This window comes from Talpa occidentalis, unplaced genomic scaffold, assembly GCF_014898055.3.
Source record: "Talpa occidentalis isolate TD23 unplaced genomic scaffold, MPIMG_talOcc4v2.1, whole genome shotgun sequence".
NCBI lineage: Eukaryota > Metazoa > Chordata > Mammalia > Eulipotyphla > Talpidae > Talpa > Talpa occidentalis.
This window is the reverse complement of record NW_026555331.1, coordinates 130,422,952-130,708,584: the sequence shown is the minus strand read 5'-3', so window position 1 is coordinate 130,708,584 and position 285,633 is coordinate 130,422,952. Positions and strand designations below refer to the sequence as shown.

Genomic DNA, 285,633 nt, shown 5'->3' with positions numbered 1-285,633 from the left:
ACCAATTGCTGCAGATGGACTTTTCATTTACCAGTTGGTATATTCATTACCTTGGCAGAAATGATTAGTTTCATTGTGGCTTATTCTGGTCGTTTTATGTATAGAGTCCTCATGTTACTATAGATACTTTGGGCCTTCAGTCAGAAAACATCATTAATATAAAATTGTATTACTCTTGACATTTGCATCATCAGAAGACCCCAGTTCAGGATTAAACAGTATGTGCTGGCAGAGCTGAGAGGCTGTGGATAGGGAATTTTCCAGTGCATTGAGGTTCTATGACACGTGCTATAATAATACCTACTTATGTTAGAATTAGCCTCTTTCCATACACAAGAAGGACCACAAATGACCTAAAGTTATTCTCAGGTTGCTGGAGTGCTTTAAGACGAGCCAGTCTAAAAGCATGAAAAATGCACATTAGGGGAATGTATAGACAATATAAATGAATTCTTTACAATATACAAATGTGTCATTTAATATTCTTTAAGTATGTAACATGTAGCTGCATTTAAAAATTGCCTAATTTACCAAATATTTTTTGTATGTATTGGGTATTGGGTTGTATGAGAACATTGAATAATGGACATTGATAATCATACTTATTACTATGTTAAATTCCAATTTAAAAAAAAACCTGCAAAGCTCATCCTATTAAAAATGGAAAGCAAACAAATAAGATACCATGTTTCAGAGGAGCAGACAAAGCCAGATGCATAGTTCAACACAGAGGTGGGTAGATGGTGGGCCCAAGAGTGGAGGGGGTGGGTGGGCAAACTGGTGGGCTACTGTATCTATGTTGTGGGGAAAGTTTATAGACAGAGTCCAAAGAATGGTAAGTCACTTTGGCAACCAGAGAAGCAACAGAAAATATGGCTGGAGGACTTCAATCTGAAGGCAGAGGCTGTTTGCTTTGAGCTTTCTTTGTGTGGGCAAATCACCTGCTATTGTGTGGTGGTCCTATCCCACAGGGTTACAAAAAGCCAGAAAAAATCAGCAGCTTTAGTGAATACTACCCATGATTAGCAATGTTCCTCTTTTTTGTAATTGACCCAATAGTCATTCAGTCATTTGTTGTTTAGCCTCCACATATTTGGGTTTTTTTCCTACTTTGTTTTTATGGTTGATTTCTAGTTTGCTACTATTGTGATCAGATAAGATATTTGATAAGATTCAATCTTCATTAATTTTTTGATATTTGTTTTGTAATCCTGGAGAATTGCCTGTGTGCACTTGAGCAGAATGTGTTTTCAACTTTTTGGGGATACAGTAGCCTTATAAATGTCTCTTAATCCCCTGTCATGTAATTCTTTGTTTAAGGCATTGTTTCTTTGTTTATTTTCTGTTTGATTGATCTGTCCATTGGTGAAATTGGGGGAATCCTGTCACTGTTGTCACTATTGTGTTGTTGCCAGTATTTGTTTCCAGATTTGATATTTATTGCTTTATATGTTTTAATGCTTCTTTGTTTGCTGAATATGTGCTGGTGAGTGTTTTCTTCCTCTGCATTGTTCCCTTAATCGTTATGTCTTGTCCATCTCTGACTCTTTTTACTATTTACCTGGAAATCCACTTTATCTGGTATAAGTTTGGCTGTCCATGCCTTTCTTTTGGTCCTGTTTTCTTGGAAGATTGTTCTCCAACCCCCTACTCTGACCCTGTGTTTATCTTGGGTGTGTTTCTTTGAAATAGAAAATTGGGTTTTGTTTTCTGATCCAGCCAACCGCTCTGTGCCTTTTGATTGGTGAGTTCAGTCCATTTACATTTAAGGTGGTTATTGACATATATGGGCTTGCTGCTGCAATTTTGTTCTTAGTTCTTAGTTTTGTTAGTTCTTAGTTTCTTGTTCTTAGTTTTGTTCTGGTTCAACTTATTTTCTTGTTCAGTTTTTTTGTGGCTGTTCACTTCAACTTAGATATGAGAGCTCCCTTCAACATTACTTATAGGGGGAGATTTAGTGTTGTAAACTCCTTCAGCTTCAGTTTGTCTGGAAAGGTCTTTATTTCTTCCTCATATCTGAAGGAGAGAATTTCAGGTTAAAGTGCTCTTGGCTGGCAGTTTTTAAGTATTTTGAATACATCACCCCATGCATCATATTTCTCTTTCTTCTCCACCTAGATTCTTTATGTATTACACTCTTCAAGGTTACTTCCATTTGGTCTATTCTATATTCATCACTTTCTCCAAAATTGTTCCTCTCCTCTATGGCCTTTTTACATCCTACTATTTCCTTGTTTAAGACTTTAATTTCTATCTTCTGTTCATTAATTTTATTTCTCAGGACATTCACTTGTTTTTGTTGTTTTTTAGTTCTCATGTATATCTCCGATCAACTTTTCTGTGTTTTCTTCCATTTCCTTTTTTTTTTTTAACATCTCAAAAGGAGAGGTTTATGAGGAAAAGGAGAAAGGAGAGCAGAGAGCTGTTGCTGCTTTTGAAAGGAAAAGAAATGCCTGCATAGACACAGGCAGGCAGTGTTGGGACAAGCGCTAACTTTCTTCCATTTCTTTGAATTTCTTTATTGTGGCAATTTTGAGTTCCGTATATGATAGGAAGAAAATATCTCCCATATCTTTGTGGTTGGATTCTGGAGATTTAGTCTGTCTCTGTGGTGAAATATTCCCTTGACTCAAGGTGCCATGTGTCTCATTTTTCTGCTTTCCATCCTATAGTTTTCTAGGTTACTACTTATTCAAGTGGCCTAAGAGTACAAATCTACTTTTACAACAGAGGGCACTGTATATTGGGGGATGTGATCTGCAGCTGCTGATTCAGGGCATAGGGGACAGGCTTGGAATTATGTGGGGGCAGTCCTTGTTTATGGCACCCCTGATCACTATCCTTTCTGGGTTTCCAGACCCATGTCTCTGTAATCTGTAGGTGGGCTTTAATCTCTCCTTCATAGGATTAGCCACAGTTCTGTATGGTTAGGGGAAAGGTATCCCTGCTGCACACACTGCCTTCTTCACTTTGGGGATACTGCCTGCCCATCTTACACCAGCACCTCCGCATGTATCTTCCTACAGTCAAAGGTGTATCTCCACACGCAACAGCTCTACTCTTCCCAGAGTCACCAGCCAGACACATGAGCATAGGTTTGTGCTGCAAGGTTCTGCACTGACCTGCAGGGTCTAGGCACCTTTCTCCATCCAGTTTTGTATTGCATAGAATTGAATTTCTTCAGTGTTGCTTCTGTCACCATCAGCAAAGGTGTTCAATATTCAGTGGGCACTTTAGTTTATCCCTAAGTCATAGCTTCCTTCAATTCCAGTGCCCGTCTGGGTCACTTTAGATTTTTCTCCTGGGAGCAAAGCAGGTGACATCCCCTGCCATCTTCTTTAACCTCATTTTTGCAAGCTTTCACAAAACTATCCCTTCACCAGTAACCTTGGTTCTTGGCTTGTACATATCTTTCTTCACTGTATTACCCACACATTCAGAATGCCACATATTTACTGAGACTCCAGAATATACTCTTTCATGCAGATGGCACTGTTCCTCTATAAATTAAAAGTATGGTTCTCTCTGTCTGTGGCCATCTCCATTAGAAAACTAAAACAAAATGAACAAGTGAAAAGTATAATGGATGGGATCTTCTCCACTGTGGAAATATTTGATCAAAACTTTCTCCAGCAAGTCAAAATCTCCATTTTTTTCAATCTACTTACACTCTTTCTTCCTCAGTTATCTTCTCCATTCCTATGACTTCAGATAGAACTCCTATACCTATGACTTCCAATTATAAAACTAATTCAATGGTTCTTAAAATGTGATCCCATAGCCAGGAACCCCAACATCACCTGAGTATTTATTGGTAATTCAAATCCCTGCCCTTCTTTCCACCCACCAAAACGTCCAGTCACATATATAAAATCAGACTCTAATGTCTAATAACCTATGGTCTAACAAGCTCCATAAGTGATTCTAAACCTATTAGATAGCTGGGTATCTAATAGATATGTCCAAAATAAAAACCATGAACTTCCTTCATTTTTGGTATTCTTTATTTTAGTAAACAGTATCATCACTCATCTTTTTTCAAGTCATGCTTTATACTTGTTTCTCCCTCATCCTCCACATTCAATTAATCACCACATTATGTTTATTTCTACCTTTTGAGTATATATTGTACCTATTTCTCTGTCATAAATACCACTATCCTATCCTAAGTCACTATCATCTTCTGTCTGATCTACTGAAACAATCTCTTAATTGTTATCTCTGTAGACTCTTTTGGTTTGTAACAACCCAGTATTAATATGCTCTTTTTACTGTTTGATCATGTTAGCCCTTAATTAGATTCTTTTAATAGCCATCCTTTGAACTTAGAACTAGTACTCAAATATTGATTATAGATTCTACAAAGCCAATGCTTTTCAAAGTATAGGGGGTGAAATAGAATCTCTTGGGGGGCATTTGTATATTTAATATTGGGAATTGGTATATTTAATATTATATAAAGTATTCCAATTATAGTCAGTCCTCATAAAATTTCACTTTATGAAATGTTGAATGTTATAATTTATAATTTGCTTTTAGTAATATAGTTCCCTTTCACTGAAAGCCTAAGGAAAGTTGAATCATGCATTTCATTTAAAAGATTTCCAATTAAAAACTAAACTTTTGCTTTAATTCCCTCAAATTTTTAATACATTTTTCTTGCTTTGATCAAGTATGATTTACTTAAAATTTTGATAACTCAATCCAGAAAAAAAAAATCATAGCACTTAAAATCTCATAGTTAAAGAAAATTGAAATTTAAACTGATTTGCACATTTTGTTACAGATAAACATGATATGTTAATCAACAAAATATTTTTGAGCACAAAATTTATTACATGAGGAAAATATCTGCGGGGGCATAGTAGAATAGAAATATGAATTTATAAAGCAAAAGGGCTGGTGGAAAATTTCTAAATGTTAAGGAGCAGTTTATTAATATTTTTAATGGAATGCAGTACTTATCAAACAAAAGCATTTGATTTTTCATGAAATATTTAAAATAATATTGTAGTAGTTTCATTTTTAAATGTCAATTCTTACAATGTGCCAGAACTTAAATGTTTTGCAACTATTTAATATTATGATAATATTCCCCCTACTGCCCTGGAAACAGAAATCTTTGAGGTGATAAGCAATTTTTCAGAATTATTGGAAAAAGGATACACACACAAAACTAATGACCAATGTTCTAATCCATATTAGTAGTGTTTGGGGCATATTTTTCCATTTCAGCTAGCTTGAGCTTTAAAGTCTCTTTAAAAAATTAATTTTATGTGTAAGTAGAGTTGAGACAACATGTATCTATTGATTGTTGGGCATAAAGTTACTCTCCAAATTGGAAAGAATCTAATAAGGACAATGCTTGTTCATTCATTTCTCAAAAAAATAGTGGTAACCCCCAGACACAGTAAAACATGGTTAATTACATAACCAGTCCAGTAAGGCTCCATTTAATCTCTGAGCGTCGAAGGTAAAATTAAAGCCAATCCTTCCTCTGTTGCCTGATAATAACTCTCACCCAGACATCTGTCTGGATAGTTAAGAATGCAAGAGTATGTGGAAAAGCAGACCCAACCAGACAGGAAGTCTGAAATTTTCCTAGAATTATGCCACTTTTGAGAATTTGATCAAAATTGGGAGGAGCTGGTCTATTTTCCTTGCTTTTACAGCAAAATTCTGGAATTAATCTGTTCTGGGTAGAATGTTTTTCCCATCTCTTTTTTGCATTAAATAATATTTTTACCTTCTGTTAATATGCATTTCTTTACCTATTAAACAAAAATGCCTGTTGAAAACTGTTCTCCCTTTATTTTTTTTTTAAGATTTTATTTTTGTGTAGAATTGGGGTGTAGGCCAGAGGTGCAGGGGTGAGAGGATTCACAGGAGACAGAGAGGTATTCTCCCTTTATTTTAGAATATCCAACCCTCCACTATAGTAAAAAGTATTTTTGTTTGAGTTATTGAAATTGGACTTAGGAGGAGACAGGATCAATCCAAAGTGATAGCTTTGAGTGGAGAGATGTTTGCCCAGAAGAATTCAAACTTTCATTTATAATTGCATTCTAGGGATTGAATGGTAATTAAAATTAACAATACTGTATTATGTACTTTCAAGTTGCTAACAGAGTATCTTAGGTGTTCTCATGACACCAAAAATAATGGTAACTGTGTGAGGTGATAGCGTGTTAGTTAATGTTATGGTGGTAATCATTTTGCAATATGTAGGTGTATCAAATCAAAACATTGTACACCTTAAACTTTCACAATATTATTTATACAGTGTCAATATGTCAATTATATCTTAATAAAGCTAGAGAAATTAAAGTACTATCTTTGATGCCAAGATCTCAAGCTGAATGCTTCAAGGAATGCCAAACATAATAAGAGGAAAATTCATAGGGCAAACATATGGAAATTAGGGAAAAATACAGTTGTCATTATAGCAGGAAAAACAATAAACAATATAAATAGGAAATATATATATATATATATATATATATATATATATATATAGTAATGAATGCCAAGGAGAATAAAAGCAAGGAAGAAAAATTTTGCAGGGCAGGAAGAGAGGAAATGAGCCTTGTGACTCTCCAGGCAGAGTAATTCATGCTGAAGAAAGAGCCAAAGACTCTGCAGTGGGAACATCCTCAGTAAACATCAATGATAACAGCATGATGAGCTGAGTGACCAAAAAGAAAAAAATAGAGAGAGAGCTGAGACTAGATAGAAGGTGGTAGAACCATCATATAGACCATAGAGACTTCAGTTCTTAATCTAAGTGTGCTGGGAAACCATTCTGCCTTTAGCAGAAATATGATGTGATAAGACAGGTTCACCCTGGATGCTGAGTTGTGGTAAGACTGAAATGAAACAAAGATTGGAAACTATAAAGAGATTTTATTAAGTAAAATGAGTTTATAGGGTTGCTAAAAAATAGCATGCCATCAATTATATTGGGAGATCATAGTATCTAGGGAGCTATACCAGTTTCTTATGGTCACCCCTAATATCATAAAGACAAAAGCCAAACACTGAGAAACCCACTGATACCTCTTCATGTGGGGAAGGTTGACTTCTTGCCATTAAGTGGGGGCAGAAGATGGCCCATGGCCTAGCTGGGTCTGGCCTTGTTGGAAACAGGGAGAGAGGAGTGCAGTACAGTCACGAAGAAGGCCCAGGTGGAAAGCACCTGATGCTGTCTGATGTAATTAGTCCAATGATAATGATGCACAGGCATGTGGCAAGGGTGAAATTTTGAACTTTTACCCATATGTGTCCCCTTTAGAGTGATATTTTCTCAGCAGGCTGGAGGCATGGAGTTAGAGATGAGGTGAGGGAAATGGTGCAGAAAAGTCAGAACACATGGAGTTGAGCATTTGTTTCTGAGCCAAAACAGTTTCCCCTTCCAACTGACAACACACCCATCGCTCTCAACTTTATTCCAGAAGGTTCTTTGTTCTCCTATTTGAACATACATCTGTTAGTTAACAGCTTGGGAATTTAATGCTCCTGCCTGCCAAATATCAGCCCTTCCTGCTAGACTCAGGACTAAGTGATTGCCAAAGTAGCCAATTAGTCTTATCTCCTTTCCAAAGAGACACCAACTACATTTTCACATGAAAAGAAATATTCCAGCTATAAAATCCGCAGGAATACAATGGCAGTATGGAAGTTAGAGGGTGGAGAGAGAGGTGATTGTTTGGGAGAAGTAGGAAAGATAATAGAAATCTAGCATATATGTTGAATGGAACATGCCAAAAACCAATCTGGGCCCTTGTTTTTATGTATTACTTTAGGAGATAAAAGCTCACCTGAAAACCAAGGAAAAATGCTGCATAAGATTATTTTTTGCCTAATAGTGAAATATTCATATGTCTAGTAACAGAGTTGTAAAGTAAGCTTATGTAACATGTTACTGTAACTACATTTTTTTTTTTTTGTCTGGTCTTACTATCTTCTGTTCTAGGTCAAATTGACCACAAATCTCTCTCTCAAAATTATTTGCACTTTTTTTCACCTTTCCTTTCTTCATTGTCTATTTTCCCCTCTCTTCAGTTTATCTAATGGCCTCACAGATAATTACATAGAGCTGTGACTTTCTAATAAGCTAAATCACTGTCTCAAAATTTCTTCTCATGAAATCAAAACAAAGGACCATTAAACTTTCCCAGCATATTAGGCGATTTGAGGCAGAGACAAAATTGTAAGGACCCCTCAAACGAGTCTCCTGTGCTGTGAGAACTCTAGGGTAGTAAGTAGCATGTTTAGCCAATCTACTGATGTTAGTAGACAGCTATCTCAGATTCCTAGGCAAGCTCTCTGGAAGGGGACTTTCCAATATCCTACATAATCCTTCTAAAAGGGTATCTAAGATATTTAAAAATTTAAGGGTTAAGCATGACTACATAATCAAGAGACTTTATTTTTCATATTACAATCCCAGTTTTTGAGATAAGTACAGGGGGTTGTATAGGCACCCACAGTTCTGAAAGGGGCATAATTTTTGAACTCATTCATTTATTTCAAAATGTCAACTAATGCCTAATGGATTCATAATATTCTTTTGTACTGGTGAGTGTCTACAGGTCTTTTTCATTTCTACTGTGAATGACGGAACTATAGATTGCTCTAAATAATTTCTTGATTTTAAACAGCTTAGAAAACATTTGGTAATTTAAAACTTCCAGTTCTTAAAATGTCACTCTATAGCTGAATGAACTGAATACTGTGAAAGTAATATTTTTAAATTAAGTATAAGAAATAATGAGAGCATGTTGGAGACTGAAAATATTGTGGGGTGAAGTTGGTCACACGTTCAAATTCAATAATGGTTTGGGAAGTAGATTGTAAAATCTGAGGGGAAGCAAATTTAAATGGAAAATAAAATCAGAGATGACAAAATACTGATCTCAATGTAATAAAGTTAGTGTCTATAAGAGACAGTGAATATAAGCCAGAAAGAAAAAGAAAAATACCAGATGGTCTCACTCATAGCAGGAATCTAGAAAACTTAAATAAGGGACCAGGAAAAAGAATAACTATAAGAAAGAAAATATAAAAAAAAAGAAAGAAAGAAAGAAAGAAAATACCAAAATCGACAAACAACTATGAACCAGAGACACTCTATGAGGGGTGGGGGGCAGGGAAAGGAGGGCTTGGGGGTCAAAATAAGGGGCTTGTAATTGTATGGGGAATATGAAAAATAAAATTTAAATTAAAAAAAAAAATACAGTGAATAGTAAGGATCTGATTCTTTGCATAATTTGGGTTAGAGAAGCTTACTATGATCTGTACACATTTGGAATACAGCTAGCTAGCAAGGGAATTATCTCAAAGAACTGGAATCAAATGGATTATTTGAATCAAATATGATTATTGAGAATAACAAACTACTCTTTGACACAATGTCACATTTACAGAGGGAAGTGCACATAGAATCCTCATTTCCACATTGAAATAGGGACTACCTCACTGGAAACCTGAATGGAACAAAAATAAAAATAGCTACAGGTTTTATATAAATATGTAAATTCTGAGATGAAGAGAAGACTATGCTTGCAGGAAAGTTGATTGCCTTTCTTTACCAAGAATCTTCTAAATGATTTCATTTCTCAGTGGGGATTGCCTGTTTCCATTGCCTGTGACAGAGGTATCCTTGTTGGCTGTTAAAAATAGATCTGTAAATTCTTTAATACACAACAATAATTCTGGCACTGTCCTTGTCACTCCCCAATGTTCAGGAGAAAGTGAGAGATGAAAGGGGGGTATTTATCTAATGAAATAAAATATTAAAATTCTAAAATCTCTTATATGTAGAATATATAGGAACTGAACGACAGGTCAATAAAAAGATAAAACTTGCAAGCTGACCATAGATCTGAGACACACAGCAGGGGAGGGGAGGGAGAGGGTTCAAAACAGGGCAAAGGACGAGAGACTATGGTGGTAGATCACGGGTGCTATGGTGGTGGTCCCCAACTGAGGGGAGAAATTAAAAACTGTCCACAAGTTAACAGTGGTTTAAGAAAATAATTTTTTAAAAAATTCTAAAATCTTTCATTCATGAAAATAATGGCCATAAGAAACAGGAGAATCAGTGGAAAACCCTGTTGGATATATGCTAGATTTAATAATGTCAGATATTGCTGGAACTTCCCACACCATTTGGTGTTTAATATACAAAGTCTGTACACCCATCCCAAACAAGAAATTTCTTGCATTAGTACACAACACTTCAAGTCTTCATTGGACATAGTAACTCTTACAATGAAGGTCTGAGTATATCTAATGCTCTACCCATTAGCACTGTTGGTTTGAACCTAGGCAAAGAAAAGCAACTTAAGACAAGGACCCCATCTCTTCTTGGAAGCCAGGATTGGAAAGAGATACTGTGTACCCTATGAGATGTTGATAAAGGACATACATATATTCATATGAACTTAATCATTTAAAGCTCTAATTTTGAAACAATGATGAGGAGAAAATACATTTCTGAGGAACTATCAGAAGTTCAGCCCAGATAAATACTATATGATTTTTTTTTAAAGTCTTTTTTTTTTTTAAAGATTGGTTTATTTATACAAGCACTGGGTACAGTCAGAAGAGTGGGAGGGTGAGAGAATTCACCAGAGCCAGAGCAGGGAGCAGAGCAGGCAGAAGGACCGAAGCACACTGCTGAGGGGAGCAGCGGGTGGCAGGAGAGGTCTGCACGCCATGCAGGACCCTCCTCTGGTGGCCGGGGAGCAGCCAGGGATCGAACTGGCACCGCAGAGGCTTCGGGCAGCTTCGCAACCCAGCGCTCAGCCGCTGCGCCACTGGGGAGGCCCTAAATACTGTATGATTAATGGACAGGAATGATATATTCATCTCACTGTTAGAATTTTTACCTTCTTGACTTTACCTTCCTATATTGCCCTATGTTGTTAATATTTCCTCTAATACCAACTCCTCCATAAATTGCTCCCAATCAAGAAGTACTGCTTCAACTGCAACAGCCCAGATTCAGAAATGCCTTCATGGTGGTGGATACTGGTTGACCCATGCCAAGTTTCTTCTTCTTTTTTTTTTTTTTGCAGGAATATTAATGTGACTTTTATTTTTTTTATTTATTTTTTTCTGTTTACACTTTATTAATTTATTTTTTATTATAAATTTTATTTTTATCTTCCCCATACAATTGTGACCCCTTATTTTGACCCGAATCCCTCCCCTCTCTGCACCCCACCCCCCATAGAGTGTCTCTGGTTCATAGTTGTTTGTTGATTTTGATTTTTACTTATAGTTATTCTTTTTCCTGGTCCCTTATTTAGGTTTTCTAGATTCCTGCTATGAGTGAGACCATCCGATATTTTCCTTTTTCTTCCTGGCTTATTTCACTGAGCATGATCCCTTCCAGCGCCATCCATGTTGCTGCAAATTGCATGTGTTTATCTTTTTTGAATGCTGAGTAATATTCCATGGTGTATATGTACCACATCTGCTTGATCCAGTCATCTATGGGCATTTGGGTTGTTTCCAAAGCTTAGCTATTGTAAATAGTGCTGCTATAAACATAGGGGTGCAGGTGCTCTTTGGAATTGATGTCTGTGTCCTTTGGGTAAATACCTAGGAGTGGAATTGCTGGATCATATGGAAGCTCTATGTTTATTCTAGTGCAAGTATTGTACCATACTTTGTATTTTCAAAACAGATTACTGGCTATTGTGTTGTATTACTCAATCTTGCAATTGGAAACCTCCCTTCTACTGCCCACTTGAGTAGGCTGTTCCAGACTTTTAAGCTGGACCTTCAAGAAGTTCTGGAAAAACAGCACTATTGAGTAATTTGGTTTAATTCAGTGTAACAGACCTCTCAATCAGAATAGACTTAGGAATGGATAGAACTAAGAAAAAAATTACATTCCTCACAGAATTATCTTGCTCCTTGCGATCTTCTTACACTTTAAGGAGGAATATAAAAGTCATTGTTTTTCCACATGACTCAGATTAATACTTCCTTATGAAAAAGTTACAGTTGTTGAATTTGTATCCGTGGCTTAGTCCAAATTCATAAGGTATATCTTTCATCAATGTTTTCATCAATGTCACCAGCCAGATGACCCATTTGGGACCAGACTTCTCTGCCTTAACCAAGGATGCTGTTTTCGAATAAGCAAGACTCTTCTATCTAGAAAGTAGACTATGACCAGCAACAGGTTGAAAGTCCTGGAGTTGAAGCACATATGACTCCCCTCAGTGGCACATTTGCATAAAGACAACTGCACTCTTACTTGTTTTTCAGTACAAGTAGCCAAGGTAATAGTCAAGTGGGGAAAAATGATTCTTCCAAATTTTACGAATTGGCTTGTGGAAATGAGACTTACCACGTCTCTGAAAATAGGACTCTCAATGTCGCTGTTACATTATCACTACCACCAACAGTTCAGTTTGTAAATTCTGCATGTTAAGACTATACCTATCCAAAGTTTCTTTCTTTGTGTACTTCCGTATCTGTTCTTTCATTTATCCATGTCAGAGAGATTTTACAGAGTTATATTGGAATATATTCTGCAAGTGTGAACTTCTCAGATGAGGAACTGTTTTTTTTTTCCTATCCCCACCCCCAAATGGCTCAGTTGAGGAATTGTTAGTGTCAGCTCTATTACTAATATATGTCTCTAGAACAATTGTTCCCATGTACTTTGAGTAAAGGGAGGAACACTTCAAAATTTTCCAGTTACTTTGTGTTCTATCCCACATATACATAACAGCAGGTGTGAAATATATCTATTGCCAGAATCTAGGACAAATCAGGCTTGGCACCCTAGCCCCTGTTTGTGAGAGTCTCCTGCCACCACCATCCTGCTCTCACTGATATTTATGGCAACCAGAATGGTGAGATGGCCTGGAGAGGGAGCAAAGTGGCCTAGTCAGCACCAGGTGTAAGAGAGAGTGTAGTATTATTTCACTTATATCTATGTTTTATGCAGCAGTTGATCACACATATTTTTAAAATCGTTATTTCACATAATATAATTACTCTTCTCTATATTCCATTGCTTCAAGAGATTATAAACTTTCTCTTATTTCTATATTTCTTACTGTGGCCAAAGGAGCCACAATCTCCAAATCCTCTATATCAGAAAGCTAGGAGACATCCAAGAGTCCTCCTTTACTCTTACCTTCTCCCCATCGCCAGTGCACACACCTTCAACAACCACCACATTTTGTTCACCCTGATTCCTAAATTACACTCAAGCTCACTCTTCATTTCTAATCGCACTCTCATTCATTTCTTGGTCAATGGTTCTCTATTCTGACATAATAGGATCATCGGGGTAGCCTTAAAAATGCCCATTCTCAGGCCACATCTCAGAATCTCTTCGTATTGGCTATGTTCTAAAGAATTTCAGATGAACAGTCAATTATAAGGATTACTGGCCCCAGCTCTCATTTTTTCTCACTTGAATCATTATTGAAACTTCCTAATTGGTTTCCTGCTTTTGTATAACTTAGTTCATTCTTTACAATGCTGCCTGAGAGAGTCTCCCAAAATGCAAATCCAATCATGTCACTTGCACTTTGAAGTCTTCAGATGGTTTCTCATTGCTTGTAAGGGAATCTTCTTCAAGCACCTATTTGTAGTATTTACAAGAGAAATGTGTGTTTGGAGACAAGTCAGGTCAGAGTTCAAATTCAACCTCTATCCAGGCTATATAATTGAAGTAAATCACTTCATGTATCAAAGCTGCAATTTCTTTAACTGTAAGCTTCCTCATGAAATGATGTATATGAAGTGGCACAGTGCTAGGCACTTTGTATTGAATAAATAAAAAATGGTTGTGATGATAGTAGTATATAAGTTCCTAACTGATACCTAGTTTTCCAATTTCATTTTTCTCTCCTTCCTGTTCCCAGCGCAACTCCAATCCAGCAGTTCTATTACACACTCAGAATACCAAGCCATTTCATCAGTGCTTTCTTGTGCAAATGTAGTTCCCTCAGCTTAAAATGCCATTTTCCTGTCCCCCTGGCCGGTCCTACTCACTAGCTCTACTTCAGAGTATTGTTGTGAAGGCTTCCCTCGCCAGCCCCATCTTTGCAAACACCTCTTTCATTTATACAACTTCTACATATTATACTGAGATTATATATATATATATATATATATATATATCTTTATTATTATACTATGAATTTCTTTACTTCAGACACTGCCTTATGCATTTCTATGTCTATTAATAAGCATAGTGCCTAGCATTTGGGAAGTACATTGAAATGTGTATTACCCAACAATATAGCTGAAAAATACCAGAAATTAAAGAAGTTGGAGAGTAAGTTCAAGGATTGACATGACTGTATACTGAAAATCTTTGAGAGCAATGCAGTGCTGTGCAGAGGAGCAGTCATCTTTCCCACAGAGATTCTAATATCCTTTGAGAAAGAATGCTAGTCTAGAAATTCCACAGTTCACATCTATGATGTATAAATTTTATTTTTATTTTGAAGGACATGATTCTTGCAAGATTTCCTCTTAACTCCACTATTTGTAAGCTATATGATGATAGATAAATTACTTAACCTCTCTAGAACTAAATTTTTTCTATTATAAAATGGGCCAATAATACTGGCATGTGATGCTGCTGTAGAGAATAAATAATATACATAAAGTAATTTATAAAATTGATCTCCAATAAATGGAAGTTGTCATTATTAGTACCATTATCATAAAGAAAAGAATTTTTATTAGCTTCACTCCTATTTTGTTTTACATAACAAAACTCGTTAGATTTTCTTGACTAGGTGATTTAATAAAAATTTTCAAATCATTTATTATGAATACACAAAACCCACAAATGGGTAGTTAATGTGGGCAGCTACTATGCCCAGTGTTTGAAATTGCTTAATTTAGAAGTCTTAGCTAAAAATCACCTGAATTCATATAAATATAGCTGAAAGTATCCCTTATGGGTGGTTAGAACTCCCCCAACTGATGCTTGGTTCTATTCTCTGCCTTTTAGGAGACATCTTGTCCCGTCCCATTGGTTACCATGGTTATTATGTATTTTTGGTCAAGAGATAAGAAAGCAATTCTCTTCAAATGCTACTACTAATGTTTCTGAATTATCTTTATAAGAAAATGGTAGTTTATCTCTCCCTACACAAATAGGTGATATTTAACCTTTCATGTAATTTAATTTCCTTATGTTTTTTACTCACTTGTTCCAAACTTCAGACACTAAAAAAAAGAGAATAGGATGAAGGTTTTGTGGAGCTGCAGCTTGGCACTAATGCTTCAATTAGGCAACTCGTAGGTATAAGACCAAGGAAAAAATGATTATTTTTGTTTTAAGCCACTGGTTTGTTATGCAGCAATCACTGTAACAAATCAAAATGACAACGAAATACCAACACATCTGTGATAATGGCCAATATAAAAAAAGACAAGTAACAAATGTTAATTAGAATGTAGAGAAAAATGAACTCTCATACACTGTTGGTGGGAATGTAGACTGGTCCACCTCCTATGAAAAACAATATAGAGGTTTCTCAAAATATTAAAAATAGATCTATCATGCAATCCAACAATTTCCCTCCAAGGTATCTTCCTGAAGAAAGCAGAAACACTAATTCAAAGGGATATATGCACTCCATTGTTCATTGTAGCACTAGTTACAATATTGAAATTGTGAAAAAACCTAAGTGTCCAAAACAGATGAATGGATTAACAAGATATGGTATATATACACGGTGAAATACTACTCAGCTATTTAAAAAAAGGAAGGATGAAATCTTGCCTTCTGCAACGATATAGATGGAACCATGGGGGAGTATGCTAAGCAAAATAAGTCAGAAAGAGAAAAAAAACCAAGAGAACAGAAAAAAACTAAACCAAAATAAACCCTAGCAATATGACTACAGAATCTAGGCTACCAGGGGGATAAGAAGAGAGTGGGGAGGAAGGAGAGGAAGGGGCATAATGGACTATGGAGCAGGTCAGTGGATGCCTTGATGGGTGTGGAGTGGTGCCATACATCTGGAGTGGTGTGCACTCCTTACATCATATATAGTGCTATAGACCAATGTTACCACAATAAAAAAATAAAGTGTATAGGTATGGTGAATCCAACCTCTTGGCTTTCATGAAAACGAAAGAGTCGTTATATTCACTGTAATTTCCAAGTTCTAAAATTGATAATTCTAACCAAATATACAGGGCTCCCACATGAAAGTGATTCCTGCTTTGGTCACCGAGTATTTTGATAATTAATAGGAGTTTTATAAATCAAACTTGCTGAAATGCAAGGGATCATTCTAGTAATAGCTTTCCCTGAGACATCTGCTACCATTAAATCACAGCTAGTTGTCTCATATTTTGTTATATTTAATTACAAGAATAATTTAAGTGTATCATAAATAATAACAAAATTATTAATGGTTACACAAATCTTTTAAGGAACTGCATTTCCATGTAAATAGTATAATAACTGCCTGTAATACAATAGATATGATAGGAGCTAGGCCAGAGGATTCAGTCACTCTTAAGAAATTATTTCTGGTTGTCTCTGCTCCTTGTCCATATATTCTATTTCTAAACTGACTCTATGGAGATTTCCCCCCCATAAAATATTTCAGATAAAAATTGTGTGCTACAAGGGAACACTAAATTTTAAAGAAGAAAACAGATAATATACCTTTGCATCTAACATCTAAGTTAAAGGAGTTTAAAATTAAATTTGAGCACTGGATATCTGGATATCCCTGATATCTTTCCTATTTCTACTTTATCTGCCTCTTTTTTATCATATTTCAAATTTATCCTTTAGTTCTAAGGAACTATTAGGGATAAAATGTCTGTGTGAAAGATCTTTATAATCCTCAGCTCTTCTTAGGAAAGCCCTGAACAAATATTTCTAGAATAAGGGTGCCTATTTTCACAACAGGAGTGCAGAGATTTCCCAAATAGAGTGCTATGACAATTATGTCCCAAATGCTGTAGAGTCCTGGCTAAGAAATGATGACATTCCTGGCCATTTGCCTCTGCCTCAATGAGGAAGCAGCGGGTGAACAGAGCTGTGACCAAGACCTGGGTGATCTTCATGCCTGGCTTGGGCAACTGGAATCCCTGGGTCTGGATCTGATTTCATTTTGTATGGTTGTTTTAGGAATATATGCAGCAGCAAGACACAGGCCCTGACTCAGAGAACTCATGCTGGGCAGACAAGCTAATGAACTCATTTCAGCATGGCACCGCTCCATGATTCTTAAAGACTTTACCCACATGGACAGTCATAAAGATTCATACAGTGCAGTATTATTTGAGAATTATTTATTTGGATTTGTGCCAAGCTTTTTTTTTATAGATGAGCCTCAAAATTTTTTCATTAGCTCAGTTGTGCAAGCTTGTACCTTAACAGTAAGATATCACTAAAATCTGTGAATTGGTAAATGGGTACCTGGGCTGAAATATTAAAAAATAGATTTTGGCTCTTTTAAATTTATGTAGTAACATAACCTGTTTCGCTAGTTATCTTCGGTTATATTATTAAATAGATGAGAATGGTATGTAATAAACATGTTAATTCCGTAATAATAAATTCTTCTAATGTTCTGAAGACTGGTATTTTCCTCCCACTAACTTTATCATTCTCTCTATATTCTTCACCATGCCATATTTTTATTTTTCTTCCCTCATAATGCAAAGGAATGTTAACCTGTCTGTAATTCAATTTTTATAAAATTTGAATTAATTTCATGTATTTTATGGCCTTTCCATGGAACTGCTCACAATTATTTCTGCTATTTCTCCCTCTCCCCACGCAGCCCAGATATTCTTATACTGAGTAACTATAATAATAGCTAATATTAAACGAACACATCAGTCAAGCACTGGGGTAAATTCTTTTCATGAATTATCTTCTGAGGTACTCAGAACATCCTCAGAAAGTAGATACACTGTACCCGTTTTTAGTGGATTGGGAATCTGAAGTATCCATTATCACAGAGCCAACAGTTGCACGTTTGACTCTTCCCCATCTTATTAGGGCACCATAAGAGGGTGAAAAATTGCCAAGCTGATTTTTCTCCTCATGCCACTACTCTCTGAACTGCATATTGTCTTTGAGATAGTGCAAAGTGTCAGGTAGGGGCCAGAAGAAAGGGAGCAACTGTGTCCTGAGCTTAGGTCATTTGTTGTTGGCTTAATCCTTAAGGCATTTTAAGACTTAGTGTTACAAAGAGAAATGAGACTGCAGAAATAATAGGAAGCATTTCATGTACAAGTGGCAAGTAATGTTTTCTGTTCATTCCATTGAAATATGTGGTAGTTTGTTCTCTTTCATGCAGACACATATGTGGGAGAGAAAAGAACTTCCAAGTCACACCTTTCCCTCTGTTTACCCTCCTCTCTGTTCTCATTGCTCACTCCTTAGTGAGTGGTTCTGGAAGAAAAGGCTTTTTCCTCACTCCTAACCCCCAACCAGCTGCTAATTTCCCTTCATTTTTGTCAGCGAGTTCTCATTCCAGGTTTGACAGGTTACAATTTGCCATAATTAATATAAGCATACCAATCCCTTATACAGTTCAATTTAAGTTGAATTAGCCAGCAGGTACAGACCTTTACAGTTCAAAAAATTCTTTTCACACGCATTGTCTCATTTAACTCTCCCAAAGTTCAATTAGGATGAAATGATTGACAGAGAAGAATTCAACCTTTGTTTAAAGCACAGATGTCCTTGATAAATCAGTAAACAGAAATTATTGCAAAAGAAAAATTATCATATTTCTGTGAACCAAGAACAGATTGTGGATGTTGTTTGTTGTTAACCCCTATCATGTCAAAGTTTTCATTTGACTTTCTCATCAGTATATAAGGACAGCTGATCCAAACTTACCCTCCTCCAATAAAAACACCTCATCTATTGCAATTGCAGAAATAATTGGGCCATCTGTTCATTTTAATCATTGTGCCGTTATAAATAATAATGGATCCTAGAACAAGTTTTTTTTTTTTTTTCCTCAGATGAATGCTGTAGATAGATAGTATCCAGCTATTGCTGTACAGTACTGGTTTCAGAAAATACTAGGCTACATTTCCCTCAATCCTTCTTACCTGGTGCTTTCCCCCCTTCATTTTTGATTCATTTTTTTGTTGGGTCTGATATAATAGCATGGGATATGATTTGTATTTTACATATATATCCAGACCTACTTGCTTGATCATTCCTTGTTTGATCCAGGCCAATATCCGTAACAGTTGACAGCTATTTTATTCCTATTACAAGATATACCATTGTGCTGAGAACTTTAAGTGCATTAATCTCATTCAGTTCCCATAATAATCTCAAAAAATAGAGCATTTTATGGTCCTCATCCAATAGAGGAAACCTTTAAGGTTGACAGGTAAATGTTGATTGGTGTGTCAATGCTAGGATGCCAATCCTGGTGCACTTAATCCAAAACCTGAACTCTTAATCACCACACTGAATAATTTCAATGATCGCATTTACTTAACTATTTAGTATGAAAAAGCTAGAAAATTGAGGAGTGTATCAGTCAACTTTTGTTACAGTAATGGCTGCATAACAAAACAGTGACTGCAAGCAAAAATAATTACTTGTCTTTGGTCTTATACATACAAGTTGTCTGATTGAAGCTAGATTGGCAGTAGTACCAAGCTGCAGCTCCACAAACCTTTCATCCTATTGTCTTTGATCAATGGGCGGGCTACCTGGAGCATGTTCTTCTCATTGCACTAACAGATGTGAAGAAGAGGCAATTAGAAACTGCTAGGATGAGAGGAAATCATTTAGTACCCATCTGGATTCTTCTAGGTTGGCAAATAAACATCAGACAGAATGATAAGCGAAAAATTAAAAGAAGTTTAATAAAAATATGCGTATCTCCTATGCATATGGAAGAGACCCAGAAAAGCTGGGTCTGGACACCATCTTGGACACCAGCTTAAATAAGCTGAGACAAGGAAGGTAGGGGACAGGGAGGGCAGAGAACAGGGAAGGTCAATTAGGGAGTTTACCAAAGAAGCCACAGTAAACAAAGGTAGGTAAAGCTCTGTCTTCTCTATTGAAAAGAGATAAGATTATGTCTTACAGGGGGATACCCTATATGAAAAGAGCTTCTCCTTTATACATGCAAATATCTCTTTGAAAAGGTCAACTTCCACTCAGCCTTTAGAGCCCTCCCTTGAAATAACTCCTCTACCAAAAAAGAAAAGTTTTGAGGGCCCAGATTTTTGTCTTCCTATAAAATATAGCCGGCTTCTTATATATATATATATATATATATATATATATATATATATATATATATATATGAAATTTTGTCCAACTTCCTTGGGCAAAATAAGCCACTTTAATTCAGCCCACCATCAATGAGATGTGGAAAGGACTACAGCATCACCTGCAGAGCATTGATGCAGAGAGACAGGGCATAATGGGGAGTAAGAACAGTTTATAAAAGAACCATGGTACAGGCCAGATGCGTAGGAGAGTGAGAGGATCCACCAGAGACAGAGCGGGGAATAGAACAGGCAGACTGACTAAATACACTGCTGAGGGGAGCAGCGGGTGAGACAGGAGAGGTCTGCCGCACCATGTGGGTTTCTCGCGGGCTGGCTGGGATTTCACCCATGCTGCAGAGGCTGTGGACAGCTTCACAGCACTGTGTTCAACCACCTGCACCGCTAGGGAGGCCCTGAACTGTTATTCTTGATGCCACATTTAAAAAATAATATTTAGTGCTTTTTTTCTGTTGTTAACTAAAGTAACACTTGGTCTTATATGAAACTTAGAAAACAATTTTAAAATCTTATATGAAACTTAGAAAATAATTTTAAAATCACAAAGAAGAAAGTAAATATTTCCTATAATTCCACCTATTAAATTTGCTATAGTCAGCACTATTTACAATAGCTAAGCTTTGGAAATAACCCAAATGCCCAAAAATAGATGACTGGATCAAGAAGATGTGGTACAGATACACAATGGAATATTACTCAGCAATCAAAAAAGATAAACTCATGCAATTTGCAGCAACATGGATGGAGCTGGAAGGGATCATGCTCCGCGAAATAAGCTGGAAAGAAAAAAAAATACCCGATGGTCTCACTCATAGCAGGAATCTAGAAAACCTAAATAAGGGACCAGGAAAAAGAATAACTATAAGAAAGAAAAAAATCAAAATCAACAAAGAACTATGAACCAGAGACACACTATGGGGGGATGGGGCAGGGAGGGGAGGGATTGGGGCCAAAATAAGGGGGTTGCAATTGTATGGGGAATATAAAAATAAAATAATAGCTATAGTAGTTAATTTAATATTTCTATATCATTGTTCTATGAACACATTTACTTTTAACATTTAAAATATAATATGTTGAACCAGAGACACTTTTTGGGGGGTGGGGGGCGGGAGGGGAAGGATTGGGTCAGAATGGGGCGTTTGCAATTGTATGGGGGAATATAAAAATAAAATTTAAATTTAAAAAAAAAAAAAAAAAAAAAAAAAAAAAAAAAAAAAAAAATAAAATATAATATGTTGAGCCTATTACTGATACTACTTGACAACTTACTGTTTTTCTTTCAAATGTTTTTCATAAATGTTTTCCAATTTGACAGGCTAATTTAGAAGCAAATAATAAAGACTAAACTGTACACAACTGTATAAATCTGTCAAAAGAAATCTATTCAAAAGGAAAGAAATTAGAGTGGTATGCTTGGAGTTATGTAAGCTACTACCTACAAATACTAAATTAAATCCAATAACCAAATGATATGCTGGTGATGTGGCCAGAGCCAAGACGGGATTTAAAGTTATACACTGTCTTAATAAACAGCTGTTTTTTGGATTTTTTTTTTTACAGCTTTAAATAGAGATGGGGGCTTTGCTTTTATTTAAAATAAAAGATTCAATTCAGAAGAAAAGATTTTTATCTTGTTAATGGCAAAATAGCATCCCAAGTCTATTAAAATTAAAATTTATGAGTTTGAAGCAGTCAGAAAAACCCAGGAGGATTTTGAATTCTCAAGATTTTTTTTGTTTGTTTCAAGTACCTGGAGTAACATATTTAGTAACAAAATATTTGCCTTTCCTTTTTAAGCTTTTCATCTTCAAAGATTCAGCAATATATGATCATTTATTCCAGCTCTAATTTTTCGTCTGCCACTAAAAATATGTTCAATTAAAAGTATGTTTAAAAAGTACCTGAATGCATTATGTATTTCATGACCATACTTTACTTACATAACTGCAGGTAGTAAATCTATATTCAAAAAAGCATTCCTGGGCCTCCCTGATGGTGCAAGCGGTTAGGCACTGCTATGAAGGAATCTGCAGCCTCTGCAGCATGAGTTTGATCCCCGGCTGGGCTGGGAGAAACCCACATGGTGCAGTAAACCTCTCCTGGCTTGCCCTCTGCTCCTCTCAGCAGGGTACTGTGGTCAGTACCTGTTCTGTTCCCCACTCTGTCTCTGGTGAATCCTCTCACCCCCTGCATCTCTGGCCTGTATCCCAGCTCTTGTATGCATAAATAAATAAATCTTAAAAAAAAAACAAACAAAAAAAAGCATTCCTATAACTGATAAGATAGAAACAAATAAAACAAATCCCATGACTGTATTCTCTCTCTGTCTCTCTGTCTCTGTCTCTCTGTCTCTCTCTCTCACACACACAATGCATTTAAAAGTCATCCCTGAATTATTTTACAAGCTTGTATTCACAAGTACCTTTCAAAGAGTTTATTTCATCTAATGATAGTGAGAAGGAATTTAACATTTACCTAATCTCATCTATATTTTAAAATCTGTTGAGCTTTATTGTTGTTTTTTGTTTTTACTAACCTTTTTGTTAGTCTTCAAATTTCTTTAAAAAACAGGCATGATTGAACAAACCACTGACCATACAAGAGCTCATAAATTCTGGCAGTCCTTAAGATAGTCATCATACAAACAAAAACAATAGTTAAACTCAGTCTCTGCACAGTAACATCTATATATTCATTCTTTATCCTATCAGGTTCTTTGAAAAATAGGGAAAAGTGAAAAATGTGACATTAATTCCCTAATCTTAATGCTGATCATATGTTACTTTGAAAGCTATGTTATTCTTTCCTCTCAATCTTTTCTTGCATTTTTTAAAAAGATTTATTTATTTATTTATATAACCACTGGGTACAGTCAGAAGCGCAGAAGGGGGAGAGAATTCACCAGAGCCAGAGTGGGGAGCAGAACAGGCAGAATGACGAAGTACACTGTTGAGGGGAGCAGCGGGCGGCAGGAAAGATATGTGCACCATGTGGGATCCTCACCCAGTGGCCAGGGATCAAACCTGTGCTGCAGAGACTGTGGGCAGCTTCACAACCCAGCGCTCCACTACTGTGCCACCAGGGAGGCCCTTTTTCTTGCATTCTTAATGTAAATTTCTTTGATAAAATGAGAGGTAACAGACATCAACATCCCTAAAATAATGCATTAACCTTCCATGCTTATTTACTGAGTGTATACTTCCAACATATAGTTATAGGCTGCCCCTTTGACCTCATGCAGCCATGCTTGTATTGATTCTTCATTATGTATTTTGGACTAATTTTTAATCAAGATACCACAGCCAGTATATCCCCACTTGGAAAGTCTGAATTATTCCTGAAAATGCCTTTGTGATATTAGGTATTAATCAGAACATCTCTGGACCCCATTTTGTGGAAGTCAATTTGGTGGTTTAGCACACAGGTCTGGTCCTAGGTACATCTGGCTTTGAATTACAATCTGCCGCTTTATGTAATATTGAGCAAATCTCTTGGCTTCTCTACTCATATTTGTTAAAAGGAAACAGAAATGGTATATAAATTATTTGGTAGATATGAGGATTAAATGAAATAGTGCATGCAAAGCATTTGGTGCTCATTAAGTGTTCAAAATGTGAATTCCTATTACTAATGTCATTTCAGATAATTTTATGAGCAGGAAAGTGACCTCATTACTTCATATCCATATTTTATTCTGATCTTACAGTGCTATTCCCCATAATTATCAGCTATTATATTTGTGATATTTGAATCTAAATGATTGTTTGAATGTCTGAATCTAAATGGCTGTTTGAAAGGGCATTTACTTTCATGACAGCTCTTACCTTATATCAAATAGCATAGAAAACAAAATGTGAAATTTAATGGAAAACTCAATCGAGGTATTTTGATGAATGTCTCGAAAAACTCCATGTGTAAGAATCTTTAAAAAAGATATAATCATGATATTTTAAGTGATAGAAAGTAGATGTCTCCTCGGCTACTTCAATCCTGCAGATATTCATGAGCATCTGATGTGGCCAGGTTCCAACTTCTTAAAGCAGTATGCAAAAATCTTGGAAAGTGGGGTCCAGGCTTTTATTCAGCATTTCATCCCTAGCCTTTAGGGATTGTAGAGGAGAAAACTAAAGAACTTGATTTCAAGGTATTGTTCTACTCAGCCAGAACAAGAAAGCACTGGCAGTGCTTTCCGACTTACTGTCAGCAGAGGCTACCTTCTAGGGCTACATCCAGTAGTGGTGATAGACTTCAAATTTATTGTGGCATTTACTCAGATCTGGGGTGTGCTGGTCACAATAGTTTAGGTTATATGTCACAGACTAGCTTAAAGGAGGGAAGAACTCACTGAGTTGGTAACATTTGATCCATCTATCAAGCTAACCATTTTCTATCAATCCACAAAGATTTATCGACGACCTAGTAATTACCTGATGCAGCACAAGACCCTGTGTGAGAGTTAGTAAGGAAGTATAACTCATGGCCATAACCTCCAGTGATATCACGGTTGTTTGCTTTTACTATCTTACTATCAGACAGTTACACTTTCTCCTTACTAACAGGCTTTGTGTCAAGTGTGATGAGTTTATTTCTAGTCTATTCGCCTACAATTGAAATGACTTTTCTCTGAACATTCCTAACCTCTCTCTTATCCTTAAATTTCCAGCTTCACACCTGCAAAATCCTCCTGAGACTTTAAAGCAAAGTTCAGAGACTTCTACTGGAACTAAGAGAGCTAACTAATAAACAAGATTAAAAATAAGAAAGGGAGAAAACCTACCACCCAAGGCACTCACATATCTGAAAGTGTTAGATCATCCCTCTCTTAACATTCTCTTTGTGCTTTAAAATATTGCTTTGGGCCTCCCCGGTGGCGCAGCGGTTGAGCGCTGGGTTGCAAAGCTGCCCGCGGCCTCTGCGGCGCCGGTTCAATCCCCGGCTGCTCCCCAGCCACCGGAGGAGGGTCCCACATGGGCGCAGACCTCTCCTGCTGCCCGCTGCTCCCCTCAGCAGTGTACTTCGGTCCTTCTGCCTGTTCTGCTACCTGCTCTGGCTCTGGTGAATTCTCTCACCCTCCTGCGCTTCTGACTGTACCCAGTGCTTGTACAAACAAACAAACAAATAAATAAATAAATACATGCCGCTTTAAAAAAAAAAAATAAATAAAATATTGCTTATATTTATTAACATATTTATTTTTTAAAGATTTATTTATGTATACAAGAGCTAGGGTACAGACCAGAGGTGTGGGGGTGATTCACCAGAGACAGAGTGGGGAACAGAACAGGTGGATCTACTGAAATACACTGCTGAGGGGAGCAGCAGGTGAGACTGGAGAGGTCGGCTACGCCATGTGGGTCAACTCCCTGGCCGGGGATTGAACTCATGGTGCAGTGGCTGGCAATAGCTTGATAGTGCTCTCTTCAACCCCTGTGTCACAAGGGAGGCCCTATTAACACATTTATAAACATAAAATCAACAATATAAAGTTTTTGACTTTTAGCAAAAGAATGTTCAGCGTGTGGAGAAATCTGAGTTAGAATTAGCCATATCCCCATTACAGAACACTAACAGCTCATGGAGTGCTTTATCTGTAGTAGCTATAAATGAAATACTGCTTCCAATCTGTGGTATTTTCTCAGTCCCTGAGTGAAAATAAATACGCCACAAGGAAAAATAAGATCAATATCATAGCAAGAGAAATTAGAGTGGTTATTAGTATATTAATTGCATACCAGATGGAAAAGCAAAACAAACAATAGCCTGCCAGTCTCCACAAGAAACATTTTCTAAATATTTTAGAGGAAATTTTGAAACAACATGTGGTGCTGAAGTATATGGGTACTATATATTGCGTTATCCTCAGTTTGCTAGTAACCAAAATAGCCCATGTATTCTACCCCTCAGGAATGTGAATTCAGAAATTGTAGAGAAATCAGCCGTTGATTTTATTTGGAGCAACCTTTATAAGTAACAAAATATATGCTAAACTTTTGGTATAATGGTTAGTTCCTTTATCCTTTGTTCCCATGTCGAATCCTGTTGGCTTTCTTGCCATGTTAAAGGCCATACACTTGGGTGTAGTCGCCCTGGGTGAAGATCAGTATAGTGCCATTGGGCCAGATACCTATGGGGAGGTTTGCTATAGGCTGGCATGGTTTGGGACTTCAGGGTGTTTCCTGTAAACCAAGTCTATACTGACACAGTGTGAGTACCCTGTCTGTATGGACCCCATTTAGAGTTGAAACGTATGAATGGCAAACTGTCCAACTGCCCAGAATTTAACAGCTATTGTAATATTGCTTGAATCAGCTGAGTGCTAGAAAATGTATCAAAACATGAGTTGTTCCCTTGCTCATTTCCTTAGGGGATAATTATCATCTGGTCTTGTGTACTGTTTTCCTAAATGTGAAAGGATTTGAATAAAAGATATTCCTGAATGTGTTATAGACCTACAGCTGTCTTACTTATTTTAAAATGAACTTTCAAATGTCAATGTAGAGTTAGGGTCATCCTTTTCCTTCAATTATTCTTTATCTTATTTTTATAGTACCTTTATTCAGGTAATGTTGGTTTACAACACCATGTTTGAGGGATATAGGAGTTCTGTTGAACACATATTACATGTCAGGTGTGTTTGGGAACAAAGGTGGATAAGGACACCTTCTCTTTCTCAGTGTAGTTCCAAGATGAGAGGCGGGCAACCACCTTCACCAGTCACTGTGGGAAAAATAGGGTAAGGGCAGTAACATGGATGTGGAATAATGGGTTGTGTGCTATGGGGCCATAGGTGAGAGACAGATGAACTGCCTCAGAAAGGTCAGGAAGAGGTTCAAGGAATGACCTTGAAGGATGAGTGAATTCTCTTGGGGAAAAAAAGGTCCTTTGAAGGAGAGAAATTAGGTAGTAAATTCTTAGCATAGCATATGTTCATCCTTAGGTTTTGCCTTTTCCACATGTCTTCTGGAAACTCATCCTACCTGAGGCTCCCAATCTGAGTTAGATGCACTCCTAAACTACCTCTTAACCATTATATATAGCTCTCATCACTGTTTTATTTATCTGTTTCTCCATGCCCTCTCTAGATATTACTTTTCTAGAGTGGCAAAATTACTTATTCTAGAATCCCTAGTGGAATGCTTGGCATGGAACAACCACTCACAGAATAGTGAATAAGATAATGAATGTTTGGGATAATCTAATATGACATGAATGTAGGGAACACAATAATCAGAACCGAGTTGCAATGGGCTTAAATGTGCTGCTAAATGAGGTTATAGATGTCATCATGTGCTAGACAATGAGGATTCAGTGACTGCTTTCAGTGGTAGAATGATATGACACCTCTGGTGGCAAGTGGGCTGTGGATTAGAATGGGGAGTAGCTGGCAAGTGGAGATATTCCCCTAATTTCTCTCCCTTGAGTGGAAGAGATACAGTGGGCAGAGATTAGAGTGCACCAACCTGCAGACCTGGTTATGGACTTCAGGGAGGAAGGACAGAATGAGGGGTTTGCAGGAGGACAGATTCTGAATTGTCACATCTTATGGAATTTTGAAGTTAGTAACTAAACTCATTCGAGGTTACTGAATTCCAAAACACTAACTGACCAGTGGAAAGCCAAGAATAGGAGGTCAGGAAGTGAGGCCCAAAAGAATCCCCTGGGCTGAGCAGCATGTAGCACCACTGAGAGTGGTGAATGATTGATGGATAGAGAGAAATCAAAAAAAGCTTTGGTTTAAGTAACTGGGTGAGTGCTGATGCATTAACAGGATAAGGCAGGAAGGAGGAGCAGCTGCAGAAATTTGCTGGAACTGCTATCAGAAGGTACTCCTGGGGGTGAGAGGAACAAGTGGCATAAGATAAATGGATTTTATTGCATTCTAGTTGGAGGGCTTAGAGGATAATCAAGATTTTGCATTTTGTTTTAAAGTTAATCATTGAAACTCACCTTATTTTACTCATAAAATTTATGGTTTATGTGCAAGAGTGTCTTTAACTGTGTTTCTGATTATTAGAGAGTATTCATACTTTTTCTACCACTTTAGTTAATTAGAACCAGTTCAGGGAAGCCTGAGTCAGCAGGTTAAGCATCTTAAAGTTGGTAAGATTAGCCATCTAGGACAAATGGTTTAAACATTCAACTAAACTTTTTTTCTATAGCCAATACTTTTATGTAGTTCCTATAATAAACATTCAAAGTCTCAAGATTATAATCAAAACTTGGAACCACCTATACAAAATGTTCAATATTGGAAGAGAGAAAATATATTTAGACCAAACTTAATTCGATAAAGTGTAACTTTGTGACACATTTTGGTAAATGGTATATACATTTTCTCCAGTCTTCTCTATTTTCTGTCAAAGGGTTAAGTGTTAAGTCAGTGCTTTGCATTTTTTAAATTACTTGTGTTTTAAAATTACAGTTTGTAAACTTTCTCTTAAATGTTCTGCCAGAGTAATTGTGATCCATGGATTTCAACTGGATTTTATACTGCTTGATTAGCTTACTCAACAATATTTGGGGATTATCATATTCTCTTAGTACTGAATGAAATATTTTGTTAATCTCTTTCTTTTCTTGCAGGTTTTTTTTTTCTCTCTTTCAGTTTAAAATAAGAGTATTCATTCTTGTGCCAAAAAGTATAAAAATTCCCAGGAAGAATTTGTCATTTTTTCCTAGAGTATACATTTTACTTGAGGAAACTGATGGTTGCAAAATGGGGGAGGCTAATTAGTTTAACACATTTCTATATGAAAATAAAATGTCATATGCTAAAATGAATTTACATGAATTTATACATATTGAAAAAGAACAGCACACAAGACATCAAATAGCTATTAAGCTAGTCACAGGCATGTTTAGCTATTCACTCCATCTCTGAGTGAGGTTTCATGCTCTCTAAAGATGATCTTGCAGATGGGGCGTTTATACTCACCACTCACTGTGGTTACTGTTCTAAACAGACTTCAGGAACTTGTCATAACAAAATTGTCAGCGCAGAAATAAACCTAAGCATATATGGTCAGCTAATATTTCACAAGAGAGCCAAAAATACTGTGGAGAAAAGACATTCTCTTCAATAAATAGTGCTGGGGATATTGGATGCACACATGTAAATAACTGAAATGAAAGCTCTAACACCCCCATCTTACATCACTCACAAAATTAACATGAAACAGATTAAACACTTAAATGTTAAACCTAAAATGACACCTAAACTAAAAGCAACAAAATTAAAAATAAACAAGCAGAACTATAGCAAACAAAAGAGCTTCTGCACAGCAAAAGAAACAATCAACAGTATGAAAAGGCAACATATGGCAGAATGGCAGAAAATATTTGCAAACAATACATCAGATAAGGAGTTAATATCCAAAATATAAAAGGAACTCCTATATTTCAAGAGAGAAAAAAAAAATAATGTCTAGTTTAAAATGACCAAAAACCAGGCCTTCCTGGTGGTGCAAGGGGTTAAGGTTCAGCACTATGGGCAATCTGCAACTACTGCTACATAAGGTCGATCGCTGGCCAGGGAGGTGACCCACGTGGTGCAGCAGACCTCGCCTGTCTTGCCCTCTGCTCCCTTTAGCAGTGTATTTCAGTGGATCCACCTGTTCTGCTCCCCACTCTGTCTCTGGTGAATCCTCTTACCCCCCACACCTCAGGCCTATGCCCCAGTTCTTGTATGTATAAATAAATCTTTAAAAGAATAAATAAAATGATCAAAATCCATGAATAGACATTTTTCCCAAAGAAAATATTCAAGTGACCCACACATATATGAAAAGCTGGTCACCATCACTAATCATCAGGGAAATGCAAATCAAAACCTCAATGAGATAGCACCGCAAACATTTAGAATGGCTCTCATGAAAAAGACAAGAGATATTAAGTGATGGTGAGATGTGGAGAAAGGGAACCTTGTACACTATGGTGTATGGTAGGAATATAAATTGATATGGTCACTAAAAAAACAATGTGGAAGTTTCACAAAAATAAAACTATCATATGATCCAAAAATTGTATTTCTGGGTATATCTCTGAAGGAAACAAAATCAATATCCTGAAGAAATCTGTGCCCTAGTGTTTGTTAGAGCATTATTTAGAATAATCTAAATATGGCAACAGCCTGTGTCTATTAATAGATGAATGGATTTAAAAAAAAAAGGTATATATAAAATGGTAAGTAATTCAGCCATAAAAGAGAAGGATACCTTGCCATTTTCAACCAGACCAATAGACCTTGAAAACACTGTTAGATAACATAAGACAGAAAGAGGCAAATATGGAATCTTAAAAAAAATATCAAACTCAGAGGTCAGATTTGTAGTTGCCAGAGATTGGAGGTAGGGGTGGAGGAAAGGCATGAAAGTATACAAATGCTACTAACTTCCAGTTATAAGAGAAATAAATTCTGGGTATGTAGTATGTAACTTGATGAGTCTGATTAAAACACTGCATTGAATTTTTGAAAATTGCTATGAAAGTAAATCTTAAAAGTTCTCATCACAACAAATAAAGTATAGATGTATAGTGATGAATGCTAACTAGATTCATGTGGTAAACATTTTGCAACATATACATTCAGTCAAATTCTTATGTTGTACACCTTAAATTTATACGATGTTATATATCAATTAAATCCAATAAAACTGGAGGGAAGAGGGGCTAGATGTCAAATATCCTCAACTGTTGGGTTGTCGGGGGAAAAGTCCTGAGGCACTTTTTCAGTGTTTTTCAACTTTTCTGACAAATCAATAGTTTTTTTCTTTAACCTCTTCACACCTACCACACCCTCACCATGGGGTGTGAATACCTATAGAATGATGGTGCTCATCTCACCATTTAACAATTATTGGCATGTCTCTCCAAAATGTGAATGTCCTGAGAGCATGGGCTCCCTCTCCCCATCATGTCTCTATTCCCACCTCCTAGCTCCTTTCACCATGTTAAGTATTTAAAAAATGCGAGTTGAAGAAAGAGGTAGAAGGATGAGTCTCAGGAACTCTCCAGAACTGACTACAATTCATGCACTTATTCACACATCCCTCTTATGACTCTGAGGTTATTCCCTCTTTAGTCTGGGATGAGACTGATCATTAGCAGGAAGTGACACTAGACTGCAGAGTTACAAGAGAACAACTATCACTGGGGTAGGGACAAAGTGGAATCTCCTGAGAAATCAAATTTCTTCTCAGTATCTGAGGGAAGTAGATTTGTTACATTAAAAAGTATATGTACTGCAAACACATTGGAATGAGAGACCCTGTCAGAGATCACTCTTTTGACAGCTAAGATAAAAGGCAAGAAAAAATAATGCAATGACAATAATTTGTTTTGAAAGGTCTACTGACCACAAGTAAATTGATTGCCTGCAGGCAGCATGTGTCATTATTCCAGTAGTCCATCATGCCCAAATAGGTTGCATCATTAAGATCATAAAAATATTAGGTCATCTTTGTCACAGCCCATTGACAGGCATCTAAATATGATCTGAGAATTAGTGGATTTTTTAAACTAGTAAAAAATGATAATGACAATAAAGTGAGTTTTTTCACATGAAAGATGAATCTAAACAAGTTTAACAGAGGTTGAGGATTTCATCCATTCAGCACATATGAATGCTCTTTATGTGCCAAGCACCATTCCAAGCAAAATAAGAGTAGAAGATCAAATAAATAACAAAATAATTGCTTTTTGAAATCATGTCCATTTTGAAAGTGAGGCTTGAACCACTTATACTTTGTAATTTGCATCTTTATGACAGACATTATGTGGTAGGTGTTCAATAAATGATGTAGCCACATACCTTCCTGAATAGTGAAGGGGAACATTTTCCCTGTCCATTCTTCACTTTTCTGATGAAGGATCTACAGTATCAGGGTAGTAACAGAGCACTAACTTTCACTTTCCTATCCCAGAGCAGACAGTATGAGGAGGGACATTGCGTTTAATATTACTTGGGTGAGGCTCTCACTTCTGCCAGTTGTATGATCACTGGCTCTCTGTGCCTTTGTTTCCTCATTCATAACCAGAAGGAATGTGTTCATTTTCCCACCTGCCTTCCCACATTTATTATGATGAGGTAAGATGATGTATAGGAAATGCTGAGTAGTTCTTGGCAATGAGGTCAACCTTAGTAAAGGTAAGTTATGATTTACCTGTAAACATAGTAGATACTAGAAACAAGACTAAATAGATTTTTAAAAAAAAATTTGGAAGTAGATTTTAAAAATAGGCCATATTTTGTTGGAAGAACATTGCATTATAACTATATATGTTTGGCAGTAGGCAAATTAGTAATATTTTAAAATGGTAAATTAAGTCGAAATTGGCTGATGAAAGAGCTAATCAATATTAATTGTGTCCTCACGACTGCTACATGCTAAGGAGGATATAAATGATCTAAAGGCTAATTTCTGTTTTGTGGAAATTTATATTTTATTTGAGGCAACAAGGCAGTAACACATGGAAATAGTAAAAGACTGAAATAGCCATTTAACACCACAATAAAAAGTGTCATAATGTAGTATTCTATTAAATAATTAAAATATATTAGTATTTTATAGTATCACTTAAAAACTTGTGTAATTCCAGGGCCAATTTAAGTTATTGATATTGTAATGTACCTCAAATATGTACAAACATAAACCAGGTACACTCTATATGCCTATGGCTCTCACACAGCTATAAAACCAAAACAAATTAAATATGTAAAAATTAAATATGTAAATATGTATAAATTAAATATGTAAAAATAAAGCCTCATACTCCAATTAACAATCATCAATTTATATGAGATGTGATATTGTTTTACTGAAGCTAAATTGCCACTGTCAGGTGACTCTACGGCATGGGTGCTTTTGAGTGTCTATGACTGTGTGCTGAGTGATGACATCATTCTCCAATGACCTTTTCTTTTCTACTGCATGTAGAACACACACATACACAGCTATACACAAATTCTCTTTGAGAACTTGTGTGTACCTGAGACTAGCTGTGAGACTGCGAAAAACTATTTTAACAGTTAATCACCAAATGAATTTTACAAACAGGAAATTAAGTGCTACAGAAACTCAGAGAAGGAAAGATTGTGTTGTGTTCAGATGATGCATGAGGTAGGATTTAGGTCGAGATAATACCTAAGATTCTAATTATCAGAGTACAAAACAGTCTTGATGTTGGGGTCAGATGATGCGGGGGATGGACGAGGCCCAAACTGAATAGAGATCTTAAATCTTAATCTGAGGATTTCTATAAAAGCGTATAGAAGTTATAGGAGAGAATAAAAAGAGAGAATGCAGTCCAATACAATGTTGGCAGAAGAATTAGATTTATAAGAGGGTATCTTAAAGCAGTGTATGAAGAATTGCTTGCTTGCCTCTGCTACTGTTATGCGTGACTCTAGCTGATTCATAAGCAGCTTACTTTAGGGGAGACCCTGTGTTCAAGGGAATATTCTACTTAAGATGCGAAAGAGCTAGTGTTTAGACTCACTAGCCTTGAAATGCCTTTGTTACTGTCATTTTCCCGATGAGAGAAAGTTTGCTTCCACACCATAGGTCCCAGAGTTTCCTCACTGCTGATTTCCCACTTCTCTAGCAAATGCTGAAAGTTTTAAAAGCAATGAGAATACTAGAAATGTATTCACAATCCAGAATTCTTACACTAAAGGGATAAATTTGCTGAGTAATTAGATGGCTGACAAGGTGTTGTCAATGGCCTGAACTGTGCCCACAGTCCCAAATTCACATGTTGAAACCATAACCTTCAATATGATTGGGTCTTTAGGAGGTAATTAAGTTTGAAAGAGGTCTAATTGGTGGGCTCTAATATGAAAGGATTGATGATTTTATGAAAAGAGGAAGATTCTCATTCTCCCTCTCCTTTTTCTCTCTGCTCCCCCCACCCCCAATTCCTTCTGCCTCTGCCCTACCCTATTCCTCTCCCTATCTTTTTCCCCTCTACCACACCTGACCAAGCTGGCACTCTGAATTTGGACTTCCAGTGTCCAAAACTGTGAGGAATTAACCTTTGTTGTTCAAACCTAATCTGTGTTATTTTGATTGTAACAGTCCAAATTGATTAATACAGCAATTACTTCTGGCCTATATTATATCCTCTTACGTTCAGATTTTTTGGCACAAATTTTCCTAGTAGCAAGACTTCTCAGCTGAAATCATGGGCAATAACATGATAATGTCATCTGATTTGGTTTATTTCAAATTATCTTGTAAAGGCAGAAGCTCTGTAAACCACTAGAATTTTATTTGCAATACAATTTCTAGGCCACATAAATCTGTGTTCACTGGTGAAACATTATTTTTGTTTCTAGCACAACTTACAAGATTGCTTCAGGTGCAGGGGGACTTCTTTCGCCCTGGGAGAAGAGAAATTTCACAGGTTTCATTTTGCCTGTGAAACTTAATTCATGCCTCTAAAAACTATAAAATATGGAGACTAAATATAGTCTGTCAAGGGTATGAAATGTGAATGAACAGCAGCGGAAACCAAATTTATAAAAGAAAAGAAAATGGGCTGAACCAGAAGCCTTCAGTTTATTTAAATTCTCCTTATTATATTTCCAGGCAGCTGCCCGAATAGTAGAATGAAATTCTTGATTATGGAAATGGGAGGAATGTAAGTGTGAGCGAGAGGCTCTTCCATGAGCTTTCAGTGAGGAGTTATCAGCGATTTAGTGACCTTTTCTCCTGCTGTGGACTGTCACAGAGTCATCAGAGGAGGTGAGTTTAGATCCAAAGCCACGGGAATCTTTGGGCAGGAGGAGGGTCACGGCTCCATGGGAAGGAAATAACCCCAGAGGGGCATAGACTCAAAGCTACGTCCATTCTCACTGTCACACATTTCCACTCACTTCATGGTCCCCAATTTAATCAACTCTGGGTGACCTTTCAGTGTGGATTAGATTGTCTCTGATATTTCAAACAGATCAATAGTGTGCTATCTCTATCCTCTTTTTAAAATAAAATTTAATTGATTCACACTCATTTACAAAACGATGTAATTTGGGGAGAATGACTTCACACCTAAATATGTGCACATTCTTCACTCATCCGGGCCAGTTCATGGTATATATGCCACAGTTTCTTTCTCTCAACATGTTAGTGAGCATCTGGGTTGGTACCATGACTTTATTATGAGTAATGCTGCTATGAACATAGGGGTAGGTACATAAACCTTTTCATATCAGTGTTTCATATTCTTTGGATAAATACCTGCAAGGGGGTATTACTGGATCATAAGGTATTTTCATTTTTACTTTTTTTGAGCAATCTCTGTAGAGGCTGTACCAATTTACATTCCCATCAACAATGAATGAATGTTCTGACATTTGTTATTTCCTGTTTTGTTTTGTTTTATATGGGCCTTTCTCACAGGGCTAAAGTAGTATCTGATTGGATCTGGACTTGCTTTTCCCTTACAATAAGTGATAGTGAACATTCTTTTATGTGCCTTTGGGCCATCTGTGTGTCTTTGGAGAAATTTCTGTTTAGGCCTTTTGCCAATGTTTTGATTGGGGTGTTTGTTTTTGTTGTTCTGTTAGTTCTTTATATATGTTAGAAATTAACCCCTTTTCAGATGTGTGATATGGAAATATCTTTATCCAGCCCCAAGTCTGCCTTTTTTGTTTTTGTAGCCATATGTTCTTTCATCATGCAAAAACCCTTTAGTTTAATATAGACCCATTTGTTTATTTCTGCTTTTGTTTTCTTTGTTGTTGGAGTTAAGCCCCAAGTACATTTCTGAGGCTGATGTCCAGGAGTCTACTGCATGTTTTCTTCTATGTAATATGTGTTTTCAGATGTTATTTCTAAGTCTAAAAAAATAAAATCTATTCTCTAAAAGCACAACAAAGCAAGAAGACATTGGCTCCAGTGCTAGGGAGGTGTTCCTAATGGTGGGTTTTAAATTACGGTCAATCTTGATTGGCAAAAGGTGGGTGTTTGGGCAGGTATGGCCATCAATGAAGCCAAGGCCATCAATGAAGCTCCCATTGTACCACAAAGTTGAGACAATCCCTTACAATGAGGTTCTGGCTGATTCTGGGGCCTTCTTTAGTGTTCTGGCATGTCAGAGGTGCTTGGATCTGGTACAGAAGGCCCATTATCTTTCTTTGGGTTCAGATTTATCTTTCCCATCTGTTTTGCCGCAGGGTTATATCAGGACTCTATCCCAAGATGCTTGGGATCTGGGTTCTCCTGAGCTCACTATCAAGGCCCTCTCAAGGGCATGGGGCATGCAGCTGTATGTGTTAAGTATGAGGTCATGCAAATCTTGGTAGCTGTTTTAACTCTCATCTGCTATAATCTATGCACACAGGAAGCAGCCTTCTTTCTGGGCTGGGGATAGAGCCTCAGGGGGCTGCTGATTCCTGTGTGCCAAATCATATCATCTATATATTCCTCCTCAGGGGTCTGGCTTCTTCTCTGATTCCACATTGTAAGATGGGCACAGGTCCCCTCTAAATTCAGATCCCCCAAACCAATCTGATATGTCTTCTCTTTATGCCCAATTTCTGGACTTGCAGTTCATAATTCCACTTCAGCTCTCACCCCCATCTACCCAAGATACCTACTCTACCCATGATACCCACTTATTTGTTTCTTTTCTAATTCTGCTCCTTCCCCTCAGCTCTGGGGAAAAAAAAAAAAAAAAAAAAAACAGTCTTTATACTTATGAGTTCTCTATTCCCAGAGCCTTTCAAGGTCTAGTCCTTTGTCAGCCAAAGATCTTTTCTCTGTATTTTGTGAGAACACCCTTCTTTGAAGTGTAGATGTCTCACGATTTATCTGATGAATTATTGGCCCACTTTATTATCCTGCCTTATGTTCATTTTTTCAAATGGATAAAGTTGATGCCACTTTCCAAAGTAATTCAAATCAATCTTCCAAATTTTCTCTAAAATACCACTCATTTTCTGGGAAAAGGGCAGAACAAATGCTGGGCCTCAGCACCCTCGTGCCATCCGTCACTTTTATCTTCATGTTCATAATTTGTCTCCTGTATGCTCTTTCTCCTCCTCCACTAGACTGCTCAGGTGCTCATTAAGAACTCAGTCCCTCTCCTCTTGTGGTTGCTCTTGTCTTCTCACCAGAGGTTAGTAGACAGAGTAATGCCTGCTTTATCCAGAGCCCTCAGGTAATGATCTGCTTCATACTGCCGTTAATTTTCCAGGCTATTGAAGCTTACCTGTTTTAAGTGAAAACTTCTAAAAGGTGTAGTAATTTTGAATAGAAAGTTTCTCAACATCCTCTGCATTGTTTCTTATCTTTGCAAACATGAATTCAAATACCTATCTCTGTCTCTTTTATTGAATCAATAACCATTCATAATATATTGAATCAATAACCATTCAACAAATACTGAGTTTCCTTTATGTGAGAGACTCAGACACAAAGATGAAGACAATAATGTTCTTGCTTAAAGTCAAATGAGGATGAAGATACTAAGGACAAAGGATCACAGTCCAGGGCAAAAGAGGCTGTATGAGGGGTATGAAAGGACACAGGAGAGGATGATTGATGGCCAGGCTTGTTAGAGGACTGGTAATCTGTTTGTAGGCACTCTGCCCTACTCACAATGCAGAATGGTGAGCATTTTAGGTTCTTTTGACTGTTATTATGGTGCATCCCTTTCCCCCACTGCAGCCAGACTCAACTCTCACATCTGGATCCTACTAGACTTCTAATTTGCATTTCTAATCATCTGAGTTGGAAAGTCTTCTAACCAAGCTCCTTAGAATCAGGGCCCTCTTGGAGTAAATAAGCTCTCAGCAAGACTTCTTTGGGTTCTTCTAGGATAATGAGCAAGAGTATTGTTTGATCACTTATTTTGATTAGACTGTTGTGATTGCTTTGTTCTTCTTTCCTGGTTCTTAGTTGGCTTCTTAGTTTTGTAGATAAACAACCTCCAAAGAAAAGGAGAGACCATTATGGAGTCCTCTCAGAAGGGTAGTAGGATTTTTAATCTAAAGGAATTATCCATAATATCTGTATTTAATGAGCACCTATTCTGTGCAATTTCTTTACCTTTATGATTTCTTTAATCCTCACAATAGGCTCACAGTGTAAATGAAATGAAATCCTCACAATAGGCCCGTTTTATAGTAAAAGAAACTTGTATTCAGAAACTCCCCAACTTACTGCCTTTGTGGTGGTAGACAAATTATCCGATCTCTGAGTCCCTCATATTATTCCCCTGTTGAATGGGGAAAGGACTGCTGCATATTTCTCAGAGATGTGAAGATTACATAGGTGAATAAATGATATGTGCTTACAAGTAAAATTCAGTGGTAGCTGCTACTGTTATCATTTTACCAAATTTGTGTAGTTATGAAGCTGTAGAGCCGTAGTCTGAAACGCAAGCCACAGCAGATGCCCTTTCTTGGCATGGCTCAATCACACAAGGAGGCAGCAACCTGCCTTTTGTCTGAGCAACACCAGATTTATTTATTTATTTATACAAGAACTGGGGTACAGACCAGATACATGGGAGGGTGAGAGGATTCACCAGAGACAGAGTGGGGAACAGAACAGGCAGACTGATGAAATGCACTGCTGAGGGGAGCAGTGGGTGAGACAGGAGAGGTCTGCTGCGCCATGTGGGACACTCGCTGGCCGGGCAGGATCAAACCGGCGCTGCAGAGGCTGCAGACAGCTTCACAGAGTGATGCTCAACTGCCTGTGCCACCAGGGAGGCCCCATATTGGCTCATTTTATTAGAAAATAACACCCCCCCCATATACACAGTATGCTAAATGATCACAGCCATGAACAGAGATGGATAGATTAAGAACAAACAGTATGTTTTCAATCAGTCCAAGTTTCTGTCTTTAGAACCAAGTATGGATATGGATTTGGAATTATTGTTTGCATGGGTTTTCTTGGTCATTGTCTTTAATTTCTTGAAACTTTAAAAAAGAATGTCTTAGCATGAAATGTGCCATTCCACAAGTAATGCTTACTTCCACTATTTTCCCAATTTAAATGAAAATACTTGATGGGTATTTAGAAATTCTTTGAAATATAATAGTTTGAAATTTTAATAAAATCCTGATTTGTGATGGGAGAATAGTAATTACTTTCTTCTCTCTTTTCAGAAACTACCGTAACAAAAATTAAAGACCTCCCAGCAAAATATAAAATAAGGTTCTCATCATAAATTACTTATTAGCTATTATTCTTGTATGATTCTATGCAAGGATGTTACCATGCATGGAGACCTTAAATATATTTATGAAATTGAATTAAGTCCGGTTACCCTCCCCTACCCATTTCTGCCTTATGGAGACCCAGTATAAATTAAGGGAACTCTGAGTACAGCTAACATAGCATGAATGATACTCACATTTATGTGATGAAATTTAACATGGAGTGATTGTGTTTCCATAGCTCTTGCTAGCAGAGATTACTGGAATTTGTCTTATTTAAACATTTAATAATAACATTTCTCTTTTTATAGTCTGTAAGTGATTCTAAGATGAAATGGGACTTGAAGCCATACCTGAATGTAGCAAGGAAAACTCCTTGACACAGGATGAAAGGCAGGTGTTAGAGGAGGGTGGCCTCAGAGAGTGGTGTTGCAGGGAGGCCCGTAAGCGACTTCTGAAGAGGTTTCGTGGCTCTCAGAGGTGGATCTGACTGAGAGGTGCTCAATTTTTATAATATTTAGCCCATATTCAACTTAAAGATGGCTGAACTGCCATTATATATCAGAAAATCCCTTTGTCTTTTGTATTTTTCCTACTACAAGTATCAGCAGTATCTGGAGGAAGAGGCCTAAATCTATATGTTATTTAGAAGGCAAGGATCAAGATGATTTCTATAAGAATTCATATACCTGTAGGAAAAACAAACCTTAATATTTCTGAAGGCCTGGGGTTGTTGAGTCTGATCTTGCTGACTGCCAATTGGATATGTGACCACACACAGTTCTCTAGGTTGTAAGGTTGCTTGATGTTAGTACTGGTAAAGTTGGGAGGTAAGAGAAGAAGCACAGGAGTTTTTGATTTATGCAAACTGTTAAGAGAGCATTTCTCTGCAGCATCTGCCACAGAAGGAAGGATGCATCACCTTGGACATAAAATGCAGGGAGCGGGGTGCTCCATGCTGAGCCCTGCCAGAAACTTCCTCAGCATCTTGAGTCAAGATAGGGAACTGGAGGGGTGGGAAGACAACAGACCACAGGAAGCCTCAAAGCCAGCAAAGAGGAAGAAAAGTCAAAGCAGGGTATGCTTTTTCTTTTTTTCCCTTGTAATCAGCTGCTTTGTTGAAGGCAGATCAGGTTGGAGAACCTATTTCTGGGATTTGTGATTTAGTTCGTAGGAAAGTAGCCTGATCACAACCGAGGAATATGCCTCTTAGCCACTATCAGAAACACTCAACAAACACCAAGACCTCAGGAACCAGAGGTTAAGGAACATAAAATGCAATCAAGACACCTTTCACCTTAAACAACACGTAGACTGTCCACCAAAAGATTTTTGCTGGAGATAACAAAATTGAGCAGGTCAAGAAGAGCAGGTGACAGACAGCTAGAATTCTTTTACCCAGGAGGCTGATGTTCTTACTTGCCAGGCCAGAAGGTCTGGAAACACTGCATTGTCCCCAGATCCCCTCAGGACCCTGTCTTTGTAATCAATCATCAAGAACATTACACTTAGCCGTGCTATTTGGAGTGCAAGAAACTACTTTTGTATACTTGAGAAATCCCAAGGTATCAGACTGCAGTCAGCATATTACAGGTTCTTGCTGTGAGATGTGGTGTGGTTTATTTTTACCCTATTGTGCTTTTCTACCCTTGAGCAATCATTTTTAGTTTGAGGGTGTGAGGAATGCAGACTCTCTGCCTATCACGTTCTCCTTAGCATCAGGCTAAAGCCATTCTCCCAGACCTTCCCCAGCAGGCTAAGCAGAATGCTCACCTGGTCCTCATGCCCTCATGTCTCTAAAACAGTATCTTTTCTAGGAAGTAAGTTTCATTCAACTTTTTGCTCCCTTCCAACTCCTACCTTAATTAACTCAATATCCTTCTTTCTGCTCTCACTGGTCACATTTCACAATTCACACTCTTTTCTAATCTGCTCATCTTTGCCCCATGGTTTCATTTCCTTCCCAAAACATTTCTTTGAACCAGTAAGAAAGAGCCCACCCATAGAATGCATGGCCTGGAGGGGGAGATACTCATCATAAAGATGGAAGAGGGTAAGTGGAACAAACAAGTTCCTGGTAGTTCAATGCAAAGCATTTAAGAGACCGAGGCTGATCCAGAATCCAAGAACTGCAAAACTGGAAAAACTTATGTGTTTTTTTTTTTTTTTCAGATCACACACAGATATTTTATTTTTCCCTGCATGTTCCCTCCCAGAAGGCATTTAGTCTCTGCTTGAACATGCAAAGTGACCAGGAACGCTTTATCTATAATTAAATGTATTTGATATTTGGGAAACCTTGGCAATATAGTCTCTCTGAAAAGTCTTTATGAAGAGAACTGAAACCTGTCTCCCTTTTTGGTCTTTGAAAGCTGAGTGTGGGATCCTAAAGAAGAGGAAAGGAAGTGAGGGGTTCCTTGCTAATCTAGCCCAGGTTCTTAATACAGGACAACAAGGCTACCTTTGTAACTGTAGGTATGTCTTATTAAAGTTGCTCATGCAGTGGATATTTGTCTCACCCCAAATTCATATGTCAAGTCTTTAAACAGGCAGACAGAAAATTCCCAAATACCCCCAATGTCGTGGTGTTTGGAAATAGACATTGGGGATGAGTCCTCTCCTGCAACAAGATGCCCAGAGGTAATGTTGGTGTTTGTTGTGGGCTTCCATACTGAGGCTCAAGGGTGTCATGGCAAGATTTCTACTACTCTTTGCTCTTTCTGGGATGGTCCTAAGGTGGATACTGAATCTCCAAGTAAATCATCTATATTTCAGGCAGAAAAGAAGCAGAAAGGAAGTGGTGCTTATAGCTGCAAATCTGACATCCTTTAGGCTAAATTATATCCACAGCCATGCATAATTGTAAGTGAAACTAAGAAATGTCATTTTTAAGCTGGGGATATTGTTACCACCTGCAAAACAGAGATCTGTTAAAAAGAAAAGGGGACATGGCTGTGAGGCAAGTATTTGCCAAAGTGTATCAGTAGGTATAGATCCTCCTTGGTTAAAAACCCATGCAGTGTTAATTAGAAAAATCAGGAATCTTACAGGTTAGTTTGTTAAAGGATGCAGGTAGCTCACAAATGCCTCTGGGAGGGCCAGAAAAACAAGTTTGTATATTGCCAGCCAGAGACACAATAAGGATGAAAATGCCTAATTGTCTCAGGATTCTATTGCTGAACAGTTATTGCTACCCTCATTGTCTACTGCTTGCCACCCAAAATGCTGGAGTCAGACCTTAGGACTATAGCTACCACAAAAGAACCAGGTCCCCCCATACTTGTTTGCTTAAAAAGCAACTCTCTCCTCATGTTGCTTACTTCCACTGCCAAGACTCTTGCATATGAGAGTGCATGGAGATCTGCCTGCTTCCATGATTCCATGATTGCATGATAGGATCCTCAGCATGCTGCTGAACCCTGAGAAATTAGGCCTATTATTTTCAGCCTCTCCAGGACAAGAAGACAAACTAGGAGGGGCTTAGGATAAGCATTGCATGAACCAAGCTCTGGTATCAGTCACCAACTGTTTGAAATAGGGGAGACCAGATATCATGTGGCCACTAACTGACCAATCATTTCCCCTGGATTTGAGGGGAGATTTGAAGGTGCACGCATGTGCACATGCACACTCTCTCTCACACACACAGGTTCTAGAAAAGAAGGGCTTACTGAGAAAGGAAGAGAATGACACAATCTTTTCAATTCTATTTTTTCTTCGACATTACACAGTGCATTTTTATAAAGATAACAGATGGGAATCCTATATTCATTAAGGAGAGAAAAAGAATTCATCTGCTAGTGTTTTAAACAAGGGAAATATGTAGTATTTACTGCTACCCTTTGAAGACCCTTTGAAGATTTTAATTAGGTCTGAATGTGTTATTCTGTCTGCTTAAACAGATATACCACATGGTCACAAGGCCACTCATTTCAGTCCATGGCCCAATCCATTGGGTCTCCTTGGTTGGAATTAAAAATCTAACCAAAAAGACCCCATAAAGGACCCCCAAATTCTCTTCATCTTAAAAAGATTTATAAAGAGCATAAAAATGTATACATATATAGACTCAAAATGTATACATATATAGACTCAAAAATTCAAAGTAACTAATTAAATACTTGTTTGAGTTCAGCCCAATCTCTCACGGTACAATCATTCCTGATAATATATCTGTTCTTTAAGAAACTTTTTTTTAAAGGTTTATTTATTTATTTTTACAAGCACTGGGTACAGTCAGAAGCACAGAAGGGTGAGAACATTCACCAGAGCCAGAGTAGGAAACAGAACAGGCAGATGGACTGAAAACACTGCTGAGGGGAGCAGCGGGCGTGGCAAGAGAGGTGTGCGCACCATGTGGGACCCTCGCCAGCTGGCTGGGGATCGAACTGGCACTGCAGAGGCAACAGGGAGCTTCGCAGCCTAGCACTCAACTGCTGTATGTGTGTGTGTGTGTGTGTGTGTGTGTGTGTGTGTGTTTGAGGCATGGGGGAGTGCCAGGTGATTTATTCCTTGAGCTAAATCTTAAAAGTCTGACTGGAGTTCTGGAGTCATTATCTTATCTAGGGGGGAAAATGAATTGAAACATAAAGCCACTAACTGAAATTATTTGGTTGGCACTTCAAAGATTTTTGGCCGTTGTTTATAGAACATACTTTTGAGAGGGTGTGATCCTATACCTCTAAATCATATACAGTGATGTAAACCAATGTTTACCCCTTATTTTAAGAAACAGGATTTTTGTCTCATTTGTGTCTCAATCACTGCCTCTTTGTATCAAAAAGTGGTTACACAGATTTATTTACAAATATGTATTTTTTGTAAAGATTTATTTATTTTTATGCAAGAGCTGGGGTACAGGCCAGAGGCCCCGGGGGGTGAGAGGATTCACCAGAGACAGAGCGGGGAGCAGAACAGGCAGATTGACTGAAATACACCGCTGAGGGGAGCAGCAGGTGAGAAAGGAGAGGTCTGCCGTGCCACGTGGGAATCTCCCTGGCCAGCTGGGCTCGAACCCGTGCTGTGGAGGCTGCGGACAGCTTAACTCGCTGTGCCACCGGGAGGCCCTATGTATTTTTTCTTGACTTATTTACTCACAATTGTTCTGTGGATAAATATTTGTTTAATGTTGAAAAAAGAGTAATTTCCATCAGGAAGCTTGCATTTATGGAAGTAGACATCAATCAAATAATTCCACAATAGTTTATCTAAAACAGAATTGTAAGGGACTCTACAATGTATAGGGTATTTAAAAGCATGTAACAGGGCTGTAAAACAAAACCTGAGTAGGCAGGAGTCCTTTAGAGCATGCCTGTCTTCACCCTCAGATGATGCAAAGTCACAGAAATAATCAGAGGAATGGAATAGTTGGCATTGGACTTTTACTTTTACTATAGAGAATAAACTAGGAATAGACAGTGACTTTTCTTTCACTCTTTGGACATCACCTTTTCTTTCCCATAATCCACCAAACCTAAGATTATGCATTCAGTATCTTCATATATCATCTAGTTCTCCTACTTGGGATGTGTGTTTCCAGAACTATCTTGATTCTTCAGCATCAGAGCTCATCCAGGTGACGGGATTAAAGTAATAAACAGTTTCTGGTAAGGCTCTAATGACAGAGTAGATTAAGGTGCTACCACTTGCCCCTCCCTCTTTTTCTCTATCCTTTATAGAATAGGAACCTTCTTGTCTCCATACAAAGGTGTGAAAGGAAATTTTTATCATCGGGATTGTCCCAGGTGGAAAGACATCTTGAAAATGGATGGAAAGGGTGTTCATCATTCCATAAATTCTATCAAAATAAGCAGATAACTGATTTGCATACTATGATTCCAGAATATGTTCCTTTATTTATCATTTCAAAAGGGTTCTAGTGACAGGATCAGTTTCCATAGTGGATTCTCATAATAGTAACTGACTACCCACTCTTTCACCACATTGAAGGTACAAAGCATATTTAAGAGCAGGGACAAATTCCATCTGTCATGCAACATGAGGGTATCTGTTTTCCTGATTCCCAGACTGGGTGAGCAGAGCACATAATTTTATTTGTGATCTTGTTTTCTCTGTCTGGATCCTTTTTCCTCAAGATTTTGCAGTGATTTTTCTGTATGAAGTTAATCCTCAAAAAGCTTGGAAAGATGAAAACTAAGAAACCAGAAAAGGAAGTGGTTGGGAAGAAATCTATCCAGAGTATTATACCTCTACCTTTTAAAGGGGTAACGATAACTGAGAATTTTATAGCCACTAAGGCCCATGCTAAAGAAGGGAGGGAACCTTTACGGAGCAAGTCCTTACAGTGCCCTTCAAATCTATTCCTGCTGTTGCTGCCCCTGCAGGAAAGCCATTGGATTGTGCGTCAATTAGGCCCCTATGATCTGGAAGGAAAGCTCTCCAGGGCACTCCTGGCAAAGGAAGATTGCAGGCACAGCCCTCAGGCCAATATAGAATGCAGCATTATTTCTCCCTGGGGCCTGAGAGAGTGATGCATTATAGAGAATAATGCTAGAAAGAAGCCTGAGCTATAGAATTAGCATCCACCTCCAGGATCAGTTTTTGGTTTATTTGTTAGAGACACTTACCAAGGGGAGGCATAATTCACTTCTGAGCAGCTTGAACTAATATCATTGTTTCTTTCTAGCTTATATATCAACTTCACACTGGAATTAGAGTAGAATATCTTTTCTTCTCTAGCAAAGCAATCATGACAGTCCCATGGTGGCTGAGTATTTGCAACATGATAAAATATCTAAGAATGGAGAGGATGCACCTTGCTTTCCGAGAATAGTGAGGTTTCCAGATGGTGCCAGAGAGGAGGTGCTGATAATAGCAATGCTGGGCTTCTAACAGAAGACTGTTCACATGTAATACATGGAGGCTTATACAGGAAAAGGCAAGCATCTCCTAATTTGTTTGGGCAGGCCATTTGTGACCCACTCGCTGGGAAATTCAAGAAAACTGAATGTGTGTGCTAATCTGTTACCGATAAATAGCTTCTCCTCTTTACCACCTTTGAATTAGAGGTGGAAGTCATAGAAATGAAAATAGCACACTTGTCAAAACACCTAGTGCTACAGTGTTTTGAGCAATATAAAGGAGGCTGAAAAAGAAAATTGGTAGGGCAGCAGTTCAGAAAATCACATTACGCGCTACTCTTCTGTGATATAACATACTTTTCTTATTGAGAGCTGGTGGAATTTACCCTTAGGTCTTAGTAGAGGGAAGTGTCTTGATATCAGATCACCCTCATTCAATTCTGCAAGAGAAAACTGTTCATACATTATGATCTTTATTAATTGATACATTTATTGATAGTGATTATCACAGATTTTTCATTTGTCGATTCAAATGCCTATTAAATCTACTCTTACATGACCTATTACATCAAAATCAAATATACATTTTGATATTTGAAACTGGATCAAGAAAGGGAGTTTGGATAGAAAAAAAAAAAGAATTAAGGTGCCTGCAGGTATTTTTAGCCACAGGACTGAGCAATACTACATAGGAAGACAGTAGATAAGAGGGTTGAGGCTAAGCCTTGTGGAACCCATTGTATTACTGGATGAAAAGAGAGTAAGGGTCTAGTTAAGAGGACTGAACAAGAGAAACAGAAGAGTTAAAAGTAAATAGACAAATGTAGAATCAAAAACCAAGGTAACACTTGTATTAAAAGAAGGAAGTGGTCAATCAAAGTATCCATTTGCATTTTACAGTATAGACATCATTGCTACTTTGGTATTTTGCAGTAGTGAAATGAAGGAGAAGGGTGGATTGTAAAGGTTATAGAGTTATTGAAGGTGGAAAAATGGAGACAGGATAAATAAGGCTTTAACAATTGTCTGTAAAGGAGAATAAAGAAGTGTAGTGGTGACTGAAGAGACACATTAGTTAGTTCACAATTTTTGTTTAAGATGGGAAATCCAAGAATATATATACACTGATGGGAAATATCCAGTTTGAGGTAAACAAAATGCTTATTGTAAGGAGAAAAAAATCTCCAAGTTCCTCTTAGATCACTGTATTTGGAATAAAGTGTTTAGGGTAGAGAGGGAGCTCTTCAAAAATTAAATGCTACAGTACTAGACATTAGGCAAAGGAAGAAATTGATGTGGTTCCAGAGAAGTAATTGAGAGAGAAGAGAAATGGAAAGAGAGAAAAAGTCAAAGTCAAGGTGTAGGCTGTTCTGTGTTAATGTCAACTATTCTGCGATTCCTACCCTACCCTTACTTCTAATCTCTAATAGATTTTTGAGCTTACAAAGTCCTTTATGTGTATAGGTTCTTCATAGACAGAGAGGAAACTAAGGCAGCCAATTTCTAGAAAATATGAATCCCCATTGATGAACATAAATTGTGGGAAGAATTGGGACATCTATATGAATAGAATTAGGGCTTTTCTAGATGTTTATCTCTTGATGTCCAGAAGATATTTGCACCTTAGACCAAGATGCAAGAAATATGAATGAAAATCACACTTGGGATGTAATAAAGTGAAGTCATTCCCTCAGGTCTACTTCTGGGAGTATTTTCAATCTTCTCTTCTACTTCTGAGCTCTGGAAAGAACCCTGGATGAGTCTTCTACCTTTAACTTCACCATTGGAGGTGATTTCATTGCCAATAAATTTTCTGCCAAGCTGTGAAGGAAGAATCATTTCATTTTGTAGGAATCTGAACCTCTCATATTAGATGCATCAGAGAATAGAAATGATAGTTATTTCAGATAACAGACTTACAAAGAGAAAAACAAATGAGCTTCATACTGTCAACCACCAAATAGTTATGCCCAAATCAAAGGTATGAATGGGTCCAACCTACATTCCATCTTGTATATCGAAGCAAAGAAAATGCATAAATATACTAAGTGAAACAGGCCAAATAAATTATTCAGTTTTCCACTACCTGCCTATTCAGTTTCAAGACAACAGACCATTCTGAGGGTGCAGAGAGTAGAGAAGGGAAAAAAGAAAATTTCAATAATTACCGCCCTTTGCCGGCATTGTAGTACCGAGATTTCCTACTGCAGTGAACTCTCCTGACTCAGCAAGGAAATTGCCTACCACCAATGGAGGACTGGCCTGAAAATAGAATGCAGGGATCGAGGAAAGTAACATTAGGATCTTCCTTCAACTCTCTGGGTCTGGTGTTAAAGGGGGGAGCTTCACATTATGAATGGTATTGGATGAGTGAGCGCTCCATTCATCAATAAGTGAAATTAATTTGATGTAGAATAAAAAATGTGGAATTTCTTATTCTTTAGCTGTTAATTATTCAGGGAATAAGTTTTACCTGTTATTTATTTTATTTATTTTTAAAGATAGGAGGGACTTTACCAAGGTTGGATTATGAGAGGAAAGAGTTAATAATAAAAGGAGAGATTGAAGAGACAAGAAATCTACTGAAATGTTTAACTAAGTTTCTGGAAACTATTACAATAGCACTAATGGATTTTTCATGAAAATCTGATAAGCAAGACAGAATGCCCATATCTGCCACCATGATATACAATACCCTGCCTTTTGTCCACTCTTGTTATCATCCACTCAAGGATCACCTGTGGGAAAGGTAGCCACTCCCAAACCTTGGTTCTTCTGACTCCTCATAACTTTGTGCTTTTATGCCAGTATTCTTCCTGGTATTCTTGGCATCATCTGGGAACAATTTGATTCACCTACAAGTCCTGAAATTCAGAGTTGTGTGTTACTAGTCTATTTCCCCCCAATATCCATCACAGTGTCTAACATACAAGTGTTATACATGTCTGTTGAATTGAACTACTGATTATAAATTTATAGTATTGAGCATTGCTTGTGTTCTAGTCTCAGGCCAGTCCTCCAATAGTGGCAGACTCTTTCATTGCTAAGCTGAGTCATTGAAAACTCTGAGGTGCTCGATCTCTCAGCTCAGTGTTTATCCCTTCTATAGGCTCCACCATCTTTGAAGACTGCAGTTCTTCCCCATCTTCAGAATCTAACACCATCTGAAAAGTAGGGTCTCTTCTAAAAACTAGCCTTCAGAGTAAACAACCTTCTAATGTGGTTATCACATGACCTAAATGAGAATCACCAATGGGGCTTGGTAAACTGACGATACCATGATCATCGTAGGCCTACTCCTTCAGAATCTGTTTGTGGAATCTAAGCAAACCTCCTTTTAGTGGTTCCTCAGGTGACATTTATGAGCTCAGTGACCTGTATTCTGAACACCAAAATCTGTGAAGTAATTGTTTTCAAAACAGAAACTGCCCCTCTCATTCCGCCCTTCCACCATGTCCAATATCATGACTCATATAAATTCACATACACATCTGTTTCTCTTCAATGGACAAAAAATTTTGAATATGGGCTAGAATCTTTTAGGATATTTGATATGGGCAATGGATAGAAAAGAGAGGCATTATATTTCTTCCATGAGTGTATGGTAGTAAACAAACAACAGCTACAAAAATAACCCAAGAAACTGAAGCACCAGTATATTTTTTAACAAGTCAGTCTATAATAGGTATAGAATTTCAAACATCTCTTTACCTTTCTCTCCCCTCCCCCTCAATCCCACACCATCTCCTTCCTTCTATACCTATGACTTCACAAAGAATATACTCTTTCCACTTGGATTTACTCCTTAACTCATCTCAATCTGTCTTCTGCTCTATTATGGATTCTTGGAATGATCCCTTTAACCTTTTAATGTAGACTTGAAAAATGACCACCATAATGGAAATATTAGACTAGAGGTTCCTTTTACCAATCCGTAGGCACCATGTAATGCCACCAAAATTCTTCTGACACACTGAGGTAGATTCAGCATTCCTAAAATTGACTTTCTTTTTTTTTAACCATTTTGCCATTGGGGGACCATGAAGGAAATTTAATAATTTGAATTTGCTGTGCAAAATAAAGCAACATGATATTCTTGTACTCCAGTATTTATGGAGTGAGTTTTATTTTTAATATTTATTTATTTATGCATACAAGAACTGGGGTACAGGCCAGAAGTGTGAGGGGGAGGGGTGAGAGGATTCATCAGGGACAGAGTGGGGAGCAGAACAGGCAGATCTACTGAAATACACTGCTGAGGGGAGCAGTGGGCGAGTAGGAAGAGGTCTGCTGCGCCATTTGGGTCACCTCCCCGGCCTTGGATCAAACTTGTGCTGCAGTGGCTGCGGATTGCTTCATAGTGCTGACACTTAACCACTTGCGCCACCAGGGAGGCCCCTATGGAGTGAGTTTTATAGTCACAGTGGTAGGTGCTATGATAGAATTATGTAAGGCACACTGGGGAGTCAAAAGAAAGTTATCAACTCTATTTAACAGAGTAAAGGAAAACTTCAAAGTGGAGGAGGTTTGGATCTGACCTTAAAATATGATGAATGGCTCTCTATTGAACTCCTGCTTGACAACTTTACTGTTCTTTTTCATTGCTTACCATTCTTGTCTTTATGACAGCATTGTTATAGTTTATCTATCTTTCCTCTGTTGCTTTTTATGATTGCAGCATCTCTTGTAAGAATTTTGCTTAATTCCATCCTCATATCTCTTCTTTCCTAAATCCATATTATTTCAAATAATTTCATCTAAAATTGCACTTATTTACCTACATAATGATTCTTATATTCATGTACCTAGCCCACCTGACTCCTCCATCCCTGAACTGAGTGTTCACTCTGTCATGCAACAAAATGCCTGGGATTCACTCCCTAAATCTAATCAGCCACCAAACCCTAGCAATTTGATTTCTGTCACTTAAATTCATTATTTCTTCTCTATGCCACTGCCACTGACTTCCTTCATGTTTTTGTCTTTTCTTACCTAGTGAAGTCCCTCCCTAATTCATCTTTTTTTGCTTCTGATTTGTTCTTTTTCTGACATTTCCCATGTCAGTACAATTATTTTTTATTAGTTAAATAAAAATTAAATTGTCTAAGTCCTTTGCTTAAAAGCTTTAATCATTACTGTATTTCTCAAGATCCCTGACTTCACTGACAGAAATGCAACTCAAATTGGCTTATAGAAAAAAATATACATGCTCAAGTATCTGGAAAGGACAGGCACAGAAGCAGTCAGATCCAGCCACTCTTACAATGACACCAGGATTCTCACCCTCGGTACTCTTACCTTTTCTTTCTGTTGACTTTATTGTTAGGCAGGCATCCCAAGTGCTAACAAAATGAATACAAGGAACTCCAGAATTAAAATTTCTGCCATTTTAGTCCTGTAGCAGAAAGAGGGCATCTCACTCCTCATATTTCCAATTAAATTTAGGAGCTAAATCTTACTGACCTATCTTACGTCACAAAGACATCCCTTTGGGGCCAGAATAACAGCCCCCAAAGATGTTTAAATCCCAAGAACCTGTGACTTTTTCCTTGCAAGGTGGAAAGATCTTTGCAGATATGATTAAGCTAAGAACATTCAAATGGGGGCTTATCCTGGATTATTCAAATGAGCCCAATGTAATCACAAGGGTGTTCACAACAGGAAGACAGGGTAGAGGGTCACAGTCATCATAGGGGAAAGGATGGCAGAATAAGTGATAAGAGAAAAAGAACAATCTGTGCTGCTGGCCTTGAAGATGGAGGTAGAAGCCATGAGCAAAAAAATGCAGGTGACCTCTAGAAACTAGAAAAGGCAAAGAAATTCTCTCCTGAAATCCCAGAAGGAATATAACCTTACTCACACCTTGATTTTAAGACTACTGACCTACAGGACTATAAGGTAATAAATCTTCTCTTGTTACTAAGTTTGTAGTAAATTTTTTCAGCAGAATTTCCTTAGGGGAACTATTTCAACCCCTAAAGCAATTATGATAATGGAAGTGTTTTGATTGGCCAGACCTAGGTCGCATGTTCATGAAGGTAGGATTGTTTGATTCACCCACACCTGGTAGTCAATGTGGGGGGGTGTATGTTTCCCCAAGAAAAGTCAGGGTACAGTTACACTCATAAAGAGCAGATCTTGGCTTGTAAAAGTAACAGATATCCTCTATAGACACTTCTTGTTTTCCAGGTAAAGATGCTCAGTGGGCAATGAGAAACAATGTAGAAACCTAAAATCTGGTTCTTACTTCTTTCTCTAATACTTTATTCCTTTATTGTTTTCTTTGCTTGTTCAGCCATTACTTCATTCTTCAATTAACTAGTTCTTCAAGATAGCTCAGGAGCTCTTCTGTGTACTAAGCTAGGCGACCCTCCTCTGTGCTCCTCATGTGCTATGAGTAAGTATATCAATGCATTTATCACATTTGCTTAGAAAAATATTAAACCCAATGATAACTCTCATAGCCAATTTTAGTAATTGTGCTGGAAGAAACATGTAAACTTGATTTCCCAAGCAAAACATAGTATTAGCTATTTTTGTAAGCTGTGTTTCCATGGAAACAACCAACAACATGGCAGGAGGGATTCATTGTGACTATATTAGATATAGTTCAATAAACTGGTATTTCTATTTTTTTCCTTTCTCTAAAGAATTCAGAATTCACTTAGAAATGTACTCCTTACTTGATAATTGATAAAATTATTATTTAAACTTGATGGAACTGGAGCTATTGCTGTCCATAATGCAACAACTTTCATTTTTTTCCCATGAATCCTAGACACAGTTGCCTTTTACTTTATAATATATTTTAAGAAAAATAATTCTAATATTGATAGTGAGGGTGCTAATTAAATATTCAGTCCTCTCTGCTTATAAAAGGAAACTTTCATAGGTTGGAAAACAGATGTTTTAGTTCTTGTTCCCATTTTCTAATATGAATTGATCTGCTTCATATCAATAAATCCTCTTGACATTTCACAGTCATGGCGCTAAAACACTAAAGCATCCATGTCAAATGAAAAAGCTGCTGAAAGTAATGGTATTAAATGATGATTTTTAGGTCCTGTCACCAATTTAAATGTATTCTTGATAAGGCATTGGATTTATATGTTAATGGCTGTATTTCACCAATTCTGCCAAATATATCTGCTACAGTATGTAGCAGAAAGTTGTTAAACCTCCAAGGACCCTTTGACTGAGAGAAGTTTTGAAATAAATCAATGAAAATGAGCACAGCCTATTTTCTGAGCATGGCACATCATGACTGTTTGACAGAATGAGTACAGTGTTTGTTTTCAATCCAATAATATCTTTAATTTTTGCAAGCTGTGGAAAGCAGTTTGATGGACCACAGGAAATACATTCAGTTATTTCATGCACAGAGTCAGGCATGAAGTGCTAAAAGAGAACTAGGAGAATTTTCAAGAGTAGTTGTCCTCCTTTTTCAAAAATGAGGCTTTCCTTTTTTCTTTTAGTTTAACTGCAAATCTAGATTTCTCTAAGGAGTCTTACATAATAGCAGTGCCAATTAGTCTGATGTGGCTGTCCTTATACATATGTATTTGTTCTGTATTATTATTATCAAGCTTATAAACCAAAAAAAGTTTAAAATTCAAGGATGTGAATGAATTAGCAGCTATGTTTCCTCATGTTAACTGTGTTCTGCAGAAGTAATTCTTTACAAAGTTGTTCAATGCTGGAACCAAAAGTTGATTTCAGATAATTCACCTCCTATTATGGTGCCCTGCATTTTCTCCCATGCCCAAGCCTGGCCTACTTGCTTTAATCAGCTACTGTTCACTTTCTCCTCTGCACCTCTATTTAGGAGAGAACAACTTGACCTGGACTGTGACATAACTTCCTCTGCTTCGTAATAATTATTGTGATGTTGAAATGAGTTGTAAAGTTGAAAAGAAGGGCTTTACAATATTTTTCTGTGGCGATTTCAGCACAAAGTGAACAACAAAAAGGTGTTTTTTTTTTTTAAATCACCTCCTAAAGAGCGGTTGAAAAAAATGGTATAAAATTTCAATGTTGTGGGCCTCCTTCATGGCGCAAGGGTTAAGACACAAAGCTATGAAGCTGTCCGCAGCCTCTGCAGCACAAGTTCGATCCCCAGGCCAGCTAGGGAGCAACCCACATGTCACAGCAGACCTCTCCTGACTCGCCCGCTGCTCCCCTCAGCAGTGTACTTCGGTCAATCTGCCTGTTCTGTTTCCCACTCTGTCTCTGGTGAATCCTCTCACCCCCACACCTCTGGCCTATACCCCAGCTCTTGTATGCATAAATAAATAAATCTTTAAAAAAATTTCAATGTTGTGGACATAGTGTTAAGAAAGAATAATATCAGAAACATTAAACCCTAGCTGAAAAAGGGAACTATTTTGAGGTGATATTTAATTGTGGGACTATGTGGCCTGAGGAAAGAAGTTTCTACATACACATGCATGCAGATTTGTTTTCTTTTCTTTCTTTCTTTCTTTTTTTTTTTTTTTCAATTTCCAAGATGCCTAGTAGAATACTGGTTAAAAAACATCAAACTTTTGTAACATTTGCTTATTTATCCAGAGAAATCATGCTGGAAACTCACTTTCTATCAATGTTAGTACGTCATCTCAAAGAATTCCCTTTGATCTCAAGAATGAGCTCTTCTCCCAAAGAGGGGATTATCTTAGATTCAGTATCTTACAAATAGTTACTTGATTAAACTCATTATTCTTATTCCTCATAATACATTAAATATATATATACAAATTATTGGTTTATTATCAACATGTCCAAGTTCAAACGTTTTCAATGCCTTATGTAGATTTTTGTTCAAAAGTAGTTCATCCAAGGGTTAGATTCCTTTAAGTGACAACATGGTCAGGCTTAAGAAGTGAAACTAGTTTAGCAAGAGCTTTAGCATCATTTGAGACATAGTTTATGAAAGCAGCTCTGCTTGAGAGCTCTGGCTGGTGCAGGTAGCAAAGGGACACCTGTAAACACCTGGCTGGAGGTTTACATGGATGATCCATATGCATCAGGCTGGGACCACAGTGGAAATGATCAGTCCACCAAGGGAATTGAGCTCCTTTTTGGGGGAGCCCCAAGTCAAAGTGGAGCCATTAAGCTGTAACGGAGGTTATTTTAGGAGCAAGCAAGACTTTGCTATCTGGAAAGAGTCCAGAGCCTCAGATTGAAAAGACCAGGCCTGAAATATCCATTGCTCTTCCCCAAGACCTTTAGCCACTGGCAGGTGAAGGCTATGCCAGGAGCAAAGGCAGGTCACACTTTATTTTTTCTCCTGCCCCATGGTCCTCAAGGTCTGGGTAAGTGCAGAAACTAGTTGTGGTAGAGAACAAAATATGAGGAAACCCTGGTGTCAGGTAACATCTGGGGGCCCTGGAGTTGGCTGGAATATGGGGCACCAGAGGAGTATGGTGAGTCAGAGCCAAGAAAATAAGGCAGGGATCAGGCCCCTTTTATATAGAGAGTTAAGAGAAAAACACAGGACAGCCAGTTAAATTTGACTTAGAAAAATATGAATTATTAAAATATAAGTATATCGGGCCTCCCCTGGTGGTGCAGCGGTTGAGAGCTGGGCTGCAAAGCTGCCCACAGCCTCTGCAGCACTGGTTCGATACCTGGCTGCCAGGGAGGGTCCCACATGGCACGCAGACCTCTCCTGCCATGCCTGCTGCTCCCCTCAGCAGTGTATTTCGTCAGTCTGCCTGTTCTGTTCCCTACTCTAGCTCTAGTGAATTCTCTCATCCTCTCGCACTTCTGACTGTACCCAGTGCTTGTATAAATAAATAAATAAATTTTAAAAATATATATATATATGTCCCCCATATACTTTCTCTTAAAGTCTATTGTTTAAAATTCAAATTTAACTGAATAGGGCCTCCCATAGCTAAAGCTGCCCGCAGCCTCTGCAGCGCCGGTTCGAAACCAGAGGAGGGTCTGGCGCGCAGAAGCAGTGTACTTCAATTCTCTCACCCTTTAACTTGATAAATCTTTTATTTAACTGAATATCATATACTTTTATTTGCTAAATCTGGCAGCCCTATCCAATGCCTTCCTAAAGGTAAGGAAGCTCTCTTGCAAGTAGAGGAGACGCATTGGTGGATTTTAAACATGAGGATTTTACATTCAAGTTTGTGTCATATAAAGTGTATTCTAGTTCAGGTTAGAAGATGAATAGAAGAGGTATGAGACCAATGTTAACGTGGAGGGTCCTGAGGTAGGAGAAGTGTATAAAAGACTTTATCACAAAGACATAAAGCAAAAAAATATGCCATTTTGGACCAGACCAGTAATCTATTTACTTCAATATTCTGTCAACCCATAGCATCAAGGAATGCTTTGTGAAAAAGAATGACATGATAAGAAAATCATCAGTCTCAAGTCTGAGTCTTAGCATTTGACCTTTATTGAAGCCATTTGAGCTTGTACAAATCACTTAACCCCCCAGTATCTAAGCAACCTCAATATACACAAGCTCCTGCACACAAGTTTCTAATCTGTTCTCAAATATTAGGAGGGCAGATTCTCTAAAGCCCCTAACCCATTAAGCTTTCCTGGTCTAAATGTACAAATGAGATAAGACTAGTGGAAAGTTATTTATCTTCATCCTCAGAATCCTCCCTTTGTCTTTTGAATCAAATCTCATCCTAGCTTTTGTTTAAGACTGAACTAGGCATCTATTTCTCCCCATATTCCTCCTCTGCTTCATAATTAATTTTCTCCTATTTGCTCATGCCTACTGAATCCATTTGCTCTTTATTTCATATAACTTTAAGGCTCTGTGTATGCTTTTTCCAAGCCTGGAAATGCCATTTTACTCTTCTTTCTCCACTGAAACTGCTTGGTCCCTTTCTTTTGTTAAAAGCTCACTTACTACAGAAAGTATTTCTTAACTATTATCACCCAATAATAACATTCATCTGTTCCTATACATATCTCAGGATATAATATCCCCACACAGTATTTAAATGTAAATCCTTCCATGTGGCTGCATTTTCTTCTACAGTTATCACTCATGTCTTTCCATACCTTCAAAGCCCAAATGGTCCTCCTCTTACCAACCAGGTAGGGGAGGCCTGGGTTCCTCCATGTTTGTCTTCCCATAACATGTATTACAGAGCTCTAAATTGTGTTCACCAAAGAAATAAATTCGCCAAGGAAATGATTTGCTCCTCTAACAGCAGTGGTTCATTTATTATGAAAATTGTGCCCTGGCTTGAATGAGCTAAACAAAGGCTAAAATAGTCCAAAGTACTGTTTTTCTTTCGGCACTGACTTAGGAAAAGAGAACCTATTGGAAAAATTAGAAAGGGAAGCTTGGGCCAAAGATGAGATGGTCATGAGTAAAAGCATGAAAATAAGTTAAAATGTTTGAAAATAATGCAATGTCAACTTTTATACCTCCCAAAGAGTGGTTTAAAAAAATGGTATAAAATTTCAATTTTATGGGCATAGTGTTAAGAAAGAATAATATCAGAAACATTAAACCCTATAAACCTTAGCTTTTGAAAAAGGAACTATTTTGAGGTGATTTTTAATTGCAAATTCTTAAGACTAAGCAAACAAATAATGCTGGCATTTTGTAAGTGGTACAGCTAATTTCCTTTTCTCTAACCATAATATATATAATCATATATATATTATATATGACCATTATATATGTGTGTGTGTGTGTGTATCTCTGAAAGAAACAGCCATTGCACATTTGGGTGTTTACAAATATTTAAGGTATGTACATTGTGATCTAGTCAGGAAGACAGAAACCACTTTGAATATTGTCTTCTGTTTTCAACACACTAACACACAGTGATGATAATTTAATGGACATTAAAGACAAGGGAAATATAAAATTCTATGGTCATATGAGCAGTTTAATATAAGCATGCCTTTGTTGATATTAAGATTATTTTTTATTCTGTTTTTAAGACGCATAAATGATACAGGAAGTCCCCAGAAAAAAATCTTCTGGCTAAGTACATTACCAATTTACAATGGAGAGAAGTGAGCCTATCATATGTGAGATTTGAGACCTCTCATGAGACAGGAGGCCTCTGTAATTAGGGCTTACAAAGGTCAGTTCATATTATGTTGTGGTTTACATTGGTGCCTTTAACTGTGCTGTACAGATGAGAAGAAAAAGTCACATTACTAAATGAGGAGGATGGCCTCCCCAAGCGGCACAGAAGTTGAATCTCAGGATATAGGGTGTCACATTGAGATGGGAAAACAGAACAAGGCAAAGCCAAAGCCAGTATTTAATCACTTGCTAGACTGATTTTTGTGGGGAATTCCACATTTAACATAGACATCCTTAAGATGATAAAAATTGACACTGTTGGGGAAAAATAAGTTCATTAATCAATAGCATATAATAGCTACTTAAAAATGGTAGGTATTGGGTCTCCCTGGTGGCACCAGTAGTTAAGCATCGCACTATGAAGCAATCTGCAGCCTCTGCAGCACGAGTTCATTCCCGACCGGGCAGGGAGCAACCCACATGGCCAGGCAGAGCTCTCCTGTCTCACCCGCTCAGCAGTGTATTTTGGTCCACTGCCTGTTCTGTTCCCCACTCTGTCTCTGGTGAATCCTCTCACCCCCCTGCATCTCTGGCCTGTACCCCAGCTCTTGTATGCATACATAAATAAATCTTTTAAAAAATGGTAGGTATTAATATTATTACAGAGAGAGATCGAGAATCATCATAACTAATAAAATTCTACCAAATTTATTGATGAGGATCCCAAACACTTCAAAAATGTTGTTAAGGAAGAGGAACAGGTTGCATTCTGAGAGTAAAAGGGGAGTAGATGGTAAGAAATGATTGGCAGCTTCTGTAGGCCCTTTGTTCTAAAGGTTTATATAGATAAGGAAGAAGAACACAGAACAATGGTTGTATGTTAACAGTAAGATCTAGATACGCTTTTATTTTCTTTTAAGCCTGGGAAACCAGTACTTCTTTAATGGCAAAATTAAAATCCCCTGCTTCCCCCCCACAAAAAAAAATAAGAATAAGAGAAGAAACCATTAAGAGATCAAAACTCTAGATGAGCTAAAAGTAGTAAGATTGTAGAGAATTAAAGACATATGTTTTAAGGATTCTGAGAGTTGGCCTTGGAAAGATGTGAAACCACTTTTTCCTCTAAAACTTGATGAAAAGTTCAAAGAATACATTTTTAGCAAACAGTGTTTCAAAACAGAGCTCATCACTTCGGTGAGACTTGGTTTTATCACAAGATTAGAGATTAGACCAAGGGTCAGGTCCAGAAGCAGGTATAGGTCGAGGGAGGAAACCTACACAGGGCAGTAGAGCAGGTTCCTGAACTTATGGCAACAAGAAAAGGCAATGATCCAGCACATAACCGCTGCCAGAGATGTAGCAAGAGAGAAGATTGGAGTTCAGGAATAGGGAGTCTAGGGCAGGGGATAAGTGTCAGTGTACTTACCAGCATCTAAAAGCAAATGGCAAGAGTTGGGCAACAGGGCAGTTGTTTTGATACAACCTTAATAATCAACGATGATATGGAGAAGTTATTGTGAGTAACACAATGTCTACTATAGATTAGAAGAGCAAAGCAGAAGCCATAAAGTGAGAACAGAATTAACAGCACATTTACCCTGGTATAACCTAGTTTACTGTAGCTTGAGCTACTGCCTCTGACTTGAAGGGGGCTCTATTCCAGACCCTCAGGCTGGGCTGAGCTGATATCTTATGATCCTTTATGAGCATAGAGTGCAAGACAGATGAAGTCAGATGAAGCAGGAATAAAGTTCAGAGCTGATAGCTTTCATCTGGTTGGAAAGCAAGAATAAATCCCGATTTCTAGAACCGGGACAAGTAGATAGGATTCAGTTTTGAGACAGGAGAAAATCTGGAATTGCTCTTCTGACTAAAGAGCATAAGCAATCTCCGGAGAGGTCTGAAAGGAGTGCCAAGTGGCAGAAACAGTCCAGGTAATATAAAATGCTTGAACTCTTACTGGGCCAATTCACCATCTTTCTCAGAATAAAATAAACCATTTAATCTTCATAAATCTTCACTTGGAATCTCTTCAAAGAATTTAGTAGCTTCAGTTTAAATCCTTCATTCAGCTATGTATCTACTTTGTTTCATTTTTTTTAATATTTCAAGCTTTATATTAAAATTCTTGGTGCAGTGCTTCATAATACTTAACAATAAAATCCAGACTGTCCAGTTTTTCCATTTGTTAAGAAGTCAAATGTATCTTTATCCTATTTCCTTTATGTTGTTTATAATACAGCTCCTAAACCTAAATTATGATTATTATTTCCTTGCAAAAACTAGATTCATTTTGGGAGAGGGCAAGAACTTGATGCCTGAAAACAAGGATAAAGAGTATAATGCTGACATGGAGATAGAATGGAAAGAAATGAGTGGAACAGAAATCAGATGTTAAATAAAAAAAGAATGTTGAACACTCAGTCTAATAGTTTGAGGAACACTTGACCTAGATCATGTCTTCTGATTGATTTGAATGTCACAGAAATGGAATTAAATTATTTGCATGCTCAATGGCTCATCACCCAGTCCTAAAAAGAAATAAAATTGGTTGGGTATGAGTCCTACCAATTATGACAATTGAATGATAATTTCCTTTCCTGAAAATGATGGAATTGTGCCCATCTGGTTTGGTACTAATGGAAATCAAGCAATGAAATTTAATCTTATAATTTTAGTCTATCAGTAACAAAAACTAGGCACTGCCATGTCAGTAATTGGCTAATATTTAATAAAAAACAAAACCTAAGCAGACAGGAAAATAGCTAACTCAAGCATGTTGAATGTTAGAGATATATATACCCTACATCTTAATTTCCTTATTAAATAAGTGAAGTGACACTTTGTCAAAACATCAGTGAAGTCCTTTAAAATCTTCTTTAGAAAGCCTATCTAAAAATACCAAAAATGATTATTAGGAGAAAATCACAATCTTGACTGTCTTTCAAAGTTTTCATTAACAACACTATGTATATAAGTCAATTTTTCCCCTAGGAAACTTCTAGGAACTAATGAATAACAATTTGCCTATTTTGCAGAGGAATATGCATATAAAATTACATCTAATTTCTTATATTAAACCAATTAACTACATCTATTGCTTGAGAAATGACCCAAAGAAATATTAAGAATAAAGATGAGTATTAAATTGAATTTAAGTTATTATGATAAATGTCAGATATTCTCTTTTAAGGGACATCAACAGACAGATAATAGAAGCCAGCATTTCACAAAAATCTTTTTATCCATTCACTAAGTCTCTAAAATATTTTTTCCAAATCAACATTTTAGTGATTAATATGTTAAAAACACAACTATTTAATGCAGAAATTATATGCTTTACATATAACAACATGTGAGCATAAAACATTGATTTGAATGTAATTCTAACCATTTCAAATGTTTATTTTCTCTGAAGGTGGTTATATTTTATTTCTTTCATATGATGTGAACATAGTATTCTATTGCTTAAATCCCTCCACTATTTCCTTCTGATAGGTTTACTATCAGAAAAGGCTAAACTATTTAAACTTTATATTCCTTTTTTAATAAAGATTTATTTATTTATTTATACAAGAATGGGGGTACAGGCCAGATACGCAGGAGGGTGAGAGGATTCACCAGAGACAGAGCGGGGAACAGAGCAGGCAAACTGACGAAATACACTGCTGATGGAGCAGCGGGCACAGCAGGAGAGGTCTGTCTCACCATGTGGGACCCTCGTCAACAGGCTTGAATCAAACCGGCACTGCAGAGGCTGCTGACAGCTTCACAGCACTGCGCTCAACCACCTGCACCACCAGGGGAGGCCCTAAACTTTATATTCTTCATGGTCTAGCTACACTCTACATATCTGGCATGAAATCATGTCACTACCCTCTTCAGAGTCTGTAGGTTTTTACCAATAGCCATTCTTCCCATTTCTGTTAGTAATAAGACCTTGGGTTCTAGCTGGTATGTGATTGTCTAACAGTCTCCCAGTTATAGCAACTGAACCTGTATCCAACTAAAACAGATGTCACATTTTTAAGATAAAAAAGAGAAAATCCCTGGTTTTTTAACCCAAAATTTAACTACAGTTCCCTGTTATGTTTCCCCAGGTTCAGTTCATGACCTTATTTATTTCCCATCAAAAACCCAAAAAGTCTTTACAATTATTTTCACCTTTAGAATTCTTCTCACTGTAATACATGGAAAGTAATTTACATAAAGTGAATTAGAAATATGAGGCACTTACAAGTTAGTTCACCTCGGGCATATGCCTAATATGTGAAGGAACAAAAGCAACAGAATAGCTAGAGCTTTGGAGACTAAAATTGAATCTGCTATAGCTATCAAGACTGCGAAGTCCACAGCAAGTCAAATAACCATCAGTGGGGTTATTAAAAGGGAAAATCAATGACTACTTTAGAACCATAAAGATAGCTAACAAATCTTTCAGCCACTCCTGGCTAAGAGTTCCCCAATATCATAATTCTGTAGGATTCCTCTCTAGTAATCTCTGCATATTTTTAATTGTTTGTATAAATTTACATTTAATTTAAACATTTAGAAAACTCATTATAGGTCTTAACCAGTCTTAAATTTATCAAGCCTGAAGTTAAAAGGCACCGCACCCCCACTAGGTGTCATTCAGAAAATGTACCTGGACTTTTGTTTTCAACATTAAGATGGACTAGAAATCTTGAAAATATGTCAAGAACTAACATGCTATGTAAAATATTTTGTAAACATCCTTTAAAAGTCACATATGTATTTGTAAGAAAGTAAGAAAATTCCTTTGACAGAAGAATGTGATGCAGCAGGAAAAGTCAAGAGAAGTTTATGGAAACCTTGAGGTCATGCAACCCTGAAGAGGAGCATGGCTTATCCTCTGATGAATGGTTATACATGGGGACTAGAGGCAAGGTCTTGTATGTATTTTGAGGACTCAAGCTTGAGGCTTATGATATAAAACAGAGACCCACCAAGGACTAGATCTCCCAAAAAGAGTGAGATATGAATGAAAAAGCACAAGCAGTACCAGCCCACAGGGCCTTACCAGTCTAGGCTTCAGAACAAGGGCACACATATATCCCTTGAAAATGCAATACCAGGGCCTCCCCGGTGGCGCAGCGGTTGAGCGCTGGGTTGCGAAGCTGCCCGCAGCCTCTGCAGTGCCGGTTCCATCCCGGCTGCTCCCGGCCACTGGAGGAGGGTCCCACATGGCACGCAGACCTCTCCTGCCGCCCGCTGTTCCCCTCAGCAGTGTACTTCGGTCCTTCTGCCTGCTCTGCTCCCCGCTCTGGCTCTGGTGAATTCTCTCACCCTCCCACGCTTCTGACTGTACCCAGTGCGTGTGTAAACAAATAAATAAATAAATAAATAATAAATCTTTAAAAAAAAAAAAAATGCAACACCATTATAGGTGTTGGAACACAATATTGCACTACTTGTCCTCTACAAACTGAATTCAATAATTACAATAATAAAATTACAATAAAGTATACCAAATTTGTAGTACCTACCTATCCTAGTAGAGACAAAGGCAAGTCTTTTCTTTATTCAGATGCTTCCTTGATGCAGACCTCAAAATATTCCCACCTATAATATCCCAGTGACTCTAACACCATAGTAAAAACGAAATTCTAAAACTAATACCAGGTAACAGCACCATCACTAAGAATCAGGAAAAAAAGAATGTCAGAATGAGACATTTTTAGACTTCTGATTTCAAAATTATTTTATAAAGCACATGCAGTAATCATATGTAATGTGCTTCGGACACGTAATAATTGAAACCCTGAAAAAGGAGCAAGAGATTATTATTTTTTAAAGTCAAATAGAATTTTTTAAAATGAAAATAAAATCTTTAACGTTTTAAAACTTGGACAATAGAACAGGAAATCAGAGAGCTGAAAAGGACAATCACAAACTAGGCAATAGATTCTAAAGTTTTCCCAGAACACAACATGTAAGAAAAGACATAAAAATTATGAAGAGATGTTGAAATATGGAAAATATGCCTAAATTATCTTCCATTGAAGCTCCCAAAGGACAGAATAAAAAAGAATAGGGAAGAGAAAATACTTCAAAAGATGATTGAGCACTATTCAGACTTAAAAACATGGTTATCTTTAGATTGTGTTAACCTAACTAATTCAAAGAAGAACAAATAAAAATAAACTCTATATCAAAATATAACAGTGAATCCATAGAGAAAATAAAAGACGTTAAAAACAGCCAGAGAGAAAAAGAAGAAATAATTGGTATAATGGGTTGTCTTCTCAATAGCAAAAGTGAAAACCAGAGACAGGATAATTAGTATTAATAGCATCAGCTTGCTCAAAGAAAATAACTCTCAAGTTAGGATTGTATACTCAAAACAAACATTCAAAAAATAGAGAATAAAAGAAAGATAATTTTAGAAGAGGAAAAACAGTTTACTACCAATATATTCTCAGCAAAGAACAATCTAAAGGGTGAATGTTAGAAATATTTCCGGAAAATTCTCAGATGAGAAAAGAATTAATTGACCAAGAAAATGCTAAAGATGAGAAAAAATCTAAAGAACTGTTCAACTAAGTAGTGGTAGTTTGATGAGTTTTCACTTTATTTTAAGTTGCAAAGAACTATAAAACAATGAACAAAATAGCATGAAACCTAAAAAGTAGAGTATATGGGAAGTAGGGTTAAATATTCATGAGTCTGGAAGATATTTAGGAGAAGGGAAATATGTAACTGAAGTCTTATGTAAGCATGGTAAAATTTCAAGGGTTTGACTAGGAATAAAATACAGAATAGAAATATTGAAACCAGTAGAGGGGGGAAAATTGAGTGATAGTAAAACTTATCACCTTAAAAGGATACAAGAAAGGAGAAAAAGAGAAAGAAAAACAGGACAAAGAAAAAATGTGTACTGTTTGTAGAGATTAATCAACATATAGTTAATGGAGTCATTCCTCTCCTGTTAAAATGTATCAATTGTCAGACTGGATTTCAAAAAAAGAAAAATCCCACTAGTTTTTGCATGTAAGAGTCATATTTAAAACATAAAGTCACAGAAAACTTGGAAGATGGTGGGAAAAGGGTATTCCTGAAAAGTGCTAATTAAAATAAAACTGATGAAATAAATTAATAATATACAAACAAAACTTAAGGCAAAAAACATTATTAGAGATAAAGAAGTGCACTGTATAATGATCAAGTGTTTACCAGAAAGATAACAGTTTTAAACTTTTCAAGCACTAATGATATAACTTGAATTATATTATGTCACTAGCAAAATAATTTTATATGTCACTAATAAAACAAAATTATAAAAATAACTCATTCCAAAAAACCAGGGGATCAATATTCATAAGTAATAGTGGCACCTAAGTGTCTTTTCTCAGGCTATCCTTATCTACTTTGTCATCAAGTTATTTGGCCTCATAAGATGAAATGTAGAATGTTTTCTTTTTCATGCCAGGATTAGAATTATCCTCCTCAAATGTTTGGTAGATTTTCTTAAAAAAAAAAAAAGATTTTATTTATTTATTTTTGCCTAGAAGGACTGAGGTGTAGGCCAGAGGTGTGTGGGGGCCGTTGAGGGTGAAAGGATTCACCAGGGACAGAGTGGGGAGTAGAGCAGGCAGATTTACTGAAATACACTTCAAAGGGGAGCAGCAGGGGAGACAGGAGAGGTCTGCTGTGCCATGTGCAGGTTAGCTCCCTGGCTGGGGATCAAACTCAAGCTGTCACCATAATAGCATTAATACTTAACCCCTAGGCCACCAGGAGGTTCTAGCAGATTTTATTTCTAAAACCACTTGTGCTTGGTATCTTCCCTCTGGGAAGACTTTTGTCAATTTTGAACACACACACACACACACACACACACACACACACACACACTCCTTTGGTAGGCATATCAAATCCTCTCTAGCTTCTTTGTCCTCATTTGGGAAAATACAAAAGTGGAAAGTAGTGGCAATTATATTAAACAGTCTTAAGAATATTTCTGTGTCCTTTGGGTAAATACCTAGGAATGGAGTTCCTGAATCATATGGAAGCTCTATGTTTAGTAGGTCCAGAAATCTCCACACAGCTCTCCATAGTGGTTGGACCAGTTTGCACTCCCACCAACAGTGCAGGAGAGTTCCTTTTTCTCCACATCCTCGCCAAAATTTGTTGTTGCTAGTTTTTTTAATATGTGCCATTCTCACTGGTGCAAGTTAGTATCACATTGTAGTTTTGTTTTTTTTTTTTTTTATAGAGGCATGTTTTTATTTATTTATTTGTTTGTTTGGTCAGTCAGAAGCACGGGAGGGTGAGAGAATTCACCAGAGCCAGAGCGGGGAGCAGAGCAGGCAGAAGGACCGAAGTACACTGCTGAGGGGAGCAGCGGGCGGCAGGAGAAGTCTGCGCGCCTTGTGGGACCCTCCTCGGGTGGCCAGGGAGCAGCGGGGATCGAACCAGCGCCGCAGAGGTCGCAGGCAGCTTCTTCGCAACCCAGCGCTCAACCGCTGCATCACCGGGGAGGCCCTCATTGTAGTTTTGATTTGCATTTCCCTGATTGCAAGTGATACTGAACATTTTTTCATATGCCTGCTGGCCATTTGCATTTCCTCTTTGGAGAAGTTTCTTTTTAACTCTTCTGCCCATTTTTGACTGGATTATTTTCTTTGTTGTTTTTGAGTTTTATGAGCTCTTTGTAGATTTTTGTGATCAGTCTTTTATCATTAGTGTTGTGTGCAAAAATTTTCTCCCATTTGGTGGGGTTTCTCTTTGTTTTGGTTATTTACCCAAAGGACACAGAAACATTAGTTCAAAAGGGCACCTGCACCCCTATGTTTATAGCAGCACTATTTACAATAGCTAAGCTATGGAAACAACCCAAATACCCAAAAATAGATGACTGGATCAAGAAGATGTGGTATATATACACAATGGAATATTACTCAGCAATCAAAAAAGATAAACTCATGCAATGTGCAGCAACATGGATGGAGCTAGAAGGGATCATGCTCAGCGAAATAAGCCAGAAAGAAAAAGAAAAATACCGGATGGTCTCACTCATAGCAGGAATTTAGAAAACCTAAATAAGAGACCAGGAAAAAGACTAATTGTAATTAAGTAAAAATCAAAATCAACAAGCAACTACAGACCAGAGACACACTACAGTGGGGGGTGGAGTTGGAGAAGAGGGATTAGGGTCAGAAAAAGGGGTTGGGAATTGTATGGGGAATATAACCAAAATGAAAATGCATACCTTGTGCAAAAATGAAAAATGATGTAAGAATTATATAAAATAAAATAATTTATTAAAAAACCAGTCTTAAGAATAATAAATGGATATCGCATTGTAAACAAAGTGCCTGGTTAAGTGTTCATTAGTTCATAGCTATTGCTGTCAACACTAGACAACTGCAGGTACAATCATGCAGTTAATCTGCTTATTTAACTACAGACACAGTATGTTTTATTTATCCTTGGATTGAACCACCCAAGAAAACTCCATGTGTATGGATTACACTGTCTTCAATGCAATGAACATGTTAAGAAGAACTTTTTTCCATGAATTGAAGCAGGAGATTATACTCTTGACTTTCCTTAGGACACATTAATAAGCATGGCTTTGTTGTATAGATGATCCTGAGGACCCGCAAACGTTACTAGTATCCCCAGCCAAAACCCATGAGAGAATACTTAAGGAGCTATTAAATAGAAGCTGTGCTCCTGCTGAAGACATCCTGTACCTATTTCTTGACCTTCACATATAAAACAGTTTCATTGTCTCTACTTAAATTTTTCCTTTGTCATGATAAAGCTCACAACTACATTATAGCAACTGAATAGAAAGGTGTAGTTTCCTTAGGCATGATGTATTCTCCCTAGCCCTTTCACATCTCTTATGCGAATTTAGACTTTCCTTGTCATTATTTTTGTTTTAAAACTTTACTGCATGCATTGACTCTTAGCACCAAAAGTCTTCATGAAATAAACCAGGATATAAGCACATATATAGGGATATAAATGTCATACATAAATGATATAATACATATGTGTCCTATATATTATACATAAATATACTATCATTAAAAAATGACTATCAGTCAAAATATTGGAAATGTTGGTGAGTGGCATATAGTGGCATATAGTGGAAAATGTTTACATTGAAATGTGTTGTAGATGCATGATTTTCTACATATTCATTGCTGTGAAAGGAACTTTGTTGCCCCTTTGCAGAGGCAATAAGGGACACAGCAGTCATGGAGCAGGTTTGCAAGTCAAGATTCTGCTGCTTGAGCAGAAGTTCTTGTGCCATTTACTGAAATCAGACAGACTAGTAAAAGCCGATCAAGTGACAATGGTATGCGTCAAGTATGAGCTGGCCACTCATAGGCAACTGTGAGCTATTTGCTATCTACAAATCACAGCAGAACATTCCTTGACTACCTACGGAATATAACTCATATGACTAGGCAGGCCCAGAAACGCCTAGGCTGCTGTTGACCTGATGATGTGACTATCTCCATGGCGGTCTTGGGATCACTCTGCCTGTGATAACATCATACTTTGCTGATGCAAATGTCTCTTGACACGATGTCCCCTTCCCTTTCGCTCATAAAACTTTGTCCCCCATTCCTATCCCACCCTTTGGACCCTGTTCCTCATACCATTGTTACATGATCAGCTTTCACTATCCTGTATGATTTCAATAAATGGCACAAGAGCTTCTGCTCCAGTAGCAGAGCCTTGCGTGGCAAACCTGCTCCACCACTGCTCTGTCCCTCATTGCCTTCCCGCCTCAAAGCAGCAACAAAGTTCTGTCGCAATAATTCATGAAGATCAGATTTAGACTAATGGAGAAATGGCTGAACCTGAGTTCTTCAAGTCAGTATCAAAGACCCTGTACTAGAAAAGGCAAATTAGAGTTATTACATAAAATATCTCTATCATTCAAAGGATAGCAAACAAGTACCTCCTTTAATTCACTGATATAACTATAGTTTTTAGAATAGCATTAAAAATTACTATACACATACATACATACATATGTATGTATGCATGTATATATGTATCTATATATATATGTAATATATATGTATCTTCTGCTTTTGTAAGCTATTGCTTCTAGAGTATTAGGAAAATTATGTCACCCTTGGTTGTCTGGCTCTGTGTTTAGTCAAAATGTCATTTTAAAAGAAATGGTTTATTTTCAGAATGGAGTCGTGTTTGCATAAATTCACCTGATGAGATTAAAAAAGGAAAACTTGTATGCTTTGCTGGAGTCTACATTATTCTGGTAATATCCCTAAAAGCTTTCTTGAGGAACCATGTAGCCTGCCTCTCTTATTCCAATTGTATGATACTTTCCTCTGAAACATCCTCATGGTGATTATGTAGGCCCAGCTGTTGAGGGTGGTTTACTAGAAATGTTTGTAAAACAATTAAAACTTCCTTCATGCTTCCTAACCTCCTGTCCTCTTAACATTAAAATCATTCTTTGTAATTTCCTTGTTTTTCTCACTTTGACTGGATCTGAAGGGAACATTTATTTATGCCATGGCAAACACAGCCTAACTGGTATTTTGGCTGACAGAACAGCTTTGTTTATGTGCTTGTATAACCTCCTCTTCTAACAGCAGAACCTGGGAGTCAGCCTTAGAAACTGCCTGTGTAATGCCACTGGAAGACAGAAATCCTGTATATTATAGGAACACAGGCTTGGTCGAGGATTACTTCATTTTTCATTTATTGACTTAAGGAAAAAATAACCCAATGTTAAACCGAGTATTACTTAAGAAATCAATAGAGACCATGCTTTAGTTCGTTCTCAAAATTAAAAGCAATTATTTCATCTGGTAGTGGCAGCTTGAGGGCACTGTAAATTTTCTTCCAGGATCTTCATATGACCCATGAAGTCTGAGAAGGTAATGATGCATGTCAGTCCTGAGGGAGACTTAATAAGCAAAGTTTGTGATTAAATTGTTTCCTAGCAAAGCAAGAATTATTAGATCACAGTTTGCAGAATCAAACTTTTTTTATAAATATATGTATGGAACAAATAAATTGGTAGGCAATATTTCCCAGCTAGAAAGATTGTGATTTCCAATTTCTGTTGAAAAGGATTTTAATTCTAAAACAAACAAGAAATAAAGATGCTGACAGATGAAAAATATGAAACAAAACAGTGACATAATACTGTTTCAGATACTTCTGGAATATTTATAGAAAGAAATATTTTGTTTTGAAAGTTCATTGTTCAGCTTTTATTCATCTTGTTTGTAATTCCCTTTAACATTGTTCAGATTAGTATCCAAAGAACAAAAGGGAAGATACAACAATGCTTTTAAAATGACGTTATCTCCCTAATTCCTGTTGTGCCCTTGACAATATACATCATATTCTCTTTTCTATATTTTGAGCAGATATTAGAGAGGAGTCAATGGCCTGTGTAGGCCACAATGAATTCAAGTCTTAAGTGGCACTTGAAGCCAGTTAGGATCTCTTTGATAGTAGTTCTCTGTCTAAACTGTATTGTCCTGGCAAAATGTGGGGGGAAGAGGAATAAGAGAGTTTCTGGTTCCTTCTAAAGGGCACAACCAGAGAGCAGAGCTTTGGATCCACTTAGTCCCTCTGTTTCCCATAACTGAACTGCAAGTTTGTTATCACATTTATCATGTGGTTGATGAGTGCCTGTCCTTCTACCAGAGGCACTAAATAGGTTTCTGTAGGAAGACAAATGACCCAGGAGATAGATTCTATTAACTTAGGAGTCTGCAAGTTTGTCCCTGTCTTGACTCTATCCTTGTGCAATCTTGAACCTCAAATTCACCAAAGATAGGGAAACAAATCCCTACCAGCTGCTTACAATAAGGGGAAGATCAAATTTATAAAGTAATTTGAGCTCCTCATTAACCAAAATCATCTATCAGTGTATATTACCCATTGTGAAAAAGAATTAGTCTGTCCACAATTTGCTTTCATTTTGCTTATGATTAATTGTATCGTGTATTGTCAACCAGGATACCACAAGGAAATACAATTAGCATTATCAATGTTAATGATGACCAAGCCTTGACAGGGAGCCAGATGTCTATACACACTTCAGAAAAAAAGCTTCCTGGCTTATGAGCTAATCTAAAGAAAGTAGCAATTGTTCAATTTCCTCAAAATTTTAACTTGAAATAACTAACTTCTAAAGCAATCAAAAATGAGAAAGTGAAAATGAAAAAGGGTAAAAAATGTATGCACAAGGAAAAGCTAAAGACATGAAATACTTGATAACAGAAGTAAAGAATCAAGACTGGCCTGGTAACAAAGGTTTTGCAGGCTTGTAATAACCCTGTGCCTTGGGGCAAAATTAAGCAATACTGGTTTTGTATTTTCTTAGTGACTCTTGTCTCTTATTCAGCCTTTTGAGTGGGTACAAACCACTGCTTTCACTTATGTATCTGCACACTAATATCATAGTTTTTATTAGCTATTGAATATAAAGAAGTATGCTGGATGTGTGGGTGATAGAAAAATAAACATAACATCATCATCTCTTCTCAAAGAATACATGTATCAGGAGGAAAGATAAAGCATAAGCACAAATCACTCCTATTTTAGGAAAGTGATAAAACTAATGCAAGAGATCAGAGAAGAAAAAACAAAGGCCATTTCTAGCTAGTGTGATCAGAGAAGTCTTTTGAAGCTTGTTTCTGTCTGACTCATGTTCTTTCCCATCACACTAAAAACTCATTACCTCTGATACAGATATTAGAATAATACCAAAATTAAGATAAATTAGTATGACAACACCGAGTCAGATTAGTGCTACTACTTCTAAGCCACAGAAGCAGCTGTCCTTTCAGCTGGCCTCTCTTTTGTGCAGTCACTCTTCCTATCCCCTGTGCATGTGCTGGCGAGTAAGTGGCACTCTGCACACTGGCCTACATTGTTACCCTTTAGGCCTAGATGTTTTATTGACTTCTTGCTCTTTACTGTATTTTGTTTGTGAACCAACATAAAAGCTTAATGTCACTTCCCATCTGCATTTATCATTACTCAGTTCTGTTTTGGAAGCCTAAATGACTGAGTCAGATTTTGTTTATGATTGTGTGAAGAACACAGCAAATTATTTAGCCACTAAGGACCTGAATGAAGGTAGGACTTGATAAAATGAAGACACTGCCCCCCGCCCCAGGGTGGTTACTCAAACTGCATAGCAAGTAACTAGTGGTTACATTTTTTTCCTTTAAAAATGTCTTTCTAGGGCTTCCCCGGTGGCGCAGCAGTTGATCGCTGGGTTGCGAAGCTGCCTGCGGCCTCTGCCCTGCCGGTTCGATCCCCGGCTGCTCCCCGGCCACCGGAGGAGGGTCCCACATGGCGCGCAGACCTCTCCTGCCGCCCGCTGCTCCCCTCAGCAGTGTACTCCGGTCCTTCTGCCTGCTCTGCTCCCTGCTCTGGCTCTGGTGAATTCTCTCACCTTCCCGCGCTTCTGACTGTACCCAGTGCATGTATAAACAAACAAACAAACAAACAAACAAATAAATAAATAAAACATGCCTCTATTTAAAAAAAAAAAATGTCTTTCTAACTCCTTTTTGACAGTAAGAAATGGCAGTAGAGAGAATCCAGGCCAATCATCTTTCTGGAAAAAACAATATCATGGTTTCATTGGCTCTTTCAGGTTCTCACTGAACATTCATATCCATAATAGGAAACCAAAGCTTCTTAAAGGGAAAAAATATACAGTGTGTCTAGAAATAAACCCATGCATATATAGTTAACTAATCTTTGATAAGAATGCACAGACTACTCAACAGAGAAAATATAGTCTTAAGTAAGTGACATTGGGGAAAATGGATATTCACATAAAAGTAATGAAATTGGACCCTTACACCAAACTAAACTAACTCAAAATGCATTAAACCTTAAGTGTAAGACCTGAAGCTGTAAAAATTCTACAAGAAAACACAGGGAAAAAAATCACTTTGACATTGGTCTTGGCAATGACTTTTTGGATATGTTAACAAAAGTACAAGCAACAACAATGAAAAAGTAGAACTTCATCAAACAAAAAAGCTTTTGCACAGCAGAAGAAGCAATCAGTGAAATGAAGATACACAAGAAGGAATGGAATATTTTCAAATTAAAGATCTGAAATGGAGTTAAAATGTAAAATATGTAAGAAATTCATACAACTCGGGCCTCCCCGGTGGCACAGTGCTTAAACTCTGGGCTGCAGAGCTGCCCGCAGCCTCTGCAGCGCCAGTTCGACGATCCCCAGCCACCGGCGAGGGCCCCACATGGCACGCAGACCTCTCCTGCCGCACCCTCTGCTCTCGTCAGCAGTGTATTTCGTCAGTCTGCCTGCTCTGCTCCCTGCTCTGACTCTGGTGAATTCTCTCACCCTCCCACACTTCTGACTGTACCCAGTGCTTGTATAAATAAATAAATAAATAAATCTTTTTAAAAAAATTCATACAACTCAATAACTGAAAGAACAAATAAACCAATGAAAAAATGAGCAAAGGACCTGGATAGATTTTTTTTTTCCAAAGCAGGTATACAAATGGCCAACTGATATATGACATATTTAATCATTAGGAGAACTCAAAACCACAATGAGAGTTTAGATATCTAAACTCCTATGTTCACTGTAACATAACTTACAACCACTAAGACATGAAAACAATCTAAGTGTCCATCAATACATGAATGGATAAAGAAATAAATAGACTGTGTCATATATGTGAGGTATACATGTACAGTCATGAAAAGGAAGACTATACTGCCATTTGTGGCAGGATGAGGATGGATAAATCTAGAGAATATTATTATGCTAAGTAAAGTAGGCCAGACACAGAAAGACACATATTGTATGATATCACTTATAAATAGAGTACAAAACAGTCAAGCTCATAGAACCAAAGAGCAGAAAGGTGATGCACAGGCTGGTTGGGGGTGACGGGGGGAGAGGAGTGGGAGAAATGGGGAAGTGTTGGTCAAAGAGTACAAACTTTTGTTATAAAATGAATAATTTCTGCGAATCTAAAGTATAGCATCATGACCATAGTTAATAGTTCTGTACTGTATACTTGAAAGAGACTAAATCATTAGTGTTCTCACCACAAACACATAAAAAATAGATAAATTGATGAATGTGATCGTGGTGTACATTTTACAATGTATATGCTTAATAAATCATCATCACTTTATACACCTTAAAGCATGGTATACAACCCAAATAGATATTTTTTTTTGGCCAATTCTGCATTAAAATGTTGGAAACAAAAAAGAAAAATATATATAAAATTTATTGTAAAGGGAACACAACATAGATAGAGAAAAACAAATAAGGCTGATTACTGTAATTATTCAAATGAGATTTTTTCCATGGAAGTCATTCTTTTCTGAGGTTGATATTCCTTCTCTGAGGAAAATGAGAAACTTTTGAAGTCTTAGAAACAAAGAGCTATTAAGTGGCAAATGCTTAAGCACATTATACACTTCATTTAATCCTTACCGTAAACCATGCGATATATTCACTTACAGTGGAGAAAACAGACGTTCAACAAATGAGTATCTTGATCCAGATTATCTGACTGGTAAGTGATGGAGGCAGGATTTACAGCTACGATTGTATCACATGAAACTTTTTCATGTTTCTGCAGGCCATAAGGATACTAAAATCTTCAGGATAATGGCTATATTACGTAAATACCTGAGAGGGCGATGTGATCACAGAGAAACAAATCAAAGAAAATCATTCAGTCCACCAAAAGTGGAAATAAAATCAAGAGTTTGGCTTGCAAACATATAATTATACTTTCATGCTTATTAGTATATTAGGCAACATTTTTCTAAATGCTATTGAAAACGCAGAAACAGAGTTCATATCCTCCTATGATTTCCATGACCCTTATGTGTTTATTCTGGGGAAACTTAATACAAACAAACTAGAAATATATAATGATATCACTTACTAATTATTTTTAAATCTGTAGCAGAATCATTTTCTTTATATGTGGCATTAATATGTATGTGCTTGAGTGGAAAAACTTGAAAATTCTAAATTCTTTCTTCCCTATTTGAGAGTCTAGTTAAGTAGACTGGGGTGTGTGTGTCTCTCTCTGTGTGTGTGTGGTGTGTGTGTGTGTGATATGTATTCATTACATTATTTTGAAAGAGTAATGATCAGTTATATGGGTATATATTTGGTACATCTAAATTGAATACTTCCATTTGGCAAGGATTTCTTACATAGATAATATATACTTAATAATTAGATGTTCATGTCTACATGTCTGTAAACTATTTGCTATGTAAAGTTCTGGTTTTATTTTTTGCTTATTTTTTTGTTTAAAGATATATTTTTTTATTTATGCATACAAGAACTGGGGCATACGCCAGAGGTGCGGGGAGTGAGAGGATTCACCAGAGACAGAGTGGGGAGCAGAACAGGTAGATACTGAAATACACTGCTGAGGGGAGCAGCCGGCGAGACAGGAGAGGTCTGTTGCACCATGTGGGTTAGCTCCCTAGCCAGAGATTGAACTCACATTTCAGTAGCTCGTGGTAGCTTGATAGTGCTGAGACTGATCCTTGTGCCACCAGGAGGTTCTTTTTTGCTTTGTTCTCTTAAAAGATCAGTATATTTGAGTGAAAAATGAAGGTTGGAAATAAAAAGTTTTTTCAACTTTGGGCCAATCAGAGTACCTATTTCTGAGGAGCTGAGGAAGGCTAGAGTTCAAGCTGTTTCAGCTGCTCTGACTTTGCTGACATGTTCTCATTGGCTTTTGACTTTCCTACTTCAAGTTCCATCTTCTCGATGATAAAAGCTTGGCTTTACACAAATCACTTAACCTTTTACCATTTCCATCTCTAAGTTGTAAAAAGGAAGAAAATCACCTTTAAAATTTCTGCAACTTAAACATCTCATAAATTATAACTTAAAGTTCTCTGTATATTCTACACAACAAATATGTATTAATTTTGGTTGAATAAGCAGTTATTTTATAAATTATTATTACTGAAATTCTAGCCACCATGAAACAACTTTGAAAAAAAATTTGCCTGTCCATCTATTGTAAAAAAAAAAGAAAAGAAAAATATATTCAATGGATTTAAACTCAGCTTGTTACTTAGAAACTATTTGTATAGCTACTAAGTATCTTCCATTCAACTAAAACTACTGTTTTTAAACCCATAGAAACTTAACTGAATACAAATTATTGTTTGAGGATTAAAGACAATACACTCTAAATATAAAAATAGGCAATAGGAAAAATTGCCTAATTCGAGAATATCTTTATGTGAGATTTTTGTTTGTTTTTCTTTTGTTGTTGTCTTTATTTCTGTTGAGATTACTAATAGTGTGTTACACCTGCTTGCTCTCAATAATGTGTAAAATACTACCACATGCAGTGAAATTACATTGTATGGATTGTATTCTGAAGTCATTTCCTATGTAGAAAATCACACTAGATAAAAATTCATAAAAAATTCCTTAGCCAATAAAGAAAAGTATGTATGGTGTTTTACAAACAAACCCTTAGAATCATATGAAATACATATGAAAGTAATGTCTGTAAAATAAACACAATAGTATACAAAATTCATTTCTCAAACTAATAATTGCGTAGAAGAGGGAATATTGTTCTGTATTTTAATTTCATGGGAGAATGCACATTATTTGTATAACACAAATATAAACATTACACTGCTCTACTGTATGGTTTTTACAACATCCCTCGTGACCTACAGATTGTTATAGCCTTGGATAGAGGAATGTAAGGCTTGGAATAATTTTAAAACTCGTCTACAGGCTCAAATCTAGTAAGTAATGAGGCTGCAATTCAAATCTTTAAAACTTCAGGTCTGGATGTTTTTCACTAGCCATAATTGACTCTGTGTCTATTTTACTTTCCTGCTGAATAAAGTTTTTTCAACTTTTTTTCAACCTCACTGAGTTTTTTAGTTTATTTTTTAATGCATTTAATTTTTCCAAACAAAATTCTCTTCTTCAAATCATGCTTTTCATTCATAATTCAGAATGACCGCAGGTGAAAAAAATGCTATTTGGTTGATATGAAACTTCTAGTAATTTGATTTATTCTGCACAGCCCATGAACTCGCATTCTACATTTGCTTAGACTACTTTAAATTTGTGAGCCTTATTGGGAAAATCCTTCTTTGGTGTGGCTCTACTTCTGAAGAGAAAGGGGTTAAGTAGACATTTAATTGCAAATGAGGAGGTCACTAATTTTCCTTCTCTAAGACACAGAAATGAATCTTAACATTTCCAAGAGACTCTGGATTAGCTAATATCGTAATGATGATTAAGATCTGGATTTCTATTTGTCAATAAATAAAGCCTCATTTCAAGGGAAACTTTGTATTTAAGCTCCATACTAAATACCATGAAAAGCCACTTGTTTTCTTGGTCATTTTCTTGCTTCTGTTCCTATTTCTTTTGGAAATACAGTTTTTATTTTTTTTAAAGATTTATTTATTTATTTATACAAGCACTGGATACAGTCAGAAGTACAGGAGGGTGAGAGAATTCACCAGAGCCAGAGCAGGGAACAGAACAGGCAGATTGACGAAATGCACTGCTGAGGGGAGCAGCGGGTGCAGCAGGAGAGGTCTGCATGCCATGTGGGACCCTCTCTGGTGGCCGGGGATCGAACTGTCGCTGCAGAGGCTGCGGGCAGCTTTGCAGCCCAGTGTTCAACTGCTGGCCACCAGGGGAGACCCTGGAAATAGTTTTTTATGCTTGGGGGTACACATTGACTCATGAAGAGAGTCCATTTTATTCTTCCCAAAAACTAAAACACAGGATTACAAACCTTGATCTCATTTCTTACCCAATTTATAGTCTCTCTGTAGAACTAGATAAAGTCACACCTTAATCTCCTTAGCCATATTTTCCACATGGAAGTAACATAGTGGGAATTTAGACTTGTAGAATGAATTAATAACACAGCTGTAATAATAAATGTATTTATATGGAAGTTATATAAATCCCTACACTAATTGACTATGTTGGATATGGAGAAATAGTGTTTATGGAATTTTTTCCTCTTCCGACAGCACATGTATCACTTTTCCACAACAGAGAAAACACTTGTGAGCATCATCCTTCCCACCCTCTCAGCTCTTTCTCTTTAAATGTATCTTTGCACATTTTGAATCACATAGACATTTTTACACTTGGTAATTATCTCATTATTTTTCAGAAAAGAAGCCAAAGCCTCTCAATGTGAAATTATTTCTCCAAGAAAACTCAGAATTGGAAATTTTTATGAAGTCATTGATCCTTGAAGCAGTATTGAGAACCTACTGTATGCTAGGAACCCTTGCTCTTTTCACCACATGGCTCCTATAGCAATCAGGTAAGATTTTGCTTTTATTAGAAATGCAAAATAATGAGTGAATGGCATGTTTTGTGTCCAGTGTATGAAAGATTTTATATCTAGACAATGTGAGAGACTTGCTTAGGTGATTCCCATGAAGAGAATTTGCAGGAGCTGCTTTCCAAGTTGCCTGGTTGAAAGAAGGCAAGAATAGATGTGAAGTAAGGAGATCCAGGTCAAGTAAACTTTAATATCTCATCATATGGTTGAGAGATGTTCCCCCCAAAAGAGAGCATTTAAATGAAAAAGAGAAACAGAGTAAGGCAGAGGATTTGTGGATTGTGTCTTTTTTGTCAGAGCCAGTGTGGTAGCGCAGGAACAGACATTTCAAAGGGCCCTCACGTGACTTAATGCTGCACAGCTGCCAGGTTGCAATTCTTTAAAAAATTTTTAACAATGGATGATTCCATTTGTCCCTGTGCTGGCAAATGATGTAGCCTTGGCTGCTCCTACTTTTGTTTGAAGGGTCTGTTCTACTGGCCCCTCCACTGCTCTCTGACTCCCCTCACCCTCTCCCACTGCCTTTCCACATGGACTCAACATGGTTCCGTACAACAGAACTGGTTTTTTGTGTCTGAACTCATCTTTAATACAGATCTGATTCTTAGAATAAATTTTCGTGGAATTCAACTTCCAGTGAGCTCACTTGGAAAACTGGGACACTGTTATACAACTTGCTTTTTCATTTAATAATTTTTAAGGATATGTTTTTATATCAGTCAATATAAATCTGCCTGTTTTTTATACCAGTATAATGCATGTTTCCCAGATGATACACCCGCTGGGGCCCCCTGATCTGTAGGGATCTGGCTGTATTTGGTCCAAATGCAAGTTCCACGGTTTCCCCTGTGTGAGAAACCCTATTGTTTGTGCTTGTTCCTGTGCTAGCTCAGTATCTTCTGCTGCCAGGCATGTGCCATCTGCACATGCTACCTCTGTTTGCTCTATATTTATCCGGGATGAAGGTCTGGTTTCTTCATCAGTTTCACAACATGTTCAGTAGTACAAAATTTGTAATTTGTGTGCTCATTTTGCTGAAGATTCAAGACTTTGAATAAGGGGAGAAGTTATTAGGGAATGCATGGTTGTCTCCTTTCTAGCTGACATCTACTCTTTCTCTTTCATTCCCCTCCCTTCTGTCTCCAAAGTAACAAGTTAATTTTTGGTCTTGTTTTATCTAAAATATCTATCAATATCAAAAGCCTCTTAAGGTCTTACATTCCGTCTGAAGCACTTTCCCAACTAAATATAGTTGTCATTGTAAGAGAAATATTGGTTAAGTACATTTTATAACAATAGTTTAAATTGTTAGTGGTAGTTTTCCAGAAAGATGAAAATGGAGAAACTATTTCTTAAGACTTGCATTTTATGATTTGGAATTTTATAACAAAGATAATGGGTTATCAGAATGACCTCTATTTTTCAAACTGGGCTTGAATCTGTATTTGAGGTATGATTGCTCAAGTCCTTTGTTTTCTTTTTCCCCTTTCCACCTGTAAAAATATTTATTAGTTATTAAAGTAGCTCTTTTTTCTGAGTCACACAGAAATTTGTTCTTATTTTCTCTTGAAAAATGTCAATGAGACATTGTAGACAATGTAGTTGTTTGGATGAGCGAGACAGTCTGTTGAGAGTAGGGAAAATGATTTACATACTTTCCTGTATTGACCAGCACTGCATTTTTCAGTGTTGGAAGTTTGTTGTTGTGAAAATATATTAACGTTCAAAACAATATTAGGTGACCTGTTATCCATCTGTTTCCATGATAACATGTATATTCATTTTACTTCTCATCAATATGTTTTGAAGAGATGCCATCATGAGCTCACATTTTTTTTAATATTTTTATTGAGATAATATTTACTTACAGTACTGTATAAGATTTAGAGGTATAGTTTCATACCTCTTCACATGTATGTTACTGCACTACACCCACCATGAGAGCACCCTTGGTCCTCCACCATAGTCCATTGGGCCCCTTTCAACATCTGCTCCCCAGTCCTACACTCCTGGTAGCCTCAATTCTAGTCAGTTTTCTAGCATTTGTTTAGGTTTTCTATTGTCTGTTTCTTAGTATTGCCCTTTAGAGGCACATGTGAATGAAATATTAATGAACTTAAGAGGAGCTGACATATTTTTAATGATCACCTTTGCTCTGATTTATTGAGATAGATACTACCTAATTACAAAAATATATTTGATAATGTATTTTTTAATAATTTTTTTAAAGATTTATTTATTTATTTATACAAGCACTGGGGTACAGTCAGAAGCACGGGAGGGTGAGAGAATTCACCAGAGCCAGAGCAGAGAGCAGAACAGGCAGACTGACGAAGTGCACTGCTGAGTGGAGCAGCAGGCGGCAGGAGAGGTCTGCGCGCCATGTGGGACCCTTGCCCGGTGGCGGGGGATCAAACCGGTGCTGCAGAGACTGCAGGCAGCTTCACAACCCAGAGCTCTACCTCTGTGCCACCAGGGGGGCCCTTGATAATGTATTTTTATATCAATGGGTTTGATCTCATTATGCAAATAACTTTCCCAATGTAGTTGTTTGGGAGAGTGAGACAGTCTGTTGAGAGTAGGGAGAATGATTTACATACTTTTTTGTATTAACCAGCACTTCATGCATGGCCAGTCATTTCCTTTTCTTAATTGGAAACCAGCCAATTAGCCTATATATAATTAGTTTGCATATCAAGCAAATGAACTATTGAAGGAAAATGCTGTATAATATAGTACCAATTAAGGATCAATCTGCTGGAGTAAACAAGTTCATAACCAGCCTCCTCCCAGCTCCATATAAAAAGGAGAAAAAATTTTTAATATCATTAAAATACATAGTAACTATAGTTAATTCTAAAAATTAACTAGACCACAGGTCTAAAATTGTAAAACATTTTACAAAATGTAAAAAAAGTAAGAGAAAACCTTTGCCAACTAGGGTTAATGAAAGATTTCTTAGATACAATACCAAAGTGACAATTCAAAAAACTGCATTGAAATATTGTACTTTGTCAAACTTTTAAGATCCTGCTCTTTAAAAAACATTTTTAAGAGAATAAAAAGACAAGTCACCAAAATATTTGTAAATCATATAGTTAATAATTGACTAGAGTATATGCTAGAATATATAAAGAACTCTAAAATCTCAATAATAAGAAAACAAACAACCTGACTTTTTAATAAGGGGCAGACACTTTATACCCTCTCTAATGTATACATGCAAATAAGCCCATGAAAAGATATTCAATATCATTAGTCATTAGGAAATGCAAATCAAACCACAATGAGCTACAGTTATACACCTATAAGAAAAGCTAAAATGAAAACATGAGCAAACAATACTTTTCAAGATCATTGAAACTGTTACTATATAGCAAGAGAGTTAAATAGAATTTTTCTACCCACGTGAGATAAAAACCTCCAAAATGTCTCACCCAGAGTTATTAAGCAGTGATCTAAATGCTCCCACAGGACGAGTGACTGGGTTTTATGGAACCTATCAACTTCCTATAGTTACAAATAAAATAGTATGTGTATACCTATCTATGGTATACATAGGGAGAGGAAACAAGGATATTGTTGAGTTTTCTATGAGGTCATTTGACAAAAACAGCAATAACAACCAATAATTTAAGAACCTACCCTAATCAATAGCCTAATTGGGATAAACAACGCAGAGAGCTGATGAAGCAGCCATGAAACCACACCATATAGAGAGGTGAAGATAAAAATAAGGTCCTTTGGAAGATAACCTCACCTGTTATAATTGAAAATTATAACATATACAAGGAAATACCTGCTGTGTGTATGAGACAGAGTCACACATTGGAAGAGTTCACAAATGATAAAATATAAATAACATAGCATTTAAAATAAGTATGTTTACCATAAATAAGATAGCATTTAAAGTATGTTTACATTTCTCAAGGAGATATAGGATTGTATATCATATGGAAAGAGAACATTAAGTTATCAAGCAAGAACAGAACATATGAGAAAGAGCAACTGCAAATAATAGAAATGTAAAGATACTTACAGTAGAAAGGACCATGAAAGATGAAATATAGAGTAAATTTGATATTGAAAAATGAAAGTGGTCACTAGAAAGCTATCTGAGAAGGTCTGATCCTGTGTCTCTGAATTGCAACAATGTTAATTTAATAAAGAGAAACACTCAGAATACAACATCGGAAGAAAAGAAAAATGTGAAGGAGACATTGAGGAAAGGAAGCTAGATTGAGAAGCTCCAAGATATAAGAAGAAATAATGGAGGGAGAAGATATTTGCAAAAATAGTATATGAATTTTTTTCAATAATTAGAGAAAGGCAAGAATTCTCAGATTGAAAAAAATCTTAACAAATACTGAACAAGGTAAATAATTTTTATATATATATGTTTTACATCATTTTTCATTTTTGCACAATGTATGCATTTTCATCTTGGTTATATTCCCCATATAATTCCCACCCCCCCAGGTAAATAAATTTTAAAATATAGACAGCTGTACATATGGTAAAATTGCACACTATCGAAGATCAAATGTAAATATGAAAAACTACTAGAGAATTTATAGATTATGTATAGTACAATAACACTAGATTGCACACCTGCTTCTCATAAGCTGAAGTAAATATATGTCAAAGGTAATGATACTATATAGTCAAAGTGCTAAGGAAGACTAACTCTTATTCGTGACAGAGGGTCAGATAAATACATTATCAGGCATATGAAGACTAACAACTAAATGGATTCTAAAAGAAGCTGGAAGTCACAACAGTGAACAAATTTTTTTTTTGAAATATAAATTCAGTTAAGTGTTGTATGGGAAAAATATACTGACAATAGTTTCTGAAGGGTGAAAATGGGCCTGAACTAAATTCTAGGCAAACCTCATATGGAAATTGTGAGAAGACACTTTTATAGGATACTAGAAGTCTTTGTCTTATTTTGGAGAAGGCTAGAAATATTTACTAACTTTAGAATTTTTTAAAAGCAAGATAATAATTCACATTACATTTAAAGAAACATCTTTTTCATGTACAGGTAATAGGGACAAAGCATTAAGCTGATGATTGGTAGCCACAGAGGATTTTGGTCTCTCTGTGGGCTGACAAGCCTGGATTCCAGGCTTGTTGTTATCTATTTACAAGTCCATTGTCTAATACCTGAAGACTTTGGAACCAGAGGTATTTTGGAAGGCAGAGTTTGTCAATATTAGAAAGGTGCAAAGGGCAGATAGTCAACACCCTCTTCCGAATCTGGAGCAGCGCCCAGATTAAACACATCCATGTTTCTGCTAAGAACTGTATAAATGATTTACACTAAGTGGGGCAAGTAAAGAATATAAGCAACTTTGTATCTATTCTTATCAGGTTTTACTGCCAAAAGAGTTCTGATCCAATATTGCTACCAAATGAGTTATGAAAAACTTTGGTTTTGAAAATTGTAGATGAGGAAATGTGAACCTGAATTACCTTTGGTTAATGAGAGTGAATAGAGTTCATACATTCTTTAGTTTGAGAAAAATTAGTCACTGAATTTCCTATCATAGAATATTAATTCTCTTCTTATCTTAAAATAGGCCTTCAATGTATTCTGGGTGGGCTTTAGTGGAAGTCTAAAAGTCAACCACTAGTTTAATAATGTTAGTTTTTGTCTTCTTTATTATTATTCTCTAGCTGTGAATTACATGTTAGTTCTCCTGTTACTGATTTCTAATAAAGAAAATTAAATTAAATTAAATTAAATATTGGTATCCACCTGCCTTTCCACTAGGCTACAGATTCAGTTGTCCACATTATTTAATATGTTCTCTTCTGTCCTGCTTCCCTAGTTGATTTTCCTCTACCAGATGAGGGAGAGAACATCAAGGAGTCCCAAGAGCACTTATCCCTTCTAGCCAAATTCTGTCTGCATCCTCATTACATGTTTCCCTGGGCACAACAAAGTGCTAGACAAATACAGCTGTAAGTCTATGTATGCTTGGGTCTCTGCCCCTGCTTGTAAGGTAATGTTAACACTCTAGCTAGCCCATACTCAGTCCAGTGGAAGGAGGAATCTCTCCATAAGGTCAGATGAGTTGTGGATCATCTCTCTGTGGCACTTCTTTAGGTCCCAAATAAACTTCAACTAGCTTGTACTGAAACCACTCTTAACCTCAAAAGTCTAGGAGGAGGGATGCGCATCTCTTCCAGCTAAGGGCTTGTGCCAGGCATGGGGGCAACAGAGAGGAATGACCCATAGGTACTTGAAAGTTTATAACAAATTATAATGGGCTGCACACAATAACATAAATTTATTTTTGTCATGTGCTTTTTTCATTGTGTTACCTTTATGTATATAATTTTTGACTTACAGGTAGAAGGTCTTAGTAAGAGGATTATGAACTCAGCCCAGGACAACTCTCTCTCTCTTTTCTCCCCAAAAGTTATTAATGTTTTTAAATACCAGATTAAAAAGGATTCGTGGATCCAATTCCAATGTGAGTGTGTGTGTGTGGAAGCTTCCCAAACCAATAAGCAACTCTCATACACTAGCAGGATATCTATTCAACTCAATTATACTGTCTACCTAGAGTAGCATCAGATTCCACAGGTTAAGGGCTATTTCCCAGACTTGTCCTCCACTTCACATTCCAGTTGCAAGCCCAAGCTGTTACCTGTGTTTTTGATTTGCTGGCTATAAATCAGAGCTACCTCCAGCTTTTCCTCAATTTCCATGAATTTGAGAACACAGAACTCAGGAAACTCATTTACTCACTAGATCACCTGTTGATTGCAAAAGATGCTACAGGGTAAGAATCAACAGCCAGATGAAAAGATATATAGGGCAAGGTCCCAAACAACTTTCTGTCTTTGTGGAGCTTAGAGTACAGAACAGTGGCACATGGAAGTGTTTGGATACCACAACCTAAAAGTCTCAAAACTTGTCCTTTTGGTTCTTATGGAGGCTTTCCTACTGAGGCGTGATTGATGACATCTTTGACTGTTTTCTACTGAACTCATTTCCACCCCCTCACCCCTCCCTAGAGGTCTAGGGTAGGATGGAAAGCCCAACCTGATTGGTTCTCTAGGTAACCAGCCCACATCCTTAGGTGCTTCCAGAAGTCACTTCATTCACATAACAATAGGTACCTGTATCACTCCAACACTTTAGGAGATTCTGAAGGTTTGGGAATTGTGACTCAAGAACTCTAGAGGAAGACCAAATATAGATGAGAAATATATATTTGGTCATCTGAATGACCAAATATATATTTCTTATCACTCACAGTATCACACAAATACATTTAATTAGGTTGTCTTCACATTCAAACTTTTCTTGGTAAAATATGTCTAAGTTAACTTACCTTAGTGTCTTTATGAAGTCCTGTGGGAAATGAGACATAGAAGAACAGAGCACTGCTATAACCCTCAAGGGTTCAATCTAGAACACAAAAGTAAGCCATTATAAAGTTGCTGCTTAAGGGCTGGAACAGAAGGGCTAGAAGAATGGGCTATATCCCCATGGGAGAGATGGAAGGGCTGAGAGGCAGTGAGAATAGCAAGGGTAAAACACAGAGGCAGGAAAGTGCAGTGGGACGTCAGTATGGCTACGACATGGAAGGACACAGATGAGCTCGGGCTAGAGATTAAGAATAAATGAATTAAGGAAATAGCTACACAAGTGTAACCCTAGGCAGTCCAAAGTAAAGTAGTGCTATCAGGAACCAGCAATTTCATTGCAACTATTTTTTGCGTAGAAGAACTCTAAGGTGTAGGCCAGAGGTGCGGGGGTGGGAGGATGAGAGGATTCACCAGAGGCAGAGTGGGGAGCAGAAGAGGTGGACTGACTGAAATACACTGCTGAGGGGAGCAGCCTGTGTGACAGAAGAGGTCTGCTGTGTCATGGGGTTTGGCTCCCTGACCAGGGATTGAACTCAGGTCATTGCAGTGATAGCACTGAGACTTAACCCCGAGGCCACCAGGGAGGCCTTGCAACTGTCTTTTTTAGCTAAAAGTTGACTGAAGTGCTTTGGTTGGGCCAAGCCTCTTTAATAATTTGGTAAGCAAATCAGCACATGGTTAAACAAGACTGGGAAATAGCAAGCATGTGCAGCTTATGGCTGATAACTGAATAGCATTGTGGTTAGGGTGTGGACTCTAGGGCCAAGCTACTTGGGTTTAAACCCTGGCCCCCAAAATATACTGACTATGTGATGAATGGCATGCATTTAACTTTTCTGTGTATCAGTCTGTTCATCTGTAAAGAAAAGATAACAAATATACCTTTCTCAGGGTTGGATGAGGATTAAGTTTATATATGTAAAGTACTTAGAACTATGCCTGGCGCACAGTAAATGAGAAGGGAAAGAGCAGGGGAGAGAAAGGACAGAACGGAGGGAAGGAGTTACATGGGGAGGGAGAAAAAGGCAAATGACTTAGTTATAAGAAAAGTTGAATGTTCCCTGTAAGTGGTCAGATAGTTGGGTCTAGAGAGACCACTTCATTCTTTATCCAAGTAACAACATGGGTTATGACTGTTCTGCCGATCACATCTAGGCTCCCTGTGGGCTGTGCAGGCAGCCACTGTAAGTCAGTGAATCTGAAGCACCACAGGCAGAGATCAGAAGGTGCAATCTGACTTGCTCCAATCTCCAGATGCTTCTGCACTTCCTGTGTTTGCCTTGGCCAGTATTTTAGGGAATCTGCCTCCCACCTCCATTGGTGTTTCTTTTCTTGGACATTTTAAAGATTTGCATTAAAGAAACAAAAGACTATGCAAATCTGTAGTGGTTGTTTTATAGTTTTGCTTATTTTGGAGCTCAAAGAAAACTTGAAGTCTCAGGAGCAGAATGCCCCCATTTACTTGGGGATGGGGGTGGGATTTGGTGCCTCTGACCAGGAGGTGGTGAAGAGATTGGAAATGTCTTTTCTGCATGTTTTTACTCCTATTTATATGAGTGTTTTATTGATTCAAACAAAGTTAAGCTTTTATTAACTCGGGGCAAGCCATTGTTCTTTAATCTTTGATGTTTTAACTCACTTAGAATGAAAAGGAAGTAGAAACAGCATATTAAAATGAAAATATGATTACATTGTTCTTGAGTTCAATAATCTTCAACTGCTTCACTTCTGGAGTATGATGTTATTTAGGGCTATTATTTAGGGTTAGAAGTCAGGGTTTGATTCTAGGAGCCGCTAATTATGACTCTGGCATTGTACAGGCTACTGAACTTCTTAATTAATAAGTATAATGATATCTACCTCCTAGGATTTTGTGAAGATTAAACAGTTAATTAGAGGAAATAATGAGTGTGAAATCCAGGGAACATAATAGGGATTCAGTAAATGTTGTCTCCACCCATGCCTGTCCTTTCCTATGAGAGAAGTTTTAATGAGAATACCACTTAATTTTGACATGAATACAATCACTTCTTGTTTAATCATTTCCTCTTAAATCAGAAGCCAACACAGTTCATTCTCCTTCCCTAGATGTGCTTCCTAACTTGAAAAGTGAGTAAGTTGGATTATGTTTCTCCTCCGGTATCTTTCAATATCCGGACTTCTAAGACTTCTTCCCAGCCTGGGAAAATCCAGTTTACCCCAGCCATCAAACTCTCACCTCTGCTGAAAGGGAGAGTAAGCTGAAATGCTTTTGGAGTAACTGGAGGAGGAAATGTCTCTGCAAAAGCAGATCTTCCTTTTTTTTTTCCCGCTAATCTATTCCACTGTATAAGCATATAATTTGATATATTATTATTACCTGCTACTCTCCCTATTCACTTTTCTCTCTCTCCCACAATTGAATAAATATTTCATAATAGGATAAATATATATATATGTTTATATATATATGTCCATCAGAAAAAGACTATATTTGTAAAATAAAAGCTATATATGCATAAGAAAAAAACGATGTATGTGTGTTTATGCCCTTACTAGTTGTACAATCGAGTTCATGTTCCATCACACCGCCATTCAGCCTGGTCTACTCAGTCACCTGCTCTCCCTTCTGACTAGAGTGGCACTATTGATGGCTGTTGCCAGCACCACTACAGATTTTAGAGCCCTTCTAGGGACTGGCTGTATGGGACAAGAGAATGTCTGGCTTTCTCAGTGGTCATCTATAGTTGCTGAATGACCCTACTTAGAAGTCCAGTTTTTGTTGCCCAGTGGGGGCAGACCATAACCAGCAGATAAAGTGCTCATCTCCCCCTCTATTTCTCTGCTACCCACCCACCATGGACTATTCTGAGATGCAGTCTTTTCATACAATCTCTCTGGAAATTTCCTATGAAGATTTAGCAAAGATTGTTTGGTGATTGATGTGGTAGCCCCAAGTAATACACCATCTTATATTTGCTCTCTGCCTCAGGTTGGGCTCTCTGGGAAGCAGACTATGGCAAAAAGTTTGGTATACTCCATTAGGAATATTCTGGGGGTCAGTACCTGTAGAGGAAAGAAAGAAGCACTTGAACAGAGAAAGAAACTGTTGTGACATAGTCTCAGTGATGATATCAGCCATACCTACCAGTAGCTTTGAACCTATGATTAGGTTCCAGAATTATCCAACATTGGTGAAAAGGACCCCAACTGCATTTACTCCTGCCATCAACCAGTCATTGGATGTGAGAGAGGCAAATGCTAACAAAATGCAAAAGAAGCACAAGAATGGACACAGTAGTATGACAGTTGAGGGCTTGGTGTGTTGGTAAAAAAATAAAAAATGAATGGTTGCTGCAGCATATCCTGACCTGGGTGTGGTCAGTGGGTAGCACCTGGGCTGGTGTACCTGAATAATCTGGATAATCACTTTATGAACAAAAAGAACTTCCTCAAGGTTGTAATATATCCAGATGCATGGGCAGTGGAAAATGCCATGTCAGCCGTAAGGAGACTTAAAGGGAAGGATTGTAAGATTAGAGACAAGGAGGCCTATGGATGAATTGGAGTGGGCAAAATGCCTGAAGATTTTTGTATCACATGCAATATCTATTGGAAAGCACCTATCACAGAAGAGGCATTAAATAACCATGTGGACAAAATGATTCAGTCATTTGATAATGCCTACCTATTATTGCTCACTTAATACTAGCATAATGAGTGCATGAATAGAGTAGCTAAATATAGTAAGGCCCAACAATATGGCATCCACTTCTGCTCACCTTGACTGATTTATGATCGCCATTGCCAAATGTCCAACCGGCAATCAACAGAGATCAACTCAATGTCCCTGATACAGCATCATCATTAACAAGTAACTTGGAAGCAAATTGACTATATTAGTCTCATAGTCTGGATGGGACAATTTGTTTGATGGGAATAGATAAGTATTCTTGGCATGGGTTTCCAATTCCTGCCCCTAGGACCTGCCCAAGATTTTAAAGAGTGTTGTATTCACTAGTGTGTGATCTCACATAATACATCAGTCTAAGAGAAATACTTAGTAAAAGAAACACAAAACTGCGCCTCCCCAGTGGTGCAGTGGTTGAGCGCTGGGTTGCGAAGCTGCACGCAGCCTATGCAGCACCAGTTCAATCCCCGGCCACCGGGCGAGGGTCCCACATGGCGCGTAGACCTCTCCTGCCGCCTGCTGCTCCCCTCAGCAGTGTACTTCGGTCCTTCTGCCTGCTCTGTTCCTCGCTCTGGCTCTGGTGAATTCTCTCACCCTCCCACGTTTCTGACTGTACCCAGTGCTTGTATATACAAATAAATAAATCTTTAAAAAGAAAAAAAAAGAAACACAAAACTGGGCACATGACTGTGTCACATACTTCATCCAAAAGTATTAGCTCCATGGAGCCATGGACTAACCTGATATAGTCACAGAGGGAGCCCTAGCTCATAGGTGCTCGCCAGTATAGATAATCTTCCTCCAGGATAAAGAACACTCTAAATCAGTAATTATTTATGCTATCGTGTCTTCAGTTGGTAGAATACATGGGTCCATGACCCAAGAAGTATAAGTGGGTGTGCCCTGTCTACCATCACTCCCTAGAGCCCAGGGTGAATTTAGGTTCCCCACTCCCACAACTCTGATCTCTGTGTCTGTAGGTCCTGGTTCCAAAGAAGGAACATTTCCACCAGAAGACACATAAGTCACATTGAACTCTAAGCTAAGATCGCTGCCTGGATACTTCAGGGTCACTTTTTTATTGGGGTTAACTGAAACTGAGGCTTGACTTCACAACTGGTGAATGAGGTTCTTCTACCTTAACATCTTTTTTGATCTTTAAAAGCAACTGAGCCATAGTATTACCCAACTCCATATACTATTACTAGTTAAATCTCAAAATGGGGCTTCCTGGGATTATGAAAAGAAGAGAATGGCAGGGAAAACATTGGGAGTTGAGGCAATGAAGATAGAAATTCACATGTGAAGTTAGGGGGGAAAATATATCTCCTGCTTCTTGATTTCAGAAAGATCTAGATCTGATGAATCTGTAGCCTAGGTCTCCGCCCAGGGCCGCAGAGAGATGCGTTCCACACTGCGGAGAGACAGCAGCAGGCTCCGTCACTCCTGTCTGGGATGCTTTGCCATTCCTCTCTCCCTTTCTCCTCTTTCCCTCTGAAATCACCAATTCCCTCCATGGATTTATACAAGTTTTTCTCTTTTTGACTTCTGTATGAAAGGGTGACATTTATAATTATTAGAGCAAAAATTTTTACTCCTTTAACTTAAGCCTTATAATTACAAGGACCTTTATTCTGACTAAGAATGGGAAATTAGAACATGACCCACTCTTACTTAATTAGCCCCCTCTTTTTCTGCCAAGATTTAATTCTCTAAGTCTTTTGCAATGCAACATGTTAAAAATGAAATAACACAGAATCCTCAAGCACTCTCAAGGGAGGGATGGGTAAGAGTCTTTTTTTTAAAAAAAAAAGCAGAAAGTAATGGGAAAATAATTAAAGGAAACATCTCTGACATATTAAAACTAAGACAAACCATATGCTGTGGCAGAAAATTATTTCCTGTAGCCCTGGATGAAGGCTGAGTGTGGAGGTCCTTTGCACCCCTTTGAACACTGTGCTTTGGTTCACCTCTTCTGGAAGCTCGGTGCCTCATTCCCTCTGACCTCAGGGCACCAAGTAGCTGTCCTGCATCTCAGTATCTGCCACTGAGTCTGCCGCAGAGCCAGCAGCAATTACTGGAATGTCGGGCAGTGACCTACTTTCCAGTTTTGTGAACCAGTAAAACTAATTTAGTGCTCTCTTTTCCAAAGCACAGACCTCATTGATTTTACAACAGATCAATGCCAGCCACCTTAGACCAAAACAGCATTGAAGAGTTCCTGAGCAGTTCTGTTACATTGGACTGAACAACATAGAAAAATAAATATGTGCATCTGTGGTGCATTCTTTACTGGAGCTATGTGTTTACTCTGAAATATTTGTAGGTATAGGAATAGAGTTATAGAATGCCACTGCTAATCCATCAATCAAAAGAAAATGGCAAGATGCCAAGGAGCCAAACCTAGAGCTTGTCAGTGCTGACCAACTAGGTGGCTGCAATTTGAAGGACATCCACATTTTAATTCTGATCAAAATAGAGACTCATAAAATGTCATAGGTGGAAGGAGCTATAGAAGTGATCTAGTTCAGGGGCATCCCTGGTGGCGTAAGGGGTTGAGATGCAACCTACGAAGCTATGGGCAGCCACTTCAGCACAATTTCAATCCCCGGCCAGGGAGGTACCCACATGGCACAGCAAACCTCTCCTGACTCACCTGCTGCTCCCCTCAGCAGTGTATTTCAGTCAATCTGCCTGTTCTTTTTCCCACTCTGTCCCTGGTGAATCCTCTCACCCTCCTGTACCTCTGGCCTGTACCCCAGTTCTTGTGTGATAAATAAATAAATCTTAAAAAAAAGAAGTGATCTAGTTCAGTGATCTTCAACTGGTGGGTAGACCATGGGGTGGGAGTGTTCACTGGAATTCCTGGGGAGTTTTGTCAAAATATATACACAGGTTGTGTAGAACCTCCCAGCAGCCTGAGAGATATTAGAGTCTGGGAGTGTTGTCAGATGGACTCACAAATATATTAAATTCTGAAAAACGACCCCCCATCTTCCTGGAGAACTTGTTATTGTACAGAAAAAGAAATTGAGTCCCAGTGAGGTGTCCTTCTCCAAAGCCCCACAGCTAATAAAACATTGAACTAAGACAACCTACCCAGATCTCCTGATTCCAAATTCAGAACTCTGTAAATTTACTTCATTCTTCTTTAAATAGAATCATTTTGTTGTTAAATTTAGAGATTATATGCTATATTCCTTTGTATCCCCTCTCCTTACTGGTGAGCTGAACTCCTTACAAGTGGCATGCATTAACTGACTGTTAATTTGAAAACATGAATTATATAGTCTTTTTAAATGTTAAGATTTTGTATGTACAAATTATCATGGCCTCTGTCATTTGAACAAGTCTCTCTTTTGAACTATGCATGAGACGGTAACATATGTATGAATGACTTTTTTAAACACTGCATATAGTTGGGTCTTTTTTTTTAATGCAACCTGACACTCTGTGCCTTATAATTGGAGTGGTTGGTTAGAATACTTAAATTTCATTTTTTAATCAATATGGTGAATTTAGGTGTTTTATTTGTACTGTTTTGTTTCTCTTCTTGCCTTTTTGTGGGTTCAGGAGATTAGTCAAGTAATGAAGTAGTAGAATTAATGTATACTTTTGTTCTCCATTGTTGTTTTATCAGTGCAATTCTTTAGTGGCTGCTCTGGAGTTTATAGTGCACATTATTTTTATTTTTCCTTAAGGCAGAAAGCCATTTTTTAAGTAATTTGAATTAAGAAATTAGGGGAAAAAAACTATTTTGTATTTACCCATGTGTTTTTTTTTAATTTCCGGAGATTTTAATTCCTTTATGTAGATCCAAATTCCTTCTGGTTTTCATCCTATCCAATTTCCTTTTACCTGAATCACTTCACTTAGTAGTTCTCATAGCGCAAGCAATGATGTTTGAAGCTGGTTCCCTTGCAAGAGCCAAATATTTGTTTTCTTCCCTACTCTGCATTCAGAGATGACCAGTTGGTAGCCTGAGTTTTGTCAGAGAGGATTGTTTACACCATGCAAATTAGAAAGTACAACTAATCTAGGCTTGTTCTCCTGGAAAATTATTTGCTAAACATCTTCCATTGCCAACTAGGTGTTTGGGCAATAAACTCTCTGCTTTTGCACATCTGAAATGTCTTTATTTCATCCCAATGTTTGAAAGAAAATCATGATACCAAAAATAGGAGAAATATGAAAAAATGGTATAACTGTATATAACTGTATACCATACTCAAATTACTAAAAGCTATTGATAAATCAAAATAGTATAAGACACCTTATGTACAGAGGAGTGAAGTAAGCATGACAGCAGCCTTGCCATCAGAAATACTCTTAAGTTAGACGCAAATAGGATGATAACTTTAATAACTGAAAGACATAAATTAGCCATTTTGGATACTATATCTAGTAAAATTTCTTTCAAAAATAAAGTGAAATTAAGACTTTTCAAATATACAAAAATTGAAAAAATATGATAGTGTCTAAGGAATTGAGAAATATCCTGGTAAATTGGCAAATCTGGGGGCAGAAGTATCCAGAAGTCTTTTTGCAGGAGGTACTGGAGGTATCTTTTGGTAAAAAAGGTAAATTTAAGAAAAAAAAAAAAAAGCAGACTGGCATAGCTGTAAAATTCAATGGTAATGGGGCAGGAGCAGTACTATTATAAGTGTAGCTTATGGTCACTTAGATTTTGCACAGGGTCCAGAGCTCTTGGGATTCACAGCAGGCCAGAGATGAAGACACAGACCTAACTGTAATTAAAAACTGAAAGATATATTTTCCTAGAAATTCTGTGAGACTTTGTAATCAAGACCACATTGACGTTCTTCTAATGAAATATATTACCAGAAGTGTTACAGACATTAAGTCCAATTTCATCTACATGTGGTAATAGTCTACATTTGTTTAGGATCACGGAAGACATTCACCTGGAGGTTTCTCAAAAAATTAAAGGTATCTTTGCTAGGGACCGATGTCCTGCATTAGCTGAGGGGAAAGAACAAGTAAAAAACTCTTTGTTGTGTTCCTTTGTAATGGAGGTGACCATTATCTTTTAATCTCCCTTTCTTTTAGAAAGGGAGATTAAAGTGGAAAGGGAGATTTCCATAGTGTGGAAATTTGGGTTTTTCCTTTATCACATACCACATCCCTAGGGTAGAAATCAGAATCTCCTTTCAGAGCCTTTCTTGAAGCTACTATAAAAATAGTCACATATAATAGCATGAGATTTCTATATAGAAAGAAATTAACATTAGGAAGCAGGTACCAAAGGAAATCCATTATCTGAAAAGGATGAACATGGAAACATCTGGTTTACAGAAATAGCAGTAATGGAAGTTCTAGAATCAGATGCCAAGCAGCAATGAGGCAAGTTTTGCATCTGTGCTGAGTAGCCACAACAGCCACAGAAGCAAGGTCTCTGCTGAATTAACCTTAATGTATGATTTGAGCACTTTTTTCTGGCTCCATAGCTTCCGAAGTCCATTTTCTGATCTCTCAGAGAGCTTCCTATCTGCCTAATATTCTTTAATACATTCTTCTACTGTTTGAATTAGCATGGTAGGGTTCTATTCTTTCTACCTAAGCATCCAGCTGATATGATTCCCATAGTATCCTGATTTTTATGGGCATGATCCCAAATGTGCCTCCCATTCTGTTATTTTCTGTATTATTTTCTCTTTCCTCAAAGTGCTAAATTTTTATAATTATGACATTCCATTCTTGCATGGATAAACATCTTTTCCTAGTGTATTCTTAACACAGCTTGCCAAGAGCTATATAAATCCTCTAAGACCCAACTTGACAGAGATTGAATATGTTTCAAGGGGCACCAGAAAAAATGTTGAATAAAAGGCAAATCCTTAAGACTCAAATGGTTCTTTTTTTTAAAGATTTATTTATGTATGCATACAAGAGCTGGGGTACAGGCCAGAGATGTTGGGGGGCGGGTGAGAGGATTCAACCAGAGACAGCAGGGAACAGAACAAGCAGACTGACTGAAACACACTGCTGAGGGGAGCAGCGGGTGAGACAGGAGAGGTCTGCCTTGCCATGTGGGTTGCTCCCTGGCCGGCCGGGCATCGAACTCCTGCTGCAGAGGCTGCGGATTGCTTCATAGTAAGGTGTTTAACCCCTTGCACCACCAGGGAGGCCCAAGACTCAGATGGTTCTTTTTGCTCTCTTTAATGAAAACTAAAAAAAAGGAACTCTGGTGGGAATTATGTTATCCTCTTAAACACTCAGGATGACTGATCAAAACTCATATCCTCCAATGTGAAGACTATCAAAGGTACCTGGGTGATCCTGAATGTTCTAGTCATCTAGGCAGCACCTAACTATCATTTCTACAGTGTACACCTCAAAAAAGATAAGAATAATTTATAAATAAATCATTCTAGTTCTACACTAAAAAGCAGGAAGGAATTTCAACCAACCAAATAACTGTATTGAAAGAAATGAACTATTTAAATGTGTGATACCACTTAACTTCCTCCTCTGCTTTTAGAAATATAGAACAAAATGTTTCGAACATGCTGTTTTTCCCTAGAAATTTTTTTTAAAGATTTATTTTTATTTATTAATTTTATTTATTTATACAAGCACTGGGTACAGTCAGAAGTGCGGGAGGGTGAGAGAATTCACCAGAGCCAGAGCAGGGAGCAAAGCAGGCAGAAGGACCGAAATCCACTGCTGAGGGGAGCAGCGGGTGACAGGAGAGGTCTGCGCGCCATGTGGGACCCTCCTCCGGTGGCCGGGGAGCAGCCGAGGATTGAACCAGCGCTGCAGAGGCTGCGGGCAGCTTCGCAACCCAGCGCTCAACTGCTGCGCCACTGGGGAGGCCCTTTCCTAGAAATTTTAAAGTAAGTTTGTAATTGCCTGTGAATTAATATGTTGTTGGCACAATCACTAGACTTAGCATATTTTAGTTTTTAATAGACTTTATCTCCTAATGCTCCCAGGATGGTCTTTTTATGATTCTTCTCCCTTCAGGGACCCTTCATTCCACTTGCACGTTCTTCTCGCTTCGGGGACCCTTGGTTCCACTCACCCTCCTTCCCTTTTGCAGCACTCAGTGCACCTTCTGCTCTTCACCACTCTAGCCGCCCACCAGAGAAGAGCAGGTGTATGCATGCATATCTGTGTGATTGATAACCCTTAACCACTGACTCTCTGAAGGGTGTTTGCATTTCAACTTGTAGCCCAAAGATGTATTGATATGAGAGTCTGTCTCTGGCTTGTCACATCTGGATTTATATGCCTTGTGAAGCTGCCGACACCACTCATAGTCAGTTTGTAAGGCGATAACATAGATTTGCCCTGCGTGCATTTCTCAGAGCTGAGTGTCCATTTAAAGTGCTCCTCAGCAGAGAAGAGCTCACAGTTAGTCTCTGAAGTTATCTTGCTAAGCAACATGTGCACAGGTACCAAAGGTTTTAAAAATATAATGACAATCTGACAAATCGCTATAGTGGCTATGTGACATGCCATTCTTGTACACATGATGCACCATCATTGTGATATTATCGCTCTGATAGGAGCTGAACCTGCTGTAAGGAGCATGGCCTTCTTATCTGAGAGCTACCACTGGTCAGGGTGATGGGATGTCTAGTAGCTAGAAAGGCTCCAGAAGCACAGCCATTTCACCCATCCTGACTCTAGTCTGGGGATAACAGTAATTTAATTTGATATATTGCCTGATAATTTGCACTGTCCATTACATCACCTTTAGAAAGACAGGAGAAGAAGAGCTGTTCCTATGTGGTAGTTGAGTTCATGGAATTACTCAGGTGATACATCTGGGAGTGCTTGAGAAGGAACTCAAACTGAATATAAGCCTAGTATTCTTTCTACCACATCCCAGTCTTTGTGTTGCATCCCACCTAGGACAGACACACACACACACACACACACACACATACACACACACAGAGTATCAGATGATGATAAATATAGAGCTAGCTTTTGTAAAACATCATGTGTGTAAGAATCTACAGAAGCATCATGATGGGTTGGTATGATAGCAAACTATTTCACTAGGTAGGGAATGAGTCAATTCTTTATCCCACAACTATTCATTCAATACCTACTATGTACTTGACTGGACTAGGGGCTGAGATAAAATAATACGTAAGTTTGATACTACTACAGCCCTCCTAGAACTAAATCTAGACTTAAAGAGAATGAGAACAGCTGATCATCTAAGCCAGTAAGGTTTAGGTTCATGTTTGCTTTTGACTAGAACTTATTGCTTATTAAAAGCTCCGCATCTAGTTGGTGAAGATCACACATATCACCCTTCATCCTAGAGGATGAAGATCACACATATTTATAACCACCATGCCACAACTCAAGGGAGGGAAAGGGAGGACAATGTGTGAAAAATTCCAGAAATAGCTCTCTGTAAAGGGAGTTCATGGACATTGGATGTATTGTTAGTTTTGACCTCCCTAAATCGTTCTACCAGGCACCACTAGAGTCATATGTTTTCTTTATATAAAAAGGTTTAGTCACAAAAATGTGTGTAGGTGGGCATTCAAAATGTGTTGGATCTATCAAAATTGCTGGAACAAAACATTTTGAGTTACTCATTCAATGTAGGCAAAGACATAGCTACCTAGCAGCTATTACCTAAAGACACCCCCATGTTTCACTCTGGCCTTCCGTTGTCTAAAACACCTGCATGTGTGATGCAGATTGTGTTTCTCTGTAAGCAGGCAAGAGCAGGCAACCTCCAAAGCACAGCTGTGAGGGAGGGTTAACTTCCCTGCTGCATCTTCTCTCCCTATGGCTAACATTGCCTACATATGTGTCCTGTAATGAAACAGGACATAATCTAATGGTATTTAAGTTTAGCAAACATTTATTCATATCTACTATCTGTCAGCATCTGTGACATTGATCTTTTTCATAAAGAGCTTGTAATCTATAAGGGAGATAACAGATCTATTCAGAAAAGTATAGTTTCAAAGTTACTAACAAAGTTGCACAGAGGTACATGGAAAATGGATAAAAAAAAGTTAGGAAATAAATTGAGTAATTAATAGGTAAATAACCGTTCAACCAATATATAGTTATTCCATGTTTCACAAACTTGGGTAATTGTTATAGATAGAAAAGAAAACAATGTAAGTCTTTGTCCTGATAAAATTTAAATTCTACTTAGAGAAAGACAATAAATAATGGCATAATATATGCCTTGTTTTCCAATCAACCCCAGAGGTGCTCTGTGCCACAGCCCTCTTGAACTGCCAGCTGTTCTGTGTCTGTTCCATCTTCATTCACACCTCACATGTAGTATTTCCTTACTTACAAAAATTTCCTGCTCTTTCTGGTATAACTTAGAAGGTTTCTTCCCATTCACGAAGATGCAGCTAGAAAGTCAGTCTCCTTCCAAGCCTTTCCTGATAACTCCAGAAAAGTTAATACTCCCTCCTCTAGGTTGCCATGACACTCTATACCAGGCCTCAATTTCTGCAGGTGTAGCAGTGAGCATAGCCATTTGTTTCTGTGCTTTTCGCCTGCTAGACAAGGAGTTACTCGAGAGAAGTGCCATGGCTCATTTATTTTTTTCCATGCCATGTACCCAGGAGATCACAGCACATGAAACTAAACTGCAATAATTTTATCAACTACATTGACAACAGTGACACAGGTTAAAGGTGCCAATAATGTGCCAGGGATTCTGCTGTGTCAGTTAATTCCAATCAATTATTTCAGTTAAATATTATTATCTCCATTTCATAAAGGAGAGACTGAGTCCTATAGAGGTTACATGTTTTCCCAGAGTCAGAAAGGTATAAATACCTGATGAGTCTGAAATAAATTGATTTATGTTATTGTGACAAAGAACCCTGTACACATGTGTGCATCCTTAAAAATCAAACATTCAAAAGGCATAAGCATCTGCTCAAAACTTTTTAAACATTTTGAGGGATATTAATCATTGCCATCATCATAGCAGCAAAACTGAGTTACATATCAAGGTTCATGGATATGAACTATGTATGTAGGTTTAAAACTAAAGAATAAATGATCCCCATGAAGGACCTGTGATACAATTTCCTGAAGAACATTTGAAAGTCTTGACCTTTATTTTCTCTTGGACACATATATTTTCTCCAGGCTCAAAGACAGCTGTTGGAAGGAAATGAAGCAAGGGACTTAGAGGCAGTCATAAGACTTAAAAATAGAAAATTACATTTTTGTAATTGTGCAGTGTCTCCTGTTCTTCTGTAGAACGGTGTGCGATATCTGTCATCTCATAACTGATATTCACTGGATCTTGGACAATCACCATGAACACAGTAGCACACTTGCATAGTTAGCAAAGAAAAGTTGAATAAAAAATATTCACATTTGGATGACTCATCCAATTTGTCTATATTATAAAATCCCGGAAGTCTCCAGCTCATTGTGCACACTTTTGTTTGTTGAGTTTGAATGGGGAAGACAAAATCAGAATATGTTCATTCTTACTGGTCTATGATATCACTAAGTTTGTCAATAAAAATCTTTGAAGCCCATACAGGGAAGATATCATGAAAAAGTACTACTTTTCTTTTTAACAAAGTATCTATTTCTTTGCAATAAAATTATCTTTCTTTATATAGAGACAGAGAACTAAGAAGATTTTGACCATTCTCTCTAGTGACATTTTAATCAGCCTACTTTCCTTGGCATTTATGATACCAACTGCATTCATTCTTTTTTTTTTTAATAGTTTTTTTTTTATAGAGGCATGTTTTTATTTATTTATTTATTATATTTGTTTGTTTGTTTTGTTTATACATGCACTGGGCACAGTCAGAAGCGCAGGAGGGTGAGAGAACTCACCAGAGCCAGAGCGGGGAGCAGAGCAGGCAGAAGGACCAAAGTACACTGCTGAGGGGAGCAGCGGGTGGCAGGAGAGGTCTGCGTGCCATGTGGGACCCTCCTCTGGTGCCCGGAGAGCAGCCGGGGATCGAACCAGCGCCGCAGAGGCCGCAGGCAGCCTTGCAACCCAGCGCTCAACCGCTGCGCCACCAGGGAGGCCCCCAACTGCATTCATTCTGAAACGTTCCTTTCAGTCATCCTAAATAGATGAAGTGTTAGAAATTCAATCAGCAATGATGAACTTGGGTATTAAACACAGCCCATGCTTTGAATATTGATATTTTGAAATATATTCATATATTGAACTAGAAAAATGTTACTTATTAGCCATTGTAAGCTGGTTACAATTTAAAGCCCATATAAATTTGCCTGTTAGCTAAAGACATGAAAGAAATAGGGATTTAATCACATTTCAACAGGGGAGCGGGTTGGTCTTCCAAGACATATCCTCCAATTGAATAATAAAGTCCTTAGAGAAGAGAATAGAAGGGGTGCTAAGTGAGCTCCTCTCTGTAAAAACCCTAAAGAATCCTGTTCTTGTTGCAGACAGAGCTAGGGACTGTAAATCAAGGACCATGACTGTTAAGATTTCGTAACTTTCTTGGAATGTTTAAACACCTCTGTTTTTCACATTTGTTAACCCATTTGTTTTTCATTCTGAGTTGTAGGAAATCCCTTACAACTAGAAGGGAGGCATAGAGAAAGGAGGAGTGCTATAGAAGAGCCTCTAAGAGAGAATAAGTTGTAGCAACTACTATCATGGTGAGGAAGAAATCTGTCACAATCCATAAGGCAGACCATCAGGAAGAACATACTGGAAACTCTCCATCAAGGGCAGATGTTGCTGTCCACAGGCAGGATATCCTCCAGAGAAGCTTCATTTCTGCTTTTAAGGCAAATGATTGGCTCGGGCCCATCTAGATTATTAAGGGTGATCTTTATTTATAGTCAGCTGACTGTATCTGTTAATCATAGCTACAAAATACCTTTATAGTAGCAGACTAGTGTTTGGTGGAATAACTGACAAATAAAACTGATATTCACAGCCCCCCTCCCTTGTCAACTGGCATCCAGACACCTTTCCTTAGACCCTGTTTTATCTCCATATAAAGGCAATAAAAATGTCATACTTCCACCCAATAAGATACAACTTATCCTGAATACGCTGAGATTGTGATAAAAAAATTCCAAGTCCGTGGGTGATATTCACTCTTCTCCCTCATATCTTATAACTTAAATGATTTTAAGTTATCATATTAATATATCTTATGCTAGATATGCAGATGAAAAAGGAAAGAAAAAACAGATAGCTAGCTAGCTAGCTAGCTAGCTAGATAAGCAGATATCTCCTACTGGTTCTGTTTCTCTGATAAGACCCTGAATGGGGGCCTCCCCTGGTGCCGCAGCAGTTGAGCACTGGGCTGCGAAGCTGCCTGCAGCCTCTGCAGTGCTGGTTCATTCCCCGGCCACCGGTGAGTGTCCCACATGGTGTGATAGACCTCTCCTGCCATGCCTGCTGCTACCCTCAGTAGTGTATTCCGTCAGTCTGCCTGTTCTGTACCCTGCTATGGCTCTGGTGAGTTCTCTCACCCTCCCACACTTCTGACTGTACCCAGTGCTTGTATAAATAAATAAACAAATCTTTAAAAAAAAAAAAAGACCCTGAATGGTACAGACTGTGGTACGAATACAGAAGAGCTGCTATAACAAATACCTACAATCATGAAAGTGACTTTGGAACTGAAAAATGAGTAGAAGTAAGAATTTTGATCCATGTGATATAAAAACCTTAGATGGCCTTGAGTAGTCTGTTGTTACAAATACAGATTTTAAAGATGCTGACTGTGAGCTCTTAGAAGTAAAGAGAATTATATATAGAAGGTTCTATTGTTTTTAAAGCATCCATACAACACATGAACAAACTATTGGTAGATATACAAGTGTGAAAGGCACTGGCAGTGAGAGCTAGGAGGAAATTGTAAGCAAAAATATTCCTGTTATGTAGTGGCAGAAACTTTAAGTCTGAATTGTGTTCTACAGTTGTGTGGAAAATAGAACCTGTAAGTGATGAACTTGCATATTAAGCTAAGGAGATCTGCAGACAAAATGTTGATAGCGTGACTTGGTTTCTTCTTGCTGTTTATAGCAAAGTATGAGTGGGAAGAAATAATTTGAGAAAGAAACTGTTACCCAAAATGAAATGAGAGCTCAGTAATTTGGGAGATACTTAGCCTATCCAGACTGCAAAAATGCTAAAGTTGGGAAATTCAATTCTGGGAAAGTGTGCTCTGGAGAGAATTACAAGGGTTTACCTGTCTAAACTTTTGCTAAATAGATTAGCTATGTGACCCATGGATCCATTTCAACTAAATCCAGGGATGGAGCTAGGATTTCGCAAAAGTCCATGGCGTGCCCTCCTGTCTAATGACATGTATCCTCATGGCATACATGGGTGACCCCAAAGGTGTTTGAGACTTGTATAAACATACATATTGCCACTCTGGACTAAAGATGATAGAGGGATGGATAAAGTGAAAGAGAGATGTTGGAATTTCAAAATTTTGTACTTAGGAAATTGAACAATAGAGCTTCTCAACTGCAACCATGTGCTATCCACTAAGGGCAGGAAGCACTGTGGTTCCAGATGACCTTATTTTGAAAAGGGGTCGTTGCAAATGTAATGAAATTAAGGATTTGAGATGCGATTATCCTAGATCATCTAGCTGAACTCTTTGTCAAGTATTTACAAGAAACTGAGGAGAGATACATAGAAAAGAGGAAAAGGGCATGTAAAGATGGGGTAATTTGCCACAGCAGCCTTAAGAAATGCATGTCATCACCAAACTGTAGAAAATATACAGTTTTTCAATAATGTACCAGAGTATGCACAAGAGTGATGCCCACTCCTTTAAGTTACCTTGGATCTCAAAAACATTATGCTAAGGAAAACAAACCAGGATTTTTCATGACATACTATACAGTTCCATTCCTGTAACATTATGCATTTGCCCTGGAGAAAACTGGCTAAAAAATATACATACCAGGTACAGGGTCAGTGGGCACCAGGGGACTTTGAGCAGGGATTGGGGCTTCTCCAAAGGATTCAAGGGAACTATTGAGGATGATGGGCATAATCAATATCTTGATTATCATGATAGTTACACTGCTGCTGTATAAATTTATCCAGACTTACACTGTATCTCTAAAAGGGGTGTTTTTTACTATATGTAAATTATATCTCATTAACTCTGACTTTAAAGTTTTAACTCCTGGCAATGTAGTCTTACGTAACTCTTGCCTTGGAACGAGTATTTTGGAATCATGTGAATATCAGCCTCACATTAATATTTACTTACATCTGCACTAACTGTTGTCTGATATAAATTAATTCTCAAAAGACAATGATTTTCCACCACTGAACACACATACAAACACCCACTTACGTGTTCTGTTCTTTGTTCCTAATAAAGAGTTGGAAAATCTTTTGCTTATGAAAGTAAATGTTTAACATCCAAAAGTGACTACTTTGTTTAGTTTAACTTAATAAATATTTATTTAGATTCTTTATGTGGAAGACTTTCTAGGATGGAAGTAGGAATGGTTACAGACATGATTAAGAAGCAATTCTGCTATACTTAGAAAGAAGCATAAAATAAGAAGCAACTATAATACAAAACAGATTTAAACCAAATGCTTTGAGTTCTTAGAAGACTAAGCAATCATACCCAAATGGGAAGACCTCTTTCAACAGATGAGATAGAATTAAAATTAAAAAAGGAAGATTGTGGGTTTCAACGAAAAGGGGAATCATAGTGGAAAGTACCATCACTGACAAAGGTGCATGCTATGAGCTGAATGTGTGCACACACCCCAAATTCATATGTTGAAGCCTAATTCTCAAGGTGATGGTATTGAGAGATGGAGCCTTTTGCAAAGTGATTAAGTCATGAAGATAGAGAACTAATGAATGCAATTTAAGCTCTTACAAAAGGAGAAGAAGACAAGTTACCTTGCTCACTGTTCTCTGCTGGTTAAGGATACAGCAAAAGGATCTTTATCTGCAAATCAGGAAGAGTGCCCTCACCAATCATCTGATCTGCCTGCACCTGGTATTGGGCTTCCCAGCCTCCAGAACTGTGAAAAGTAAATGTTTGCTGTTTAAACTCTCTAGTCTATGGTAATTTGTTACAGCTGCCTGAACTAATGCAGATATGGGAACAAACTCAGGAAACAGTCATAGTCTCTTTGATGAGAACTAGAGTACAAGCAGAGGAGTGGGGAAAAGACTAGAAAGGCAAGTGTAGGGTAAGGTAAAAGTATCAGGCTTTTCTGCCCTCCCGCCATTAGGATAGATGAGGGAACCCTGTGGTCCTGAATGCATGCCTGATGGCGGGCACCTGAAGTGGGTACACCTGGGCTGAGAGACTGAGTTTATAAGGGCAGCATCATGAGGACACCAGCAGAAGCCAAGAACGAATGGAAGCAGGAGAGAAGCAGAGAGAACACGAGAGAAGGCCGGAGAGCCCAGATAGAGTAAAGACTTGCTGGGGGCTGGAAGCCTACTAGCCTCCTGGCCACCCAGCACCCCTGCCTGCCATATGCCTGGTAAATCTAAATAAAAATCCTGCAAAAGCCACTGAGGACTCTGACTTCTACTTTACCCGGTCTGCTGGATCATAGAAAACCTGCGCTCAGTGCCCTGTCCTGCCCTTACAGCAAGTTATGAGAGTTACCTGTATGTCCTAAATGCCAAGTTAGGAGATTTATATTTAATGGAGTGGTCAATGGGGAGCAATTAATGCGATGCTTGAGAATTTTGAGATCTGATAACAGTTAGGGATGCATTTTTCCAGAAAAGCACACATGTGTACAGACGTTACATACCATCTCAGGAGTTTAGAGACACCAGGAGCTCCTCCAGGGCCTGCCTTCTCTGTGAACACCTTGATTTAAAAAAGTTTCAAGGAGCCTGACAAGAGGGAACTATCATTTCAAGTTATTTTATTTCACTCCACCATACATGATCAGAATGGAGAATTTTATTGATAGAATTTATGAATTAAAGTAGGTTTTCTGAAAGTGTAACCTATATTAGACTTACCTGCACATTTATGATGCACCCATTTTCCTAAATCCCACCTAATATAGTCAGTCAGAGCCACTAGTGATAGGGCCACATCAGAAACATTTTTAAATGGCATCTGGCAGATTGTGATACCCACTTTACCTAGAAAACTATTGATCTAGTGATTAACAAGATATTGTGGTTGATATTCATTGTTTTTTACTGCCCAGCAAAGCAGGGAGGTGGCAGGAAGAACTCAAGAAAAAGAATATGAGATTTTTTTTTAACTCCACCAATTCTCAAGATATTCTCTGTAATCATTACCAATTAACCATAGGAAATCTTTAGCTACTGACAGGCTGCATTTACTCTGGAGAAAGCAGACTCCTTCATATTAGCCATAACATTTAAGAGGAACATTAACATCACATAGTCATAGTGTTGAAAACTATTGATGGGACACAGTAGATTGAGATAAACAGTCATCAGCCTTAACCTTAAAAGGATTGCCTGCCACTGCAACCAGAGTAGTTTTTGTTCTGTGTCTTGATCTGAAAATATTCAAGGTTTTATTTATAAATCAGTCAATCTTTCCAGGAAAGATTATGTGAACTGACAGTAATTGGTGAGGTTCTGGAATCAGTAGAGTCTTGCTTATGAGAGTTTTGTGGGATCCTTACATCTTTTGCTTTTTGTAAAATAATCATCATGACTATATTTTTAAAAGTTCTACTGATGCCTGACAATTTGTTCTTTGATTTAGACATTCCACACATTCATTCCTAGTTAGGAGCACAACCTTTTATGGCTTAATATTAAACTACCAAATCAGTGTGTTCTACTTTCTGATAATTTTTAAAGGAACAAAAATAAGTGTGTGTAATAGGTTGAGGAGTTACTTATTAAATAAAGTTATCAGTTTCATTTTCCTGACATTTCAAAACTTCACAGTGAATAATACATAGCAGGCACATATACCTTCATCAAGTGTTACATTCATCCAAGAATAAAGATTCATTGACTGCACAGTCATTTTTAATCTTCCTTAGGAGTGATAGTATTTATTATGTTTATCTACCCAGCACCTCCTTTATTCTTCTTGTTATAGCAACCCCTCATCATTTAGAGGACTCTTCCTTACTCTAGTCATAGTTTTTATCAGAAGCTGTCAGTCACAGAATGCCATCCCCATATCAAGCTAGACCAGTCACCTTGCCTCAACAGGCTACCCGATTGGCCTGAAAATGGGCAAAAGTTCTTCACCCAAATTTTTGGATCTTGAGTTAGAGTAGATAGGAGACTAGTGATATTGAGATGAAAAGAAGTGTTCTCCTTGATGGTGAAGCTTTGAATATGAGCGTCCAGAAGGACTAGCAGCTCTGTGCCTGGGCACACAGAGAAAGCAGAGAAGCACACAAAAGTGAGGCCATCCTATATAAAAGAAGAGGTGGTTGTTAAGCAACTCCTGCAATTCTAAGTCACCCTCATGTGCTCCAATGCTTTGCTGTCTAACATGGTAGCCACAAACTGCATGTGCAGCTGCTGTCTAACATATGCAGCCACATGCAGTTTGTGGCTAGTCCAAACTGATTTGTTCTTTATGTCTATAGTAACATGAGATGTCAAAGTCTTAATATAAAAAAACTATGTGAAGTAACCTATGAGCAGTATTTTATAATGAATGCAAGCAAAATTATAATATGTTGGCTATACCAGTTTAAATAACCTAGATTTTAAAACTAATTTCATTCATTTCTTTTTATTATTTTAATGAGGCTTCTAGAAATTGTTGTGTTACATGAATCTCAAGTTATATATTGCTATTGTGACTGCACTGCTTTCTAGTGATTCTGTGTTTTTGGTTGCTTTGTTTATTTGTTTAGTGATGGTGGGTGGGATTTGTGCCATCAGATATCAACAGAGACCTCGTTGATGCTGAAGCTGTTAACTGAACAAAATCCAGTCAATGCACAGCTAGGATGGAGAAGTCGGATCTCCTAAATGTCCAGAAAGGACTTCTACCTGACAAAGCTCGTTCTCCTTTCACCATGTTACAAGAGATGCTGGGCTCACCTTGGACAACGGGTACATTTAACCCCACCCCCCCAACTGTAGTCCATCATAATGAGGAAAAGATCAAAGCAAGATGCAAAAGAGGATGGGCAGTGCCCCCTGAGCTGTCACCAACAGACTGAAACTGTGGCAGAAGGGATCATGTTTCAAATACCCTGAAGCAGCAAGCAAGATTGCTGGCTTTAACTACCAGCAAATGAAGCTCTAAAAAAAGACAACTACCTACTGTTTTTTTTTTAAATATTTTAATATTTTTATTTTATATATTTTTGCATCGTTTTTCATTTTTGCACAATGTATGCATTTTCACTACGGGGGGAGGGGAGGAGGGATTATGGTCAAAATAAGAGGGGTGGGAATTGTACGGGGATTATAACCAAGATGAAAGTGCGTACATTGTGCAAAAATGAAAAAATGATGTAACTTCCTAGTGTTTTATAAGAAGGTCTGTTGTCACCACCACGATCCACAAAGAAAGAAAGAAAACACAAGCAGAATTGGCTAAAATGAATCCATAACTGCTCCCTGCCTAGGGCAATGCACTACGAAGGAGTCAAGATGCTTAGCTTTCCAAGACATTTTTCCCTTCTTCAGGCTCACACCTAGACTTCCTTACAGTGAATTATAGTGCTTTGACCAGGTTATCTCCAGTGGCATATGAGAGCAATTGCAGTCTCCATTTTCCAGACCTGTCTCATGAAAACCTCCTATAATTTCATGCTTTTATATCCTTCTAGCTGACAGAGGTGCAAAAGACAACCACGACAACTTTGGAAACAGGGTTTTGAAGATGACAAGACTGCAAACTTCCTGAACTATTAAGTCAGCAAGATATAAACTTCTATCTTGTTGAACTTTTATGTTTGGTTTTGTTTGCTATCAGAGCCTCCCACTGAAAAGTTCTCCTGAAAGTCCCTGATGATTAAGACCATATAGAACACAAGAAAATTATATCTTTCTAATAGAGAGTAGTTAGACCAGTCAAACTGACTAACCCAATAAATCATTCATTGCCAGAAAGGAAAATCTACCAACAGAGGTAGCCCACTTCCTAATCCAACAGGCAAATACAGTGCCTTTTATGTGTGGCTTCCCTGCCCCAACTCCTTTGCAACAATCTTTTTTAAATGGAAATTTTGTTAACCAGTAATCTGTTTGTATATTGGATACACTAAGAGTGGATAAATTTCTCATTTGGAACATCGTAGCAGATTTCACAAGGAACCATATGAAGATCAGATTGAGAAGAATGGGCATTAAACAGACATCATGGACTCAGACATGACAGTAATAACTAAAAAGAAATTTTTGGGTTGTGTTCCACTGAAGAGAAGGTGAATATATGTAGAATTGTAGGTGTAATTATTGTAAGTTAGAAGAAGGAATTTGGAGAATTATTTCTAACTATGGAGGAGCTTATTCATATAGTAGTCACTAAATTTCATGAGTCAAAGCTTAGTAGTAGAATTTGGGTCAAGATGTACATGAAAATTTCTAGGCATCATTAAACTGACTAATAGAAAGCATAACACAGGTAATTAAGATTGGAGATAACTGTGTTAAATAAATGCCATTTTTGATGAGTACAGTTTACTGATGCTACTCATTCAATTCTATTCAAAAGTGTCACAGCACTTGGTAATTAGTACCAACTAAGAAAAAAAGTAGATCTGTACTATTTGTCTCAAGCTAGTATTTTTGATGTATTAAGGCATATTTGATGAATACAGTGAGGAAATCCACACTACCACTTAACTCACAAAGGATTATTATTGATACTAAACTCTGTCTAATAACATTTTTTTGTTTGGATATTATATTGAATTTTTAAGAAAAAAAGACACATATTACCTCAAATTAAAAACATTTTATTGTATCACAATTATCATTAGATAGAAGAAAATATGACTTACAAATCATATTTCAAACATGATTTTCAACAAGAATAAGCTTTTCCTATGTCTGAAGTAAAGTCAGCACCTTTCCCTGATTGGTATTTTCAGATCAAAGACATTTTATGAATATCTAATTCTACTTTTCTCAAGTTTTTAAGGTCTTGAATACAATTATCCAGACTGCTGAACCAAGAAACTCCTTTACTGAGCATAGCAGACTAAATGAAAGGTATAACATTTTCATGGTCAAATATCTCCGGGACTCTTAAATTGAATTAGGCAAAGAACATGAAGCCAATGCAGATCTATAAAATCAACATCTGTGAAACTCCACTGGCTTCCCCATCGCCAGTCCCTTAACTTGACTTACCCAGATTTGTCTGTGGGATGCAATTTCTCTTTGACCATCCTGTGTACAACATCGTAGAGAAGAATGATAATTCTGATTCTACATGATACCTTTCTTGAGCAAGTTAAGAAAACCTCTGTGAATCCATGTATTGCTCTCGAATGTAGAGACAAATTTTGTACTTCTCACAAAGTTATTTGGATGAACTTGAAAATTACTTTTAAACTGAAGGTTGCTGGAAAAATATGAAATCTTTTTATTATATAAAGAAATTTCTAGGGCTATTTTGCTACTTGACATAATAAACAGAAAGTCCATAAAAATAAGAGAGGAGAGAATATAACATAAAATGAACAATATGGGCTCTGCTTCTGGTAGGTTGATAGACTAGATGCCATGCACAATCATCCTAATTGGAATAACTAAAAATTCTATCTAGGTAAACTATAAAAAAGAAACATCTTTTAAATTTATCTCTGATCTGACACAAAAGGAAAACTTTTTTAGGGGACAAAAATGAAGTTAAAGTAGTAACGTCAGAAGGGAAGCATAACATAAATGCAAAAATCCTTAACAAGATATTAGCATATCAAGTCCAGCTAACTAGATAGATATTGATATATATGATAGATGTATATATTAATATATGTATATAAAGAATAATACATCATGGCCAATTGCAATTTATCCTAGGAACATAAGGTTAGTTTAACATTCAAATTTAATCAATGTGGCAAGCTTCCAAATCTTACCAATTTAGAGCAAGTATACTGCATTCCTTATCTTTCCCATTGATTCACAAGTAAAAAATCTGCACATTATACAAAAAGGAACTATCCAATGACATAGAAAATTAAGTATAGTTTAAATATTGTAAACCAGAGTCAATACTTAAGGAATTATCGATATCATAGTAGTGAGTTTCTGATATTATTTTCCTCTATCATGTGTTTTTGATATAAGGGTGGGGTAAATTAGAGAACTACAAAAGACCCCTATAAGCTATAGAGATATCCTCTCTCTCAATGAAAAAATATTTTTACCTGAAAGAACTTTATTTTTTTTAAGATTTTATTTATTTATGCATATAAGAGCTGGGCTATAGGCCAGAGGTGTGTGTGGGGGTGGTGGTGAGAGGATTCACCAGAGACAGAGAAGGGAACAGAACAGGCAGAGTGACCAAAGTACACTGCTGAGGGGAGCAGCAGGGTAGTCAGGAGAGGTCTGCTGCGCCATGTGGTCTGCTCCCTTGCTGGCAGGGAATTGAACTCATACTGCAGTGGCTGTGGACTACTTCATAGGTTGCATCTTAACCCTTGCGCCACCAGGGAGGCCCTACCTGAATGAACATTAAATACAACACATCAAAATATGTGAGGCACAGAAAAAGGAAATTTTACGGCAATAAAACTCGGATTGAAAAACCAAAAAAAAGACAAATAGGTGCAGCAGACCTCTCATGCCTTGCCCACTGCTCCCCTCAGCACTGTCTTCTGTCCGTCTGCCTGTTCTGCTCCCCGCTTTGTCTCTGGTGAATTCTCTCACCCTCCCATGCCTCTGACTGTATCCCAGTTCTTGTATAAATAAATCTTTAAAAAAAATAAACTTTCATCTTAAGAAATGAGTAAAAGAACCGATTAAGCAGAAAATTAACAAGAAGGGAAGTATAAAAAAACGCTATCAATTGACAAAGAATGAACTATTGAGATAAATCAATTAAACCAAAAACTGTTGCTTTGACAAGATAAAATTAATAAACCTCTAGTCAAACTTGCCAAGAAAAAGAGAAAAGACACAAATTGCCCATAACAAGAATAAATGAAGACATTATAAAGAATGGTAAGGGAATGTAAGAACAACATAACCACCATTTGATAACTTGGATAAAATATACCACTTCCTTAAAAGATATAAATTAGAAACCTCTATGAATAGTCTTTAGTGTTTTGCCTGAATATTCTTATACGTATTCAAGGAATTTAATTCATGCTGACAGCCTCCCAAGAAGGAAAATATCAGGTCAGATTGTTTTTCTGGTGAATTCTACTGATGTTTAAAAGAAGAAAATCTTCCAACTCCACAAACACTCTTCCAGAAAATAAAGGAGGAAAAACTTCCCAACTCATCTTGTGGAACCAGCATTGCTCTTTCTATACAACCCAGCAATCTCACTCCTGGCTATTCACCCAAGTGAAATAAAAAACAGTGTTCACTTAAAAACCTGTGCATTTGTGCTTATAGAAGTTTCATTCATAATCATCAAAAATGAGAGTAAAAACACAAATGTAACTCAACTGAGGAGTGGATAACTAGACTGTGCTACATTCATACAATGGAATTCTTTCCACAATAAAAATGAAATGTGATATATGCAAGAAAAAATGTACATAAATCTGAATGTATTTGTGTGAAGCAAAAATAAAAAAAGTTAGACTCAGGCTAGATATTTGAAAGGTTGGATAAATTTTATGATTTCATTTATATAACATTAGAAAAGATAAAACTTTAGGATCAGAGTACAGATGGTTTTTAGTGGGTAAGGGTCAGGACTGGATATCACACTATCTTTGTATAACCTTTACTATACTATAAAGGTTGGAAATGGGAGAGGGATGTTGGATGGGTGTGTAAATGTGTAATTATTCTGTCTTCATTGTGATGGTGGTTATACCAGTTTATGGATTTGTCAAAATTCGTGGAACTGTGTGCCAAAAAAGTGAATTTTGCAATGTGTATGTTGCATAATTCATAGCAAAAAACTGTGGTCCTATCTATATTTAAATTTTAAATATATATATAAAGGAAAATTCCAAAATATCAGTCGGTGTAATTCACCACATTAAAGACTAGAGAAGACAAACCACATGGCCATCTAGAAAGATGCAGAAAAAGTATTAAAATTTGGCAAATGTAATTTTTAATGCATGCTAGAATATTTTGGTATATCAGTAACCTAAGAAAGGATATAAAGCATATCACAAAAATTACTTTTAATCATTAGTGTGACTTTAGAATCAGGAAAAATACAAAGATGCTCACTATTACCTCACTTAGTCACACCTAAGTCTACACTTCATGGAGGTCTTAGTCAGTATAAAGTAATAACAAAGTAAATGCATAAATATAAAAGGTGTATGAAAATGAAGAAAACCCAAAGGGCTCCATAGCTCTATTATCAAAATTAGTACAATTTAGCAAGTTTTTCTAAATAAAAAATATGCTAAAGTCAAATGTATTTCTTATATATCAGTAGCAAAATGTATATATCAGTAAGAAAAATGTAATTTAAAAATCTAGATTCTTTACAATAGCAATTAAACAGAGTGCCTAGGGGGGGGAAATGTAATAAAATCAGAAAGAAGAAAACCCTCTTTTGGAGAAAATTGTGAAACTTTTTTGAAAATACAATATATCTAAACATAAATAAATATACCCACCCAAACAGGGAAATGAAACATGATAGAAGTGATGATAATTATTTCTATATTTTTTTTAAGTTTAAGAACTGATGTTGTACTTTAGCAGTTTGCCATTGAATAAGCCTCTACTTTATTTTATTTTATTTTATTTTAAAGATTTATTTATTTATACAAGCACTGGGTACAGTCAGTAGTGCAGGAGGGTGAAAGAATTCACCAGAGCCAGAGCAGGGAGCAGAACAGCAGAAGTACACTGCTGAGGGGAGCAGTGGACTGCAGGCGAGGTCTGCGCGCCATGTGGGACCCTCACCCAGCAGCCGGGGATTGAACTGGCGCTGCAGAGGCTGCGGTCAGCTCCGCAACCCAGCGCTCAACTGCTGTGCCACTGGGGAGGCCCCTATTTCTATATTTAGATTCAATGTCATTTCAAATCAAATCTCCATAGGACTTTTCTTGGAAATTCTTTATCATGGATTACTAGGGCAAAGGATGAAGAATAGTTAAACACTCCTAAAGAAGAAAAAATAAAGTGGAAAGACTTACACTATTATACATAAAGACTTAGTAAAAAAAAAAAATCAGTTGTTCTTAACGTGGTACTGTACCATGGTTAGAAAAGATAGAGAAGCCAGGGACAGACCAGAAATACAAAAAAATCCTTGATTTGTGACAGCTCAGACTTTGCACATCATTGGGAAGAACTGATTATGTAATATGATCATGTTGGACCAAATCATTCAAATGGCAAAATGAAATTAGATCTTCCCCTCATACTACATACACAATAATTTGGGTGTATTAAGAACTTAAATACAAATTTTAAAATGACTTTTACAAGATCATTTTGCAAAATAATTTTAAGATCTCAAGGTAGAGAAAGGTTTTTTAAATACGATGAAAAGTACAAATTAATAGAAAAAAAAAGATTGACAAATTTGACTGCCTCATAATTAAGAACTCAGTTCATCAAAGAGCACCAAGAAGAGAATAAAAGGATGAGTCACAAACTATAAAAGATATCTCCAGTACCTGTAATCTGGAAAAGATTATGATCCAGAATATATATGTATATATATATATATTTTTTTTTTAAACAATTCTTATAGAACAAAAAGTAAAAGAGGGCCTCCCCTGGTGGCTCAGCGGTTGAGCGCTGGGCTGAGAGGCTGCCCGCAGCCTCTGCAGCGCCAGTTCGTGCCGCCAGCGAGGGTCCCACGCACACATAAAAAAGAATAAAAAGTAAAGGATAAGTCATTGAGTCAGAAAAAATAGAAAGACTTTGACTCTCAACCTAAGGAATGCAAATGTCTTACAAATTTATATTATATGTCAATAGATTACAAATGTAATTTACAAGTAAATTACAAATGTAATACCAATGTTTTGTATATATTTGTGTATAATATGTAAGATTTATATACCTCATTAGGGGAATGAAAATTAAAACTACTTAGAGAATCCATTTCAAATCCATTAGATATATAAAACGTTAAGTATAACAATTCAAATGTTAGCTAGGATATAGACCCAGGAAAATTTTCAACCACTACTAACATAAAATGAAGTAATGTTGCACTATACATTATATAAGTTTCAGGTGTGCATCATTAAAATCAACATATGTAGTCACATAAAGTTCACACTGAAAGTCCAATTCTATCCTTTACCAGACAATTGCCCCACTTTCTCCACTCTCAACCTTTCTTCCCTTCTGGTAACCACCAGTTGGTGTTAGAGCCCATATGTTTATTTTTGTTTTATTTAGTTCATCTGCTCGTTTTCTCTATATGCCACGTGAGTGAGAACATATGGTTTGGTTTGGTTTTTCTCTGTCTGGCTTACTTCACTAGCCATAAATCCATCTAGGTCCATCCATGTTCTTGTAATGGTAGAGTTGGTGTAACTAACCCTTTAGCTCTTTGAGGGTCACCGTTCTGTGGACCTCATCCACAGCTGCCCCACGGGAGCATGAGTGATCCAGCCTGTTGGAGATGATTGTATTTTTTAGGCATTGACTTCACTGTCTTCCTCAAAGGTTTTTACGTAACCACTTCAAATATTCATTTAGTCTGAGGAGCACATCTTTTAACTGCTAAACTCTCATTCTCCTAAGCAACACAGTATAATTGCTCTGCCTGAACTTCTTCCTGCAGCTTGTCGTGGGCCTACAGGAGCAATGGGAGACCTGGGGGTGGCCACAGACAGCATCAACAAGGTCTCCTTTTCAGGCTGACTGTCTAATCAACTTAGAAGGGCCAGTGGCTACCTTCTTTTTATGTAAAAAGTGTTTTGATGAGAATTATTATGAAGTTTTAAGAAACAATGCTAGAAGTCATTTTTATTATATAAAGTATTGCCTAATGTCCCTTTACATGATTTTTTCTATGGCCTGAATTTCTGTTTTTCATGATGATGCCTATATTTGGAAGGGTCTAATTTTATATTAGAAATATATTTTCATGGGAACACTATACTTAGGTTCTGTCAGCTACATATGAAAACACATGGTTTAAAGGGTATATATGCATTCATGTTAAGTGCATAGTCAAAGTACATATAGGTTTGCAGATAGATACATAGATGCATAGATAGAGATAGAAAGACATAGGGAAATATAAAGTGTCATAGATTGAAAGTCTTACAAGTCTGGACTCTGGGATCCACATTTGAATGGGAATGATTGCACTGCAAGAATGACAAAATGTCTCTTCATTCAGTGCAGCTTCTCTTTCTGAATTAACATATGAAAAAGCATTATTCACATCAGAGTTGGTTTACACAATAAACTGTTTAGATTGGTTGAAGGTATAGAAGTGGGACCAGCCCCTTACTCTCTCTGAAAAGGGTAGATCTGTGTAGACTTTCACTTTTTAGAACATGGCTTAGTCTCTAGATTAAAATGATGAAAGAATTGCTGGGGAGAAAGATCTGAAGTAATTGAATATATCCAGCATAATCTAGAGAGTTTGAGGAATCAAAGTAAAATTTCAAATATTTTATTACAATTAGGCCTTCTTCAAATTACTGATTAAATCAGTCAAGGACAAAACAGAACACAATTTACTTCTAAATAACCAAATGAAAACACTTTAAGGAAGAGAGGTATGAGCAAGATTAAGGAAACAAATATGATTTAATGAAGCACCCATGGCCCCCCTCCCACCTTTCAGAGGCAAGGAGAGGAAAAGGTGCTGCCTGAGCCAGGTGAAAACTGGGGCTGCTAGGTTGGGAAACAGCCACCCTGGAGCTGCAGTCACAGAGGCGCACAGATCTGTCACCATCTCGACTTCAAAACAAAGAAGAACTGGGGGTACAAATAACCTAGTCTCTCTCTCCTGCCACCCTCCAGTCTTCTGGTAGTGCTTCCTGTTAGCTGAACCCAATCAGAGACCAGACAAGAGAGTGACAGATTGGATTGGGAGTGGCAAGCAGAGGATAACAAGCATAGTATTTCCAAACATATCACCCTATTTCCTGAATAACCTTTTGCTACCTGCCATTGCCTTTTAAGCTTGTCTGTTTTTATACTTGTCTCTTTGTCTCTCTCTCAACCTGATGGAATTTAAAGTTGGGATGTAAGGATTTGAAAACATCTACCCCCAGTTCTAGGACAGAGATAAAGTGAACAAAACATGTGCAGGTTTCTGCTGTATGCCGATACTTCTCTCTTCTGAAATGTTAGTAAAATGGACAAATAAGAAATTTTAGCTTGATTCTTCTGTCTACTTCTGCATTGTATTTATTACCCAGAAGCAGCACATTTTCCCTCCCCTAGTATACCCCCGCCCCCTCCACAAAGTAACGCAAATAACTTAACACATGTTTCCTTTAAACATAATTATCAAGTGCTACAATGGGTTTATATACAAATTATTTTTAATGATACCAAAAAGGCATAAGAAGATAATTTCATTTTCTTTTCAATCACAGAAAGGCTGGGGGTTGAGGTGGGGAGACCAGCTGGTAATGAATCATCATAAAGATGAAGCAATTTGTAGACTATAGTCAATTATTTGAATCAACTATAAGCCTTTCACCTTAGTATTGGATGGAGCCAATGTTAGAACTGAGATCTATACCTTGAAGCAGAGGAAATCAAAGAGAAGAGGCACATGATCATTTTTGCATATATTCATTGGGAAGTTATTTGTGCCAGGCCCATGCCATGTGCTTTATGCATGGACTTAGAGAGGTTTAAGAAATTGTACACACTGTTATAAAGTGGCAGAGTGGAACTCCCAACTCAAAAACTATTTCCATATACTTCTCTACCAGTCTATAGTCATGTGAAAATCAGAATAACAACCATCTTAAAATAGGCCAGCCATCCTAAAAATAAAGTAAATCTCTAATAAGGAACCATGAAATTGAAATGTGTATGTTGGAGTCTGGTTTTTCCTTTTTCTATTGTTTTTAAAGGGGAAAATTGCAATTAATCAGTTCAGACAATGAAACTGCTGTGACCAGCTTTGCTTATTGGTATATCACTGCAAAGGTTTACAACACCTTTATTTGCATCATCCCTCCATATTCAAGTCTGATTCTAAATCCTCCCAGCCAAGATTGCAATTTCAAATTGTACGAACACAGTTCCATAGCTATCAAAAGCTTTTGTAAGCCTTCACAGTTTGATGCCAGAAATTGCCAGACAGCCTGCTCCAAGAGTTAAAATAGATCACCTCTCTCTGAACTCTTATAACATTCAGTTAAACATTGGGATGATATTGTGTAGCATGAAAATAATGTTGCTAGAACTAAAATTCTATCAGTCTGTACATTTTTGTAATCATCTAGGTATTTCCAAATATCTGGGTTGATAGCACAATGTAAGGAACATAACTTTAAAGCAGGAGTCAACAAAGTATGACCCCCCACCTGTTTTTCGTAAATAAAGTTTTATTGGAAAATAGTCATTTATTTAGGTTTTGCCTGTGGCTGTTCTCACATTACAACAGCAGAGGCAAACAGTTGTAACAGAAACAGAAATATTTGCCAGAGGTGCTTTACCTGAAATTTCTCTATTTTCTTGGGTTTTTCTATTTCTCAATAAGATGATCAGAAACATAAAACTTCCCTTTCTGTTGCCTTACTTTTCTTTGGAGCATTTAGTCCCTCTGAACTCAGTATTAAATCTCACAAATTGGAATCAACCTGACTAGCTATATCTCCTTCTACCTCATAAAGTACATGTGAAAAGCAATGTAATATTAATGAGATGTGGACAATTTTTGTTAAACAGACCTTGAAGGGGGTTCAAAAGGAAATAGAGTAATTTACTTTCTCACAATTTTTAATCATCCTGTGGATAAGACAGGCCACAAAGGTTTATAGACAAGGTTTTGGAATCAGACCTGAGTTCCAAACCTGGCTTTAATAATTACGATCTGTAGGCCTTATTCTTTGCCTGCATCAGTTTCCTTACATGGAGATAACAATAATAAAGTCCATCTCATTAGTTTGTAAAGAGGATTGAGTTTTATTAAATTTACTGTTGAGCCTCATACAGGAAAATATTAAGTCATTAGAATCAGCCATCAGCAACTTAAGAACTGAGGAGGGAGGGTATGAATGAAGAAGGAAAAATAAAAGAATTAAAGCCAAAAGAATGAGGGCATTTTTCTGTTCCATTGCTTTCTACATCAATTTCGAGAATTAAGAAATAGTTCTCTATTTAGAGACAAGAGAAAATGCTTCAAATATGAAGTGCCCTCATAACTAAAGTTATTTAGAAATTTAAAGCCTTGCTTGTTAATTTGAGCAAACAGAATTTGTGGAACCTACAGATGTCTTGTTCACACTTAGAGCTCATTTCAAACTTCACAGATCCTGAATGAGATGTGCATGTGTACACATAAGCAAGAGCTGATTTTAGAGGCTTGGGAAGCATATTTACTTTCAGAAAGAAATGAGCTCTTGCCTGGAAAATTGGCTTGAAAACCCATTATTGCAGTGGATTTCATTTATTTCCCAACAGGTAATGGAGTTTATTTGGCGTATTGAGAGAGAGTGCTTCTCTGAACATGGGTATTGTCTCATTTACATGCAAATATTTTTATCTTCATCTTAGATAGAAATATAATCATGCTCTATAAGGCTTGTCATGCATTCAGAATTTAATTAATGATGTGTCTACACAGAATCAAGATAAAATTTGAAATGGAAAAAGAAAGTATCACATAGCTTCCAAGTCCTAGACTATTTCAGTAATTTTACCCATTTATCCATTCAGTTTTTCTTTGATTGAGAAAACACTTATTGGGTTCCTATTATGTGTTAACACTTGTGTGTGATACAGAAATGGAAACACATAACCTACCTATAGGAAAGTTACAACCTATAGAGAGGAAAGTTACAACCTATAGAGAGGCAGAGGCAGATAAAAAGCAACATTTTGGTTATGATGTGTTAACCAGGTATAGTAATATTGTAATAACATGTGTCCAGGAGGTAAAAAAAAAAAAAACACCTTCATATAAAGTACCTAACTGAGCCTTGAAAATGTGGAAAGCAAGACACGACATGCCCCAAGCCTAGCAATGCACAGATCAAGGAATGTTTGGGAAACTGAGTGACTCAGTACTCCCAGAATGTACAGTATTAAGTGGGGAGAGTGACTGAAGTCACAGATACGTGGGAGTGAAGGTTGGAGAGACTCCTGATGTTGGAAGACTTTATCAAGCAAAATACTTTAGATTTTATCTGAAAAAATCAAAAACCACTGCAGAATATTGAGCTGTAGGAGGAGGGATCAGATTTTCACATTAGAAATGTCATTTCAGCAGTTTTGTGAAGAAGGTGGCCTATTATGACAAATATAATGGGCAAGTGACAAGAAGATCATCACCCACACAGGTGGCCCTGGTAATAGAAATGGGGAACCAAAATGAGAATTATTTGAGACAGGAACTGACAAAATGTGGACTTTATAAAGTAGTAATCTGGGATGATACCCTCATGTCTGACTTGGACAGCTGGGGTAAGAAAATGTCTTTTATAAGAAATTCAGGAGTGGATTTATGGGATCAGGATGTAGAATAATAAGATGATTAATTCTGTTTGGGGTACCACCACTATGGAATATCTAAGCAGAGATGGCTGAGAAGGAAATAGAAAGTTTGGGGCTCAGGAAAGAGGTCTGGACCAAAGCTATAAATCTGAAAATCATGAACACTTAATGTGATATTTGATGCTATGATGACTAATTTTGTGTCAGACTAAGAAATTCCCAGATAACTGATAAATCATTTCTGGGTATGTCTGTGAGGAAGAGATTAGCGTTTGAATTGGTAGACTAAGATGATCTAAGATCACTTTCACCAGTGCAGATGGGCATCACATAATTCATTGAAGGTCTTAAGAAAATAAAAAGGTGGAAGAAAGGTAAATTCACCCTCTGATTGAGAGAAGACATTTAACTTCTCCTTCCCTTGGTTTTCAGGTGCTGCTGATTCTGAGACAATTAGACTAATACTAGAACTTACACCATTGGGCCACCCAGTTCTCAGGTCATCAGACTCAGACCAGATTACACAACCATCTTTCCTAGTTCTCCACTTTGCAAGTGGTAAGCTGTGAACTTGGGCCTCCATAGTTGAAAGAGCCAAATCCAATAATAAACCTTATATTATCTCTGTATATCCTATTTGTTTCATTTCTCTGGAGCTCCCTTCTTAATATAGATATGGGTATGAATACATAAGGAAAAGGAACTTATGGGAACTTGAATGGAACCCCTAAGATGCTTCAGAAAAATTAAGGAAGTTGAAAATTATCTAAAGGATGCTATCTTGGAGACCATTGTTGGTTTTCTACAGAAAGGGTTTAATGATGGTAAGTCAGACTGTGGGAAGTGAGAAATGTTAGCAGGATGGAATGAAGAGAGTAAGAAGTTTGAGAAGAGCAAAGGGGACAAAGAATGAGCAGAAGGTTGTTTTGGATCAGAGATAAAAGTCCAAAGAAGAGGGAGAGGTTAAAGTATTGGGAAAATTACATACTGTTTATTAGATCAAATCCTAAGCATTCTATTTAACTTTTAAGAAAAATAGATGAATACAGCCATAAAATAAGCAGTTACATGGGGAATATAATATATGGTTCTACTCAATGTTAAATAATCACAGTGAGTATATATTCACTTCTAACTGGAGGAGCATAAATCTGATTGTGATTCACTAAGTTTTTCCTCATGTAAGTAAATTTTAAAGTTAATTTTGGTGTAATGAAAATGAGAAAGTTGATTTGCCAAGCACAAGGAGCATCTGAATGATAGCGTTGAGAAGGAAGCAGATGTGTTCTTTCTGGAGCTCATAAATACATTTATGTAACACCAGATCCATCATAACCTTGTCAGTGCATGAAGAACTTGCTATTGAGTAATGGCTTGCCCTTTAATGAAGTGAGTTGTACAATGTGTGTGGGGATGCCCAGCTGACACAGGAAGCAAAGTCTTCAGTGAGCCACTCTATAAGTCACAGAGCTTCTGAAAGATATTCAGGAACCTAGTTCTTCAGTTCTACTGCTGCTACTCCAACCAGCTCATCAGTGGTCTCATTCCCAGAGCACAAGTTCTGGAGACTCAGAGCCAGAACTGAGAGGCAAGGAAAGGGCCTTCCATAGGCCAGACTCAGGGATTTTCAAGTCCCTGAGGTAAGTATGACCCAACATTGAATGGCTACAGCAGAAACTAGAAGACCAGAAGGATAAAAGAGAGAGAGAAACAAACCTATGATTCCTTGAGATCAAGAAAAAAGAGGTTGGAGATGACAACCAGGAATCATGGGAGATAGCAGAATCCATTTTGCCATTCAAAGTTATCAGAAACTGATTGACTGAGGTGCTTTGCCTGGTAACAAATGAATACAAATGCGTAAGACAGTTCTTAGCCTACAGGATATAAACAATCTATACCAGGAAAACATATGTAAAATTTTAAGTACCAATACATTTTTTGCTCAATATTTGATCTTTATTATGTGACCAACCTGACAAAAACAGACTTCTCATCTTAATTGGAGGCTACATATATTTTTAAATATTCCTTATGAGCTTAATATTTCTGTTAACACTTGTCTGCATTATTTGATGTATTTTTGTAGTCATTTCAAAAAACAACTCACCATAAATTATGAAATCTGTTTTTATTTTTAATTAGGAAAATATTTTCTACTAAAATCCCTTTAGATATATGTTATTTATGGGAAATTTGAGAAAGATTAAGAATCTCAAAATTCCCACCTACTTGATACACCTCATGACAAAAGCAAAAAGTAAACTATCAAACTAAAGAATCTACTTCATTTCTTTTTAAAGCTGGTTACATTCAGTTTTTTCTATATTGAATTCGAGGATATGATGAGAATATGAAAAATCCTTTGATGCTGAAATTGCATCCCCCAAATTCAAGAATCAGATTTATGCTCCTCCAGTTCTGTGTTTTTGGAGGGCAAATTATATATACAATTTCAGGGCTAGAAATGCAGAAGTAACTAAAATGGCAACTGGGGTTTCCTAGTCCTAGGAAAACTAATTAGAATTGTCCAGCTCTATTTTTCTGAAAGCTTGGTCATGAAAACAGAAAAGATATGAAAGGTCTGAACTATCAACCGCTGAACATTTTGTGCTGCTGCAATAAATCAATCATTAAGACATTTCTCTTATTTATTCTCTGACAATATGAGCATGTGGAGAAGATCACTCTAATTAATGGGAAACTAGAAATTCACAATAATATTAAGGGTAAAGATGTAGTTTACATATGCCTCTGTCTTCTCACAGTCTTATCAGTCTCAAAAGACTAAGTGAAAAATATTCAATTAGAGCTACATGTAGCATTTTGATTCCCCTCAAAGGTCACTCAACCAATTTACAATGCCAGCATGTCTTGTTTGCTACATTACCTGGGCGTATTTCTAGTATGTCAACCAGCTTTCTTCTTCAACTCAAGATAGCAAGTTGAATAGAGAACTGCACTTGCCACATTTTTTTCTTAACACAGATATTTGCTTTTTCCCCCAAACATGCCTAAATGTACTTTTCCCTGTAGGGCACACGACCTAATAGTATGATCCAGGACCATCATTACAGAATCCATCTTATTAGCAAGGGGTTTGACCAAGGTATATTAGTTTGATCTGATATACACACTAAAGCTGTCTATCTGATTGAATATTACCAATGTAAGCTTTTCTTGCTCTTGGGAAGATGGCAACTTGAATAGAAAAGGGAGAGGGAGAAATAGTGAGGAGGAAAAAGAAGGAAAAAGTAGAAATGAAAGAATGAATGAAGAGAAGAGAAAGGCGATGCTCACAGAGCAGCTCGGGCTAAATATAGTGAAACTGAATTTATAGCATTCATACCTTCAGGCATCTCAGTGTGGCGTAAAATAATTTGAGTTAGCATATTACTCATGCCACGTGCCAAATTTTGTGCTGCATTGAAATCATGACTGGTGGGGAGTTATACGGTTGTCTTGCTCTAAGAAAAATTACCTTTCATGTGAAGAAACCAGCATTTTTACAAACAGAATACCTAGCTAACTCTGAGTACGATAGGCAAACCCCCACTCAATTTCAATGTTTCTCCTTGATCAGCTAAGAAATAGCCCCATCGTTTTGAAAACTCACCTATTTTATGACTTCAGTAGTTTTGTTTCTTATATATAATGCAATTCTACAACATTTTTGCCAGTCAGTTTTAAATGTTAACATCTTGGTTTCAAACAATTACTGACAAGCTGTATAAACCTCATCTGAAAAGAGGTTACCACATTGAAACAGAACAAAGTAACTGAAGTGAGTGCAAGGTCATTGCATTAATTTTGATTTTTCCATTATTGAATCGCATCTAGTTTCCCATGCAAGACATCCTTTGTGCCTCGCAGCCACCAATAAGAGAAACATGATGCTCATTTCCCTTATAAGGACATGAAGGTAAAGGAGCTAACCAAGTTCACAGAATTAGTAAGTGAAGAAAAGAATTAGTAAGCACCAAGGTATTATAGCATCCTGATTCCTTCCCCAGGCCTTCCTCCCTGCAGCAGTGCTGGCTCCATTGAGTGTTGCAGCCAGATAACAAGATAAGTCTTGGACAGGGGTCACTTAAGTCCTTGAAGTCACAGGAGCATGCTCTGCTTTCTTCATGGACCTGAAATATCTGAAAACTGAGATATTGTCCTTATAATAACCGTATCATTGAATATCTTCAAATAAGGAAATGCCACGCCTGGATATCTTTCACAAAAGGCCATGTTCTCTGGGTTCCTCCTGGTGGGGTTTTCCTGCTTGTGCAAGTTCAATGCAGAGACTTGGGGGTAACATTTTTCATTTGGGACACTTAGACATCACCTGGATTTGTGCTGGTTGTTCAGGACTGTGTTTCTTTTTGTTGGTAGCTCTGTGATTCAGAAAGCACTTGTCTGGGGCAGGATGGAGTCAGGGGAAGACAGACATGAGGTGGAACTTCACTATCGGTGACATGAACCTCCTTCTCCAGAGTTACTGAATGTGTCAAGAAGAGTGGGAGGGGTGGTAGGGGCGGCAAGGGTGTGTGGGGAGCACCACATGGCAAGCAGGGAACTGTGACATGGATCACATTAAGAGTGATGCTTTATGATTTCTAACACTCTGTACCCTGTATTGTTTCCGCGAGCTCATGAACCATGCCCACCTCTCTAGGATCCCCAGCTCCCAATATCATGACAAAAGCACAAGCAGCCACGGGGGTACATTTCTTCTTAATGTACATCATTTAACGGTTGCAATTTGACTACTGTAAGTAGATGCAATAAAGGAACTTTCAAAGACGAGTGGGAGCTGTGAACACTGGAAACTAAAGAATCAACCTCACATGCTTAACAATTCTATTCTAAACAACAGAGAAGGTGTTTGGAAAGGAACACAGAGCTCTGCTTTTAAATTGCCCAATTTTCTATAAACATATAATTTTATTAATAGTCCATGTGGCTCGACTGTTCTAGCAATAATGCCAGCCACACTGGGCATAACTCCCCCACCCCCTCTAAATGCACTGCACTCCCTGGGCACTGGATTTAGGAAAAAAAGACTTCTCTGTGACTAAAAGATCTCCAGGAACCTTTTATCCTTTCCAGGACTCCCTCAGAAACAACCTGCAAAATCACCCCAAGTTTCCTTGTCTTTTACAGAGAGTATCGCAAAATCTCTGTGCTAGAGGGAAAGAACTAATATTTGCAATGTGAAATACAGGCACTTCTGGGAATCAGTGTTTTTCTTAAAAAAAAGAGTTGTCAGTCAAGTGTCAGAAAACATGTGTGTGCACATGCACTTGGGGCGCACACATAGCAGAGGAACTTACTACTTTGGAGAAAGCTTTGGATAATCTTTTGTTAACACAGCGTATCTTCTAATGACACAAAGCCCCACTTGTTGGCTTAGAAAATTCATATTAGCCTGATTCTCTTTTTCCTATGACAGGTACACTTGCAACTCTGTATTACCTTGATAGATAGTGAATCTGAAGGACAAAAAGGTTACCTGGCTTAATTTTAGTTACATACAAGCTGCCACAGTCCATAATTTTGTTGTCACATGGGGCATTGGTAGGAGGGCAGCTGTCCAGACTTTGCTCCTCCTGCTTTCTGTCACACCAATATGGCTTCTGAGTCACACTTGAAATATGACTCAGAAGGACATGGATATTTTATCCACATCAGTGGATCCCATCACTTCTCTAAAACAGGTGCATCATCTCCAGCTCACTATTGACTTTTCAAAAATCAGAATGTGAGGAGGCAGCTTGGTCAAAGGGTCATTTGTGAAGGTTCTGGAATCACATAGTCCAAGATAAAACCTGTTTTTTTTTTTTTTACCAGTTGGAAGTTGTGTTATCTGGTCTGGTCAGTTGTACTTAACTTTTCTAAGCCTCCGTTTCTTAACCTTAAAAATGAGGTGAATTAATAGCAGGTATTTTACCTAGTTGTTGTGAGAATTGAATGAGGTTATCTACATGGGCCTGACATGGCCCACTGGGCCCTTACATACCTCACCCAGCCTGCTGCTACTTCTTCTGATCTTTTTCTGCCCTACGTGCCCCCTCTCACTCCACTCCAGGCACACTGGGCTCCTTCCTAGGCCTTCAGCAGGCCAAGTCCTCTCCCCCAAGGGCCTTTGTGTGTGTCACCCAATGCCTAGAGCCCTCATCCCCTGGTATCTACATCAGAGGGCATTGACGCAGTGTCACTTTGTCAGAGAGTCCTACTGTGGGAGGTAGAATATACCTTAACCTAAAGATGTTAATGTCCTAATTCTCAGAGCCTGAGGATGCTGAGATGGGTAGATTGTCCTGACTCACTGGGTAGGCTCAATGCAAGTGTAGGGTCCTAATAAAAAGGAAGAACAGGGTTGGGGGGGTTGTTGAAGATGTTTCCCTTCAGGCTTTGATTATGGAGGAAGGTACAGCTAAGGAGTTCAGGCAGCCTCTAAAAGCTACAAAGTCAAAGGAATGGATTCTCCTCTAGAGATCTAGAAGGAATGCAGCCAATCTATTTTAGACTTGTATTCTCAGACTATAGATAATACTTTGTGGTGCTTTGCACCACATTGTTGTACAGCAGCCATAGAAACTGATAGGCATTCTCTCATTCACTATAAAAATTGCTCACATCGGGCCTCCCCGGTGGCGCAGCGGTTGAGTGCTGGGTTGTGAAGCTGCCCGCAGCCTCTGCAGCACTGGTTGAATCCCTGGCCGCCAGGTGAGGGTCCCACATGGCGCGCAGACCTCTCCTGCTGCCCGCTGCTCCCCTCAGCAGTGTACTTTGGTCCTTCTGCCTGCTCTGCTCCCTGCTCTGGCTCTGGTGAATTCTCTCACCCTCACGTGCTTCTGACTGTACCCAGTGCTTGTATAAATAAATAAATAAATAAGTTCAAAAAAAATCCAAATTTAAAAAAAAAAAAATTGCTCACATCTCTGCCTCCATTTCCAGCACTTTCTATTCTCTTACCTTGCTGGATTTCCTTTCAAAGCACTTGCCCATCACCTGACATAGTTTTTTGGTTTTTATGGGGTTTTTTTGGTCTATTTTCTTTTTCTTACCTTCATGAGAGGTAACATTTGTTTTCTTCACTGTATTTCCCCTTAATTTGAGAAGTGCTTGGCACATAATTTGGTATTTAAAAAATAAATTTTAGATAAATCAAAAGATCTAACATGAAGTAGTCTTTCTGTGATTGCTGGTAACTGATATCTGCCAGCATAAAACTTCTAAACAGTGAGGCATAGGCCAGTTACTACTTCTCAAAGTAGCTCAGGTGCGCCTAAAAGCTGCATTCCGGTCACTTGGATTGGCAGGTGAAGCAGCCATGTCTACAGTTGCATTAGAGACATGGTACATTCTGAGAAATAGTCGTTGGGTAATCCCTTCATTGTGTGAACATCAGAGAGGGCAGATAGACCAACCTATGTGGTATGAACTATTATATACACAGGCTGTATCTAAGATCATATACGCAGTTCCTGGTTGAATGACAAGTTGTTATGCAGTTGTTCCACAGCTGCATGTGGCCTAATAGAAAAGGTGTATTTGAGGGCATCCACAAGGACCGTCCTGCAAAAATCAGGCCTCTGTATCTGAACACAAAGCAGGTTTTAGTCTGAAGGTGGTATCAGCAAACCATCCTTTTATAATGTGAAATCCATTTTTAAGTTGGCAGTGACTTTCTAAAGTAGAATACCTACTGCTGATAACAAACATGAACTCAAGAGATAGGGCCTCATCTATGGCTTCCATTGGCCTTTCTGGGCACACTTTATACCCTTAGACTGTGCTCCCATGTCTCTCTGCTGTCTCCTGACAAGACACCCACATTTCTTGGCTTGCAAGGACCTTTGTTTCACCTAGACTGACCAACTATTTCAAAGAGCTTCCCTGTCACTGCTGTGTGGGTTTTCTTCTTTGACTTTTTCTAATTACCTCAAGTGTTGCAGGATTAATACTCTTAACCATTCATTTATTCTAGTCTTACTACTACTACAGAAAGAGTTCAACCCTATAACAATGAGGGTTCTTCATTTCTGGAATTTCCTGAACCCAATGTCTGTGCTGATGACGAGTGTGTATGTTGAGTCTATGAAGGAGAAAAACAAGGTTCTACATAACATATACCCTATTTGGTATTCAGCAGATGTTTAGCAAATGGCTACTGTGTATAAGGGACTTTTTTTTTTTAAAGATTTATTTATTCATACAAGCACTGGGTACAGTCAGAAGTGTGGGAGGGTGAGAGAATTCACCAGAGCCAGAGCGGGGAACAGAACAGGCAGACTGACGAAATACACTGCTGAGGGGAGCAGTGGGCGTGGCAGGAGAGGTCTGCGCACCATGTGGGGCCCTCGCAGGCAGCCAGGAATAGAACCGGTGCTGCAGAGGCTGTGGGCAGCCTCGAAGCCCAGCGATCAACCGCTGCACCACCAGGGGAGTCCCTGTAAAGGCAGTGGAGATTCAACTTTTGAGGCAGTGGAGATTCAACTGTGAATAAGATTAATAATGTCCCTAATCTGGTGGATCTTGTACTCTAATAGGGAAAAGAGAAACAACAAATAAAGAGAAATAATGTCAGAGAATGCTATGTGCTATGAAAAAATATATAAGAAAGAAGGAAAAAGAAAATGGTGAGTGGGTGGTTGTAAAAAGTCATTCTGGGACATTACATCTGAATTGGTCTCTTATAACCAGCCTCATCTTATCAGATTTCCTGGGAAGCAGAATTAGGAGCAGGAGGAACATTCAGAGATATCCCCATATCTTCAGTTGGCTTGCAATGCCCATGCTATCATCAGTTTAGGATAGCTATTCTGCACAGTCTAGAAATATTTATACTCCCATTAATGCTCTGTAGGAGATTGTTGAGTCCTTTTATGCCCACACAGTAATCACACAGTAATTTAGCTTCTACAGAGCAATAGAATAATTATTTTTAAGTCAACAATTATCAAACAAGGGTGGCAGAGTTAATTCCAAGGAAAATATAAGAATTAAATTTGAGAGTATGGGGAACTTAAGTGTGGTACAAAATGTTAATCTTTTGGCAATCTCCTAGCCTAGGTAAAATTGTCTCATGCCCACTTGAGGAAAATACTGTATGTGTGGAATCATTGGTAAGAGAGCACTATGATGGTGAAAAAAAAAAAAAAGATATTTATTGTGCAGCTACTGTGTGCCTGGCTATAGGCTAAACAACTGGAAACTGAAACTGGGAGGACTTTTTTCCTATTGCCTCTCTACCTACAATATACTTTTATACCTTGTACCATTTGCTAACTCAGTTTCATTTGTTTCTCTAACACAGATAACCCTTATATGTGCCCTTCTCTGAAAGATGCTTCTCTGAGCATTGATTACATGTCTCCTTAAAGGGAGATGCTGTATCTTATTTATCGCTGCATCCCCCATGCCTTACCAAATTTTTCCCTAAATTTCTTGATAACAATTACTGGGAGTACTTCTTAAATTATCTGGGTCATCTGGCCTATCCCTGGAAATTCTGATTGAGTGCTTCTGGGTTAGGGCCTAGAGATCTGTTGTGCCAACAAGCATAGCACATAGATGTTGTGTGTGATTCTTATCATCACACAAAATTGGCAAATACTGATCCATTGAGTAGCTAACACTAAGAAAGTGTAACTGAGTGAATTAAAAAGCTACAGATAAATAGAACTTTCTCTTCTCCTTTAGATCAGATAATCATCAAATAAATACAGAATTCCAAAAATACTTTGTCAGGTTTGGCTCCTGAATTTGATGTAATTGGGAAAAGGCAAATATGATAAATGGTTCTACTTCCTTAGATATGAGTTGGAGGAAGTAAATTAAGAAATGAACAAATAAACTTACTGCTGATAATGGAACTTTTTATCAGTTGATTATTCACAACTTTGTAGATTATGCAATGATTTGCAACTGGGTCTTTTTGTCACCAATATTTGTCAGTAACGGAGATATTTGGTTGTCACAGCTAGAGGAACAGATACTATTAAACTCTAGCGGATAGAGGTAAATATCCTACAAGGCTCAGGACAGGCCTTGTCCACAAGAAATTAGATGTCTCCAAAGGTCAGTACTGTTGAGATTGAGAAACTATGCCTTAGATTCATCTGGATTCTTTAGTAAAATTCTGGTGCTCAGGCTGCTCTTCAGGCCAGTTACCTATCTCTGACTCTGAGCATGGCACCCAGGTGTCCAGAATTTTCTAAGCTCTTTCAGTGATCTCAACAGGCACCCAAGTCTGAGAAACACTGCAGAGTATATGTGATGGTGGAAAGAGAAGTAGACTCAAGAATCTGGCTTTAAATGCAAAGTTTGCTACTTATTAACTGGGAAATTAGGCACAGAACCTCCCAGTTTCTGTTTCTTCATCTGTTAAATAAGAATAACACCTACATCAGGAGGTTATTATAGGGATTAAAGAGATAATACATGCGGCAGTGCCTTGTAACTAAATATGCAAAAGTAAGGTATCATTACTGCTCCCTGTTTGGGCATCAATCCAAGTGGCAGAACTGAGTAAGTTACTTGCTTAACACCACAAATACTTTCTTGCATGCAAATTCATTCTTGTACTTTTGCCTAAAATATGTTCTACATATGCCAAAGAAATCAAAAACTCATATGCTTAGCTACCTTTTTTAATGTAATGAACAGTCTTCTCCCACTCTCTGTATTTGTAGTATTTGATGTCTGAATGTATATAAGGTTTAATAAAGCAGGCCCTCTGTTTGAAAAGAATACAAGTGGACCTGCAGTCCACTAATTATCTACTAATAGCCAACGACAGATCACACCTCAGAAGGCCACTACCAATTTTATAGCTAAAGTTGAGGCCCAGAGCAGGAGAGATTTTGGAATTATAAAGACATTGAATTTTAGACCCCATGTTTAAGGAGAGTGAGGTTACAACATTACTTTCGAACATGGGTTAAGATTCATGAGTTAAAACTAAGCATCCTCTAGCACCCTGTTACTGTGGAGTGTGGTCCACAGACCAGCAGCCACAACATAGGTAGCGGATGTCACTGGGCAATTGTTAGAAATGCAGAATCTCCGGACTCGGATTGTGTTGACTCATCATCAGTATTTTAATAAGCTCCCAGGTGATTTGTAGGCACAATAAGGTAATAGAAGCCTACGTGTGAATTAGATAACTTAGTTCTCCCAAACATCAAGCATGCAATAGTCCCCTGTGAATCTGCATCTCTTTTGATCTCTTGCACTTCTCAGATGAATTCAGACTGCCACTGACATGTACAGGAATGCTCTTGATTTGTTAATTCTCAAATCCTTTGCCATCTTTGAGGTTTTTTGGGTTTTTTTTAGCAGTCTTTCTAGGTTATTAGGGAATGGTCTTAGAGTTTTCAGCATAACTTTAGCCAGAAGATAATGACTATGTAGCCATCCTATTGCTTGTAATATGTTCTTTGTTTCCATCATCCTGAAATATAGTTTACCTGGCAATAGAAGGGTTAATTCATGAGCTGCAAGACTGGTTTCTGTTATGCTGAGAGAGCTAGCTTACTTAGCAGGCTAGTCCTTCTTGCTGAGAGAGGCAGTTAATCAGTATATAAAGATCCGTGATTGATGTGGCATAACATCAAAAGATACATGTTTTATTTCTCAACATGAGAGCCTACTCCCTGGAAAGCAGGCCAAGAATGGAACTCTGTGAAGGCCTTGTCCTCTCATCTCTTCCTATCCTTTCTGGTCCTTTCAATGTCAGATCACCTACCCTTAGTCCTGTGTTTCTCCTATTTCAGATTCTCAGTATCCCCTTAAGAGCACTTTTGTGTTGATGAGGCAGCCTGGTAATATTCATTGGTACCCAATATTTACACTCACTTTAAATCAGCAGTAATTCATTTTGTTACCTTTTTAAAAAAGTGTCCTTACATTTGCAATCTTGTGAGTTTATTTTTTTTCTTTTTTGTTTAAGATTTTTTATTTATTTATTTATACAAGCACTGGGGTACAGTCAGAAGCACAGGAGGGTGAGAGAATTCAACAGAGCCAGAGTAGAGAGCAGAATAGGCAGACTGACAAGTACACTGCTGAGGGGAGCAGCGGGCGGCAGGAGAGGTCTGCGCGCCATGTGGGACCCTTGGCCTGGCAGCCGGGGATCGAACTGGCGCTGCAGAGGCTATGGGCAGCTTCGCAACCCAGCGCTCAACTGCTGTGCCACCAGGGAGGCCCTTGTGAGTTTATTGTTATAAATTATATGCACCACTCAAATCTCTACCCAAGAAATTAAAACAGTATTCATGTTATTCAATAGTTTGTTTGGGGAAAGAATTATACCTATGTGAGAAAAAAGCATATATTCCACATGGAGAGGCAAATCTAAAAATTCTTAGTTTAGAAAGCCCAAAGAAGAGTAGAGAGAAAAATGAGATTTACCATGTGAAGAATTGTTTTTTTAAAAAAACAAATGCTCCAACCTCTTGAATTACTCAAGCCCCAGTTTAAATTCCTAGCCAGGAATTTATTAATAAAATCCACATTTTTAGAAACTGTCAGTAAGGAGACTGCTTATGTGGTATATGTGAATTAAAGTTCTTACAGCCCTGTAAACAAAGTAATCAGCCTCCAAATAATAATAAAAAAATTCTATGACATGAAAAGACATTGAATTTTAAGTCTGTAACTTTATCTTATTAAGTGTTTAATGCATCAGCATCGATAAGGTACAACCTTAAAGTTAAGCTTTATTTGATTGAAGGGCTCCGTCTCCTTATTGTAAACCCCCAATTCATGTAAACAGCTTTAAAAATAGTCATTAATTAACTCTATGAAATAAACATAGCTATCAAATAAATACTTAAAGAGTGTATCTTTTGTAGGTGATCGACTTTTACCTAAAAGAGATTTTATTTTGTAGAAGACACTGAAAAGAAGATATTGAAGACAATATTAAAAAATGAAGTATCTGTTAGAAAGACAACACATGTGACATAAGTAGAACATAATTTTGGTTTAAAAAAAACTGAGATGGGGCTTCCCCGGTGGCGCAGCGGTTGAGCGCTGGGTTGCAAAGCTGCCCATAGCCTCTGCAGCGCCGGTTCGATCCCCAGCTGCTCCCCGGCCACCGGAGGAGGGTCCCGCATGGTGCGCAGACCTCTCCTGCCGCCCGCTGCTCTCCTCAGCAGTGTACTTCAGTCTGCCTGTTCTGCTCCCTGCTCTGGCTTTGGGGAATTCTCTCACCCTCCCGTGCTTCTGACTGTACCCAGTGCTTGTATAAATAAATAAAAATAAATCTTTAAAAAAAAAAAACAAACTGAGATGTGTTTATGTGTAAAAAATGTGTTCAGAGAAAGGAGAGATCATGGTGATTGGAAGGTTTGGATAATGCCTAATGAAAAGAAGAAATGTAAAGCTTGACTTTACATTTAACTCTTATTTGCTTACCCCACCATAGCTAAGTTTTCTGTCACTTGCACGCAAATGTAATTCTCCCTAGTACAGTATATGAAGAAAAGAGTGAAACATTTTATCTGAAAGACACAGAAAGATGTTACCGAGTGGTAGAAAATAAGATTGTCTTAGAGGGTCTGGTTAGATTTTGGAGAGCAGAAGAATTTGTTTGATACCATAGGCATTAAGAAGCCATTGGATATAATTAAAGGCGAGAGAGAGAATAAGTCATTTATTGGAAATCTTACCAATAAATAGAAAGATTGTTCTGATAATGACATGCAAGGTAATTTGGAAGAAGACTTAAAAGCAGGGTGGCCATATATTAAATATGAAGCTCATATATGTTAAATTGAAATTATTTTTTTCTCCTCTTATTCAGAATTTGAGATCACCAGTTCGCAACCCAGCGCTCAACTGCTGCGCCACCGGGGAGGCCCAATTCAAATTTTTAATTGCATTTTATTTTTATAATTTTCCTTAGTATTACTAGTAATTTAAATATGAAATTAGTTATTTTCTTATTATTCATATAAAAAGAAAAAATTACATCCATATCCAAAAAGAATAAATATATCCATCTCCTTTTTAATTTCTGTGTTAGTCAGGATAGGCTAAGCGATATTATAGTAATAAATCACTGTCCACATCTCAGTGACATCACAATGAGGATTGTTTTTCATTCCCAGCAGCAACTTGAAGCACCTCCTATCCAGGTGGTGACTCAAGGCTCTACCTTAGAACTACACCATATGGAATTGTTGACTTCTGAATCCCTGGGAAATGGAAGAGCGCTCACAGCCATTCTCTATAATTTGTCCTGGAAGTTGTGTGTCATTTCTCTTTATAGTCAAGTAACCAGTACTTGTCACTTGACTCCAGTCAAACAATGTGGACGGCCAGGAAATGCATCTTCCTGCATGAACTAATTTTACTTAGAAAACACAAAACATTATTCTGCCTCATTTTTATTCTGTTGCATAAAAAAGCTCATTTATAGTGACTTGGTTGAGATTTAAGATTTATATAGGCTGAATGTTCAGCATAACATGGAACAGCACATGGAGATGTTATATAAATCCTGTTAAAGGTGAAAGGTTATGACTAAGTTTTGTTCCCCAATTTAGATGGCTATGCTGTACCTTGATGAATCATCAAAAGGATTAGTTGAGAATTAAGGAACTTGCACTGTAAAATGAGAAATCTATTCAGATATCATATTACTTGACAGCCACGAATGATATGTGGTAAGAAACTATTTATTCCAGTTCATCCTTATAAGGATTTAATGATCATCCTTAGTCAAACATAGTTAAGAGTACACCCTTTGTTCTGGGCCATCTTTTTGTTTTCCCCACAATTCCACTAATCCAATTGGGAGTCTCACATCATTATTCTTATCACTGATCTGTTATCACTGATCTGTGTGGCTTATTTAGATGAGAGCCCTTATTGCCATTTGCTGGATTTCTTAGGTCTTTGATTGTGCACATACTCTGAGATCACTTTAAGCATCAAATCTTTATCAGCAGGGGTGCTAAGTTGCTTTACTTCTCTCTAATGAACTATGTAAAATTGGCTGCCTGCATCATATATGACTCCAGAAGTAGCAGAATGTTACCATTATCTGTCTGCTCTCTCTCATCTGAGACTTGTCACTCTATAAATTTGCCCTGAGTTTGCTGCCAACACTAGAGCTCTAGCCAGTTCCTTAAGCACAGGGGGACTGCGATTCTTACAGGGGAGGCATGGGGTCGCGGGTTTGGAGGAGGAAATCAGAATTTTTGGAGATCTGGTCAGTGTGCATAGGGTGTTTGTAGTGAGAAAAAGCACAGTCAGCATAACAATGCAGCTTTATATTTTGAAAAACGATTGTTTTTATAATGCAGACTCCTGGAAGTAAACCTCTACCATCTTCTTGACTGAAGGGAAAACACAAATGTTGGTGAATTTCAGTAAGGTTAGGAGGATGAGTTTCTGAATCAGCATGGATTGGATTTTCACATTTATTCAAAAGTGCATTGGGTATAACATTTTTTTATGAAGAAAAAGACTGAGAATAGATCCACCCCTGTGCAGAAAAAGAAAACCTTGGCATGATTGGGAGATGTGAGGGCAAGCAGGTCAAAAGGTGAGGATGCAGAGCAGCAGGGAAGGGAATAACATCAGGGGGCTGAAAATATCTCTAGAAAACCCTTAGAAATATAAAGGAGGGGATAGATATACCAGGGTTATGAGGGATAAAAGCTCCCATCATTTTATTTAGATGTCAAAAAGAAGGCTAATAAAGTTGTGATCACTAGACTTTTATTTATGTTTGAAAGGATAACATGTGACATCCTGTGCACAGCTAAAATTACAAGCCCATCTGAACCTTGCTTTCATCTATTCAGTTAGAGGATGGTCAACAGCCAAGATTCCTTCCATTCAAAACTAGTCGTTTTCTGAGGAATTTTTTCCCTTACGCATACAAAACTCAAATTAGCCTATGGCTAATGAGTAAACATTTAGCATTTTTTTTTTAAATATTAAATTTTATTTTTATATTCCCCCATACAATTGCAAACGCCCCATTCTGACCCCAATCCTTCCCCTCCCGCCACCCACCCCCCAAAAAGTGTCTCTGGTTCATAGTTTTTTGTTGATTTTGATTTTCACTTTCTTATATTCATTTTCCTGGTCCCTTATTTAAGTTTTCTAGATTCCTGCTATGAGTGAGACCATCCGGTCTTTTTCTTTTTCTTTTTGGCTTATTTCGCTGAGCATGATCCCTTCCAGTGCCATCCATGTTGCTGCAAATTGCATGTGTTTATCTTTTTTGAATGCTGAGTAATATTCCATGGTATATATGTACCACATCTTCTTGATCCAGTCATCTATTTTTGGGCATTTGGGTTGTTTCCAAAGCTTAGCTATTGTAAACAGTGCTGCTATAAACATAGGAGTGCAGGTGCTCTTTGGAATTGATGTTTCTGTGTCCTTTGGGTAAATACCTAGGAGTGGAATTGCTGGATCATATGGAAGCTCTATGTTTAGTAGGTCCAGAAATCTCCACACAGCTCTCCATAGTGGTTGGACCAGTTTGCACTCCCACCAACAGTGCACAAGAGTTCCTTTTTCTCCACATCCTCGCCAACATTTGTTGTTGCTAGTTTTTTTAATATGTGCCATTCTCACTGGTGTGAGATGGTATCTCATGGTAGTTTTGATTTGCATTTCCCTGATTACAAGTGATGTTGAACATTTTTTCATATGTCTGTTGGCCATTTGCATTTCCTCTTCAGAGAAGTTTCTTTTTAGCTCTTCTGCCCATTTTTTGACTGGATTATTTTCTTTGTTGTTGCTGAGTCTCATCAGCTCTTTGCAGATTTTTGTGATCAGTCCTTTATCATTAGTGTTGGGTGCAAAAATGTTCTCCCAGTTGGTGGGGTTTCTCTTTGTTTTTGTTATTGTCTCTTTTGCTGTGCAGAAGCTCTTTAATTTGATGTAGTCCCAGCTGTTTATCTTTCTCTTCACTATCACTGCTTTGGGTGATGTGTCTGTAAAGATGTCTTTGATGTGCAAATCCCGTAGTGTTTCGCCTATATTTCCTTCTATGTATTTTATGGTTTCAGGTCTTATGTCTAGTTCTTTAATCCATTTTGAGTTGATTTTTGTGTATGGTGTGAGGTAGTGGTCAAGCTTCATTCTTTTGCATGTAGCGACCCAGTTTTCCCAGCACCATTTATTGAACAAACTTTCTTTGCTCCAATGCATAGTCTTTGCTCCTTTGTCAAAGATTAGTTGACCATAAATCTGTGGGTTTATTTCTGGATTTTCTATTCGATTCCATTGGTCTGTATGTCTGTTCTTGTTCCAATACCATGCAGTTTTGATGATTATGGCTTTGTAGTATAGTTTGAAGTCTGGGAGTGTGATGCCTCCATTTCCTTCTTTTTTTTTCAGTAGAGCTTTGGCTATTCGGGGTTTTTGGTGATTCCATATGAATTTCATTTAGCATTTTTGTAATAAACGTTTTTGTAATAATCAACATCTTGTAGCTAAGTTCTATAGGTATTGCAAAAAACAGTGTATAAACTTTTCTGTCTTTAAGGAACATGTAATATATTTGCAAAAACAAGATAAAATTATAAATAATGCAAAAAGGACATAATTTTCTATTAGAACAAAGGTAAGCAAAATATGACTTGCAAGACAAATCTGGCCCAGCCCATGGAGCTGCTTTCAGATCGCTTGCAGCAGAGTTGAGTCATTGCAGAAGAGATTATATGACCCACAAGTCTAAAATATTTACTACCTGGCACTTTATAGAAGAAGTTTGCCAATACTTAGAATAATCAGATAGAATCACAAGACAAAAAGGGATAGATTCCAAGTGTGCTACAGTGAGGACAGAGCTATTGGAGTAAAGATAAGAGACCCTGGGCCTCCCCGGTGGCGCAGCGGGTTGAGTGCCACACTATGAATCTGCCCGCAACCTCTGCAGCGTGGGTTCGATTCCTGGCTGGCCAGGAAGAAATCCACATGGCATGGCAAACCTCTCCTGCCTCGCCCACTGCTACCCTCAGCAGTGTCTTTGGATGTCTGACTATTCTGCTCCCCACTCTGTCTCTGGTGAATTCCCTCACCCTCCCGTGCCTCTGACTGTACCCTAGTTCTTGTATAAATAAATCAATCTTTAAAAAAAAAAGATAAGAGACCCTGTGAAACTTTCAGGGTCCAGGCAGCCAGGTCCTTAAGACAGGTGAGCCAGGAGACGCCATGTCTCCTGGTGAGGAACAGAAATAAAGTGAGGAACAGGGATGATGTATAATTAGTGAAAAAAAAAATGCTGAATGTAACTGCGTATTGCTTTTATTATATCCTCTTATTTCATTATTCTTGCCCTCAAAGTAATTAATTAGGGAAAAATCTAATCCTTTTAAATATTCTTCACAATGCTGTTCCAAATCGATATTAATTATAAATTCACCATCCCTCTCCTGAGAAGCAGAAAATATTGCTGCATACTTGCAATAAGTGAAATCTTGTGATTCACTTTAAAGAAAGAAAATGATAAGATGTATATAACAGTGTTACAAGGGAAATTAAATTAGGAAAATCTAGAATTTGAATTAAAATATCAGTACTGGTTGTATTTTGATTATGAGATCACCATTACTATCTGTCCTTAATCCATCCATGTATTTTATTAGCTGCTATCATTTTGACAAATGAAAGTACTTGAAGATAAATAGTAATTACTACAGTTTCAGAGCCTAATTATTTCCTTTGTGTCAAATTTTGCTATTGTGGTAAAACATTTAAGTTTATTTTGATGTGTTCAAACATTTCTCAGCGCTCTGAGCCCTTTAGTTGCTGTGGGGTCACTCTATGTACACCACTGACCTAGCTCTGCCCTCCCTACATGGAGTTCCATGTTCCAGAATTTTCCTTGTTCTTCTCCCTGGCCCAATCCAAATTTGTCTTTTTGTATTTGCTTAGTATCTTGTACCTTGGGGCCCTTGTTGGTTCTTGAAGATAATTAGAAGAAAACGAGTAAATACAACTTTTAGTAAATTTTTAGTCAACAGTCTTTAGCAAACAGTTAAATCAACTTCAATGTTATGATATAGCACTAGGATATGGAAGAATTCATTCACTTCTAAAACTTCCTGTGCTGGGTTGTGAATTAGACCCCCGGTGCACAAAGACAGATTTGTGAGTCCTACCTGCTGTTTGTCCCAAAAGGTGGACTCTGGGTTGCTAATTAAAATATGCAGTTTTTAGCCTCTGTTAACGACTTATTTAGTGGGGATACCTGGGGAAGCCACATTTTTAGCATGCTCCCAATTTTCTGTATATTAAATTCAGATGATTCCTGGCTTGAGAACATCCATCGATCAGGACATTGGCAGCCAGAGCCAGATTGGATTTATAGATATGTTTTGCAATTGCGATATTTCATATGAACATTTGATTTCTTCTTTCTCTTGAAATCTTCTCTGATACCTGAGAGTTTTAGTTTTTTTGAGTCAATTCTAAGAATTGTTTCCCCTTAAGTTGGAGAGAGCCTGTGAGTTCCAGTTAACTCAAGTCCCTCTCATTGTCTAAAATCTTACACAACTGATCACTCTTACTCAACCAGCCTACAGACCAGCTCTTGTAATTAATTATTACATAATTTGATTATTAATAATTTAATGACCTGAGATCTAAAGTCAAGTAGATCATTACCTATTAAACAAATAAACAAAAATCCTCTATTCATGTTATTGCACTTTGTTTGTGTCTGCAGCAATGTCTTAATTCTATACGTTTAAACAGTCTTAGGAAGTGGGAATTTTAGGTTTTGGAGCACATGGTGGTCAAGATATTTAGGGTAGGAGGTCATTTTCAGTCATTTGGTTGGCATGGATTTGGTTTAGGCTGTTGAACATGAGTAGCAGAAAACAATTGAAATCATCTCATTTCTTTCTAAATCTAGCATTTCTATAGCAATTGTCACCATGGCATCTTGATGTGTTCTGACAGGGGAAATTTCACTTGTAAAAAAAAAAGAAAGATGTGGTAATGAGGAAAAGAGAAACTCCTTCTGTACTTTAACCCCAGAGGCAATTCCTGAATGAAGATCTCAGAAATGCCTATGTATATAGCATAGAAGTTCCAACATGGTCTAACCCAACTGAGGGCCGGTGGTGTTTCCTAAGGATGAGGATGCAGATGTCCAGCTGAAAGTATCCTTGAATCTGAGGACTAGAAGGTAACTCAAGGTCACAGTATTCTTCAGCATTTGAGGCACAAGTGCACTTTAATCACATTGAATCTTTACAACAACCCTGTGAAGTAAGTATTGTGGTGAGCATTCCCATTTTATAAAGACAAGAAAGATTCACTGAAGATCAGTCCCTTGCTTCAGGTCAAACAGTCCTTATTTACCAAGTTCCCTGCATTTGAAGCTTCAATTTGTGTTTTAAAATCTCAGTCAGCCATCATAGGCTTCAGTGCAACATGGGCTGCCATTTCTAGAGCCCACCAAATGAGTGGAGCCCCCTGGAGTTGTACAGTCTGGGCAGTTCTGAGCCCTGACACATTGATGGAAAAGGTTTGCATGTAGGGCCCAGCATGCCTATAAATAAGACATGTGACCAGCCTTGTGTAATTCAGGGTGGGCTGGCTATAAATCCTTTTTCCCAAGCTCATTAAAGCATATTCAAAATCGAGTGACTGAGATAATATAAAAATGACCTTGAATCTGATCTCATTTTCAGTACCCAAAAGATATCTTCAGTACTCTGTCTGTTATTAGGGATAAATTGCTTGTGACAAACTTGGGAATTGCATGTAACAGGCCCATATGTCAGAACACTTGCATTAAGAAGCACCAGAACACCCCACATTGCCTCAAATCCATCAATAGCTTCTTATCCTAGACATGAGCTGGATGATCTAAAAGTCACTTCTGGGAGAGCAGAGGAAGAAGGAATTCATTCAGAACAGATGCTACATTCATTTGTTCAGGCTGCCATCACCAAATGCCACAGACTGGGTGGCTTAAGCACTCACTGTTTTGAAGGCTCAAAGTGCAAGATTGAGGTGTTGGTAGGTTGGTTTCTCGTGAGACTTCTTTTTGGTTTGTATATGATCATCTTCTCTCACCTGTGGTCTTCTTTCTGTGTCTGTGTATTCTAATATTTTCTTATAAGGACACATTGGATTAGGTCCCACCCTAATGACCTCTTTTACCTTAACTACTTCTCTAAAGATTCTTTCTTTAAATACAGTCACTTTTTCATATACCCGGGATTAGTATTTAAACATATATGAATTTTGAGGGAGACATAATTCAGTCTATAACAGATGCTTATATCAACCTTTTTTCAGAGGATTTATGAGTTGTTAGCATGGATTTTGATGGATGGATGACAAGATACTTACATTGCCAGGACTTAGATGTGTTTTTAAGCCTAAGTGTCTTCCACCTTTTTTATTGAATAAGGTGCATTGAAATTTGCTGGAATCACATAAACTGCAGTGTTTTGCATTAAGGATTATGAAGTTAAAACCCCAAGCAAGTGATGCAATTATGGAAAACAAGGAAGTAAAGGAAAATAAAACAGGGTGGGTATTAGTCTCAAAAGGCTTCAGTGTGAGTCTCCAAGGAATTCAATGTGTGTGAGTGGTTTCAGATGCTCTGGATTTGTGAGAGTTTGAAATGCCAAATTTTTATATGAAATTTTCCAATTTTTTTAAAGATTTATTTATTTATGCGTACAAGAACTGGGGGGCAAGAGGACCCACCAGAGACAGAGTGGGGAACAGAACAGGCACACCAACCGAAATACAATGCTGAGGGGAGCAGCGGGCGAGCCAGGAGAGGTCTGCTGCGCCATGTGGGTAGCTCCCTAGCCAGGGATCGAACTTGTGCAGCAGTGGCTGTGAATAGCTTCATAGGTTGCATCTTAACCCCTTGCACCACCAGGGAGGCCTGAAATTTTCCAATTTTTGTTTTATTTTATCTTTCTCCAATTATTATATGTTAGGATTTTCCTTTAAAAAATAACATTGTATGACTCAAAAAAGGAAACACACTTCTGCTTGCTGGGTTTCTGTTGGCTTGGAATAGCCTGGATTTGGACTAAATGACCTGGATTAGATTAGCTTTTGTGACTCCAGTTCTACATAACCCCTAACGATGTTTGTTGAACCCATAGTATGTACTGTTAATTAGAATTCATTTTTTCATTTGATGAAAAGAGGAATGCCTTAAAAGTCGTGACAATTAGTTTGATTTTTAAACTTCTGTAGCCCACCCGGTTTCTCTGTTATGACTTTTGTAAAGCACCATGGAGAGTTTAACTACTCAATCTAAAATCTTGGAATATTGGTCTTAAAAGTAAAAATGTACACAAATTAAAAATATAGCACAAATAGGTTAGGACTGTTGTGTTCTTGTAGAATCATTTTATCAAATTCAATAAATTATTTCTTTCTTAAATTTCATAAATGTTAGGGGTCTGTTCATTGTGTATAATAGTTGTGTGCAGATCAGGAAAATAGTAATGTACTGAAACTTACTAGGAGTTCACTAGGGGATAACACTGTTCTAAGTGCTTTCAAGATATTAATCGATTTTTTTTTTTTTTTTAGAAATTCACTTTGAATCCTCTCAACAACCCAGTATGCAGGGCAAGAGCCATATTGGCTGCCACTTAACTGATGAGATAACTAAGAGAAGCACTTGCCCAAGGCCACACAGCTAGAAAGAGGCTCTTAGTCATGCAACCTGCTCTTTGCCACTACTCTATAGTTTGTGATTTGAGTTATTTTGATGAGTGGCATTTGGGAATCTCTGTGCTCTTCTCAGTATATCCTACTTGGCCTATCACATTTAAATTTCAATCCGTCCTCTCCCTCAAATAAAATATATAAAAATATATACAGATATTTATATATACATGAATCACTAAATGTTTGAAACTGAGCAGAAAAGCTCATCTTAACAAGTATGAACTTCCAGACTATCTATAGAAGTTATAGAGTGAGATCCTTAGACTATAGGGTTCTTGGATAAATTTCAAGAAAGTAATTTCCATGAAAATAAAAATTATATATTTTTCACATTCACTAACCTCTCACTGATCATTAGCATTTACTTCCATTATAAATTATGAATTTCAGTCCATAATAGGCCAGCTGTACCTGAGTCTTTGTGTCAATAGAAATTAGAGATATTTTAAAATCTCAATAAATTGTTATAGGGATCTACATCACAAACTTTTTAATGCAAACTTGGATTATAAGATTTGAATTTAAATGGTCTCTTTTATGAGTTTATGTTTTATTTTATGCATTAGCAGTTATTTTCTTTAAAAGAATCTGAATTTCACCACAATGCCAAAGCAACCGATGTTACAACATGTAAGTGAGGAGTAATGTTACTTAATGCACTGATTGTCTATCTATTCACCTGTTGGTTCCATTGAATTAACTTGATTAGATATTTATTGACTGCATGCCATGTGTTAGATCCAATGCTAGGTATTGCAGACTTGGAGTTAAATGTTCTTATTCTCACACCAGTCTTCAACTGACATTCAATTCAAGTTCAGAAAACCTGCTAAAGTTTCCCAGAATGTTCCCACATCTTCACATCTAAGATGCCTTGTCTTTTGAAAAACATCCATTTAACCATCAATCTCTTACTAAGGGAGCCCCAGGCTACCCTCACTCTATTCTTCCTCTCCTCTATTAAATCTTTAATTTCTTCTCATTTTTCTGAAACCTCTGAGACATGTTACTTCCTAGAAATAGGAAGACCATTGCTACATTTTTAAGACTGGTGCTACGGTTCTTACATTATGGTACTTCTCCAACATCATCCTTTGTTGCCAGTGTATTTTTCTTGTCTGACTGTAGGTGAGATAGCAGATAGTAATGGCATTCTGACTTGCCAGTGGTAACTGAAGAGTCTTAAACTGGATCCATCCCTTTTATCAGGTTGAGGAAACAAATAAATACTGCCCTGAATACAATCTGTTTAGTGAAAGGAATATTCGGAAGAGTTGTTTTTATAAACAATATAAAAGAAAGCACATGTGATTTTCAATTCTGGTCATGACAGAGTAGCGAGTGTTAGGCCAATCCTCTTACTGAAATCAGGTGAAAGTGAACGACACAACCTATATAAAACAATTGTTGGAAATCATGCAAGCCGCAAACTAGGCAGAAGTTGAGGAGCCCAGATACTCAAGAAAAGGGCTCAGATGGTGGTGGGGGCAGTTGGGAAACAAAGATGAGTTCTACTAGGCTAGAAGTTGCTCAAGTATGTGGGACTTGAAGAACAAAGTCCCAGAGAAGAAGAAACTTATGAAAAAGAGTCCAAAAAATCTGTACATGATTTCCTCTCAAGTTTTAGTTTGAATTCTAAGCTGCACATATGCAGGATAAGACTTCAAGGAAGTCAATAGAAAACAGCATTTAAGAGGGTAGGAGCTAAGTAAACATTTCAAAAACAGGACACAAAATACTAACCATACAAGAAAAGGATTGATAAATTGGGTTGTATTCAAAGTATGACCTTATGTTTTGATTTACGAGCTCACGAAAATATTTTCTTGCTGAAGCTTTCATGATTTACCGCTCTTGTTTGAATGTATGGTTTCATTTTCATTGGTTTCTGTAGCAGTCAAAATGATTCCTTACAGGATATAGAAACATACAAGGTGGTATTTGTGTAGAGAGTATCTTTATCCATTGCTTAAACTCAGGGGGTCTTGAGCCAGTTCAGTTTAATTCCCCCCCTATCACTTCCTTAAGATTTAAATTCTGGGAATGGAGTTTTTCAGCACCACAGTTCAAATGTGTATATATGACTATACTGGGTGGGGGTAGTGGAAGGCTGATCCAAGCAGAAAATGCTAAACAAATGTGTCTTGGACCCAGATGGCATCTTGCCTTTTGCATGATCATTGGTTAGAAAGTGTAGGCTGAAAGCTGACAGAATGAGGTCCATAGTAGATATTGAATGGAGGAAAAAAATCATGGTAAAATACATCCTAACAAAATTGGTTCTTAACAAAGAAGGTATTAATGCTGAAAGTGATACATTAGGAGCATTAAGTGATCATCTAATGATAATGGAACTCTGGTGGTTATGGCCAGTCTGTAGCTACTTTTGGAAAAATATATTGGAAAAATATAAGGAAAAAAATATATTGTTAGCATTAAACTTTTTCAGTTCTCAAATATTTCTATGCCAGAATAAAATATGCTAGACTGTTTTAATCTTAATGTTGATTTGTCAGAAATACTTTTGTTATTTCATGATAAATGATTTCAAGTTCCCTAGAAAGAAAAGCAACACCAGCACTGTTTTTTTCATTTCTTAAATCGTAAATATAATTTAGCCTTCAGCTTTAGCATTGATACTGTTTTATAAAAATTATGAATTAAATTTTATTTTGTATTTGTTGGTTAATTAAACAGCTTCTGCTATATATGTTTATGTTACTTTTTTAAATAACGGCATCACATTTTGAAGTAATTTTAAATGAACTCAGTGATTTCAATCAGTTAAAAATGTTTTGGTGGACAAAAAACTATTGTCATCAAGTGGCATTTTGGACAGTGTACGAAGGAATTTATATCTTTTAAAGGTAGATTAATTTCATTAACTTGGTATATAAGTCTAATAAAATTATGATTTGCTGGGAAATGTTCTTGTATCAGTTTATTTCACAATTTTATATTAGAGAACTTATGACTTTTTTCTTGGTTTTTGTATCAGTGAGTATATGATCATGGAATCCATCATAATAGCTATCTGCATATTTAAATTGAAGGTATCTCCTTTAGAGTCCTTATTAATTCTTCAAACACCAAATTTCCTGTAGAAATGAACAACATATACCCCAACGTGAACATCTTTGGTTTTATAACTAACTCGATACTCCTAATCAGAGGAGAAAAGGGTCTGCTCTCACAACCTATTTATATAGTTTTTAAACTTTCTAAGAAAAATAAAGCTCACTATAATTAATGCCTAATGGTATAAACACCCCTGCTTTAGTGGTTGCCTAGTAACTGCATACTGCAGACTTGTGGGGTTGCTAAAGAGGCTGAATAAACTGAAATATTCAGATCCATTTTCAATTCAGGTGGATGAGGGGCAGCAGTGGGCCAGATTCCTTTGTTCAAATTGTTTTTCCATAATGATTCTGCACTAAAACATTCTTCTGTACTAAAACTTACTCTTGTAAATGACTTCTGCAGAGAAAAGTCTAAACCAACAAGTAATGGTTTAAATTTTTTTGAAGCATTCAATGGAACTGTACCAACACTGCTTCATTGTTCTATATTAGCCCCAGTTTCTGTTCTTAGCATGACTTCACTAGGGAATAATATTCTTACTGAGACTTTAACCCTTCAACACAATCTGATATTTGGACACCACTATAGCAATTGAACCACCCAATGTGGTTCCCAGCTAGAGGTGCTATTAAAAGGGGCTAGGAGTGATTATAATGATATATTTATCCTGTGCTTGGATTTGCTTCCTACCTACCAGTTTTGATTTCCTAATTATGTCTTGCTTTAGATTAGGTAAAATTAATGTGCATTCCCTTGGCATATATGAACTGCAGTTGGTGGAGGAGGCCTTCCAAAATCATAGGCTGTTGACAGGAGTGGCTAACTAGATTAGGATTAAATTGACTGAGTGAAATCCACAAAGAACCTAAGCATATGTAGATAATGACAAGTTGACTATGAGGGAATGTAGTTAGATCATATGAAAACTCATTTCTGGCAATGTCTTGTTTTCAAAAACATGTGCTAGATACAGGGCACTTAGATTTTGTGAAAATTCCTGATGTCAAGATTTGGGGCTTCCTTGGTTGGTCGCCATGGTGTAGACAGGGATCAGCATGGTCTGGAATATTCAAATTGTATAACTATAGCCTTATGGATATAGTCAGAAATGTTTTGCTACTCAGTAATTTTGTCATTTGGCAATACTCATACATGATAACATATGGTTTGCTATTTGGAGGTAACGTAAATGTTGTTATTTGACTAAAATAAAGAGTTTTCTTATTCCATGGAAGAAACTGTTTTAGGATATGTGTGTATCCCTTTATCTTTTCATTGGAAGGAAGCATCCTGCTGCATCATTATGTATAACTCTCTGGGTTTTTGGTTTAGTGGGTTGGAGGATGTGGCTGATGAGGCCAAGGCTATGGTTTCATCAGAAAACCACTTGGCTCCCCAACCACAGTCTGCGTTCCTGTCCACAGCAATCCATTTCTTAAAAGAGAATCTCAAAAAGTGTGTACGGCTAATCACAAACACCTTTGTCCCAGGGTTCAGAAAATAATCAGTCTCAAACTCTTTTGTCAGTGGATCATTCATGTCCTTATGTTCGAAGGAGAAGACTATAATGAGTAACTTTCTGTTTTGCAGTGTATTCATTCTCTCTCCTTCCATTAGTGGTTTTTATCGACATTACATTGGTTTATAACATTATGTAAGTTTCAGGTCTACATCATTATTAATCAACAGCTATGCATGTACTACCTTATGTTCACCACCGAAATTCTAATGCCGTCCTTGACCATACTATTGACCCCTTTTACTCCATTTAACCACCCCTTTTTTCCTTCCCTTCTGGTAACCACTAATTTGATCTTATAGTCTAAGGTTATTTTTGTTTTATTTTGTTGATTCATATGTTTTATTTCTTTGTGTACTACATATGATTGAGATAATGCCATGTTTGTCTTTTTCTGTCTGACTTAATGAACTAAGCATAATTATTGCAAATAGCAGGGTTTCATCTTTTTTCTTTTATAGCTAAATAGTATTCCTTTGTGTATATATACCACATCTTGTCTAATCCTCGGCCAGCGGGTACTTACGCTGTTTCTAACTCTCAACTGTTGTGCATAATGCTGTGGTAAATGTGGGGGTGCAGACATATCTTCAAATCAGCGGTTGTAATTTTTGGATAAATACCCAGAGATGGGATAACTGGATTCATTCCATTTTAGTGCTAAAAGAAATTTGCTGCTTAAAATTCATCATTCATTTTTGTTAAAGGAATTTCTTTTCTCCAGCTAATACTTCCATCTCTCCTTCCTTATTTCAGAAAATTTCAGTCCAGTCCTGGAATGGATGTCTTTTATTTTTACATTCATTCAGTTGTTTAATGAAGCTTCAAAAGATTTAATTCCTGGAGCCATCAAGTCACTACCCTTTCAGATCTATTTGGTTTGACTCTAATAGAGCCTGTCTTTGTGTAGAGAGTCTTTCAGAAAGAGTTAATTTGCAATCTCAACAGAGGCTAATTCTCAGGAGAGAATCTAAACCAGCAAGTGTCCTCCAGGTGGAGAAGCAGCGCAGGGCTAGGCTGCTGGTGAAGGATTTAACTACTTGTGTGCTGCTTCTGTGCAGCCTGGTGGGACAATCCATTAACTCTCAACAGTGGCTGTTTTAAGATAGAGACAAAATGCTCTTTATTCTCCTGTCTAGCTCCTTGATTTTGGCAGTTTGAAAATGTGCTGTCCTGTGATTTTGTTTAGCTGTTTTTCAAATATATTTTTAAAAAGGTGAGAGGGAAGAAACTTCAGGAATTGCTCCTTTTGAGATGATTCTGCTTTCAATGTATTTAGCCTAATAGAAACTATTTCTTCCCAATGATGAACTTTTTTAAATTGAGACTTAATTTTTTTAATTAGATGCAGTTACTTTTCTGGCTAGTCACTCAATGTAGCATGCAAGGCAGGATCTCTATGATTCCATGCAGTCAGGTGAAGGAGGAGTCCTGGAGCCCTCAGTGGCTTTTTCAGGATTTATTGAGTTTTACCAGGTACTTGGCAGGTAGGGGGGGGGGGGGGCAGGAGGCTGGCAGGCCTCCTAGCCCCCAGAGAATCTTCACTCTTTCTGGACTCTCTGGTGTGCTCCTCCTTCTTTCTCTCTCGCTTGTTCTTCTGGTCCTTCTCTTCCTTTTGCTCTGCTGGCGTCCCTGTGACTCTGCCCTTATAAGCCCAGTCTCTCAGCCCTGGTGTACCCACCTATGCATGCCCACACCCTACTCCAGGTGTCTGCCATCAAGCATGCACTTAATCTTATGGCAGGAGGGTGGAAAAGCCTGATACTTTACTTACCTTACACTCAGCATCAGTATTAAGCATAAGTATCAAGAATTTTCATTGCCTGTAATGTGTGAAAAACACATTTTGGAAAGAACAAGGAATGCTTTTGGTTGTAACCTTACATCTTTTATTGTTATAAGTTCAGCATCTATGTTTACTGTCAAATGCTTTTCTTTCATCTTATAAGAAATATAATTATTCTGATATTGAACAATTTCAAAGAGAATATTTGAGAAATGAAAGCAATGTAATAAGCAGGGATGGAAACCATAGATCTAAGACAGGGAGTAGCTATCAGAGTAAAGGTAAAGAAAATAAGTAAATGAGCACCTCCCTTTACAGGATTAACCTGGAGGTGATTGCTAGATCTGTGACCCTTAACCTCAGGGTTTCAGGTGAAAGTTTTTTCTTGAGATAAACCTCTTCTGAGAGGGAACTTTTTACAATTTATTGATCAATCTGTTTCAAAGTCTTTGCAGAAAAGATTTTCTCTGCCCTGGTTTATGTCATATTTACATCCCATTTGGAAGTGAAGCAATTACGTTGCCAAAACCTTTCATTAAGCATCCGCCATTTTTTAAAATGAGCTTTGATCTGTAACCCTGGGACTAAACATTCCAGTCATTCATCTTCCAGAATTTCAAGTCCAGGATTTGGTTGTGGTTTGATTTTTACTTCTTTGAGACACAGCTTGAATGCCTCCATTTGATTTTGTGCTTTCAACACATTTTAGGGATCTGGTGATTTGGAAAGGCCTGTACCATATGGTCTTGATAAGGTGATAGATTTTCACATTCTGGGAATTGGCAGGAAAGGGTAGAAACTGAATCAGATGTGGGAAGGGAAAAATGAAGAGTGGGTCTAACTCACTCATTTCAAGAACTATCTTCTGGGACTATAATTCCCATAAAATCAATTTTTAGAAGTTGTGTGTGTGTGTGTGTGGTGTGTTCCAGCCACAGGGGGATAATTCTTTTTTAAATTCTCTTAAAAGTAGAGCTTTTCCTTTTAAAAGCAATGGTACTTATACTACTTAACATTTCTTAGTTAGCCTTCAAAAATATCTCAGACTTGGAGCCAAAGGACAAAAAGTGTCCACTGCCCCTTTCTCGGAAAAGAGATTGTCTCGAAGGGTCTGGGCTGAGTGGCCAGCTGCAGCTTAATAAAGCGTAGCAGGACACATTTTGATGTGGGATCTGACGGTTTGGGGAGAAAGATGAGAGGCAACGATAGACTAAAATAAAGCCAGACATATACAGCAGAAGGGTGAAGTCCCAGCAGCAGTCTTGCAAAACAAACAAAATGAAGAGTGTCTTCTGTGCTTCCTAACGGTGGGATAGACGGGGCTGAAGCGGTGGGATGGATGGAGCTGAAGATGGGGCTTGATGTTACAGAGATCCAGGAGGTCCAGAAGACCAGCCTTTGCATCCGGTGGTCGGTGCACGCCGGGCTGCTGGGGCCGTGCGCGGCGAATCGCTCTTGGTCGCTTTTTTAACTTCACTCGGGGGCTTCGATGCTCCGCTCTGCGGCCGCAGCCCAACCCCGGCCTTGAGCCCATTTCTCGCACCCGGACGAGCGGGGCGATTGCTGGGCTCGGGGCGGGGGCGGGCCCGGCGGAGGCGGCGGGCGGCGCCCCGGCGCGCAGCGGGTTAAGGCGCGGGGGCGGCGGGAGGCGGAGGGAGCGCGGGGCGGCCCGGAGCGAGCGCCCGCGTCCCCGGCCCGCCGCGGGTTAAGCGCCGCCCGCGCCCAGAAGGCTGCGCCCCGAGCCGAGCTCGCATTCGGATCCGCTAGAGCAGGAAGATGGCGACAGACGGCGCGAGCTGCGAGCCCGACTTCTCCCGCGCCCCGGAGGACGCGGCGGGGGCCACGGCGGAGCCGGCGGTAACCGAGACCCCGGGGTGGGCGCGGGGAGCGTGGCGAGGCGGCCGGGGGTCCTGGCTGGAACCGGTTCCCGCCGCCCGGCCGCTCCGCAGTCCCGGGCTCCTCGAGGTGCTCCCTGCTCGGGGTGCCCCCGCCGGCGGAGGCCGGGTCCCGGGGTCGAGCCGGCCCCCCCAGAGTGGGAAGCCCGCCTGTGCTTTCCGAGACCCGCGAGAAGCGCCTCGGGTGCAGCCGGATCTCGAGGTTCCTCTCGCGTTCTGTGCGACCCCTGCACGCACTGACCCTTGCGGTGGGGTTTACCCGGGGCCAGCACTGGGGTGGTGTGTTTCTGGCAAACTTGACACCCCCCCCCCATTGTTCGCCTCTCGCAGCGCTCGTGGTTGCGGGCGCGCGTCTTGGGGGTACCTGGCACCTCTCAGGGGACCCAGGAAAGAAGCAGTGGGGAGGCGGGTCATCGCCGAGCAGGTGTGGGGATGCCCATTGTGTGCGCCCTGTGCCTCCGGGCCCTGGGGAGCGGCTCGGAGCCCAGCTGTGGGCGCTCTGCCGCCGAGTGCCGGCGTTTGGGGGTTCTTATCTGCCTGCTGCCCAGTCTCTTGGTGGTGGTGTGCTGTCCTCGTTCTTTGCAAGATGCAGGGGCGATGGGGTTGGGGGGCGGGGGGATTCAACACTTGCTATCAACACCTTGTTCTCCATCTCCGGGGTCTGGAAGCCCAATGAGCTTCCATCCATCGCTGGTCTCCACTTTCACCCCCTGAATATCCCGGGGCGCGAAGACTCACCTATGCTCTCCAGCCCCTACCTTGGGGGAGGTCTAGCCCCACATTTCCTGGGTGGAAACGTTTACAGGGTTTGGGTAGCAGCTTCGCTGGAGCTGCAAGGATCTGCAAAGAAAGGCAGCTCTAGGAGCGCCCCCCACCCCTGGCGCGATCCTGCTGCTCCCTCCGAATTTCTTGCTGGGATGGAGAAAGCAGAGCGAAGACGCCTCGGGTCCTCTCTTGACCTGAGCCGAGTTTGTGCAGAGGAGCCACGAACCGGGCCAGGTGTGATGGTCAGAGCTGCTTAACGTCCTCCCGGTGGAGGTAGAGCTTCTGGGGCCGGAGAGGAGAGATGTGGAGGAGGCTGCTTCAGTGTGAGGAGCTGAGCAGGAGAAGGAAAAGAGAGGGAGACAAGGGAAAACAGAGGCGCAGGGCTGCCGGTTTCCATGTGTGAAACTGGCAACTTTTGATTTGACACTTGTCAAGAAAACTGACAGTTCTGTGCATGCGAAATGCGAACAATATCAGGTGGAACCTGCCGATTTGTGGCGGCGGTGAAGCCCCGCTCCTTGGGGCTCCAGGAAGAAGCGAGCTGTTAAGACCACAGCCTCTCTGTGAAGTTGGAATGATAGGGTACCTTCATTTCCACGAAATGGAAATGGGGGTGAAGAAGCGGGGAGGGGAAGTGGGAAGGAGAAGATTGGGGGAAATAGAAGCTGGGAAGAGAGAGAAAATGAGTGTAGTTTTCTAGGAAGGTTGAATTTGTTGAATTCTACTTGGCATGGGCTTCTTTCTCCTACTCTCAGTATTTTCAATCACCTGACAAACAAATAACCGACATCTGATTAAGGTCTGGGGTGGATCTGTAGTTTTATTTACTTAGATCGTTAACAAGGTCAGTTTTCCCTTTTTGTTGACAATTTTCAGGCGTCTGGTTTTAACTGCAGATAGGTGGCTGTGGTCTTTTCACCCTGGTTGACGTGAGCAGTCATGGAAAATCTGTGAAAGTGAAACTCCTTTGTTATGGCCATAGAACCCTTTGGGGCTCCAAGGAGTTGCAGCAGGGATTTTTAATCTAATGGTGTACTTAAAAAAAAAAAAGTCTAAATAAATTTTTGGTCATAGCCTCTTACGCAGTAAACTGGGCATTTTATTTTACTTTTCACTTAATCTATAGGCTGATTTTTTAAAAGAAAAGTTAGGTTGTGGACTTAGATTTGTCCTGCTTATTTGTCTTTCCTTATTATAAATAAGTTTGCTTATTTAATAATTAAAAAAATTAAAGGCATTTTAATGCATTTTGGGCTCATGGCAACTGAGAACTTTTTATTTATTTTTTTTTTTGTATTTTAAGAGATTTACTTTATTCCAAATTAGTTTACATACTGTGCATTTTTATATATACATCTGGCAGTAGTGAGCTAATAAAGGCTCCAAAAGCAGTAGGCTATTTTTGAAAGTGAGTGTTTTCACTAAGTTTTGACTATTTAGATTGTTGCTTAGAAACAAGTTTAATTTATAGTTTTTCAGCTTAATATGATTTTCGTGGAGTGTTTTAAATTTAGTTTGTGATCTTTGTTCTTAGCTGTTTAAATCCTGAAAGCATCCCAAGTGTAAAGCTGGGTAACAGCTACATTATACAATAGCATCATATTAATAGTCTTGCTGTGAACCATGCTGGGTATCTGGGTTATTTTCAGCGTTTCAGCCAAATGTGATGACTTTTATAGGCTACATTGCTATTTTTAACTCTAAAAATAACTCCTAACGGATAAAAGAGTATGGAAAACAGAAATCTTCCTGCTTTTTATCCTCATCAAAGAACTTAAGAGTGAAGGAAAATGGAGATCTTTTTAGAGCTTTATTTGGGAAGCAGACCAACATTCTTGTTGTTCTGGTCTTTTCTGAATCAATTCATATATAAAAAGTCAATATAAAATTTGTTGTCATGGTGAAATTTGCAAGAAAAACTTGGACAATGGTTTTGTAAAAACAAATGGACAATGGTTATTTTAAATAAGTTAACAGCTAGTACCTTGAAATTTTGTCCCCAGGTGACAGTATTGAATGTAAATGGATTGTAAACATTCTTAGCTAATTTGGCAAAGCTTTAAAAAAAATGAACTTACAGTTACATGGCAGCTGTAGACTATGGAAAGTTTCACAGCATAATTTTAAAGTAGCAAATAATCTACCTTTAACACACATGACAGGGCACTTTCCAAGATGGAGGCATCATGAGTAACTTCTTTGCTGCCCCAAAGCAACACATTTCAATGGTAGAAACTGACATACACCGAGGAGTCTATGCAGTGACAGTGGTTTCATGTATTAGGAATCTGGAAGGAATTCCTAGTGGAAGAATCTGGAAATATGCCACAGCAGCATGGCAATGAAGCTGGACCTTGAGCTACGAGAAGGACTTGGATGGGAGATTGTAGGAAGCTGTGTGCAAGTGTTACTGCTTCCTGGGATTCCTTGAGGTGATCTGGGGGTTTTCAAAGATGAACGTAGAGGTTTCAGACACAGTCTCAACCATGTGCTTCTCAAGCTTAGAGCTTGAGAAAAGAGATTAAAATGGACCCCAATGATTAGAATATAACTGCTTTCAGTGTGTTGCTTTTTCTTAACAAGTACAAGGTTGTACATTTCTGTTTGTACCTGTTTTTCAGACTTTATTATTGTTATCTTTACTTTTATAATTCTCATGGGAGTGATTTTGTCTGAGAAACACTTGTCCTCTCTGAGATTGAATCCATGCCTCAGCTAGATTGTCAGTTGGTTCTATACTCTTGTATTTCAAATAACTTTATGAGGTGAGAAAATGTTTCCAACTTAGCACTTAGCCATTTACGAATGTCTGCTCATATGGACAGTCAGGTTTTGCTGGGAGACAATCCTTCAAAAAGAGCCGTGTGGGTTTTATTTGTAAAGAAAAGGCTTCTTAGCATAGTACTAGGCACATACGTATTTCACCAATATTTATTAAATGAGAACACTCATAGAAGCTGTATCATTATACTTTTTAGAAAACATTTTTGATTTCTTACATCGTTGGTGCCTTGTGGACAGCACTTACTTTCTCCCCAGGTGTAATCCTGTAGTTCTACCACCAAAGCATCTGTGATCCATCTCCCACATCCCTTGTGCTCTTCGCTTCCCTTCCCTGCTGCGTGCCTCAGGTCTATGGTCAGTTTGTAAGTTTTGGCTTTTTCCTAATGCTTGGTTCCGTTTCTCTATATTCCACATATAAGTGAAACCATTGGCATTTATCTTTTTTCCTTCTGACTTATTTCGCTTATCATAATCCCTTCTGGCTCCTTCCAGGTTGCCACAAATGGCAGGAGTTTATCTTTTTGATGTCTGAGTAGTATTCCATTCTCTGTGTGTCTGAGTGTCTATACACACACACATCTTGATTCAGTCATCTGTTTTGGTGCTTTTAGATTGTTTCCATGTCCTAATCTATTGTAAACAGTGCTGCAAAAAACATAGGAGTGCAGATTTCCTTTCAAATTAGAATTTTTGTGTCCTTTGGGTAGGTTCCTAGGAGTGAAATCGCTGGATCATATGGTATATCCATTTTTAATGTTTTGAGGAACGTCCACACCGGCTTTCCATAGTGTCTTGACCAATTTGTATCATGATACATAATGTTTCTTGGCTACTTGCGAAACTGAGTGTTACCATATTGTAGTGAAGCTAATGACCTATGATTAGTAAAAATAGATATGGTAGATGTTATAGATCTTTTCTTAATTCAGAAAGATTATCCTGAATTACTTTTTAATTTTAATTTATATGTTCATTTTCATCATTTTATTTCATTTTTGTGTTTATATTTCATTTACATAATGATATTATTTTTGTATTTTATACAATTCATTTTCACATTTGATTTTTCATTTTCACTTTATATACGTGTTATCTCTATATTCATTTTATGTATATTTGACCTCATTTTACATACTTCATTTCCAACCTGCTTTCTCAATGACATTTCAGATACTTTACAAGTGCAAATTTAAAATCAAATGTTTAATTTATAACACTATTAGTTTTCCCTTTAGATTTTCTCTCTTCAAAACAGTGATTGGGACTGAGGATGTATTAGTGGGATGGTAAATGCAACTCTTCATCCTGGATTCTTCCAATGACAGTCAAGGCCATATCACCCACTAGGATGGGGAGGGGATAGTTGAGAGTAGTCAAGAGAGAAATGCAAGGAAGTTTAGAAACTGGAAAGGGGAACAAAAGAAAAGATTGGTCAAGAAGGAGGGTGAGCAATGCTTCGGAATAGTGTGCAAATGCCCAGAAATGTGGGACAGAAATTCAACTTTGAAGGTGCTTAGGAAGGATGGAGCAGCTTTTGTTCCTTTAGTCCTCACATACTTTGCCACCTAAACACCTCTGAGTACTGTTTTAAAAGGAGACAATATTTTAATGTATTTGATTGTGTTTTTTCTCCATAGGAGCTCCTTGGAAGACTTACATAACATGCAAATAGGAAATTTATCTTTGGCTAGGTTAAGAAATGGAGAACAGCTACAAGAGAGATAATGATGATGGTTTTGATAGTAAAAGATTTTTAAACTTTTAACCCATTACGAGTAACTTGTACAGAAATAATGATCTTATTAATGTGCACAATAGGATGCTATTCATGGAGAAATTCTAATTTTAGAAAAAAAATACTCTCAGAAAAACTTGTTAGGGAACCATGGAATAGCTTGAGGCTCAATTTAAAAAGGTCATTCTACAATAGTAAGTGCAGTGCAGCCAAGTTAATTGGGCTATGTGAAATGGATACTTGTTTGTAAATGATTTGGTTTTGACATTTTTGTTTCCTTGAAAAGGCAACACAATTCCAAAGGTTTGAGTTCTTTCATAGAAGGGCTTTATGACTATGAGAATACCATGTAGCCATCTATGTCTCAGCCTCTTCATTTGGAAATCAGCGAGCTGACATTTGCCACCTACAGATAATTGAGATGATGTTCTTTAATGCATTATAAGCTTCTTGAAAGACAATTATTGGAGCTGGATGCCAGCTTGCATATGGAGAAGATCCATCTCCCATGTAGGACAGATAAAACATTGAAAAGCTGAGATAGGATGGAAATAGGCATGTGTTTTATCTGAAATGTGTTTTGTGTTTGTTTTGTTTTTTTTTCCAAACAGGAAATGGAGACTAAAAGGAGGATAAAGGGAGATTGTAGTACAGGGTTATTAGGGGCTGTTACCCCTGTCTGAGCTTCTTTTCTGCTTTTCATTCTGTTTTTCTCATACTTAAAATTTGTTACGTCCATTACCACGTTTTCTTGCTGACATTCTGTTTACTGCTTGAGAACATGTTTTATCTCTCTCTAATGCACTGAGTTGCTTGTCTTGCAAGAAAGACCCCAGGTAGTATGTTTGATATGAGGTGCATGGCCACAGAGAACTGACCTCAGGTTTGCAGTATGTTGCTTTAAAGGTTCAAGTTGCCCTAGTTTAGATCACTTGAAATGATTTTAGTCTGTTCTAACATTGTATTTTGGGAAGACTGATAGATCATTTTCAGGTCATTTGCATGTTTTGTGTTTTTTATACTGAATGAATTAGGCATTTTGTTCCAAAAGGTGGAGGAGGCCTTGCATATTAAGTAAAATGATGCTAAAAGGCAATACTTTTGCTGTCCTGACATGTCTATTAGGGGTGAGAAAATAGAGAGTTAATATAGATAAGCTTAATATAATGAGGAAATACACAAGACAGGGCATGATTGATTGCCTAATTAAGTAATGGAACAGACTTGAAGACTGAGTTGAGAGCAGCAGAGTTTTCTGGATCCTGGGAAGTCTTGGAAACGTAGGGTTTGAGCTATGTTCTAAGAGCAATTGAAGTCAAATAAGTTAAAGGAGAAAGAAGAATGGTCAAAAGAAGCACAAACTCTGCCTTTCCATGTAGAGAGAAATGAGGAATGATCTCAAAGCAATATATAATTTCAGAGATCTGAGATGTTTGAGAACTGAAAACATACTTCATGAAAATCTTTATAATTGGCTAAATTCAGGTTTTCCTAATATGTTCTATGTACCTAGAAAGTTGGATTTATCATGCTAACTTCAAATTTTGATTTTCTCCTTGAAATTTCAAGCTGATTTTCATTGCTTTTCCCCTTCTTTGAAGCCTTCTTGTTCACTCCCAAAGCATATCTCTTGGTTACATAGAAAGTTCAAAATGCATTATTAATTATTAGCATGCACTATTAAACTAGAAGGAAAACACATTTCTGTAACTTCTGAGCAAATAGGCAAAATCAATTTTCCTCAAATATTTCTCAGTGGCTTCAGGGAATGACCTAAATTTTCTCAGTCCAGTAATCCAGTTACTCTGGTGGTATGTGAAATGAGGACATTTGGGGACTGGGAGATATTTCAAAAATCAGTTTGTACAAAATTCTCCTTGTTCTGAGATCAAAAGGGGTAAGCCAACATCCCTGAATTCCATCTGCTTTCTTAGTGCCCCACCTCCCTCCCATGTGGTAAATTCATGGATCAAATACAGGCATAGCCCACTACATCTGCAACTGCCTGCTATGCTCTTGGTATCTGGCCACTGCATTTGTATTAGTTACTAGGTTTTCTTTGGAGCTATGACCTGCCATTATGACTCTTCCTCCTAAAGACGTTTTAGCAACCCAAATGTGCTGTCTCTATTAATTCTTTAAGGATACGGGTAAGGGCCTTCTGACTCTTTTTACCTGATGTTACATTGAATTCCCCACATCAACTTAAGATTATAGATAATTTATCATTTTGTTTCAGGGCTGGGAGGCTTGGTAGTGGAGGGAACTTGGTTCGCCTGTATTCATTCTGCAATTTAAGATGACTTAATTCAGCCAGGTTCTATCTTGTTTTCTCCCACCCTGTCTCTCTGAGGCTGTATGAGAACATCCAGAAGACTGCCCTCCCCGTACCTGCTCCAGCTAATTCAGAACTGTTGAAAACTGCTGTGTCAAACAGTAAGAGTTTGGGGTTGTGTCTCCTCTTTTCTTATAAATGTTTATGTCCCCAAGAAGGTGCTGTATTTGAGGACCAGACTCTGGATTAGTTTAAGATGCCTGTGCCAGATTTTCGTAACTAGGTGTTTAGAATTGCTTTTCCTGGAATACTTTTCCTGGCAAGTATCAAGCATGAAAAGCAGAGGAGTGGCTATTGGAGTTGAAATCTAGCAGTTTTTTTTTCTTTCTTCTATTCCCTCCCCATCGCTGAAAGATGAAATCTGAATTTTCCTTTGTTAATTAGGAAAAACAGGTGCAGTAATAATAAGGCTTAATCTATGAACATTTCTGCTATGATTGATTTTGTGGGTGGGGCTTTATTTGCATGGATGCACTGAGGGAAATCCTAATATTTTCTGTATGCAGTGACTTTGGGATCTATACTCTCTTCTGTCTTTTGAAAATGAGATTATTAATTTAGTCTTTTAAAATATAAGACTTATCACAAATATAAAGGACAGGAGGTAACTTGGAGGTAAGGATTTGAATATGGCTTAGGTGGTGGTGATGGTTTTTCTCCAGATTCATACAGCATTTTGTGTGTCAGTTATATCTCAATAAAGTGGTTTTGAAAATACAGATTTAGAACAATATTGCTCCTCAACTAGCAAACTTTAATAATTGCCTTTTCTATATCTAAGTACTTTTGTACCATATGTAGGTCAGGTCAGATGAATGTCACCTTTATTGGAATTTTTGCTTTTGGGCATCTTCGTTTTTCTAAAAATACCAAAATGCTTTGAATTTATTTGTAAAATACCTGGAGCTTTTAGATCGCTACCGTGTTTTCAAATACTTTCTTTGATCCTGTTTTGCCAGAATAGGGCATGAAAACATCAAACATCAGAGAATGAAATTTGAAAATATAATATTTTTGTTGCTGAAGGCCAGGAAGTAGTGTTTTTATTGAGGAAACAGTAATGGGTGGTGTAGGGGAGAGTTGGCAAACAGACACTATATATTTAAAATAATACACCCCTGCACTCATTATGATTTTTTTAACATTCTGTGTAATATAATTTATGGTTTAGCAAGAACTCTTGTAGCAGTGTTTTTTATTTTAATGAATTTCCTCTTTTTATTGATGGTGCTCTATTAAAAGGCATAAGTGTTGGTTGCAAGTCACATCACATGTTGTGATGTTGATGATGATGGAACCAGGACAAGCTTTCCTGACTCTAACATGAATCAGAATCTTGGCAGTGTCTTACATAATGTATTAATTTTTAAAAGAGAGTGCTTTGCTTATGAAGCTTCAGGGAAACTAGGACAATAAAATATACAATTAATTAAAATCTTTAGAACAACCAGCAGCAGCATTAATAAAACATTACCCTCTAAAGCACATAAGAATTGCAGCTTACTCTCCTACCTCAGTGGGAAAAACCAGGATAAAAGAGTCTGTCTTTCATCATCGCCAATAAATGGAATTTATTGGACTTGGGTTGGTAGATTTTCAAAGAAATAGGCTCATAGCCAATATCCCTCTCCTCCCGCCATAAAACATCTGGGTGCTCTCAGCTTTAATAATAACAATCATCCGGCTTTAATTAGCACTTACTTCACTTACATATTCTTGTTTAATCCTTACATGAACATTGTGATAGATGTTAGAATTTCTGTTGTGTAGATGACAGAACAGAGGTGATTTTCCTAGTGTAGTTCTTGACTGGTACCGGCAGCAGGAGCTTGTTGGAAAGGCAAATTTGCCACCCCTTACCCCAGATCTACATCAGAAACCTCAGGGTGGAGACCAGCAGTCTGTCTTTACAAGGTCTGCAGGTGATTCTTGTGCATGTTTGTATTTGAGAGTAAAGGGGTTGTAAGATTTATGTGACACCACTGTGTAGTAGAGGCAGGATCTGAGCCCTAGCACAGCTGACCCTTAGCTGGAAATGAGGGGCTTCAATACTGCAAAATCCAAAATATGACTGTTTTGTATTGATAGTTCACCCTTGTTATTGATTGGTTGAATTTATGAGTGTCGACTGAGGATTGAAAATAATTCAGGTGTAAGGTGGGCCTGTGGAATTCAAACTGTGTTGTATAAGGGTCAATTATATATTGGGTTTTATTATTCACAGGGAACATCTCTAAGTTAACCTTCTAAACAAGGGCCTCTTAAGATTAGTAAAGGCGTTTCTTTTGGCTTCCTGGACCCAATTACCAATATGAGGAAGGGAGTTCCCCACACATACAACAAGCGATTCTCTGGACAACAGCTCTGGAATTCCCACAATTCAGTTCAGTTCCTGCACTCATCTGTCAGATACATGATGTGCAAATATCTTCTCCCATTCAGTAGGATGTCTTTGCATTTTGATGCAGGTTTCTTTCCCAGCACAGAAGCTTTTTAGTTTGATGTAGACTCATTTGTTTATTTTTGCTTTTTGTTTCTTTTGACATTGGAGTTGAGTATCCCAAACACATTTCTAAGGCTGATATCTAGAAGCATATGTGTACGGTAAATGAGGATTGGTCAGGTCTTGCGCCGCTGGCCTCTGTGACTATCTCTTGAGGCCGTGAGTGCAGGAGGCGCTTGAGAGCGTGGGCTGGGGGCCGCGTGCCTGATTGTGGGCACCTGGACTGTAGTGCAGGCATGCAGAGGTGGGCACACCTGGGTCTAGAGTCTGGGCACACCTGGGTCTAGAGGCTGAGGCTATAAGGGCACCGTCGTGACTTGACTAGAACAGATGATTGGTGTGAAGTGATTATAAGTTCTTAAAGAACAGCTGAGCTGAATGGCTACGAGGGGAAGGGTGACTACAGAGTGGCAGGAACACAGGCAAGGAGAAACGCATACACATTTGCCGGGGGCTGGGAAGCCTTCCAGCCTCCTAGCCCCCTGGCCTCCCTGCCTTGCCAGACCACGGGCTTGCCCCACATTTAGTGTAGAAAGAGCATTAAAGCCCAGAAAAGACAATGAGCACTTCAGGACTCTCCTTTATCCATCTGCTAGCTTCGACAGAGAACCTGCCCTGTGCTTGCTGGTACTACAACATGTCCTAAGTTTTCCTCTATATATTTTATGGTTTCAGGTCTGCATCCAAGTTTTTAATCTATTTTGTTTAATTTTTGTGTGCAGTGTTAGTATCATTCTTTTGCATATAACCGTTCGTTTTTTTCCCAGCACCATTTATTTATTGACGAAACTTTGCATGCTCCATTGTGAGCTCGTGGTTACTTTGTCATAAATTAGTTGTGCATATGTGTGTGGTTTTATTTCTGGGTTCTCCATTCTGTTCCATGATCTGTGTGTCTTTGTTTTGGTTCCAATCACAAGCTGCTTCAATTCTACTGCTTTGTAGGACAGTGGAGCGTGAAGTTGGGGAGTATGATTACCTCCACTTTTTTTCTCTCAAGTGTTTTTATTATTTGGGGGTCTTTGTATTCCCCCCAATTTTTTGTGATTTGTTTTTTGTACTATTTCTGTGAAGAATGCCATTGGAATTTTATTTCATTTTTTTAATTTATGCCACTGGAATTTTTATAGTTATTGCATTGAATCTGTTCATTGCCTAAGGTAATGCAGCCATTTTAATGATGTTAATTGTTCTAATCCAGGAACACAGAGTACCTTTGCATCTCATTGTGCCGTCTACTTCTTTCAACAATGTATTATAGTTTTGAGTGTTGAGGTCTTTCACTTCTTTGGTTAACTTTTTCCAAGGTGTTTAATTAAAAAAGAATATTAATAGGAAGATCTTTTTATTTTTTTAAGGTTTATTTATGCACACCTCTGGCCTGGTGTAGGCCAGAGGTGGGGGTGATTGGATTCACCAGAGACAGAGTGGGGAGCAGAACAGGCAGATCTGCTGAAATACACTGCTGAGGGGAGCAGCAGGCAAGACAGGAGAGGTCTGCTGCAGCATGTGGGTTAGCTGCCTGGCCAGGGACACAGTTCATGCCACAGTGGCTGGCAATAGCTTGATCATGCTGAGACTTTAACCCCTGTGCCACCAGGGAGGCGCCAGAAGATCTTTTTAAATTATTTATTTGGAGAACCAGCTCACTATGGTCTCTTCCCCCTTTATACTATTACCTCCATCTAGAAGGTGCCTTTGAAACAGAAATGATCAGCTCTAACTATGCCTGTTTGAAAACCATTCATGGGCTTTTCTTTGTTTACTTCTGTGTCATCACAAGGATAGTACATGACCAATTACATAGGCGCTAAACCACTTCTCAGGTAGATATAATGACACTTCCATCTCTAGAATGTTGTCTCCATATTGGTGAAGTGTGCTGACAAGTCATAGAACATGATTTTATTCTTGCTATTTCCTAGTTGTGTGATCTGGGCACATTATCCTACAATTGAGAGATACAAACTCTGAGCTGTGGTTTCTCAGCTGAGATACAGAGATCATACTGTCTTACAGATTAGATTCGGTTTCTTGAGAATACTTTGGAAGCCATTGGGTGCAATGTACATAGGCAGTTATGCTCTGGAATGTCCTGAAGAATGACTTTGGAGAGTGGGTGTTCTTAGATGTTTGAGGATGAATGTGTATTCTGCTCCCTCTGATGATGACTGACTCCATCAATTGAGTCTCTCCACAGAAGAGTGTGGCAGCGTGGTTGTGAGGGAGGACAGCCAAGGGCTGTGTACTTATCCAGGCCCAGTTGTGAACCATATAACTGACTATTCAGCTTCATCAGTAGGATAGACATCAGATGACCTTTTTGTAAAAGTTCTTTCGAGTAAAGAGGGTATGAGAGACCAAAAATTGTGAGTCAGTGTATGTCAACTGGATGCAGTCACCAGGAAAGTAACACAGAGAAGACAGGGGAGGATGATGGGTGAGGATTAAGACCCCCCACCCCGGGACCCTGGTGCCAATGCCACTGGTGTAGCTGGGTCCGTGGAAGGCTCACATATTCCTGTCTCAGCTTCAACCAAGCCTACCCTGTATATAAAGATACCAAGAAGCTGTAGGGGCATGTTTATAAAACCATTTGATAACTATATAGTAGGGTTCCAGACTGGCCTATGGCCAGATGACTAAATGTGAACGGATATCAGGTATCTTAAAAGTTCATGTGTCTGTGCCATGAGCGGAGGGGTGGGGTATGTGTGAGGTAGGTAGAGAAGGTAAAAATTAAAGAATGTGTTCCAAAGGAGAAGCTGCTGGTTAGTGCCCTGTGAATCTGGAATTACCTATTCATCTAAATTTTGTAGAGAATTTGGGGATCTGGCTTTTTTTTGTAATATATTCAGATTTTTAATGCTGGATGAATTTAAAAAAAAAAAAAACAACACTTTGTGGCCCAAGTAACACGCATCTGTGAGCCAGATTTGGCTGTAGACTGCCAGCTGGTGGCCTTTGCTGCAGAGTGTTCTATAAACATGACCTGTTATTATTGGATGTCCTGGAATTCATAACAACCTCCCTGGAGCCTTTCTGTTTGGGGCCCTTCTAGGAAGACATTGCTGCTTTCCTGACATTCCAACACTTTCCTCACACCTTCTCTCCAACATACACCCAGCCTGTTTTGATACAAAGTCCAGGGACTTTATAATTTGTGTTGTGTAGTTTAAAGAGATTCTGTACATCCAGATGTGCAGGCAACTATGGAAAAGATTTGGGAGATTGGCATTCATGGTTTTTACCCTCCTCCTAGAAGATCAGGGCATGGATTGATTGCTGCTGAATTTGTGGAACCCCTGGGATAAAGATAATATATTGCATGCTTTTAGGGCATGTATAGTGTTTCTAGGAATAGGTTTTTTTTTTTTTTTTCATTGCTTTTTATAATTTTGTGTTACAGAAAAAAGAGTTTGACGTGGACACCCTCAGTAAATCAGAGCTTCGGATGCTCCTCAGTGTGATGGAAGGGGAGCTGGAAGCCAGAGACCTAGTCATTGAGGCCCTTCGGGTAAGAACCTTCTAGTCCCAATGTGGGGTCATTTTCCTTTTTCAAAGGGGTAATGTCAAAGCTGTGTTTTCTTTTTTTTTAAGTCACAGAAGTGTTAATATGCCTTTCACCTCAGATACCAACCCATGACCTTTATAAATCCGAACAAACTCTAAAGTTGAATGGTCATTGAAATAATGGGAACTGAGACTAAACTGTTTAATGTGGGGAGCTTGAAAATTGAGCTGTAATCGTTTTGAAATCCTTTTATGTTTATTTTGTTAAGGGCAATTTTTCAGAAAATTGGTAATTTGGTATCCTACACATATTTGAGAGCAGTGATGAAAAAGAGGCTCATTTATAAAAGATATTGCTGATAATAGAGATTTTTCCTTTCTATAGAAATTTTAAATGGTTTCTTCTTTTTCAGAAACCCATGAGTCAAAAACTTAATGTTGCAAAAATATATATGTTCTCAAATCGTTTTATTATTTTTCATCTGATTTTGAAATTTTTATAATTTAAGAATTACCTTCCAGTATATTATTTAAATGTCTCAAAGTCTTGTTGTCTTCTTTAAAATATATAATGTTGCTAAACCTTCTTAATGCAAAATTTTCAAATTGTTCCCAATCTTGTACTTGTTGTGGTATGTGAGTCAAACTTAGGTTTTTTTCCTCTTTTATATTTAATACTGTGTATTTAATGAAGTGTTTGCTGATTTTTGGTCAAAAGGAATCTACTTATTATATAGGAAATATGTAATATTATTTGATATAGTAGGGAATATTTCCTCAAGCTTTGTCATAAGGATTTTATTTTACTATATGAAAATCTGTGGGGTATCTAAAAGTTGTGTCCCCAATTGGACATGTGGGTCGATGGTCAGCCATAGTAGGGAAGGTGACCAGGCTGAAAATCCAGGTGTGTAGGAAGGGTAAAGTTCCAGAAATAATGACTTCAGTACCTTTTACCACCTGGAGGTTGATAAAGTGGAGACAGTGATTATTCCATCAATTTGATGGGAGAAAATGATAGCCTCAGAAGAAATTGGAGTGTGGTTCTGCCATCTGCAAACCATTGTTGAGTTGAAGGTGGTGTGTCTTGATTGACAAGCTTCGATAAGCAGGCATGTGCCCAAAGTGCTTGTGAGAGTGTTCTTCCTGTTCCTCATTTAGACCATTTGTATTGCTTGTCAATGTATATTTCCTTGAAAGAAGTTGGTGAGAGAAATGCTAAGGCAGTGTATCCCCAACAATTGTGACCCTCACCCCCAAGGAAGGTGCAAGTGCATAGTCTCTTGAGACCCAATAGATATGTGGGCTGTAGTTCTACCTTAGGTATTTTTCTGTTCATCTGTAAAGGCATCACAATGACAATTTCTACTGCTCACACACATTTGAGCTTTTAACAACCTGGTTTTGTAAAAGATACTGCTTATAGCAATCATGTATTTTTCTTTTTAACTTAATTGCAATATCTTTAAACATAAGAGGAGAGGTAAAGATTTGCAAATAATCAGGACTTGTTAAACTGAATGCTTTTCATAAAATCAAGGAGTGTTGGAATTCCAAGGAGCTTAATGCGACATTCTGAAAGTCAGCCGCCTGCATCCTGGTCAGATGTAGCATTTCATTTTCTTGGAATATTTTGCATTACCCTTCACTATCTTAACAGTGTAATTCATGGATCAGTGCATGTTTTACTAGATGATGTTAAAAATAACCAAGACCTTGCCTTAGTTGTGATATAAAGAGGAAAATAACTGATAATAAAATACTATGCATTTTCAATGTGTAAATGCTCAGACGTTACTATAGCGGGAGACATGCTAAAGTAGGTGGCTATTTGCACCTACTTATAGTCTCACCATGGATGTCATTATAGAAGAATTCTGATTATAGCTTTGACTCAGATACAGGAAGAGATTTGCTGCAACTCAGGTGATTTTTCCGAAATGGTGAAATGATTGTCAGTGAAGTTCCAAACAAATGTACACAATGTAATGGAGGTGAATCCCTGAAAAATTCAGTGTGTGTTAAAACTGAACTAAAACATGTTTATATGTTAAAAGGAATTACCCTCTCAGCTCAGTCCTATTGAAGGTTCTTAGGAAAGGAATCAATGGAGGGACATTTGAAATTTGGAGACTTGGGGCAGTTCCTCCATGTGTAACAAAGTCTTAGTTCTAACCCCAAGTACCAGTCATTGTGAAAACTGAAAATGCTCTCCCTCTTTCCAAACTACACTGCCTAGGGGACTGCCCCTCTGGAGAACCACTGGCTGAGAGCAGAGTCCTTTGTTTATACATTAAAATAAGCAAACAAAAAAGGAAGCCCAGATTGTGACTTGTCTCAGGCCCTTGGCATGCACAAACTTGGTCTCTTTGGAGGTTCTCAGAGCTTTTTGTCATTTTTGAAATTTGAGAGTTGTGACCGATTGATTTTTAGATGATTGTGTTTTAAGAGTAAGTTTTCATGCCACATACCTGTCATAGTTGTCATAGACTCACAGTGGTGATTTACTGATTGACTAACTCTTGGGGACATTCACTGGACTAGTGAAACTAGTCAAATATTTCCCTGATTCCAGATGGATCATTTAGTTGAATTTTCCTTTAATAGGAGATACAATTTAGTGACTGGTTTATGCCCCATGAAATTTGGCAGTGGGGGGATTGAAACATTTTATTTCAAAATCTGCCCAACATAGTAATCAGTATGTTGCTATTCAGTTGGAACAGAAACACATTTTTCTTTTTAAGGAACAGAAGTATATTTTCTTAAAAGTAAAAAGTAATATTTTTCTGAATATAGTAATTATGCTAAACATAATATACAAATTATGATTTTTTTCCAGATGTAAAGATATCTACTTTATATCCTAAACTTCATTAAAATTTAGAAATGATTCTATTCTGTGATAATCAAATTCTTTAGAATTTTAGAAACTTTAAAAAGATATTTCAGGGCTTACTTGGTGGCCTAAAGGTTAAGTCTCACCGCTATCATCACTGTGACCTGAGTTCGAACCCCAGCCAAGGAGCTAACCCACTTATGGCGCAGCAGACCTCTCCTGTCTCACCCACTGCTCCCATTAACTGTGTATTTCAGTAAATCTGCCTGTTTTCCTCCCTACTCTATCTCCGGTGAATCCTCTCACTCCCCACACCTCTGGCCCATAACCCAGTTCTTTTATGCAAAAAGAAAAATCCAACATTAAAAAAAAAATTATAAAGAAAAGATATTTCAGACCATGTTATTTTACTTTTTTATATCATGTTATCCTGACACTTGATTTTCGTCATGAAAAATTACATAGGTCATTGAATTAAAGGTATTAGATATTTTAGAATAATCTAAAAATATGATTTTGGGAAAAGGATGTTAGGAAATTATATTATAAATCATGGTGCTTTCACTATTTTTATGTTTTAAGGTAAAAATATTTTCCAACATAAATGGTGCATGGCTTTATGATAGATGTAATGTTTAAGACACTAATTTTTTGGGGGGGAAATTATGTTTTAAGGATAGTGATATTGATGGAAAATCTGAATTGGCTAAAGCTGCCTAACTAAAATATATTTAATTGGATTGCATAAGAAATATTTTTTCTCAGTGATTTTCATTTGTTCATTTGTAGAAAGTAGGTCACAAATGTGGCATGCATGGACTTGGTGTATTTGGAGATTTTTAAAGCTTTTTATCATACTAAAAATTTAAAAGTTGGGCCTCCCCGGTGGCACAGCGGTTGAGTGCTGGGTTGCGAAGCTGCCCGCAACCTCTGCAGCGCCGGCTCGATCCCCAGCCTCCAGCAAGGGTCCCACATGGCACACAGACCTCTCCTGCCACCCATTGCTCCCCTCAGCAGTGTATTTCGTCAGTGTGCCTGTTCTGTTCCCTGCTCTGGCTCTGGTGAATTCTCTCACCCTCCCTCGCTTCTGACTGTACCCAGTGCATGTATAAATAAATAAATCTTTAAAAAAAATAAAAAAAAAATTAAAAGTTGTTTAATAAACAACTTATACTGCTCATATATATATAAACAATTTATATTAAATATATGTCAAATAGAGTCTAGAGGAAACTATTTTGAAGTTTAATAGAGAATGCTCAGAGAGAAGCAGCTATATTTTCTGAAAATTAAGATAGATTCCGAGCCTTTGAATTGAACTGAATTGAATGTCCAAAAATTGAATATACAGCTTACCCAGATAGCATTGATTCAGTGCTAACTGCTTAGTTTGTGGAATCTTCTGGCATTCACTGCCTTTTCCTTCTTGCTACTAGTCTTTTTAAAATGAGTGTCTTAGTCAAAGGGAGACAAAAGTGAGAAGATGAAAATGCCATAATTATAAAATTCTAAGTCAAAATCATGTACTTTAGCCTACATTTAAAGGGTTTAGCCTGCTATTGTTAACATAAGTTTACACAAATGTCACTGAAACAATGAATTCCTTGAGCAATTAACTTCCAAGTTTCTTTTATACCTTCTTTCTCTTTTAGATTAGACACACAAGAATCACTGGTATTGCAGACGTGGCATTTCTTTCTATAGTCAGTATGGAATGGCTGTATAATCTAGGCATTTATAGTACTTGTTTGGGTAGGGGGAAATTAAGTTATTGAATTGCCTTCTGCAAACAACTGTAACAGGCAGACCCAAAATATATTGTTTATTTTTCATATGCATCGGAGTGGTAGCCCTCAGCCAGCAGTTACTCGGCAACCCAGATAATACCTATCTTGCACTGCTCCTCGGATTAGCCTCAATTTTCAGAGCTGAAGCTGAGTCAGTGCCACTGCACACCCTAACCTGTGAAAAGGGGGCAAGATACAACATGAGGGACAAGCCAAGCAGCCTCTGGGCAGCACACACTGGCTGTCAGGGAGACTGGGGATGGAGCTGGCGCGTTGTTACCTGTTAACCCATAGAGACAGTGAGGACCCTGAATAACCTAATGTAGTCCCTTGTTTTTAACTTATATGATGGCCTGGAGTGTGGAACAAGACAATAGATCCTTCCCCTCCTTCTTTCCTCTCTAAATATTGAATGTGGCTGTCTACCAGGCCACAAAAGTTGATAGTTGGAAGTGCGAGTAAGTGGAGGGTTATTACTAGGCCAAAATTGTTTCCATTTAGAAAACTGTATATCTTGATTTTATAGACGTAAAAATTAATTGTTCTGGGTAGTGTCATTTGGGCCCATGTTTTTACTTTTCTCAGACTGAATCAGTATGTTCAGATTTTGCCCAGAGGGATCTTTCTGAAAGCCTGACCAGTTCATTGGATTTGAAACTCATTTTAAAACATGTTTTTAATGGTTTTGCCTATTTAAAGCAGTTTTTATCAGTCTCAGCACTATTGGTGTTCAGGATCAGATATTTATTATTGTCTTGTTCACTGTAGGATCTTAGTTGCATTCCTGACCTCTGACTACTCAAAAGATGCCCCTCTCTATTTGTGATAGTCAAAAAGATCTCCCATTGGGGTGCACAATAGCCCCTACTTGAGAAAGTAATGCTTGTCAAGGAAATGCCATGCTAAAAACCATATTTGCTAAAATAAATGTGAGGAAGTTAATGAGTCAAATACATTTTCTTAGGATACAATGATTTTCTTATGAAATATTTTACCCTCAAAGCTAAAACTTAATCCAAAAATGCCCACTTAACAAATGTCATGACTCTTTCAAAACATACCACTTTTTTTTTTAATTGCATTATGGTTTCTTAGGCAGAACTTGAATGCTTTATTTTATAAATTAAAAAACCTCAATGGTTATATGGCTCAGTGCTGGAGTCTTTATATAGAACAAAGGCACTCTAGTAAAATAAATGAAAGCATTATTATTAAATAGCATTTTGCTTCCACTCTAGTTCTATAAGCATCTACTGATATGCACCAGAATATTGGGAGAGTTTTCCTCATAGGACATGTCTGCTGGATAATGATAAAAGAATAACATTCTGGTTTCAGCTAAGTAAGACATGCTGTCTTTTGTATTTCAGAATTCTCCTATGGTTACAAGCAGTTGACCAAAACGTACCCTTTTTTTGTGCTGCTAATTTTAATTAATGAATGAATTAATTTGCTGAACAGAGCTGAATTGGTGAAAACAGAAATTGTTTCCTTCCCTGTCTGCTGAGATAAAGCCTTTGTTCCATGTCTAGAGAAAGGAAGAGGACAGTTGACCAGATGTGATGTTTCTGCAAGCAAACCAGTTTTTGTAAAGATAAAAAGAACTGATGAGTTTTTAAATAATGTTATATTTTGTTCAGTAGGACAAACACAGGAAATATAAATGCTGTGTCCTCTGAGAAATTTTATTTTCCCTAAAGAACATTTACTATTAGTGAAGGAAAAAAAAAAATAGAACGCCAGGCAAAATAATGCCTTTTTAGGTATCAGGAAATGAAGGTGATAATGCCATGAAAGCAAAGTGTTTTTCCATTTCCAACTCATTTAATAAGCAATAAAGTCACTTGAGCAATATTTTATTACTGAATATTATTAATAAATGATCAGATGTCTGTGAGGCAGAAAGCTTTTCCAGCTCGGTGATGCACCATTTGATCCATACTGGGTACAGGTTAGATTCAGCATTACAGATGGGATGAAACCAGGAATATATTTTTGTGCACTTTGATTATTATAATTTTGGGGACTGTCAGTTCAAGTAACAGTTCCTTCTGTTCTGAAAATATAGGGTGTTCCTTTGTGGCATTCCGATAACCATTTAACCAGCTCAGTACTCAGTAGCTCAACTATAAGTCATGGGTTCTTGTGGGATTTTCCTTTGTCACATTTGTGATTAATTCTGAATATTGATTAGAAGAGGAAACAAGGCTCTAAAGCAGTGCTCTCAAAATTTTGCCATCTCTTTGGTGCTGTTTATTTTGGAAGGAAAAATGTAGGTTTCTACTTTTATCTGAGTAGTTGAACAAATGAAATAGAAAGGAAATATATATGTCCTAGATTTGAAAAGGTACCTAAACCTGGTACTTAAACATAGTGAAGGGATCCATGTAGCCATTTATTCAAAGATAGAGTCAGAAATGGCTTCTCTAGGATACTGAGAACCCAGTTAGAAATCTACAGGCAAAGGGGAAAACATATGCAAAGGCCCTGGGAGAGGAAGTTGGCAATTTTGAGGAACTGTAGGAGGTCAGAGAGCAAGAGAGAATGGCACAAGATTGGGTGGAACATGAGGCTGGGGCAGACTATGCTAGAAGGTGAAGGCCTTGGGAAGGTTGGATTTAATCTTCCCCAGGTGGGTAGACATTGCAGTGTTGAAGCTTGAGGTGCCTGTGACTTGATTTGCATTTTTTTTAAATATCACTCTAATTTCACAATTACATTGCATTTTCTTTTTTGCATTAAACATTGTAAATGATTTAATGTATTTAATGCAAAATTTTAGAATCTATCACCATTTTTAGGGGAAGAAATAAACAAAGATTACTCTAGCTACTAGGCAGACAAAGATTTGCCAGAGAACTGGAGTGAGAGAAGACTCACTGTGTTTGTCTAGAAAAGTGAATGTCTCATATACCATAATTAATTGCCCTTAGAAAGGGCATGAAAAAATAGGCTTCCTCATTATTTTTCTCTTAGTACTGAACAGTGATTCTCTTCAAACTGCTAAGTTTTTAGTTAACATGTTGTGCACCTAAAATAAGACTAAGATGTTTCTAGACATTTTTAAGGCAAAATTCTATCTTCAGATACAGTTTTTCCAATTCATTTCACCTTAGCGCCATTTAGATTTTTAAATGAAATAAATTTTATTGTTCAAAGCCTGTTTCCGAAATTAGGATTACTATATATTTCTAAAGCATATCTGTTATAAAATCAAATTCCTATTACATTTTTCCACATAAAGTAGCAGAACACAGCTTCACATCATCCTAAAAGTAACCTGGTGAGTTGTAAAATATATTTCAACAGTATCTGAATTTGTTCTGACCTAATACATCATGTTGCCTTATATTAAGTGAAACATTGCGAGGCTTATGTTCACGTAATTACCCTCTGCAATAATAAAAGGCCAGGACTGACAAACTCTCCAATAGCCCTGAATCCTTCTCATGAAATTCTGTGGAAAACAGACCATGCTCAAAGCCTCTTGGAGTTCAACACCTTACCTGCATCACAGTGGAGTTGTCTCTTATAAGCATTAGTTTTAAATTTATTTTAATATTTTATATAATTCTTACATCATTTTTCATTTTTGCACAATGTATGCATTTTCATTTTGGTTATAGTCCCCATACAATTCCCACCCCCCCTTATTTTGGCCCTAAACCCTCTTCTCCTCCTGACCGCCCCCCCCCCCCCGTAGTGTGTCTCTGGTTTATAGTTACTTGTTGGTTTTGATTTTTTTCTTTATTATAATTAGTCTTTTTTCCTGGTCCCTTATTTAGGTTTTCTAAATTCCTGCTATGAGTGAGATCATCTGGTATTTTTTTTTCTTTAATTCAAAAGGGCACCTGCACCCCTATGTTTATAGCAGCACTATTTACAATAGCTAAGCTATGGAAACAATCCAAATGCCCAAAAATAGATGACTGGATCAAGAAGATGTACTTACATACAATGGAATATTACTCAGCAATCAAGAAAAGATAAACTCAGGCAATTTGCAGCAACATGGATGGAGCTGGAAGGGATCATGCTCAGCGAAGTAAGCATTAGGTTTGAATGGTTAAAATATTGCAGATAGTAAATAAACACTTGGGAAGCTTTAGCTTATCCATAAAATTCATCAGACTTGGTTTTGTATATTCAAGCCTGGGCATTAATTTTTAGGCTGAGACCCCCCTCCCAAATTAAAGGGGAAGGGCTATGTATGTACTGATGTCTGGACTTTGCAACCTTTGAGTCCCTACATGACTGAGGATGGGTGGATGCCTTAATGCCACATCTCTCTGTCCTTAATGTATAGTCATAGACTTGCTTGAATTGTAAGGTAAACAAGATAATAGGCTACAGCACTTCCCCCAAGGTCTGGCACATAGTAGGTGCTTGAGTAAATATTTGCGTCTGAATTTAAATTTGTCTTGGTAGAAAGATTTCCCCTTGAACTGTCTCCTTCTCAAATTTTGAAAGCTGCAAGACAGATCTTGGTCATCTGCTTCCTGACTCATCAAGTAGGCATTGGCTTACTCCTGAGGGTAGAATCCAATCCTTAAGTCAGAATTGCCAGTTGGAAACTCAAGCTAATGTACTCTATTAATTTATCCTCACTGTAAGCCTAAGGCAGGTGGGAAAATAAGCAGTGATGTGAAGTCAGTTTGGAGGATCATGGGCTGGGCAGGGCTGGTAACAGTATTGTCTCCATGGCGTGCCTGGCGCTGTGCAACTGAGTACCCAGTTGTGAAAGTGACTTGGAGAGAAAAAGAAGTGACTCATCAGGTGCTGTCCAGACACCAGGGTTTTCTGAAATAAAACTACTCCTCCTCCATGAAAGAGGACTTAGAAACTTAGGAAATGTTTCGACGTCTTGGGTATAATACAATATGTATAGTTAATTATTTTTAAAAATGGCTTTTTGAGTGTATAGAAATGGCATGATAAAGGCTACACCTGTGAATTATTATAAACATCAGCTTGCCAGTCTTTATCCCATGTCTCCATATTTAGGTAGTGTATTTTTTACTATGTGAATGTCTTTGCATTTTGCTGACATTTTAAACTTTACATCAATAATTCTGTTTGCAGCCACCTCTGTTTGCAACCCTCTGAATGTGAAGGACAGAGGGAGAGTTCAATCATTTTAAACTAAACTAAACTGAGATAATTTTTTTCCTACAGCCTTTTTCCTCTACCCCATGATTGTGGATTAGGCAGCACACAAACTAAAATAGAGGAAACAGGCATTGCTTCTATTTGGCTCATGCTTTGCAGGCATCCCAAGGTTTGCTGCTATTTCCAGTAGGCTAAAGTTTGAGCAGAACATGGAGATGAAATAGGATTTAACAATGTTGAGTATTTGTTATGTACCAGGCACTTCGCATGCATTATCTCCTGTCACCACTATGAAATCCCCTGAGATCATGACAGTACCCCGGCTTAGGAATGAGGAAGCAAACTCAGAATAAATAAGCTATTTTCTCTTTGACCCCTAACCATGGCTTCTTACTATACCTCGACTTCAAACACAATGTCAGTGAAACTAAGAATTTTTCTAGAGCTGGAAGTTGTCATTCATGGATTGTTTATTTTTCTTTAAATGCTGTGAATTCCTGGAACATTTCCCACACACCTGTAATCAATTGTAAGTATCACAAGCTGCACAGAAATGGAAGCTACACAGAAATTATTTGCTGCACAGTCTTCTATCTTAAATCATTCATATTTTCTCTCCCAATTGGCTGCAGGCAATTATAAACAGAAGTAACTCCTTCAAGACTTCTGAGATCATATTGAATGGCAATTATGATAATGTAGAAAAGCATCATTGGTTTCTTAATGGATTTTTCCCTCACTAATTAGCATGCCAAGTACAGAGAAGTTTGTACTTTTCTATAATTAGGACAGCATCTTCTGGATGAGAACATGCTGAAACATGTGTGGATGTTCCAGGTTTACCCTAAGGATTCAATAAGGAACTGGCCTAATCAGCTTCCCATGTTTCAGTCATTATTAAGTCAGTCTTTTGTAGCTACATTTCATTTTTTTTTATTTGTTTTTGATGAACTTGCTTTTCTCTTTTAATTTGTATCTGAGAAAATGGCAGGTGGTAAACTGAGTGATTAAATAGGAATTCAGTTTAATTTCCATGAAAGGCTGTTGTGCTGATTTCCTCAAGTTCTGTAATCCGTTGATGTTTTTCTCCAATCAGTAAGTGTTGCAGGGAATTTGTAAAGGTGGATTATGTAGCTGGGGTAGTGATCAGTTCACTATCAATGGAGTGTTCAATATTCTTAATAATTAGTATATTAAAATACAGATGTATTATTGAACTTGTTAGAAGGATCAGGTTACCTTTTACAAAGTCTGAATCAAAAAAATTGAATAGGTTCTTTTAAAATTTTTACTTTTATTAAAGTAACTTACTATATTAAAACAGATTTCAGGTATGCTTTATTAAAAATCAACATGCCTATACTATATTAAGATACCACTAGAAGTCCAAGTTTATCTTTCATCATATAACTGACCATTTTTACCCAATTTGCTCACTCCTTTTTCCCTTCCCTTCTGGTAACCACTAATTGGTCTAAAAGTTTATTTTTGATTTTTTAGTTCATTGTTTGATCTCTGTATACCACATGAGTAAAATCATGTTTGTCCTTCCCATCTAACTAATATTCCTAAGAATAAATACCCTCTAGTTTTATGCATGTTGCTGCAAATTGCAGGATTTCATCCTTCTTTATAACTGAGTAGTATTCCATTATACATTTTCCAGTCAATTATCACTGGACACTTGGTTGTTTCTATTTCATGACTGTTGTAAATAATGGAATGTAAATAATGCTGCAACAAACATGGGAGTGTATATATCTCTTCAAGTTAGTGGTTTTGAATTTTTCTGGTAATACCCAGAAGTGAGATAACTGAAGCATGTGGAATTTCTGTTTTTAGTTTTCTGAGGCCACTCCACATTGCTTTCCATACTGGCTATACCAGCTTACATTCCCATTGTTTGTACAAAGGGTTCCTGTCTCTCCACATCCTCTCCAACACTTGTTTCTTGTCTTATGGATACTAGCCATTCTTACCATTGTTTAGTGATATCTTACTGTTTTGGTTTGCATTTCCCAATAATAAGGGGTTAGGAGGATGGATGTGCCTATTGACCATCTGTGTGTCCTCTTTGGCAAAGTGTCTATTTAGATTCTCTGCCCACTTTTTAATCAGATTGTTTTTTTTTTGTTGTTGTTGTTGAATTCTTTTTTTTTTTTTAAGGTTTATTTTTATACAAGAGCTGGGGTACAGGCCAGAGGCAGGGGAGGGTGAGAGGATTCACCAGAGACAAAACAGGGAGCAGAACAGGCACATAACAGAAACACACTGCTGAGGGGAGCAGCGGGCGTGACAGGAGAGGTCTGCCACGCCATGCGGGATTCTCGCCAGCCAGCCGTGATTGAACCCACACAGCAGAGGCTGTGGCGAACAGCTTCACAGCGCTGTGCTTAACCCACTGTGCCATCGGGGAGACCCTGTTGTTGAATTCTTTATATAGGATATTAACCCCTTGTCAGGTAATTTTAAATAAACTGCTAAATAATTCCTTTCAATGTTTAAGAGAACTCTTTGGTAGACACTCTGAACATTGCAATGAGCTTCCTTCTGGAATGTCTTCACAAAATAATGAAATCTCACTGATGTAATTGCAAAGAAACCTTAATATCATCTCTGCATGGCTACATAAAAATTCCATGAATTTTTATGCCTGTTAGGGGCATGGTAATAAGATGTGAGTTTCCTTTGGAGGGATGGTATGTAAGACAGTGAAAGAATTTTAGAAATCCTTAATAGGATTTTCAGTGGATTTAATTCTTAATGAGTTTAAATTTCAAACAGTTGACAACTGAGATTCACTGTGGGCTCTAAGGTGGGAAAGGATATGATTTTAAAATGTGTTTAAGGGAGATTGTTAACCACTTGGAAGTAGATTGACAGAAGAGAGCAGTTTCAATGAACTTTTATGAAAGCATGGGTTCTAGAAAACTAAATTCTGGGTGATGACTCTAAATATAGGTGAGGGAATATGGGAAGGACTTGAATAGATGGAAAGAAGATTGTGAATAAAAATAACTCCTCGAGCTTCTATGTATCATTTCCTAACTTGTGACAGCAACCAGTTATTTCTGAAGCTGTACCCGGTCAGTGCCACAGTATAAACTTTCCCTCTTAAGACTTTTGTGTTTTTGCCCCCATTGAGTTCATACTTAGATAACACATACTTATTAATAATCACTGAACGTTAATATATTTATTGAGTGTGTTCTCGTATAACATACCTGCTTTGCTGGGCACTGGGGAGAGAGTATAAACTGGACAGTCCCTGTACTGTTGGGACTTACTGTCTAGGGAAAGAGACTGACCATTTAACAAGTACCATTTGTGATAAGGCAGCAAAAGGAAAGTACTGGACACTAAGGTTATGCACCGTAACTGACACTTTTCTAAGACCCACTGTGGAGGACCATGTAAACATAGTCAAAATAAGCACACTAATTATGTAGCATATACTATTTTTAATATATTTTATAAAAGGAAAATAATTGTTTTCTGGTTCCTTCCCTACTTATTTTTGTGTCTCTCAGTTTTGTGCAGCTCCTTCCAAAAGTTGTTTCTTTTTGTGTATCAGTTGCTGTGCTGTCTCCTAGTCTTTCCTTACATGCAAATGTTGGCCCAATGGATTTCATATTTTTCAAAGTGATGTTATTTTCCTCTATTTAGCATTCTGAGATTACAAAATGGCATGACTATTTACACTATTGACTTTATAGTTGTTTCTGAGCTCTACTTATATTTATTAAGGCCTTGCTTCCTTAGTGTTCTGCCATAACTCTGGAGGGTTAGGCAGGTGAGAGCTAAGCTTGTTTTTCTCTTGCATTTAAGTGAATTCTTTCTCAGGGAGCTCTGTGTTTGCTCACAAGAAGAGATCCCCTGGGAGAATTTTCACTCCAAAAGTGTGTAAATCTTGTGATGAACATCTTTATGGTCCTAACCTGTGATTCCCAATGCCAGAAGGGAGAAATGATGCAATATTGCCTGTTACCAACCACTCTAAGACTTAATGGCCTCAACAGCAGTAGTTATTTTGCTCACAAATATGCCATTTAGGCTGGGTTTGGTGGGGTCAGCATACCATCTGCATATCACGTGACAGCGGGAGAGAGGCAATGAAGATGTTGGAAGCTCTGTTTTTAAGATGACTCCCTCCTGTGCTGGCTGACTGCTGGGAAGTCGGTGGGGATTATGGACTGGGGACCTGGGTTCCTCCCTGTGGGCAGCTTACTTACTTGTCCCAAAGTAAAGCTGGTGTCCATCAGTGAGCATCCTAAGAGATAGGAAATAGAACCTGTCAGTTCTGTAAAATCCTGATGACAAAGTCACTTTGGTTATGTGCTGTGTTCTGTGTCACACAGCTGATAGAAGAGCAAAGTATCTGTCATCATGAATCCTCCAGGTGATTCTGGTGCCTAGTCAATTTGAGAACTCTACTTTTGAGGGATGGTCAGTCATTGTAATGTAGGTATGTTTTATGTAACACTGCATCAGGGTCCCAAAGTAAAGCTGCTGTCCATCAGTGAGCTTCCTAAGAGATAGGAAATAGAACCTATCAGTTTTGTAAAATCTGAATGACAGAGTCACTTTGGTTAAGTGATGTGTTCTGTGTCACAACTGATAGGTGAGGAGCCAAAACTTGGACTCAGACCTTTGTAATTCCAAATCTGCCTTCTTCACCACTCACCTACCTAATGTAGTGGAGAAAACTGCAGTAATTGCTAACTATGAAGCAAGGCAGGTTAGAACAGAGAAGAGCTCTAAAATGATGAATCATGTATGGCTTCTGCAAAGAGGTGGCATTCCTAGTATCATTTGAAGAATGAATATATTGATGACTAGAGTAACAAGAAGTAGATTTTAGTCAGAAAGATAGCAAGCATAGAATCTGTGTGCGCTCTGGACACATTGAGGTAAGTGGGCCTGGGGCATAGGCTTGCAGACTGATGGAGTGATAGAAACTGCTCCTTCAAGGAGATTTGAATGCCACACTGAAGCATCTTTGTGCTTAATATGTTAAGACAGAGTCCCTGAAGGTTTTTAAGCAGGTAAATGGAATGACCTGAGGCATTTTCAGTGTGGTTTCTAGACCACTAGTAGTAGTATCACCGAGGAACTGATTAGAAAGGCAGAGTCTTAGATGACTCCCCCAGGGACCCCATACCAACTCTGGGGTGGAGCAAAGTATCTGTCATTATGAATCCTCCAGTTGATTCTGGTGCCTACTCAAGTTTGAGAACTCTGATTCTGAGGGATGGTCAGTCATTGCAAAGTAGGTGTGTTTTATATAACACAGCATCAGGGTGTACTTAAAATTCTTGGTGCTGATTAAAGTCTCTAGAAGCTGGAAAGGCATTCTGCTCAGTAAGCAGAAAGGCCAGCAAATTGGTGGCTGATGCTGGTTTAAGTTGTAAAGAGACTTTGATGAGAAAAAGATGGTCTCAGGACACCTCCAAAAGCCATTACCAAATGCCTCAGCGCAGACACAGTCTCAAAGAAGCCTATGGAAATAGCACTTAAAGAAGCTTACTTGAATTGTCAGATTAAAACAGAACATAAATTCTAAGACATTAAAATCCCTGTGCAATAAGCTGATATTGTGTTATAATTGTTTTCATTACTTACACCCCTGCTTGTTCCACAGAGGATTTGAGGTGGCTTACAAGACCAAAAAAAAAAAAAAAAAAAAAAAGAAAGAAAACCGCAAAAATACATAGACATCCAAGATTAAGGACTAGGATAGAATATAGTCATAAGACTTTGTCTTCAAATGAAACCTTAACTGAGACCCAGCACATAAAAAAGAAATTGAACCTTTGAGTTGAAGCAAAGGTTGAGACTGAGCTTCCTGAGAGCGAAAATAAAACAGGAACAGGGCAAATTATCTGTATGTTCACATGGGAAGAAGCTGTGGCAGTTACTTCCTCAGGAATGGCAAGGTTGTTGTACTGAGATCTAAAATGTTTGTGTCTTTTCAAATTAGAGGTACTGGGTAATGAAATCTGGCTTTGTTCTCAACAGGATCCATTGAAAATGTGGCTGCTGGGTTTAAGTGGGTGACTGTGCAAACTGTGAACACAGCGAGAAGGAGAATACTTAGGTGAAGAAGTTGCAGTGGATGTGAAGGGGATGGGGGGTGGTAAGAGATGGGCATCCCAATGTGAGTTTAAAAGCATGGCTCACTGATGGTCTGACATTCAGTAGATCTTCTAAACAAACAGTTGGGCTGTGCAACTTTCAAACCATTTGCCAGTATGATCTCATTATTAATGGTTCCTGTTTAATCAGTTTATGTTTGCCTTTTTTCAGACTAAACAAGTATATCATCTGTATTCAAATATGGTTAGGCAAAGCCAGAACTATAAAATGTTGAACATGGAATAAAGACATGAACAGTTACATTGAGGTTTCCAAAAGAAAGCAAGAGTTGATATCAGATAATTTTGATTTATAACATTTTTCCTCAGTGTATGATGGCTGCCTATAATACAAATATTTTTTGTTACAAATTTATGAGTGTCTTTTGTAGTTAGTTGACATACATTTTCCCGGTGCACTGCAATCATTTTGCTAACTGTTAAATCTGATCAACTTACTTCGGTTTGGAAGTTCATCAGTTTGAAAGCTTATCAGTTTTCCATGTGGTTGATTTTGGACTTTTCAACTCCCCTTATTCTACTCTTCAGGCTTTGAAAACTAGTTTGTGCCACCTTGTTTTCTGGCACTGCAAGTGGTTTAAAATGTTACAACACTTTGGTAACACTGTAATCTAAAATTTTGTTCTTTGGGTCTCCTTGCCAGGGAGTTGTATATTGATTTTTATAGGATTTAGTTGTGACTTTCTGTGGTACTAAGCTGATAGTTTGTTTTTAAATTGTAACTAACCAAGTAGACTTCTTGTAAACATTCACCACCATTTTGGCTTCACAGCAAGTAAGGCTTCCCCAAATAAAATGAGAGTATTTGAAAGTAGTGAGAAAACATATCAGGTTAAGGAAAAAGGTCATTGTTGAAGGAGTTTACTTTTTAATCTTGATATATTTTTAAGCGAGTGAAGATTACCGTAATTACCATATAGCAATAATAATGGAGCAAAAATTTGTGACAAATGAAAGCTTGTATCAACTTTGTAAAATATAGCCATTTGCTCAGTAGACTACTCAGATTGCTCTTCATTCACCTTTGTCTAAACTACGTAGATAACGTTGTGATTGTTTTAAAAGTCACATCTCATTTAAAAAAAATTGTATAAGATATGTGGGACCTATGTAGCTTTCTCCATGGTTCTGTTTTCCTTCCTACTAAATTTTAGTGCCATGTATAGTCCAGAAAGTTAAACTACTTTTTCTTGATGAAAATGTCATTTCACTTTTAAATTACTGACTTAATATGAACCTATAATCTTACCATCATAACATAATTGTAACCAAATTATTCAACATAGTTATATAATCTCCATTTTTAGCAAGCATTTTAAATATCAGTGTTTCTAGTAGTCATAAGTTATAGCCTTTTGAGTATACTATATTTCATATGGGCAAAGAACTAAAACTTAATTCTTTACATACTCAACTGTTTTTCTGTTAGCTATGGGCAAAGATGACACTCAAAATATTTAACAGCAGAAACCACACAGGTATCAGTGAGTAAAAAAGATGCTTAGCGAGCCAAAGATGACATCCCTTATAGCATCTTGATGCTTATGGGTTGAAAAGCGCCTTTCCTAAGGGAATCTTGCAGACATGTTTCAGCTTGGAAAGCCTTCCACACAGACGCACAACCCAATCAAATGCATTTGCTATTAAAATTCTGTGTCATCTAATGTGTGTTGGTAGAACCTGTTTGGGTGTTAGGGTGACCCCTGCATACACAATAATACCTGTGATTTAAATTTTAAAATTTAAAATTCCTTGTAATTATGTCAACTATCCTATCTAAAGTAGCATGTATTCCCCCCTTTTAAGACAATTAATTTTTTTATAGAATGTCTTTGAAAGGCACAAAAAGAGAAACTTTTTCATCACTCAAATATAGTTTCTCAGCATTAATAAACATACATAATAAATACACAGATTTTTGACTGATGCTGTTTTGTTACAATGTTGATGAGAAGAAAAAAAAAACATAGCCAATGTTAAATGAAGTTTATTTAGTGACCTGGTTTTGTCATTTCACTTAAAGTCCCAGTTTCCAAGAACCTTTGTGACAGCAAGGACTTAGTGTATCTCTCAAAATGAAATTACACACCAGGTGGTAACTAATGGACCCTGATCATTTTCTCCTTATTGTGAACATGTCACTAGATACTCAATATTGTGGTTTGTAACCCCTGTGTAGCTTTTATTTATTGTCATTTAGGTCACATGAACAATAGTTGCAATTTCTCCTTGGCAGATACTTCCAATTCCTTCCGTTTGCCCTGCTCACTTGGCAAAACCTGATGTATACCTGTAGATAACTTTACTCTCTTCCTTCCTTGTACTCACACCAATAGGTTTGTACAAGCTGGAGAAAACCCACCCAACCTTGCTGACCCATCTCATTTATATGCAAGATCATTTCCTCTTATTGACTCTTCATGCTGGTTGGCAGTTGTATCATTTCTTTTATTCACCTGCTCTGCTTCATTGTTTCACACTTAGTTCTCTCTTCGGAGACCTTTTTTTACTCCCTTTGCTTCACTCTCAGCTGCTTTGAATTGCACTAAGCATGGAAACCATAGTCTACATATCAACCAGCTCACCAAAAGCCGCACCCACAGACTCACCTGTCCTCCCTCTGTGGGCAGGCTGTCCATATTCCTGGCTCATGCTGATCTGTTCTCTGCCCTCTTCAATTTATTCAGACCTCTCTTCAGTAGTTAACCCTGGCCTTCTCTGGTAACAAATTTTTCCTCAACTTGACCTGCCTCCTATCTGTTGTTGCATTTTCTTTTGTCCTTTGAGAGTTAAACTCCTTGAAATAGTTGTCTGCTAGATGACGCTATTCTTTTTCTTCCCTTCACCCTTGAACTTGTTCTACTCAGGCTTTTTCTAACACTCTCCCAACTGAAAGTCAATCCATTGTAGTTGTTTGCCAGGACACAAGCAACCTTGTAATAAGACTTGGTTCCTCATTTTCTTCTACACCCCACATCCCCTCTCTGTCAAACTCATTGCATCTAACTGTAAGATATACCCACAACCTGTTGATTTTCACCATCGCCATGACATCTCTCTATAGTAGTTGCTTACCTTAATCTTTTGGGGCTATTATAGCAAAACATTCAACCCATGTGGCTTTAACAACAAACATTTACTTCTCACTCTTCTGGAAGTTGGGGAGTCCAAGATTAAGACTCACTGAGAGTCCACTTCCTGGTTCATGTCCTCACATGGTGGAAAGGGTAAAGGAACCCTCTGGGTTCCACTGATCTCATTCAAGAGGGCTTCAGCTTCATGACTCATCACCCCCCAAAGGCTCCATCTGCAAATACCATCAGTCTGGGGATTAGGGTTCAACATAAGGCGTTTGGGGCATACAAGCCTTCAGTCTATAGCATTGCTATATAAATGGTCACAAAGTTAATGACTTCAAAGCAACACAATTTTTTTAAACAGTTCTGCAGATTGGAAGTCCAAAATGGGTGGTCAGGGCTATATTCTTCTGGAGGTTCTATTTCCATATCTTTTCTAGTTTCTAATAGCTGCCTGTATGCCTTGGTTTACGGTTTCTTCCTCCATCTTCAGTCAGTCATGTAGTATGTTCTAATCAATCTCTCTCCCTCTCCCCACCCCTCTCATTTTGTAGTCATATTTCCTTCTCTCACATTTCTGTCTCCCTCTCCCAAGAACCCACATGATTATTTTTAGCCACCCATATACTCTGATAGAATTTTCCCATCTCAGGATCTTTAAGATCATCATGACATAAAAAGCCCCCTTACTAGGTAAGGCAGCACATTCACAGGTTTCAGAGATTAGGAGGTGGTCATCTTTGGAGTCATTATTCTGCCATTGTGTCATCTTCTGCTGTTTGTTCTAATAGTTTCTGACTGGCCCCTCACTTCTTTAGTTGTTTCCCCCTTTATAGGGTTGCCAGAGTGATCTTATTAAAACAGGTGTCAAATCATGTCACCTTCTGCCTAGTGGTTGCTGTCACTTTCAGAGTAAAAGGAAAGACCTTCCAACATAGAATTTTTTGCTCCTTACTCTCTTGTACCTGAGTCTATTACAATTTGTTAAATGAACAGCTTTGGATTGAATCCAAAATTCCTTTAAGTACAGGTGCATCTTTAAATCAAGGAGGTTAAATAATGAATATTGATAGACATAGACATGTATTGTATCTCATTTTTACCTTTTCCATGTATAGGGATGGCCATTTTCTGATTTTAGATGAATATATTTTTCTGATTTCATCGATAGAGGATAATAGTCATTGGAAAAGCTAGTTTTTATGCATTCCTTTGTTCTGTTGTTACTTGAGAGTCTATGTCTAAGGATCATAAAGTATTTTTCCATATGCTTTTTTTTTCCTTTTACTTTAGCGTATGTAGAGATTATTTGATGGTTCATGAAATTAGTTGATGGTGCCGTGAAATTTGGAGGAACACTTGAGAAACTGTCCAACCCAGATCCCTTCCCCATTTTCTCCTTCAAGTCAGGGGGAGCTGATGCCTTTGGTTTCTTCTTTGCCAGTAGAATTCCTGCCCTCTGCTATCCTGGTTGTAGATTCCAAAGGCAACTACCTCCAGTTTTATGAGGCTTTTTTTTAATGTGAACTTTTTTTCTTTTTATATTTAACTTTCTATGCTTTGTAGTACCCCATCATTTTTTCAACAGTCATGGAGCAAAAAGTAATCTTTTGTCTGACCTTTCCAGTGCGTGTCTAACTTTCTGCTTGTGGCATATAATCATGTTTCCATCAAGCCAGTCACCTCCTCCACTTGTGTTTCTGCGTTCTTATATGTGCAATTTCTAGTGGGGAAAAGGGGTTCAAATGAAAGGCCATAGCTTTGTATATGAAACTTTATCCTTGGAGAGAGATGAGGGAGACTCTTGTGTCCTGAGGCTACCACCACAATGATATTTGATGTTTGGGGGTTGTTGTTCTCTCATTAACTTCCTGGCACAAGTAGTATGAGGCCTTTTCATATTTACTTGCAGAACTAATACAAGGATGAAATGTTCCAGAAGACTTAAAGGGTGGGAGTGAAAGGAAAATAGAGAAAGAGGAAATAGAGCTAGTCCAACAGCTCAGAAGTTGTAGGAACTTGGGGAACCCAGAATCCCCAAGATTTTAAATTGTCCAGGAGCTCAAGACAATTTTGCTAATAGATGTTTTATTTTTTTTACTCTCATTCTGTCATGAGTGTGCATTGAAGTTTTTCAGAAGCTTCATGATCTATGATTTTGCAACAGATCAAATAAAGAACTTCAAAGAATCTTGCAGGAATATCAAACAGTGCCATTCTGTTTGGTTTGGAAAATATAGTAACTTCTTCCATAAAACATTTATGTTAACATGCAAGGTGTATAATATTATTTTCAGGTCAATTAATGCATAGCTTTAAATTCTCTCAATTTTAACTTCTAAGAAGGTAAGTGGCAATAGTTATAACACAAATAATCAAAAGCTCTTTGGGTGTTCAGTCCTTAATAGTCTCAAGAGGACCTGAGACCAAGATGTTGGAGAACTACTACTGCTCGTAATTGGGTTTTTAAAATATAGCTCGCTCCTGTTGCACTGTGCCCCCACTACCTAGACCACTCTTCCTCCAGAGCCCATATGGAGCAGTCTCTTGATTAAGTGGTTTTTGCCCTCACAATTCAGATTTCCTGCTAGAAAGCTAAGCTTTTCCCATTAATGCTAGAAATAATTGCCCTCTTGGGAGACCCAGTTTCCTTTCCAAAGAAAGAACGTCCTCTTTGCATCACAGCAAGCTGACTGTGCAGCTCCCCAACAGGTGCTTGTAGACTGTGCGGGGTGTGAAAACAGCTTACCTCCATTGGCAGGATGTTGGAAGGTGCACAGAAAGGATTTTTGATTTTGATCCTGTGATATGCCTGATCCCAACTTGACCCTGGAGATGCTGACAGAAATCAGACATCTCTGCTACACCCTGACTTTTGACAGAGGGGCCGGTTGCTGCTGAGCGTGTTGCATTTCACAAAAGATAAAGTATTACTTTTTAGGCTATTTGTAGAACTAAAGATGTTTTCCAAAGCCATGAGTTTTATAGAGCTGTGATAATTAGTTACAATTTTATTTTTTTCATTCTTCTGTAATCTTTACAACAGGACCTAAATATTCATGGAATGCATGAACATGTATGTGTGTGTGTGTAGTTTTTGTATGTATATATACACTATACATTGTGTGTTTACTGATTTTTTTTTTTTTTTATAAATTGGAGAAGTGAATCTTTCAGAGCCAGGAAAATAATTTGGTCAAGTTCAGAAGTTTACTTAGAAGTTTAGCTCAATCAGATTTGATTATTTGGTAATTTACTATTCTGTTATATTGTATTATTATAAATTCAAAATACAGTTATATCAACTATAACAGTTATTAGAATAGTTTATACTCATAAAGCATTTGATGGAGTAAACATTTCAAAATCATTTCATTGACATTTTGTAGAAGTAAATCTTTACTTTATCCTTGGAGAGAGATGAGGGAGACTCTTGCGTCCTGAGGCTACCACCACAATGTTTGATGTTTGGGGGTTGTTGTTCCCTCATTAACTTCCTGGCTAACTAACTTCCTCATGGGATCCTGAGGTAATAGCACTGCAGATGCCAAAGTGGAGGTGGGACTTGGAGGCATGTCCAGAGTCCTGCATCTGGTCAGGACTGTAGCAGTTACTAAAACCAGGATTAAGCTCCAGGCTCCTGCCATGGCTGTATAGCTCCTAAAATCAAAGGTTTTACCTGATTTCTTCATTAGACAAAAGTAACATTTTTATGAAATTAGCTGTGGGACTGAAATGCTCATAAGAACACATTAATGAGGGAAAATTTAAATAAAAATGAATAATCTACTAACATTAAATATAATGATTTGTCACATTTTCAGGGTGGTGAAGATTTTTACTTGATTCCTTTACCTGTTACTAGGGGATTTTACTAAACAGCTAGGTTTTGTGGTACAAATCCAGGGCTTGGGGAGTAAATCTAGATTTTGCCTTTATTAGTTGTGTCACTTTAAGAAATGTCTCCCAGACCTTAAATCTCAGTTTACCACTTTGACAAACATAGTATAAATAGCAGCTATTATTCTCACATAATTCAGTGAGGCTACTTCTATAAACTGAAATAGTAGTAGTTAATAGTTACCTGTCACATATGATATACCAGACAGGAAGATGGGGTGAGGGGAACAAACTGAAAATAGTTATTAACTGTGGCAATATTTTGTACTCAGAGTAGTAGGTAGGTTTCTAGTTTAGATAGGCTGGTTAGGGAAAACTGTAAAATGAATTTTAATGAATTTCTCTGGAAAATGACCATAAACCTGTGGAAATTACATATTGGAGGATTTCTTTAAAGGTTTCCATTTGGAACATTCATATGCATTATTAAACAAAAATTGAAAACCATTTCAAGAAATAAAGAAATTCTAAATAAAATAGCACAGTAGTTCCCAACTGTGACATAACTGCTTATTATTAAAAAGAATGATAAGAACAAGCCTAGAGAAACAACAGTAAGTCTCGAAATCTTATTCTAGTTCAGATCTCTTTGAATATTTTGTATGCCACCATTTACATTTTGCAAAGGCAAAATCCAAGGTGATTATATAAGAATTGAACCCTATGAAAATAGAGTTGAATTTAGAGATTTTTTTGCTTCAAATCTCCCAAGCTGACTCACTGGTTAAAGACAGAATTTGGATCTTTAAATCCTTTTAATATCTAGCATTGTTTAAAAAATTAGACCTGCAATGAATGCAAAATTGTTAGTGAATTTTTTAAATTCTGTTCTTTAATGAGTGATGCCTAAAGAGTAGAATTGCCTTTAGGCTTTCTCAGTTATTTCCTCCAAGAAGACAACAGGTAGCGTATTAGGCTTTTTAATATCAGCAACAGAGTCCATGTTCATGTTTTGTGGTGTGCATTCTTTATAGCATGTTCATTTTACCAGATGAGAGACTGCATCTCAGTCAGCTAGTTCTTCACTGGTCTTAGTGGCAGAATTCTGATCTTTGAGGGCACAGTGGTTGAGTGCTGGGCTGCAAAGCTGCCTACAGCCTCTGCAGCGCTGGTTCAATCCCCGGCCACCAGCGAGGGTCCCACATGGCATGCAGACCTCTCCTGCTGCCCGCTGCTCCCCTCAGCAGTGTACTTCGTCACTCTGCCTGCTCTGCTCTCCACTCTGGCTCTGGTGAATTCTCTCACCCTCCTGCGCTTCTGACTGTACCCAGTGCTTGTATAAATAAATAAATAAATCTTTAAAAAAAAAAATTCTGATCTTTGAACTCAGAATCTAGTTTAGTTTAGATTTTTTTTCCTTTCCATTTCACCTTAGGTGGTTGCTAACATCAAATATGAACACCTATGCATGGGCAGATATGTAGAAAGCACTAGGCTGTTGAGTGCTACTGGGCATCTTGTTCAATGATACTAACTACTAGGTGGAGTCTAGTACTTCTGTACTAGAAGTTGTATTTCTTAGACTTATAGTTCAGTTATCTATTGCCACAAAGCAAACCATAGCAAAAATTTTGTGATTCCAAACAATGATTTGTTCATGTTATGGTCTCTCAAGATTGTCTAGGCTTAGCTGTGCTAGTGTGGGGTAAGGTGAGGAGGTGAGGCTGAGATGGAGGTCAGATGTGGAAGGACCTCTTGGGCCACAGCTTCAGGTCCATGCACCTTTCTTGGGCCTTTAGGCCGTCTATGTCCAAGCAGTTGGTGTTTCCTTAAATAGAGACTGATTAGGGCAAATGACAGGAAGAGTGTAAAAGCAAAGAATACAGTCAGGATGTCCCTAAATTTAGAGAAGAAGTAGAAATCAGTATGAATCTGAAAAGGATGCTGTTAGTGAGCCCTCATGATAGTGAGGAAAGTAGTTCAAGTTTATCAGGCTGGCAGATGTTAGCAAGTACCTATTTTTGTTATCATTGGTAGTATTGTCGCTACAAGAGCATGGAATTCAGTGCCTTATTGAGAAATGTTTTGGTTACAAGTGACAGAAATCATGCACCTGCTAAAAAAGATTTGGGTTTATCTAACTGAAAAGGTACAGGAGGAAGTACTTTTTAGGTATAGTGAAACCTAAATTATGTCACAAATTATGTCAACCAGAACTCACTCCCATTCTATTTATCAATTCTGATTTCTTCAGGTTAACTACTCAGGCAGAGTACAACATTGGTAGAATTGGAGGATGTAGGGTATTTTCTATAAATGTTGCATTTACTTACCTTCTCAGTATTCAAAACCACTCTTTTCAGTTCTGTAAAGAAAACATGAAGTGATAAAAATTTAGCAGTACTACATAACTACTAGAATGATCAAAATTGAAAATGCTGACAACAAATGTGAAGCAACAGGAACTGTCATTGCTGATGAATACAAAAGGTGATAACCCTTTGGAAGATAGTTTGGAGGTTTCTTTTTTTTTATTTTTTATAGATTTACTTATTTAATACAAGAGCTGGGGTGTAGGCCAGAGGTGCGGAGGATGGAATAAGAGGATTCACCAGAGACAGAATGGGAAGCGCAACAGGTGGATTTTACTGAAATACACTGCTGAGGGTAGCAGTGGGTGAGACAGGAGAGGTCTGCTGTGCAATGTGGGTCAGCTCCCTGGCTGGAGATTGAACTCATGCTGCCATGGCCACCATAGCTTCATAGTGCTGAGACTTAGACCCTTGAGCCACCAGGGAGGCCCATGGAGGAGGTTTTCTTATAAAACGTTATACTCCAGCAATCATGTTTCTTGGTATTTTACTCAAAGGAGCTGAAAACTATGTCCACAGAAAACCTACAGACAGATTTATGGCAGATGTAATCATAATTGTTAAAATTTGGAAGCAGCTAAGCTGTCCTTCAGTATGTGAGTGTTTAAATGAACAGTGGTACATGAAAACAATAAAATAGTATTCAACATTAAGAAGAATGAACTATGAATTCATGAAAAAGACATGAAGGAATCTTAAATACATATTACTTAGTGAAAGATACCAATGTGAAAAGGCTACATACTATATGATTCCAACCGTATGACATTCTGGAACAGCAAAACAGATAGTCAAAAAAGATCTGTGACAGGGTGGGAGGAAGAAAGTGATGAACAGGTAGCACATAGAGGATATATACAGCAGTGAAACTAACTATGATAGATCTTATAATGATGGGTATATGCCTTACGTTTGTCCAAACCTGTGGAATATACAAGACTAAGAGCAAACTCTAGGGTAAACATTGGGTGGTGTGTCAATGTAGTTTCTTCAGCTGTAACAAATGTATCATTCTAATGGGGACTGTTGATAATGGGGGCATGTGTAGGGGCAGGTGACTTATGGGAAATCTTTGTATTGTATTGTCCTCTCTATTTTCCTGTGAACCTAAAACTGAATTAAAAAGCAGTCCAAAAATATTAGCAGCAGTTCTTGCTAATAATTCAAGAACATGGCTTGGTTTAAAAATGGTAGTAGGAGTAAGTAGAAACATTGGTCCTGGTAACCAACCCTCAAGCCTGTACTTATCCTGGATAGTTCCTAAGTGCTGAATAAATTATCCTCTCACTTAACTGAGTTAGGCACCATGCTCTGCATTGTACATTATCTCCTTCAGCCTTACAACAAGCTTATGACTTTGATACTATTATCTCTATTCGACACACAAGAAATGGAGGCTTAGGTGCTTAGCAACTTGGCAGAGAATACAGGACGAGGCCATTTTAGAGCCAAAATTCAAAACTAGGCAGTTAGAAACCAGAGCCTCTGTTCTGAATTATGTGACTTTATATCTCTAGAATCCTCAACCCGACACTCTAGTGTTAAGTAAATGAGTCATGTGAGTTATGTGGCCTGGCTTTCATGTGGGCATGATACACTGGTGTCTGACCTTGGTGGTGGTGGGACTCAGGAGATTGCTTCTGCAACACAGCAGCTACAACCTCAGCCACCCGCTGTGGGAGGCTTGGCTTTTAGAACATCCATGCATGCTTGGCAGCTGGCCTGCTTGGGTTTAGAATTTCACCTGAAAACGTGAACATGGTAAGCTGATGTCCTTCTATTGATGTTGGCAATTAAGAGAGTGAGAAAATTACAATATTGCTGCATAACTTTGAGGCATTTCCAAGAGTTACTGCTAAATAAACAATAGGACCTGGACCTTTTTATTGGGTAGCTTTTGAGCAGTTAGAATTACTTTGTTTGGCACAGCGGTTGAGTGCAGCTCTGTGAAGCTGTCCACAGCCTCTGCAGTGCGGGTCCAATTCCCGGATGGCCAGGGAGATTCCCATATGGCGTGGCAGACCTCTCCTGTTGCGCCTGCTGCTCCCCTCAACAGTATATTTCGTCCTTCTGCCTGTTCTGCTCCCTGCTTTGTCTCTGGTGAATCCTCTCACCCTCCCACGCCTCTGGCCTGTACCCCAGCTCTTATATAAAAATTAAATAAATCTTTAAAATAAATAAAGATTAAAAAAAAAAGAATTACTTTGTTTTGAGAACATAAGTAAACTCAACCCTAGTACCTTCCATGTGGGCCAAAAAAGTTGTGTGTTCCTGTTTGCGTGTCCAAAAAAAAAAAGAACACCATAAAAACTCATCACTTCCTGAAAGCAACTGAATGTGCTAAATGAGAAGTCTCCGAATGTTAAGATGGAAAAGTTTATTATCAACATTTTAATAAGTGATGTTTGTTCATTTAAAAAATGTTAATGTTATTATAGTTCTTTAATAAATTGACATAGGTAGATATTCTTTTCCTTAAACTAAGTACTTATCTAGAATTCTAACAACTTAGCATTGAAATTTTAAATTGCCTTTTCATGGGGAAGAAAAGAGATGAATTTGTTTAGATCTGTGCCTTATCTCATTTGCTAACTGGAGTGAATTATAAAAGAATCTTAAGTAGGAGATAAATGAGAACTTATGCTAATTTCCCTTTTTGGAATTAGATTGTATTCTCTGTTTTTAGAGGTATTGTATTTTGGATTCTAGGGTTATATCACATTCCCTTAGCTAAATTTGTATGTGGATATACACTCTAAAATCAGTGTACTTAACTGGTCGAACTGTTATAGGGCAGCCCCGATACAAAACGGGGTGCCTGACTGTGGATCCTCACCCGCGCGCTTAAAAGGACTTATCAATGCTCTACTGCAGGCACACGCGAAAGGTTAATAAAAGGTTTATTTACAAGGGAAGGACAAATGAGGAAATGCACAACTCAGGGAGAAAAGTGGGAGACAAAGTTTTAAATGCGTCCTACCCGATCCGCCAATCTGGAATCCCAAAGGGCACTCTGAGAGCTGGCCGCCAGCCAGGAGCCGTGAAGCCAGGAGGCGAGTAACAGCGAGCCACCCCAGGGCCCACGTGTTTGGTTTTTATACCCAACCTAGCTACTTAACTCCACCCTCAGGTCCCAGCCACCCTCCATTTGGTGGTGACGGGGTTTGTCTTTCCCAATGTCTTGATGGCTTTAGTCTGGAGTGGGGGTGGGGTCCATAAAGCCTGTATGGGATTAGCTCAGGACATCATTTCCCCCTAACAGAACCACCATTTATATTTATGGGGTATATAAAGATAGTTATATTTATGGGGTATATAAAGATAGTTATATTTATGGGGGCACATGGGAGGAGGATAGTTTAAATGACTAAGAATAAGCTGTGTCTATGATTATTAGTGGTTATCTTTCTTCCAGCTGGAAATTCTTAATCTGAAAGTTCCACTTCAGGCAGCAAAGTGGGTCATTAGCACTACTCATACTAACATTGTTGATGTACATTGAATTAATTCATAAAGAATTCATTGAATGGTTTTTGTGTGCTGGGCTTAGTGCTCATGACAAACACAAGCTCCAGTCCTTTCTTAGAGTACCCAGTCGGGCCTTGATGGAAAGGAGAGACTTTCAAGCAAATCACTATGTTCTAGTAGGAAAGCACATGTCCAGCTGAGAGCTAAATATAAAGCACAGTGGTGGCACAAAGAGAAGGGACTCTGCACTGGGCTGTTCAGGAAAGACTTCATAGAGAAAGATAAACTAGAAACTGGGTCTTAGAGAATACAGTTTCTCAGCTGCACACACACCGCATGAAACAGCATGGTATACGCAGTGCCTTATAGTCTTATAGCTGAAGTTTGTTTGAAAATGTTCCCAGGGTTTGTTTTGATCAGATATGGTAAGGTGACATGGAAATGACTCTCATAAAGGAAGGAATTTGTATACTCAGATCCCTACAAACAGAAGGCACAGCATTGCCATGCCGGGCCACATGGGGAAGCACCAAGGTCACTTAGTGTGGCAGAAGGAGCTGTGAATGGGTTAAAAATCTTTGTCTTGATGATGTCCATGGCAAGGAATGGGTAACTCGAGGTAAGAAGGTGTAGGATTGGTTAGTTTGAATAGTTTCAGAAGACTTCAGGGATATAGGGACCGCCCCTCTTGTCTGGTATATGGCCTTAGGGAGTTTGGGGCCCCGGAATAGTGACTTGATGTTTGAGAGGTGGATAAAGGAGAGTTGGATAGACAAAGGATGTGTTGAGGGGAGGGGGATATGGGTTCTAGATGGTCTGTTTGCATATGAAAGTCACACTCTGGAGAGTCATTTGCTATCTCTGAAAGGAACATTCTTTTCACTAGTCAGTGAGGGCCCAGATAACAGAAAATTAGGAATATTAATTAATACAAAGTGAGGAGCTAATGAGGAGGAGGGGAGGTAGCAGCATATAAAAAATGAGTTTAAAGCATCTTAATGTTTATATTTTATTTTATAATGGTTCAGGGGAAAAGCATGTAGAAGAAACAAATACACCAAAATGTTAATAATGTTGGAGGCTTATGGATGATATACTATTTCTATATTTCTGTAGGAAACATTTGCATGCTGGTAAAAATTAAAAAATCCAATATGATATACACATAACTTTATTTTGTTATAACCTGTCAGGCATAATGAAGTTGTCATTACAGAAAGAATGTTGTGTGTAGGAATAACCAAAAAAAAAAAAAAAAAAAAAAAAAAAAAACCAAAAGAAAAGAAAAAGTGTATTTTTCAGCTTTAAAAACAACAAAAAACTGAGTAGAGAGCAACTAAGGGGTCAGATGATAGAAGACTGTGATGAGAGTTTGAGCTGTCTTGTCAAGCAATAAAGAGCTCTTGACAGACTGAGTGATGCAGTCATACCTCAGACCTGCTTCTCAGGGTCATCCTCATTAGCAAAGAGGAAGATTGGTGAATGTCATGTCTGGAGATGGGGGCACTGAGCATGGGAAATGTTGCCAGTGTTGGTGTGAAATGCCAAGGGGCTAGAGTAAGACTGGTGGCAGAAAGGGGAGGAGAAATAGCAATATTTTGGATGTAACCAGGATAGACTTTGACAGGTTAGCAGTGGGTACTTGAGAGGTGAAGTGGGGAGTTCAGATTTTGGGGGAGCAGGGTAGTGGTTCCACACCAGGAAGAAGAAGGGGGATATATGAGGTAAAAGGTATTTGTGGGAAAGTGAAGAGTCAGTTTGGTGCTTGAGTTTTATGGGTTTATTGTAACACCCAAGGAATCTTATTTAGCAAGTTGAATTTAAGATCTGGAAAAAGTAATTTTGGTCATATAGTGCTGTTTGTTTAGAGATAAAAAGAAGTAGAGTGAGAAGACAAGGCATAGGTAGGATTAATAATCTTAGAGAAAGACAAAGAAACAATGTCCTTTGAGAAAAGTAATAACAGAATTTTGAGAGTACTAGAATAAAGATAAGATTACAGCATGGAGTGGAAAGCAGGGTTGAATATCACGAGCAGGATAAGAATGGGCTAGGAGTATAGAGAAAGTTCAGAATGATCACCTGGATGTGATCATTGGAGACATGGGAGAAGAGGCCTCCTGTCACCTACACAGAAGTAAGTGTCTTTGGCAAAGTTGGACCCAGCTAGGTTTGGAGACTTCAAATAGGTATTGACTTAAAATATGCTGTTTCTTTAGCACTGCTCAGCCTCACTTTACAATATTTAGAAATAATGATTTGAAGAAATAGAAGCCTCTGGGGGTGAAGCATTATGACTTCTTCCCTGAATGGAGAGAAAAGGCATTTGAGGAGTGGGAGATAAACTGGGGGAAACAGAAGGTGCTAAGGTCTTTGTATATAGTCACAGTGAAGTCCAAGGACTGGAATGTGGGGGAGATCTAGTGAAGGCTGTTGGAGCAAAGGGTATTAAGAAATGGTGGATTTTGATTATTTTGCATTTATTCAGGGCATTTTCAGTGAATAGAGGGATGAAAGTCATAGATCAGGCCAAATGGTCAGGGAAGAGTCCAGTTCTTTCTACCAACAAGGTCTTCTTAAAAAAGCAAGAGTCACCTAATTGGAAAAATTACCAGCTGGTTGAGTGACACTAATGCCTTCCCGGGCCCCTCCTTTTCCTGAATCATGTATTAGCTCTGAGGACAACAGGTCTTCCAGGGCCTACATAATTCTCTCTTGTTTCCAAATCACTTAAAGAATGAGAGAAAATTAACTAGAAATACCAGAAGCATAATGTGTTTCGATGCGTCTCCCATCCTTCCAGACCCTGGCTAACGGGTTTATTAACCCTTGGGGAGGTTCTTCACATATGGAGCTGGTGAATTTCTTGACCTTAAAAAGTATCCAAGCAGCCCTTGCTGTTGGCTTCCCACTGTCAATTTTGCGGCGCCACAGAATTACAGCAAAAACACTGTAATATAAATCGCCTTTTAGATGTGTGTTTATTCAGTGATTACCCTCCCTGATACAGGGAATTTGATTGCACAATCTATGCTTCTTATGAGTATGATAAAAAGGTCTGCTGTGTTTAAGGGTCATTTCCATGAGAAATAGGAGTAGAACTAAGGCTGTTGACTAACCATCTTCACAATTATTTTGGAAATGGGCTATTAAGATTTTTCCTGGTATAAATTGACTTGGTGACTTTTGGGGGACACCTGTTACTGTTATTTATATGTAGTGGAATAGGAATAGTTTCTGTGGATGGCAGGTTTAATCTCAAGTCCATGTTACCCTTACTTCAAAAACACAATTGCCAGTACCTGTGTGCCTGGTACTGGTATTTAAAAATAGACTGTGCCTGGCCACGCAGTCTGTGCACTCACTGGCAAGCATGATCTTATTTAGAGGTATCTTACAAGTGCCTCTATCCCCGTTTGGCTCAAACAACTTATCAGGATGCTTCATATGTACTTGGGCGGCTCCTGCTGTATAAAATCTGATCTATCGCTAGGTCGGTTGGTTCATGTGAGGAGCTATTGTGACCAGGGCTGTGGATATGAATCCTATTTGGGGTAGTCAAGTTATACCAAGTCCTTTCCTACCCAAGCCATATGGGGAGACAGGCAATTGCAGGAATGGGTGAACAAGCTTGCGTGGATGTCCCATTTCTAGTCCCATTGCTCTGGGGGACATATGTGTCTTGGGAAGTTTGACATCATCGTCATCTTGTATACCAAGCACAGTATTTCAGAAGAAACAGAAGTGATCACCTTTGACATGAGTGGTGGCATTGTGTACTCTGGCTGTGGGACTGTGACCTGGGCTTCAGTTCTGATGAAGCAAACTGCTGTATAATTGACCAGAGTTTTAAGAACTGACCAAGATTTGTTTATTTCCTCCAGAGCCAAGTAGTCAGGGAAGAGTCCAGTTCTCTGTTTTAGGAAGAGGCTGAAGACCTTAGTACCGTCTGTCTTAACCAACTTTGTTATTCTTACAACCCTTGTGTCCTCCAGGAATATTAATGGGAGATTAAGTATATTAAAGGACAGAAACAGATGCCTGCAGTAGCAGCTCCAGGATAGAGTGGGTGGGACTGGCAGGGACCTCGTCTCCTTCCTGCTGCAAATTCCAGCAAGCACTGTCATGTGCCACCTACACAGAGTGGTGTCATCTGGACGGAGGCCACCAAGGCTTTCAGACTCTAGCTCCACTTTTAGTGAGAAGGTGGGTGGCAGAGCTTGGTGAAGAGAAGATGAATTCTTACAAGAATAGACTTTTAAAATATAGTTCAGGTTTGCTCTTTTCAGAAATTGATCACAGCCAATAGTAAATCAGACTGGAGACTCAGGAAACGATCCATTCATCTTGGCTTAAACTCCTTCAGAGGAGACACCACATCTTACTCTTTCATAAGGCATAGCACGTGTTTACAGTATTCTATAATTCAGCCTCCATTACTAAGATGCACTACCCCCTTCCTGCTCTGCCCACAATTGCCCAGCAGAATAAAGAAGACATGCAAAGTTGTTCATTGGAGAAGAATGGGCGATGCCAGGCATCGCTCGGTGAATTCTCATTGCACAAATGATGTAATGTAAAAAGAAAAGTCTAGCAGAAACATAAATAGTTGAGCATTTTCACCACTGTGAACCAACACAAACAGACCTGTGATAAGTGACCGATTTGATTTTATATTAGTAATACCAGTCAACCTTCCCACCACACTTGATGGCTTACTGAGCATTTTATAAAACTGTTCCAAGTCAAATACAATGAAGGCAGACAAAATTGCATGAGCTGAAATGATTCATATCCTACTCCTGTGAGTTACACTTGTCCCGCTAAGATATTGGTCCCTCGAACCAAATTTAGACTCCTGCTCTCAGCTATCATGCCAGGGTCCCTGCGCCTCTGGCTTGGAGACTGTCTGACCCATGGTCGGCACCTTTCCCACCATTTCAGACCCATGTGAGGGGCACACACCCTCAAGGCAGGCATAGGATGAGGTTCCCCTCCAAGCACTCTGCTTTCTCCCCGGCTGGTCTTGTGATCTGTGCAGTGATCCTGGTCTGGCAGCTACAGCTTTTTTCTGGTTTGCTTTGAAAGGTATACATTCTTTCAGTGACTGGGGAACATTTAATGGTGGTAAAATTACTGGCAGGGTTTGAATAAAGACTGCTTTCAAGCCACTGACATTCCTTTTCCCTGGATTGTTGTTGGTAGGGAGTGAGTCATCTTCAGCTGGTAGAAGGTGAGAATGGTACGATCTTTCTGTTTATGTTTTCCAGATGCTCAGCTCTTCTAGGCCATTGGTGAGCTACTCTTCAGTGATCGAGGTTGGTTCTGTTGGGAGTTGGGAGGAGGTGCAGCACCGAGAGCAAAACTGTCTCCCCATTCTGTCTTAATGTCCTAGGGAGGTTTATTTTTAACCAAGCCAACTTATGTTTCCTGCAGCTATAAAAGGGAGTGTATTTAAAATTTTTAATCACAACTTCTGCCCACAGAAATTATCTGTTATTTTATCCCCAGTAGACAAGAGGCTGCCTTTAGTTCTTTGTTTTTCCCTTTTTAAATCTTTTTTGTGTGGGGGTGCTTCCATTCCCACTGTTCCCACAGCCACTGCTGTTTCAACATTTTTTTTTCTCGAGTCTCAAATAAGTAAGCATTTCCGGAATTATCATATTGGCAAACTATATTATTCCTGAAATAATGAAACATTTCAAGAAAGCTACCTTGCATTCTTTTGAGGCCTGTTTGTTTTGATGTCTGTTGATATGTTCACTTTAGCCAGGATGTTTGATCAAGATGGTGAATCAAAAGTTCTAGATGATAAATACATGGTTAAAGCCAGATAAATGCCTCTGGGCCTCATAATGATGTACATAACTCAAGTGGCGGAAAACCCTGTCTGGGAATTTATAAAACTGGATTTTGGTCCAGCACACACGATTGGGTACCTGCTGAACCCCTTACTGTGTGCTTTGGTGCAGGAATAGTTAGTCCCCACAATGTGGTGATTGCTTCCCTGGACAATAAGAGACCACTCTACAGAAGCCACATTTTTCCAAACACTTATTTTAAGATCAAGGCTAAATAAACTTTTGCTTTTTGTAATCACTGGAAGCATATTTTGTTAGTGATATCCTAAGTCTTCTCTTTAACAGAAACTAGTTTGTTAGTTCACTATAATGTCACAAACTTTGATAAGTTTTTTGATGGGGCTATTTACTTTTTTGGAAAATTCTAGCAATTTACTCAGTATCTCAAAACTTTAAAAACTTAATATAAAGTACTTCAGCAAATGAATGGCTCATGCATCTGACTCCCAGCTTCCCATTTCTCTAATGTGAGAAACTGAAAGATATAAAAGTAGGCAAAAAAATACATGCTCCAAAGTGTCCTCATTACTGAAATGGTAGCTGTTCACTGTTATGTTTTGCTATTGTCCAGTATCTAGCCGGGAGTGCCTCCCATGCATTATTTCACTGCACTTTCAAAACAATAACAAAATCCAGATCAGGTGCTCTATTGTTCTCGTGTAAGTAGGGAGTCATGCAACCAGCCAGGGTTTTGATATTAGAGAAACATTTTAATGGAAACCAGCTGGAGAGTAAAGTTGTTTGGGGAGAGTTTACCTGCCCTGCTTATGGATAAACACCAGATCTGGGTTGACTCCTACTGCTTCAACGATGGAGTAAACAGAAGAAAAAGAAACCATAAGGTCTATGAAAGATTTTACAGCATAGAGCAAGGAAGATAACACTTGCAATGCAAAGGAACAACCTACATCTGACAAAATTATTATGAGAAACAAGTAAATTTTAGAAAGTAATTTTTAGATAGCATCTGTTTTATGTCTTAAAATTGAATGAAACATGAGCTTTGAAGTGAGACTGAATGGCGGGTAAGCCAGATTGTGATGAAGAGAGGGCTGGCTGTGAAGCTGGCCGGGGGAGAGGGGAAGAGAAGGAGGGGAGGCAAGCAAAGAGTGGGGCGCAGATCACAGCAGCAGATTGCTGAGAGTGAGTCCAGCTCCACCGCTTCTAGCTGTACAACCTTGGACGGGTCCCTCTTCTCTCAGTGCTTCGGTTTTCTTATCTGGAATGTGTGGATAGTACTCCCTACCTAAAATGGGTATGAGAATTTAAAATGCAAGTAATAAAGCACATGTTAGAAGTCATATGAAAATCGACACCATAAAAAAAATTGAATCCATGAAAAGCTTCAGAAGATCTCCCAGAACCCAGAGGAAAGAATTAAGATAAAGTGGAATTAGACACCTGAACATGGAAGATGCCAAGTAGAGATCCACCAGGAGAAAAGTTAATGTTTCTGAACCCTAGAAATACGACCATAGAATTAAGGTCACCATAATGGGAGGGGAGTAGAGTGAAGTGGGGGGGAGGCCTAGCGGCCCATGGTGCCTTGGCGGTCGATGTTGTGGTATCGTGCATCATAACAGATGTGAGCATTATCTCTGAATCATATACAGTAGTTTTAAAATGATGTTACCTCAATAAAAACAATTTTGAAGATTATTAAGCCGTATTGGTAAAGTCATGAAAAAAGAAAAATATGTGTTTTTGAAGAGACTTGAACAAATGGAATAGCTTCTACAACCAAGGTGAGGCAGACTCTTTGGGTTAAAAAGTTTCCAGGCCAGGAATATACTGGGAATAATCTTTGGTGTTATCATATTTAATGTTAGAAAAAGAATTGATTTCATCTGGCAGAAAATCAGAAGACTTACCAAACAGCAAGAAAAATCCACCTGTCTTGAACTGGCCCCTCTGTACAGCAGGTGATGTAATAGTATCTAGTGCATGATAGATACTATTTATGTTTTTAACCAGGTAAAGTGGGATGTGCATGTGATAAGGAAATAGAAATCACCCTCAGACTGGCAAGAATGTAGAATGCTCCCATCCAAAAACTGCTTGAAAAATAACTAAATGACTTGAAGATTTACCTAGTTGGAAATTAGCATACAAGTATGCAAATAGTAGCATAAAAATAAAGGGGAGCGAGAAATTGGTTATTAGTTTTGACTGTTGGCTGCATCATCACAGAACTTAGAACCATGACAGGCTTACCCATTGAGTGGCCAAACCTGAGTTAGCAGAGTTAACAAAGGTGATTCTTACAGCAGGTGATTTTTACTGCCTTGGTGATTTTAATCAATATGAAAATAGGTACACAGATAATTAGGAATATCAGGATAATGCCAAAGATATGTAAAAAGGATCTTTTATTCTCAGATTTTTGCTAATTGACCTGTAAATACTAAATTTTCTAAGGTAAAGTAAAATTTAATTAATGAAGAACACAAAAAATCTTTTTCCAGTGGAAAGACAATTTTATGAAAAAGCCCTCTTTTCTCTGATGCATCTTTAACTTTTACATAATTCCAGTCAAAGTTATAATTTATTTATTTTAGAGGTTGATAAATAAACTCAGAGTTTATGTAGAATTGCTAGTTGCATAGCAAAGTCAATTTTAGAAATGATTATGGAAAGGGTTCTGTGCTATGGTTGGTAGCATTTTGTAACACAAATGAAAACAATTGTACTGGCAAATTATGAATAGAAAGGAAAGGAAAGAGAATAGAGGGTGCAAAAAATAGATCCAGTATTACAGAGATAATACAATTCCAATGATACAGAAGATGATTCATCACAAAGACATAAATGTTTATGTGACTAGTAAGAGTCTCAAAATACAGGAAGCAAAGTTGTCAGAATGTTAAAGTAAGAAATAAGCAGTTTTGTAATCATAGTAAATTTTAAGACCTCTTAGTAGTTGATAGAGTAACTAGAGGAAAACTCACTAAAAACACAGAAAAACAGAAATAATACCATCACTAGACTGAATTTTGTAGATTATATCCAACAATTACAGAAAACAAATTAAAGTGAGCATGACACTTTCATTAAGGTAGATCATCTGCTAGACTCTTCGTTTAAATACATCAAAATCATATAGAATATATTCAGTGACTTAGGTGGGATTAGATGAGAAATCAATGCTAATAACTTATTTAGGGAAACTCCATGTATGTAGAAATGTTTGAAAAAAATTAATTCACGAGTGAAAAAAAGTATGAAGACTTAGAAAATAATTTTTGCTATATGGCACCAAAAAATCGAAATTTCTGAGAGACAGCTAAAACAGTGCTAATGGAAAACTTAAAACTTTAAATGCTGACCTTCAAAAGGAGAAAGATCTAAAAAAAAAAAAAAAAAAAAACCCAATGGCTTAGGGTTCTACTTTAAGAAACAAGAGGAGAGGAAAGTAAACACAATGTAGGAGAAGGAAAAAAATTGTTTAAGAACAGCAAACAATGAAATACAAAATAGATGATAGAGAAAAGTAATGAAATCAAAAGCTAACTCATTGAGAAAAATCAACAATATGGACATACCCCTAGCTAGGACGAGCAAGAACAAAACAACACAAATCCATATTAGGATGAAAAAAGAAATTGATCCTTTCTTCTGACCCTATAGATAGTAAAAAAAAAAAAGTGAATACTATGAACAACATCAACAACTTGAATGAAGTGAGTAAATTTCTTGAAAAATACAACCTAAAAATTTATCAAGAAGAAAAAATTAAAATCCTAGGAGACCCGTATCTCCTTATAAAATGTGTATTCATTATAAGAGGCCTTCACCAGAAGGTAACTCCAGGCCCAGATGGTTTCACTGGTAAAATTATACCAAACATGCAAAAAATAAATAAAATTTATATGTGTGAACCTTTTCAGAAAAAAACAGGAGGGATCATCATAGCCCAACTCATTTCATAAAGGTTAACTGTATTCTGACCCCCAAACTGGCAAAGATAATTTTAAAAAATGAATATTATACACTGATGCACTGATACTCCTCATAACTATAGATGGAGAAAACCTAAACAAAATTTTAGCAAATTAAATTCAAAAGTATAATATAGCCAGATAGTTTATTATTCAGACACCAATGTAATGCACTATATTAATCAAATAAAGGAGAAAACCCACACACCCATATTAATAGATGCAGAAAAATATTTGAAAAATTTCAACAACACAACAGGAATATTGGCGAAATTCTTCAAAGTGTAAAGCTGCATAAAATATGTAGCCAAATCATCATAATCGGATGTTGTAATTTGTTGTTTGACTAAAAGGGTACCTGCCTATAGCACTTCTGTTCAGCATTGTTCTACAAGTCCTAACCATTGCAAAATAAGACTATAAGAACCTAAGAAAACATATAAGACAAAAACCAGGAAGGGAGAAGTAACACAATCACTTTTGTAGATATCTGTATCTGTAAATCTCAGGGAGTCTTCAAAAGCAACTATTAGCATTAATCAGTTTATAAAGTTTTCAGAAAACACAATTTTTATTTAAAAATAGTTGAATTCTATGCTAGTCAGAAGACAATTAGAAAGTAAAATATTTTAAAAGTTTACAGTAACACCAAGCATACCTAGGAATAAATTTAACAGAAGACACCCAAGAAGCTTCTGTGTTGAAAACTTTAAAAGAAGAGACTATAAAGAAGACTTAATCGAATCCAAACAAAATACTAGGAGGCTTTTTTTTTTTTTGTGGGACCCTTGCCCCTCACCGGGGGCCAGGGAACGAACCAGCGCTGCTTGCAGCCCAGGGCTCAACCGCTGCGCCACCAGGGGAGGCCCCCAGAAGGCATTTTAATAGAAATTTGCATTATGATTCTAAAATCTAAGTGGAAACCATGACTTTTATAATCGTAAATAACTGGTATGTGGGGTATTCATCCTAATAGCTGTTGAAGTTAAGGACATACAGGCATGCTTTTAACTGTCTAGTGGAGGTAGAGAGAGAGCTAAGCCAAGGCAATTAAATGCTCAGGGCAGAGATGGCAGGTGTGTTCATCTGTGTCCCAGTTCTGATTGGTGGTGGCTGCCTGATGAGATGTGTTAAGACAAATGGTGAGGCTGTGCTGTGATTCAGTTTAAAGTTGCTGGTAATTTAATGTCTGCTTTGAGTGAGACAGTGTAAGAGTGTGACACTTGTGTTCCACTTGTGATCTAGTTAGGGAATAAGGTAATTTTATTTTTACAGATGAGCATGGGGCTGCATCTATGGCATATGAGCACTGATGGATGCGTGCCAGGTGTATGTAAGAGCATTCAAAGTCAGAATGAAGGATTAGGAGACCTCAGATTGGAGATTATTTCTGGAGCTAACCTCGATGAAATCAAGCCATTCCATGAATTCTGTTAGAATGGTCTGCATTTCTGAGAGAAAATTGGCAGTTTGTTGAAGTATGTCTTCCACATTTTAGCCTCAGGGGCTAAATCTAAGTCAGTCTTGAAATATATGACTCATAATTTACATTATGTATATTCCTGGTATGACAGTTCTGAACATCCAGATAATTGTATGTATCCATGAGCAGGTAGGACATTGTAGGTGGCAGAAAGGTTGGAATGTGAGGGTGCGAGGAGAGAGAGCAGAAAAACTAGCCTCTCCTTTGATATTCTACCTCACTGTTGCCTGGCGATCATGACACCCCATGATTGTGTCCCACATATAAGTAGTGTCTGAAGTGCATTTATTGAAATAGGCTATTCAGACTGTTTGGCATTTAATTTATAAACCAGATAGTTATATTTTATTTCTTGCTGGTGAATATCTGAGGCTTTGTGATCACTGAAGGGGTGTATGTGTGTGTGTGGGGGGGGGTGTATAAATGTGTCAACTCACATCTTTCTTAGAAGAGCTCTTAAGTTTAGGTTTCTTTAATTCTTGGTCTGTTTGACCCGCACACCATTAAGATGGAGATTTAGAACTGGATAGATAAGTCCTTCTGTTGCTGTTTGGGAAAAAAATATGTATTTTCCATCCCTCTTGATTTTTTTTTTTTTAGATTTATTCATTTATTTATTTAATACAAGCACTGGGTACAGACAGAAGCACGGGAGGGTGAGAGAATTCACCAGAGCCAGAGCCGGGAGCAGAGCAGGCAGAAGGACCAAAGTACACTGCTGAGGGGAGCAGCGGGCGGCAGGAGAGGTCTGTGCGCCATGTGGGACCCTCCTCCAGTGGCAGGGGAGCAGCCGGGGATCGAACCAGTGTTGCAGAGGCTGCGGGTAGCTTCGCAACCAAGCGCTCAACCGCTGCGCCACCAGGGAGGCCCCCCTCTTGATTTTGATTTAATAATATTTCATAGTTAGAGAGGAGTCTGATAGTTCAAAAGTTAACATCCTTCCTGAAATGTGAGGATTTCTTCATAGAGGCCTTTCTGGCCTGTTTGAAACACAGCCAGAGAGACACAGATGTCATACCAATCCAATGGAAACTCTTGTACCTTCGATCACCTTTGACCCTTAAAATTTCTTTATCATAAGGGCCAAAGTCTGTTCCTTAGGAGTAAGGTAAACAGTCAAATACCTCTTTAATCAAGAAATGCCTTCAGTTATTGAATGTGCAGTCACAGTCATGATACCTTAAGTCTTCTCTTTTATGCATCTTGGTTTCCGCTACTCTTTATAATCAGTCCTGCTTCCTGTCCTTGTTCCATTGATTATTCTTTAAACAGTTCACTGAGAATTGGACCCAGTAATCTAGGGGTTGTCTAGTCCTGACATCTCTTTTCTATTCACTAGCAAAGCATGGGGTTGAGTTGCTGATTTGAAGATGTTGGGGAGAGGCAATTTCCATTTCACTTTTCAATCCTTGAATATCAAGTTGATTGAACCCCCTGAGTGTTTTTATACTTCTGTGTTTGTCCCCAAGAAATGACTCATTGATTCCATTTTTGTCTGACTGGGCTCATTATTTCAACCATCCCTTGTGGATTTATATCATTTTGTACCACTGACACCAAGAGTGGCAGCTATGATGAGTAGACTAGAGCTGTGACAGAATTCCTCAATGGGCTTGTTTCTGTCAGAGCTATATTAAATACTGGTGGGTTTGGAATGAATTTTTGGGCGATCAGTGCTTTTTGGGAAAAGTGTATTTAGAAATCATTTTTGTTGAATTGTATTTTGTATTTTAATGCTATATTCTCTGAAGACCCTTACCAAAAAAACCTCCTTAAATTGGATTAAATTGTACTAGTTTATGGTCTAGTATTAAAATACATACTGAACATATTAAATTTAATAATATTTCATATTTATTTTTAATCCCATTTCCTTGCATTGGTTTGAATAGGGCCATAAACAGTACTTATTTTTGAAGTATTTCCTAACATTCCAAAACAGTATAGTCATAATCATCTTTTAGTGCCTAAAAGGGTGGGCAGCAATAGATAATAACTCTCAATAAAAGTTACTAGTATATATTTTTTTAAATGTTAACTCATTGCTGCTTTTCAGAAGTTGAAGTAATTTTAGTGATGTTTGTCGTTATGTTTTAAAATGAATTGCTGGTATGTTTTATGTTTCAGTTGTGACCCCAGTGCACATTTTAGAGTATTTCTTTTTTATCCTAGAGGGTTATATGCTATAGGAAAAGTTGAATGCTTTTCTTTCATTACTGCTAATCAAGTCCTGCCTAGGTCAGTTGATGTTACTGAACCATGAAAGCAAAGGTAGGAATACTACCTTTGCTGTTTTTACTTTGTGCTTATGACTTCTCAATAAGATTTTATAAAACTTCACATTCTGGTGAAAATATATCTTTTTATTAAACTAGCTAGGTTTAAGAGTTCCTTTGAGTCTGTTTTTTATAATTGAAGTTAGTCTGTCTTCATAATGACTCATTTCCCTGAAGTGCATTTAATTCTCAAGTAATTGTGGTGCATAAACTGAGAATTTATTTGCACTTTTGGCTCTTCCTTTTTTAGGGAAAGTCCTCTTCATACCCAGCATGACAAACCTACCAATTTTTTTTTGTTCTATGATTTTCTTAAATATTAAAACATGTGTAGTGTTGATCTGCCTTTACTAAAGAAGGTAGTACAGTAAAAATGAGCACTGCGATAAAGATGGCCTAAGAAAGGTAATTCTTTTTATAAAAACGATAAAGGGAATAAACATTAACAATTGAAAACTGGGTAAAGTTAAGGGACTTCAGATGGTTCTAGAAGCTTTCCTAAATTCAGATTAAACTAACTCTGAACTTTTGGGTTGGCAAAAGAAGAAGAGGTGGCAGTGAGGATTGGGGGTTTGTGGGAGTTTCCTGGGTGAATGAGGGGAAGCTGTTCCAACCAAAGAGAGTCAAATAGACAAGGCATGGGGGAGAAAGGGTGCTTGCAGTGAATATGACATATGACATAGGGCTTTAAGTGGAGAGACAACTGAGACGGTTTCCATTTTAGGAAAGCTACTCTAACAATTCTGTGGTAAACGAACATCTATTATATACTATCCAAGTTTGGGATGTAATTAGTACAAAGAATCACGAACCATAAAAAAACCAGTTGCCACCCCCTAAAACTGTACTTACCTTGCTTTAGATTGGAGACTCAACTGAGTCCTTCCTAAGGTCCCCTAATTCTGCCCGGGCCTGTAGGTGAACTGATCCTTGGTCAACATTTGCTCTGGAATTAGTTCTATAGAGAGGTCTGACTCCCTCTGTAGTTTCCTTTGTCACGACCAAGACTTTATTTCCTCCAACAAGGAAACGTGGTCTAAGTTCCCTTCTCAAAAGGCTCTGGGTTACATATTTTGTTTTCCCAAGTCTGTTCGAGGCAGCATTTATCCATTCAGCAAGTATGCATTACACACCCACTCTATGCCCTGTGATGGGGCGGAAGGATGTCCGCCAAATAAAACAGACCCCCCAACCCCCCTGAAAGGAGCTCAAAGCAAAATGTTTAGAAGACAGAGCTTAACTCAGCTCAAAGTGACTATACTCTTCCCATAATTCAGAAATTACTAACCAGGTGTGCTATGGTCCTGTCAGTTGCATTTTGTTTGGTAAAGTGTGGTCATTTTTAAAAATCTCAGGCACCCGGGCCTCCCCTGGTGGCACAGGCAGTTGAGCACAGCACTGTGAAGCTGTCTGCAGCCTCAGCAGCACTGGTTCGATCCCGGCCAGCTGGCGAGGGTCCCACCTGGCATGGCAGACCTCTCCTGTCTCGCCCGCTGCTCCCTTCAGCAGTGTATTTCGTCAGTCTGCCTGTTCTGCTCCCCGCTCTGTCTCTGGTGAATCCTCTCACCCTGCCACGAATCTGGCCTGGAACCTGGTTCTTGTATAAATAAATAAATCTTAAAAAAAAAATCTCACGTGCCATTTGTTAGAGCATATCACTAGTTTACTAGGAGTCTCCCATTTCACCCCAACTGATGGGTTGCCAACTCTGCATGCTGGTGTTGGCTGCCTCACCCCTGCACACACTGGAGCATGTCACCTCTGCCGAGCAGCCCAGCATGGGGAGCAACTTGCTGAATCTTGAAATTTCCAAGTCACTGAAAATTGCCAGTTGGATAATTGGATCTACTTATATTCTCTTTTCCCTAAATGGGAAAATTCACCCTCTTGGGATGGAATGTATTGATAAACATAATTTTTATTATTCCCTGGTAATAATTAAAAAATTAATTGGTATATTTATGTATTATATTCTAATAATAAATAGATTTTAAAAATCAGTTTTTAGTGAATCATTTCTATTCCACATCATGAATACTCTGGATTCTACTTGTAGCATCTTCCTGTCATATTCTCCTTTAATCTGTGACTTTTAACAATGGAATCAAGATAGATCACTGCACTCTTCTTTATAAACCTGATAGGAAGCTATAAAAAGCACAATTTTAGTCTTAGAATTACTTATTTCTAGAAACTCTGATGATAAATATAAGACAAGGATATTAAAAAATGCATGTTGCCTATATGTAGCATATAAACAAATTCTATCATAGAATAAATCTATGACTGGGTATCTCTGAAAACAAGCATGGGACCAGGGGTCACTGTAATGTTAATGTGCATGTGTGGTCTTTGACATTCACTTTACCTGAGCATTCAGTGACTTAGGAACTTTAGTCTAAGCATAAGGTATTTAAGAGAAAACATCAGACTACTTCATTTCTTGAGTTTTGAAAATGAAAGCTATCAGGGACATAATTGCTTAGCTGATTAACAGCAAATACAGACCCATATTCCTACTCTTAATTGAATCTAATGTATGTATCTTGCCCTTTGTCATGAAAGTTAAGTATTAGTTCACATTTTTTGAGCAAATCAATTGGCAACTTTGTTTATGAATCTACACACATTGTTATACAACATTTTCAACAGAAAAATAAGTTGCCCAGTTTTAATAATGTCACAGTGTGGCTAGCAGTTAAAGCTAGCCTGTAATTTTATTTTTTCAGATTCTGAAATATTTTGACATTTTCATCTTGAAAAATTTAGATTTACAAAAACATCACAGACTCTCCCCATTAACCACCTCCTCAATCCTCTATATATCAACACTTTGCCCCATTTGTTTTCTTTCTCCACACACACTTCTTTCCTGAGCCATTTGACAGTGAGTTGAGAGATGGTGTCATTTGCCTGTAATACTTGCTTTCCTTGTAAACATGGGCACAAGGTGATGATCAGCATCAGGAAACACTGATGCAATACCCTAGAACCTACAACAAACCTCATAACTTATAGCTAGTGATTTTAAAGTGAAACCAAGCACAACAAAAAATAAACACACAAAATGTTGATACTAGTAAAAAAAAAAAATTTAGGCCCTAGAATCTTTCTAAACTGGAAATAGTTGATGTTAACTGTATTTATTTCTTATATTACATGGAAATTAGTTTTAACCCATTTACCAAGTTTGCTCTGACTTAAGAATCACATGTGTGTTTAAGAAATAGCTTTACACACACGCAATTTGCAGCAACAAGGATGGCGCTGGAAGGGATCATGCTCAGCGAAATAAGCCAGAAAGAAAAAGAAAAATACCTGATGGTCTCACTCATAGCAGGAATCTAGAAAACTTAAATAAGGGACCAGGAAAATGAATAACTATAAGAAAGTGAAAATCAAAATCAACAAAAAACTATGAGCCAGAGACACTTTTTGGAGAGTGGGGGGTGGGAGGGGAGGGATTGGGGTCAAAATGGGGGGGTTGCAATTGTATGGGGAATATAAAAATAAAATCTATTATCTAAAAAAAAAAAAAGAAATAGCTTTACTTTTAAGGAGCCTCCCCGGTGCCCCCCGGCCACTGGGCGAGGGTCCCACATGGTGCGCAGACCTTTCCTGCCTCCCGCTGCTCCCCTCAGCAGTGTACTTAGTCAGTCTGCCTGTTCTGTTCCCCGCTCTGGCTCTGGTGGATTCTCTCACCCTCCTGCCCTTCTGACTGTACCCAGTGCTTGTATAAAATAAATAAATAAATCTTTAAAAAAAATAGCTTTACTTTTAAGTAAAAGTAATGAGAAAAGCCATGAGACTAACCCACATTTTCACTAGGAGTAGGGAAAGAACTACTACATTCAATAAAAATTAAGAGAAAAGTGAAGGACAAAATGAAATTGCTTTTGATTACATATCATGAGTGATACTTAGTCAATGTATTGATTACATAATTGAATTTGAACAATCTAGGAATACTGACTGCTCTTTAACTTATAAATCTTACTGCTTTTAAGTTTAAAATGATCCTCTGCCAACTAGCTTAACCTTAGTGGTGAAACTGGACTCTGAAAATCGTATTTCTGAATCTAATTTGGTAATCGAAAAGAAATGTTGGATTTTCCCATTTGTCATAGCACTTGTGTTTATATAGTTGTTGGCTTGCTGACTGATCTAAAAATGGAAATGTTTAGTTATTCAATGCAGTTGCTTTCAAAGTGAGGGAATATATGTAATATTTCTTTAGAAAATACTTTGGACAATTAAATTTGATTTATTGTAATTTAGTTTTTCCCTTGGCAGTGACACAGAATATATTTTTCTAGTGGTGGTTCCAAAACCTGAGTTAAGAAAACGTTGCTAGTTTGCAATATATTTCTACTACCATTTTCCATTTTATACAAATACTGTTGTGTGCTAATTATAGAAAATTACTTTTAGTGCCATGTGGGTGTGCAATTAACTTTGATGCTGATGGACTGACATTTAGAGTAAAACAAGGTTATGTTCTTTCCTGGGATTGTGTGAGCTATATTTCAGTGCCCTTCAAGGATAGGGGATATTTGCAACTTCTTAAATTTCTAGAGAGTTTTGTAGTTGGCCAAACTTCATAAACTGTGACTGTTGGGTTGGTTGTTTTTTTGTTTTTTTTTTTTTTGAGATAAAATGCACAAAGCATTTTCTTCTTTAGAGAATATCAAAAGATATTCTTTCCAGCTATACTAAACTTTTAAGAATTTATATTTTGTATGACTTAATGACTTACCATGAAAATATTCTATGAAATACAAGTTCTATCAACAGAGAGATTTTGAATTGGTACTAAAAAGGATTTTAATTGTTGGACATATCAGATTTTACTTTAAATTAGCAAATATGGCATGTAAAATAGAGCTCCTGGAAGGAATGAGCATTATAGGGGGAACACTATCATCTGTAATTGGAGAGACATTAAAAACTTTTTTTTTAATACATGTATTTTAGTGAAGTACCATTGTGTTACATCCTTGTTAATTTTGCACAATATGGGCACTCTCCTCTCAGGTGTAGTTACCTCAGTTCTCCCATCACCAGAACACCCATAATCTTCCATCATAGTCCATTGTGCTCTTCTCCCCCCATTTTGCAGCATCCCTTCTCCTCCTGGATGCCGCAGATCAATGGTCAGCTTTCAAGGGTTGACTTTAATGCTGAAAGACAATATTCTCAAAGGAATACTTAACAGTAGGCCAAATGGCATGCCTGCAAGTCAGGAATTGGGGTCATTTTGGCCACAAGTGTCACACTGGGGTCAGCTGAGTGTGGCCTTGCTCACTGTCTGGATATCGTGTGTAAGTCATTACTCACAATGGTGAGAATGCCATTTGGAAAAATAGTCACAAAACCTTAAACATCTTTCTGTATATTTTCATTTCTTTCTTCAATGCATTCTTCTGATTTTATTCTAGGCTCGCAGGAAGGAGGTGTTTATCCAGGAACGGTATGGGAGATTTAATTTAAATGACCCATTCTTGGCACTGCAGAGAGACTATGAAGCAGGTGCCAGCGATAAAGAGAAGAAGCCAGTTTGCACCAACCCCCTTTCCATCCTTGAAGCAGTCATGGCCCACTGCAGAAAAATGCAAGAAAGGATGTCCACACAGCTGGCTGCTGCTGAGAGCCGACAAAAGAAGGTACTGAGACTTCTAGACTGTCACATTCTCCATAGTATGGTATAGAATGAAGAAACCATCTCTGAGGCTGTTTTTTTTTTTATTCTTAAAGGTTATAATTTCAAGAAGGATAACTACTTAGAAGTACAACACGCTGACAGATTCTGGTGGCCATTTTCAAGTATAACTCAAATATAATATGTAACCTTAAAAGGAAGTTTGACAAAGAAATTGTGTTTCCTATAATGGTTACTTTGATGCTTTAAAATACAGATTTTTTTTTTTCTTTTTGGACTTCTTTCCTAGCTACACAAGACCTGCTTAACTGCTAGGTGGGTAATCCAGTAATGCAGTCAGAACCCCGATCATGTGGTGACACCCCCAGCTTTATCCAGCTTCTGTCTCACACATTCTTTGCAATTAGAAATTATTTTGTAATTACTTCTTTAGAGAATGAAAATAGCATGCAGAGAATAGAATGAAGGTTTGCACGGTGTATGAAATCTCCCAGTGTGTCAGCTCAAGGTCCTGCTTCATGTCAAACTCGCCTCTGGGGGCTGATGGCTATGTCCGATGCAGACCCACAGGCTCCTGCTCACATGTGTTTCATTTAAACCAACCTCCTCCCCTCCCCTCCTCCTCCACCAACACACACATATTTATTGCATGTGAGTACACCCTTCAAAGAGCTCTAAGTGTGATAAACACGTAATGGAGTCATAAGGAAATAATAGTTGAAATGTTGTCCTTCTGATAGGCTGCCCAAATGATTGGCTTTCTTTATCAGCAAAGAGAGTGAGGAAGTCAGAGAAGATAATTCTAATAGAATTAGAAGTAATATGCTTTTCCAACCATTATTATTGCAATGTTTCTTCAATTTGTGTCTTTCAGAGAGTTTGTTCTAGCTCACATTTAACACCTGGCTAATAATTATCCTGAATACACTAAATATTTATGATACTGTCACTTAATATGTGTTTTTTCCCTGTAGTTATGTCTTTGCTTTAACATATGCATGCCACTGTTCTAGTACAGGTTTTGAATAAAAGCAAACCTTTTCTTCAGTATGTCACCTGGTAGGAAACTAAGGCATTTAGTTTCTCTTCGTAGAGAAGGATAGAATGCTTTCCATGGATGTGAGACGAAATCAAACAGTTTTACTCTGGACTTTGCAAACCCTCTACAAAGCCCTCCAGACAACCACTAAGGTCTCTGGAGATTTTCAGAAATCCCCACAAACCACATTCGCAAAAGCCAGTGTATTTCAGCTGATGTCACTAAAGCTCATTTATATTTCTTGGATGAGATACATTTCAATTATGTTCTTAACCTGTCAAATGAGCTATTTCATAATAAAGTATTTCTGGTGGGTTTTATGCTGAGTTACCAAAAATCAAAACTTTCTTTTAATTTATAAAAAATGTATGCATCCCTAAATTTTACTTCAATTTCGCATTTTTATCCATTATTTCTCTCATAGGAAAAAGAAGAAATTCATTTCTTGTTGAATCAAAGGTTTTATTATCTAGCTATTTTTTTTTTAAATCAACTTATATCCTGTTTGTTTCTGAATGACTGGGTTAGTTCCAACCTGGCTGGAAATAAAAGGAAATTGTTTCTGTCCTATGAGTCCTAGTAGACTAATATGAAATGAGCCAGTGATCTGTCTCTCATGTACAACAGGGATACAGAAGTCCTTTATGGTCCAGTTCATTGGCTGTGTAGTCTCAGTGGAAGGGCTCTCCGATAGCATGGGTGCATGGGTACTCTTTTTCGTTAAAGGTAGTTTCTGGTGGTTTGTGCCATGTGAGAAGAGTTACAATTTATACTCTTCTGTGTCTTTACTTACAAAGAAAATATTCAGAATAGCCAGAAGCCATGTTTTTTTAGCAACAAAATTACCCGTCACCTTTTGTTCTACAAGTAAATATTTTCAACCAACATCTTTAATTACCTTGCATTTAAAATAAATTGCAGCTTTAAAAATCTAAAATCAGGGAGAGGAAAAAAGGGTCATCGTTTAAATGAATCTAGTTCTTTTAAACAACCCCTGGAGCAAAAGTCAGGGAAAGTGGAGACCGAATTACTTACAATTCGAGCATTTATTATCAGACACCAGGCATAGTTCTTTGATAATTCTCAGACACTGGGCCTGAACACTGCCCTGGCCTCTCGAAGCAGAAGAGCTCTGTGCTCATTCATGCATTGGGTCCTGCTGAGACTACTAATAGGAGGGTTAACTGTCGGTAATTTGTGTGCCAGGAAAATTTGGGCAAGAGTCAATTTGGCAAATGGACTGTGCCTGTAAAGCCACTCTGAATAAGCTAATGAGTAACCATTGTGGGGAACTTAGCCCCTGGTACTGTCCTCCTGCTTTTCAGACAGTACCCTAGGGCAGAATGATATTTGGGTTTTTATTATCTTGTGCATCATCTATTAATGGAATTTCTACTCAAATTTCTCCGGTCATTTTATTCATACTTAGAAAGTATAATTTCTAACCCTGAAATTGGAAAGACCTTTTAATTTGAGCAGAGTCTGTAAAAGTAAGAAGCCAAAACAGTAACTAGGAAATCCAGAAGGGAACAATGTGTTTTTCACCAATGAAAAATCTAAACATAACTTTGTGTGTTAGAAGAGTTTCCCTTGCTATCCAAAATAGAGCCTTCCTATTTGGTATGATTTGGTAGGTTACTTTTTGTGTGTGAAAATCCTGTTACTAATTTAAATGGAATAATTTTTGAGTGTTTCTAGACAAAAATAAATAAATAAATAATATACCAAATCAAACCAAATAGAAACATTGCAGCTTCTTCTAGGAGGCAGCTCAGTATAACGAGGTCAGTCACATGGCCGAAGATGCATCAGACAGGATTCATACTTGTGAGTAAAGCCAACATTTGTTGAGAAAGTAGGAAAAAACCTTTTATTGCTTGAACTACAGCCTGGGAGAGCATGCCTGAGACAACTAGAGGACTCGCTCTTTCCAGCCAGCATCACAGACGAATGCTTGCTGCAGAGCTAGGCAGAGTGGGCGATGTTTCCACTGATGACAGCTGGATACTGTGTCCTCCCAGCACCAGAAGGCACCCCACCGTCACTGCTCTGGTCTCCAGGGGTGCCTTCTCTGACCCGGTTCCTTTGCATCTCTCATTGCCTGTACTAAGTGGGGTGCATCTGATTGGCCAAGCTTAAGCCCCATGTCCAACCTCAGCTACAAGAAACAGACAAAGCAACTGCTGGGCATAGTTAACCTTGCAGGGGGAGGAAATGATAAAGTGGAGGATTCTCCTAAGATCTTAGGAGTTTCTAGAAAACTGAAGAAATGCTACTTGGTCTAGAAAGGAACAATCATCATTCCGTTCAATTTGTTTCTTATGCCTCCTCTTCCTATTATAAGTAACTGTACTTTTGTTCTCTCATTTGTATTCCGTACTCTGTACTTTGTTATATAATGGTTGCTTTATAACTTATATAAATACATTTTCATTTTAAGTTGCTTTCCACACTTGATTCAAAGATAGCATGGTAGAGAAATATCTAAAATAACATTTTTAAGAAGAGATTTTAGGATTTTATATATGAATGATTCCAACTTATTCCTAAATCTTTTTTGTATAATTCAGTGTTACATTTCAGAATGCATTTTAAATCCCAGGAGCATTGCAGAGTCAGTGTTAAAGGGATCTGGAGACTGAGTGCTGTGGCTTTAAGCTGAGATGTGAGGAGAGGAGAGACGGATTTAGGTGGCCTGATCCACGTCTTGCATTCTGACTCTAGAAACTAGATCCAGAGGAAGAGGCCGGTGAGAACTCCAGAGCCCACACTCCTGACTGGTAGCTACAGCCCCTATGGGGATGGGGGATTGAATATGTCTTATTGTTATATACTTGTTTACCACAACTGGCCAAGTGGGGTTCGGGGGAGCGACCAGGTAGAGGAGACAAGGATGCAATCAATGAGTGTTAATAGATTTGGGAGGATCTAATAAGGAATACAGTTAAATGTCATAAGAGCAGTTTGTGGTTGTGACAAACACACTCGGCTTTCTCATTTTGCAAATGGCCATAATTGCTTTCCTCTCTGTTTTCCACATTGAATTAGATCTAATTGCCTTTACATTGCAGCTCTGTACCCACCTACGTAGTTTCCCTCTCATTCTGTAAAAACATTTGTTTGGTGCCTCTCCATTCAGGGCTCCCAGTCTGGGTGCTATTCTTGGAGCAGCCACCCACTTGCTCACTACCAGTGGAGCTATGTTCTTCCGAACCCTGCCACATGAGCCATGCTTTGTGCAAAAGGGTTTGGTGCTACTGCTCCATGCACAGTTTTCCTCAGCCACTATGTGAATGTGTTTATGAGTAGGTTAAAACTGGACTGCAGTAATCTTTGTATAAAGGAAGTCTTGGCACTTTTGTATGTAGTAGTATGAGGTTGAATTGCAGGTGCGGGGGGAGGTCCTCTATCCCTACCCCTACCCATTAGGTCCACAGTCTCTGGAGGACTGCCCAGAATTGTCCCAGATTTGGCCATGCGCCCTTTAAAACTAATTGTTTTTGATAGGTCCCCCATCACACTTTAAGCATTTCCTTACTTTCTTGGAGCAAGTAATTCTGGACTCATAATTTCCCTGTCCAATTACTGGAATTAGATATTGTTCCCAGTTGGGAATGAGTTTCCTTTTAAAGGAGCAGTGGCATTTAGAAACAAATGTAGAGGTAGGGAATTATGTATATTTATCATGTCCATATTTATATATTCACACAAATATATATAAATTATATTTTATTTATCTGTATATCTCTCTGCATCAAACCATGAGTTCATTCTTATTTTGACACCTCTGATTCTAATTCAGAACCATAGGGTTCATTCTTGTCCTTTCTCTACTTAAAACTTTTCCAACAGCAATAAATCTGACTTTCACTCTACTTTAGTATATTTTATTTGCATATTTATTAAAGCCTAGAACACACAGAGATGAGTTTCAGAATTGCTAATCCACACCCCTGGATCGAACAAACATGCAAACCTGGAATTCATTAATGTTTATACCACAAGGAGAGTTTTACATGAAATGAAAGTTATGTATCTTAAGTGTATGATTGATGAGTTTTAAAGTGGATACACTTGTATAATCAGTACCCCTTGAAATACAGAATATTTTCAGCACTGCAGAAAATTTCCAGGAGTACCTCCCCACAAAACTCTTCCCCAACTGAGGCAACCACTGAACACATTTCTGGTCTTTTCCTCATGGCTCAGTCTTGCTGTAATAACCCTTACATGTAGCTGTTCCAAATTTCTTTTTCTTACAAAAATTTGGGATATTCTAAACTTTTCCATTTCCATAAACATTTGAAATCAATTTGCAGGCATAGAAATATAATTGAATCTTTAAACTAATTTGATAAAAATCAATATCTTAACAAAATTGTCTTCCATGATCATAGTATATTTCTTCATTTCATTAGATCTATATAATTCTTTTTAATGTCACTTTATTTTCAGGGCGGTAGTCTGTCTTTTGTTGGATTTACTCCTAAGAATTTTGTATTTTAAATCACGTTTTAATTTTTTTTGAAATGTTTGTTACTAGCTTATAGGATTTCAGTTGATTTTTGTGCATTGACATTGCATCCTGTGACCTTGCTGAACTCCCTTATTAGTTGTTTCATAAGTGGCATATGATTTCCTAGGTAAACATGTTACCTGTGAATAGAGCCTATTTTAATTCTTTCTTCTCAAATGGCCTGTCCCTCCCGCATCATTTGCACTGACTAGTACCTCCAGCACATGTTGAATAGAAACAGTGAGAGTGAACTTGACTACCTTTTTCTTTCCTTGGGGAGCAAATAATCTATTCACCATTAAGTATTAACATAATGTTAGCTGTGTGTGTGTGTGTGTGAGAGAGAGAGAGCGAGAGACAGACAGACAGAGAGAGAGAAGACCCCACCATGTATCTCACTGAGGTTTCAATATTTGTTGAGAGGTTTTTATCATGAAAAGGTTTTGAAATTTGTAAAATGGTTTATATCCTTCTATTGATCTGTATTGTTTTGATATGATGGATTACATGAATTGATTTTCAAACATTAAACTAACTTGGATTCCTAAGGTAAACTTTAGTAGGTCACCTTTTATTACTTTTCATGTTGTTTGATTCATTTACATAAGGAGTTTGGTCATGAGTGACTATATTTTTTTAAAAAGACTGGTTTTGATATGAAGGTAATTCTGGGTTCATGAAAAGAACCGGAAGCATTTCCCCCTCTGTTTTCTGAAAAGATAAATGTAAGTTTAGCGTTGTTTTTTTGTGACTGTTAGAACAAGTCACCAGTAAAGCCAATTGAGCTAGGAGTTTCTTTGGAGGAAAGGTTATGCTTGTGAATTCAGCTTCTTTAAAACAGATATTAAGCCATTCTAACTTTCTGTGCCATTTTACGTCAATTCTAAATGTTGTATATTTTCAGGAGAATTTGATTTGTTGAATTTATTGCCCCAAAGTTGTAGCTATCTACTTAATATTCAGTAGTTATGTCCCCTTTTATTCCTTTTATTTGTAATTTGTGTTTTTCTATATATTCTTAATCTGACTTTCTGAACGTTTATTTAAAAGTATCTTTAATCTTTTAGTTGAAAGGCAACTTTAACATTGTTAATTTCTCTAACATTCATTTCTGATTTATTTCATTTCTTTAACTTTTCCTAGTTTCTTAAGGAAACTAGATGAGTTGAGACAACTCTTCTAATGTGAACATTTAAAGATAGAAATTTCTATCCTCTGTTGAGCTACCTTTTTTTTTTTTTTTTTTAACACTGCTGAGGGGAGCAGCAGGCGCGGCAGGAGAGATCTGCGCCGCCATGCGGGACCCTCGCCACTGGCCAGGGATTGAACCGGCGCTGCAGAGGCTGCAGGCAGCTGCGCAGCCCAGCGCTCAACCGCTGGGCCACCAGAGGAGGCCCTGTTGAGCTACTTTTATATCCTCTTTTCACCCCACGCCACAGATTTTGGTATGATGTATTATTTTTATACAGCCCAAAATACATTCTAATTTCCTTTGTGATATTTTTTCTTAAAAAGTTTAATTTTTTATTTTGGATTGTTCTTAACATCATAAGCTATATTTATAATTTCTGCTGTGGCTAGAAAACATCTTGTGAAACTTGAGACTTTTGAAACAGATTTTTGCTTTTTAAAGCTCAGCAACTGCATCTGAAAAGACTATCTCTGTAGTTTTGGGGTGTTATGTTTGAAAATATCAATTAGGTCAGGTGGTTTTTATAGTGTTATTCAGATATATATCTACTATATACTTGAATGAAAGAAGATATTATTTTACTTTATTCCTGGCAATTTTTGCTGCATTTAGTGATAATAATTCAGTCATAATAATTTATATTACAGTTTGTATGTAATATAGCTATATTTTTCTGCTTTCAAATTGTTTGGTTTTGGCAATTTTCCTGTAATGTGGCTAGGTGTGACTTCATGTTTATTCTGCTTTGGTATTGGGGAACTCCCTGGATCTGTAACTGTTTCTTTTTTTTACCAAACTTGTTAAATTTTTGACCCTTTTTTCTTAATACATTTTTCTCCATTCTCTTTCCTCCTTTTGCATCTCAAGTTATGTAGGATTTAGATCACTCTATATTGTTTTGCAAGTCACTGAAGTGTTTTTCCTTTTTATTTTAACCATTTTTATTGTGTTCCTCAAATGGAATAATTTATTTTGCTTTATTGCCAAATTCATTGACCTTTTTATTCTCTCAGATCTGCTGTTAAGCCCATTGAGTGATTTTTATCCATTTTATGTATTACACTTTTCACTTCTAGATTTTCCTCTTTTAAATTTCCATTTCTGTGCCAAATCCCCCATATGCTGTGACCTTATTTTCTCAAAAATGGCTGCTTTAAAGTCTTTGTCTACTAATTACAATTTGCATCATCGTAGGTCCAGTGTTTGTGGCCATGTTTCGCTTTACTGTGGATCCCTTAAAAAATTATTTGTCTTGTCATTTTTTAATTGCATGCTAGATATTATGCATATGATGCAGAGATTCTAGATTTCATTATCCTGGGAAGAATGTATTTTGTTCTAATAATCTGGTTAGATTTATACTCTAAACTCTGTCACCATGCAGTTGGCAATAGCTGAAATTTTTGTTCACTTCTCTCCACTATTCAGAAGCCAACTGTGTGATTCATTACAGAGTCTCCCCCATGAACAGATAATTCAAGAATCAACCAAGAATGCTGCTAGGGATAATTGTGGCAGCCCAGTTCCAAGCTCTGTTTCCAAATGGGTGTATAATGGGTGCTGTGTTCTTGAGTCTCTGCTGCCACTGCTGTTAGGACAGGGAACTGCCTTCACTTGAAAAGCTATGCAAGGGCAAGTCTTACCCTCCTTTTCAATGGGAGAGGGTACTTCTCTCTTATTTCTACCACTTTCATTGCTTTCCAAAGTCTTCAAATAATTATTTTTTTTGTATTTTTCAAGGGTTTATAATTATCAAAGATAGTCTATCTGGAGATATCTGTTAGAGATAGTCTAATAAAAGTTACTTAACCAGTAGTGGACCTTTCTCTGTTATACTTTGTAATTGTTGAGTTATAAGCCTGTCTAACTTAGAAAAGCATCCATCTATTGGTTTAATATGATTGATTCTTTAGATCCTTTTCTGCCTCTTCATGTGTTTTCAGAGGAATAAACATTGTGCATAGTGACCCATTTGAAAATAGCTATTATGTTATGAATTGTTACTGCCAGACACAATGGTGTGTGCTTTACATGCCTTGCCTCATTTAATCCTGTAATCACCATTATTGCCCTATTGTGCAGAAAAAGGAACCAAACAGAACTGATCTTTAGAGAGAAAACTTATTACCAAGATCACACAGCTAAGAGGTCAGAGCTTCTCCCTACAATTCTTAATCTCTCGAAGAATAATTTTGTCTCAGCCAAATTTATCAAGGAATATTGTATTATAAAATATATTTTTTAAGTATGGGAGCATGTTTGTATACTGATTAGAAAAAACTAGAAGAAAGGAAGGTATTGAACATTTATAAAAAGCAGAGTGATAACGGATGGAGCAAGTCTCTGAAGTGACAGGAGAGCATTAAGTTAATTGCTGAAGCACATCTGACCTTTAACAGATGGAACCTTTCTCCCTTAGAGTGGAGGGAAGGACATATGGGTTGGTGTGGCTATAAAAAAACATAAGGAAAGAGACAGGATGTAGAGGCAGTGCATCTGAAATTCTTGATAGAACAATCTGTTAGAGTAGACAGTGAATCAGTAGGATAGTCTTTGGGTGAAATTTTAGGCAGAGATCTAACTTTCCCTGCAGTAAATGGAACTTAGAACTCAATTGAGTTTAGAGTCAAGACTTTGTTAGGTGCATAATTTGTATGGTTTTTTCTCTGCTTTGTTTTTGGTGGTCAGATTACAAAACATTTAAGTCAGAGGATTTATAAAGCATGAGTGATGGGAGCACAATGATAGAAAAGAATTATGGGTGCTTTTATAGTAATATAATTATCTGTATAACTATATGAAATTAGTTGATTTGATCTGTTGGAAGCTGGTTTACAGTGTGATTTTGAAGTGTAGGATGAAGGTTATCTTAAAAAAAAAAAATGTGGTGGCCCACCATGAAGAAATCTCATGTGCAAGATGTATGGTGTGTTGAGAAAAGTTTGACAAGTGGAACCCTGAATGATAACATGATTCTGACACTGATTAACCAGATGACATCAGGGAAATTCCTAACTTGGCCTCGAGTTATTTGCTTTGAAAAATGCAGGCAGTCCTTAAAGTTCTACAAGACATTATATTTCTGCCTTCAGGGGTGAATCATGAAATTCATACTTTAAAAATAAGCTGAAAATGGACCTAGTTTGTGCTTTTTCTTAAACTGCTAAAAAAAAAAGTTAATGGGGGCTAATATAGATCTTGAAACTGTCTTTGTGTATACCTCCCAAGAGCTACCTATTATCCAGTGCATTTGGAGGAGGTAAATGTGCTTTATTAATAAGTAAAAATTTCTGGCTGGCACCCAGATGACTAATATATTCATATATAAATCCTGTGCATGATGACACACTGTTGTTCCCCAGATCTTACCTAGCCTACTTAAGAAGTTACCCCCCAATTTTTTTTTATCATGGAATAGTGTATGTGCATAAATAATCATCTCTTGTTATTGTTGGGACTTATCTATATTCCTGATTACCTATTTATAGGACCCATCCTAAACCTATTAAACTTCTTCAAGGCAGGAACACCCCAAAGTAAAGGAATAATACCTCTGACTCTTCCTCGGGCACCAGGGTTTTCTCTCCTTTCCATCCCATGGCTGACTCCCCGGGGTTGGGGGAGAGATAGATGAAGTAAGGGATTCTCGCAGCAGGGTGATGAGAGGAGCACATCCTTAAGCTCATGGATCATAGCAGTATCTCTTTTCTCTGTTATTGATGATGAAAAACTGACTTAAATAAGTACTGGCTCCCTTGATAGTTCATTTGTATTTACCATGGTAGTAGGAGGGGTCCTTTCTATGTCCTTAGATGTACCCTTGCCTTTATGGGGGTAAGCCCTTTATGACCACTGGTGGAATGTTTCTCTGGTTGGGAAGGTGATGCATTTGGACTGACTTCACTGATGCAGCCCAGTTGGGGCCTGAGTCCTTCATGAGTAGCTGGCGGCAGACACTCCCCTGAAGAGAAGTGAGAAACCCCCAATAATATTTAGAATAGTGCATCTGTGGGGCTGTAAGACCAAAAAGACCCTCTGTTTGGAAGGTTCTTGTTTCTGTGAATCACAATAATTTCATTTGTGACAGCTAATTAAGCACCATTGTGTGTCAAACACTGCTGTAAGTTTTGGGGACACAGTGGCAAAGGACAAAATCGCTGTCCTCCTGGAGTCAGGTTCCAGTGGGGCCAGAAGGTGCTAAGCAAGGACTGTGAGTGCAAGGGTGGGAAGGACTGTTGTTTCCAACAGGGCAGTGTGGGCTGCCTCAGTGCGCAGGAGAAGGCTGAGCAGAGGCCTGAAGGAAATGAAGGAGGCCCGCCTCTCAGGCTTTTGAGTGATCTTATGTATATTAGAAAAGTCCATCAGAGACATAAAGGTTTTGAAAAGTTGCTTCTACAGTCATCAATTAGGAATTTTTTTTAGGGGGGGGCCGGGGGGCGGAAGCATATACCCTAGGGGGCCTGTGGCTTGGAGAGCAGATTGCACCTTCCTGATGAGTAGACAGAGCTGAATTTTGACCTCCCTTCCCGCTCCAACTGGTCGCCCTGGTGCAGGAGCCCTACGTGAAGGGAGTGGTTAAATTCCAGGCAGAGAGAAAAACAAGGTTAAAGACCCTGAGACAGGACCAAGTCCAAGAATGTTCAAGAAATACCAGGGAGGCATGTGTGGGATCTCAGCGAGCAGTGGAATTGAAGTAGGACATGAGGTCAAACTTCAGGTTCACTGACATTGGTTATAGTTCTAATGTGTTTTTTCTTTTTCAGCTCTTCACAGTTTTTAGAGAAATTTCATGTAAGATTTTATGATTTGTACAGCAACCCATCGTAAGGAGATTTTAAAAAATAAGTGAAGTAATATAGTTAGCTAATATAGGGGTTTAAAAGTTTAACTGAAGTTCTGTTTCCATCACTTTAAATTATACTCTACTGAAAGAGTACTTAAGTAAATTGGAAGCAATATTCTTTTATATCACCAGTTCCCTTATAGAGCTCTCTCTCTCTCTCTATATATATATATATACATATATATGTACATATATATGTATATATAGAGTTGTTTTTTGTTTTTTTTTTTTTTTAACCAAAGCAGACCTTTCTGAGCTGGCTGCTGTGACTTGAGGCATCCAATTGCTGTTCTTTTCTGAAGTCAACTTTAATAGAGTTTTAAAAATCCTCTGATGTGATTTAGATTTTTTTGTGAGATCATTTACATCTATTTTCCCATTTTAATTGAGTCTTTAATATCTTTCATGTTGCAGCACATTTTGTAATAACCCAAACCATGTAATTGTCAAAAAATGGATAAAAATCTCACAAAAGCCCTTCTTTTGGCTACAAAGAATTCTCTGCATATTAATCAGGACTTTCCTGTGAATTTCTTTCAGCTGGAGATGGAAAAGCTTCAGCTCCAAGCCCTGGAGCAGGAACACAAAAAGCTGACCGCCCGCCTAGAGGAGGAGCGCAGCAAGAACAAGCACGTGGTCCTGATGCTGGTCAAGGAATGCAAACAGCTCTCGGGCAAAGTCATAGAAGAGGCCCAGAAGCTCGAAGAAGTAATGGCCAAACTCGAAGAGGAAAAGAAGAAGACCAGTGCATTAGAAGAGGAACTCTCTGCCGAGAAGCAAAGAAGCACAGACATGGAAGCTCAGATGGAGAAACAACTCTCTGAGTTTGACACCGAACGGGAACAGCTTCGTGCCAAGCTGCACCGAGAAGAAGCACATACCACTGACCTCAAAGAGGAGATAGACAAGATGAAGAAAATGATTGAGCAACTGAAAAGAGGAAATGACAGCAAACCAAGCCTGTCTCTCCCCCGGAAGACAAAAGATAGGCGTTTGGTCTCCATATCAGTGGGAACAGAAGGACCTATGACCAAGTCTGTTGCTTGCCAGACAGACCTAGTGATAGAAAGCACTGACCCTGGGAAGAAGTCGCCTTTGACGGTGCCTCTAAAGCCTTCCACAGGCAGCCCCCTAGTTCCTACAAATGCAAAAGGGAACGTGTGCCCCAATGCCACATTGGTGAGACCAGGTATTGACAGGCAGGCTTCCCACAGTGACTTGACGGGCTCTACCCCGCCCGCCGTTCCACCTCCAAGTGCACACAAAGTTGAGGAAAACGGACCGAGCCCTGGCTCAACAGCAGATGTAACAAGCAGCACACCACCCCTTCCTAGTAACGCCGCCCCTCCTGCCACGCAAACGCCAGGCACAGCTCCCCAGACCTACTCACAAGCTCCACCTGTGCACAGTTTACAATCACCGTGTGCCAATGCAGCTCTGCATCCAGGTCTAAACCCACGCATCCAAGCAGCAAGATTTAGGTTTCAGGGCAATGCTAATAATGACCCAGACCAAAATGGAAATACCACCCAAAGTCCTCCATCAAGAGATGTCTCCCCTACAAGTCGTGACAACCTAGTGGCCAAACAACTAGCTCGGAATACCGTGACCCAAGCACTGTCAAGATTTACAGGCCCTCAAGCAGGAGCATCCCCAAGGCCTGGAGCGTCCCCCACGGGGGACGTTGGCCCCTACCCTCCTGTGGGTCGGACCAGTTTAAAGACTCCTGGTGTAACACGAGTTGACAGAGGAAACCCGCCTCCTATCCCTCCAAAAAAGCCAGGGCTCTCCCAAACTCCTTCTCCCCCACACCCCCAACTCAAAGTTATTATGGATAGCAGCAGGGCCTCCAGCGCAGGGGCCAAAGTTGATAACAAAACTGTAGCTTCGCCTCCTTCCAATTTGCCACAAGGGAACAGGGTAATAAATGAGGAGAATCTCCCTAAATCATCTTCCCCTCAGCTGCCACCAAAACCATCCATAGATTTAACTGTGGCACCTGCAGGCTGTGCCGTTTCAGCCCTGGCCACGTCTCAGGTGGGTGCCTGGCCTGCTGAAACCCCTGGACTGAACCAATCTGCATGTTCAGAAAGTTCCCTTGTCATTCCCACCGCCATTGCCTTTTGCTCTTCCATAAGTCCTGTTAGTGCCTCATCCTGTAGAACAGGTGCCTCAGACAGCCTCCTGGTAACAGCATCAGGTAAAGGGATTGAAATATTATATCCATTTTTAAGAATGTGGTCTGTCCTCTCACTTTTGCCTTAATTTCCTTCACATTGCCTTGAAACTTTTTTTTTTTTCATTTGATACTTTTTCCCCTTATTTCTTTCCTCTTTTTTTTTTTTTTTTTTTAAATTTTTCTTTGAAGGCTCCGGGGTATGGTGATTCATCTTGCTAAATGAATTGTGGTTTCATTATGCTAAGTGCTTTCTTCTTTCAAAATAATCTGAAAGTAGTGGTTTGGAGCACATGGAGACATTAATTTAGAGAGAATAAAGCATTTCCATGGGAGGAAAGATTACCCCTTTCTATTAAATATTTATCTCACAAGACTTCCATATTAGCACGGCATCACCGGACAGACAGTATGTGTTCTGTCTCTTCTGAGATGACAGTTTAAAGGATGCGTTCATGTAGCATGAACACCACTGTCTTCCTTGGATGAGCAAATTGATCAGATGTTCTGAAATGGAGATAGTCTAAGCTTTAATATGAGTTTGCTGTTGTGTTTTAACTTGTCTATTTATAAACATTAGTTCTAGCTTTAGTTTATTTCAAAAGCTTTCCTCTGATCAAGTTGCTGTCTTCCAACTTGGAGTAGAGGTGGGGAGCGGAACACATAGGGTATATGAGAAAAGGTTTCCATTGCAGATATTATTTATGAAGTTGCTTAATCTGGGGCTCTTGAACAAAGAGGTCCACAAGGAATTGGACTTTCTCCCTTTGTTCTGAGGTACTAGACGAGAGGGTGATGCTTATTGACCCAACTGGATTGGTCATCGCGGAGTAAATGTGGTTCTAATGTAACATAACAGTCTCAAAGTTCTGCTGAAACCTGGGAGGAGTCTCTCTGATCATGAAATCTTAGTGGAGAGCACAGACTATTGGTACCAGTGCAAAGAAACTTGAATTAAAGCTTTCAGGCCAGTGCTATTTAAAACTTAGTTGGGGAGAAAAACAGGTGGTAGTGTGCTTGCTAATTATCAGGTAATGAGAGCAGCACACTAGGACTTATGTAGTAATTATATGCTGTCTTCTTGAAATTAAGCTGCTTGAGAGTCTAGGTTCATATTTTGAGGGCAAAATAGGGAAGGGGAAACAGCAGGGTCATGGATGTCAGTAAGGTCTGTGTTGGGTCTTCATTTACAGCTGAAAATTTTTGCTGATTTTTCTTGAGCAAGTTTTCTCTTTTAATATGGAGCTTGTGGCCTTAAGTGGGAAAGGGTGGCGGGTAGAATTGAGTATCCTAATATGTGAAAGGAGCTTGGTGTTGCACTTAGGATCGCGTGACTGATGAATACATAAAGGTGATCTTACCGCTTCAGGAGTGTTGAAATTTTTGTTTAGAAATCTTGTTGATGAATTTGTGTAATGTTGAACATTTCCCTTGAGAACTGAGGTTAGTATTATTTTGTGATATCTTTACAGCATTCAGCATTCCATAGTTTTTATCCCAAAGTTTTCATCCCATAGTTTTTCCTGAACGGGACAGCCCTTCTCACAGCCTAAAATGGTGTTGGCTGTTTCCTGTGAATTCAGTTCTCTCTCAAAGGGATGGGGGTGGGGGGGTTGCCACCATTCAGGAGAACCAGAGAATGTGCTGTAAGGTCTTAAAACAGTCTCACAGCACAAGTCCCAAAAAATAAATAAATAAATAGGAGCAGTGTCAGTGCTGTTGACATAAATGCATGGATTATAAAGCAGAAAACCCTTCCCATGATATATAAATTTTTTCAGTTTTTCAAAAATACCAGACCATCTTTGATTTGATTCCTTCATGCTTTGCCAGTTGTTACATTGATAATTACTATTGTCCGGGGTTCAACTGCTAATACCCTTTGGTTTCTGTGGAAAAGCTTTGAAACTACTATCCATGACTGAGAAACATTTTTGCCAGCAAGATTGTAAGTTAACCTTTAAAGACAGATTTCATAGTCCATTATATATTCACCAGACTGTCCTGCCTAGGATACAGTAGAATATTGAATAAAGGAGCTATAAGCCTTCTGAAAAATACCGTATGCTAATGTCCAGAGAGCAAAAGGGTATAAATAGTGAGGCCAAAGAAGTAGCCCCTGACTATCCATGAAACTGGTTCCTCATTTTCTAGTCTGATCCCCAGAACTACAAGACTGCCTCTGGAGGGATTGTGTTGTGATTATAAGATGTGGCTTATTAGAGGAAATTAAGGCAGGGCAAGTTGTCAGTCATTCAGCAACCGTTTACTGAGGATCTAGTCTGTTTGGGGAATCAATCTGTTATTACAGTTACATGATGGAGGTATGTAACTCAACTGGGGGGGTAGGTCAGCCTAAACTTTCCAAAGAAGATGCAGGATTTCAACTCTTGTTTTCCATATAAATTGCCTTACTTTTACCTCATATCCTTTGCAACTAGGGTGCACCAGCACTCTCTTCATTCTGCTTCTTAACCTATCTGTGCCTGGGTAAGTTTGTGCCTCTCCAGATCATAAGCTCATTGAAGGGTATTAATCTTCTAAATAGCCACTAATGCCATTGTGGTTGGTAAGAGCAGTGCATAGGGACAGAGCACATCGGCCTCCTACCTGTTAAGACATCTGTTACAATTTCGGTGATGTAAAGAGCACTGGATTGGATATAAAAAGGCAAGGGTAGTCCATTTCTGGCCTTTGCTAGTGTCACCTTGAACAGCAAATTCTCTGAGCTATTAATTTCCCATCTCAAAATGAAATCAACAAACCAAAAAAAAAAAAAATTATTAGTTCCAAAGTAAAAAGATTTGTTAAACTTGGCTTTTGGATTTTAAAACAGATTACTACCTCTCTCTCCTTGGAGAGCCTCTAGATTCCATGATCTTTTAAACTTTGTTTCTGTGTCAGCTGATACCTGACATACAATTATAATTAAAGCACCAGGGAAAATTGGAATGATCAGAGATACCATTTTAATGAATGGTGTTATAATTACCCTAGCTTTTTAAGCAACTTTTATGGCCAAATGTTCATTTTAAATAACATTTTAAATTCCAAGTGAATGAGAATTTCTTGTTTCCCCTGAACTGGTCAGATAAACACATTTTAACAGTTAGATGAACAGAAACCTAAATCAGAAATCACGCAAGCAACTGAGTTTCCATACCCTTGGAACTTTTTTTTTTTCTGTTTTTTTTTTTTTTTTTAATGGAGTTTATGTAATTTGGTTCAGACTTTTTCCCTTAAATAAATATTTTGAAAATGAACATCCATATATAATTGGATTGAAGGCTAAATCAGAAAATGAGATGATCTAAGCTATAACATTAACCTGCTCCACACTCTGAAGCTGATGCCAGAAGCTGTTCTCAGCTCCTTTCCCGTCTGCCTTTGCACGCCCTGTCTGCTCCCTTCCTCACTGCATGCTCTGGAGATGCTCACCTTGACTAACGATTGCATACGTCACTCCGAAGCCGAATGGTCGTTTTCTAACATGTATGACATCAGGTCTGTTCTGTCATTACTTAACCAGTTAACGAAATATTACCAATGTTATCATTGTCAGGAATTTCAAATGAGCAGTAGTTTCACAGTGAAGTTATATTTTCCCATACTTACAGCAGGACTTATTGAAAGAACTTAAGCTTGTATGTGCTAGAGAAAATTGGAAGTGATAGCAGAGATATTATACTTAAAGAATATTTTGTAAAATAAATTTTTAAATTCTTAAATTTTTAAAATCACACTGCAATCCTTTAAGAAAATAAATACATTCTGCTGTAACGTTGCTTAACTGTGAACTCTGAGACTCTTGAGGAGTCTAAAGAGTGCAAAATGATTTGAAGAAAATATTTTATCTTGCAGATAGGTTAGCTTTAACGTAGGGTTTTCCAAAAATATCCATAACTGAGTATTTCCATATAAGGCAATTAGAAGGCCTAGAATTAAAGTGCCTAGAATTATAGTGTGTGTAAGGCCTAGAATTATAGTGAAGAAATAAATATGATAACACATCCCCAAAGAATAGCAAACAGTTTAATAGATACTTGTTGATATTCTTTAATGGATATCAATAACCAAGACTCTTTGGATGAGATAGAGGGAGGTGGGGGAAATGAGTGTAGCCAGAGGGCTGGGTTGCTGTAGAGGGAATTGGTGGGAGAGTGGAAGAGAGAGACAGACAGGCAGACACCACCTTGCTTGAGCCAGATTCCTTCCTATTCCACAGAGGACCAGTGCGATGCCTTCACATTGCCTTTGTGTTTGCTTTGCAGTCAAGGTTTAAACCTTGGTGTTTATAATTTCTCTGTTTATCATCCATTTCTAATAAGTACTGATTTAATTTTTGTGGGCTTGTTTTTTTTTTGTTTGTTTTTAAGAAAATACAAAAGGTAAAATGTACCAGAGAGGAGCCTTCTTGTAAGTATGAAGTAAAAATACTCTTTTTGTAAGAAGAGCTAATAAATATCAGTGGGAAATACAGACCTTAGATAAATATTTAATTGTATAAGCATTTGAATTTTCTGTCATTGCAGTCTTATAGGGTAAAAACACTAAATTATCCATGGACCCAAATAATTAAGAAAATATGTACTATCCAGCTTTTAATAAGAAGTCTAATTTTATACATTTTGGGGCCTCTTTTTAAAGAATGGTTAAAATGCTGAGAAATCCTTTGATACAGACCTTTTTAATATTTATTAAAATAAAGGTCAATAATTTAAGATTCACTTATAAGAATTTTTTACATATTAATATGACACCCATATATATATATATATATATATTTAGAATTTTATACTGATATCAGTGTGCAGGAAGTATAAAAGATCAATCTATTGGGTCTTGCTGGAGAGAATGCTGATACAGGTAGAAAGTTACCCCAAAGAGTGAGAATGTACACCTGTACTCCCCATAGGCACACCAGCATTACTTTATGGTATTTGGGTCTCCATAAGGAGGAAAGTAAATGACTTATTTAGAAAGTTAATTGTATATAAGCATAATACACAAAATATATAATCACATTAAATAAACATTTTTACTTTACTGTTTTTACAGCCTTTTGATCAAGGAAGAATTCAGAAAATTTTCCATGCTATTTGCAGTCGACTTCACATACTTAACAGATTCTCTTCTAAAGCTGCTAAATACTGATGAGAAATATCTAACTATAATAACTTTTATGATTTTTGTTAAAACCATATGGTAGAGTGTCCCGTTTTATTGACTGATTAAGTTTCTGGTACACATGTTGTAAAGATGGCCAGATGATAAAGTCTTCAAAATTTTGCAGTGAATATTTGTGCTAGTATATTCTAATCCAACTGTCTGTTGAACTTCTGTGAGCTCTTGAGACTGATTAGTGATTTTCTCTCCCTGCTTTATTTCTATTCCCAAGTAAGAGAATTCAAGGAATGTAAATGGATTCCTTGACAGTATTTGGTCCTTCTTAATGGTTTATGTGAAATATGTACCTTGGAAAGCTTAAAAGGGGGAGATTTCTTAAAACAATTTCTGTCTTATACCTGCAGTTATTTGTGTAGCTTTCCAGATTGATATGGAAATTAATTGAGTCCTATACATAATTTTAAAATTCAAATTGTTTTACAATCTTGAGGAAATTGGACTTTTGAAATGAGACTGCCATCTTAGTTTCCTTAAAGCCAATCTCCACTTTAACCCTTATCTGTGTAAGACTGACAACTAAAAATAATTTGTCACTATGTATGTTAATTAAATTGGTAGCAGATAAAAGATCTGACATAACAATAGAGATTTGTGTTAAGTAAATATTAACGATTGATAATGTTAGCAACCACATAATCCTCTAAGGATACGTGTTCATGTGTCTCTGTGTGTGTAATTCAGAAAGGAGTAGGTAATCTGTCTTTTCTCCTTGCTCCTATCTAACTAGGGTCACTTTAACCCACAGGCTGGTCACCCTCCCTAACCCCTTTGCTAATGAGTGGTGGTCCTGCCCCCCTGGCTGGCAGGCCCACCCTTCTTCAGCAAGCTGCTGCCCAGGGAAATGTCACTTTATTATCAATGCTGCTTAATGAAGAAGGACTGGACATTAATTACTCCTGTGAAGATGGCCATTCTGCCTTGTATTCTGCTGCTAAGAATGGACATACAGGTAAAGAGGATGGAAACTGACTTCATTCTATATCTGCTTGCCAAAGGATGGAGAGTCAAAGGCACTTGAGACCATTGTTATGAGCAAAAGATTCATTTGGTTTCAATTTCCTTTCATATATAGTAATGGACATTTTTCCCCCCATGAGATTTAATAGATTTTTGTGAGCATTAAAAAAAAATTCAAACTTGTATGGTGGTGTAGTAATGTAAAATTTCACTGCAGCCAGTAAGAAGTAGTGTATGTTTTATGCACAAGGAAATGTAATTATGTCTGTAGAAAATTTAGGTCTAGTAACTATAAAGCGTGCTTTAGAAAACAGTCCTCCATCTGTGATCACTTTGGTCAGGACAAAGTAGCCCTAATTTGTCTGTTAGAGATTACTGATGTGTCTAAAGTCAAACCATTTGTTTCAGTGAGGAAAAGTTTTTGTATTTAGGAAAGGTTATGGGTCTAAAGTTGTTTTGTATGTGGAACAATTTATAGTTACCTTTTTTTTTTTAAGAGAAACGAGACAAACAGCTATAAAAGACTTATTGATGAGAGATAGGAATTATTCTTGTTCCTTAAAATGCAAATCCTGTAGTCAAATATACTAAACATATGGTATTGCAAAAAAAAAGTATGATTTGACTGCAAAGGCAAAGTCAAGTAAGACTGCATAAGTAAGTTTTGTGATTGTTGATTTATTCAAATTTATTCAAATTCAAAATGGCTTCACTGGAAGTTTTCAGAACTTCATTGTGTTTGAGTGAACTAAATAGAATATCTGGTAAGCTAAGGAGATAGCATATTATTTTAAAAGTTTTTTTGGAATTCTTTGTTTTAAAAACACTATAGTAATATTCTTTAATGCAGAGAAATTGAATCTAGTAAATAAAATGAGAAACGAGGTCTAAGTGATATTTATATGTCACAGTCATAAATTACTATGGATTCTTCGCATTCTTGGAATTAGTTTGATCACAAGAAAGCATATTAAAGATTAAATAGAACATTACAAAGTAAAAATTTATTTAAATGCAAAGAATGCCATTGAATTTGGTTCTCCATCCAATCACATGATTGGATGTTATTGGTGGGAAAATCTGGTAAAGCATTTTTTTGACTCATGACAATCCTTCACTTATCAGCCACTCTTCTCAATAGACCAAAGAGAAAAAAAAAAAAACAAGTGTTTGTCGGTAAGTCTGGGGTATTCCAAGTCCTGGGGAAAAGAGGCTCTTTGCATATAAAACAGCCTGTGGAATTTCACATCAGTTGTGATAGAGCTATGAACTGAACGGGTTGGGAGTGGTCCTTTGGGGTTAGCCTCTCTCTCCAACTTGTATAGGATTTGCTCATCATAACTCTAAGTGGGGAATTTAAATGGCTGTCTATTAAAATCCACAGACTGTGTGAGATTGCTGCTGAACGCAGAAGCCCAAGTCAATGCTGCTGATAAAAATGGCTTCACGCCCTTGTGTGCTGCAGCTGCTCAGGGACATTTCAAGTAAGCACTGTTTTTAATCCTTTTTTTTAAATTCCCTATTTTTAAAAAAGCCTCTTTATAGTTTGCACACATTTTTGCTCTGGCTGAATGTGTAAAGTAGTACTTATAATCCATTGGCAATTCGGTTTAATGAAACATATTTGGGGATTTAAATGCAAAGTGAATTTCTTTCTTAGAAGACAGTCTATTTCATAATATATCAAAGTATGTATGGTAATGTAATGGACTATTAAAGACTGGTGTTTTCTATTTTCCACCATTCCAACACACACAGAAACCTTTTTATTTATTTATTTATTTTTACCTTTAAAATAATAATTTTATTGAGATATAATTCACCTGTTTAAAGTAGTTTTCAATTTTAGTGAAACCTTTTTATTTAAAGTGGCAGTAAAAGTGAAACATAAGTTATTGGTAATAATCTTAGTAGCAATTTATTGATTATTAAATCCCACCTTGATTTATCATTAAAGAAAAAACTAAATCAGTAACTTTATATACACATATAGCAAAGTCAATTAGTTAAAAATATATAGCTTTAGCAATGATTTCATCAGTGACTTAGTTGAACAGAAGCATGACTTTAAAAATTGAGTCATTTTACAACAGAGATAACTTGCTCCCTGTGTGCTAAAATAGCTGGTTGTGGGGGAATACACACTATTTTCAACTTACTATCTTGATAGAAATGTTATTTAAAATTCAGGTCCTTACAATATCGGTTTTTAGATTCACACTAATTTTTTTAATTTAAAATACATTCTGAAAGCATAGTGTTATTTTTTTTCCTGCTTGTCTAATGCATATTTCATCACTCTCAGTTTGTTTTTGAGGACCAGAGAGACTGATTTTGCTGTTACTCTTTGCCCTTATCCTGAGTCCTCCAGAATGGATTTCTTCTTGTGAGCTCTGCTTTTGTCTTTACTGTCACTGGGACACTTGTTTGGCTACTAACAGTCCTGGGAATGGAGTCCTGGAGAGTTCTACATAAGGAAGGACACCAGGGACTTGATTAATTTAAATATATGTGAAATACACATCAGTATGTAAATTATTTTTAAAATGTATGGAAACAAATCAAATGTTGCCAAGGAAAGCCAAGGAAAAAAATGCATCTGAGTCAAAGAACAAAGATGATAGGAATTGCTACTTAATTTATTATGATTTAGCCCTTTTAAAATAAGTTTATGCTTGTTTAATCATTCAAACTTAATCTCTAGGTGATTAGCTAGTTAGTAAGTGGCCAGAAATCTTCGATTTATCCCCTTTTTTCCCTTCTTGATTCTCAAGGCAATGAGTTTCTGCTTAGCTGTGTCTTTCCCCCCTCAACTAGCCCATTTCAGGAGCTAGGACGCCTTGTAGTCTTTTCTCCCCAAGGCAGCTCTGTTCTGCCCCCCTTCTGCCTTTTATAATAGAGGCACATGGTGCCCTGCTGTCTGCACTATTTATAATTATTTTTTCAAGTGAAAAGCTCAATGACTCAGCAGCCTGACTCTTTTTCAGGGTTCAAACTATTTTGAATCACAAATAATATATATGTCAAGTACAATTAAACCGTTCATCCTAAAAGGTTAAAAATATTCCAAGGACTTCACTTTTCCAAGGTGGTTAAGAAAAGTGTTATAAGCCAGGTTTTAGCACTTGATCAAATTTGCTGTTCTATATTTTCACACACACACACACATTTTTACATATATGTAAATAAAATAACTAATGTATATCAAGATATGGGATTGTTTTGGCATTGTATTCTGTATTTAATATCTTGGTCAGTTGGTACTTAAGAAATCATAGCCAGGTCTTAGTAATTAATCATAATTTTGTTTTTAGGTGTGTAGAATTATTAATTGCATTTGACGCTAACATTAATCATGCTGCTGATGGAGGACAGACACCTCTATACCTGGCCTGTAAAAATGGAAATAAAGAATGCATTAAAATCTTGCTAGAATCTGGAACTGACCGAAGTGTAAAAACCAGAGTGAGTATCAGTTTATGGGTAATCCCATAATTTACATTGTGTCTGCAAACTTGTAAAAAAGCAAAATATATTGAAACAGCAGTTGGTTTGGTTTTAGGGTATCAAGTATGGACAATCTGTTTGAATCTGATGATTAAAAGCCTTCTCTATTAACTTAACCAGCCCTTATCCTTCGAACTCAGATGATTTAGCTATAAAACAGGAAATGAACACCTGTGTCCTGACTATTTTCAGAACCAGGAGACATAGTGAAGGTGGAGGTTTGTGTACATTCAGCAAATACTAGCTGAGCATCAGCTATAGTAGGGACAGGAGAGACAGCAGCAATCAAACAGCCCCTGCCCTCATGGCTCTTGCTTCCCTTATGGACGTGGAGCACTAAACAAATCTGTGAATAAATGGATTTGGGGAAATGAGAGTACTGGGAAGAGAGGGTAACTTTAGAGGAGTTACAGAAAGGTCTTTAGGGAAAATGTGGCTGTTGAGCCAAGCCCTGAAGGAAGTGAGGACATGGGCCATAAAGAGACGAGGGTGGCAGAGTGCCAGGCCTGAAGAACAGTGAGAGCAAAGTTCTGAACTGGGAGGTTGGTGGCACCCTCAGCCTATCCCCTGGAGGTGAGGGTAGCAGAGGCCAGCCACAAAGAGCCTTGGGGAGGGCCACCAAGGTGGGTTGCTCTTAGATGGTTTTGAACAGAGCAAGAACCTGAACTGACTCATTTTCAAGAGAATCACTTAGCTGCAGAGCTGAGAATAAACTATGGGGCAGAGCAGATTCAAGGAAGCCTGTCAGGAGTCTGTTTAACCCAGTGGAGAAGTAAAGGGTGGCTTGGAGCAAGGTTGAGGGGTGGAAATGGTGGGAAATGGAGTAATTTTGGACATACTTTCGAAGTGCATTATATCCTTTTAAAAACTATAGGATAAACTATGACAGAGGTAGTCATGGGATGATAGAAAAGTATCTCATGGTTGAGAAATCAAATTCTGAAATCAAACCTGGTGGGCCTGAACCTTGCCTCTACAAAACTTTGTGGACCTTGGGCAAGTAATATTACTTTTCTGTGCATTTGTGGGCATCTCTACAAATGAGGCCAGTAGTATAACAGCACTTTCAGGGGTATTAAAATGAAATGAGCTAATCTCTGTGAGTAGTTGGCATAGTGCCTGTGATAACTGTAAGCAGACCATAAACATTAGCTGTGACCGTGGGCTTTGTCATCATCACTGCCACCACCGGTACTAGTTCTGAGCTGTGTTATATGTGAACAAAACCAAGTTTGGTGCCCATTGCTGGCACTTAGAGGGGAGTTAGTTGTGCTTTCTGTTTCAGTTAGGACTGGGGCTTGTTATCGCTAACATTGTACAGCACCTCACAATCTGGGATCTCTGCCTAATTTGCCTCAGAACTTGAAACATTGTATGTAGAAGTCCACAGTGAAGCCTGACGTGTTGATGCAACTGTTGATATCGCACCACGCGGTTGTAACGTCTCCTGTATAAAGTGCACAGGTGAAGTCAGAGATTTAGGAACTGAAGGAATTTAGAATCTGATACACAGAAGAGACCTGGGGTAATACATCCGGTTCAGCCACACACAAATGCATCAGAATAACACTTCTCAATAAGCCTTCCAAAACTGGTTTTTCTCACTGTGTTGTGACACACTCACAGACACACTGACATGCTTATCTCTCACAAGGGCCCAAGTGACAGCGGGAGGAATTAAGGAGCTTCCACCCTGATCTACCCTTCACTGGACTCAGACTTCATTTGATTTTTGTAACTGCAGCTTCCCAGAATGTTAAAGGTGTAACAACCACCACCCTCCAAAACGTATTCCTGATGAAAAACAAGTATAGACTATTTATTTATTTTTAAAGATTTATTTATTTATGCATAGAAGAGCTGGGGTACAGGCCAGAGATGCAGGGGGCTAGAGGATTCACCGGAGACAGAGTGGGGAGCAGAACAGGCAGACTGACTGAAATATACTGCTGAGGGGAGCAGCGGGCGAGACAGGGGAGGTCTGCCTCACCATGTGGGTTGCTCCCCGGCCGGCTGGGGATCAAACTCATGTTGCAGAGGCTGTGGATTGCTTCATAGTGCGGTGCTTTACCCCTTGCGCCACCAGGGAGGCCCCCTTTTTTAATTTCCAAAGATTATTGTAGCTAGGATCTCTTCTATTAGTAGATAATTAGCCTTATTGTATATGCATTTCACAGAAGACAGCCTTAAAATTTTTCTAGGATAAAAAAGATACATTATGTATTTTGCAGATTACTTTTAGATCCTGTTTTTCTTAAATAATTCCCCAAAGAGAACCAATAATTTGTGGTACTACATGGCATTATATAAGCTAAGTGCAAACATTTTCCATTGAATTCTGTTGCTAGAGCTTTTTGGGGAAAAGTCTTTTCTGTTTATTTTTTCAATCTAAAAAATAATTCACCATTACATTTCATGTTATTTTATGTTTCATCTAAGAAATATGTTTGTTATATACTTCAACCTTACATATGAAAAATGAATTTTATATCATTAACCTGAATGAAAAATAACTGGTGAAACATAAAAATATAAATCACATCTAATTCATTAGAGAACATCCATGACTCAAACTAGTTGATAATGAGCTGACCAAAATTTTTAAAAACATAAGAGACTCCAAAGTAGAGATAAACAGCGTAATTGATAGAGGATCTCCAGGGAATAATTATTTCTTGTGATTTTTCAATAAGAAATCAAAGGAGGATGGATGATTGATACAGAGGAATAAAACATATTACCTAAATAAGACAAAAATAAGCTTTTAGACATTAAGACTATAGTCAGACTATAGCCAAAAGACAAGGTGGGGAGAGGATAGTGGGTAAATTGGTAAAAGGAGTCAATTATATGGGGAAGGTTAGAATTGGACTTTTAGTGCTAAACTTAATGTAGTATTTATGGATGTTGATCTTTAATGATGTATACCTAAAATGCATATTGTGTTCTAAAGCAGTGTTACCTCAATGAAAAATTATAATAAAGTTTTCCAGGAACTCCTAGGTGGCTTTTGTAGTGTAATTTAGAGAAGGACAAAAGCTCTTAGACCTTTGATACCTGAGTAAGGCTGATATCCAGCCAAGTAAAGATCTCTCCAGGCCAATAGAGAACCAGCCATGAAATGCTTCACCTAGCTGAGCTCACCCTAGAACCAAACGGTATTCTGGTTACTACCCAGCTCTGTGGTCTGGTCTAAGCCAGGTCGACTTCATTAGTATAGGATATAGAGCCAGGAAAAAAAGCCATCTGTCAGGACAGCTTTAGCAAATGATCTGATGACTCAGTCAAAACTGTAGACTGCTACCACTTACTGTCTGTTTTTCTCCCTCTTTTCTTCCTATTATTTTCTTTAAAAGTGTGCTATAGCTCTCTGAAATATTTTTAGTATAGCAATATGGAAAAATAGGCCAAAGTAGAATAAAGGTAGAAAAATAAACTAGAGCCAAATGCAAATCACCAAAACAACGCCTAGGGGTTTTTTTTTTTTTGGATGAAAATCATAAAAATCCTGTGATGACTAGTGCCTGAGTAGAAGAAGGCAGACCCGTTTCTATATAAAAAAGAGGGGGAATAAGATTTTCCTAGTATAGCACTTATCAAACTTTAGTGCATCAGAATCACTTAGGCTAGTTAACACACAGTTTCGGAGGGTTTTACCCCTAGAGTTGCTGATTCAGTAAGTCTGGGGTGATAATCACCCCAATTTGCATATCTAACAAGTTCCTGGTGACTCTGACACTGCTCACTTAGGTGACCACTCCTGAGACCCACTGCCATAGAGGAGAGTTCTGAGTCTGCCGCACCTACCAGGTTGATGGAGGCATCAAAGGGATACAACCTAGAAAGCGGGCCCGGTGATGATAGTTGGAGCATTTCCTAAGCTTGCATTTATTCATATCCTACTGCAACCATGGAACACCCAAAGAGCCCCATAGACATCCCTATGAAGTTATTTGATGCTTTTCCCCCTATATGTCTGCCTTTTTACTATTATCGAGACTCTGCTCTTCTGAAACCAGTGGCATAAAATTTTAGGATCATTAGAGTCAGGACTCCATCCTCTAAGTAAAACTGGCATATAATAGCTTTCATTTAGTACTGCACTAATAACAATACACTCGAATATACATCTTAAAAGCTCTCCTCAGGCTAAAATTCTCTCTGGTAATATAGAGGATTTCACTTACCATACCTGCTCACACCGAATGGTTAATTGTCAGGTGGGAATTCCTACACACCAGCAAACATGAGTCATGGGAGTAGGAAATGCAATGACTGACAGAGCTCAGATCACTTGGCATAGCTCCTGAGTGATCTCCAGGATGGAGTGCCTGCTGTTCCCAGCTCAGTGGTCCATGCCCAAGAACATTTTTGAAGAGAAATTTTTTTAAATGATTTATTTTTGAGTAGGAGAACTGGGGTGTAGGACAGAGGTGTGGGGGGCGAGAGGATTCACTAGAGACAGAGTGGGAAGCAGAGCAGGCAGATCTATTGAAATACACTGCTGAGGGGAGCAGTGGGTGAGACAGGAGAGGTCTGCTGCGCCATGTGGATCAGCTCCCTGGCCAGGGATGGAATTCATGCTGCTGTTGTGGTAGCCCTGAGACTTAATCCCTAGGCCACCAGGCAGGCCTCTCAAGAACTTTAAATTACACTGTTCTCAACCCTTTCTCCCTGGATTTTATTTTCAGGATGGCTGGACACCAGTTCATGCAGCTGTGGACACTGGCAATGTGGAGAGTCTCAAGCTTCTTCTATACCATAGAGCACCAGCTCGTGCAAACCCTTTGAATGCAGGGGAACTCGAGCCAGGCGTCTTTGACTTGGATCAAGAAGAGAGTTCTGAAATCACGTCTGAGCCTGTCATTCCCGCAGACCTCATTAACCACGCCAATAGAGAGGGCTGGACTGCTGCCCACATTGCTGCTTCAAAAGGCTTTAAGGTGTGTGGTAGCCGCTAGCATCATTACACAGTTGTTATGCATTGAGAGGCAAAGGCGTGCACTATTGACGTGTGCACTTAGCTGAATAAGATGATTAGTGACCAATATAAACTGACTTTATTCTATCCAGCAGATAGTTATGGCAAGTACATAAGACTTTTCATCAAAATTGTATTTGCAGTTTGTTAACAGATGTGTGAGTGAGCATGATTCATGATTGAGCACTTTTATTTTATCCCAAATAAAGAAAGGTTTGATAGTGATTTTGTTCACCGGATTATTGAGTTTGTATCAAGACCATGCTACTCGTGAGAAGGAGGGCCAGGATCCAATGCAGGCCTTCACTTAGGCTATCTTACTATTACATGAGGGAGCACTATATTTCACTCACCAGTCAGAGTAGGAAAAGATTCTGATTATTAAGAAAATATCCTAATATAGTAGGCCATTCACTCATGTTGCTCTTTCCATTTAAAGCACTTTTACAATATTATGCTTTAGTAATAGCAGGCCAGGCTATTAGAGTGCTCTTGAGTGCAAGACACTGTGTTTGCCGACATTCACAAGGATTGTTTATGCCATAGTGTCAGCAGTGTCAGCAGTACAGGATCAGGACACAGTGTCAGCAGTACAGGATCAGGACAAGGATAGGCTAAGATAAGCACAAAAATTAAAACAAGGATAAACATATGGTGGCACCAGTATAAAATGCAACTTTTTATTTTTGAGGCATGAAAAGAGCAGAGTTGCTAGAATGGTGGGCTCAGAAATGGCTCGTTCTGGAGGCGACGAGATTTGGGACCTTGCAGCAGAGTGTGTTAAACTTGCCAGTCATCACTGGGAGAGAGAGTAGCTCAACGACGACAGCAGTGGGAAGAGAGACTGGAAGCGGGAGGTGGGTCACAGCTCCCATTGGGCTAACAGTGTGAGAAGCAGTAGTCTGGGCCTTCAGTGACATACTAAGTTAGGGTTTCATTCACTAGTCAGTAAAGTTGTGAAAGGAATTTTGCACGAAGTGGCAAAATAATCCGCTCTATAGTCTAAACTGATGAATTTGCAATAACACAGATTTGGGATTACAAAGAAAGGCATGGCCAGGAGAGAGACGAGGTAAAGATGGTAAGAGTGGTGAAGATAATGACAGCTATCACAGACCAGAAAAATCCAGGCTAGAAGACAGATTAGATATGGGAAATGAGGACACGGGATAGAAGGACACTAGTGCTATTCCCAGAAAGAGAAAAGAAGAGGCTCATTGTGCCTGAGAAGCTGGGTATGGGTTTAGGTGTGCTGGGCTGAAGTGCTGTGATATGTTCATCCAGATGGAGCTATCTGGGAATAGCTTGGAATGTGCATTCACAACTCCTGGTTGAGTAACTTCCTGTTATTGTGATCTAGAGCAGAAGCTGTTCATTTCGGAGTTTGGTTTAAAAAGAAAGTGAGAAAAAAAAGCATGATTCGGTTCAATATGGAGGTATTGTGTGTTAGTTTTTCTCTCGTTTTAACTTTGAACAAAAAAATAACCTACAAAAATTGTGTAAACTAAAAATCTATGTGTTGATTGGAATGGAATGCATTAGCTTTTGACCTAAATGTTCTTTGGAGGCAAAGATGGGAAATGTGAATGCTTAAATATGAAAATGTAGAATTAATCTAAGCTAGTAAATCTCACTTGATGGTGGGGTGGGATGGTTTGTGACTGCTTCCACCCCCCTAAGAGAAATCTCGTAGGATACAGGATAGAGTGGGTCATACATGAGCTCAGCCTGGGGACAGGGAGATTGGGGGGAACAGGAAAAGAAAAACCTGGGCATCACTGATTCAGTGTTCAGCTGCCGAACTTTCCGTGCCAGGCGGAGAAAGGAAACTGCTTCCCAGGGCGAGTTGCCCTGTGCTTTAAAGCCCTTATGTTGCTGCTCAGCTCCATGATTATAAACTCTATTAGTCTTGGTGCTTTCTATAATCCAGGATGGTATCATTGTTGATTCCCAGAGTCCTGGAAAACATGGATTCTCTGTCATTACTGAGTAAAGGGAAATCTGACCTTTATTGGCATGTAGTGTGACTCTGAATTTTCTTACATTAAGCATAATGAATTTTCAACAAGAGAAATATTTTAAAGTGAGCATGATTGACAACATCCACGCACTGCTCAGTAAAATAATAGATTAAAATAATAGATTTTTTTTTTTTTAGCCCTGGAGTGGATACTTAATCTTGCAGCCTAACCTCTTCATTTTATGATTAGGACATTTAAACTCTGGAGGGAATTAATAGATAGACGTTGGGAATGAAGCCCAGATTGCCTGATTCCATTACTCTTTGTGCTTTATCATGTTGCCTTCCTCCCTTCCTTGTCAAAGGTATTGGAAAATATTTTTGCATCATTTACCCAATGCAATGTTAGAACCTGACTGAAACAATTCTCCAGAAAGGCAGTCCACTTATAACTAAGTTGCAAAGCTCAGTTTTCTGAAAAATTAATTACAATGCTGAGATAATCATTGTGTGGAGAAAAGACTCTACACTCACTCACCTCAAGTGGAAGTTAAAAGACAACTTTTTCCTCTCTGCAGTAGCATGTATCTGTCCAATCTCCAGAGAGTGGTAGTGCCATCATTACCAAAGAAAACTGCTTCCATCTCCACCTGCCTTTCAGTACAGAAGTGGCATGTTTCAGAGCTTGAAGGGACAATAGTTCATCCAGTTGCAGATGACAAAACTGAGTCTTGGAAAACAGAGCAACTAATTCTCCAACATCAATTCATAAAGATCAGATTCTTAAAGCAGTGCTTTTTCTGTGTCCCTTAGTCTTTTTTCCCCAGTGGTTAAGCAATTTATGCAAATCATCATCTCATTATTGGGTAATATAAATACTTCTCTCTAAAACTGCCTGAGACCACTCACTCTAAAGAGAACTAGTCACTGAAGATAAACCTTTGTTTTTATCATTTAGGATGAATAAATAGAAGTTTCTTAGTGACTATTGACATGTTAAGTTCTTACAGCAGAAACAGTTAAGGAGATTTTCTGGATCTGAGCATCTCTGGTATTAAAACTCTTACGCAAAAAGATTTCTTATTAGAGGAACTGTGTGTGTGGGCTAGTGCAGGGCCCTGCAGTGGTCTTATTTAGAACTGCCCCCGGAGGGGTCATCCTAATAGGGGGCCTTGGTCATGTAATTGTCTGTTTATCTAAATCTTTCCAAGCTCTGTCACTTGCAAGATAAATGCCAGACCTCTATCATGTCAGACAAGTCCCTTCCTCATCTGGCCTCCGTCTCCCTCCTCAGGCATACTTCCAGTCTCCACCCCTAATGCAGTCCATGCTCTAATCATGCACTCTGGCTTCTGTGCAGATGGCCTGTGCGCTCTCTTCTCTCCCTGTCTTTGCACCTATTTTTCCCATTACCTCAAATGGCCTCTTCTCCCTGTCCTGCCCTACCTCAAAAACAGCTCAGCTTAAACTTGACTTTCAGAGGTTAGATTTTCCCAGGGTACTTCTCCACACTCCACTTAAGAGCTTGTTTTTTTACCATTTGTTTGCATACCTCACTCTCCCTTTCTACTTTGGGAAAAAAAAAAATCATACCTTTCTACCTTGGTGTATACGGTGCCCCACAGAGCCTCTCTCCTCACGGGCCTCCCTCCATCTTCCTTCTCCTTTTCAGTATTTCTTCCAAATGCATCACTTGGTTTTCAGAACAGAGCTGAGAGGGCATTTCCCTGACTGATCATGGCCTTGTACCTTGAGAAGAGCTTCCCAAGTTGCCACCCTACAGAGAAACATCCAAACTCCTCAGTTTCCTTAAAGAGAAAGTCACTACTTATATTGCCCACTAACTTACCTGAGTGCAGTAAATATTAGACAAAATACACTCTGAAGGTCAGAAATATCAAAGAATCCTGCATATTTCTGTCACATTTATTATTTCTGATTATATTGAAATTGCTGATATGTATTAATATGCTCTGCACCTGACTGTTAAATGAATATTTGAAAATCTAATTGGTGATGACCATGTTATGATAATAATAACCACTAATAAATATTGACAGTTTAGTATGTCCCAAGGATATAAGAACTTTGTATGCATCATTTCATTTAAACTGCAGAACAACCCTATGAAACACAGGGAAGGAAATTGAAGCAAAAAATAAAAAATAAAAAATAAATGGCTACCAAAGGTTGTAGGTAAAATCATTTATATTGGCAGGATTAGAATCCAGGCCTTAGCCCTTTTTTTTTTAGCAAATAATAACTTATATAATAAATATGTTATTTTTGTCTCCTATAACCTTGGGAATTCACAGTTTAGTGCTCAGATTGCATTCTATTTAATCCTCTTACTCGATTTAATTTCTCAATCAACATTTCTGAGCTTGTCATTATCTTATGCTTTATATGGATTTACAAGTAATAAATAAGAATTTGATAGAAACTATGATTTATATATTTGACTTTGCTTCCAGTTAATTACAGTTAATTAGCTTAGTGATTTCTTTAATCTGAACCCGAGACCCATGGCAGCCAGATGTTGCACAGGCATTGGAGGAGAGCTCTCCAGTCTGAGCCCAGACAGTGAGAATCTAATGTTCAAGTCAGTTCCCTTTGTAGGCCAACTTTTTTTTTATTCTGGAGTCCTCTGTTTTAGTGCCACCATTTTGTGGATCCTGAGGTCTTGTCTCCTATCCCGCCAGTATCTAAAATGAGTCTATCAACTTTACCCTCAAACCAGTACTGGTTTCCTGTTCAGATTTCACTTAATTGGTGGTTTCAGCTTACTCTTTGTTTTTCTTTTTGACCCTTAGGGATTGCCTGTACTTACTTGTCAACTCATGATTACATTTACAGCTTGTTTTGGGGGCAATTGAAGCAACTCTCATATACTCTTGGAGGAGTTGAAATTGGCATCATCATTTTTGAAAGCTCTTTGCAGTATAGATTGGTGTAGAACATATACATATCCTGGGACCCAGCAACCTAATGTGGGTCCATAACCCCAACAAAAATGTGTACACGTGCCAAACAAAAGACCTACTCTAGAATGTTTGTAGTAAATCGCAAATGTCCATAATAAGAGAACATAAGTAAATCAAACATTGATTTGATCAGTCAAATATGGTATATTCCTATCATAGGCTACTACACAGTAATTTTAAAAAGAATGGCTATAGCTATTCCCATCACATGGATCAGTCTTATGGACACTATGTTGAGAGAAAGAAGCCAAAAACAAAAGTGTATCTGCAGAATCATTCCATTTATATAAAGTTCACAAAGAGCCTAAACCCATCTCTGATATTAAAAAGAATAGTGGATACTCGTGGAAGAGAATGGGTTAGCAGTGGAGCCATAGGATTCCAAAGTTCTTAGTCCAGTCTGTTCACTTTCTTGTGATCCTTCATGTTGTTGTACATTTCTTTTTTTTTTTTTTTTTTGAGATTGATTTATTTATTTATACAAGCACTGGGCACAGTCAGATTCGTGGGAGGGCGAGAGAATTCACCAGAGCCAGAGTGGGGAGCAGAACAGGCAGAAGGACTGAAGTACACTGCTGAGGGGAGAAGCGGGCGGCAGGAGAGGTCTGCGTGCCATGTGGGACCCCCGCCCAGCAGCTGGGGATCAAACCGGCACTGCAGAGGCTTATTTCTTTGTGTACTGATATATGTGGCTATTATACTTTGATACAAATATTTAAATAGAAAAGGGGAAAAGTGTGTTTTACAAAACCAGAAAACAGGGTGTTGTACAGAAAAGTTAGAGAAGGCTTCCAGATTGACTGGGTTACTGTGTTGTCAGAAGTGGAATTCAGCCCAAGCGCACGGGGGGGGGGGGGGGGGGGGGGGGTGTGTGTGTGTGTGTGTGTGTGTGTGTGTGTGTGTGTGTGTTTGCCTTTGCACATGCACACGATGAAAGGATGTTGCTTGCTTTGGTTGTTGCTTTTCATGGTTTCTGGTTTATTCATTTTTGTGCTTATTCTTGTGGAAAATCAGTAAACAAATTATGACATGTTAAACGTTGCTATAGCAGAGTTCCTAGGGAAATGTCCTCATGTAATATTCTGCTGTGCCATTATTTATTAGAAAATGTTTGCATGTTTGTTGACTAACTGCTACTTTGATTGGAAAAGTTTGTGAGATTTTTCAGTTAATAGGTTACTGATATTTTTTAATGGAAATTTCCTGAAAAATAGAACTTCAATATCTATTGGGCATGTTTATCTAAAAACTCAACCAGTGTGATGTTCATGTTTTTCAAATTATAAAAAGGACAGCATAAATCTCCATTGTAAATGTGATTACAAGCACTCTGGGACTGGGTGGTTGAAATTGGAGCCCTGCACTTAGGAAAGCAGTTCATGGTCTAGAGGACAGCAAGAAACTTCAAGTTGTAGCAAAAGTCTTTTTGCTTTATATTGCCAAATTACATAAAAGAATACTGTCTGCAGAATTCAATTTTTTTTTATTTCACTCTGCAAACTGAGTGATTAGTAAGCTTATATTTTTTTCTATTGAAGTCTACGAGGCTGTTCTTGGGAGCAATGTTTTGAATCTCTGACTCACATGAAACACTCTTTGCTTTTCATTTCAAGATATTGTTTAGATTTATCCAGATATTTGGGTTGTTGAAATTGAAGTCAGTTTTGTAGCTGAGAATTCCTGATTTGCTTGCTATAGGCAACTGATATTTCCTTTAGGTATTTCGCTCAAATGTATTCCTTTGGATGCATGTTAACAGAGCTCTTGTCTTTACAGGACTGCCTAGAAATCTTGTGTAGGCACGGAGGGCTGGAGCCGGAGAAAAGAGATAAGTGCCATCGGACTGCTCATGATGTGGCGACTGATGACTGCAAGCATTTGCTGGAGAACCTACGTAAGTGTGTGCACAGCTTCCTGCTTGTCGACAATTTCAGCCACAGTGCTACGACCTCTGGGGTGATGGGGAAAATATTACTGCAATTACGGTTTTCTCATTCTCTTCTTAGCCTTTTTGGAACTGAAGCTATTACCAAAAATTTCTTACCATAAATGTAGTAATTCTTTCATTTTCTATATTGACTGGCTTTTTATAGTCAGTTACTCTCCAAGTAACAGATCTTTGTGTTTGGGGGCGCAGTGTAATTGATGCTGGACAAGAGATCTTGTATTTTACTGATGCTGGACAATATTGAAATTATTGCTCTTTTCTTTAGATTTACATGAGCTTCTAGACATAAGACTAGCAGAATATGAGAAATCATGGCTGGATACTTTCCTCTTAGTCTGTCCCTAGGCAGGCTGGTTCTCTCTCAGTTCTAATTGCCTACCTGTCTATGAAGATAAGTGATGATCTGTCGGGTCCCTTGCAGCTCTGAGAGTATGTGCGCCTCAGCACATTTTATAAAAAGTTCATTTGTGGGTTTATGAATAGAAAGTGCTAGATTGTACAAAATAATGTGACCTCTCATATCAAAATTATCTCCCAGTCTGTTCAGTTAGCTAGAACTATCAGTAATTCTACTTTACCTTATATCTTGTCTAACCAGAAAATGAATAATAAACATAATCTATTAAATGGTGCATGAGGTGGTAGTATGTGCCGTGAAGAAGACAGGGATTTGGGATGTGGTGATGGATTTCAGTTTTTTAAATGGTGAAAAGAAGCTTTACTGATGAAACCTTTAAGCAAACACTTGAAAGAGATGAGAAGGGCAGCTACATAGATATCTTGGGCAAGAGCTTTCCAGGTAGAACACTGGGTAGATAGAACCCTAATGTAGGAGCATACCTGGGTGTCTGAGGAACTACAAGGAGGTGGAGTGACTGGGTTAGAATGAGTGAGAAGAGAAGTTGGATAACAAGTCAGAGCAGTAATAGCATGGGGTAGTAATGGGGTCTGATCTTGTTGAGAATTGCCGGCCATTATATGGACTTAAGGTAGCCATTTCGGGATTGAATGTAGGAGTCACAGGGTCTGGTGTACATTTAGCCATCTCACTGGCTACTTCAATGAGAAATCACAAGAAGAATTGGGAAGACATGTGAGCCCATTTAATATAGTGTATAGATAGGTGAGAGATGATAATGGCTCAATTTACGATTGTAAGAGGTGAAGTGAGAAATGGTTGGGTTCTGGATATTACTGAAGGTAGAGCCAACAGAACTTCCTGATGGAATGAATGTATAGTGTGAAGGGGGCAGGATCCGTGGATAACTCCACGATATTTAACCTGAACAACTGGGTGGATGGAGTTATCAATCTGGGAAGGCTATGAATGAAGCAGATTTTGCTAATGAAGATCCGGAGTTTTGTTTTGGATGTATGCATCTGAGATGTCTGTTAGGGCATCTATGTGGAGCTGTCTGGTCAGCAAGAATGCTAGACACGAGTATGAACTGGATATAAAAACCTGAAAGTCAGCAGTCTTTAGTCATGGGACTGGATGAGATCACTAAGGAAGTTGACACAGATAGAAAAAATAAACAAACCTTGAGACACTATGTCATTAAGAATTACTGAAAAAGTGGAGGGAGCAGCAAAGGAGTAACATTAAAAAATAACCAATGAGGTAGGACACAATTCAATAGGAGGGTGTCAGAGAGATCAGTTGTGTCTATTGGTAAATAACATGGTGATTGAGAATTGACAATTGGAAAATAAAATTATTTGTAGCTGGTCACTTAAAGGATATTTAAGACATATGAGGTAATTCATGTCAACAACTTTCAGGTAGAGGTCCTTATTGTGGTATGGTTCTGCTGATCATAGTTCCACTTACTCTAGCTTGAACAAACTATACCTTTAATGCTCTAACCTATGATTTCTAGTGCTTATGGACTTAAACATATTTGTAAAGCAAACTAAAGGCAGTATCTGTCTAGAGATAATTACATGTTTTCTAATTATATGTAGTCACCTCATCCATATTTCATTAGATGACTGTTTTAGCAACTCTTTTGTTCAGTGTCTCTAAAGTGTTGAATTTGGTTTTCATAGGAATAGTAACTCATAGTTCATCCATTTATAGAATACTTAATTTACTAATTATAGTAATGATTTCAGCAGACAGAGAAGAGTTTGGGAATACGCAAAGTGATTTCGGGTAAGCATATAAATCAGTTCACGAGAACAGATGTTCATGGGGTCCTGACCCCTCAGTGGTGTCACAAAGAGATTGGAAAGTTCTTTTAAGAATTTCTACTGAACTGTGTACCATTTACCAAATAATCCCTCCCTACCTTCCCTGTAACAGATAGTGTGTCAAATCCATGCTGAACATTATTTCATTTACTCTTTATAACAATTCAATGCATGTTCCTCACCTTTTATGGAAGAAGAAATTGGGATACAAAGCTATGGACGTGATTTTCCAAGTACACACAGCAAGTAGAAGGCAGATGCGTGGCTCACACCAAGGCCTATGAGTCAGAAGCCATGCTCACTCCTAAATGCACTGACCTTTACAGCTGTCACCTGCCTGGTTCATCAGATAGCCTATCATTATCTATGAAGCGAGGGAAAAAGGTGATAGAGATAGAGAATTCAGGGGCAAAGGAAGGCTCTAGCTTTCTCAGATTTTTTAAAGAACTTGAGAACCTCGCTGAAGGCAAGGAGTCAATGAAGTAGAAAAGGTCAAAGATACAAGGGAAGAGAAACAGTTCCATATTATCAAGAATATGATTGCAATGCAACCATAACGCATTTGAAAACCAACATTTACTCCATGATAGGAACATTCACTTCATGCTATTTAAGGGAATGTGATAGCTTCCCTTTGATTTGTTTTCAAAATGTCCATGTCTACTTATTTTAAATAGAGTTTTGCTGTTATTTTCTATTAGAGTTTTTTTTTTTAACTTTTATTACTTTTATTTTTCCAACAGATGCTCTTAAAGTACCCTTAAGGATTTCAGTGGATGAGATTCAACCAGGCCATTATGGGTCTGATGACTTTGAATGCGAAAACACAATATGCGTTTTAAATATCCGCAAACAGACATCATGGGATGATTTTTCAAAAGCAGTGAGTCAAGCTCTGACAAATCACTTCCAAGCAATCTCTTCTGATGGATGGTGGCGTCTGGAAGACGTGACGTTTAATAACACCACTGACTCCAGCATCGGCCTCAGTGCAAGCAGCGTGCGATCCATCACGCTAGGTATCAACAGCTCTGTGATAAAGAGAACACTAACTATCTGGGTTTATGTTTATGGGCTACATAACCTGATACTTAGTTCATTGATTAAACACATTCAGAGCTCGCCTGTGACAGCTGCTGATGCTAAAAACCTTGAGTATTCAGAGTGCAGCCATTTATAATGTCGTCTGGTAGTGTATAAATGCTTTTGTGCCTCAAATAATACTCAAAGTAAAGAACATGAAAGCCCTTGATGAGGCTTTGTGATTGCACTTGCTATTCTAGGTAAATGCAAGGAAATAGCCACACTGCAGCTGTTGAATGCACAAGTTCTGAAGACAGCTCCAAATTTATGCCTGAGCTTAGCCAGAGTTGCCGTGGTACATTAACACCTCACCTCCAGGACGGAGTCCTGATGGAGTCTCGAGCTATACGGGTGATAAAGGATGACTCCAGCATGGGAAGAGTCAGTGGTGACTGATTATCTGTTTGACAGACTCCCATGCAACAGACATCAGAAATCTTATAAAAGATAAAGGTTGCTTTCTGGTGAACATAGCGGGGAACTATAAATGTTGTCCTTGGTTAGCGCCTTTCCTCAACCCAGGAGAATTAACATCTGTGAAGAATCTGCTGCTGGCACTTTAAATATGAGACCTCAGCGAGCCCCTTGAACAGGCTCATTTTATAGATAATTGAACTGGTTACAAGATGACTTGCCTGAGGTCACACAGCTAATGAGCAAAGCAGTCAGCAGTCAAAGCCCCCTCTGTCTGCTGGGAAATTCTGTGTACTCTTAGCAGCATAAGGTTGCAAAAAGAATGTCCAGGATGAGGGGTGAGGGTGGGTTTTGCCTTGTTATTAATGAATCACCTTATTCTATCAAAAAGTGTTTTATTCTCTTCAATCACATGTTAATTCACCTTCAAAACATATATTACCACTAATTTTCAAAGCACATTATTCATGGCAACTTAATTTCCTGGGTATTTGGCAAAATCATTAAAATTGCTATAATTATTACAGAAGAATTATGTAATTAGATAATTACATTGAGGAAATAAGTCATAAATGATTCTCAGGAACCCATTTTACTCACACAGCAGCATGTTGCTCAAGTGTGCTTTTGCTGAGGGAGCTGATACAGTCAGCACAGCCATGTTTTAAAGGAAGTGACTCTGCGCTGTCAGCCCTCCTCAGCTCATCTGCAATCTGGCAAAGGCACAGGGTACCCGCCGCCATCACAGAACTGTGCCTCCAAGCAGTGGCTGCTAAGACGGATGTCGCCATTGTTCATGCTTGTCACTGAGATGTGGGGCATCCTAGTGCCATTTGTGACCCAAAAAAAACACTGAGTTTTGTGGGTAAAAGAGTTAGAGTCCAGCTGTGGTTGCTTGATAACTGGTAACTCTAACATCATTGTTATCAATATCTGTATGTAAGTTAAGTTTAGTGTATTGATAAACTAAAGCAACTCAGGCCAGCAGATAAGCAGAGTTTGGGGTGGGACATGCCCATCGATTGGGGCATGTGAGACTAGGTATTTAAGAACTGACTTGTGGAAGGGAAAGAGATGAAAACATGTACCTGTTACTAATCCCTCCCTAAAGAAGACATCTATGAAACGGGACCCTTTTTGAACAAGAGAGAGCAGAGACCCAGGTTGAGAAGGCCAGCTTTACTCTGAGCTGGAGTTTTTGGAATCTACACATGTGCTGGGAAGGGAGACAGGAACCATATTGTGAAGGCCCAGTGGCCTCATCTAAAGTGCTCAGATCTTTATGAAGCAGGTATTGGAGGAACCATGAAAGGTTATGATCAGATTCTCTCGTGGAAAGCTTACCCTAGAAATATTTAGGGATTTTTTCCACCCTTCAGGTTATTCTCTCAGTCACTCTAAGGATAGCTTTGGAGAGGTTGATAGTTTGAAGACCTTCCTCTTCATCTTCAACTAAAATTGTGTTAGAGAGTTAACCCCTGGTGTGACCCTTTACATATTCTTTGACAGTCTAATGTCTGGACTCCATGGGATTCTCACAGAGGAGTTCACACATTGCCCCTTATTAGAAATTTGACTTTTAAACATCTCTTGACATTTTCTTTTCTTTTCTTCAACTAGGAAATGTGCCATGGTCAGTAGGTCAAAGCTTCACCCTATCCCCGTGGGACTTTATGAGGAAAAATAAAGCAGAGCACGTCACTGTGTTTTTGTCAGGTAAACATGTTCCCAACTGAGGTAACCCTGACAGTGTTGGTGTCAGGATCGTTTCACCGTACAAATGGCCCCTGACTTGGACAGCTTGACTGAAAAATTTTTTGACCGTAGGCTGGTATGGAAGCAATATACATTCAGTAGAAATCATCCTTCGGGTGTTAATCTTCTCCTGGGCTAACAATAGACCATAGTCAACCTGTAGTCCCAGGTCTATTCAATAGGTTATGGAGTTATTCACTGCTCTGTTTTAGAACAGAATTTTACGTGAGTTGATTTTGCCCAAGCAAAGGCTAGCATAAATGTGCTGAGCACTTTAAGGTAAGCTAGGCTAAGCACCTGTGTTCCCTATATACTAATTGCTTTTCAATTTAAGATATTTTCAATTTACATTGTATCGACGGGGTGCAACCCAGTCTGAAGTAGGAAGGTCTGTGCTGGTTTTTCAATGTGCAGGCTTGGTTTTGTATTCTCCTTCGTTGCAAATTGAAGGCCCATTACTAAGTAACATGATGGCCTTTGCAATGTTTGATTGAAAGGCGAAATCAGGTGTCATATTTCTGACATTTGTGGGGATGTCTTTCCTGATCACTGGTTCCTGCAATCAGATTCTCTCTCTTCAGAATGCGTCTTTCATTAGGAAAACCAGAGGCCAAACTGACATGCTGGTAAGAGTGACGGAAACGGAGTTAAAAGAAATGTTCTGTTAAGTACCATATATGATGAACACAATTATTATAAACTAATGTTTAGTGATCACCTATTATGCAGTTGTAGGTGATGTTGTTTATAAGAAGTATAAATTCATTAATCCTCAGAACAATCCATTGAGATTTCAGTTCACCTTCATTTTCAGGGAAGTCGAGGCTCAGAAAGACTAATTTTCTTGTCTAAGTTTATACAGCTAGTAAGTAATGCAGGGAATCTCAATTTCTCAGTCCATAGCTCTAAAAAGTTACTGATTTCATCATGTATTTTTCCATTCTTAGAAATAGTCTTTAAAAAATCAGTTTCATCTAACAGTGTTATTTCAATATTTGAATGTATTGAAGTTTCGGGCTTGGGGGCGGTGTGAGACCATCCCAGAGAATTCCTTTAGGTGTAAGCAGTACGTTGAGAGAATGGCAATAGTTGGAAAGCTTGGGCAGAGTTGGGAAATGAATCTAAAGGAGACCCAGACCTGTGCTGTGTTGGCTAAGGCCAGAACTTTCTGAGGCATGAGATAATTTCTGACATTTGCTTATAAAGAGTACAATATGGTGATCAGAGCAAGAAACAGCTCCAATATATTGGAGCTTGGCTCTGGAGGCTTGGCCATGATTGACAGGAGATGGCTGACTTCCCCAGGGGAGGAGGGGGCAGCTGGGGAACTCTTGGGAGGCCAGGAACAGTGTCTGCTTACCAGCAAGTACCCAAGTGTTAGTGTTTTCAAGATGATAAAGGCAAACTGTTGCTACTTGGACAAATGTGCACTCTCCCTCCATAAGTCAGCAAACAATGTGCTTTTTATTGACAGGTTCAATTGTGTTTTGACCATTTATATTTAACAAGGAAGAGCCAATTTTCTTTCGGTGTATTCATTTCTTCCAGGACCTCAAGAAGGCTGCCTCAGTAGCGTGACTTATGCATCGATGATCCCTCTTCAGATGCTGCAGAACTACCTCAGGCTGGTAGGTGGGCACTGCCCAGTGGAATCGCACACTGACATCCCCAACACTAGAACACTGTGTCACCCATTTTTATGTTTAGAATAGAAAAGTGTGAGCACCCTCTGCTCCCTGTGCTCTGACCCCATTAGTGTCCCTGGCTGCCATTCTATCAGATTTCTGTCCCTGTCATCCAGATATTCGGTTGCCCAGACCCAGACAGTACTGTGACTTGTAAAGTATTACAATTTGGGCAAAAGGAGGTTGTCTTTGTCTAAGAAAGATGACATCCAGTAATAGATCAGTGTGGAAGAGCATGACGGTAAATACTAAAATGCCTTGCTTTAAAACTTTAAATATTGAGTAAACGTGCTAGCATTAGACTATTGATTTGGCTATTTTAACAGAAACCAATTATGACTGGACAGGAGACACATTGTTCTCAAATATGTAAGTCCCAGCAGGTGAGAAATCAGGGAGGATGAAGGAGACCAGACCAGGGTCTTAGCACCTTCCTTCAAAGGGGTTCCTCTGATGTCCTTTGTTGCTTGTATGACCTTGATCAAAAAGAGTCACTTCCTCACAGCCAGGTTCTAGCCTAAGGGAAGGGGCCGCAGGGTCAGTGCCTTCAGTTCCAGGGAGTGGGTCACTTTTTAATACATGTCCCTGCCTCCCTGGGAGGTATGATCTTTTGCTCTGTAATCATGCACCAAGCTAATAATAATAAGCAATTCTGCTATTTCAAGGAAAAAGGGGAAGTATGATCATCAAGCAACAAAATCTAGTTGCAAAATGGTAAGCATAATGCTTTGTATTTGTCTGATACTATGAACAAAGCAATATGCAGAGAGCTTATACATGTCCTAGTTTTCAAAACATCCCCATGTAGTAAATAATAATACATTTTATAGAGTAGGAAACTAAGCAGAGAAATAAAAGTAACATGTCAAAGGTCACTGAGATTGTGATGATGAAGCCAGGATTGTACAAGTCCCGGATGGATCCATGTGTGTCTCACTCTGTGTGTGTGTGTGTGTGTGTGTGAGAGAGAGAGAGAGAGAGAGAGTGAGATATGTCTGAAACTAATGTTGCTGGTGTAAAACAGTAAGTAAACAACCACTGTGCTTACTACTTTAATTTAGAAAGCCTTAAAAAAAATGAATGGGTTTGTCTATGACCCTTTACAAAAGTTGTTTTCATTAACTGAATCAGTGTCTTTGTTGCTGATGAAAAGAAGTATTCAAATGATTTCATTGCTTTTATAGCTAAGCTCAGAGTCTAGATTGAGCTTTGTAAAAGCAGTCACAGTAGCAGACACATTCAAAGCCTTACAATTTGGGAGAAATGTTGTCTTCTAAAGCTGATGCTTTCACTTTTTTTTTTTGGGATTTGCTCCCCTCTCTCTAAAGCATCAAAGCATGCCTGCAGGGTATTATAAATGGGAAGGGAAGCTATTTCATTCTCTAGTGAAGGTTGAAGAAGTTTAACCAACTGGTTTTCAGCAATGTGAGCCTCAGGCTGTAGCAGAATCAGCTGGTAGAACCACTTTCTCTCCCTTTTCCCTTCTCTGCCTCTCTGTAGCAGGCAAGGTTCTGGCTGAGAACTTTACCCTTTATTCTTCATTTTTAATGTTTTATTATTTTTAATTCAGGTAGCATTGGTTTTCCAACATTGCATATGATTTAGAGGTACAGGATCACCCCTTTCACACCATACTCACCACCAAGATCCCCAAATTCTGCTACCACTGGCCATTGGGCCTCCTCCCCACTTCCCTCTCCCCCTTTTATTCCTCTCTGGTAGTCTCAGTTCTGCAGCCAGATTTCTAGGATTTCGTATTGCTTCAGCTTTAGCCAACCCTTTGTTTCTCTATAGTCTGCATTTAACTGATACCATTAGTACTGGTCTTTCTCTTCCTGACTTAATTTTCCTTCATAAGCATCATTGCCCCCAGTTCCTCCATGTTGTCAGAGCTTTTCACTATTTAGATGATAAAGTGAATAGGAAGGCAATGCTACTAAATTACAGCTACAGATTAGCCTTAGCTGAGCAGGTTGGTTGAATGAAATGTCTACTACTCACAGGGATATATCGAATATTCCAGATACATTTGGTTTGTGTATTTGTCCTAGTTAGAAGATTCCAATGACCATCCGACAATGACCAGCAAACTAGACTAGATTAGCACAGGTGTTAGCTCTTTTGTCAATTTAATGCACATATACAGATAACTCCTTTAACAACCTTTGGATAAAGATAACAAGCGAGTATCAGTCATTTTAGTAATCACTTCAAAATTTCAAGTGAGTCAGACTATACACTAGCATAATGATTGCAAGGGCCTTCCTTCATAGGAGATAATAAACCCCTTAAAGAGCTAGCCCACGTGTCAAGTATTTTTACCTTAATTATTTAATTCAGTGGTTTGACAACTGTTAATTGAGCACCCCTTAAAGGCAGGTAATGTGTTAGAAACTTAGGTTACAGCTATGTGTACTAAAGATGCCTTCCTGTGGGGGAAGACAGATAAAAATCAAATGAATAAATACATATGTGAGAGCCAGCACTAAACTACAGTTTAGAGAAAAAATTAAAACAGATAAGGAGTTAGAAGACAGAGTTTTGGGACAGAGTTCTTAGTGAAGACCTTCCTGTAATGACCATCATTGAACCAAAAGAAAGGAAGACATCAGCTTTAAGAAAGGTGTTTGAAGCAGAGAGAATGGCAGGTGCCCAGGGTTTCAACAGCAGTGAGAGCAGGACCATGACAAGGGCCTGGATTTTATCGCAGGTGCTTCAGGAAGCCACTGGTGTGACCTGAGGCAGAAAATGACTTAGTCCAGTGGCATAGTAACCATAGGCTCACTGTGATGTGTGTCTGAGTTGTTGAAAACATGTACAGAAGATATGGAACTCAAGTAATTCCTGATTTGCACTGAATACTTATTATGCGCCAAGATGTGTTCTAAGCGTGTGGATTGCTTCATTTAATCATTGTAGGTGCTCACACCTATTTCCTCTATTTACCCAAGGTCCTCAGTGAATAGTAGGGCCTCCGGAGTTGAGTCTGGGCAGAATTCCATTCTCGTCCATATAATCAATCATCAGTCATCCTTGATATCGGTGCTTAACCTCTTGGTTAAAGAAGAATTGCAGTGACTAGTTTTTATTATGTGCATAAGTCTATTATATAAAATACATGTGTTAAAGTCTTTATGCAGAAAACCATATCTAGAGAAGAGTTCAAACTAAGTATTTTGTTTTCTTAGAGTTTTTTTTTTTAATACTTTCTTAAGTAGTGAGTAATACCAGTAAATTTTCATTCTTCATCCTTGAGTTAATAAGGAAACAATTTCATTGCATTTTGACTCGTTAATGATGTAAAATTGTCGAACTTTTTGCATCATCTCTCTGAGCCAGTTTGAAATTCTGTTAGTTTATTAGTGACTTGTATAATAATTCAGTAGCTATTAATAATTTTGCATTAGAAAATACTTAAATGGGTCACTCAGAGCTGAGCCCTATTTTAAAATAGGATTGTGAATCCCTTAGGACATCATTTCTCGTGATTTTCTCTGCCTGTTGACTGTCTACGCCAATATGTAGTAATCATTAAGAATCAGCATGAGGAGATTCTACTTTTTTTCATCCATCTCTAAAAGAAATTTGCTGCTTTCCCACAAAAGCATTGTTGTTGTTGTTGTGTGTTGTGAATGATGGTCTAAGCCAGCCCACAAAAGCTCTATCGGTGCCTCATCAGTTGGCAATTCTGCTTGGACTTTTTTCAGGGTTGGGACATGGGGGGTGGCGGGAGGAGGAAATGGCTTTCTCTGCTATGAGAAAGATGTGGCTCCATGCAGGTGTATCCTTTGGCTCCATGGTATTAGTGTCTGCCCAGAGGGGGTATAGAGCAGGGACAGTGCCTGAGTGCTGGGGGAGAACTCTTACAACCAAGAGGTACACTATATAGTTCATTTTTTCAAGATTGACAATATCAAAGTATTATGCCCGTGTTAATAAACTAGGGCTTGTCTTTATTAATAACCAAGTCTGGTCTTAGTTTTTACAGTGGAAGCTAATTTTTTAAAAAGGGGTGTGTGTGTGTGTGTGTGTGTGTGTGTGTGTGTGTGTGTGTGTGTGTGTGTGTGTATGTGTGAACGCAACTAGCACACATATGCTCTAATTTCTCTTCAGTTCCCATTCTTTTATACCTATTCTAAAAAAGGGGACCTCAGCAAATGGTTACAATCCTCTCTACCATGAAGTGCTCCAGTTTATTGTTTCTCTGATGCTGGATATGCAAATATTGTTTGGGGGAGATTTTATATGAGTTGATAGCAACTGTCGTTTGGGACTATAATGACAAATACATTCGTTCTTTAAAATCAAGTGTCATAAAAGGTGAGACTGAAAGTCCTAACTATTAAACATGACACTATAAGCTGTACACTCTCAATTTTATTGGCTCGGTAAAGAACTTTTATTTGTTTGTTTGTTTGTTTGTTTGTTTGTTTGTTTGTTTGTTTATATAAGCACTGGGTACAGTCAGAAGCGTAGGAGGGTGAGAGAATTCACCAGAGCAGGGAACAGAACAGGGAGACTGACAAAGTACACTGCTGAGGGGAGCAGCGGGTGGCAGGAGAGGTCTGCGCACCATGTGGGACCCTCGCCCAGCGGCCGGGGACCGAACCAGCGCTGCAGAGGCTGCGGGCAGCTTCGCAGCCCAGCACTTAACAGCTGCACCACCAGGGAGGCCCTCAGTAAAGAACTTTTCCATAATTTTTTGAGTTCACCTCATCAGCACAACTTTGCCTAACAGTCTCTGGGCAGGGGATGCTTCCCACAGACACTAATGAGTAAAACTCCAAACAATAGAGCTGAGGTTTATTGTGTTAAAATGATGCCACAGGTCTGGAAACACATCATAGGTGCCACACTGATCATAGCAGGACCACTGCTCTTCTAGTGAACTGTTATGTAGAAAAACAGAAATAGCGCTTTGTGAAGATCATTGTTTCCATTAACACAGAATCCATCTGCCTCACAAAGCACTCATTGACATGTGATAAGAGCTTCCTGAATAGACTGTGAAGATACGAGAATAAAAGGGATTGGTACCAGCTGTGACAACATGACCAGTGTTCACTTTACATTAAGCAAAAATGTCACATTGTAAGCTGCACTGTGCATAATTCTGGTAACTACAGTTCACCTATTAGAAGTTCAGTGTGACCTTTTATTTCAAAGAATAGATTGCCTTTCAAGACACTAAAAATATCCCCTCCACCTCTGCCTGCCTCTCTACCTACAGACTTGTCTGTCTGTCTATCTATATCTATCTGTCTATATCAGAGCCCTCCACTGGAAGCATGGAATAGGTGTATGTATTATATCTCAGAGTTTGCTAGCATTAAACAGATAAATATGTTTCTTGGCATGGTTTTACATGTCTTTACCAGTCTCAGAAGAGCAACAGACTCCAAGTAATTAATATTTTTTGTTCAGATTCCAAATGGTAACCAACACTACTACATCATTTGATGAGATAGAACAAATCCCATTAACAAAAAAATTGATATTACTTGAGAAAAGCTACTAAGAATGCATGCCTTAGAATGAAGGAATGATCAAGAAACCTGTTTTTCCTTTTATTACTTAATATGCTTATTTATATTTTACCTTATTACAGAAAGGGTGTAAGACTAAGAATACAAAGTGCTTACTGCTGATGAATGGCCTTTTCAATGAAATTTTAAATTGAATGCTTCCTGTCTGCATGTTATAAGAACCTGCAATCTGAAAATAAACGGAGTGTTGAAATTGAAGACAGCTTATCTATAACGCTGGGTCTCTTGCCGTTGTATGATTTCAAAATCAATCTTAAGAAAGTGTAGGTAGTTGGACAGGATAGCTATAATGAACAGAGTACTCTTGTTTTCAGAAGTGAGACAAGATTAAATAGCAATGCTAGTTGAAAGTCTCAGGGGTAGAATATTCAGTAAATCTTGAAAATCTGTATCCTGTTTCACTGGTGTGAAACAATCCATTCCTTGTGAGAGAATTTCTATTCAATAAGTCATGGCAGTTTGGGATTAAGTTGGAGCACTCAAACATTCTGCTCTAAAATTGCATCTGGCTAGCAGTACCTAACACACAATTTCCCACTAAAGTGCTTTTGCAAAGTGATATAAAACCTCACAATAATAGAGAAAAATAGAACTGAGTTTCCTTTTGACAAGAATCAGGAAAAAAATTTCTATTTTTAGGGGCAAGAAATGTTAGGCCTACTTATTTGAGACCTACCTGAAACCAGGTAGAGAAACTCTCAGCCTTCTCTTAACGATCATCCTAATGATTCTTTAAGGCAAGATTTACAATGGTTAGAAAATTGGGCAGAGACCTTTTCTCCTTTGTCTCTGCCTTTTACAGCCCCATGATGCTCTCCTCCACTCTTTGTCTATATAGGTCCTTCCCATCCTGTAGGAGAGCAATGCTCCCAGAAATAGCTGAGCCTGAATTCGGTGGGTGAGCAAGCCTGTAGTGCATCTGGGAAGTGTGTCATATAATCACTCCATGGAGACATGCAGGCAGCAGATTTTCTTTTTTCACAAAGTGAAAGTGGCCAGCCTATAGCCAGATTTCTTTGAAACACCAACTGCATAATAAAGACAGCTGACCAAAAAATTGTATACTTATCACGATATCTTTTATGTAAAAAGTCAATACGAAGATATTCTCTGACATACACCATGTAAAAAGATTATACTCATATCCTTCTGCAGAAATACATGAACACACACATCACCTGTGTACAGAAGAAAGGTAGAAGGTGGCTGATACTATCCATGAGTTTTATTGTGCTCGTTAAGTTTCTCTGTATTTGAAATTTCCTTAATGAATCTCATTGCTGTTTTAGCCACTAGAAAGTAAAGTAAGCATTTGGAAAACTCAAACTATAGAGCACCTGGTGGGGATCATAAAGGAAAATAACAGAACATCTGCAATCTGTGTTTCCCAGCTACTGCTGAACCTCATTCTAGAACAGAGAAGAAAATGCTTTTCATGAAATGTCAGATCATGCTATAAATATATAAATACTATATAAAGCATATAATACTATATGAAGACTATATTTGCTAGTTGTTTACATTAAAATGAAAGATTTCAAGTGCCCAATGGATAAAACTTGCCCCTAAAACAGTAATCTTTTAAAGGCTAAGGACAACCAGAAAGGGAGTTTCACACTTAACCCACCACTATTTTCCCTTCCTTAGCACTTTCACCTAACGTGTCTCTCTGGTTTATTAATAGGTTGAACAATATCATAATGTCATTTTCCATGGCCCAGAAGGAAGCCTGCAAGACTACATAGCACATCAGCTTGCACACTGCATGAAGGTATCGATTGCTTGCGTGCCCTCTCCTTTTCTTTGAAAATTCAAAAGTGTGTAGAACTAATCACTCTGCTCTCTTATCACAGCACAGACAGATGGCTGCAGGGTTCCCCTGTGAGATAGTGAGAGCCGAAGTGGATGCTGCTTTCTCCAAGGAACAGCTAGTAGACTTGTTCATCACTAGCGGTAAGATCACTTGGAGAGGGCCCAAGGATTCCACAAATCTGTATAGAAGCACATTCTGACGGCAGGAGAACCCCACTAGAATCTGACCGTTGCTATACTGCCTGGGCCACTCTCTGCGTGGAAACGAGCAAAAGTGAGCTAGAGAAAGTTGTTTCTTCAGTTGCCGTTGCTGGTAATAGCTAACATTTATTGAGCTCTGACCCTGGTAGATGCTAGTCCAAACACCCTGACTTATACACGTGAAAACACTTGCGGCAAGAAGTCGAGCACCCTCCACCAGAACCCCATGTGAGGACACAGAAGGACAGGACTCAACCTCGGCCTGTCAGGCCTTTGACCCTGCCCTTCCTCACTGCCAGCCACCACCCCTTCAAAATCTCCCCTGTGCTGAAATTCTGTTTCCCACTTTAGTTGCATAATTACAACAACAGAAAACAACAAACCCTACTAGGCTTATATCCCAACGTAAAGATGCTGAAATAATTTTTCTCGCTAGTAACTACAGAAGTTTGGAGAATAGTGAATTAGGTCAGGAAGAATGTAAAAGTGTCCAGCTCAACATCCCTAATCCATGGGGAGCACCTCAAAGCAGAGCTCCTCTTTCTCATTTCCCAGTTTGGTGAGTGGCACAGGTTCCTCGGCCCCACTTACTTGAAGCCCAGGCTTGGAAACAAATTCCAACAAGGCACATGGGGGCGAAGCAGGCTGGATGGGGCTGTGCAGGAGGGGAACTTATCTCCCGCTACATGAGGCAGCTGCTCAGCTCCAGCGCCATGTTGCTGACAGAAGGTCTTGTGACTTTAGGAAAAAGCCAGAAACCCAGGTTTTAATGTGAAAATTTGGGGTTTTGTTCTCTCAATGGTGTCAAGTATTTCATATTTTAAAGCAGTGAAGAACACAACCCCCCCCCCCACCAGGTCTTCTCATCCATGGACCCCCTCAGCCTTGGCCTGCAGTCAGTCCTGGGATCATATCTTCACACACTGGTCTCCTTTTCCATCCATTCTCACGGGTACCATCTTCCATTAAGGCGCCTTTCTTGGAGCTCACCTACTTTTCCTGAAAATGGCTGCTCTGCCTTCTGCTGCTTCTACCCCTTCTACCCCTTCACTGGCTACCAACTAAACACTCTCTGCGATTCCCATCCCCACCACCCCTCCACTGACCACTGAACTAAGTCAACACCCCTCAAGACCTTCTGTGCTAGGATACCCGTGTACTGTCCTTCGTACAGATGCCTGTGCCCCAGCCAGAGATGGCGCGTCTTCCCTGCGTGTCCTTTGCTTTTCCACTGTCTTTGTTCGTGCTGCAGCTTTTCATCTAGAATTACAGAGGAAACACACAAACTCCTCCCAGCCCACACACACATTATAACTACCACATGGCAGGCACTATGCAAAGTACAATATTGTACAGTCTGATTAAAATCAGATCTGGCCTTCTGGGAACTACAGAAAAGGACCCTGTTAAATGCTCTAAGGAGACCTCAAATGAAAGCCTCTGTGCTCCCTCCGGACATGACTGCTCCCCTAATGGGCAGCAGGAAACTTTTATACCTCAGTTCCCCCGCCTGCCCACTCCCCCCCCAACTGTAACTCAAGGCACAGAGGCCATCATTTGGGCTTTTGTCTTGATCACAACATTACATCGTGAGCCACTTGGGGGACAGTAGTATAGCCTGTTGGATTTTTCCTTCCACGATTACCAGTAACGGTTGAATGAATGGGTGAATGTCCTGATGCAGTCGATAGCATGGGAAAGACAGAAACTGCGACGTTATATTCTGTGTCAGTAAGCAGAAGAACTTGCTTGGAGCAGAGGTGGAAAGAACGAAGATTAGAGAGGGCTGGAGTTGATTTTAAAGGAGTAACCGATGATAGGACATAAAGGAAAGTGAACAGGAATTGAAAAATGTGGTTTTGGAACTACAGACTGTGGTTAAAAAAAAAAAAGGCTGCATTCTGACTACTTATGTAGGAAATGGTGTATCATCTCTAAATATGAAAGGGTGTTTCTATCTGGTGCTGTCATTCTTTTCTTTCTAATAACAACAGAGTCAAATGAAGATCCTAAGACCTTGAATACACTTGTCCAAGTGAGCAACCTGAGCGTTAGTGTGGATTCCTCCATTTGTCTCATCTCCCATGAGTCAGTGTTGAATTCCTTTGAATCTGCTTCCTAGATCTCAGAGTATGAATAAAAGAAGTGGATGAGCAAAAAATATAAGAGGGAAGAGCAGCAAAGCTACATTAAGTGTTTCTCTTTAAGACTCTAAAATGTATATGGAGACTCGTGAAGAAAAGAAAGTCATTTAAAAATAACAAAAACAACTATAAAAAGAATGACATGGCACTTAACGCTAGCAAGGCCCAGCGCTCAACCGCTGCGCCACCAGGGGAGGCCCAGGCCAGAACTTTAAAGTGATGCTTTAAATTCCTGAGTGAACTTTCTTTTTGCAGTAGAGTTGTGATAATGGTAGGAGAATGTGGCCACAGAGCACTGTCATAATGGAGGCTCTTAGAAGGTTCGCTCCTTGCTTCTCATGTGCACTCTCAGCACCGTCCCTGCAGAGCCGTGTTCTAAGGGGGCATTATAAAGGATGCACAGCTTTCCACGCCCAAAGGGGTGACCATGTACTTGGGGTCACCTTAAAGAGTATAAAAGAATCTAGATTGAACTAAAGTTGTGCCATGTTCATTATATTTAAACTTCTTTAGTTGTCTGCGATGGTTCCTGTCCTCCCCTCTCAGCACCGCCGGCCACCGAGTCCTGCTGCTCTCTCCAAACCCCTTCCTGTTCTGTGCTGGCTCTGATGAGGGGCCTGTTACCTCTCGCCTTCCCCTCAGTAATAAGAGCTTGTAGGAATGTTCTTCTGTTACCTTTCTCCTGTCAGTTCTTCATCAGAGTGACAGCTCAAAGCAGGCCTTCGTCCTATTTCCCTCCTTTAAGATGTCCACTATTCCCAGAGTTTGGACTTTGTCACTCCCAACCTGACACTCTGGATCTACCACTTTTTGTCTGTGGCTGACTCATTTCCTTCCTATAATCGTCTCCCATTCACTCTCCATCTTCCATTGTGGATTAGGCAGTTCAGTTCCCTCTTTCCTGAGAGCACCAGTAAAATAAGATGAAGTCCTAGATTCTGATCCTTCCTTACTGCTGTTTCTGAAACTTTAGTCCAAGGTAATTTAAGGGTTTTTGACCTTTTGTATTATGAAAAATACACCCATGAAAATATTGCCTACATATACAGATTGGAGAATAATTGTTAACAGAATAACCATATAACCACTGACCGAGAAAAACAATAGAATATTCTCAGTTTCCAGAAGGTACCCATGAGTCCCTCCCCCTTTCTGGAGGTAACCACATGTCTATCTTTTGTGATAATTGTTTTAGCTTTATTTTGTGGCTTTACTATCTATGTGTGTGTCCCTAAGTTACACATCTAGTGTTGCCTGCTTTTGAACTGAACGGGAAAATAGTATATTACTTTGTGATTTGCTTCTTAGTGTGCTATGAGTCCCCATGGTGCTGCTTGCAGTCGGAATTTGTTCACTTTCATACCGAGTATGTGAACAGACTACCCTCGCCATCACTGGTAGACACTGGGGTTTACTCCACTGGGGAGCCGTTACAGTGATGGGTTGTCATGTGTGTGTCTGCAGCTGTATGAAATAATGCCACACCGTTCGCCAGAGTGTCGAGTGCCCCGGGGACTTTAGAGCTTTCCCATTGTGTCTCACCTTTACTAATACATCTTCAGACATTTTTGTTTTTGCCAATTTGTACAGGTCTGTGCAAAAGCTTTAATCACTGGGTTTCCTTTATGCCACAGCCTGTCTGATCCCAGTGAAACAGTCTCCTGTCAACAAGAAAATCATCGTCATCTTAGAGAATTTGGAAAAATCTTCATTGTCTGAGTTACTGGGAGACTTTCTGGCACCTCTGGAAAATCGCAGCACTGAGAGCCCCTATATTTTTCAAAAAGGTAAAAATAGAGGAGAACGCGTGCTGAGAAGCATGCTTGTGAGCGCAGACTAATCTCGCTGTTCCCCAGAGTACGAGTTATGCTTCTCCCATCATTTTGCCATTGTCCCCTAATATGGTGTGCTTTTGTTTGTCTTAGGAAATGGAGCATCCGAATGTTATTACTTTCACGAGAACTGCTTTCTGATGGGAACCATCGCCAAGGCCTGTCTGCAGGGCTCCGACCTGCTGGTGCAGCAGCATTTCCGCTGGGTCCAGCTGCGCTGGGACGGCGAGCCCATGCGCGGACTGCTGCAGCGTTTCCTACGGAGGCAGGTCGTGAATAAGGTAACCTGCTGCAGCTGCGGCCTGCTGCCAGGAGAGGGCACTATAGTATCAGCTCTGGGCAAAATTCGACCCTTCACCCCATGGCCTCGGGCAAGAAACATTTTTGCATATTCAAGGGCTAAGTAAAACAATGCACATAAAACCTTTAATTGCTTTTAGACCATAGGTTTTACTATTATGAACTGGTTTGGTGGAGTCTCCCCAAATGCTAAGTACTATAGAAAGCTAGATTAGAAAAGTGAGCACTCTTAAGAAAAAAAGACTTTGCTGCCTTATTACAACATCATCCAGCCACTCAAGGTAGTTGTACATACAACTGTTAGCCTAGGTGGTATTAAGTATAAATAGTCACATGAAAGCATGGAATTCTGTTTTGACACATTTTCAAGAGGAATCATCTTTTAGTGGTTTTTCTGTCGTCTCCCACATACCAAAATTCATTTAGTGCTCATCAAAATAGCCAATCACTACTTAATATTCTTGAATGGGGCCAGGAGCTGAGTGTCAGTTTGGATTTAAAATAACAACTCAATTTAGCAAGATTTTATTACTTAATCCCATACTAAGGGCCACGTTTGGAGGACACTATCTTTGTTGTATCAGCACAGTATTTTCAAGCAGCAAATAGTACCCAAATGCCAGTGCTTCACCAAGAGAAGTCCCCGCCCTTATGACCAGATGTCTCTGGTGGGTGTTGCTGACCTTTGTTCAGCATCTTTCTGATGTCAGACCCCTGGATTTGGGGGGAAGTCTCTTGAACTCCCTTAAAGATTGCAGGACATGAGCGCCCCCGCTCTTACACAAACATGTTCAAAGGGCCCAAAGGAGGGTGGGCGCCTTGGCGAGAGAGCACTTTGGCTTCCTTAGTTTCCTTACAGGAAGGAAAGCATCTTTTTCTGAAACTCCCAGCAACATAAGACTTCCCCTTAGTGTTTCATTAGCCAGAACTGGTTTCATGTGAGCAAAGCTCCTTTCCAAGATCATAGTTCTCCACCAAGTACCTGAACAAAATTCTTTGTCTGCTGGGTGAGGGGGGGGGGAAGTGCTGGAAATGGCGTTGGGAATTCAGTGACCCGTGTCTACACTGGTGAATTGAGTAACCGAATTACTAATTTAATGAGAAAAATCTATCCCAAGCGATGTGAAAGTCATTGGGTGTTGGGAAATATGCTTCTGACCAAAGCACAGCCAACGTGTGAGCTCAAACAGTAGGAAGAAAGTGGAGATGAAGGTGCTCAGGTCTGCAGCTTTTGTAATCAGAGAACTTTTATTCACTTCATTATCTTTCTACATGTCACACCATCACAAAAGGTACCCTTTTTTACGCACTTTTGAAAGAGCAGTTTCAGATATATGATAAAATTGAAGAAATACAAATTCCCCACACATCTGTTTCCACACATACACAGTCCCCATTAGCAATCTCACAAAAATGGTACATTTTTTGACCAAGGATGAATCTGCATTGAACGCTAATCACCCAACATCTTTACTTTACCTAAGGGGAAAATGGGAGATAGACCAGGAATCTATATGCCACCCTTGTGCAGGGGCCATGCCAATCTTCTTAAAGGTACCGTTGTATGGTGTAGATGAGGCACCATTTCAAGCAAAATGCTCTTCCCTCATATGCTCCCTCCAGCTCTTTGCTATGCATAATTTGAAAAGGGTTGATTTCCCTTATTTTGAAAGGAGAGTTGCAAGCGTCAAGCCTGTTCTTTTCTCCATTGTGTTCAAGAGTAGGGCTGTGGACTGTGCTACGTAGAATAGAAAGAGGGAAAATAGGTAATGCTTTTCTTAATGCTTTTTGTTTACCACAAGTCATCTCAAGTAGGCTATTAAAAATGGACTCCAGGGTGAGTGTGTAAGGGGACTGCAAAACATCAGAAACCTTCAACTGCAGAGTGGGATCAAATCTTTGGGGGCCCTGAGCAGCACATGGCCATGTGATTCAATTTCTTCCAGTTTCATCCAGGGATATAAGGAAACAGCTCTTTCAGGACAAGGATTTGATAAGAAATAATTATACTTTCATTAGTAGGAAATATTCACCTATCAGTCATTGTAATACATGATCTCATTTTTACTTAGAAGAGTATCAGAAAAGGAGAAATAGAAATATTCCTTTTTGAACAGGGGGAAGTTATAAACAGATGCCACTTGCACTGACCTCTCCTGTCTTCGAGGCCAAAATAGATCCCCTGGCATAGGACACACCAGCAACCACTGGTTTCTTCGGTCTTAGTTACTTTGTAAAGCAAAAGTTTATGTGCATCTCCTTTCTTATAAAATAGATTGCTAAATAATTGCTGTCTTTAAAAATGGGAGGGATAGTTCTAATAGTGAGTAAATCTTTGTCCTTTTGTGAACCCCTCTGTATTGCCCAAAAAAGGGCTTGATTTTATAAAAATTCTAAAAAAGAACTGGTCCCACTAAACCATGTATGTTTACATAATATTTAGAATTTGCACATTTTACAATTCAGACAAATTTCTATACATTTAGTGAAGTTAACATTTCAGCTAAGACATTGCTATGAAATTAAAATGAATACAAGGTGAACTTGTCACGTACAGATTTATTACTATTTTTACCAAGATTATAAAAATGTCTTTTATATCACTAATTCAGAAACTTTTGTTCAATATCTATTTGCAAGGTCCAGTGAAGTACCATATATTCACAGGGAAATGTCTCCTTGACCTGATGTTTAAGAATTCACCCAACATTTCTTCTATATCTGCTCTATTGTGTCTGTACCCATTGTTCCGTGTAATAAGGTACAGATCTGGGTCTGCATCTCATACTCACATGGAATTGTGGAACAACATAATAGCTCTGAAAATGAAGTTAAAATCAGATTCATCTACATTTTTGTGTTCTGGATTTAAATGTCAAATATGAACTAGCACCATTCTCAGCCTAGTTCCTGTGCTCTGCTCCCCTGTCTCTGTAGCTGAGAGGTCAGCTGCCTTCTCCCTGCGACCCTGTGTGCCAGACAGTCGACTGGGCCCTGGCCGTCTGGCACCAGCTCAATGCCTGCCTGGCCCGCTTGGGCACACCTGAAGCACTGCTCGGGCCAAAGTATTTCCTGTCCTGTCCTGTTGTCCCAGGCCACGCCCATGCAACTGTGAAGTAAGTGTCATCTCTCCTTATTTGCCTATTTAAAATAGAGCATTGGCCGCTTGGGGTGTTTGAGAGTGAGGAAGCTCAAGGGGTTACGTTATGGCCACCTCCTGTCAGAGGATGGCTGCGCCCTGTGTGTTGGAGAGTCATGTGTGGCCTGCTGGGAGGTGTCTCCTCAGCAAGGCCCATATGAGAAATTTTGTCAGGTATCCTACAACTGACTCACCCCCCCATATTACTCCATTGTTCCATTGGAAAGCTGCCTAGACTTACACACTTACTGTCTTTTCCTTTATAGTAGCTTATGAGAACATACATTCAATAAGCTTAATGAAATAGAAAATCAGGAAATTAAAAGGAGGAAAAAAATGTTTCACCATCCAACCTAGTGAGGATTTTGTGGTTAGCTTTTAGATTTGATTCTGCATTTTCTGACATCCTGGGCAGAAATCCTCTTGAAAAACAAGGTACACAATAATTTATGCTCTATATTGTAAGCCAAACTATCAATTTAATAACAGTTAATTGAGAGAAAAGGAAAAGTATACTCTTAGAACATACGCAGCATTTTCTTGCCAGAAAGCAGAAATGAATTTATGTATTTGCCCATTTTTCCCCTTCGGTATTTGATTAAATTGAATCCTTTTTTACAGCCATAGTTTCAGGATTCTTAGGAGTCAGTTTTGGCCTTTCCTGTACAGAGCCATCACGGGCATGAACTAGAGGCCCTGAGATGTTTACCCCATTTGCAACCTAGCAAGTTTTCCTGCTGCTCGTTCAGGGTGTCAGGTCTGAGGCCAGCATTTCATCCCTCAGCACAACAGCCTGAGCTTCACCTTGATGTTGGATGCCCAGGGAGATCCTGTCTGCATCGCACCTGCAGAGCTTAGAGCTTCCCTAGTGTTCTAGAAGGACTGGCAAATCCTTTGCCCTGGAAGGAGACATTACTTTATCTCGCTCAGATCTGCCCTCTGCTCTGGAAGGATCCTATTGCTCCCTACATCCTTGAAAAGATAGTCCAGAACAAGACAGAAATGCCACTGACAATTGCTTATCATCTTTACCCTTTAGCGCCTTTAGGTGCTAAACTGCGTGTTTGGTGATGTAGCATACTATTTTTACAACTTACCTTCCTTATTCTAGTTTCACTTTTCCTTGAATTTAGTATCACCAGACATTAACAGAGCAACTTGCAATATAGGTACTTAATACAGAGGTGAGAGTTTTAATAGTATTTGAAAGATTTCTGCCAACATTCAATAGCTTGCTTCTGCAACCTTTAACCACAGTAATTGTTCCCAGTGCTGCAGCAAAGTGTAGTCTTTGTTAAAGGATTGTCACTGGTATTGAGGGCTGGAAACTTGGGGTAAAGTCCCACTGCTATAAGCTACTAGTGTAAAGAGTCCAACTGAGGCAATGGGTGGTTGCCCCCCGCCCCGCCAAGCTGAGCCTACCTTATGCCAACACTGAGCCCTTGCCATGGGGCAGGCAGATTTAATTTACCATTGATGTAAGGTATGGTCCATTTTCAAATATACTAAAATACATTGTGTGTCTTACAGAAATATGGCAAATAAGGTTAAGCTACTTACACACTTTCCAGAAGTCTTTTTTCCAAGTTACAATCTGTAAATTAACCTTGCTTTCCATGTATTTATCCATGCATGCATTCATTCATTCATTCAGCAAATATGCAAACATTGTTTCTGTTCTCAAGGACTTGATAAAGTAAAAGAGATCACAGTTTCATCTGAAAGGCAGTGTATATTTGAGGCAAAGTCCTTTGGTATTGGATAAATTCTAAAGTTACTGAACAAGTTAACATCTATGCAAACACTTCTTTTTGCCCATGGTAATATCAAGTGTAATTTGCAAAAGGCCTGGTCCCAACTAGGAATCTGCCTCTCTCCCCCCAGGTGGATGTCTCAGCTGTGGAATGCGGTCATTGCACCCCGAGTTCAAGAAGCAATATTGTCAAGAGCCTCTGTGAAAAGACAGTCTGGCTTCGCGCAAACAGTTGTTAAAAAACACCCTAGCCAAGGACAGCAGGCTGTGGTGAAAGCTGCGCTCAGCATCTTGCTTAATAAAGCTGTTCTGCATGACTGTCCCCTCCAGAGAGCAGGTATGTGCATTCACCTGGGAGGGAAGGAAATTCACACCCTTGTGTATTATCTGTTTGAATTTATTTTTAGTGAGCTGCCTTTTCTTTGTAACTAGAGAAATCTTCTGAACATGAATGGCCATTTTGTAACCTTGCACCAGAACTGGTTTTCTATGATTGGCTCATGTTTAAATTGCAGATCTCCAAGTAAAATTTGAGCTGACTCACAAAACCCTTGCTTTGCTATTAGGTAGACCCCATGACTTTTTTTGAAAAATGCAAGAAACTATGTCTTTGAGAATTGGAAATGTTGGGTTTTGCTCGACTTTAAGAAACTGCATGATCCATGTCTTCGTTTTGACAAAATGTGGTTTATTTCAGAACTAGACCAGCATACAGTTGAGTTCAAAGGAGGAAGTTTCCCTCTGTCCATAGTTTCAAGTTACAACAGCTGTAGCAAGAAGAAAGCAGACCCTGGTGCCTGGAGGAAGGTGAGCACCAGTCCTCGCAAGAAGTCTGGCCGTTTCTCTTCCCCTATCTGGATCAAGCCGGACCTGAGCCAGGAAGGTAAGGGAGGGGGGTTGGCATGCCACCTACAAGTACACTGGCATCCAGGGTCTGTCTTCTGAATATAAAAGGTGCTTTTCATCTTTCAACAAAATTCTGAGTATTTCAGTGCACATGTTCATGGAGTACACAAATATGGTAAGTACATTTCCAAAAATATTTGGGATCCCCCTATATGAAAAATAGTCCTTCACTATAGAATTCTAAAATTAAGTTATGGTATTGATTGTCATTTTAGATTTTTGTGGTGGTCACAACTTATGTAATATATGAGTTGCACTTTGGCACATTTCTGCCCTTCTATATGTCCTCTCTGTGCCAAACGTAATATTTAGATGTATGTGTACAGTTTATACTATTTAGTTGAAAGCCTTTCATTTTTATTTGTTTCTGTTTCATCTACGGTGTATGCCAGGTTTTATTATAAGCATTGGGAATAGAGCTATGCATTCAGCCAAAATCCCGCCCTTCTAGTTACTGAAATAGAAGGAGAACGTCATATATAAAAGGAATAGGAAGGTTTTATTCTAATCAATCTATCCATTATGTTAAACCTATTCCTTTTGGCTTATTAACAATTTTATGCATTGAGAATCCTACGAATCATTTTGTGTAATTTAGGCCAACTTAGCATGGGGTTGCTATTAAAGTCTCCAAGAATTGCTGTTGCTTTTGTGCATTAATGTACTTTCATATTAAACATAGAGACTCCTCATCAGAAGACCCTAAGCCTTGAGAGTATGCAAAAGAACTCAAGGGAATTCTCTCCATTTACAGAGAACAAAATTGAGGTTCAGAACCCCTGCTTGCTCCAGATCCCCTGCTGGGAATATGGGGTCCTTGTGGCACATGTATTCATGAACATGCAGGTCATTAGACACCCATCCAGGTTCTTCACAATCATTTCCCAATGGATCAGTTTTTATAACGTTTAGGATCAGCTTCTTTCTGGAGTTAAATAGCATTGACAATATGAACAGAATAAATGTGAATTTATAGCAATATGATAAACATAGCTCTAACTAAAACCTTATGCTAAAAAGTAAAAAAAACTAAATGATTAATATTTTCATTATTTCATAGAATTATTTGCTATTTTCTAGGAAACCTTAATAGAAATTATGTGCAATCATAGTTTATATTGCCTTTAACAGATTTATAAAATCTAAACCAATTAGGAGAATGAACCATGGGTTACTATTAGGGAAAAAATTAATTGCTTTTGATATAGGATTATTACAACAATGTATGGATTGATTTTTTTGTTTTTTGACACTATTATCAATTACACCAAAATTAGAACCCATTTTCATTCCATGGAAATCATTGAAGGCTTGGTGAAGACACAGCCCTTTCCTAACTTAAAATAGAAAAGTGAGTGGTTTCTAGTTACAGGCTTCTGGATAATTGTGCCCAAGTCCCTGTACTTACAGGGGGAAGCCGTGTGGGTAAAGAAGTGAAAACACTAGAGACTTCCTCTGACGATCTGCTTTTAATGAGAATATATTAAATTCAATTTACTTCATTTTTAGAGATCATTTGTGCTAGAAATATTCAAACAATTTCACGATTCACTCAGAAGCAGCTAATGTTTTAAAACGCTTATAAAATGTAGTTACAAAAATAGACGTTTTATAGGAATCTGAAATGGCTTATATTTTATGTAATCAGTGCAAGCCTATTTGTGTGTATAGATAGCAAACATTACTATTGTTTGGCTTTTGTGTGCTCTTTACATTTTCTATGTAACACAAACAATTAAATGTTAAATTTCTATTAAGTATGCTTGCAGTGTCACTTGCACTGTAGGCGCCCACAGATCAAACACTAAACTTGATTTACAGGGTCAGTGATGTTGGAAGGCAAACAAAAGTAGAGAAATTACCATCTTCAAAAGGCAGATATTAAAATGCTCTTGAGGCACTTTGAAAACTGAAGCTTAAAGAAAGAGATTTGACTAGCGAGAAGAGGGGCCATGATAAAGGCAAAATTCAGCACTTCAGAATTGAGCTCTGGGTGGTGACTTCAGTCATAAATACACAGGAGGGAGTTGGTTCCTTCCTGCATTGCCTGGCAGGAAGCTACATCCAGAGCCGCTACCCTGAGGAAAACTCAAGGGTGGATTTAATCCAAAAACAAAATGAAAGTCTGCTTCTTTTAAATACAGAGTTTAAGTTGCACTGGGACAATGATTCATTCTGTTGAAAATAATTATTTTTCTTTAAACAGGTATGAAAAATAAGACCATACCACAATCGAACTGTAACAAGAATACCTCTCTGTCAAAACAAAAGTAAGTTCTCTTTTCAGATTTAACATGTAGGAAACAACACACACATCTCATGATTCGTTTTTGCAACTATTTTTAAAAAGCAATAGGGATGATTCATGTTAAGCTGAAATCTAAGGAATGAAACCCAAGCAGATAGATCCTTATGGTTAATATAACTTAATACATTTGCAGAAAAACAGTGAATCCTTGCATTTATGAATTTTTAAAGAGGCTTTAAGTAACTTTTTAATCCTGGGTTTACAGAAAGTACTAAATGTTGACATGATAATTTCATGTGTCGCTCCCACGGAAGTGTCTCAGCTTAGAAGTCTTGAGGTATGAAGCCTGGTTGGGTTCATCATCAGTTTGAGTTACCACGGGGACCTTTTGTCCCTATTTACAGACTGTGGCCTAGAACTTAGCAGGTAACATAGAGGACCCTGGTTTTCAAAACTATAGAAAGAAGGAAGCTGCAGCACATGCTGCTTTCTCGCCAGGCCCACTGTGGCTAGTCCCAGTCATTTAAGGATTCGGTAGAGAAGGGAATATGGACACAGAGGTGTTAAGGTAAAAAAGAAAACTTGACCCCAGCCAGTTAAGTGGTCAGTCAGATCAATTTTGAAAATTATTTGTTCCCTGTGCCACAGTGTTTAGGGTCTTAGCTTTATTTAGCCTTGAAGACAAAATAGGAAAGGTAAGAGTAAGGAGACTGGAGTGCTAGGTGTCAAAGCAGGTATCTTTGTCAAGATTCTCAAAATCTTACGGAAATTTTACTGCCTTAGTAGTTTAGCCTCTCCCAGTATGGGAACAGGTTGTCACATTACATGACACTTATGAATTTATAAGACACTAAACATGCTTTTCCTACCCCACACCGACACTCCCCAAAAGGCGAACTGTCTAGATTTCTACATTGGGAACTGGATCGTTGCTCTCATTTTGAAAAACTCTGCTCTGAACTTTGTGTTAGATCTTTAGAGACCGACCTATCACTGAGCTTGAATTTGGATCAGAGATTCTCTCTGGGTTCGGATGATGAAACAGACCTTGTCAAGGAACTTCAGAGTATGTGCTCCAGCAAATCTGAATCTGATATAAGCAAGGTGAGCAGTACAAATGGGTGGACTTTGAATGGCTGCACCCAACACAGACACTTCATAACAAGGAAAGGAAGCCCTTACCTTGCCTTCAAACCTCTGTTTAGTACAACTTGTTTTGCCAAACTCCTCTGAAAACCCTGAAGTTAAAATTGCATTAATGCAAAAAAAAATACTCATCACATTTGGGCAGTATTTGTACAGACCTCAATTTAAGTTGCCTTCGGCCTCTTTTCATATTATCAATCATCTGTTAGTAAGATCATTATACATAGAGCAACAACTGTCCTTACAAATAATTGGTCTGTACAATTATAAACTGAAATTTGAGATCAAAATACAGAAGTAGTGACCAGAGATCTCAAAGAAAGCATTACCATCACGTCCAACCTGTTTTGGCACACCAGTAGCTGCAGCAACTTTCACCAAACTTCCTTCATAAATGCCTTTTACTTGAAAGGGAGTGGTAAAAAGGTAGTTACAATTGGTGCAGGTGCCTCTTGACTCAACTATTATATTTAAGCAGTCATAATCTATGAGACAAAGTAGAATGGACTATCTTATTTGACCTTGCTGCAAATGAAACACTTAATCATTACCTTATTTTTCCAGTGGCTACGATCTTGCAAAATTTAAATCCTTTCTTCCATTGCCAAGTGCTTTTTTTTTTTCTTCCCCTATAGGGTTTATCTGCTCTTGACCTTAATAAACCCCCTTCCCTTAGAGATTATTTCTCCTGCATGTGGAATTAGGGCTTCAGGTTCTCCAACTGAATAATGCAAGATTTTAGGGTATGTAGTGAGGTGTTCCTGACTTTAGTGACTTTGAAGCTGTGCCTAGAGTATGTCCCATTGCAACTGGAAAACGACTTGATAAATTCTGTATTTTATAGATTGCTGATTCCAGGGATGATTTAAGAAGGTTTGACAGTTCAGGAAACAACCCTGCATTTTCAGCAACTGTTAATAATTCAAGAATGCCAGTGTCACAAAAAGTAAGTACTCCTTTCCTCAAAAATGGGATAAAGGAAGACTGCTGTGAAATTGACTTCACACATCTTTCAGTGTGAATTACACAGTTATCTCACTTTTAGCTACAGTTTAAAAATAGTTAAACAATTTAATCAATCAAGGTTAGAAAGATGACTGTTTGGGATAACAGTTTGAAAGAATGACAGAGGGAAATCACTCCTTTCCCTCCTACTTGATGCCTAAAATTTTGAAGAGGTCCTCTGTTGTGTCCACTGCTGTATATAATAAGAATAGAAATAATGAAATTTAATCTAGCTAAATGTATTGAAGGAAATTTACGACTTCCAGCATTTTGTAAAATTAAGTTCAGCAAAGGAATGAGAATATATAAAGGTCCTTTACATGCCCAAAACATTCTATCTTTCATTTCCTAACTTGCTCCAGTGAGTCTTCCCTTTAAAATCAGAATGTGATAGAAGAGCCAAGATTCCAACAGACTTTACCCCCCTCTCAAAATAGCTTCCATGATTGATTGGTTAATAAATGTCAAGAGACAGCCCTATATGGTACTCCTGAGTGAACAGAAACAATAACATGTTTTCTTACCCAGCAGACATTTTGTGAGGATGCAGATTTCACAGAGGTACTCAATATGTGGTTTGTGGTTCACATCCTGTTCTCATTCATTCCCATGGTGGTTCCACAGGCCTGTGGGGCGGGGGGTGGGGATGCAGTGAGCTTGGTAAGACTATTAGGTAATAAGATGAGGATTAATACTTTGACAGCCCTGAGCACCACTGCCCTCTGTTCTCACTGCTTTATTAGGTTTCAGTCCTGATTGGTTATATGTGAAACTCCGAGAGCTGTGTTGTGGGGGCTGGGGTGACAGTGGGGGTTGGCAAGGCTGAGCTTCTGATTAAAAATTATATAATGGTATCTGAAGAAAAGTGTGACCTTTCTGGCTTAACTATCACAATGTCTGCCTCCCCTCCCACCATTTGGGAACAGTTTCTAAGCACAAAGAGCAATTTAGAGAGCATTCAAGGGGAGATGACCTAGGGTCACTATTGCAAATTCTGGCTAGAACATGTCTTAGGAGCAATCCCTGAACTTTTGACTCAGCATAGTTTGTATCTATCAGAAGAAGGGATCCCCCACTTTTTTTTTTACTCTTGAACCTCCAAAAAGAATTTTTAATTTGGCTTATGATCACATACAAAAACACATAAGCATCTTTTGTGCCTATCACAACAACTTTAAAATCACATTAAGGGGTACTGTGTAGAAGAACTGGGGTGGAGGCCAGAGGTGCAAGGATGGAGCAGTGGTGAGACAGGAAAGGGCTGCCACACCGTATGTGGATTAGTTTCCTGGCTGGGGGTTGAACTCAGGCCTTGGGGGTAATAGGGCTGACACTTAACCCCTACGTCACCAGTGAGGCCCCAAGGGCCCCCACTTTCTTATATAAAAATGTTGACTGGCAGTGACTGGAACCACTGTTTAAATGACTAATGGAAACTTCTATCACATGACCCTATTGGGTTTGCTACAATAAGGTACTGTCCATAAAAATAGTACTGAAAGTGGGATCAGCTCGGGACAGCTTTGTTTTAAAAGGGAACTTCGAAAAAATGGGTCCTATTCTTTGTAAGAGCCCAAGGCTCTTACAAAAGAATGATAGGGTTGTTTAAATGTGGGATTTGGTGTAGGTATTAGAACTGCTGTCTTTTTCTCTCTCCCCTGAACTTACTGAGGGATACCCTTCCTCAACAGCTAGAAGTTGTTTTCTCAGAATGTGCCAGCAGAGGGCAAAGTAGCACTCATTTCCCAACCTTTGAAAGTTTCATAGTAGACTCATACCTTCTCCATCCACTTGATGAAACTCAACTAGCATTTCTTGGTTAAATGCCCAGTTTCTTCTGTTATCGGGAAGAAACTCCCTTAAGAGGTCAGAGATCTCTGGGTTAGCTGAAATCATTTTCTTTTTTGGCCAAAGAGGGGCCTTACAAGATGAGAATGAGTGAATTACCATTTGCCATAATATAACTCCTTTCTGCCCTAATAGGGAGGGAATCAGGTTGGGTTTAGTAATGGGGTACATTAGCTTTTTAAATTAAAAAAATACAAATACATTTAAATCAGCAGTAGAAAGAGCAGATACTGATGTTTTCCTCTCATGTAATGCAGACTAATTCCCCTGGAGCACTCACCTTGGGTTGCATAATGAAATCCATTTTTTTTTTTTTATCCCCAGTGCCTGGACTCTGTGCCCTAGAGGTTCTGGGAACTTGAAAAGCTCCTGATTATTCTCACATGCAGCCACAGTTTAGACCCACTGCTCTAAAACAGCACTTTGTCACCCTCATTCTCTACCACATTCCTTTCTTTACAAATGCATCTTCAGAAAGGCTGATAATACTTTCACTTAATTAACTTTTTGCATTAATATACTATTCTCACACCCCACCTTCCCACAAAGCCTTTCTTATGCTTCACCTGTCACTGTTATTAGACAGCCATCCCCAATGCCATCTCCCCTCTACCTTCCCACCTAGGGTATTCTCATAGCTTCCAGCTGCTCAGTGCTGGATTAGTGAATTGCTCTGATTTAACAATTCAAGGATGAACCATTAAAACTTTAGCAGTAGTGCCTTCCAGACAAATGAGTGCTCTTTGAGCTTAATGTGTACAGCAACACAGTCAGTGTAGTGGTTAACAGAACTCTTTAAGCGTAGGACGTGCTAAGTATGCTTTCTCTTCCCGGCACTGGGAAGAAACCTCCAAACCTGTATGCTTGGCTGCTCGAGTGTCAGGAACATTGTGTGGGCAGTCACTGCCTCTGTTCCCACACTCCCAGACTTGAGTTGCTGTGGCCATCACTAAGCCAAAGTCCTTCTCCATGTGTGGGTCTCACCTCCAGGGACTTGGCCTCACATATCTACATTCAGCCTCCACCCCCACCCCCCAACCACACTTTTGGCTGTTGTGGGGGTTCTTGGAACTTCATGTGATGTGGGCATATCCTTCCTTAGGCCATGAGGATGCTCGCCCTTACCTTTATGACGCAGACCACACCCCGCATATCTCCTTTTCCTCCCTTTGGGCCTTGGTGATATTCCTGTGGATGTGCAGAGTGAGTCCAAAGACCATGGCAAAATAACCATCTAGCAATTAACTAGACGGGTAGTTAATTGCTGGTGAATTTGCTGTGATTTAGACTAAATGACAAGCTGGGATTGACCTTACTCAGCCCATGACTAAATTCCACTTGACAATATTCTGTTTGATGTCTTCTTACATCTGTCAACTGAGGCCAACCATTTACTTTCCATAAAATGCCATATTAATTATCTTGCCTGGTAAATTCTAGTTTTCAGTCTTTTAAAGGGAAAGTAATGTTAACTAGGTCAGAGGCATCAGAAATTTTTGTGCTATCTAGGGGGAAGCACACTTGTCCCAGCTTCACCACTTTGACAGTGGGCAGATCACCTTCGCTTCCTCATGGACCAGGTGATAGAGTTATAAAACTCTGGGAACCTGAAAGTATGCAGTTTTCAAGATAGAATATCTTGAGCCACATAACAGTGCTTCATGGGAGTCTAGTAAGCACTATCAGGGCAAGAATGTCCTCTGCTGTAGGACAAGCACCCAAAAAAGTGTATTGACTAATAGCTTGATTTTCAGTTTACCTGTTTAAAGTAGAAAGCAGAAAAGTTATCTGACTTACTTAAGGTATTATAATTTGTAGAGTTACTTACAAATAGGTGGTTATACTCGGTGAATTTGGTGATTTCATCAGGCCAAGGACTTCACGGTGAAGGTTTTGTTGGTGAGGAGATCCCAGATTCACTGACTGCTCATCTTGCACTTTTGTGACATCAGGAAGGCTCTAATGAATAGTGGTTATATAGCAAGTTACTCATTCAACTTCTTTCTGTTGTTTGACTTTGCAGAGAACTTGTGTTTAGGAAGAAACTCCTAGTGCTAGCCCAGTGACACAAAGGAGGCAGAACTGGGACTGAGAGACAGAAGTTGACAGCAGTGTGAAATGTGAACTGTCTTATTTCTCTTACAGGAGGTGAGTCCTCTCAGCAGCCAACAAACTACCAACGAGTGCAGCAACAATAAATCAAAGACTGAGTTGGGTATTTCAAGAGTTAAATCTTTTCTTCCTGTTCCTAGAAGTAAAGTCATCCAGTGTTCCCAGAACACCAAAAGAAGCAGCAGCAGCAGTAATACAAGGCAAATCGAATTAAACAACAACTCAAAAGAAGAGATTTGGAACTTACGCAAAAATGAAGTAGAAAAACCTCACAAATAGGCCTGCCTACAATATTCTCATTCTTAACAAGTTCTGTATATTTCACACAAAAACCAACAAGATGTACATACCTTGAAACAAATTGTTTTCACTGTATTATAAAGTATGAGTGCGGGACCACTATTCAATTTTTTGTAAAGAATGTATTTATAAACCAACATTTTGTTGCTTTTTTTCCAATTCTGTAGGATTGAATTTCAAAATCAAGAAGTTATGCTTACTTTTCAAGTAGTTTTATAATAGAAAACTTGTAATAGTTTTAATCAACATGTTCAGGGGTATTAAAACAATTGTGTGTACTGTATATCTATAGCTATATATGTACATATGTATATTTAAAGTCCATGAATCAAACTGCATTATGTTACAAAATCTGTACAACATTGGCTAAAATATGTACCATTTTAAATTGAAATCATAATTTTATGTTCACATGAATAACTAGAATGGGGCAATAACAAGTCACTTCTAAATAGTTACCTTAGTTTCCATAAAAGCCATATTAAGTATTTTGCCTGTTAAATTCTAGTTTTTACATTTTAAAATCTTTTAATGTTTAACATTGCTAATTGGTTGCGTCACATTTATTTATGCTTATGAATTTGCATTATGAGTTGTAAAATATGAAATTATATAATGCAATAAAAGTGTTTATCTTTCTTACAAAAGTTTTGTACCTAAGTGGCTATAAAAAATAACTGCATATATGCTTCAATAAATTCATTAATGCCTTCCATTTAAGTCTAGTAGCACAACTAATAAAATTGGTAACAGAAGTGTTTCTAAAATTAATGAAATTACTTATACAACTCAAATAAGATGCTTTCACACCAAATAAAATACTGAATTAATGAAAACGTAGCTGTATCTTCTGTAACTTTCATAACATTTGTTCAAACTTCACAGAAAGATTCACTCTTGATGCAAAGTGTAACTGAAACTAGGAATTAGATGTTCACTGAACAAAATACCTTCTTTCCATAAATACCCAAAGTTATTTTATACCAAGTATCATTTACGTGTCTAAGAATTAAGAACAAAAACCTTTACTTGGTAAAAATGATTCACACTGAAGTACACACACGTGTTTGATGCTACATTTAACGATCAAAATGTCTACTTGAAAAACAGAGGAAAGTAGGTCTATCAGGAAGAACAATTCCACACTTATGAGCATTCTCCCCAACTTCATCACTGCAAGGCCAGTCTTGGGGGTATACAGTTCTGCAATCATGCACAGGGAAGTAAGCATTGAGATGAGGGGACTGAGCAAAGGGACAAAGGATGGGGTTAGAAGAGAAGCTGGAGGAAAGAGCCTTAAGGCTCAAACAATCATTCCTTTGAGCTGCACTCAAATTCTGTTTTCACAAGAAGACATTAATCTTGGGAACCAAACTAAATGTTCTCAGAATCAAAGACACGTACCTAGATTCAGGTGGTTATGATGTGTTTTTCCTTCATACATCTGCTTAAGATTATATAGAATTAGATTTCTTAGTGATAAGGCCTTGTGTTTAGTTTTTCTGAAGATAAAGATTCCATTAGTGTACTCAAGGTCCAGAGAAAAATCACCAATGCAGCTTTGATCTGCATAAAATCCAGCATGTACACTTTTTTTAATAATTGGAAAGCAGACTACAAGCATGTTTAATTAGGGCTTTTAGATAAGAGGCTTTCTAAATACAAGTACAGACCTACTAAGAAGTCATTAATTTACTGAGGCATCACTACTTAAAAACAATGGAAATGCCAGTACATCACAACATCACAGTCTAAAAGTAAACGCTGCTTGTGACGATTTTGTTTCCATTATACAGATGTATGAATGTACACAGTGGGTTGTGATGTAAAGTATAACCCTTTCTGTGGATCACAGCCAAATATTTTGAAAGTCGACACCATATGGAATGTTAGTGGTGGAGGTAATTCTGGGGTAATGGTGAAGAGCCACGTGGCTCAGTTATGTACTGCCATTTCATAACTATTTCGCCTAAAACAACTTAATCTTTTGGATCCAATTTTCTAAGTAGTAAATGGGAATTTGCCACCCTACAAGTTCTCCATGAGTAAAAAATAAGGTATTAAATGACATCTTTCGTTCAGAAAATTAGTGAATAAATACCCCAGAACTTTTGTGGCATTCTAGCATTTCAGGATGTAATCAGCTCACAAATAGGGCCTCCCCAGTAGCGCAGTCGTTAAGCACTAGGCTGTGAAGCAGCCCGCAGCCTCTGCAGCGCTGGTTTGATCCCTGGCTGGCCTGCGAGGGTCCCACATGGCGCGACAGACCTCTCCTGCTGTGCCTGCTCCTCCCCTCAGCAGTGTATTTCGTCAATCTGCCTGTTCTGTTCCCCTCTCTGGCTCTGGTGAATTCTCGCACCCTCCCATGCTTCTGACTGTACCCAGTGCTTATATAAATAAATAAATCTTTAAAAAATTAATTCACAAATAAATTCTGGTAGCTGCATTATACTAATACACACATAATCAGACTAAAATATAGCTCTATGAAGAGCCAATTTTTAGGACTATCATTGGAAATCAGTAACTTTAAAACATGAGCAATTTCCCCATTCCTCTTGTTGGCTTAAAGTTGAGTTTCTCTGAAACATACTAACTCATTTTGTAGTTTCTTACATAAAAGAGCAAGTAGAACTCTTGTCATTTGTGACAACATGGATACAAGTGGAGAAGAAAATACTGGGGAAAAAAAAAGAGAAAGATAAATACCATTTGGTGTCACTTATATGTGGAATAGAGAGAAACAGTCAGATAAAACGAAATTAACAAGCCATTGAAAACTGACTGAGGAATCGAGTGCACAAGATGAGGAAGGGAAAAAACAGTGAGGAAGGGGCACAATGGACGATAAGGAAAGACTGTGGTGCTTGGTCATAGAGGGGCATGCATCCAAATCACGTGATGTTACAAGCCTATGTTACCTCAAAAGAAAAGAAGTAGAGACCTCATAACCAGACTGTCATGAAAAGTAATTTTGATAGACATGGTCAAATTTTCATTAATACAATAACGATATTTTGTTGGCAGTTAATCCTTAGTGAAAATTAAATTCAATTGGGCAGGGGAATTAAGAGAGCCATTTTTCCAAAGAAAACATACAAATGGCCAACAGGTACATCAGGGAGCTACAAATCACAAACACAATGAAGTATCATCTTACTCCTGTTAGAATGGCTCTCACCAAAACAAAGAATTTTGAAAGATGTGACGAAAGGGAACCCTCATGCACTGTTGGCAGGAATATAAATTGATAAAACCACTATGAAATGCAATATTGGAGTTACCTCAAAAATCTACGAAGGGGGCCTCTCCTGGTGGCGCAGGCGGTTAAGCTCAGCTCTGTGGAGCTGCCCACAGCCTCTGCAGTGTGGATTCGAGCCCCGCTGGCCGATGAGATACCCACATGGCATGACAGACCTCTCCTGTCTCGCCCATCTGCTCCCCTCAGCAGTGTATTTCAGTCAGTCTGCCTGTTCTGTTCCCTGCTCTGTCTCTGGTGAATCCTCTCACCCTTCCACACATCTGGCCTGTACCCCAGTTCTTGTATGCATGAATAAATACATCTTTAAAAAAAAAAACTACGAAGGAACTACAAGAACTGTGGCTTTTGTAGGGGCCAGGATATAAGGTCAGTATACAAAAATCAATTGGCTTTTTAGATTCAACCAATAAACAATGGAAAACAGTATCATTTCAATAGCATCAAATATATGAGGTAATTAGGAATAAGACATGACTGTAAAATATACACTGAATGATGCAAAATATTGCTAACAAATGAAACAAAGCCTAAACAAATGCAAAGCTACTTCATGTTACTGACTAGAAAGACTCAATGTTGAGTCAAATACCTCCAAGCTTAGAGATGTAAAGCAATCCCAACCAAAATTTCAGCAGGAATTTTTTTTTTTTTTTAAACAAATCAGCCTCTTTAAACACATGACTTCTCTTTCAGCCAGAAATTTCTGATGCATTTGCCTTGTTCCCTGAACTGGAAAAGTATCCAGATACCTGA

At 38.2% G+C, this 285,633-nt stretch overlaps 1 protein-coding gene and 2 long non-coding RNA genes across 4 annotated transcripts; 2 read left to right on the top strand and 1 right to left on the bottom strand.

Moving 5' to 3' along the window:
* Positions 1-45,320: 45,320 nt before the first annotated feature.
* On the bottom strand, positions 45,321-49,607 carry LOC129145342 (uncharacterized). Its single transcript, XR_008550834.1, has 5 exons — positions 49,574-49,607; positions 49,035-49,160; positions 48,465-48,558; positions 46,654-46,736; positions 45,321-45,628 (listed from the first exon to the last, which is right to left on the bottom strand). It is a non-coding gene; the product is annotated as an uncharacterized LOC129145342 (long non-coding RNA).
* Positions 49,608-52,595: 2,988 nt separating this feature from the next.
* On the top strand, positions 52,596-121,047 carry LOC129145343 (uncharacterized). Its single transcript, XR_008550835.1, has 3 exons — positions 52,596-52,693; positions 78,520-78,675; positions 120,864-121,047. It is a non-coding gene; the product is annotated as an uncharacterized LOC129145343 (long non-coding RNA).
* A 30,157-nt stretch (positions 121,048-151,204) lies between these two features.
* Positions 151,205-282,454, top strand: CTTNBP2 (cortactin binding protein 2). 2 transcript variants are annotated; one of them, XM_037512145.1, is made up of 23 exons: positions 151,205-151,369; positions 164,939-165,046; positions 212,686-212,910; positions 225,037-226,696; positions 232,605-232,808; positions 234,201-234,300; positions 236,131-236,281; positions 241,015-241,266; positions 248,025-248,142; positions 251,133-251,408; positions 253,507-253,602; positions 255,190-255,269; positions 262,557-262,643; positions 262,726-262,825; positions 266,664-266,816; positions 266,955-267,142; positions 270,099-270,277; positions 272,185-272,390; positions 272,751-272,936; positions 275,166-275,229; positions 276,179-276,311; positions 277,198-277,299; positions 281,352-282,454. In XM_037512145.1, the coding sequence occupies exons 1-23, from the start codon at positions 151,289-151,291 to the stop codon at positions 281,595-281,597; spliced, it is 4,995 nt and encodes a 1,664-aa protein (XP_037368042.1). In that variant the 5' UTR covers positions 151,205-151,288; the 3' UTR covers positions 281,598-282,454. The 2 variants fall into 2 exon arrangements, with proteins under 2 accessions (XP_037368042.1, XP_054548567.1); XM_054692592.1 differs by lacking the exon at positions 281,352-282,454 and adding an exon at positions 281,230-281,344 and having other exon boundaries at positions 151,242-151,369.
* The last annotated feature ends 3,179 nt before the right edge of the window (positions 282,455-285,633 follow it).

Excerpts from the sequence above, each read along its gene's own strand:
- CTTNBP2 (XM_037512145.1), top strand. The coding sequence starts at position 151,289 with ATGGCGACAGACGGCGCGAGCTGCGAGCCCGACTTCTCCCGCGCCCCG. Across the intron at positions 255,270-262,556 it reads TGCAGAACTACCTCAGGCTG|GTTGAACAATATCATAATGT; the intron begins GTAGGTGGGCAC and ends GTTTATTAATAG. Across the intron at positions 262,826-266,663 it reads AGACTTGTTCATCACTAGCG|CCTGTCTGATCCCAGTGAAA; the intron begins GTAAGATCACTT and ends TTTATGCCACAG.